The 243,131-nt window shown below is 42.4% G+C and overlaps 1 protein-coding gene across 2 annotated transcripts; it reads right to left on the reverse strand.

Moving 5' to 3' along the window:
* Positions 1-21,678: 21,678 nt before the first annotated feature.
* LOC132816623 (short transient receptor potential channel 6-like) lies at positions 21,679-153,236 on the reverse strand. Of its 2 annotated transcripts, none has more exons than XM_060826437.1 (12): positions 153,037-153,236; positions 127,978-128,743; positions 104,954-105,139; positions 98,392-98,556; positions 97,250-97,466; positions 82,833-83,063; positions 74,191-74,455; positions 63,201-63,396; positions 52,515-52,718; positions 48,511-48,594; positions 26,182-26,257; positions 21,679-21,844 (listed from the first exon to the last, which is right to left on the reverse strand). In XM_060826437.1, exons 1-12 carry the CDS (start codon positions 153,147-153,149, stop codon positions 21,720-21,722), a joined length of 2,628 nt encoding a protein of 875 aa, XP_060682420.1. In that variant the 5' UTR covers positions 153,150-153,236; the 3' UTR covers positions 21,679-21,719. The 2 variants fall into 2 exon arrangements, with proteins under 2 accessions (XP_060682420.1, XP_060682419.1); XM_060826436.1 differs by having other exon boundaries at positions 153,019-153,236.
* Positions 153,237-243,131: the final 89,895 nt, after the last annotated feature.

Consider the following 243,131-nt stretch of genomic DNA (forward strand, 5'->3'; position numbering starts at 1 on the left):
ATCTGAGAAATCTCTTCAAACATAACCTGGGGTGAAGGCTCCAGCGTGGGTAGGAAAAACTGGAGTTCTGGATCTCCAGAACAATTTGCTATTCTCCTCACCACCGCCTTTACCAATATTCCTTGCTCCAAACCCACCCCAGTAAATATTAACGTTATTGTTTTCACCAGAATTTATCCTTTGTTTCCTTTTTAAACAATAGTTATGCCTATTTCAATGTAATAGCCCCATTGTCATTTTTCATGTCAGATTTAGTAGCATTATTTGATTTAACATTTTTTGTGTGTGAACAATCACTAAAATGTATTATTACAGCTAAAGTGAATATTACTGACTATGCAGACTCTCTGAGGTGTTATGGAGTGTTAGATGAGAGCAATTCAGGTTGTCTGTGTGACACAAATCACTTCAGGCACTTGGCCTCAGTTTACAGTCTGTCATTATTATTATTGGCACTCACAGGTCTGAAATATATTAAATAATGGCTCCTTTCACACTGACAAGTGCTTTATCTGATGTGTCAGTGTTCCTGGTAACTCACATAACACAGGGAGCAGGGCATGGATGTTGCAGCATTGAAAAATCCAATATATTTATTGTAACTAATTACTATGTACAAACATTACATTCCTCAGGTACACATGTGCTTCCTATTTGTTATAAAGATAGAGCAGGTGCAAGGGCTCTTGTGGTACAGTGGTAGTATCACTACCCCTGGACCCAGGAGGCTCAGGCTCAAGTTCCACTTGTTCCAGAGGTGAACAGGTTGCTTAGAAATTACAACAATGGAACAATGCTTCCAGTAGAATGTTATTCTTCAAGCAGTGGAAGTTCCTGTGGAGTATGAGATTGTTGCACCCTCAGGCCACAAACTGTGATGTAGTGATGGTAACACGAATATGTCTTCTAAAGGTGTAGTGACTGTGAGATATAACATGACAGCAATATGCACTGGAATTCAGATAAACTCACCTTTAAAGTCATTCAGTAAAACACGTTGCTTCAGAAAATTGAAGGGGTCACTATATCTGATTGCTTTATTTGATAAATACATTTTATTGAAGTCCTGACAAGTATCTCAATTCAACTAGAACTGAATCTTGGCTAATTGCAAATTCGGAGTCACATGATTAATGGTTTTGATTAATTTCTAGCCCTTTATCCTGTGAGTACTTAAAAAAAATTGAAAAGGTAGTTGGGAACAATATTATTTTTTACTTCACAGCTTGATTTTGCACACACCCACCAGCAAATGTGAAAGCAAGGAGCCTTGTAAAATACAAAGTGTGTCCTTCCCACTGTCAGGATGCCCAGCCTGACCTGTCTCCCAGTTTACGATGAGCAACAGAAGGCTCAGGCAGGTTCCTATCCTCACGTCAACTGAAGCCCTGATCATTTTCATTCCTTTTTCCATCATTTCTCCTGCGGAAGGACAAGGCCCGGATCCAGAAGCTGTCTGCCTATCAGGGTCTGCCAAGAGCCCAAACCTAGACTTTGTCAGTGTTAAACCCTCACCTCCTTCTTCAGGTCAGTCTGTAGTGCCTGGGACACCACTCAAACTTGGTGCTGCTGGGTCTGCAGAGCTACTGGCCTGGCTGAATCTTTCCTCTCCCATTTGGAATATTCAGTATTAATTCGATATCAACAGCAGTAAGCAACTTTCTTTTTCAGAACTACATTTTGTTTTGGCTATCTAAAGCACTCTCAAGGCAGATGCAAAGGAAAGCTTCTTGCTAATTATTTTGTCTTTCTGCATAAGATTGAAAAATTTCAGACCTATGTTATGGCAATTTCTGATATAAACCTATCCAAACTAGGATTATTACTAACATAGATGTCATTCTCAATTGCCCATGTCAAAAGTGATGCTAGGTCAGAATTTTCATCAGTTTGACAAATCTAATAAACAAATGTGTTTCTCTGGTACTGCACATTTTGAATCTTATTCTCCAGTGAATTGTCCAGACTACTTAGTTGGAGCTGTGGAGGAGAGAATTTATTTTAAAAATGAGCAACATCTCAGTAGTTTGCACATGAATTTGCAAAGCTGCCTTCGCAAGTGGAATTAATTCAGTATTCCACAATGCTCCACCAATTATTTAGTTTCTACCAATTAAAAGTGGTGATGGCATTTTAATTCTCCCCCATAGTAAACATGAATTCATTCCTGTCTCTCTCCAGAAAATGGTGTGAATCTCTTTGTAAATAATTATGGGAAAGTAGAATTAAGGTTCAAAGCTATTGTGGCAAAACAGAGAATATTTTGCAGGAACACAACACAAATGCAAGATCGATTGAAATGGTAATATGTGCGTTTGATCAACTTTGTGTATTTTCACTAGTTTGTGCCTTTATATTGAGTAGAGCTGAAACCTCAGCTGAAATGCTACATTATGAAGAAATCTTTATCATCAGCACAGATAGCCTGTGAATTTCTGCTGTGGTTGTTATAGGTACTTAGGTATAGTTCTTATCAAATAAAATTGCTTTATCAATTAATTCACTTGCATCAAACACCCTATTGACCAGATACAGCATAACAGAAATTAAATAAACAATAGACGATAGGTGCAGGAGTAGGCCATTCTGCCCTTCAAGCCTGCACCGCCATTCAATATGATCATGGCTGATCATCCTTAATCAGTATCCTGTTCCTGTCTTATCCCCATAACCCTTGATTCCACTATCCTTGAGAGCTCTATCCAACTCTTTCTTAAATGAATCCAGAGACTGGGCCTCCACTGCCCTCTGGGGCAGAGCATTCCACACAGCCACCACTCTCTGGGTGAAGAAGTTTCTCCTCATCTCTGTCCTAAATGGTCTACCCCATATTTTTAAGCTGTGTCCTCTGGTTCGGAACTCACCCATCAGCGGAAACATGTTTCCTGCCTCCAGAGTATCCAATCCTTTAATAATCTTATATGTCTCAATCAGATCCCCACTCAGTCTTCTAAACTCAAGGGTATACAAGCCTAGTCGCTCCAGTCTTTCAGCATAAGGTAGTCCCGCCATTCCAGGAATTGACCTCGTGAAACTACGCTGCACTCCCTCAATAGCCAGAATGTCTTTCCTCAAATTTGGAGACCAGAACTGCACGCAATACTCCAGGTGTGGTCTCACCAGGGCCCTGTACAGCTGCAGAAGAACCTCTTTGCTTCTATACTCAATCCCTCTTGGTATGACGGCCAGCATGCTATTAGCCTTCTTCACTACCTGGTGTACCTGCATGCTTACCTTCATTGACTGGTGTACAAGAACACCCAGATCTCTCTGTACTGCCCCTTTACCTAAATTGATTCCATTGAGGTAGTAATCTGCCTTCCTGTTCTTGCTACCAAAGTGGATAACCATACATTTATCCACATTAAACTGCATCTGCCATGCATCTGCCCACTCACCTAAACTGTCCAGGTCCCCCTGTAATCTCCTAACATCCTCCTCACATTTCCCCCTGCCACCCAGCTTTGTATCATCAACAAATTTGCTAATGTTACTATTAATATCATCTTCTATATCATTAATGTATATTGTAAACAGCTGCGGTCCCAGCACTGATCCCTGCGGTACCCCACTGGTCACTGCCTGTCATTCCGAAATGGAACTGTTTATCACTACTCTTTGTTTCCTATCAGCCAACCAACTTTCAATCCAAGTTAGTACTTTGCCCCCAATACCATGTGCCCTAAGTTTACTCACTAACCTCCTGTGTGGGACTTTAACAAAAGCTTTCTGAAAGTCCAGGTACACTACATCTACTGGATCTCCCTCATCCATCTTCAGAGTTACATCCTCAAAAAATTCCAGAAGATCAGTCAAACATGATTTCCTCTTCATAAATCCATGCTGACTCTGTATCCTGTTACTACTATCCAGATGTGTCGCAATTTCATCCTTTATAATAGACTCCAGCATCTTTCCCACCACTGAGGTCAGACTAACTGGTCTATAATTTCCTGCTTTCTCTCTCCCACCTTTCTTAAAAAGTGGTATAACATTAGCCACCCTCCAATCCGCAGGAACTGATCCCGAATCTACTGAACTCTGGAAAATAATCACCAATGCATCCATGATTTCTCAAGCCACCTCCTTCAGTACCCTTGAATGTAGACCATCAGGACCTGGGGACTTATCAACCTTCAGACCAAACAGTCTCTCCAACACCAATTCCTGGCAAATATAGATTCCCTTAAGTTCAGGTCCTTCAGCCACTGTTACCTCAGGGAGATTGCATGTGTCTTCCCCAGGGAACACAGATCTGAAGTACCAATTCAATTCTTCTGCCATTTCTTTGTTCCCCTGTAATATATTCCCCTGTTTCTGTCTTCAAGGGCCCAATTTTAGTCTTAACCATTTTTTTCCCTTTCACATACCTAAAAAAGCTTTTACTATCCTCCTTTATATTTTTGGACAGTTTACCTTTGTACCTAATTTTTTCTCTGCGTATTTCCTTCTTAGTAATCCTCTGTTGTTCTTTATAAGCTTCCCAGTCCTCCGTTTTCCCACTTGGTGTATAAATGTTCACAGTAACATCAGCCAACATCAGATCACTCCAGTACATTGCATGTTTTATTCAAATATCTTTTAAGCTCTGAGAATGTCTACCCAACATTATAGATTTTACTTTTAGCTTCAGAGAAACAGGCACACCTAAATTCATCTGATACAGTCGGTAAAATACAGGCTGGCTGGCCACACAGTTCAAACCATGTAGTCTCCATGCTTTCAGTGATGGGAGTGCTGTTTTAAACCCAAAGTGACATCTGTAGCACACACATTCCCTTATATTTTGACCTCTGAGGCACAATTGTTACTGGACTATTTGGTGCAGGCACTGTGGGTGTACTCCAGAATAAGCAGATGATAATGTTAGCTTGTGTGTAGCTCTGATTTGACACCAGTGGCACCATTTTGAATCTCAATTCTCTTAATGCTCTTTCTTAGCCTCAGTATGGAGGTGCCGGTGTTGGACTGGGGTGGATATGGTCAGAAGTCACATGACACCAGGTTTTGGTGCAACAGGTTTATTTGAAATCACAATTGGAATTTTGACCTGACAAAGGAGCAGAACTCCCAAAGCTTGTGATTTCAGACGATAACTTGGTGTCATGTAACTTCCGACTTTCTTAGCTTAATACAACTGCACTGCATTCACCAACACGATGTTTGAAGTAATCATTCAACTCCCTCAGATTAATTGCTGATTGATTTCTACTGACTGTTGCTGCTTTAGTAGAAATGTTTGGTGCCTTGTCCCATGAGTTCAGGTTCAGGAAATTAACAGGAAGAGTTGTGGCATGTGATGATGACTTTGAATTTCTGCTCAGGCTGTTTGTACGCAGTCAAGGTATTTCTTATTCATTCCTGTGACACAGGCATTAGTGGTAAGGCTAGAATTAATTACCCATCCATCATTAAAAGGTAACATTGCTATTGTCCTCCTGGAACATCACATTACTCTGAGAGAGATGAATGGTGGTGAGGGGAGGGTTTGAGAAGGTAGGACATTCATAGTAACCTCAGCTAGTATGGGGAATTGAACCAATGTTATTGGTATGTTCTGCATTACAAACCAGTTGTCTGGCCCATTGAATTAATCCCCATCCCTTCACCCCCACACATAGATCCATGATGATCCTTGATAAAATGGCAGTGAGCTGGCTGTTTGAACAACTACAATCCACATTGTTTAGGTCCATTCACAATCCTGCCTTTCCTGGAATCTGACAGGGAGACTGAGCAAAAGCATTACAGAAAAGGACAAGATCCTCAAGGAGGGAGGAGGAAACGAGAAACAATGGTTCACAGAAGCAAACCATAGTACCCAGAACCTCTCCTCCCCCAACTTCCTGAAAGAACAGTGTGAGATATTTCCATTTCAATAAGGAAGTGCTCATTGAAACCTGTCCCCAGTCTGGCAGAGCAGTGAAAGTCTGGCATTACCAATAGCTGTAATGGTGAGTGAGGGACCCAACTTCTTCTCATTAGTTTCTTCTAAGCTGGTGCAAGGGGATATCTCTAGCATCTCACAGTTCCCCATTCGCTGTTCTATTAGGGATGTGACTGATACATTGTAGGGAGAGAGACAGGACCCATTTCTGGTTCCTGAGAGAAGTAAGCAGTGTGGGCATGTGACTTTACAAGGTAACAGGCTTTCCTGTGGCTTTCCTGTAGTGAAGGATGCTGTTGAGTCCACACTAGTTACATTGCGAGCATTCCTTCAAATTCAACAATTATAAAGGTTTCCAACTTATCAACCCTCAGCTGGTTTCTGTGCAATACTCGGCATATTATCGATACCCAGTGCCCTGGCAGCTGCCAAAATGCCTGTGCCAATTTTCAAAACTATCTACATCTGAACTACCATTAGAAACCCAAGAATGACACATGGGCATCAAAGGCTCTCTGCTGACCACCTGACTCATGGGCCTTGGGTGTATAGACCATGCGCAGGTGGGCAGCATGTGTATGAGAGCCCCTCTGCTTAGAGTTCCTGGAATCTGAAATGTGTAAGTGTAGTGGAGGGAAGAAACAAAATTGACCTTGACCATTGAAACTGAAAATGTGTTGCTGGAAAAGCACAGCAGGTCAGGCTGCATCCAAGGAGCAGGAGAATCGACGTTTCGGGCATGAGCCCTCCTTCAGGAATCATGAAGAAGGGCTTATGCCCGAAACATCGAATTTCCTGTTCCTTGGATGCTGCCTGACCTGCTGCGCTTTTCCAGCAACACATTTTCAGCTCTGATCTCCAGCATCTGCAGTCCCCACTTTCTCCTTGACCATTGAAAGGCAGGTTTCCTGCATGGTCAGTCGTTGGTGTTAGGCAGTTAGCATTGACAACTATTGCCTTGTGAAACTTCTCTGGAAGGCTACCCTCCTGAAGATGGAAGATCTTTCTTTCCCGGTCCAGTTCTTCTCTCATTGGACATGGGCGTTGCTGGCTAATTAGACTTCCTCACAAGAGAAACCTGGACCACATTCCTTACAATGATACACCATATTTACTGTTCTTGAACATCAGACACATCTTCCCAGTCACCTACAGTGAATGTACATCACCTTTAAGACAGACAGAATGTACCTCACCTTTAAGTGATGTGGGCCTTGGATGAAGTTGTTTTGAGGCTTCAGCAATTCATTGTCTCATTCAGCATTCAACATGAATGTTTTATTCAGGTTAGCAGCTGCATGAAGTCTGTATTGAAAAGAATGACTGATCATTAGTCATCTCTTAGACACATAAACCCATCTTATCTAACTGTCAGACAGGCCTAGAAATGATTGCAACAGACCAGGAGGGGCTGGCATTGTGGAAATGTTATTGAACGGGTTATCCAATCACCTGGGTTTTGCTATGGGGCACATGGATTCCAGTCCCACTAAAGAAACTAGGAAGTTTATGCTCAAATAAATCTGAAATTAAAGCTAGTCCAAAATTGACCAGACAACTATTATTGATTGCCAAACTAATTCATTCCTTCCCTATCCCTTTACCTGGTCCAACCTTTAGGAATAGCTGAGTTTCCCAATCAGCAGCTCCGAACTGCTTTGGCATCTAAAGGTAAGAATGAAACTGGCTGTCAAGGATCTTGTATCAAAATTGGGACAGCAGCATCACAGACTAGTCAAGCAACAGTCTGACACAGTCATACTCATGGGATCTTGCTGCACAATGTTCCAGACATCATTGCTATTATTCTTAGATATGTTCTTCCCCACCAGCAGGACACACTGTGCAGAAGTGGCTAATGGGGTTGTCTTGGGAATCCTTAATATTGACTCCAGACTTCAACTGGTCAGCTCGTGGCTCAGCGCTGAGCACTGCTCCCACAGCATCAGGGGCCCAGGTTTGGTTCCAGCCTCGGGCAACAGTGTGGAGTTTGCACATTCTCCCCATGCCTGAGTGGGGTTCCTCTGGCTGCTCTGGTTTCCTCCCACAAAGATGTGCATGTTAAGTGGATTGACCATGCTAAATTGTCCATAGTGCTCAGGGATGTGCAGGCTATGTGGGTTAGCCATGGGAAATGCACAATTACAGGGATAAGGTAGGGAGGTGGGTCTGGGGGGAATGCTGTACAGAGAGCCAGTGTAAACTCGATGGGCCAAATGGTCTGCTTCCATACTGTAGGGATTCTATGATTTAGAAAGCCTCTGGCATCGGGTCAAATATTGAAAAAGAAACTTCTAGCTATTTGCCACCTAACCCCATCCCTGCAGGCGATGATCGGTGCTCCTCCATGTTGAACACCAATAGGGAGCATAGAAATGGCACAGAGTACAGTCTGGGTTGAGGATTTCAATGTCCATCACCAACAGCGATTCAGTAGCATCATTGCTGGTCAAGTGCTAAAGGGCATAGCTGCTAGACTGGGTATGCTGCAGCTAGTGAGAGAAACAACAAGAGGGACAAATGTATTCAACTTCATCCTCACCATCTCCCCAAGTCTTCCAATGGCATTGCCATCACTGAAACCCCTCTATCCCCATCCAGGCAGTTACCATTGAACAGAAACTGAAATAAACTGAAGTAAATATAGTGACTACAATAGCAGAGCTGAAAATGTGTTGCTGGAAAAGTGCAGCAGGTCAGGCAGCATCCAAGGAGCAGGAGAATCGATGTTACGGGCATGAGCCCTTCTTCAGGAATGACTACAATAGCAGACTGTCCTTACCTGGAGAAGTGCAATCCCAACAACATTGAAGAAGCTTGACACCATCCAGGACAAGGCAGCCCACATGATCAACATCCCAGCTCCAATCATTCTCTCTTCCATTAGCAATGGACAGTAGCAGCATGTACCATCAACAAAACACACCACAATAACACAATAGCATCTTCCAAACCAACAACCTGTACCACCTAGCAGACTCAGACACCAACTTAAAGCAGACAGAAAGCTGCTTATGGCATGTTTAGGAGCAGGTTTGCCATTTTCAGATTATTTTGGGTGGAGCATATGTCATTAACATTCTGCCCAATAGAATCTATTTGTATGTGGCCTTTCAAAAATGTTAAATGAATTACTGGAGGCAACTCTAGAAAAACACTTGGAGTTTTCTTCATAAGGTCAGAAGTTGCAAAAGAATCATGTAGTCTGTCTGTCAGGACCTCCCACACTGACCTGGTGAAGCTCTTTGTACAATGGCCTACAGTTCTGCTGGCTAACTGTGCCACAGAATTCCTCTTTCCCCAATGTGCTGTAAAACCTACTGACCAGCATCCAGGGCGTACTCTGCAGCTCATGAGGCAACACCTCGTGTTGCTCAGGTTTGACCTGGTAAAAGCATTGATTCTCTTGAAATGAGCTTTAGGAAGAAAGTATGGCTGCTTCACAAACATTTACCCAAAGTAGTCATGAAGTTAAAAATTGTCCCGTAATGTATGTTCACAATTGGCTGTGGAACCATTACTAGGCCCCTATATTGACTTAGAAATATTTTAAAGCTATTTCAGTATTTTCAATGAGATAATTGATGCAGCTTCTGACATTAGTTTTTTACTGCCATTTCCTGCTTAAACATTTTCAATCCTGATATCTGCAGCATCCAAAGACCGCATTTTTAGATTAAGTTTTATGAAACTTGATCAGGTACATTTTTTGGTTACTGAGCTTAACTATGAGTAAGATTTAAGAGTACAAATTAACTCTTTCCCCTGCTGAACAAACTTGTTGAAGTCAGGAATAATCTAAGTGGCACAGCCCGGAAAGTCTGCCACGTGATTCTCCAGCTGGTAATTACAGGCAGAAACCATGCTGGGGGGACTCTCTGATTTTATGAACAGATTGTGGCATCAATGAGCGAGCAAAACTGGGATTCGCAGGTATCAAGGGGCAAACTCTCTGGTGGTCGGAGTTATACCTGGCATAGAGAAAGATGATTGCGGTTATTTTGTGACTCCTCAGATTCTGAAACAGTCCGTGTTCAACTGCAGCAATATATAGACAATATCCAGGTTTGAGCTGACAAATACCATGAACCATTCACACGAAACAAATAGTTCCTGATTCCTGATAAACGGCTTATGCCCGAAACATCAATTCTCCTGCTCCTCGAATGGTGCCTGACCTGCTGTGCTTTTCTAGCACTACACTCTTAACACAAAACAAATGGCAAGCAATAACCATGTCTAATAAGACACATATTCAACAACCACCCCTTGACATTCAATGGTGTTACCATTACTGAATCCTCGACCATCAATATCCTGGGGGCTACCATTGACCAGAAGTTCAACTGGACTTACCACATAAACGTAGTAGTTACAAGAATGGGTCAGAAGCTAGTAATGCTGCCACAAGAAACTCATCTCCTGGCTCCCCAAAGCCAGTCCACCATCTACAAGGCACAGGTCAGGTATGTGATGGAATACTCCCCACTTGCCTGACGGGGGAGCTCCAAATATGCCCAAGAAGCTTGACAAAGCATTTCATTTGATTGGCACCACATCCACTTCCTCCACCACAGATAATTAGTAGCAGCAGTGTGTGCGATCTACAAGATGTACTGCAGAAATTCACCGAAGATCCTCACACAGCACCTTCCAAACTTACAACCACTTCCAACTAGAAAGACAGGGGCAACAGATACATGGGAACACCGCCTTCAAGTTCCCCTCTAAGCCACTCACCATCCTGACTTGGACATATATTGTCGTTCCTTCACTGTCACTGGGTCAAAATCCTGGAATTCCCTCCCAGCCGGCATTGTTGGTCAACCTACAGCAAGAGGTCTGCAGCGATTCAAGAAGGCAGCTCACCACCACCTTCTCAAGGGGACAATTAGGGACAGGCAATAAATACTGACCCAACCAGTGATGCCTATGTCCCAAGTGTGAAAAAAAAGCAAGTGTCTTGGAGTGATTGCAGAGGGAAGTTACTAACTGTGACATATTTCAGGAACAGAAAGAGAGAAAAGCTGTACTAAGTAATTTAACCACTTCAACTCCCCTCCCACTCCACCAAGGACATGCAGGTCCTTGGCCTCCTCCATTACCAGGCCCTAACCACCTGATGCTTAGAAGAAGAACATCTCATCTTCCATCTCAGGACCCTCCAATCACACAGGATTAATAGGGATTTTATCAGTTTCCTCATTTCCCCTCCCCCCCACCTTATCCCAGTCCCAAGCCTCCAACTTAGCACCGCCCTCTTGACCTGTCCATCTTCCTTCTCACCTATCTGCTCCGCCCTCATCTCCGACCGATCACCTTCTCCCCACCTTCATCCACTCACAGCTACCTTCCCACAAACCCACCCCCCGCCCTCCTCATTTATCTCTCTACCCCCTTGGCCCACAAGCCTAATTCCTGATGAAGGGCGTTTGCCCGAAACTTCGATTCTCCTGCTCCTCGGAAGCTGCCTGACCTGCTGTGCTTTTCCAACACCACACTGTTGACTCTAATCTCCAGCATCTGCAGTCCTCATTTTCTCCTCAATAACGTATCACCCTTAAATTTGATCTCAGCCATTTTTCTCACGCTATTCCCAGATCTGCACGTAGATAAAACCCTGCAGCTGCTGACAGAGCCGTTTTATCTTATCCTTTTCCATGCTGTTAGCTTTGCTGTCAGGATAGCATTTGTTGTACAGCCCATATTTCTGACCCCAGAGAAGTTGAAGAGAAGGTCATTGATGCAGCAGCTGAAGATGGTTGGGCTGAAGACATTATTCTGAGGAACTCCTGCAGAGATCCTGGGAGAGAGATGTGCAGCCTCCAAATACAAAGATTCTATCAAAACCTGTGATCTCTATTTCCTAGAAGGACAAGGAGGATAGATGCAAGGGAATACCTCTCCTTGAGCCACATACCATCCTGACTTGGAACCATGTCACAGTCCCTGTACTGTTGCTGAGCTAAATTTCTGGATTGTCCTTTTGAACAGCATTGTGGGTAAACCTATTTGGTAAGGACAGCGACAGTTCAAGAAGACAGCTCACCACTTCCTCATGGACAATAAATACTGGCCTAACCACCAATGCCCACAACCCATAACCAAACATTTTTTTTTAAAATTGCTTTAAGCCACTGCAGGACTAATCCGGAAACATTTGGTGAGCTGTCTCTTAATGAGTGAGCTTACAAAGACAACAGCCCCTGTACCCCAAGCCTGACTTGAAGTGAGTTCAAAATCAGCACTGCAGATGCTGAAGAAGGGCTTATGTTGAATCTCCTGTTCCTTTGATGCTGCCTGACATGCTGCACTTTTCCAGCAACACATTTTTAAGCTTTGAAATGAGTGAAAGCCTGGACTGTATTTTGCTTAGCCAGAATCAGCACAGTATGAGTCGTGCGATCATGATTTGTGAAGATATTAACTTTGGTTGGGACTTACATCCAGCTGGAAATTCTCAGCCCCAAAGCTGAAGGGTCAATTCAGCTCCATCACCACAGCTCAGGTCAGGTCATTCAGTTCTAATTAGAAATTGGCTCCTAATCATAAACTTCATTATAACTCAGTCACATGAACCCCAGTGTTCAATATTTGTGTACTTTGTGTGACTTCATTTTGAAAGTGACAATGGAATATCTTTTTACTTAGCACCTCACACCAACATCGGCTGTTTGAGAAAACTAGCCAGGTATAATTTAAAAAGTCCATTAACACTAATCAAAGTACTCAAACCCATCTGAGAAGTTTATTTTTCTCTGTCAAATGTGATTATTTATCATTCCTCATTTACTAATTTTACAGCTGCTGTTCGGCAAATTGAGGACACAATGAGGCAGAGGTAGGAGTTGCTCGGTACACAGGAACTTGGATCGTTAGTCCCCACTCCTGGCAAAAAGAAAAACTCAGCTCTCCGAAAATGTTGCTTCCTCAATAACAGGGTAGCTTCGGAGAGGAAAGAGCTTTATCATTTATTGAAACTGAGTGGAAATTTCAAAAGCTTCCATGAGGCTTTATTTAGCATCTGTGCAGATTTGTTCAAATCCCTCGATGTGATGCAGCAAACAGGAATTTTCCCATTTCCAGTTAAAATGTGGTGATTTTTACTTTATATCCAGAAGGGCTCTGACACACAACTCAACCCTTCAAATCCCTATGACTCTCTTTTTAGCTGTTAACCACCAGCAGTAATCACTGTGTGGCCAATTAAATATTTACAAGCCAAGCCTAATACTGTCAATGTAAACCCTCAAAGATGAGGGAGAGGGGGAAGGGGGCAAAATCAAAATGGAGTTGGACGGGAGATGAAGTACTGTGTCCGCCAAGGTGTCCACCCCTCTCTTACAGTATCAAGAGCATCAGAGGTTACTCTCCACACTGAGGAACACCATGGCCATTACTGAAGCTTAGGCTCACCGAGATCACAGGTTTGAACGGATGTATGCCTGGGCTCAAATGGAACTGCATAAGAAGGGCAGGCAGTCAATAGAAATGACCCACTCCATGGCCTCACTGCCTGAACCAATGAATGTCCAGCCTGGCCAGGCCCATGAGGAGCTCCTCCAATCTGCACACAACCCTCTGGTGCCCAAAGATCAGGACCGTGGGGCTGAAGTGCAAAAAAAAACCACAGAAGGATCTTTCAAATAACTAAAAAGGGGGTATAATCACTCACAACCTGGAATAAATGGTCTACAGACTCCACAGCGCTGGAAAATAAACAGTTGGGCTGGGAGTCCGTGAACTTCCACAATCTGCAGATATATGGGACTGCTGTGTACCCCAGCCTCCAGCCAGATCCCTGAAGGAAAGGGGGAGGACTCCCACATAGAGAACCCCACCCACCAGAAAAAGATGAGTTTTCTTATGCTACTTTCCATTTATCAACATCATTAATTATGCAAACAAGGTTAATGACATTGATAAATGGAAATTAACATAAGAAAACTCACCTTTGATCTTTTGTGCTCTGCAAGGATAAATAACACTCTGACCTTTCACTCAAAGTTACACAGCACACTAATCCAGATCACCAATGCTGACAGACCACAACACTCATACTCTCATGCCTCATGTTTGTTCAAGGGCTCATATGAATCTCATTCACTACGGCTAGGATCCATTCCTCCCCTCTATGCTTCCTACTCCCACACTGGGTACACCTCACCATCTCGCCTGCTTGTGTATGACCATCCATGTGCACTATACCCAATCCCTCCCTCTGATCTCCTTGCAGGCCTCTGACCATGCAGAGAGCCCCAGTGCAGGCTTAGGGATGGGGGTTATCATGTCAGCTGATGTGGTGTGTACAAGGAGACGGTGGTAGAGATGATTGGAGAAAACCAGGTCTTTGCTGATAGCAAGGTGCCAGTAGACAATAACCTTAGCCAGTTCCGCTGTGTTGTGCTGCTGCCCGTTTGCCACCAGCACAAATTTATTCTTAATCTGCACAATCTTTTATCCATTCTCTCCATTCAATTTCATCACTTCCACCTCACACAGCGAACCTCTGCAAGGAAGAGGCCAGTGTCAGAGGCCGTCAGCTCCACCTCCACCTTAAGGAGGAAGCCAGTGAACCCTCAAGGATGCAGAGGGAAGACTATCCACCTAGTCCCTCATCAGTGGGTATGATATCTCCACAGAGCAATCAACGTTTTGGGCAAATGCCTTTCATCAGGAATAGAGGCAGGGTGCTTGTAGAGTGGAGAGATAAATGAGAGGGGGTGGGGGTGGGGAGAGAGTAGCATAAGAGTACAATAGGTGAGTGGGGGTGGGGTTGGAGGTGATAAGTCAGAGAGGAGGGTGGAGTGGATAGGTGGGAAGGAAGATAGACAGGTAGGACAGGTCATGAGGATGGTGCTGAGCTGGAAGGTTGGAGCTGGGGTAAGGTGGGGGAGGGGAAATGAGGAAACTGTTGAAGTCCACATTGATGCCCTGGGGTTGAAGTGTTCTGAGGCGGAAGATAAGATGTTGTTCCTCCAGGCGTCTGGTGGTGAGGGATCGGTGGTAGAGGAGGCCCAGGACTTCCATGTCCTCGGCAGAGTGGGAGGGGGAGTTCAAATGTTGGGCCACAGGCAATGGGGTTGATTGGTGCCAGAGATGTTCCCTAAAACGCTCTGTGAGAAGGCGTCCAGTCTCCCCAATGTAGAGGAGACCACATTGGGAGCAACAGAAACGGTCCTTGTGGAATGTGGAAATGTGTGGGGAGGGAAATATATCCCTGGTGGTGGGGTCTGTTTGGAGGTGACAGAAATGTCGGCGGATGATTTGGGTTATGTGAAGGTTGGTAGGGTGGAAGGTGAGCACCAGGGGCGTTCTGTCCTTGTTACGGTTGGAGGGATGGGGTCTGAGAGCGGAGGTGCGGGATATGGTTGAGATGCGTTGGAGGGCATCTTTAACCACGTGGGAAGGGAAATTGCGGACTCTGTGGAAGGAGGTCATCTGGTGTGTTCTGTGGTGAAACTGGTCCTCCTGGGAGTAGATACGGCAGAGGCGGAGGAATTGGGAATACGTGATGGCATCTTTGCAAGAGGTAGGGTGGGAAGAGGTGTAATCCAGGTAGCTGTGGGAGTCAGTGAGTTTGTAAAAAATGTCGGTGTCGAGTCGGTTGTCTTTAATGGAGATGGAGAGGTCCAGGAAGGGGAGGGAGGTGTCAGAGATGGCCCAGGTAAATTTAAGGTCAGGGTGGAATGTGTTGGTGAAGTTAATGAATTGCTCAACCTCCTCGCAGGAGCACGAGGTGGCACCAATGCAGTCATCAATGTAACGGAGGAAGAGGTGGGGAGTGGTGTCGGTGTAACTATGGAAGATGGACTGTTCTACGTAGCCAACAAAGAGACAGGCATAGCTGGGCCCCATACGGGTGCCCATGGCTACCCCTTTGGTCTGGAGGAAGTGGGAGGATTCGAAGGAGAAATTGTTCAGGGTGAGGACCAGTTCGGCCAAATGAATGAGTGTCAGTGGAAGGGTACTGTTGGGGATGTCGGGAGAGGAAGAAGTGGAGGACTTGGAGGCCCTGGTCATGGCGAATGGAGGTATAGAGGGATTGGATATCCATGGTGAAGATGAGGCATTAGAGGCCGGGGAAATGGAAGTCTTGGAGGAGGTGGAGGGCGTGGTGGTGTCTCGAACGTATGTGGGGAGTTCCTGGACTAGGAGGGATAGGACAGTGTCGAGGTGGAGATGTGTTCAGTGGGGCAGGAGGATGCTAAGACGATGGGTCGGCCGGGGTGGTCAGGCTTGTGGGTCCTGGGAAGGAGGTAGAACCGGGCAGTGCGGGGTTCCCGGACTATGAGGTTGGAAGCTGTGGGTGGGAGATCTCCTGATGAGGTTCTGTATGGTCTGGGAGGTGATGGTTTGGTGATTGGGGGGGGGGGGTCATGGTCGAGGTTGCGGCAGGAGGTGTCTTCGAGTTGGCGTTTGGCTTTAGCAGTGTAGAGGTCAGTGCGCCAGACTACCACTGCGCCCCTTTATCCGCTGGCTTGATGGTGAGGTTGGGATTGGAGCAGAGGGATTGGAGGGCTGCGCGTTGTGAGGGTGAGAGGTTAGAGTGGGGGAGGGGGGTAGACAGGTTGAGGTGGTTAATGTCCCGGCGGCAGTTGGAAATGAAGAGGTCAAGGGCGGGTAATAGGCCAGCGCAGGGTGTCCAGGTGGATGCAGTGTGTTGGAGGTGGGTGAAGGGTCCTTTGGTGCGCTGACCTCTACACCGCTGACGCCAGATGCCAACTCGAGGACACCTCTTCCTACTGCCCTTCGACCATGACCCCACCCCCCCATCACCAAACCATCATCTCCCAGACCATACAGAACCTCATCACCTCAGGAGATCTCCCACCCACAGCTTCCAACCTCATAGTCCGGGAACCTCGCACTGCCCGGTTCTATCTCCTTCCAAAGATCCACAAGCCTGACCACCCTGCCTCATTGTCTCAGCATGCTCCTGCCCCACTGAACTCATCTCTACCTACCTCGACACTGTCCTATCCCCCCAGTCCAGGAACTCCCCCCATACGTTCAGGATACCACTCATGCCCTCCACCTCCTCCAAGACTTCTGTTTCCTTGGCCCCAACGCCTCATCTTCACCATGGACATTCAAACCCTTGACACTTCCATACGCCATGACCAGGGCCTCCAAGCCCTCCGTTTCTTCCTCTCCCGACGTCCCCAACAGTACCCTTCCACCGACACTCTCATTCGTTTGGCTGAACTGGTCCTAACCCTTAACAATTTCTCCTTCGAATCCTCCCACTTCCTCCAGACCAAAGGGGTAGCCATGGGCACACGTATGGGCCCCAGCTATGCCTGTCTCTTTGTTGGCTACGTAGAACAGTTGATCTTCCGTAATTACACCGGCACCACTCCCCACCTCTTCCTCCGCTACATTGATGACTGCATTGGCGTCACCTCGTGCTCCCGCGAGGAGGTTAAGCAATTCATCAACTTCACCAACACATTCCACCCTGACCTTAAATTTACCTGGACCATCTCTGACACCTCCCTCCCCTTCCTGGACTTCTTCATCTCAATTAATGACAACTGACTTGATACCAACATTTTTTACAACAGCTACCTGGATTACACCTCCTCCTACCCTACCTCTTGCAAAAATGCCATCTCGTATTCCCAATTCCTTCGGCTCCGCCGTATCTGCTCCCAGGAGGACCAGTTCCACCATAGAACACACCAGATGGCCTCCTTCTTTAGAGACCGCAATTTCCCTTCCCACGTGGTTAAAGATGCCCTCCAATGCATCTCGTCCACATCCCGCACCTCCGCCCTCAGACCCCACCCCTCCAACCGTAACAAGGACAGAACGCCCCTGGTGCTCACCTTCCACCCTACCAACCTTCGCATAAACCAAATCATCTGCCGACATTTCTGCCACCTCCAAAAAGACCCCACCACCAGGGATATATTTCCCTCCCCACCCCTTTCCGCCTTCCACAAAGACTGCTCCCTCCGTGACTACCTGGTCAGATCCATGCCCCCCTACAACTCACCCTCCCATCCTTGCACCTTCCCCTGCCATCGCAGGAATTGCAAAACCTGCACCCACACCTCCTCCCTCACCTCCATCCAAGGCCCCAAAGGAGCCTTCCACATCCATCAAAGTTTTACCTGCACATCCACTAATATCATTTATTGTATCCGTTGCTCCTGATGCGGTCTCCTCTACATTGGGGAGACTGGACGCCTCCTAGCAGAGCGCTTTAGGGAACATCTCTGGAACACCCACACCAATCAACCACACCACCCTGTGGCCCAACATTTCAACTCCCCCTCCAACTCTGCCGAGGACATGGAGATCCTGAGCTCCTTCACCGCCGCTCCCCTACCACCCGATGCCTGGAGGAAGACCGTCTCATCTTCCGCCTCAGAACACTTCAACCCCAGGGCATCAATGTGGTATTCACCAGTTTCCTCATTTCCCCTCCCCCCCACCTCACCCTAGTTCCAAATTCCAGCTCAGTACTGCCCTCATGACCTGTCCTACCTGCCTATCTTCCTTCCCACCTATCCACTCCACCCTCCTCTCTGACCTATCACCTTCATCCCACCCCCATCCAGCCATTGTACTCATTGCTACCTTCCCCATCCTCCTCTCTGACCTATCACCTTCATCCCCTCCCCCACTTACCCATTGTACTCTATGCTACTCTCTCCCCACCCCCACCCTCCTCTAGCTTATCTCTCCACGCTTCAGGCTCTCTGCTTTTATTCCTGATGAAGGGCTTTTGCCCGAAACATCGATTTTCCTGCTCCTTGGATGCTGTCTGAACTGCTGTGCTTTTCCAGCAACACTAATCCAGAATCTGGTTTCCAGAATCTGCAGTCATTGTTTTTATCTCGAGCACCGTACAGTGAGCACATCATGTATAGGCATTGGGAGGTCATGTTGTGGCTGAACAGGTCATTGATTAGGCCACTTTTGAAATAATGTGTGCAATTCTGGTCTCCCTCCTATTGGAAAGATGTTGTGAAACTTGAAATGATTCAGAAAGATTTACAAGGATGTTGCCAGGGTTGGAGGGTTTAAGATATAAGGAGAGATTAAACAGGCTGGGGCTGTTTTTGCTGGAGCATCGGAGGCTGACGGGTGATGTTAGAGAGGTTTATAAAATCATGAGGGGCATTGATGGGGTAAATAGACAAGGTCATTTCCCTGGGGTGAGGGAATCCAGAACTAGAGGGTATAAGTTTTGGGTGAGAGGGGAAGGATATAAAAGGGACCTAATTGGCAACATTTTCACGCAGAGGGTGGTGTGTGTATGGAATGAGCTGCCAGAGGAAGTGGTGGAGGCTGGTACAATTACAACATTGAAGAGACATTTGGATGGGTATATGAATAGGAAGGTTTGGAGGGATATGGGTCAAGTGCTGGCAAATGGGACTAGATTAATTTAGGATATCTGGTCGGCGTGGATGAGCTAGACTGAAGGATCTGTTTCCGTGCTGTACATCTCTACAACTCTATGTCAGCGGCCTGCTCAGAATGAAACACAGGAGCAATCTGGCACAGGGCCCAGGCACCTTCTCAGCCTCAGCTATAAAACATATGGCTGTTCACAGCCATCAGGAAGCGGCAGGGGGAATGTAGGCCAGAGAGCCTGAGGCACACAGTAAGCTGGAGTGCAGGATGGATGTTTTCATGAGTGAGGGCTCCAGCACGGAAATATGGAAATGTTGGCAGCTGCCTCAGAGACCCAATCCAGCAGAATGCTTGAGGCGTCCAGGTTTCCAGGTGGAATTGCACTGTGGCAGTGAGTGCTCAGCATCAATAGTAAGGCACAAGATCCCTGTGGCTCACTCCAGCTGATCCTTTCTCTCAGAGAGAACAGGTGTTACCAGCAGGAACCACATGGACAGGGATCAACAGACACACACCCGAGAAGATTTGCCTCAAGACACTCAAGACGTGCCTGACTCCTCCATGTCCCCCATTCCTGGGATCTCAGGCCTTCAGCAGTACAGGAAGGTGGGAGCCTGCACTAAGGCAGGACACACTCAGTGAGAAACTCCAACCTGCACAAGGGAGCAAGTGCACAGAACAGGGGGCATCCACTCCAGCTGTTAGTATCAGGCCTGCATTGAGATATAGTGGAAGACAGAAGATACTGAGGGCTCATGGACAATGCAGAGAAATAAATTATTGTAAATATCAATCCCTTTAACTTTGCCAATGCATTTTCCCTTGAAGGTTATAATATCTGGATGTATTATTTTCACATGAGAGAAGAGAAGCCTCTTCCTACACCTCAAGGATTCAAGATGTTGCAATTGCCTCATGAGCCACTGGGTCCTTGGCTGGGGATGGTCTCAGGAAGGATCCTTCAACTCTAACTTTGAGAACTGCAGCCAAGGCATTAAACCCCCTTATTGTGAAGCACTGTGAAGCTAACAGGAACACTCGCACACATCGGTCAACAATAACACCTATTGTACGGGTGAGAGTATACAATCAGTGATGGTATCTCAGGAGGGAAAAGATATTTCCATATATATATGCTTTTCAAGGGACTGCAGCAATTTTCAAGATTGGTAGATTGACAATGTCTCTTATAACATTTTTCTTTGATTGCTTTACAACAGTAACTGATCAAAAAGAAAGCTTTAAAAATCCTATGGGTCACTCTCTGTAAACGTGTTTTGTCATATTTTTAGCATGAACCAGGACCATTGCACAGAAATATAATTCTAATGGAACAGTCATCTTTCTAACATTTGTCTGCCTTGTTCTGATGGAGAGTTGTACTTAGATTCCTGGTGAGTGAATAGAACATTGGGTATGGGAGTGGGATATCATGATATAGCTGTACAGGACATTGGTTAGACTACTTTTAAACTACTGCATTCAGTTCTTGACTCCCTGCTACAGGAAAGATGTTATTAAACTTGAAAGTGTGCAGGAAAGGTTTACAAAGATGTTGCTGGAGAGGCTGAATAGGCTGGGGCTATTTTCCTGGAGCATTGGAGGCTGCGGGGTGATCTTATAGAGGTTTATAAAATCATGAGGGGCAAGGATCGGGTAAATAGTCAAGGTCTCTTTCCTGGGGTGGGGGGGCAGGGGTGAGGGGGGTGGGGGGGGAGTCCAAAACTGGAGGGCATAACTTTAGGGTAAGAGATATAAAAGAGACCTATGGGGCAACTTTTTCATGCAGAGGGTGGTGCGTGTATGGATGAGCTACCAGAGGAAATGGTACAATTGCAACATTTAAGAGGCATTTGGATGGGTATATGAATAGGAAGGGTTTGGAGGGATATGGGCGAAATGCTGGCAAATGAGACTAGATGAATAGATTCATTTAGAATATCTGGTCAGTATGAACGAGTTGGACTGAAGGGTCTGTTTCCGTGCTGTACATCTTTACCACTCTATAATGTAGATGACAATGTAACATTAATCTGTTGTTTAGATTCATTCCAAGCAGGCTTGAAATCAATTTCTATGGCACAGAAATGTTCACTTTAACACATCAGAATGTAACTTTCTCTTCAAAATATAACCTTGTATAAGGAAGGTGCAAAGCATTCCAACTTCAACTGAGATCCTTTGCATTGTAAATAAAATATATACTTTACATGGGTTTTCATTGTTCTATAAACATTTAATATAACGAGTACCTCAATGTTTCCTGATCATTGGATAGAACTATATAAATCATTGCAAAACTACTGATTTGATTATTCATTCAATTTATATTGGAATGTTTGTATCTAAAATTACATTTGGCATTATTGTAATAAACATGCAGAACCAATCACATTGTTATGGATTTTGTAAAGAGTTGTTTAAGATTTAATGTCACTATGTTATTGTTTGCTTTTGTGGATTATGCTCCCAACTTTTCTCCAAGTTTTCTGATTAATTCAGCAAGATCTTCTGTGTTTTGTGATTTCTCTTCAAGGAGTTCATATCGGAGACTGGAAATATCTTGTTTGATTTCCTTGAGTTCGCCTTGAAAAAAAAGAGGCAAACAAGTGAACAAACTATGTTGATAAAGAAGAAATTTTGCAACATAAATGATTTTGAATGGAAGTTTTGGAACTAAAAACGTAAAAAGGCAAGATTATTACAATATTGAATTAAAAATACCTGCAATTCAGGTCTAAAATTAACAAACATCCATGCCAGTTCTAAGTACAATATATTGATATCAGTTGTTCAATAAACTAACTGTACTCTTGTAACATAAAATAATAGCTATCATAATAATATACAAGCTGCTCAACCACCCTTTTAGACTAATCTATGGATTTTTTTCTAACTTGTCCTTTGTACTCACATAAATAGTAGAGTACAGTAGCTTGTATTTGTCATTTCTACTATATCCAACAAATAAAGTAGAAATGAGACAGTGTTCCTCCAGGACCAAGGGTGTTACATAGACAGCACAAACTACACACTCGTACACCGCATCAAGTGCATAAGAAGTGCAAAACACACAAGTTAACATGTACACAGAAGAATGATGGATAACAGACATTTTTATAGCAGCAATACAAATGAATTTCAGCTGGAAAAGAGTGTGATCATACTGTGTTAAGGGGCCTGATGGCCTGGGGGGAGAAACTGTTGCACAGTCTGCCCATGAAAGACCGAATGCTCTGGTATCTTCTGCCAGAAGGCAGGAGAAGAAGAATTTGAGGGAGGGGTGTATGGGATCTCCCACAATGCTCTGAGCCTTTCGGATGCAGCGTGTGGTGTAAATGTCTGTAATGGGGGAAAGGGAGACCCCTATGATCTTCTCAGCTGTTCTCATTATCCATTGTAGGGTCTTATAATCCGTGATGGTGCAATTCCTGAACCAGGGAGTGATGCAGTAGCTCTGGGTAAGCTGAATGAACCCTCTGTAGAATGGGGTGAGGATGAGGATTTGGAGATGGGTTTTCTTCAGTCTGCGCAGGAAGTAGAGATGCTGCTGGGTTTTCTTGGCTATGGAGCTGGTGTTGAGGGTCCAGCTGAGATTCTCCGCCAAGTGTGTTACAAGAAATTTGGTGCTCTTCACGATCTCCACGGGGGCGCCGTCGATGTCCAGCGGAGAGTGGTCGCTCCATGCCTCCTGAAGTCAACAGCCATCTCTTTTGTCTTGTCCACATTCAGAGAGAGGTTGTTGGCTCTGCACCAGTCCGTTAGTCACTGCACCTTCTTTCTGTATGCTGACTCGTCATTCCTGCTAATGAGACCCACTACAGTCATACCATCAACGAACTTGATGATGCAATTCAGCCTGTGCATCACTGCCCAGTCGTGTGTCACCAGGGTGAACAGCAGGGGACTGAAGACTAGAACATTATAAATCTAGTTCCTATTAACATCCACCTCTCAACGGTTAGTGATGTGGATATTCTGATTTACACTTTCTGACATTTAAATTAAAGGAACTTCCTTCTCTCAAACTAATGATATGAAGTGTTTTGATTTCTATTGTTTAAAGTTTTAGGTACTCATCAAAGTGAAGTATATTATTGCTGGGGAATTAGGTATTTTTCTTTGCCAAATGTTTGCAAAGGTCAGGTACAACAGCAGGAGCTAATTACTGCAGATGCTGGAATCTGTACTGAAAATAACAAATGTTGATGATCACAGCGGGTCATGCAGGATCCATGGAGAGAGAACAACTAACATTTCTAATCACGATGACTCTTCCTCAGAGCTGAAGTGAAGTGTGGAGGGGTCAGCATTTATGCTACAGTTGGAGGGATGGGGGAGTTTGTAGTGCTGGTGGAGAAAGGATGTTGATAGTTCAGATTAAGTGATTGGAATGTGAGAATGGCAGAACAATGGAGTAGGTGAAAGTGAGAACTGCAGATGCTGAAAATCAGAGTCAAGATAGGAGTGGTGCTGGGGAAAAAAAATGGTGTATCTAACTGCCAAAGACCAAGTAGTCCCACTGGGGTTGGGGAGGGGAGAGAGGGTGACAGGGAATGTAACAAGCAAAGCCAAAAGAAAGGGAATGGATTGGGTTCACAATTTGAAAGTGTTGAACTCAATATTGAGCCAAGAAGATTTTAAGGACAGTTACAGTTAGACAGACTGTCGTTTTGTTATTCTCTTAATCTGAACTATCAACGTCTTTTTTCCCCCAACACTCCAGGTCTGATAAGAGTCATTTCGATTTAAAACATTACCTTGCTCTCTCTCTATGGATGCTGCCTGATTCACTGTGACCTCCAGCAATTCTTGTTTACAGTTTTGGTACAACAGTATTAGACACAGACAAAATTTCCCTTTACTGTTCCCGTTAAATGTTCCCATGTCTCAATCTCCAAAGAACATTTTTATTTGCACCATGATGACACTTTCCTGCTTCTCACATTAGCCATCCTTCTGATTTTCTTAACAGCAGTTTTCTGTGGGAATTTCCACCCCTGAGTCAGAGGTTGAAAATTTCAAGCCTCACTCCAGACAGTTCCAGCAAGTGGACTCTGCTAGTCTTTAGATCCTGGTTTGACATCCAGCAGGATACTTGGTTAGAATGACCACATTCTCCTGCTCTGAGTCAGGGTCCCACTGCAGACAACCAGAACAGTCAAGGGTCAGACAGCAGCTCTGAACATCATGTTATGTTCCACTGTGGTTAGCTGAATCTGATGTGTATGGGAGACATGTCCCACTAGCCATCCTCTTACCCCGTACCCGCATCCTACTAAATCACCACATAGAGGAAATGGGATTCTTCAATGTTATTGCTCTTCAAACAGGAGATACACTCCAAATATAGAGGTCAATGAGGAAACCAATTGAAATCTGCTTCTGGTATCCCATTGAGAGACTCAACAATGTCAAATGGGCAACTTGAGATAGGATCTGCACAGTGGATGAATAATTTGACTTGAAACAGACTTCTTTTTCAAACTTTGGCCAGGAATTTTCTTTGAACTTCTCTCTCTCAATTGTAACTTCATTTTATATCATAGAAACCCAGCTTCCAAAGGCAATCGCAGTTTTTCAATGCACTTCTAGTAAAATCATGTCGGAAAAGCAACAGCAAACTTTTACTCCTTGTCTTTATTTAGCAATAACGCAAAGAAAAAGAATAAAAGGAAGTGATATTTTCATCTTAGCGAACACAAATATTGTGGGGAATGAAAAAATACAAAACTCTTGCAATTTGCATTGTCTAATGTTAGCAATAAATTGTTGCTTGAGCAATAATCTCCAGATGTCACAGCTAAAAGCTTGCATTGGTAAAGCTTTTCGCCACCTTTGAGGGCAAGGCACTGGATATTGTCTGCATGGACTTTCCTGAAACATTTGGCAATGTCCCTTATGGTGGGTTGGTCCAGAAGATCAAATTGCATGGAATCGATGGTGAGTTGGCCAGTTGGATACAAAATTGGCTTGGCCATAGAAGACAGAGAGTGGTTGTGAAGGGATGTTTTTCTGACTAGAGATCTGTGACCAGTGGTGTTCTGCAAGGAGCAATGCTTGGACCTCTTCTTTATTATACACAGAAATGACTTGGATGAAAATGCCAATGGTCTGATCAGTGAGTTTGGAGATGAGACAAAAATGGATGGAATTGTGGATAGTGATTAAGGATATCAAAGGATACAGTGGGAAGCAAATCAACTGGAAAGATGGGTAGAGAAATGGCAGATAGGGTTGATGCAGACAAGCATAAGGTGGTGCATTTTGGGAGGTCAAATACAAGAGGAAAGTACACAGTAAATGGCTGGACCCCTAGGAGCACTGATATACAGAGGGATCTTCGGGTACAAGTATATAACTCCCTGAAAGTGGCAACACAAGTGGATAAGATGGTGAAGGCGGCATACGGCACGCTTGCCTTCACGGGTCGGGGATTGAGTATAATAGTTGACAAGTTACGTTGCAAATGTCTGAGACTTTGGTCAGGCCACATTTAGAATATTGTGTACAGTTCTTGTCACCATACTTAAGGAAGGAAATGGAGGCTTTGGAGAGGATGCTAAAGAGTTTTACCAGGATATTACCAGAATTGGAGTACATTAGCTTTAAGGAGAGATTGGACAAACTCAGGTTATTTTCTCTAGAGCATCAGAGGCTGAGGGGTGGTCTGACAGAAGTAGATAAAATTCTGAGGGACATGGATAGGGTGGATATTCAGAGTCTCTTTACCAGGGTAGAAATAACAAATAATAGGTGGCATAGGTTTAAGGTAAGAGGGGGAAAGTTTAAATGAGATGTCATGATTTGATCTGAAGTTTTTCAAAATATAGCAGTTTCCACTCAACAGACAGTGCTGAGAAAAACAGAAATTTTTCAATGTACATGTGGTATGAATATAGTAACCTTACTCAGTGACTCACCTTCATTGACTTCATCATTTTCCCGATCCATTTGAGCTTTCAATACGTATCTCTTGATGAGCCGTTTCATTATTTTCTGCGGATAATAATACAGGAGCATGTTACATGATAAACTGACAGCACATAAAATACCAAAGAACTGTACATGGATGCTGCAAATTAGAAACAAAAACAGAAATGCTGGAGAAACTCAGCAGGTCTGACAGCATCTGTGGAGAGAATCCTGAAGAAGGGTCACTGGACCCAAAACGTTAATTGGTGCTTTCTCTCCACAGCACAGTATCAAAGCCTGACAGTTTGTTCACTGTGGTAGGTAACTGACCAGCACTGCATTCCAAATATCGCATAGATGAGTTAGAAATGATATACATCAATGTTTTCCTTCAGGAATCAGACAGTTTTAGAGTGATACAGTATAGAAGCTGGCTCTTTGGCCCCCATTTCTCTGCCAACCCATTCCCCTGCACTCAGTCCATAGCCTACATTCTAAGTGCTCATCCAAAGGTTTCTGAAATGTTTTGCAAGAACCTGTCTCCACCACTCCCTCAGGCAGCACATTTGTACGAATTGTACTTACTTGAAGTGCTAAGCAAAAAAGGTTGTGTAATTGCAACTGCAGCTCCAAGAACAGCAAAAAACCATCATGTCAATAAATGATTCAATAGCCTTTTTAATTCAAGCAAATGGTACAAAAATCAGAGATGGAATTTCACTAAGGTACATAGGTTGGACTCAGAAATTTTTGAAGTATGCAAATCTTTCTCAGTCTGAAGGGATTGCTTGCATTGCTTTGCCACCTGACTGATCACACCCACCCTCCTGAGTGGCAAAAATGGAGCGGCTAGAATTGCAGCTGTTCATTTGGCACCTGACCATTCCGAGGTACTGTTCTGACTCTGTGGAATATCAATCCTGCAGTGAGTACTGTTCCCATAGTAACTGTTGTTGCTCTTGTCCTTGTTGGGGCCAATAGACTCTGAGATTGATGTTTGTTCTGTACTCTGTGCTGTCGGGAATATCACACTTTACTCATCAGTTCTGTGCAATGAAGGAGGAACTTGTCCAGTTATATGTCTAGATCTGTGTTTATGATGATTTAATTAGTGTTCATGTTCATCACAGGCAGCTGGTGATAACTCCACAAGTACCATGTTGTCTTATGGACTGACCCTTATTGAGAGTGTTGAATGTTTGCCCTCTGACTAACTCCCCAGTGCACAAATCTCCCAACAATCGGGCAGTTCTGTCAAAGTGGAGATTGGTTTCCTATCACTTCACTTTGATTTTAAAGCTCACTCCTGTCAGTGCTTCTAGTTTCAGACTTTTTTTAAGTTGTCATTTGAAAAGTAGTTTGGGTATGATGTGACATTAATCATTGGACTGAACTCGTTTCTATGCCTTCAGTAAGTGTAATTCTCCAGTTGTGGATTGCTTTCTACAGGTCCATGCTGGGTAGTCCTAGTTTAGGTGACTTTTACCACTGTCTCAGCTTTTCCATTGAACTGGAAATAGTGTAGAGATGATGTGATTAGACTAGATTAGATTCCCTACAGTGTGGAAACAGGCCCTTCAGCCCAACAAGTCCACACCGACCCTCCAAAGAGCAACCCACCCAGACCCATTCCCCTACATTTACCCCTGATAAATGCCCCTAACACTACGGGCAATTTAGCATGGCCAATTCACCTGACCTGCACATCTTTGGACTGTGGGAGGAAACTGGTGCTCCCAGAGGAAACCCACGCAGACACGGGGAAAATGTGCAAACTCCACACAGTCAGTCGCCCAAGGCGGGAATTAAACCCAGGTTCTTGGCACTGTGAGGCAGCAGTGCTAACCACTGAGCCATGTGTGTGATGTTGAATTTCTTAATTATTTATGAAGCACATGATTTTTTCACTGGTGTATTTAGAGCACTTTTCACTGATCACAATGTCTTCCATGCTGTAACATTTAAACATATTTTCAAACATTTGACAGTTTCAATGGGAGTAAGACAGTGGTAGTTGAAGGTGATGAGATAATTATCTGCTAGGAGAATGAAGAGGTCTGTTGCAAGTTTCCTCCATGGTCTCTGTAATATTATGAGTTGTAAGTGGCTCATTAGCATTGTGTTCACTACAAACATTGCAATGGCTGATATTGTCCTTAATCTCATGTTTAGCATGGACAGCATTTCTTTTGCCCTCCTCACATGAATCTTAATTCCCTGATGCATCACTTTTCTCATCTATTTCTGTTTTACAAAAGGTCAGCTTGGGTTATCATTTCATCTTTTGATGCGAATGTTCTCACACATCGTAACGCGTGTCCTCAATTATTTCAAGTTAACTTTTCATTATTAATTCCTGCAGGATGTGGAGAGTTGCGTCTAGTTGCACCATTTGCCTGATGTGAGCAAATACTTGTCTTTCACATTCAATATCTCAGCTCAATGAGAAATTACAGAGAATGTCGAGTTGTTATTTCTCATTGTGAAAATTTCCAAATTCATTCTGTCTTAGCATTCTCAACAGCATGGCGACAGTGTACATCTGCTACCCTTACTTGTACACCACATCCAAATAATATTTCTACAAACAAATAACAGTCTTTGCAGATGTTTTTATCGAATGGAAGTGGATTGAGAAAGATGATTCAAACAGGCAAATGGTCAGGTCCTATTGTCACTTCCTCTCTCATAATTAAAATGTTTATAAGCAAAGACACGAGCTCCACACTCTTTCTTTATATGTGCACAACATCATTTCTTTTGCATCATTTGCAACTGACTGTCCTTACTGCATAAGGATTGTTTTAGAACATAGAAGATAGAACAATACAGCACAGAACAGGCCATTCAGCCCTCGATGTTGCGCCGACCTGTGAACGATTTTCAGCTCATCCCCCTACACTATCCCAAAATCATCCATGTGCTTATCTAAAGATTGTTTAAATCTCCCTAATGTGGCTGAGTTGACTACATTAGTAGGCAGGGCATTCCACGCCCTTACCACTCTCTGAGTAAAGAACTTGCCTCTGACATCTGTCTTAAATCTATCACCCCTCAATGTGTAGTTATGCCCCCTTGTACAAGCTGACGTCATCATCCTTGGAAAAAGACTTTCACTGTCTCCCTATCTAATCCTCTGATCATCTTGTGTGTCTCCCCCCTTAGCCTTCTTCTTTCCAATGAGAACAGACCCAAGTCTCTCAGCCTTTCCTCACAAGACCTTCCCTCCAGACCAGGCAACTTCCTGGTAAATCTCCTCTGCATCTTTTCCAATGCTTCCACATCCTTCCCGAAATATGGTGACCAGAACTGTACACAGTATTCCAAGTGTGGCCACAACAGCGTTTTGTATAGTTGCAGCATGATATTGTGGTTCTGGAACTCAATCCCTCTACCAATGAAACCTAACACACCGTATGCCTCCTTAACAGCACTATCCACCTGGGTGGCAACTTTCACGGATCTATGTACATGGACTCCAAGATCCCTCTGCACATCCACACTACCAAGAATCTTTCCATTGACCGAATACTCTGCCTTCCTGTTATTCTTCCCAAAATGCATCACCTCACATTTAGCTGCATTGAACTCCATTTGCCACCTCTCAGCCCAATTCTGCAGTTTATCCAAGTCCCCCTGCAACCTGTAACATTCTTCCAAACTGTCCACTACTCCACCGACTTTAGTGCCATCTGCAACTTTACTAATCCATCCACCTGTGCCTGCATCTAAGTCATTGATAAAAATGACAAACAGCAGTGGTCCCAAAACAGATCCTTGTGGCACACCACTAGTAACCGGACTCCAGGCTGAATATTTTCCATCAACCACCACTCACTACCTTCTTTCAGAAAGCCAGTTTCTAATCCAAACTGCTAAATCACCCTCAATCCCATGCCTCTGCATTTTCTCCAACAGCCCACCATGTGGAACCTTATCAAAGGCTTTACTGAAGTCCATGTACACCATGTCAACTGCCCTACCCTCATCTACATGCTTGGTCACCTTCTCAAAAAACTCAACGAGGTTTGTGAGACATGACCTGCCCTTGATGAAACCATGTTGACTATCTGAAATCAAATTGTTGCTTAATAGATGATTATAAATCTTATCTCTTATAATCCTTTCCAAAACCTTTCCTACAACAGAAGTAAGGCTCACTGGTCTATAATTACCTGGATCATCTCTACTGTCTTCTTGAACAAGGGCACAACATTTGCAATCCTCCAGTTCTCAGGTGCTAAACCTGTAGACAATGATGACTCAAATATCAATGCCAAAGGCTCTGCTATCTCCTCCCTAGCTTCCCAGAGAATTCTCAGATAAATCCCATCCAGCCCAGGGGACTTGTCTACTTTCACTCCTAGAATTGATAACTAAGCTCAATCCTTTCCAATCTAAAATCTCATACCTCATTCTTCTCCTCTATAATATTCTCCTTTTCCTGAGTGAAAACCGATGAGAAATGTTCGTTTAGCACCTCTCCGATCTCCACAGGGTCCACACTGAACTTCCTACTTCTGTCTTTGACTGGCTGTATTCCTACCCTAATCATCCTTTTATTCCTCACATACCTATAGAAAGCTTTTAGGATTCTCCTTTATTCTATTTGCTAAAGACTACCCGTGTCCTCTCTTTGCTCTTCTTAACTCATTCTTTAAACCCTCCCTAGCTGATCTGTAACTTTCCATTGCCTCATCTGTACCATCTTGCCTCATCAACACATAAGTAAAAAATGAGGTCTGCAGATGCTGGAGATCACAGCTGCAAATGTGTTGCTGGTCAAAGCACAGCAGGCCAGGCAGCATCTCAGAAATAGAGAATTCGACGTTTCCTGATGAAGGGCTTATGCTCGAAACGTCAAATTCTCTATTCCTGAGATGCTGCCTGGCCTGCTGTGCTTTGACCAGCAACACATTTGCAGCTCATCAACACATAAGCCTCCTTCAACAGTGGCTGAAGGACCTGAACTTAAGGGAATCTATATTTGCCAGGATTTGGTGTTGGAGAGACTGTTAGGTCTGAAGGTTGATAAGTCCCCGGGGCCTGATGGTCTACATCCCAGGGTACTGAAGGAGATGGCTCGGGAAATCATGGATGTGTTGATGATTATTTTCCAGAGTTCGATAGATTCGGGGTCGGTTCCTAAGGATTGGAGGGTGGCTAATGTTGTACCACTTTTTAAGAAAGGTGGGAGAGAGAAAGCAGGAAATTATAGACCAGTTAGTCTGACCTCAGTGGTGGGAAAGATGCTGGAGTCTATTATAAAGGATGAAATTACGACACACCTGGATAGTAGTAACAGGATAGGTCAGAGTCAGCATGGATTTATGAAGGGGAAATCATGCTTGACTAATCTTCTGGAATGTTTTGAGGATATAACTCTGAAGATGGACAAGGGAGATCCAGTGGATGTAGTGTACCTGGATTTTCAGAAAGCCTTTGATAAAGTCCCACACAGGAGGTTAGTGAGCAAAATTAGGGCACATGGTATTGGGGACAAAGTACTAACTTGGATTGAAAGTTGGTTGGCTGATAGGAAACAAAGAGTAGTGACAAACGGCTTCATTTCAGAATGGCAGGCAGTGACCAGTGGGGTACCGCAGGGATCAGTGCTGGGACCGCAGCTTTTTACAATATATGTTAATGATATAGAAGATGGTATTAATAATAACATTAGCAAATTTGTTGATGATACAAAGCTGGATGGCAGGGTGAAATGTGAGGAGGATGTTAGGAGATTACAGGGTAACCTGGACAGGTTAGGTGAGTGGGCAGATACTTGGCAGATGCAGTTTAATGTGGATAAATGTATGGTTATCCACTTTGGTGGCAAGAACAGGAAGGCAGATTACTACCTCAATGGAATCAATTTAGATAAAGGGGCAGTACAGAGAGATCTGGGTGTTCTTGTACACCAGTCAATGAAGGCAAGCATGCAGGTACAGCAGGTAGTGAAGAAGGCTAATAGCATGCTGGTCTTCATAACAAGAGGAATTGAATATAGAAGCAAAGAGGTGCTTCTGCAGCTGTACAGGGCCCTGGTGAGACCACACCTGGAGTACTGTGTGCAGTTCTGGTCTCCAAATTTGAGGAAAGACATCCTGGCTATTGAGGGAGTGCAGCGTAGGTTCACAAGATCAATTCCTGGAATGGCGGGATTACCTCACACTGAAAGACTGAAGCGACTGGGCTTGTATACCCTTGAGCTTAGAAGACTGAGAGGGGATCTGATTGAGACATATAAGATTATGAAAGGATTGGACACTCTGGAGGCAGGAAACATGTTTCCGCTGATGGGTGAGTGCTGAACCAGAGGACACAGCTTAAAAATACGGGGTAGACCATTGAGGACAGAGATGAGGAGAAACTTCTTCACCCAGAGAGTGGTGAGGCTGTGTGGAATGCTCTGCCCCAGAGGGCAGTGGAGACCCAGTCTCTGGATTCATTTAAGAAAGAGTTGGATAGAGCTCTCAAGGATTGTGGAATCAAGGGTTATGGGGATAAGGCAGGAACAGGATACTGATTAAGGATGATCAGCCATGATCATATTGAATGGTGGTGCAGGCTCGAAGGGCTGAATTGCCTACTCCTGCACCTATCGTCTATTGTCTATTGTCTATTCTCCTTAACAAGAGATGTAATTTCTTTGTAAACCACGTTTCCCTTACCTTACCACTTCCTCCCTGCCTGACAGGGACATACCTATCTAGGACACGCAATATTTGTTCCTTAAACCAGCTCCACATTTTGATTGCCTGCATCCCCTGCATTTTGCTACCCCATTCCATGCATCCTAATTCTTGCCTAATCACATTATAATTGCCCTTGCCCCATCGATAACTCTTGACCTGTGGCATGTACCTATCCCTTTCCATCGCTAAACGAAACGTAACTGAATTATGGTCGCTCTCTCCAAAACACTCACCTACAACTCAATCAAACACCGGGCCTGGTTCATTACCAAGCACTAGATCCAGTGTGGCCTCCCCCCTTGTCGGCCCTTCGACATACTGTGTCAGGAAACCCTCCTGTACACATTGGACAGAAACAGATCCATCCAACGTAATAGAGCTGTTACATTTCCTGTCAATGTTGAGAAGTTAAAGTCCCCCATAATGACCATCCTGTTCCTTTCATTCCTGTCCAGAATAATTTTGCTAATCCTCTCTTCCACCTCCCTGGAACTCTGGGGAGGCCTATAAAAAACTCCAAGCAATGTGACCTCTCCTCTCCTGTTTCTAACCTCTGCCCATACTACCTCAGTAGACGAGTCCTCATCAAAAGTTCTTTCAGCCACCGTTATACTATTCTTGACTAACAAGACCACACCTCCCCCTCTTTCATGAACTTGCCTGTTCTTAATGAAAGATCTAAACCCTGGAACCTGCAACATCCATTCCTCACCCTGCTCTATCCATGTCTCCGAAATGGCCACAACATCGAAGTCCCAGGTACCTTTCCATGCTGCAAGCTCACCTACCTTATTTCGGATACTTCTGGCATTGAAGTAGACACACTTCAAACCACTTCGCTGTCTGCCAGCACATTCCTGTGACCCTGAAATCCTGTCCCCGTCCTCCCTACTCTCATTCCCCTCTGCACTGCCACTACATCTTCGATTCCCATCTCCCTGGTGAGCTAATTTTAACCCACCCGAATAACACCAGCAAATTTCACACCCAGGATATTAGTACCCTTTAGATTAGATTAGATTAGATTACTTACAGTGTGGAAACAGGCCCTTCGGCCCAACAAGTCCACACCGACCCTCCGAAGTGCAACCAACCCATACCCCTACGTTTACCCCTTACCTAACACTACGGGCAATCTAGCATGGCCAATTCACTAACCTGCATGTCTTTGGACTATGGGAGGAAACTGGAGCACCCGGAGGAAACCCACGCAGACACGGGGAGAATGTGCAAACTCCACACAGTCAGTCGCCTGAGGCGGGAATTGAACCCGGGTCTCTGGCACTGTGAGGCAGCAGTGCTAACCCTTCTGGTTCAAATGAAGACAGTCCTGTTTGTACAGGTCCCACCTTCCCCAGAATGAGCCCCAATTATCCGAGTACCTGAAACCCTCCCTCCCACACCATCCTTGCAGCCACGTGTTCAACTGATATCTCTCCCTATTCCTTGCCTCGCTATCACATGGCACGGGTAACAAACCAGAGATAACTCTGTTCTAGCTCTCAGCTTCCACCCTAGCTCCCTGAAATCCTGCCTTACATCCCTATCCCTCTTTCTACGTATGCCGTTGGTACCTACATGGACAACGACTTGAGGCTGGTCACCCTCTCCCTTCAGGACCCCAAAGATACGATCCGAGACATCTCGGACCCTGGCACCTGGGAGGCAACACACTAACTGCGAGTCTCGTTCATTCCCAACAAACCTTCCATCTGAGCCTCTAACTATTGAGTCCCCAATGGCTAACACTCATCTCCTTTCCCTCCTTCCCTTCTGTGCAACAGGGACAGGCTCTGTGCCAGAGACCTGGGCCCCATTGCATACCCCTGGTAAGTCATCCCCCTCAACAGTATCCAAAACTGTATACATGTTTTTCAGGGGAATGACCACAGGGGATCCCTCCACTGACTGTTTTTCTCCCTTTATGGTCTTTGCACTGAATGGTGACTTTATCATTGACATCGAAGTACCTGAGCACTGGTGTTGCCATCACTGGTGAAAGCTGTTTCTTGTTTTGTACTGACCTCAGCTGTGACCTTCAGTTGAGGTTCACACTTTGCTAACAAACAAGGGAAAAGCATTGATGGACAGCTCAAACAGCAAACCAAATCATTGTATCATTTTCAAAGCTGTGTCACTGCTTCTCTGTGAGAGCTCTCACCTCGTTAGCATCAGACAAAGTTCTGTCACGGTCACGACATGACGTATTGTCCTGACTTTGGACATCTGCAGTTGCATCTTTTTCATGTTCATCTGGTGAAGTCTCACCATCAGGTACACTGGGTTCTGATCATGGTCTGCAATGATTTCTTCTATTGTGCTCCATATTTATAGATCAGCAGATTGGCATCAGCAGATTGCACTCTGGGAAAAATCACTGACAACATCATGCCCTCTGTGTTGATATTATTCCAGAGCAATGAAAATATCAAAAGGTGTGTGCGCTACCATCTGTATTTCTCACGATAGACAAAATCTGGGTAAAAAATCACTTTTTCATCCAGTTTCATTTGCCAGTAACTACCTTTGCATCAGGGAACAATACTTTGTCTTTCCAGGTTTTGGCAAAATTTCTTCTAGGTTGGCATGAGGTGTTCCATCTCACCAACTTTCTTGATATCCTTTAAACTAGGCCCAATCTCAGCTTTCCAGGGGATGTTTTTCGCTGTTGCTGTGCTACAAATCTTGTGTGTATGTATTGTCATTTTCGTAATTATTCTCTTCTTTCCCAGCTCATTATCTCCTCTTCGAGGAGATTGAAATACTCCACAATGGTGCTCAGTTGGTCTCATACTCTCACCTACTTCAACTATATTAACCAAGAGCAATAAAAAAAATCTTTGTAATCTTCCATGATCTGTTCAGCAGATAACGGCTTAGTGGCCTACGAAATGCTACAAATCTGTTGTAACAGCTGTGGTGTTCCTGGACCTGTTTTGAGATGAACCGTAGTATCACTACAGTGTGGCAACAGGCCATTTGGCTCACACCAACTCAGCTCCCCTACTATATCCCTGTAACCCCGCATTTCCTATGGTTAATCCACCTAACCTGCACATTTTTGGACGAGAGGAGGAAACCGAAGCACCCAGTAGAAACCTACGCAGACATGGGAGAGAATGTGCAAACTCTACACAATCACCTGAGGGTGCAATTGAATCTGGGGCCTGGCACTGAGAAGTAGCAGTAGGGCAACGTGCCATCTCAAGAGATGAGTAATTTTTTCTTTATGATTGCTGTATGGAACTGAAGATCTTCATTCATCCCATTGCATGAGAGCCTTCATTTCTCCTCTTGCACTAAGTATCATTCAACCATCAATGGCTGACAACCCGAAAGACTCTACATGTGCAAATAACTTTCTTAAGGTGGATTTTCTTCCCCTCAGCAAATGTGATTTCAAGCTTAGACCCCTTACACTTGAGATCACTTATGCCAGAGAAAAACTCTTTTCTGATGAAACCATACTCCCCGTTGTCAAAATGAAGGATTAGTGTGATGTACCAATCCCATCGCTTTCTGGTATTACAGGTATTAGCGCGATGTACCAATCCCATCACTTTCTGGTATCACAGATATTAGCGCGATGTACCAATCCCATCACTTTCTGGTATTACAGATATTAGCGCAATGTACCAATCCCATCACTTTCTGGTATTACAGATATTAGCGCGATGTACCAATCCCATCGCTTTCTGGTATCACAGATATTAGCGCAATGTACCAATCCCATCGCTTTCTGGTATTACAGATATTAGCGCGATATACCAATCCCATCACTTTCTGTTATGACAGATATTAGCGCGATGTACCAATCCCATCGCTTTCTGGTATGACAGATATTAGCGCGATGTACCAATCCCATCGCTCTCTGGTATGACAGATATTAGCGCGATGTACCAATCCCATCACTTTCTGGTATTACAGATATTAGCGCGATGTACCAATCCCATCGCTTTCTGGTATCACAGATATTAGCGCAATGTACCAATCCCATCACTTTCTGGTATCACAGATATTAGCGCGATGTACCAATCCCATCGCTTTCTGGTGTTACAGATATTCGCGCAATGTACCAATCCCATCACTTTCTGGTGTTACAGATATTAGCGCGATGTACCAAATCCATCACTTTCTGGTATCACAGATATTAGCGCAATGTACCAATCCCATCACTTTCTGGTATTACAGATATTAGCGCGATGTACCAATCCCATCACTTTCTGGTATCACAGATATTAGCGCAATGTACCAATCCCATCACTTTCTGGTGTTACAGATATTAGCGCGATGTACCAATCCCATCGCTTTCTGGTATTACAGATATTAGCGCGATGTACCAAATCCATCACTTTCTGGTATCACAGATATTAGCGCAATGTACCAATCCCATCACTTTCTGGTATTACAGATATTAGCGCGATGTACCAATCCCATCACTTTCTGGTATCACAGATATTAGCGCAATGTACCAATCCCATCACTTTCTGGTGTTACAGATATTAGCGCGATGTACCAATCCCATCGCTTTCTGGTATTACAGATATTAGCGCGATGTACCAATCCCATCGCTTTCTGGTATCACAGATATTAGCGCGATGTACCAATCCCATCGCTTTCTGGTATTACAGATATTAGCGCGATGTACCAATCCCATCGCTTTCTGGTATCACAGATATTAGCGCAATGTACCAATCCCATCACTTTCTGGTGTTACAGATATTAGCGCGATGTACCAATCCCATCGCTTTCTGGTATTACAGATATTAGCGCGATGTACCAATCCCATCGCTTTCTGGTATCACAGATATTAGCGTGATGTACCAATCCCATCGCTTTCTGGTATCACAGATATTAGCGCGATGTACCAATCCCATCGCTTTCTGGTGTTACAGATATTAGCGCGATGTACCAATCCCATCACTTTCTGGTATTACAGATATTAGCGCGATGTACCAATCCCATCGCTTTCTGGTATCACAGATATTAGCGCGATGTACCAATCCCATCGCTTTCTGGTGTTACAGATATTAGCGCAATGTACCAATCCCATCGCTTTCTGGTATCACAGATATTAGCGCGATGTACCAATCCCATCACTTTCTGGTATTACAGATATTAGCGCGATGTACCAATCCCATCGCTTTCCGGTATCACAGATATTAGCGCAATGTACCAATCTCATCGCTTTCTGGTATTACAGATATTAGCGCGATGTACCAATCCCATCGCTTTCCGGTATTACAGATATTAGCGCGATGTACCAATCCCATCGCTTTCTGGTGTTACAGGTATTAGCGCGATGTACCAATCCCATCGCTTTCCGGTATTACAGATATTAGCGCGATGTACCAATCCCATCGCTTTCTGGTGTTACAGGTATTAGCGCGATGTACCAATCCCATCGCTTTCTGGTATTACAGATATTAGCGCGATGTACCAATCCCATCACTTTCTGTTATTACAGATATTAGCGCAATGTACCAATCCCATCACTTTCTGGTGTTACAGGTATTAGCGCAATGTACCAATCCCATCGCTTTCTGGTATTACAGATATTAGCGCGATGTACCAATCCCATCACTTTCTGGTATTACAGATATTAGCGCGATGTACCAATTCCATCGCTTTCTGGTGTTACAGATATTAGCGCAATGTACCAATCCCATCACTTTCTGGTATTACAGATATTAGCGCGATGTACCAATTCCATCGCTTTCTGGTATTACAGATATTAGCGCAATGTACCAATCCCATCGCTCTCTGGTATTACAGATATTAGCGCGATGTACCAATCCCATCGCTTTCTGGTATTACAGATATTAGCGCAATGTACCAATCCCATCGCTTTCTGGTATTACAGATATTAGCGCGATGTACCAATCCCATCGCTTTCTGGCATTACAGATATTAGCACGATGTACCAATCCCATCGCTTTCTGGTATAAGACCATAAGACATAGGAGTGGAAGTAAGGCCATTTGGCCCATCGAGTCCACTCCGCCATTCAATCATGGCGGATGGGCATTTCAACTCCACTTACCTGAATTATCCCATAGCCCTTAATTCCTTGTGATATCAAGAATTTATCAATCTCGGCCTTGAAGACATTTAGCATCCCAGCCTCCACTGCTCTCTGCGGCAATGAATTCCACAGGCCCACCACTCTCTGGCTGAAGGAATGTCTCCGCATTTCTGTCCTGAATTGACCCCCTCTAATTCTCAGGCTGTGTCCACGGGTCCTAGTCTCCTCACCTAACAGAAACAATTTCCTAGCGTCCACCCTTTCCAACCCATCTATTATCTTGTAAGTTTCTATTAAGTCTCCCCTTAATTTTCTGAACTCCAACAAATACAATCCCAGGATCCTCAGCTGTTCCTCATATGTTAGACCTATCATTCCAGGGATCATCCGTGTGAATCTCCGCTGTACATGCTCCTGTGCCAGTATGTCCTTCCTGAGGTGTGAGGACCAAAACTGGACACAATACTCCAAATGGGGCCTAACCAGAGCTTTATAAAGTCTCAGTAGCAAAACGGTGCTTTTATATTCCAACCCTCTTGAGATAAATGGCAACATTGCATTCACTTTCTTAATCATGGACTCAACCTGCATGTTCACCTTTAGAGAATCCTCGACTAGCGCTCCCAGATCCCTTTGTACTTTGGCTTTATGAATTTTCCCACCATTTAGAAAGTAGTCCATGCTTGTATTCTTTTTTCCAAAGTGTAAGACCTCGCACTTGCTCACGTTGAATTCCATCAGCCATTTCCTGGACCACTCTCCCAAACTGTCTAGATCCTTCTGCAGCCTCCCCACTTCCTCAGTACCACCTGCCTGTCCACCTAACTTCGTATCATCGGCAAACTTCGCTAGAATGCCCCCAGTTCCTTCAACCAGATCATTAATATATAATGTGAACAGCTGTGGCCCCAACACTGAACCCTGCGGGACACCGCTTGTCACCGGCTGCCATTCCGAAAAAGAACCTTTTATCCCAACTCTCTGCCTTCTGTCAGACAGCCAATCCTCAATCCATGCCAGTAGCTCACCTCAAACACCATGGGCCCTCACCTTGCTCAGCAGCATCCCGTGTGGCACCTTATCAAAGGCCTTTTGGAAAACTAGATAGACCACATCCACTGGGTTTCCCTGGTCGAACCTACTTGTCATCTCTTCAAAGAATTCCAACAGGTTTGTCAGGCACGGCCTCCCCTTACTAAATCCATGTTGACTTGTTCTAATCTGACCCTGCTCTTCCAAGAATTTAGAAACCTCATCCTTAATGATGGATTCTAGAATTTTACCAACAACCAAGGTTAGGCTAATTGGCCTATGATTTTCCATCTTTTGTCTTGATCCTTTCTTGAACTAGGGTGTTACAACAGCGATCTTCCAATCATCCGGACTTTCCCTGACTCCAGTGACTTTTGAAAGATCTCAACCAATGCCTCCACTATTTCCTCAGCCACCTCTCTCAGCACTCTAGGATGTATCCCATCGGGGCCTGGAGATTTATCAATTTTAAGACCTTTAGCTTTTCTAGCACCTTCTCTTTTGTAATGGCAACCATACTCAACTCAGCCCCCTGACTCCCTTTAATTGTTGGGATATTACTCATGTCTTCCACTGTGAAGACTGACACAAAGTACTTGTTACGTTCTCCTGCTATTTCCTTATCTCCCATCACTAGGCTTCCAGCATCAGTTTGAAGTGGCCCAATGTCTACTTTTGCCTGTCGTTTATTTCTTATGTATTGAAAGAAACTTTTACTATCATTTCTAATATTACTGGCTAGCCTACCTTCATATTTGATCCTCTCCTTCCTTATTTCTCTCTTTGTTATCCTCTGTTTGTTTTTGTAGCCTTCCCAATCTTCTGATTTCCCACTGTTCTTGGCCATTTTATAGGCTCTCTCTTTTTCTTTAATACATTTCCTGACTTCCTTTGTCAGCCATGGCTGTCTAATCCCTCCCTGGATAATCTTTCTTTTCTTGGGGATGAACCTCTGTACAGTGTCCTCAATTATACCCACAAACTCCTGCCATTTTTGCTCTACTATCTTCCCTGCTAGGCTCTGCTTCTAGTCTATTTTTGTCAGTTCCTCTCTCATGCCCTCATAATTACCTTTGTTTAACTGTAACATCATTACATCCGATTTTGCCTTCTCTCTTTCAAACTGCCGACTGAACTCTACCATATTATGATCGCTGCTTCCTAAGCGTTCCCTTACTTTAAGATTTTTTTATAAAGTCTGGTTCATTACATAGCACTAGATCCAGAATAGCCTGCTCCCTTGTGGGCTCCAAGACAAGCTGTTCCAAAAAGCCATCCTGTAAGCATTCCATGAATTCCCTTTCTTTGGATCCACTGGCAACATTATTTACCCTTCCGCCTGCATATTGAAGTCTCCCATGATCACCGTGACCTTGCCTTTCTGACATGCCTTCTCTATTTCCCGGTACATGTTGCGCCCCTGGTCCTGACCACTGTTAGGAGGTCTGTACATAACTCCCATTATGGGTTTTTTGCCTTTGTGGTTCCTCAATTCCACCCACACAGACTCCACATCATCCGACGCTATGTCATTCAGTGCCATAGATTTAATTTTGTTCTTAACTAACAAGGCAACCCCACCCCCTCTGCCCACCTCCCTGTCTTTTCGATAAGTTGAAAATCCTTGGAGGTTTAACTGCCAGTCCTGACCCCCCTGTAACCACGTCTCTGTGATGCCTACACATCATAATCATTCACTATGATCTGTGCCATTAGTTCATCTGCTTTGTTACGAATGCTCCGAGCATTCAGGTAAAGTGCCTTAATGCTAACTTTATCATTAGAGATATTGGAAATCATAAGATGTCCTAAGTTATCCTTTGTTTTTGCTGCATTCCCAGTCTGCCTCGAGTTTCAATCCGCCTGGACACATGCTATCCTGCTGCTTACCTTTCCATTTAACTCCATACTCCCTGTCGCTTTCACTTTCCCTTCCCCCCAGCTCAGAAGTTTAAAGTCCTACTGACCACCCTATTTATCCTTTTCACTAGAACATTGATACCTGATCGGTTCAGGTGGAGACCGTCCCAATGGTACGGTCTCTGGTATTACAGGTATTATCGTGATATATTAATGCCATCATGTTTGGGCAATACAGATATTAGTGCGATGTATCAACACCATCGCTTTCTGATATTACAGGTATTAACATGATAGAACATAGAACATAGAAACGTACAGCACAGAACAGGCCCTTTGGCCCACAATGTTGTGCGGAGATTTAATCCTAATGTAAAATGTAGTAACTTCACCTACGCACCCCTCAACTCACTGCTACCCATGTGCATGTCCAGCAGTCGCTTAAATGTCCCCAGTGACTCTGCTTCCACCACCACAGCTGGCAATGCATTCCATCCATTCACAACTCTCTGTGTAAAGAACCTACCTCTGACATCTCCTCCACACCTTCCTCCTAATATCTTAAAACTATGACTTCTCATACCAGTCAATCCTGCCCTGGGGAAAGATCTCTGGCTATTGACTCTATCTATTCCTGTCATTATTTTGTACACCTCGATCAGGTCTCTTCTCTTCCTCCTTCTCTCCAGAGAGAAAAGTCTGAACTTATTCATAAGGCAAGCCCTCCAGTCCAGACAGCATCCTAGTAAACCGTCTTTGCACCCTCTCCAAAGCCTCTGTATCTTTCCTATCGTAGGGCGACCACAACTGGACACAATATTCCAAATGTGGCCTCACCAGGGACTTGTAGAGCTACAGTAAAACCTCGTGACTCTTAAACTTGATCCCCCTGTTAATGAAAACTAAAACACCATATGCTTTCTTAACATCCCTATCCACTTGGGTGGCAACTTTGAGGGATCTATGTACTTGCACACCCAGATCCCTCTGTTCCTCCACACTGCCGAGAATCCTGCCTTTAATCCTATATTCAGCATTTGAGTTCAACTTTCCAATATGCCTCACTTTGCATTTATCCAGGTTGAACTCCATCTGCCATTTCTCAGCCCAGCTCTGCACCCTGTCTATGTCGCGCTGCAGCCTGTGATAGCCCTCGATACTATCGACGACACCTCCAACCTTTGTGTCACCTGCAAATTTACTAACCCAGCCCCCAACCTCCTCATCCAAGTCATTTATAAAAACTACAAAGAGCATAGGCCCAAGAACAGAGCCCTGAGGGACCCCACTCAACCCTGACCTCCAGGCAGAATACTTTCCATCTACAACCACTCTATGCCTTCTGTCAGCCAGCCAGTTCTGAATCCAGACAGACAAATCTCCCTGTATCCCAAGCTTTGTCAGCTTTGACAAAGGGTCAGTTAGACTGGAAACGTCAGCTCTTTTCTCTCCTTACAGATGCTGCCAGACCTGCTGAGATTTTCCAGCATTTTCTCTTTTGGTTTCAGATTCCAGCATCCACAATAATTTGCTTTTATCCCTGTATACCATACTTCCTGACTTTATGAATGAGCCTACCATGGGGAATCTTATCAAATGTCTTGATGAAGTCCACATACACCACATCCACTGCTCGACCGTCGTCAACCTGTCTTGACACCTCCTCACAGAACTCAGTAAGATTTGTGAGGCATGACCTGCCCCTCACAAAGCCATGCTGACTGCCTTTAATCACACTATGCTTTGCCAAATAGTCATAAATCTTATCCCTCAGAATTCTTTCCAAAACTTTACTGACCACAGACGTAAGACTGACTGGTCTGTAATTGCCAGGGATTTCCCTATTATCCTTCTTGAAAAGAGGAACAACATTCAGCTCCTTCCAAACCACCGGACGACTCCCGTGGAGAGTGAGGAGGTAAATATCCTCACTAGCGGCTTCGCAATCTCCTTTCTCACTTCCCGGAGCAGCCTAGAATAAATCTGGTCTGGCCCTGGGGACTTATCAATCTTATTGTTTTCCAAACTTTCTAGCACATCAACTTCATCAATCTTGATCTGGGCAAGACTGTATCCCAGCTCCTCTAAGTTTTCATTTACAACAAGGTCCCTTTTCTTGGTGAAAACTGAAGCAAAAAACTCATTTAGAGCTTCCCTTATCTGCTCAGACTCCACGCACAAGTTCTCTCCACTATCCCTGACCGGCCCTACCTTCTCCCTGAGCATTCTCTTATTCCTCATGTATGAGTAAAATGCCTTTGGGTTCTCCCTAATCCTTCCTGCCACGCCTTTTCTGTGCCCCCTCCTGGCTCTTCTCAGTCCATTTCTGAGCTCCTTTCTAGCAAGCCTGTAATCGTCTAAAGCTGTGCTAGATCCTTGCTTCCTCCACCTTGTGTAAGCTGCCTTCTTCCTTTTGACGAGAAGCTTCTCTGTTCTCGTTATCCAAGATTCCCTAATCTTGCCCCTTCTTACCTGTCTCAGAGGAACACATTTGTGAATCACTTGCAACAACTGCTCCTTAAACAGTCTCCACATGTCTATAGTGACCTTTCTGAGGAACAATTGCTCCCAGTCTGTACTTCCCAGCTCCTGTCTGATAGCGTCATAATTTCCTATTCTCCAATTAAATATCTTCCCTTGGTAACTGCTCCTTTCCCTCTCCAAGGCTGCGGTAAATGTGAGGAAGTTGTGATCACTTTCACCAAAGTGCTCTCCCACCGCGAGATCTGAAACCTGTCCTGGCTCATTGCCGAGCACCAAATCCAAAATGGCCTCTCCCCTCGTCGGCCTGTCTACATACTGAGTAAGGAATTCCTCCTGAACACACCTGACAAAACAGCTCCATCCAAACCATCTGCATTTAGGAGGTTCCAATCGATATTGGGAAAGTTGAAATCACCTATAACAACAACCCTGCTACTTCTGCATTTTTCCAGAATCTGCCGGCCTATGAGATCTTCAATCTCTCTACTGCTATTAGGTGGTCTGTAGAAAACCCCCAGTGAGGTGGCTGTTCCCTTGCTGTTCCTAACTCCCACCCATACTGACTCAGTAGACAAACCTTCCTCAACAACCTTCATTTCTGTAGCTGTGATGCACTCTCTGATTAGCAATGCTACACCCCCTCCTCTTTCTCCACCTTCCCTGTTCTTTTTAAATGCTCTAAACCCTGGAACATCAAGCAACCATTCCTGCCCTTGTGAAACCCACGTCTCCGTTATGGCCACAACATCGTAGCCCCAAGTACTGATCCATGCTCTAAGTTCATCACTCTTGTACCTGTAATACCTGTTTCTGGCATCACTGGTATTACAGGTTTTAGTGCAATGTATGAATGCAATTGCTTTCTGGTATTACAGGTATTAGCACGATGCACCAATGCCATCGCTTTCTGATCAATGGTTCTCCTGTCCTCCAAGCTCTGACACTGGACAGCTACTTATCTTAAGCAGCATTAATTAAGGATTCTGCATGTCCAAAGATGCTCAGGTTAAGTGGATTGGCCATGCTAAATTGTCCATAGCATCCAGGAATGTGCAGGCTTGGGTAGGAGGGCAGGTCTTAGTGGAATTCTCTTTGGTGTGAATTGGATGGGCTGAATGGTTGCTTCCACGCTGTAGGGACTCCATGATCCTATGCCAAGGCTTTCAGAATTTCTCCAGTCTGGCTTTTCAGCTCCTCACTGAGATCTAGTATGTAACACAGTTAGTATCTCTCCTTTCCCAGCACTGATAACAGAGTTATACTCTTATTTTTTCAGACTTCTTATTTCATCTTGGTACCTCTTCAGTTTGGCCTTAGGCCGGAAGAAATTCCAATTTTGGTTATGCAGGGACAGGAAAATTCACAGCCATTCTGAATCAGTATTATATGTTACTGGTTTAATTCTCCTTTGCTGTTTCCCACAGTAGCTGGCTCGCTTACAGTTCCAAAAATCCACACTTCACAATTCAGACATTGGGTTTCCAGTAATGTCTTAACGGCCAAAGGGAAAGCAAGTTCCAGTTGAGGTCACATGATTATGACAGGTTACAAATGTACAATGTAAGAGTATATCCATCCAAGCACAGTTGTAGCAGGCATAGGCCACAAATTTAAATGACCCAGGAAGGGATAATCCCATACGCCCCTCATTATTTAGGCTTTGTCTTTGCTAAAATCAATTCAGAAGCACAGAAATTTCCAAAATACCTTAAGCCTAGAATCGCATCCAAATTCTGCCCTCTTCATGGCACTGGGCAGAGCTACATATGGATCTGCAACAGATGATCAATTAATCTGACCTTCTAAATGTGGGCACTCTGAAATCTGGATAGGTTCAGATCCAGTGCCAGAGAGAGGCAATTAAGAAAACCCAGCCAGCAATTTTGCTGGTAAATAGCTGAACATGTGAAAAACCAATGTAAACATTTGTTTAATTTTAATTTTATTGTCACCTTGTCCTCAAGTACAGGAGAACAGTGAAAAGTGTCTAATGTCACTATACAAGGTGCCATCTTAGATACAGGTACCTAGGAATTTCCTATTCCTTGGATGCTGCCTGACCTGCTGTGCTTTAACCAGCAACACATTTTCAGCTCTGATCTCCAGCATCTGCAGACCTCATTTTTTAACAGAATATTAAAAACAAGATAGAAAGAAAGAACAAAGTTACAAATTAATCATTGCAGTAATTATAGCACAGTGACACCTTCTTAGTTTTAAGTAGAAAATAAAAAGGAGCTGAGAGTTCAAACATTAGAAATCACTGTACAATTTAAGAGAACCATTGTTCCTGTATTGGGAGCTATGATGGGTTTTGCAAAGCTGCTTTCGACAGGACATCTGCAACATAAAGGTAGTGTTAAATTAACTGGCCAGCTCATTGAATTGATCTTTCTGCATTTGAAACAAGTTCACACCAATAACCAATAGACATTTTAAAACCCAATGAAGTAAACCATTTTGTTGCATTTTCTCAAGGTCGCCTTATGTATCAGTAATAAAAGGTGACAACTTATTGGATAAGATTCAACTTCAAAATTAACAAAAGGGGAGAGTAATGCTTGTTTAAAAATGCAATTTATCTGCCATTAAATGATCAGTTTAAAAAGGCGTTGAAGCTAAATCCATTATACTTTCACAAAAGTTTGAAGATGGTCTCACAATCATTACATTGAAAAGGATCCACAGCGTCTCTCATTTATTTTTCAATTCACACTTTGGAGTAAAGCCACTTCCACCTCATTGTACAATTACGCCCCAGATCATGTTAACCCAGCACGCTCACTTTATAAAGAAGGTTAGTCAGCCTTCTTGTTACAGAATGTCTTCAAATGGAATCAATTGTATCATGTCCAGAACGTGGGGTGTTCTGAAGCTCATTACATTGAATTTGTGGAACAGATTTAACAGTGCTGGCCACACTAAAAAAAAAATCATGCTTGGTTTTGAAAGTTGTGACTTACCCAATGCTTATAGAAAGTTTTATTTGAGCTGGGTACATGTCACACTGCACTACCAGCTGATCCAACAGTTACAGATAACTCAAGGCCACTCTTGGCAGTATTGTTTACTAAACCTGTGCTCCAAAGGATTGTGGGAAAAACAACCCTTGGGGTACACTCCCCAAGAAGCAAGAAATGCCCATCCTTTAACGTGCAAGATTAGGACTAATGCCACTGTCTAAAATATTCATGCACTAAATATTGTGGCTTTTGTGATTGTACAGTTTACTGAAAGATGGCTCTTAAATCTTCCAACATGGGGCGATGAGAACAGGAAGGAAGAGATTTGGTTTAAACAAAAAAGCTTTCTGTTGGTTAACAATATGTGAAATAATACACCCAGTGGTTTGGGAAAGAAAGGGGAAAATTTTGGAGGTGGGAAAAAGGGAAGAGATCAAATGGTCAGTAGAATGCATTCAGAGATTAATGACAAGTGAGATTGAAGAGAAATGGAGTGTGGATGGGGTTTACAGAGATGATGAAGAGTTATTGGAAGGGAGATCAGAGGTGGTCAGCTGGAGGGGTCAGAAGGGGACAGTTTAGTCTGTTGGCTGAGAGAAACTTTCTGCTTCTCCTGCTTCATAAACTACCCTGTAAATACATGACAACTTCCCCAACATCCTCATAAACACCTGAAGAGGAAGGATTTACAAAACAATGGAACAATAACAGGGGCAAAGAACTGATGGAAAACTCCTGGAAAACAGCAGCTGGAATAGGCACAAAGTGATATTATACTTTGATTCTATGATTACAATAAACATTAAACTTTAAAATAAACTAATTGTCTGTAAAGCACACTTTGAGGTATTCTGATGTTTCATAAGGTGCCATTTGAATGCAAATTCTTTCTATCTTTTTTTTAAATTGTCTGAGGCAATTCCTCTTGCAGCAGGTTTGCAAATAAATTACCTTGATAAATAAAGACTTTGATAAAAACTTGCTATGATTCAAATGGAAGGAGAAAGGGGCATTACTATTTAAAATGCAAAATAGCTTTAATGACTATAAAACTTTGATCCTGTCAATTAAAGATGACACCATATGGATCTAGTGTTTGGAGAATTATCATAGATTTGTATTTTTTTCTCTGTAAATGACACCATTTACCAAAGATGTAAATAACTCCCATCTTCAGGATTTCATGCACCTGGAACTTATGGATTTAAAGACATCTGTTGGTAATTGCAAGGATTGCCGCACTCTCAACTGCACTATCACTGCCCAGACTGAACCTACCTGGTATCTTGTTTGTGGATTCCTGATGCTTTGTAAACTGTGATCTTCTGTACTTTGAATACTCGAATGTTTGCTGTATTTGAGCTGGAGGTAGAAAGTAATAACTGCTTGAAAATGGCAAAATATATTTTCACTATTTCAACTTGCTAGACTGATCTATCTGGTCCCGAAATATCCATCACGTGGTAACTCAAACCAGATAAAGACCGCCATCCTTACCTTTCCTAAAATAAATTGTCATAGTCCCGATGTAGAGATATTGTCACTTATTCTGTCTCCAAAACATGGATTAATGCATGCTATTTCAAGAACTAAACTACGGTTTATTGAATCTTGACGAGACGTGAGGTTATGTTCATACATTGATTGAAGAACTCACTTTTCTAAATCTTCAACCACCTGAAGGAGTGTCGCTCCGAAAGCTAGTGCTTCCAATTAAACCTGTTGGACTATAACCTGGTGTTGTGGGATTTTTCACTTTTCTAAGACAGTCTTTCTTTTCCACTTTTACCTGTTTTCCAGGTATGTGGATGATACTGAGGAGGCAATGTTTATATCTGCATCCAATCATCTTCAAATGTTGGTGTAGGCCATTCACCTTGAACTGTAACAGTCATTGTGAATGTGGTACTCCTTCACTGATGTTAGATAGGGATTCTGATGTTGTGATTTTAAAAGAATACTGATTGGTCAGTGCTATGAAGCTGTGTGACTGAGAAAGGGATTAGTTAATGATGGTGTTGTGACTCCTCTAGTCTTTCTCAGTGGAAACTAAGAGATGTTCTCTGTATTCTTGTGAGCTTCAATTTCGCCAGCACTCATTCATTCTCCATCTTGAACTTGAGGGCAACAACACCGATCTCTCTGCCAACACATTATTCTTGCATCACCAAGTGGTTTTAGCAGAAGTCAAGTGTCAGTGAGCTGGACATTAATGTGTGAGTTAATCCTAATCTCCAAATGTCTTTTTACGCTCTCCATTGAACCTAAGGATAATCTTCTGGATTAATGGAGATGGATGGCTCAGAGATTTGTCAGTTCAAGTGCTATCAGATTGTCATCATGTTGGATTCTACTGCTGCTGATGGAGTCTAGTGCCTCAGGGCACTCAGTTTACAATATGTGCCATGGGCTGTGCTAATGCCCCATTACATGCTGATGATTGACCTCATTATGGGGACAGGGCTTTGCTGGAAATCTCCCAACTTTTGCAGGATCATCCTACTGTTAAGTGGCAATAGGTCATGAGGCCACTACTGAGTGGGCAGCAGGGTTACCAGCAGCAGCTGGGTCGCAAACAATTGGGAATCGGAGCCCATCTCTCCAATCAGACGGCCTACGGCCTGAACAGCACCAATGATACAGGTATCCACTACTGAGGCTGCAAGAGGACGAGGCAACTTCAAAAGTCAGCTTCATGTTTTAAAGAAGTTAACACTGTACAGTCAGGCAGGTGGGCTTGGTGATGGGAGGAGTGAGCCCTCCAGCAGTAAAGAGGGGCCCCTTGATGGGTCATGTAACAATATTTAAGGAAGGCCTATCGTCCACACCCTGGGAACCCACCAGGAGGGTGCCATCAGTTTGTGTGGTGGGTTCTCCACATGGCAGAGTCTGGTGGTGATTATCAATGGCCTTTGAATTTGATATGCCTCGGCCATTCCTGCCAGACAGAATATCCCATAGAAACTGGAAAATAGCAGATCTCATCAAAACATCTTTTGACTCTATTTCACAAGAACTGCTGTGTCCTAACCATTTCCAGACAGTGAGTGAAATGCAAGCTTTTGATCTTTTCAAGGTCTTTATGGTGGTCACTCCTACCTACAATCACAGATAGACATACCTGTGACAGGTAGGCTGGGGAGGAGAAAGTCAAGTCTCCCTGTTGCTTTCTCATTTTGCAAGCTGGGTGCAGAAACAGAGCACAGAACAGCCATCTTACAGGACAACAGGCTATTGTGGTCAGATTGCTTTTGATGGGTATCACTCCAATTTACTAAGGGACCAAAAGATGCCAGATCCAAACTGAAAAGTGACAAATTGACTTCAGATTGCCCTGGAAAGGGAACATGTCTCAAAAACAAACATAAAAACAGTTTAAGCAAATCCTTTTCCAATCTGATTGAAGATTTGTAGCTCGGGTATCCATTGTTGTGGTTCTGCTCGCCGAGCTGGAAGTTTTTGCTGCAAACGTTTCGTTCCCTGGCTAGGGAACATCATCAGTGCTGTTGGAGCCTCGTGTGAAGCGCTGCTTTGATGTTTCTTCCGGTATTTATATTGGTTTGTTCTTGCCGCTTCCGGGTGTCAGTTTCAGCTGCAGTGATTTGTATGTGGGGACCAGGTCGATGTGTCTGTTGATGGATGTTCTTGCCGTTTCCGGGTGTCAGTTTCAGCTGTAGTGGTTTGTATATGGTGTCCAGGTCAATGTGTCTGTTGATGGAGTTTGGGGATGAATGCCATGCTTCTAGGAATTCTCTGGCTGGCTTGTCCTATGATAGTGGTGTTTTCCCAGTCTTTCCCTTGACTGGGAAAACACCACTATCATAGGACAAGCCAGACAGAGAACAGCCAGAGAATTCCTAGAAGCATGGCATTCATCCCCAAACTCCATCAACAGACACATTACCTGGACACCATATACAAACCACTACAGCTGAAACTGACACCTGGAAACGGCAAGAACATCCATCAACAGACACATCGACCTGGTCCCCACATACAAATCACTGCAGCTGAAACTGACACCCGGAAGCGGCAAGAACAAACCAATATAAACACCGGAAGAAACATCAAAGCAGCGCTTCACACGAGGCTCCAACAGCACTGATGATGTTCCCTAGCCAGGGAACGAAACGTTTGCAGCAAAAACTTCCAGCTCGGCGAGCAGAACCACAACAAAATCCTTTTCCACTGCTACTATTCAAAGGTTGCATGAGTGGTAACAGTTATTGCCATAAATCCTGAAAGATGGTTTGCTTAGCCACAATTGAGCACCATCATGTATGAATTGAAATGAAACCTGATGTCAGGTACATAGTGACTAACTGAATGAATCAAACAGCATGTTCTTTGGTTGTTTGTAACAGGCAGAGTACAAATTATACTCAACCAGCCCAGCTCACAAAACCCAAAATAAAACAACATTTCTGTTAGATGGGATTCCATGACTGGCTGGACAATCCCAACCACACTAATAGCTTCACACGAAAGCAACTGATGCAAACTGATTGAAGTTGTAATAATAATAGAAATCGCTGGAGAAATTCAGCAAGTCCGACAGCATCTGTGGAGATAGAAGACAATTAATGTTTCAGATCCAGCGACCCTTCTTCAGAACAGTTCCAGTTCAATTAACTCTACCTTTTCCTCACGGATGCTTTCAGATTTACTGAACTGTTGATTCTGTTTCAGATTTTCAGCATCTGTACTTCTTTATTTTAGTTTTGAGCTTGTGACAATGTTTATTTACGCTTGGTCGAACCAGCATGCATTTTTACACAAGGACTCATCTCTACAAACAAAAGGAACATGTTCAAGCCTTGTGTTGTTTTTGAATTATCGAGGGGCATGGAAGCCTTTTGCTTCCTGTTTCCTTCTCTATGGAACTGCCTTGGCCAGTCAGAGTTGGTTCACTAATGAATCAGCACCCTTTATTCCTGTTGTATAAACTATGGAGAGCATTTCAAATGTAGAATTCTTGCATTTGTCCTGATGAATGAAATAAGAAAAGATTCACAAAGATGTCTTTCTTTCCAAAATTGTTCAATTTCTGAATGATAATAAGAATGTTCACTTTCACACATTTAATCATACAATATTATTTTTGGCTGTTTCTGATTCATGTTCTGTTCAATATTTGGAACAGTTGCATATTTATATGTGTTTATTGCTTGAGACATGTACACTGAATGGCAGATCTTCCACTTCACTTGATTATATGCATTTTTTCCAAAACCTCTACACCATAAAACGATCGTTGGGTAGAGTCATTACTAATCCATTACCTTTTCCATTTCTGCATTTTCTTGATACTGTCCTTTTCTACATCTCAAAAGGCCGGTCAGCGTTCTTTTCAATCTCAGTAGGAGGTAGAAGAAGGACTTTGGGCTTGGCACCAAGTTAAATGGCACAGCCAGTGTTCGCCCCTCTTCAAAATAGGAAATCCACAGCTTGGCTCTGGCAAACTTCCATTCTACATCGGCATCATTCTACAGAGCCAGGAAAATGGAAAGTTAATAATAGAATAAACCATTGACTCCTAACAGTGTAACCTATGGGTGTGTCTCTCTTCAGCAATTTAAATACAGAGATGTGGCATCAAGAAGTTAGCACTGAGCAACTGACATTCTTGTATAGTTACCAGTTCATATAAATGGTCTTTATTTTTGCCAAAAGGACATTTCCTATCTTCAAAGGCAATAATAATTAGTCTACTGTAACATTCACGATTTGGAGATGCCGGTGTTGGACTGGGGTGTACAAAGTTAAAAATCACACAACACCAGGTTATAGTCCAACAGGTTTAATTGGAAGCACTAGCTTTCGGAGCGACGCTCCTTCATCAGGTGGTTGTGATAGTGACTATCACCTGATGAAGGAGAATGACTCCAAAAGCTAGTGTGCTTCCAATTAAACCTGTTGGACTATAACCTGGTGTTATGTGATTTGTAACATTCACAGTTGCCATGTCTGGATTTCAATAGAAGATATATAAAAGGAATATGTGACACTCCTTTTCATTATGGTCTTTTCACAGAAATAATTAATCTTCTCATGCCCTTTCCTCGTGCCCTCTAACTTGGAGTACCTTTGATACTTTCTTTCTCACCTTTTGGTTCAGCTCTCATCCTTCACTGTAAAAAAAACTACTCTAAATTTACACTAGTTACACTTTCTAGCACGTTGCCCATAGCCTTGAATGTTAGGCTGTTTCAAGTGCTCATCCATGTACTTGGTAAAGTTTGTGAGATTTCTTACTTCAACTCCGCTCACAGGCGGTGCATTGTAGACCTCCCACTACCCTCTGGGTGAAAACTCTTTTCCTCAAATCCCTCAAAACCTTCTGCCTTTCACTTTAAAATTATGCCCCCTGTACTGACCCTTCAACTAAGGGGAACAGCTGCTTTCTATTCACCCTTGTCCATGCCCCTCATAATCAGGTCTCCCCCTCAACCTTCTCTGCTCCAAAGAAAACAGCCCAAGCTCCTGCAGCTTCCCTTCATCGTTGAAATGTTCCATCCCATGCAGCATCCTGGTGAATCTCCTCTGCACTCCGACCGGTGCAGTCACATCCTTCCTATCGTGTGGGGACCAGACCTACACACAGTATTCCAGCTGTGGCCTAATCAAAGTTTTGTACAGCTCCTCCCTGTTTTTATAATCTCTGCATGACTGATAAAGACATGTGTCCTGTATGCCTTCCTAATTCCGCTATTACCTTGCCCTATCACCTTTAGGGATCTGTGGAAAAGCTTCCCCAGATCCCTGTGTTCCTCTGATCTTCCTAGTGTCCTGCCATTCATTGGTACTGATTGCCCTGCTATAGGTGACAGAGATGATAGCACAACTGGGAGCCTAAGAACAGGAGAGATTATGGCAGTGTTGAAAAGGAAGGAAATGGACTCAAAATAGATAGAGCACAGTATGAGCCCATTTAGCCAATTGTGTCTGTACAAATGGCTGCAATTTACTTTCTTTCTGTCTTGTTTAGTTCCTAAGATGGATTTCATTTCTTGCATTTCACCAAATATTGAATGGAGTCAATCTGAAGGAGTCACTCAGAGCTCAAACACATTCTGTCCTGCGACTGTCTGTTGCTTGTCTCATTATGTCTGCACCATGACTGGGCAGCATGGTGGCTCAGTGCTGCCTCACAGCGCCAGGGTCCCAGGTTCAATCTCAGCCTCGGGCGATTGTCTGTGTGAAGTTTGCACATTCTCCCTGTGGCTGCGTCGGTTCCCTTTGGGTGCTTCGGTTTCCTCCCATCATCTAAAGGTGTGCAGGTCAGGTGAATTGTCCATCATGTCCAGGGATGTGTAGGTTAGGTGCATTAGTCAGGGACAAATGTAGACTAATAGGGTAAGGGGGGATGGGTCTGGATAGATTACTGTTTGGAGGGTTGGTGTGGATGTGTTGGGCCAAATGGCCTGTGTCTACACTGTAGGGATTCTATGGTGACACTGGCATCATGGCCTTGCTGTCATGCCCTCCTGAGGAGCAACAGTACTCACTAATGTTGGCATCTTTCTGGATTTCCACAAACAGCAATCCATTTAAAGTCCAGTTGTGCATCTGGTCAATTGCTGCCAGTTTCAAACAGCCCCTTACGGGTCACGTGATGGCAGGGAGAGTGAAACGAGCAGCTGCTGAGGACACACAGGTGACTGGAGTGACACTTCATTGGGAATAGAGACTCCTGTTTGGAAATGTTTTGGTCCTTCTATCATCATCTCCCTGATGGACTGTCATTGTAACTTCAGCTACACACAATGTTCAAAATCTGTCTGAGGGAGTTCTCTTCACTAACAACCAACGCAACATTCCATCTTGATATTGTTCACCACGTGAGCATTTGAGCTGGAATACCTTCAAATTGTTGAAAATGTTTACTCTTGAGCAACAGGAATATCAAAGAAAAAACAGACATGGAAAAGGCTGCAGTTGCTTCTGGGAACAAACGTGGGCTGTTGGCCTTTTGAGCAGCGATAATCTCACATTCAATCCTTGATCACTTCACCCAAATTCCATCCATTGGAATCAGAGGATAATTTAGTTCTGTTTGGCACCGCTATATAATGCTGACGCTGATGTTCATTCTGCTTCATGTCTTCATCTTCTTCCTTTGAAGACAACTGCACTCTCCAGTTCTTTGCTATCCATCACATTCCCTCCTTGCCTGCCCCAATTATGCTGAGCATGACCTTGCAAGGAAATGCAGCAAAATGTCTGGTGTAAATTAGAAGCAGCCAAACTAATCCAAGTGTCAGAACCTCACCTCCAGGAGACCTATCAGAAAGCCCTGGTGGAAGAATGGGCTGTAGTATAACGATATGCAGCCCCAGTCAGGGTTTGCATAACTGAATCATCAGCCACAGTTATAGAGGGTAGCCTTTATCTTCCAGAACTATTCTTGTAAGAACCTGGTCTCTGTAAAGAAGCAGGAAACTGAGAGTTCTCAAGAACAGAGCCCTCATGGCAGCTCTTTTTAGCTTCTAAGTTGTGACAATCCTGATGCATACACTCACAGATGAAGATCTTTTCTGTGGATATAGTCGGCCTTGCTATGATATGCCACTCTCATCACGATATACAGTCTAAAGGACCCTGCTTCCATGTTGCCAAATCCTTCTGCCATAAGATCATAAAACTGTAAACTATAGGAAATGAAATCAGCCATTCAGCCCATCAAGTCTGAGGTGTTATTCTTAGGTACCTTTTCTAGCACCTTTCTCATGCGGGCTGAGCAGACCGGATCGTGAAGAGGGTTACTCTGTTGTGAAGAAAGCTGCTGAATTGTTGTCTTCCTATTCCAAGAGCGAAATGACAAAGTCTAACTCCACTCCCTATGTGCCAGTCTGAAGCTAGAGTCTTCCAGGTCTCACAATCCTGTCTCTGTCACCCCTCACCCATCACTGTTCGTGTAGGGGGGATTGAATTCCTCTCTGTAGACACCTTGTGCAGGACATCTTTAACCTGAGAATGCTGCTGTACAGCAGCAGACACAGTCTTTGACAAAAGGTAGGTCGAGTTCCAGTGACAAGGAAACCTTTATCTGCCATCACAGCTGTTATTACCTCTCTGCATCAACAGGGCACTCAGTCCTTTCCATCACAGCAAGGTGACAATCCATGGAAAGGAGCAAATGGATAATGTAGATATCAAACTGCGACAAGGAATCATCTTTATGGAATATGTAATGGTACAGATAATCATAAATTTGAGGCTTTATGAAGTGATTTCAAAGAGTTAAAGTCTAGATTAAAAACAGTACTTCCAAAATGTGGATCATTATGTGAGGAAAGAAACAGGAGAATAGTTGACAAGCAGCTAGAGTATTGGTGTAGAGAGGAAGGTTCTTAGCAAACTGGGGTCACTTATTGTAGCATCATAGTAATCGAAGCAGGAGTAGGCCATTTGGCCCATCAAGCGTGCTGTGCCATTCATTAAGATCCTGGCTGATCTATCAATCGTCTCAGCATTATCCCCATAACCCTTAATTTCCCTACCATGCAAAAACCCATCCGACTGTGTCTTGAATAGATTTACTGAAGCTGCTGCTACTGCTTCCTTGGGCAGAGAATTCCATAGATTCAGAACTCTCTTGAAAAACAGTTCCTCCTCATCCTGTCCTAAATCTACTCCCCCTAATGTTGAGGTCATGCCCATGAGACTTAGTCTCACCCACCAGTGGGAACAAAATCTTATCTATCCTTTTCATAATTTTATGTGTTTTTATAAGATCCCCTCTCATTCTTCAAAATTCTACCGAGTACAGTCCCAGGTGGCTCAACCTCCCCTCATCTCCCGAAACAACCTGGTGAACCTCCTCTGCAGGACTAGGGTAGGAAGTACTTCATTTGGTTTTATCGAATTCTGGATAATCAAATGCCAGATAACATAGTTTAGCCGAACATCGGGACCTTGCGATCTTGCCGGATAATCCGATATTCGGATAATCAAATGTGGGATAATTGAGATTCCTCTGCATATCCTTCCTCAAGTAAGGAGATCAGAACTGTGCCCAATACTCCAGGTGCTGCCTCACCAACACCTTGTCCACTTGCAGTAGAACCTCCCTGCTTTTAAATTCAATCCCTCGCGCAATGAAAGCCAATATTCTGTTTGCCTTCCTGATTACCTGTTGCAACCGCAAATCTACATTTAGGAGTGTTCGTGTATGAATCACTCAGTCCCACTGCACAACAACATGCTGCAATCTTTCACCATCTAAGTAATACTCTGACCTATTATTTTTACCTCCAAAGAGGATAACCTGACATTTACCAACATATTACTCCCATCTGCCAAGCCCTTGCTTACTCACTAAACTGATCTAACCCTCTCTGCAGACCCACCACATCCCTCTGCAGTTTGTCGTTCCACTCAATTTAGTGTTATCAGCAAATTTGGATACGTTGCAATTAGTCTCCTCTTCCACATTTTTGTTTTATATATCCCAACACAGACTCCTGCAGCAGTCCGCTCACACTGATCTCCAACCAGAGAAACACCCATTTATCCAAACACTCTACTGTTGATTGGTTAACCAGTCCCTTATCCATGCTAGTACATTCCCCACAACTCCACGCATTCTTATCTAATTAGAGGAGTCTTTTATATGGCACTGTATGGACTGCCTTCGGGAAATCCAAGTATACAACATTCACCTGTTCCCCTCCAAACACCGCGCTTGGTACATCTTCAAAGAACTCCAGTAGTTTGTTAAACGTGACCTTCCCTTTCTGAATCGATGCTGCCTCTGCCTGATGGAACCCTTTACACCCAGATGTCTTGTTACTATATTTTTAAATGATAGCTGTGAGCATTTTCCTGCCTACAGATGTTAATCTAACTGGCCTGTAGGTACCTGCTTTTGCCAAAACCCTTTTTTAAAAACAGCAGCGTGACATTCATTGTCTTCCAGTCCAGTGAATTTTGGTAAATTACCACTAACACATCTACAATACCGTCTGCTTCCTTTCAGCACCCTGGGATGCATTCCATCAGGACCAGGGAACTTATCGACCTCTTGACCCTCAAGTTTGCTCAACACTATCCATTTAGTGATAACAATTGAATGGAGGTCCTCACCCCACCCCCACCCTCAATCATATCCTTATCATCATTCTTTGAAACATTAGCCACATCTTCCACTGTGAAGACTAATACAGACTCATTATTCAAGGCCCCAGCCATTTCAGCATTACCCAATGTTGATTCCCCTTTCTCATCCTGCAAAGTACTTACGTCCTGGATGTAGGTTTGCTCGCTGAGCTGGAAGGTTCATTTTCAAACGTTTCATCACCATACTACAAAACAAATTCAAGGAAACCTTCAAGACCATCAATAAAACTCTTACTGGCATAAAATTCACTAAAGAGGAGGTAAAAAAGCAACAAAATGCCATTCTTAGATGTCACAGTACAGCGAACAGACAATGGGAAACTTTAAACCAACATCTACAGGAAAACATCACATACGGTCCAAATATTGAACTCCAGAAGCAATCGTCCCAACACCCACAAACGTAGCTGCATTAGAAAATTATTTCAACAAGCCACCACACACTGTAGCACAGAGGAACTACACAGAGCAGAGGAAAATCACCTATACAGTGTATTCAAAAAGAACAGTCCACTGATCTCTCAACAAACAGACAAAACACATCCAGGAACCCTAGCCAATCGCCCCTACATCAAAGACATCTCTGAAATGTCTGTCAGCCTACTCAGACCCTTGGCATCATGGTAGCCCACAAACCCACCGACACACTAAAACAGCAGCTAATGAACTTGAAAGATCCCATACAGACAACAAACAAAACTAATGTCATTTACAAAATACCTTGCAAGAATTGTAACAAACACTACACTGGACAGAAGGCAGAAAACTAGCCACCAGGATACATGAACATCAACTAGCAACAAAAAGACATGACCCACTCTCACTAGTATCTTTACATACAGATGAGGAAGGACACCACTTCGACTGGGACAACACATCCATCCTAGGACAAGCCAAACAGAGACACGCACGAGAATTCTGAGAAGCTTGGCATTCCAACCAGAACTCTATCAACAAACACATCGAGTTAGACCCCATTCTACCACCCCCGAGAAAAAGAACAGGAAATGACATAATCATAGGAAACAATGTCACCACAGGAAATGACATCACCAATCCAAGGAAACCTAAACACATAAATAGAAAGTGGGCCATGCCACCAGTGCTTCATCTGGAGGTTCACTGATGATGTTACCTAGTATGGTGACGAAATGTCTGAAAATGAACCTTCCAGCTCAGCAAACAAACCTATATCCAGAACCTCAACCTGAGCTACAAATCTTCTCAAAACTCACTAAGGAGAAAGTGAGGACTGCAGATGCTGGAGATCAGAGTTGAAACGTGTGTTGCTGGAAAAGCGCAGCAGGCCAGGCAGCATCCAAGGAGCAGGAGAATCCTGAAGAAGGGCTTATGCCCGAAACATTGATTCTCCTGCTCCTCAGATGCTGCCTGGCCTGCTGCGCTTTTCCAACACCACACTTTTCAACTCAAAACTCACTAATACCTACATTCACTTTAGCCAACCTTTTCCATTTTATGTATTTATAAAAACTTATCATATCTGTTTTTTATGTGCTGTGCTAGGTTGCATTCATAATCTTTCCTTTCTCGTTATTGCTTACCTTGTGGCTCTTTGTTGCTTTTTAAACCTTTCCCAATCTTCCGGTTTCCCACTACCTTGGCTACTTTGTAAGCCTGAGCTTTTATCTGGCTGCCTTTCTTTATTTCCTTGGTTATCCAAGGCTGGCTCTTCCTACCCTTGCTACCTTTGTTTTTGACCGGAATATACTTTTCCTTGAGCACTGTGAAAAGTCTCTTTTGTTCCACCATATAATTTGAATTCCCAGTCTAACTTTGCCAACTCCTTCCCTCATCCCATTACAGTCGCCCTGGTTTAGGACTAACACCCAGGTTTTAGATGAAACTATTTCATCCCCATTTGTACCTGCCATTCAATCATACTGTGGTCACTCTTTCCAAGAGGATCTTTAACTATGAGATCATTAATTTTACCTGTCTCATTGCACAGAACCAAATCTAAGACTGCACACTCCCTTGTAGGTTCAGTAACATACTGTTCAAGAAAGTTATCACAGATGAGTTCTATGAACGCCTCTTCAAGACTGCCGCTACCAACTTGATTCAGCCAATCAACATGCTTGTTAAAGTCCCCCACGATTATCATCTTTCCATTCTTACATGCGTCACGATATTTCTTGATTGATCGCCTGTGCCACTGTAGAAATATTACTGGGTGGCCTACAAACTATTCCCACCAATGACTTCTTCCCCTTACTGTTTCTGGTCTCCACCAAAACCGATTCAACATTTTGCTCCTTTGATCCTATTTCGTCTCTCCCTAAAGTCCTAATCTCATCCTTAATTAAAAGCACGAATCCACCTCCCTTGCTTTCTTGCCTATCCTTCCTAATTACCTAATACCCTTGGATATTCAATTCCCAGTCATCACCACCCTGCAACCACATTTCTGTAATGACAATGAAATCATACCCCACTGTACTGATCTGCACAAGACATTCATCAACTTTGTTTCAAATACTCTGGGCATTCAGATAAAGTGCCCTTATATTTACTGCCCATGTAGAATCTAGCCATCTCCTTGTCTTTTGTATATGATTCTATCACCCAATTTTACTTTTCTCTTTTCTAACTTTTGCTCTGGTCTCTGCATTGCTTCCTTCTGCCCTTCTGCCTGGACTCCCATCCTCCTGCCAATTTATTCTACCTTTCCTCACAGCCTCCCTGCTTGCTGCATCTCCCTTTATACCAAGGCTGTACTGTACAAATTGTGTCTTTCTATTCTTTTGCTGTTAAAGCTGTGGACTACATGAAGATAGATTTGTTTTTAAAAACAGGGATTTACCAGGATGGCTGCATAATTCCACAGCAAGGAATTTGATACTGCTGTGTGCTGTGCTTTTGTTGCTATGGGTTCATGCAATGTGCAGATGATCAGGAGCTGAGTTTACTAATAAAACTGAATGGCTCTTAGAAAACTGAACAGGTAAGAATTGGAAATAAATTTCAGAGACACAGAGAGAGACATACATCGGCAGAGACAGTGAGGGTGAGCGAGAAAGACAGACAGACTAAGAGAGACAGTCAGGCATAAACAGAGAAAGAGAGTCAGACTGCAAGTGAAGGGAGAGAGAGAGACAGGGACAGAGAAAGAGAGAGAGAGAGAGTGAGAAAGCTGCCTGTTCTCAGAGACATTTTCCAAGTGAATCAGTCGCTCTGTACCTGGCACAAACCAGCAGCAGCTTTCAGAGAAAGATACCAAAGCCTGGGCAAGCTGCTGTAGGATCATCTCCACATCAGAATTGGGAAGCAAAGACCCACTGAACTGTTCCAGTTTTTTTACAGCCACCAGTAATACTGCATTATTCTTATCTGTCTGCCTGGGCATATGTAAAGGGGGAGGTTATAAGGGGATTACAGTTTTAGTTAATACAAGCAGTCCCTGGATGAAAACTGATTTTTTTCTGATGTCTGTTTGCAAGTTCAAACACAATAAGGACAAAGGAAAGCAGCTGTTTGTATGGACAGGAAATGAATATACACCCGAGTATGGTATTACATTCGTATGCTGAACATTTGTAAATTGGGAACACCTGTCCTGTTATATGTCATTAATTTACATTTGTTTAGTTGTAGTTATAGTCTAATTATTCAATAATAAATTCTAACATTTGTTTAGTACAGAAACCTGAACTGTGCTTTCTGTCGATCTTATCAGATAAATTGGGATAAGCCCCATTTACGATGGGGGTGGTTGTAACAGTGCAATCAACTGACTTCATCTAAACCAGAGAGTTGCCTGTGTACAAACGGGTAAATACTGCAGTTTGGAAAGATTTAAACTAAGTCAGCAAGTGTGGGTGGGAGGGGATGTGGGAACCACACAGGAAACCAATAAATATTAGAAAAAAGACCTAACGGACATGTGGACAGTTACCCAGAATAAAGTTATGTGTGTGTCATATAAGTCAGCTTCAAGGATTTGTTGTCAATAAAGAGATCCAGCTACAACCTGATTGGAACACAGCTGAAAACGAAATATTCTTCACCATAGGATCTTTAACAAGGATACATTTTGAAAGGAAGGGTCAAGGCAATATTGTCAATAAACACAATTTATCAAGCTGTGGAAACAAACAATGAGTATTAAACTACATCAAGTGAAGTAATACTGATTTAAATTTTAATCTACCTAGTAACAGTATTGTAGTGAGGGAGTATGTTCACACAGGGTCAGAAATACAACCAGCAATAGGACAGTTTAATTTTCACATAGACTGTGTCAAGGAAAACAGCTCATGGAAAAAGACAACAAGCATCTGGAATATTTTAGAATTGCTTTCTAGAACAAAGTATTTTAGAAAAAAAAAGGCTATACTAGAATGAGTAATTAGTAACGAACAAAAGTTAATTAAATCAGACATCAAGGGATCTCTCTACAAACAGAAATTATAATAAAATTGATTTAATATTTGACTTGAGAAAGAGATGACAGTTATAAACCAAAGTTTAAAATTTTAGAAAGAAGAATTTTGAAAGTCTGAGAATACTTTGTGTATTAAAATAAGTAGGCCAGCACCAATATTGCAAAGCATTATGATTGCATGTACTGCAGGAAGCATTTCAAACGTAACAGTTACAATATCAAAGGAGACCGTTCAGCCCATTAAAGCTGTGCTACTGTTAAGCCTGTGAAGTTTTTTTGATTGTTGATCAACACAAACATTATAAATTCCCGTTTTATACTTTAATGTTCACATTAATTCATAATTTCAGAATTAGTATTTTTCATTCCTCACAGCATTGTACACTAATAATCTGTATTAAATATTAAAACTTAATCTATTAAAAATAAATTAGAATTTCACCTCAATCTCCTGAAAAGAGCTATTAATCATCGCAATCAGCATATTTAAGAGGACAATGACCATTGTCACATGGTATACACCATACAAAACATAGCCAATGTTCTCAATAAATTTGTGACTATAATTGATGACCACAGACTTGACTTCTGATAATCCAAATATCGCCCAAAACAAAGTTTTAAAGCTTTCTTCAACACTGAAAAACAGAAAGAAATATTAAAAAGAGTGAAACTAGTTTACATTTCAATATTGTTTTGAAAACTTAAATTTAATAAAATCTACAACAGTGCAAGCACAATATTATTTACAAAAACAAAATCACAGAGTCCCTACGGTGTAGAAGCAGACCTTTCAGCCCATCGAGTCCACACCGATCCCTCCGAAGAACGTTTTACCCAGGCCCACTACCCTGCAACCTTGCATTTCCCCTGGCTAATCCATGCAGCCTGCACATTCCTTGACATTATGGGCAATTTAGCTTTGCCAATCCACCCAACGTGCTCATCTTTGGTCTGTGGGAGGTAACCATAGCACCCAGAGAAAACCCATGGAGACTTGGGGAGAATATGTAAACTCCACACAGTCTCCCAAAGGTGGAATTGCACTCAGTCCCTGGTTCTGTGAGGCATCAGTGCTAACGCCTGAGCCACTGTGAGAGGCTGTGGAATCTGGATAGGATGAAGAGTGGAGGATAGAACAAGAGGAATGTTCTAGGATAGAAGGAAGATATAAGAGATTAAATGATAAAATTAATAATGGTGCAAAGCAAAAGATGGCAACGGAGAAAGTGAGGAAACAAAACATGAGTTGAGAGATTATATAAATACTTTGGAAGAATTACAGACTGATTGCAATGGGAATGACGCAGTCTGAAATTGTTGAGCTCAGTAAGAAGTTTGGAAGACCTGCAAGTGCCTAATCTAAACATGAAGTGTTGTTCCTCAAGTCTATGTTAAATTTCACAGGAGCTAGAGGTTAATGTGGTTCATATGAGAAGGGGGACTGGACTTGAAGAGACACATTACAGAGGTTATAGATTCAGAGAGGATTTCTGATCAGAGATCAGCTTCCTTTTAACTATTTGGACATCGTCTATGACTCACCTAAAAACAAGATGAGCATTGCTTCGCAATCTTTGAAATCTACCACCAAGTTTTATTGGAACATTGTAAGAAGCTGAAGACAGAGAGGTCAGAGGGGAAGTCGGATGAAGCATTAAAATGGCAGGCAACTGATAACTTGGAGTCACTACTTTGATCTCTCCAGAAGAGAGAAAACTGCATTGTAATCAGCAAATGCACACGCTGTTATGGTGAAAACACAAGCAAATCACTGCTTCACTTCAGAGTGTTTGTCTGGAGAGTGCAAAAGGATAAGAAAAAGTGCAGGCATCCATCTGCAGACCTTACAGCTGCGGTATTTGCTCAGGGAAATGTCGAGGGAAGAGAAAGGGATGTTTTAGGTGATTGAAGAGTAGGCCAAGGTGTTGGCAAATGGAATGGCCCCATCAGAATATTGAAAGGAGGGGAAGATAGATTTGATGATATCCTTCAGCTGGAAGTAGCTAATTTACAAAGGAGGCTAACGGGGTGAAGGTTAAGAACGGATGGAATGTTCTCTTCATTGTGGGAAAAAGGGGAGAGAAGTGTTTGAAATGGAATGAACACAGAAGTCTGTGTGTGGATTGAGAAGAGTGGAAGAAATATTGTTCAAGAAATGGTGAACATCTCACAATTATCTCAAAGCAAGGATGGATCTGAAATGTAGGTGGTGGTGGATGCTGGAGAGTAGATTCAAGATTAGAGTGGTGCTGGAAAATCACAGCAGGTCAGGCAGCATCCGAGGAGCAGGAAAATCGATATTTCAGGCAAAAGCCTGATTCCTGTTAAAGGGCCTTTGCCCAAAACGTTGCTTTTCCTGCTCCTTGGATGCTGCCTGACTTGCTGTGCTTTTCCAGCACCACTCTAATCTGGATCTGAAATGTGACAAGTTAATTTCAGCTGACATGGAATTTGTCAGTTGTTGAGAGTAGAGATGTTGCAGTGAAGGGGGATGTTTCAAAATATCTGATCAAAGATGATGAGGGAAACAGAAAGCAATGAAGATGGGAAGGGAAGAGAGGATAAGGAAAACTGGCCAGGGTGAAGAAGAGACTGTCCCAAAGTGAGTATTCTAGGAAGAGAAGTGTCTCTGAACTAAACAATAATTTCAAAGTCAATGATTACAAATGCTGAGAAGCTGAAATAAGACCAGAAGGTGGATGAAATAATCAGTATGCCAGAATTATTACATTAATATATGAAAACCAACAGTTATTTGCCATTGGTGGGAGTGGGCAGCTTTATGTTTAATATCTAAATAGAGAAACATACAAGTGGGCCAATCTACCTTAAAGTATTCCACATTCCATCATACTTTGCTTCCTTCTAATTTGAAGAAGTTTGACTCTCTTCTTAATGATTTTATCATATTCTAACTGAGATGATCTGCTGATACCATCTGGTATTTTTCACATGTTCCCCACTTTAAAAAAAATGACATTAAGAAACACTTAAGCTCATTTTCTGCCTGTGTTTGGTCAGTGTGTTTTTGTAACCTACTGCCACTCCCTTTTCCTCATTGTTTTGGTTGATCCTAGGACCTCACTTCATTAAAAACTAATGTCCCACTTTTTTTTAACCTGGTTTCTACATTATCTTTTTACGGATGTTGACAGATTTATCAGTTATTACCAACACTTTGTGGTTTTATTCTAAATTTACAGAATATGCTGTTTTCCTTATTTCCTCGATTTTTATTTGAGCTATAATTTTGAACTTGTACGTTTAAAGGTGTTGACCCTCCTGCTCCTCGGATGCTGCCTGACCCGCTGTGCTTTTCCAGCAAAACACTCTTCAACTCTGACTCTCCAGCATCTGCAATCCTCACTTTTTCCACGGTTAAAGGTCTGACAGGGTAAATAGTGAGAAACCATCGCCTCTGGTATGTCAAGTCCAGAACAATGAGTGATAATCTTAAGAACCTGGAATTAGATTCGTTCAAAGCGATGTTAGAAAGCACTTCAAAACAGGAAGTAGCCTGAACTCACAAAGTTACAAAGTAGCTACATCAAATATTAAAAGATCAGACAAGGATATGATTACCAGACAAAATAGTTTCCAACACCAAGTGAGTACAGAAGGATTGTACAAAGTGAATTAATTGGCAGGGGTGGGTGCAAAGTGAGATACAAGCCCCTTGGTAAACTTCCACGAAAGAATGTTTCGGTCACCATCATGCCATTTTAAAAATAATTCAGTTTGATGGTCATTAAGTGCATAGTCACATACAATCAGACAAAAAAAATCACACCCCACCCAGACCTGGGACTTGTTTGTATTCTGCACAATTTTGGCATCCCTTTTAACTTTCGTTGCACCAAACTCTTATCTCATTATTGTCCAGGGAATGATTTTACTGAAATGCTGACGAGTTTTTGACATGAAAAGATTCAGAGAAAAAATGAGGACTGCAGGTGCTGGAGAGTCAGAGTCGAGAGTGTGGCGCTGGAAAAGCACAGCAGGTCCGGCAGCAGGAAAGTCAACAGTTCAGGCATAAGCCCTTCATCAGGAAGGGCTGAATCATGAACACATTTAGCACAATACTTTGGGAACATCAAACCAGATAAGTCTGTTTCTTATTATTTTAATACGGAGTTTATCACATGACAGATTGAAGTACGATGTGCTCCAGCACTCATCAATAATGAAAACAGTTTTTAAATAATCTGAAAATGGCATAAAAATTTGAGAATTGTTGGAATTTCTCAATGTTAATCAACCAATCATTTTTATAATGATGAGAAAATAATATGTGTATTAGGACTCAAACTGGCAATTTTAGATAATCAAATGTTAGCCATTTAATTGTGAACACAGATGTGTTGCTACATCTTGGTACAGCATGTACTGCATCAGAAACCCCCTTGTCACGGTTAAGGTAGTGGAGATTTCAGTCCAAGTTTTGACATACTTCAATGAGGCTGTCATTTTCCAACATAATTGCTATTCCAGAAGGCTCTTCTGTGTGCCATAAAATCCATCAAGACACACATTTGTCTTGGCTAACATCTAATACAATTTTAACAGTAATTGTACAAATAATCTGGAAAGCCTTTCTGGAATACCATCAATAAAACATGACTCTCTCAGAAGAAATGTGGCCCAAATTAACTCATCTCCTTCCCTCAGAACTAATTAATACAATGGATTGTTTTCCTAAGAGCCTTAGTAATATCTCAAAACAGCTGTATTCTTGCTCCACACGAAAGCACTCTTTGCCAGAACTGAACAACTCACTCCTTGAACAACAGACATGTCCTCAAAGGCAATGGCCCTTACGCCTGCTGCTGAAATTCAGCAGGTGCAGGCCATCTCCACTCGCACCGATTGGAAAGCACCGAGCCACCAGCCAATGAGATCCATCAATGGAGAAAGCTCCTACCCCCTCAACATCTTCCCCCTCAACATCTATTTGCCACCTCTCAGCCCAGCTCTGCAGCTTATCTATGTCCCTCTGTCACCTCAACATCTTTTGTAACTATCCACAACTCCACCGACCTTAGTGTCATCTGCAAATTTACTGACCCATCCTTCTACGTCCTTATTCATGTCATTTATAAAAATGTCAAACAGCAGTGGCCCCAAAACAGATCCTTGTGCTTCACCACAAGTAACTGATCTCCACGATAAATATTTCCCATCAATTACAACCTTCTGTCTTCTTTCAGCGAGCCAATTTCTGATCCAAGTTGCTAAATTACCCTCAATCCCATGGGTCTGCATTTTCTGCAGTAGCATCAACTGCCTCACTGAAATCCATATACAACAAGAGCAGTCTTGATATCTGCACTCAATTTTTCTGATAGATACCATGACATTTTACCTTCTTCTGCCAGTCCAATCTCTGATCTTTTCTCGAACCCAGCAATTGTGTTTCTGGATGTTTCAACAGAAAGCAAGTCCTTTGAATCTGTTGCCACTGAACCTTCTCAGGGAGTTCCTGCAGGAGGCACTGAGAAGACTCAATCCATGCCATTTTCTCAGTAGGACATGGAGGCCTTTGGGCTTCTGAACATACAGTCTGTTCTGGTACAACATGATACTTCTGTCCTCTTATGATCTCACATTATAAGATAATTGTGCAATAGCCACACCATTTAAATTAATGGGGCCGGAATTGCATTATTAACAGTACAAGTATGGAAAGTTCACATTCTACAAATATAGAACATAGAACATTACAGCACAGTACAGGCCCTTCGGCCCTTGACGTTGCGCTGACAATTGGAAACAATTTGAAGCCCATCTATCCTACGCTATTCCATTTTCATCCATATGTCTATCCAATGACCATTTAAATGCCCTCAAAGTTAGTGAGTCTACTACTGTTGCAGACAGTGCATTCCACGCCCTCACTACTCTCTGAGTAAAGAAACTACCCCTGATATCCTTTATCTATCATCCCTCAATTTAAAGCTACATCCTCTCATGCTAGCCATCACCATCTGAGGAAAAAGGCTCTCACTGTCCACCCTATCTAACCCTCTGATTATCTTATATGTCTGAATTAAGTCATCTCTCAACCTTCTTCTAATGAAAACAGTCTCAAGTCCCTCAGCCTTCCCTCATAAGACCTTCCATCCATGCCTTGCAACATCCTAGTAAATCTCCTCTGAACTCTTTCCAAAGCTTCCACATCCTTCCTATAATGTGGTGACCAGAACTGTACACAATTCCAAGTGTGGCCACACCAGAGTTTTGTACAGCTACAGCATGACCTCATGGCTCTGAAACTCAATCCCTCTACCTATAAAAGCTAACACACCGTATGCCTTCTTAACAACCCTATCAACCTGGGTAACAACTTTCAGGGATCTATGTACATGGACACCGAGATCTTTCTGCTCATTGACACTACCAAGAATCTTACCATTAGCCCAGGACTCTGCATTTCTGTTGTTCTTTCCAAAGTTATTCACCTCACACTTTTCCGCATTAAACTCCATTTGCCACCTCTCAGCCCAGCTCTGCAGCTTATCTATGTCTCTCTGTCACCAACAACATCTTTTGTCACTATCCACAACTCCACCAACCTTAGTGTCAACCGCAAATTTACTGACCCATCCTTCTAAGTCCTTATCCATGTCATTTATAAAAATGTCAAACAGCAGTGGCCCCAAAACAGATCCTTGTGGTATACCACTAGTAACTGATCTCCAGGATAAATATTTCCCATCAATTACCACCCTCTGTCTTCTTTCAGCTAGCCAATTGCTAAATTACCCTCAATCCTATGGGTCTGCATTTTCTGCAGTAGCATCAACTGCCTCACTGAAATCCATATACACCACATCAACCACTTTACCTCATCCACCTGTTTGGTCACCTTCTCAAAGAACTCAATAAGGTTTGTGAGGCACAATCTATCCCTAATCAACTTATTCCTTTCTAGATGATTATAAATCCTATATTCTATAGCCTTTTCCAACACTTTACCCACAACCGAAGTAAGGCTCACTGGTCTATAATTTCCAGGGTTGTCTCTACTCACCTTCTTGAACAAGTGAACAACATTTGCTATTGTCCAGTCTTCTGGCACTATTCCTGTAGACAATGATGACATAAAGATCAAAGCCAAAGGCTCTGCAATCTCCTCCTTGGCTTCTCAGAGAATCCTAGGATAAATCCCATCCGGCCCAGGGGACTTATCTATCTTCACACTTTCCAGAATTGCTAACACCTCGTCCTTGTGAACCTCAATCCCGTTTAGTCTAGTAGCCTGTATCTCAGTATTGTCCTTGACAAAAGACAAATACTGATGAAAAATATTCACTTAGTGCTTCTCCTATCACCTGGGACTCCACGTACAACTTCGAACTGCTATCCTTGATTGGTCCTAATCTTTGTTCAGTCATTCTTTTATTCCTGATATACCTATAGCAAGCTTTAGGGTTTTCCTTGATTCTATCTGCCTACGACTTCTCATACCCCCTCCTGGCTCTTCTTAGCCCTCTCTTTAGGTCTTTCCTGACTAACTTGTAACTCTCAAATGCCCTAACTGTGTCTTCATGTCTCATCCTAACATAAGCCTTCTTCTTCCTCTTGACAAGAGATTCAATTTCTTTTGTAAACCACAGCTGCCTTGCTTGACCACTTGCTCCCTGCCTGACAGGTGCATACTTATCAAGACATACAATAGCTGTTCCTTGAATTTGCTTCACATTCCAATTGTCTAAATAACAGTCTAAATTCTTCAATTGTGTTAAAGCCAATTCATCTTGAAGAAACACATGTTATAGCAGAACTAACTGTTCAGTATTAGTCAGGTCGTGGACTCCAATACCTTCTGGAGAAGTTGGTCTACAAAATATGGTCCATCAAAGGGGTGCAGACCCTAAAGGTGGAGAGGCCCTGGTCAGCTTGTTTGGGAAGGTGCGGAAGGAGGAAGTCGAGAGGAAGGACATAGAGACGGAGGGGTAAGACAGTCAACAAAGAGATATTACTGTTGCATTACAAGATAGCCTCCATCTTCATCCATCTAGGAAGAAGACTCTATCTTCCCCATTACTGCACCTGCTTTAGATTCAGGTCAATACCAGCAAGGTGACAGCCAGTGACAGCCAGCGACAGCCAGCGACAGCCAAGGTGACAGCCAGTGACAGCCAGTGACAGCCAAGGTGACAGCCAGTGACAGCCAGTGCAAACCCAGATGTGAAGCCTTTGGCTTCTCTGTGACATTTGGCTTTTCTTTGATGATGTAGAAAACTTTGGCACAAACTACAGATTTCATTATCAGATAAACAACAGCCTGTAAGTGGGAGAATGTGCAAACTCCACACAGGCAGTTGCCCAAAGGTGGGATAAATTCACCTGCACCTCCACACACATCATTTACTGCATCCGCCGCACCCGATGTGGCCTCCTCTATATTGGGGAGACATGCCGCCTACTTGCAGAACGTTTCAGAGAACACCTCTGGGACACCCAGAAGAACCAACCCAACCACCCCGTGTCTCAACACTTAACTCCCCCTTCCACTCCACCGAGGACATGCAGGTCCTTGGACTCCTCCATCGTCAGACCATAGTAACACAACGGCTGGAGGAAGAGCGCTTCATCTTCCGCCTGGGAACCCTCCAACCACAAGGGATGAACTCAGATTTCTCCAGTTTCCTCATTTCCCCTCCCCCCACCTTGTCTCAGTCAAATCCCTTGAACTCAGCACCGCCTTCCTAACCTGCAATCTTCTTCCTGACCTCTCCGCCCCCACCCCACTCCGGCCTATCACCCTCACCTTGACCTCCTTCCACCTATCGCATTTCCAACGCCCCTCCCCCAAGTCCCTCCTCCCGACCTTTTATCTTAGCCTGCTGGACACACTTTCCTAATTCCTGAAGAAGGGCTCATGCCCGAAACGTCGATTCTCGTGCTCCTTGGATGCTGCCTGACCTGCTGCGCTTTTCCAGCAATACATTTTCAGCTCTGATCTCCAGCATCTGCAGTCCTCACTTTCTCCTGATCGTTCAGACTAGTGTTCAACCACAGTCTCAGTCTTGGATGAATCACTGTTGCAAACAGTGACCATCAGCCTCTGATTGGCTATCAATCCCTGGAGGGGTGGGGCCTGATGGATCATGAAGCCCACAGGTCAACATTTAACCTAAAAAATGGAAATTCCAGGCCCATCTTTTCAAAAGACAGACAGGATTGCAAAGGATGAGGGATAGCCCTGATGGTCAATGATGACAAAGGAAATTAGTGAGAAAGGACCTGAGCTCAAGAAATTGCAAAATGGAGGAAATATGGATTGGAACAACAAGAGAAATTGCTGCAAAAGCTCAGCAGATCGGACAGCATCTGTGGAGAGAAACCAGAGTTAATGTTTCGGGTCCAGGGACCCTTCTTCAGAATACGCCATCAGAGTATGCATGGGGATTAGGAATAACAAAAGTTAGAACACATTGGGAGAAGTTCTAACCCCTTAATAATTGCTAAACCATTGAAGAGAGCATTAAACATTAAAACAAATGATTCCAACAAAAGGGATGAAATAATTATGGGAAACCTTTAGGTTTGTGTTAGACTGGGAGAATCAAATTGGCACGGTTAATGTAGAAGATCTGTTTGTAAAATATTTTTACTGCAGATTCCAGGAGAAATACACTTACTTTGCATGTAATCTTTCTTTAACACATCCATGATGGCTGTCTTTGTTTAATCCACATTTTTTTATAAATTAGGATTTCTCCTGTTCTCCCAGTATTTTCTACCATCACTTTCTTGTCACTGACAATAGGTAACTGATCTGTAACTACTTGGTCAATCTGTGACTCCCTTTTTAATGTAATAAAATAGCTTGTTCTCCAGTCATCTGGTACCACACTGTTACCAGTGAGAATCGGAAAGCTGTGGTCAAAGTGGTTGCTATTTCATACTCCCCTTAACAGCCCAGGGCCTGGGAAGTTATCCATTTTCACTGACTTTAAACTCCTCACACTTTCTCTTTCGCTGTCCCTGCCACTGAGCTGAGAAGCCCAGGTTCAAGTCCCACCCACCCCAAAGATGGTTCATAATGTGTCTGACCAAACTGATTGAAAATATTTACTTCCATTCCCACAATGTTAATTTAATTTAATATTTTTCACCTTTCCTTCCTGATTGTAATGTCTGTGCACAACGATTAGCGAGTGTATTCATTATATTATTTTTATAACTATAATCCACTTTAGTGTTGTTGAACTTTTTAAAATACTTTTCATTTTTGCACTGCACTGTGGGAAATGTTCAATGTGGTTTACGTGGGGAGACAGGGAAGGTTGAGCAGTTTGGAAGAATTGCTTACGTCAAATATAAGTAATAAAGTTAACTTACTTTGGCAGGACATTTGAGTTTTATAATATGTTTTCTCATTACCTTTGAACTCCCAGAGTTCAAATTTTACCTTTTGTGAGATTTGGTCACATTCTGATATACCAGGAGCCTGGCCACACAGATGCTAATTAATTGGTTCAAATCACTGGCGACTTTTAAAAAGGTGCTGATCCTGACTATTGAACCTTCTGTGTGATTGTTCTGATATGAGTCCACAGATTAGGAAAGCAATAAAATTGCAGATTCAAGGGTAGTTTTATTTTTGGTAAAATAATGCTTAGATTATGATTAGTTAATACTTGAAAGTGAAGAGAAACAATCATTTCTTGCCTTAAAAGCCATCATCAGTGCAGTTGCCTTCAGCTCAAATTGTATCTGTTGTAGCGATCTCAAATCGGGGCAGGAGTAACGTGCAACTTAAAACAAATGCTAGAAAATATGATTATGTGTATGGTAAATAGTGACAGTTAGCAGAGCTTTTGGAAAAATTCAAAAGGGTCAGAAGACTCCATTGTTTTCCATCTTTCTCTGTATCCCATCGAAAGGCCTTGACTTTTTGGCATCCAGAGTTTCAATTTATTTAGACAATGGTCTGACTTCACTGGATCGGAAAACCTTTCCGTGTGAATCCTGATAGTTTGTGCCTCCCGACTACCGAATCACAAAAAATTAAAAAACTCGAATTCCATTTAGCTGTTTTTTGCAAATTACTACAGCAATATAGTTGAGCATTTTAAGACAAAAGGTGTTAAATAGGAGGAATAGATCAATGTTAAATGGGTCAACCTCAGTCACTGAGAAAGATTGTGTGCCTTCTTGAAACTCTAAACAAGGCAAATTAACATTTTTCTTAGTGTGATTCAAAATAGCATTAAGAAAATAATTAAATATACACAGTATTTCTTCAAATACAAATCCACTTCAGTAGAACAGAATTCTAACTTGCAAAGCACCAAGGCAATAATATTAATAGTAGTTTTACAGCATACACAGCAATCTTACTTCTTATCTGAAATGTTTGCAAGTACCAAAGATGCAAATATTTCATGAAAAGCAATGAAACCGGTATAAGTACTTACGTTGTAAATGCATTGTTTTGCTTCGCTCCAAGGTAGTGAGAATAAAGATTAAACATCCCAATCATGAATGCAACAAAAACCATAATGAATATGACCATGAATTTGAATATGTCTTTCACAGTCCTTCCCAGAGATATTTGCAAAGGCCCGAAGCTTTCATTGGCTGGAAGAATGTATGCAATTCGAGAGAAGCTCATCACAACTGCTATTGCATAGAGGCCTTCAGATATAAGCTGGGGATCAGATGGGAACCATTTAATTCGTGCTGGAAGAAAAAGTCAAAATAAAAAAACATTAATTCTGCGACAAGTTAGCTAAATATAAAGATGATTCAAACATGTCCTCGGGCCATCTTCTGTGCCATAGTTTCTTATAGATTCAAAAAACCATCTAAAATTAATTCGGCATTTTTTTTATTTTTGGTGAGTTTGTCAATCTACTTTAGAGTCATAGAATCATACAGCCTGGAGGAAGGCCCTTCGGCCCACCATGTCTATGCTGACCAACAAAGACCAAACTGCACTAATCCCATGTGCCTGCATTCAGTCCAGAGGATACTCTGCCCTGACATTTTATGTACTCATCCAGAAGTAAGAATAATAGACTGGTTATGGGAGAGGATAGGCTGTCTATGGGAGGAGATAGGCTAGCTGTGGGTGGTTCTGGGAGGGGATTTTATGTTTATGGTGGTTTTGGTAGGGAATTTTATGGCTATGGGTGGTTATGGCTGGGTATGGGAAGGGATTTTATGTTTATGGGTGGTTATGGCTGGTTATGGGAAGGGATTTTATTGTTATGGGTCATTATGGCTGGTCATGGTAGGGGATTCTAGGGTCATGGATGGTTATGGATAGTTATGGTAGGGGATTTTAACTTTCCAAATATAGACTGGGACTGCCAGAGTATTAAGGGTTTAGGTAGAGAGGAATTTGTTAGGCGTGTACCAGACAATTTTGTGATTCAGTATGTGGATATACTTACTAGAGAAGGTGTAAAACATGACCTACTCTTGGGAAATAAGGCAGGGCAGGTGACTGAGGTGTTAGTGGGGGAAGCACGTTGGGGTCAGTGACCATAATTCTATTAGATTTAAAATAGTGGATGGAAAAGGATAGACCAGATCTAAAACGTAAGGTTCTAAGTTGGAGGAAGGCCAATTTTGATGGTTTCAGGCAAGAACTTTCAAAAGCTGATCAGTGCATGTTTGCAGAAAAAGGTATGGCCGGAAAATGGGAAGCCTTCAAAGATGAGATAACTAGAGTGAAAGGGAAAGGCTCGTAGCTGCAGGGAAAGGTTGGTAGGAGCAGGGAACGGCTGGTAGGAGCAGGGAAAGGCTGGTAGGAGCAGGAAAAGGTTGGTAGGAGCAGGGAAAGGCTGGTAGGAGCAGGGAACGGTTGGTAGGAGCAGGGAACGGCTGGTAGGAGCAGGGAAAGGCTGGTAGGAGCAGGGAAAGGTTGGTAGGAGCAGGGAAAGGCTGGTAGGAGCAGGGAAAGGCTGGTAGGAGCAGGGAAAGGTTGGTAGGAGCAGGGAAAGGTTGGTAGGAGCAGGGAAAGGCTGGTAGGAGCAGGGAACGGCTGGTAGGAGCAGGGAAAGGCTGGTAGGAGCAGGGTAAGGTTGGTAGGAGCATGGAACGGCTGGTAGGAGCAGGGAAAGGCTGGTAGGTGCAGGGAAAGGCTGGTAGGAGCAGGAAAAGGTTGGTAGATATAGGGAATGCTAGATGAATAGAGAAATTGAGGTTTTGGTTCAGAAAAGGAAGGAAGATACGTCAGGTATAGACAGGAGTGAACCAGTGAATCCTTAGAAGTGTATAAAAACAGTAGGAGTATACTTAAGAGGGAAATCAGGAGGGCTAAACGGCACATGAGATTGCTTTGGTAAATAGAATTAAGGAGAATTCAAAGGGTTTTTACAAATACATTAAGGACTAAAGGGTAACTAGGGAGACAATAGGACCCCTCAAAAATCAACAAAGCAACTGATATGTGGAAACACAGGAGATGGGGGAGGTACTAAATGAGTATTTTGCATCAGTGTTTACTGTGGAGAAGGACGTGGAAAATAGAGAATGTTGGGAAATAAATAATTACATCTTGAGATCTATCCATATTATAGAGGAAGAGGTGCTGGATGCCTTAAAATGCATAAAGTTGATAATTCTCTCAGACCTGATCAGGTGTACCCAGAACTCTGTGGAAGTGATTCTTAAGCCGCTTGTTGAGAAGTTTGGATCATCGATTGTCACAGGTGAGGTGCCAGAAGACTAGAGGGTGGTTAACATGGTGGCACTATTTAAGAAAGATGGTAAGGACAAGCCAGGGAACTATAGACTGGTGAGCCTGACATCGGTGGTGGGTATGTTATTGGAGGGAACCCTGAGGAACAGGATTTACATGTATTTGGAAAGGCAAGGACTGATTAGGGATAGTCAACATGGCTTCGTGCATGGGAAATCATGTCTCACTAACTTGATTGATTTTTTTGAAGTAACAAAAAGGAGGGCAGAGCGGTGGACATGATCTATATGGACTTCCTCTGGTAGACCGGTTAACAAGCACAGAATAGAAGGAGAACTAATCATTTGGATACAGAACTGACTCAAAGGTAGATGTCAGAGGGTGGTGTGGAGGGTTGCTTTTCAGCCTGGAGGCTTGTGACCAGTGGAGTGCCACAAGGATCGGTGCTGGGTCCACTGCTTTTTGTCATTTATATAAATGTTTTGGATATGAATATCTGAGATATAGTTAGTAAGTTTGCAGATGGTACCAAAATTGGAGGTGTGATGGGCAGTGAAGAAGGTTACCTCAGAGTACAATGGGATCTTGATCAGATGGGCCACTGGGCAGAGGAGTGGCAAACAGAATTTAAATTAGGTAAATGTGAGGTGCTGCATTTTGGAAAGGCAAATTAGAGCATTGAGCATAGGAGTTGGGGAGGTCATGTTGTAGTAGTACAACACATTGGTTAGGCCATTTTTGGAATATTGTGTGCAATTCCGGTCTCCCAGCTATGGGAAAAGTGTTGTGAAACTTGAAAATGTTCAGAAAAGATTTACAAGGAGTTTGCCAGGTTTGGAGGGTTTGAGCTATAAGGAGAGGTTGAATAGACAGGGATTATTTTCCCTTGAGTGTTGGAGGCTGAGCGGTGACCTTATAGAGGTTTATAAAATCAAGAAGGGCCTGAATAAGGTAAATAAATAATGTCTCTTCCCTGAGGTGGGGGAGTCCAGAGCTAGACTGCATAGATTTAAGGTGAGAGAGGAAAGATTTAAAAGAGACCTAAGGAGCAATGTTTTCAAGCAGAGGGTGGTACGTGTACGGAATGAGCTGCCAGAGGACGTGGAGGAGGCTGATACAATTACAACATTTAAAAGGCATCTGGATGGTAAAAAGAATAGGAAGGGTTTAGAAGGATATGGGCCGGGTGTCGGTAAATGGGACTGGATGAGTTTAAGATATCTCATCAGCATGGACGAATTGGACCAAAGGGTCTGTTTCCCTGCAGCATATCTCTATAACTTTATGGTTTTTAAATGCTGCGAGAGTACCTGCCTCCATCATTCATTAGACAACACGTTCCATAAATCAACCAGTCTGTGGATTAAAAAATTCTTTGTCATATCTCCTCTGAACCATTTGCTCCTCACTTTAAACTCATGCCCTCTGGTCTTAGACATGTCTGCCATGGGGAATAGATTCTCACAATCTACCTTACTTTGTCAAACATATTTAACCCACAGGATGTGACTTATATCCAAAGCTTTGTTATGCTGACAGACCATGATGTACATTCAGTTATCAGCAATGGCCACACAGTTGTCATTCATAAGCAAACTGTAAATAATCGTGTTGAACAGCACCACGGGGAGACAGACAGTTACAATACTTGGCAGTATTTTGCAAAGTTGCTCTGCTTTGAGCACAGCATCCACTAGAACCACAAAATCGATGTGTTCTCTGTACTTACAGTTGAAGACTATTCCTTTTTTTAATATTTGTATCTATTGATGCTACAAGGTTCTTAAAACTACAAAAGTTATGTTCATGATGTGCCGGACTGCAAAGTTGATGAGGAGCCTAGGTATATGCAACATGCAGAACAGACAAATCATGATCCTCGCAATTAGTGTGCAATACTGAACTGATGTCAGCATCGACATTGTGGAGTTACATACTCTAGCTTACAACCTTTCATATCTTTGAATGCTGAACTAATATTTATGACCATGAAGGAGTCCCCTATCAATTTTCTTTAATGCATCATTAACTATATGCAGGTAAATTGCTTGATTATTTCTTCTCTTTGTTGCTGCAGTTTGATATATTTTTAGTGCTTCCAGGATCTTTTATCAAGGTCTTAAATGTTTTGTATGCAAACTAGTGATTTTCAGACATTGGTGGCCTGGTAGAACTTCCTCTTGGCATTGAGCAGAAGCCCATGTGGAGCAAGATAAGCTCATGGAAGAGGAAGGAGAGAGGGTGTCAGCAATGTCCCTTCCCAGTTCACAATCGATACTGTCCCCTACACATAGATGTCAGTTCAATTACATTCAGTGACTGTTATTTAGTACCACACCCTTCTGCAAGAGAGAAGCACATGTATTGGTGAGTGTTAATCATTAACTTTGGGTGTTGTCACAGGCATTTTTGAATAATGACCAGGTGTGTGGGATTGATGTTTACTGTTGTTTAAAGTGTATGAGGATGATGTCAAACATGCACTTTGCAGACATGAGTCCTGATTGATGGAAATTGTTTTTTTAAGTGAATGATGTGCTATGGTGATTTGAGCAGTGGATGAGGTTAGCAATGCAGTTAATGGGGTATGATGGCTAAACAGTCATGCAATAACCTCAATAACTTATGTGAGAATATTAATCTTCTATCTACACAGCATCCAGATCCTTGAGCTGCCTTCTGCTATTGATCACCTCTGCTAGTGCTTGTTGTTGTCTGAGCATTTGCCTAGATAATCTCTCACGTTGCCATCACTGCGGAATTTCAGGAAGCCCCCAGTGAAACTGATGAACTAAATGCTAAAACCCATATTAGTGTCACTCTCTGTGTGAGTTATTAGCGTAGTGAAATTAACAATTTGCCTCTCTCACTTCGATTGTTTAAACAAAGCACACTCCACTGCTGTCAAAATTTAAAGCCAGAGGGTTTGGGGTTGGCTGGTTAATGCTCTGTACATTCCAACATTTTGAACCTCCAATACACCCTTGCACCTGCTTCCAAATCTGTTCACTTTAAAAATGAAGTTTGATGTCTGAGAGTTCCAGGTATTATTTTCCTGATGAAGAATTATAACAAAGTAATAGGCAGCACAAAAAGATTCTGTAAATGTGAAATCAAAACAGAGATGACTGGAAATACTCAGCAGATCAGGGAGCACATGTGGAGAGTAACAACGTTTCCTCTATTTCTGTTTTGATGCAACTTTCTAATCATTTGTAATGACCTTAAAGCACTTATTTTTCTTAGTTTTTGATTTTTTAAATGTATTTTGGATTTTCTGAATCATTTTACTCGACCTGATTAGAAGAACACATGGCAAAAAGTTAAAAACTTTTAACATTTGCCCATAGTCAGCACTCAACAAATTTGGGGAGGGGGGGGGGGTGGGGGAGTGGTAGATATATCATCTCCAAAAGGTGGAGGGATGGAGGAAAGGAGAGAGGAAACCTGCAAGAGGTGAGGTAAGGATGCATCAAAGGAGAGAGAATCATTTTAAACATGTGGACTAATAAACACCTCAATGGGAGCCAGGAGAACTGAACTCTCTAAAATAAAGTATTCCTTAAAATAGAATGTTGACCCTCGCATTTAACACTACACAGGTTCAGGAGTCACATTATGGGAGAAAATAAAAGTGGATTCTATTGCGATGAACACTGTCAATTATTAAATTTAAGACTGAAATGCAGTGAAAGGGAATGTACTAGCTGCCTGTTTAATCTGCTGTTTTGCAAGTATGATGGAAATGGATTGGCAGTAATCCTTCTTGTCTGCAGAATAAACATTTGTTTTGTTTGTGTTTAGAAATATTAGTCTGCAATGGTGAACAGAAACTCCAATTGTTAACTTCCAGCTATTGTTTCGTACCATCTTCAATAATTTGGTCTCAGAAATTAATTCCTTACATGTGCGTTATGGCTTCCAGATTATTGGGGGGGGGGGTTGTTATTTATTGAGAATATTGAAGAATTTTTCTAATTCTGCTTCTAGCAAATATCAAACACTCCATATGTCAACACAAGCGCAAAGAAATTGTTACAATTCTGCATCTTATTCGAAATTAATTTGTGAGAATTTAAAAGGACAGCCTCAAAAGCAGAAAATAGACTCAAAAACTAAAACTGCCCTCCAACTCTTTTAAGAAAATCTCCAAGAGTCCTTAGAATATCATGGAAAATACTTTAGATGTTTCACAATCAGAGGACTGGTAATAGATATCATTGAAGGTACTAGATGTTTGATGTAATGCAGAGGATACTGAAATCCAGCTTATGGTACAGACTTGATTATCTCACTGAATTGTAGGAACATCTATAACAGATTTTAAGAATATGCCAGCATTTTGGAGAAGTTTGCTAGAAATGGTGTTGTTGAAACTTTCTGATCACAATGAGTTATGCATTTTAGCAATATCTATTACAGAATTCAAGACCTTTGCTAGAAGTTATGAGTATGATCTGCAAACATTTATCTCACTGAGTTATATGCTTTAGTAACATTTATAAAAGGTAGTGGCTCAAAATGGAGATTTGGCGTGTACAATTGCTTATCTCCCCAAGTTATGCACTTCAGCAACATCTGCTACAGATTTTAAGAATATGCCAGCATTTTAGAGATGTTTGCAAGAGATATTGATTTTGTTGTTCAAATGTGCTTATCTCAGTGAGTTATGCACTTTAGTAACATATATAACGGATTTGAAGATGTTTGCTAGATATGGTGATTTTGATGTTCACTGTTTCTCATCTGACTGAGTTATGCATCTACAAGAGATTTTAAGAATATACCATCATTTTGGAGAAGTTTGCTGAAAGTGCTGATTTTGTCACACAACTTATTTATCTGACTGAGTTATGCACTTTAATAATATCTACTGCACATTTTAAGGTGTTTGTTAGTATTTGAGCTTTGGCTGTTTAAATTTTCTTATCTTGCTGAGTTTCTTATCTATGGTAGACTTTAAGAAGTTTGCTCAAAATGGAGATTATGCGAGTTATGCACTTCAGTAACATCCACAACAGATTTTTGAGAATATGCCAGCATTTTGGAGAACTTTGCAAAATGTGGTGTTCCGTTGTTCAAACTTTCTCATCTCACTGAGTTATTCATTTTAGTAACATCTACAGCAGATTTTAAGAAGTTTGCTAGAATAGGATTGTGATGTGCAAAGTTGCTGATCTGACTGAGTTTTGCACTTTAGTAACATCTATAGCAGATTTTAAGAAAATGCAAGCATTTCGGAGAAGTTTGCTAGAATTGTTGATTTTGTAGCGCCAACTTGGTTGTTTCACTGAGTTATGCATTTAGTAACATTTACAATATGTTTTAAAAATATAACAGCACTTTAGAGAACTTTGCAAGGTGTGATGCTTCTGTTGTTTAAACTTGCTTATCTCACCAAGATCTACATTTTAGTAACATTTACAGCAGATTTCAAGAGATTTGCTTGAAATGGGGATTATGATCTGTAAAGGAGTTATGCACTTCATAACATCTACAGTGGATTTTAAGACATATGCTACAAATTGTGAATTTGTTGTGCTAATTTACTTATCTGGCTGAGTTATGCACTTTAGCAACATGAACGAAGGGCTTGCACAGCCCTGAAGCTGTATGGTCACCTCTTAACGATTGATGCTACACCCTAGTTCTGCCTTTGCCTGGACCTTCCAGACCAGATAAAAGGTTTAGCCTCTGGTACAATGTACTGTGTAAATAAGTCAGTCCCAAGTTTTCTGACAGGATTAATACAGTTTGATTTGACCAATCATAAAGCACCTCACCATTATTCTCACTACACGGTATCTGTTATGCTGGAATTCCCAAGCTAACATTATCAATTATGTTTATAATCAAAAATCAACATCATCTCACTGAGTTGGTAACAAATAATGTCTTCATTTTTACATCATGCAAGTAGCAAGCATTCATTGTAAGTATTCACTTCAAGACATCACTGCACAACAATAAAGCATTTGTAGGAATTCCTTTTCTTTGTCAATGCAAGAGAATCATCATGGAAACAGTAAAGCATTAACAAGAACAGTACCTTGAACTAATCAATCAAAATTAACATGGTCATAAAGCTTTGTGTATCATGGATTTACTACTGTTAAGGAAACAGTTTTCGTAGTGTCAGAGAGCAGCTTTTTTTTATATTGAGATTGCAAACTCACCGTCTGAAGAACTGCACATTATGCCATTCTAAGAAACTGGGGTCTATGATTTTGGGACAAAAATTGCACAGAAATTTCATTAGGATCTTTAAGTGGAAATTGGTTTTATCCTTATAGCAATTTCAATCTTCAATCAGTAGGATGTGATTAAATAGTAAAAGAAGTATTTGGCATTTATAGTTTCTGAGCTAATTAAGCAGAATAATAAAGATAGAAGATGCATCAAACTGACCAAGAGTGTAGTACTCTATTTCTGTTGGAAGGGTAACATTAGTTAAATCCATTTTGATCTTTTCATCCACAAAGCTCTGTGCCTTGGAAGCATGCCAAAACGCCATCAATCGTGCTATGAATGATGCTGAAAAAATGGCTAGCATTCCAAAGTCTAATAAGTTCCACAGTTCCAGCAAATATTCCCTCGGGCCTTGTGACCACATTTTTTTACACTCTGACCAGATCATTCCTATGGAAAGGAAAAAGAAAAGATTACACTTACTCATTTGCATATTAAAAATATCAAATTGTGCCAGTCAATAATAAAATATTGTAGATTAACTGTGAAGACTACCAATGCATCTCATAGATACTATGACCAAGAATAATATAATTCCCATATGAATGAATTGGTAATAACAACATAACAAAGTAAGATCCAGGAGCAGGAGTAGGCCATCTGGCCCTTCCAGCCTGCTCCGCCATTCAGTAAGATCATGGCTGATCGTGGCCTCAGCTCCGCTTACCCACCCACTCATGATATCCCTTAATTCCTTTACTGTTCAAAAAATTATCTTAGCTTTAAAAACATTTACTGAGGAAGCTTCAGCTATTCCTTGGGCAGGGAATTCCACTGATTCCCAACCCTCTGGGTGAAGAAGTTCTTTCTCAGTTCTGTCCTGAATCTGCTCCCCCTAATCTTGAGGTTATGTCCTCTTAGGAGAAAGTGAGGACTGCAGATGCTGGAGATCAGAGCTGAAAATGTGTTGCTGAAAATGTGATTCCTGAAGAAGGGCTCTTGCCCGAAACATCGACTCTCCTGCTCCTTGGATGCTGCCTGACCTGCTGCGCTTTTCCAGCAACACATTTTCAGTTATGTCTTCTTATCCTAATTTCATCCACCAGTAGGTACATCCTCTCTACTTCTATCTTATCTATCCCCTTCATTAGTTTAAATGTTTCTATAAGATCCCCACTCATTCTTCTGAATTCCAATGAATATAATCCCAGTCTACTCAGTCTCTCCTCATAAGCCAACCCCCTCAACTCCAGAATCAACCCAGTGAGCTTTTATAACCTTCTTAGGGTGAGTTGGTGATGTAGTGGTAATGTCACTGAAATCTGAATCACAAATCTCAGTTTGATAATTTGGGGACAGGGCCCTAATCTCACCATGCAGGTAGTGGTGATTCGGGGAGGAAATCTGCTGTCCCTACATGTGACTCCAGACCAACAGCAATGTGGTTAACTCTTGACTTTCAGCTATTAAAGATGGGCAATGAATGCTGACCTAGCCAACAATACCCACTTCCCGTGAACAAATTTCAAAAACTTATTTAAAATTCAACCTAAATATCCCATCATGCCAACTGATATATCAACTTCTTACATACATTTCTTACAAGAGACAGAAGAGAAGCCATCATGATCACAGACTCTGAGACAGCTCACTTAGAGGTTTGAAGGAAGCCTATGCCTGTCTGGATCCCTACATGAACCTTTGTGACACCATTGACCGTAAAACCTAGGAAGTAAATGAATAATGTGGCAGGGTGTGATTTTCTTTGTCAGGATGTCATCAGGAATACCAGATAGGAGCTTGTAGTGACTGTTACCAAAGATTTGAATTCTTCTAATACCTGCCTCACTCCGATTGATGAATATGAAACTCCTTTAGGAATGAAAATAGACAAGATCATGCTTTTAATAATTAAGTTCAAGTTTTTAGGGGCCAGGCTTCCACAGGTGGATCTCTTGTTCGCCCATTAAGACTCTTCCAGAAGATCTGCAGACATCATAGAAATGAATGCAAAATGTACTTTCCCAGTTAGTTCATAACTGAATTGTAGGAGTCCCAATTGATCAGAGAAACTCATCACATTAGCACCAGTTCTCTTTTTTTTGAATAAGTTCTTAGTGTATAGAACTTGAGTCTTGCTGAAGAAAAGACAGATTTTGCTGAATCTTTTACACTCATCAGGACCTTCCACATGAATACAAAATTAAGGAGAAAAGCAACATTTATACTGAAGAGAGGAGATGCTGACTGATTGGCAAGTGGATTCTATTTAGCAGAGGCAGGACATGCAGAAAGCTCACATTAATGGTGATTGACAGTTAACAGCTAGACTTTGTTTAAATTTTGAATCAGGCAGGTTGATTTTAATTGGTCAGAGCATTGCCCTGAAAAATGGGCCAGTCACCCATTTTGATCAGTGTGTGCACAAGAATAAGGTCTTGGTTCTTAATAGATGTAGCTTCCAGGAGACATGAGCCTAACTACAATACTGAATTGATTGTCAACACAATTCCTCTCTCATTCGAGATTATCCAGAAAACGGTTGCCTAGTTGAAAAATCACATCTAATGATATACACAGTTTTGCAAATTTTGCATTCATTTAATTCCAGATTTCTACTGAGCAATAAATCAAATCAAAAATCAAAGAGCTGTTCTGTTCCATTGGTAGATGGTGTTCATTTGGACACTGGCCTGGAAAGTCATGTCTCTGTCTGTGTTGGAATGGATACAGAAGGGCCTGAAAGAATAATGGATGGGATCCAACACTCCCTATAAACTGTGCAGCTGCACATAACCGCTGATTGTGACATTGGCTTCCAGTTCCAGAAGGTGCTGCCAAGCCCTGGGGCTGGCACAGCCAACCTGAAAATTAGAGGGAGCGCTGGAGGGATCCATTTCCAATTCCATCAGGCTTCTCTGATGCAGGGTAGGAGTGTGGATAGTGGAAAGACCACTCTTTTTTTCTCTACCATGGACTAAAAATGGTAGAAGATACTCCTCTAACCAAGGAAACTATGTAAGATGTAAAAACAGGCTCCTGGCAGCCACTGTGAGTTGTACTGGCTTTATTTTATTCAAGCAGTTGGGCAGCATTCCAGACAGAATGGTGCCAGTGGGTATTCAGGACAATTTTGACCAGACATTTTCTTTGATTGGTGTTGTGGGTGCAGGAGCACACACCTTTGTAACAACCACTGGATGGGTTCGTGGGCACAGGTGGACACAGTGTGGACAATATCACAGCCCGAGAGGCAAAAGTCTCCAAAGGTCTCTCCCTTCCTTCTTTGTGGAGAAGGTAAACAAACTTCTGAGCTACTCTCCCTCACCTCCTGTGAAATGTTCTCTCTGCAAGAAAAAAAGGAAGCAGCCATTTTCAGAGGCATTGCCTGATTTAAGATCCTCCAGAAAACCTTATTCTTTAACTATGTTTTCTTTTTCCATTTCCCTCCTCTTTGTCCAATTTTCATGTCCATGGTGTCAGTATTTTCTTTATTATCTAGTATCTAGCATGGTGGCTCAGTGGTTAGCACTACAGCACCAGGGTGCCAGATTTGATTCCAGCCTCGGGAGACTGTCTGTGTGGAGTTTGCACATTCTCCCCGTGTCTGTGTGTGTTTCCTCAGGGTGCTCTGGTTTCCTCCCACAATCCAAAGATATGCAGGCCAGGTGAATTGGCCATAGTATTAGGTGCATTAATCAGAGGGGAGTGGGTTACTCTTCGGAGGGTCGGTGTGAACTTATTGGGCTGAAGGGCCTGTTTCCACACTGTAGGGAATCTAATCTAATTTCTTGTTCATGCAGGATACTATATAATTACAAACTGTTGTTGGAAAATTAACAATCATATTGCATCCTTGACTCCTATCAGTTATAACATTAAAAAGGCAATTCTTCGTAATACTTTTTAATTACCGCTGAAGTTTGAAGAGCAGAAGTATTGCGTTCTTAACATTAAAAAAACTGAAGTGAAGAGTCAAGGTCGACAACACTGAACACAATCAAGGTCAGAAACAGAAGAAATGATAAACCAGGTTTGGTGATACAAAGCTTGGGTTTTGGAATATTGTAGATTACAGAGAGAAAGCATCCCATGCCCAACAAAAAGAGTAAAATTGTTAGCATATTCTGTTCTTCGTCCTGTGAAATATTCAGATCTAATTATGGACCAGTTCTGATCAATTTTACAAATGAAATTGCATCTAAATGATTATACAACATTGCATTATGCCTCTGATGGTTTTCAAGAAATCTCTTTACAATTCAAGGCAAAAGGAAATCCTGTAATATTGGATACAATGGAACTGGTCTGAATTTGTCTTGTGAAAATGAAAATCCAGTTTGGATCAGCACCTTACATTTCTAAGTTTTTGTTTTCACTCTTTTAACTGACAGCAGCACCGAGATGGAATGTCAGCCACTACTGGGAATCCAGCAAAATCCCAGGGAGGGGAAGGGGACCTTATGGACTGAAAGTAAATCTGTGCTGTCAGTGGGGGCTGGCTGGATGTGTATAGTGAAGGAATGAGGGAGTCTGTGGGCTGAGTTTGTGACTACACTGGTTTACAAAGGCTGCTGAAGCCATTCCTGATCCTGGAGAGAATGTAAAGAGCATTGTTCAATAAGACACCAAACAGAAAATTCCTATTTGCTGAATAATTCCTATTCCACAATATACAGTCTGGTTTAACATATTTTAATAGCCTGAAATGTTTCTCCCAATCCAAAGTAATTATTATATACAAAACAAGAGACAACACCCTCCTTCTTAATCAATTCAATTCATCCTCTCTATCCTGTCTTTTAATCAATCCAAAAAATACTCTCAAAACTAACGTGAAATGACAGTCTCTGAATCCTGTAATCTTTAGGTTGATTTAAAAAGTGATCTTCAAATTGAACAAAATTCTATATTTGAACAAAGCCCAGCTAACTGAAACAATAACCCTGAAAGCCGTGTGTGCCAGTATGGAACCACCCTGCCCCACCCAGAGGCTTGCTGTCCATACACTGTGACCATGCTGTCACTTGAAGAATGTTGCTTTGTCCTTGGGCGGTTTGGAAAGAGGTTGTGGAGTAGCAGAGGTACCAAAAGAGTCTGGGTTTTGAGTTGCCTTCGGAGCAGTTTGAGAATGGAAGGGGAGCAGCCAGCTCTCCCTGTTCAGGCTTTCGAGGTTTGTTTTGGCTGTAGCAGTCACACGTTGTGTGAGTCCAGGAGTGTCACAAGCTTCAGTAAATGATTCCTTTGACATTCTCTGAAATTTCTCTCTGGATTTTGTTCCCTCCTGCCTGTAAGAATCTGTGTTTGAATCTATTTTTTTGCCAAGTGGTGTGTTTATGGGATGTTGTCATATTGGAACAGCTAATTAGTAATTAGTAATAGTTACTCTATGTGTTTGATTAAGTTTTCCAATAGTTAGGTTATTCTAAATTCCACTTTCTATTGTTCATGTTTTAACTGTAGTGTTTAAATAAATTCTGTTTTGCTTAAAGCTGAGTGATTTGACCAGCTGCATCCCGTCTGGAATATTCACATCACATCTACCTTTAAAATAAGAAAAAGTTCAGGTCTAGGCTACCTTCTTGAAATGTTTTTTTTTGGAGGGGGGCGGGGTCTGGCCTGTGGGTGTGCTGTCTGAACATCCAGAGATTTCACTCTTACTGCAGTGTTCCCCAGGAAATAAAAGGTGTTTTTATTACCAGGATCAGCTGAGATTTTATTTTCCATTATCATTGAGAAGGACAAAGAGCAGGAAGTAGGAATGAAGACTGAAGCAGCATTTGAGGAAGTTTTGTCACCCTCCCCCATCAAGTTATGTCCCTCTGTCCTTTGCCCCAATGCCCTTAACCCCACTCAACACCCCAAACCCCACCACAACCCCATCCCTGCGCCCAACACCCCAACACTCCACCACAACCCCATCCCCACACTCAACACCCTAACACCATACAACAACCTCATCCCCACACCCAACACCCCAACACTCCACCAGAACCCCCATCCCTGCACCCAACATCCCAAAACCCCACCACAACCTCATCCCCACACCCAACACTCCAACACTACACCACAACCCCCATCCCTGCACCCAACACCCCAACACTCCACCAGAACTCCCATCCCCACATCCAACACCCCAACACCACACCACAACCACATCCCCACACCCAACACCCCAACACCACACCACAACCTCATCCCCGCACCCAACACTCCAACACTACACCACAACCCCCATCCCTGCACCCAAAACCCCAACACTCCACCAGAACCCCCATCCCCACACACAACACCCCAACACCACACCACAACCCCATTCCTGCACCCAACACCCCAAAACCTCAGCACAACCCCATCCCAACACTCAACACTCCAACACCACACCACAACCCCATCCCCACACCCAACACCCCAAAACCCACCACAACCCCCTCCCTGTACCCAACACCCCAACACCACACCACAACCCCCATCCTCACACTCGACACCCCAACACTCCACCACAACCCCATCTCCGCACCCAACACCACACCACAACCCCATCCCCACACCGTACACCCCAAAACCCCACCACAACCCATCTCCACACCCAACGCCCCAACACTCCACCAGAACCCCCATCCCTGCACCCAACACCTGAAAACCCCACCACAACCCCATCCCCACACCCAACACCCCAAAACCCCACCACAACCCATCCCCACACCCAACACCCCAACACCACACCACAACTACTTCCCTGCACCCAACACCCCAACACCACGCTACAACTCCATCCACGCACCCAACACCCCAACACTCCACCACAACCACATCCCCACACTCAACACTCCAACACCACACCACAACCCCATCCCTGCACCCAACACCCCAACACTCCACCACAACCCCATCCCCACACCCAACACCCCAACACTCCACCACAACCCCCATCCCCACACTCAACACTCCAACACCACACCACAGCCCCATCCCTGCACCCAACACCCCAACACTCCACCACAACCCCATCCCCACACCCAACACCCCAACACAACCCCATCCCCGCACCCAACACCCCAACACATCACCACAACCCCCATCCCTGCACCCAACACCCCAAAACCCCACCACAACCCATCCCCACACTCAACACCCCAACACATCACCACAACCCCATCACCGCACCCAACACCTCACTATAACCCCATCCCGATGTCCAAAACCCCAACACCCCACCACAACCCCAATACCCACACCCAACATCCCAACACCCGACAACCCCCATCCCCGCAGCCAACACCCCACCACAACCCCCATCCCCACTCCCACACCCAACATCCCAACACCACACACATTCCCATCCCAGCACCCAACACCCCACCACAACCCCAATACCCACACCCAACACCCTAACACCCCACCACAATCCCCATTTCCCGCACCCAACATCCCAACACCCCGCACAAAATGTACACCTGGAGCACAGTTCCTATGAAATTCTCTAATGAGCTGCACCAGAAAAGGAATTGTGCCAGGTCTCACAGGGACATCTGTCGGGAAGAATTCCTTCACTCAGAGGGTAGTGGGTATTTGGAATTCTCTTACCCTGGAGAGACGCACAAGCGCAGTCTTTCAGCAAGTTCAAACTCAGAAACTGATGGATATCTGGAGACTTATGACACCAGAGACATGGAGCTGGTGCAGGAAAGTGGGATTGTGGTAGATGCTGAGCCAGGATCTAAATGCACAGTGGAGCAAGGTACGCAAGTGAAATACTCTACTCCAATTCCTCCTGATTGGCTGCCCTCATCATGCTGGTTGTCAATATGAAGGACGTGTTGTGCTCATTTTTGTTTATTTTTAGCACTCATGAGGATCTGTGAAATATCAGCCATGGTCTCATCTGGGCTTTCAGTGAACTATCAACCAATGATCCTTTCTGGAACACTCTCCCACAGTAAGGGTACAACAATACACCAGTTTTACACTGTTACTGACATTCTCAAGGTGCAGGGTACAATCAATGTCACTCAGAATGCTTTGTGAGCTCCAGACCCACTCTTTCCATCTCTTCAGCTATGACAGCTACCTTTCAGGGAATATCTAGATCATATATGATGACATGTGTGTGACCCTGCACCCCAACAGCAGGTTTGCTGCAATTTTTCACAAACAATTTCTCCTCCGAAAGCTGTCCTGTGGGAGCAATGTGAGCAGATGGCCAGAGATACATGTCTGGCAGCGTCCTTTCCTGGACCTTTAAAAGGTTCTCTCTCAGCTAAAATCTCTGCCATGTTGAATCATATTGTTTTGAGCATCTTTGCCAAGTCCTACTCCATGTATTCACTTTCTCTATCACAGTCTCCAGTGAAGTCCCTGGTTTGAGAGTGGGTTTACTGACTCAACAGGAGTCTCTAGAAACATGATCATTCTCCAGGACTGCTAATGCAACTTTGGAGAAAAATAACCGGGACATTAACACAAAACCTTTCCTTAGTCACTTCATGTAAGTCTTTTTTCCCATCACATGGAAAACAAATTGACAATGGGAACAAAAGGGCTCTTTGGCTGACGGTCCATCAGCTTCCATTTGGGCAATGTTTGTGTTCCAATTGGCCAAGGAAGGTGACATGTCACAAGGATTGATGTGTCAGCTGATTATTGGCTGGCTATAAGGGAGATCATATGGTGGAACCTCCAGGAATACACTCAGTCACAGTTGGCAACCCAACTTTAAAAGGGGTATTACATTTTTCATGAGCCATCCAGTGGAACAAGCTAACTTCCAGTTAACTCGCTGACCCAGACAGTCTCACAGTTACCTGCTGCTCTGCAGTCTGTTGCTCTTGTCCTGAAGCCAGATGGGAGTTTACAAAGGGGCTATTCTTTCAATGGCTGTGCCTTTCCTGAATAAATAAATCTGTTCAAGTAACAATTTGGCTGTGAGATACTATTACTTCAATACCCCAGGGCCTTTAATCTCAGAGTAATTCAGCTTCACATTTTGCAAATTTCTCTTGACTGAACTGAATTTGTGAAATGTAATTAATGTTAGTTTAACAGTCTGAAATCAGGTCAAGATCTTGATGATTTGCTGCACAGCAGCGACACCTACAGGACTTGAACAGTAGGGAATTAACACCCAGAGTTATCACGTTGTGAGACAATTATTTCTTTCAGCATTCTATTCTTCATCTGAAACAGCAATCATTTCACACAATGGCTGAGAAAGCTAATGAGGGTGCACAGTTATGGTATATCAAGGAAGATTTCAAACATTTTATCAACCTTGTCATGTCTTGTCTCCCTCACTGGAGAATGCAGATTTCTGATTTTGTTGAAAATCTCCCTCCACCCAGGTCTCCAACTATCCAAAATTCCTGAGTGAGCCATTATAACAGGCATTAGCAGGCTACTTAATTGCATGGATCACAAGCAGAACTTTATGAAGCTCCCAGGTGGGGGTGGTGATAAAAGTGGATTCTGTGGTAGAGTTGAGAGAATGGTGCTGGAAAAGCACAGCAGGTCAGGCAGTATCTGAGGAGCAGGAGAATTGACATTTTGGAAAAAGCCCTTCATTAGGAATTCCTGACAAAGGGCTTTTGTCCGAAATGTTGATTCTCCTGCTCCTCGGATGCTGCCTGACCTGCTGTGCTTTTCCAGCACCACTCTGTCAACTCTAATCTCCAGCAGCTGCGGTCCTCACTTTTGCCTCTGTAGTAGAGATGCCACGACATTGTTCTCCTGCCCATACTACCCACTTCTGTTGATATTGTTCCTGAGACAGGGAAGACCTATGCGCCCTTGGGGCAACTGAATTCTTTCGTCTTGCTGCCAGTGTTTTACATGATTTCAGTTGGGAGTTTAAGGTGGGCTAAGGGCTAAGGCACTTTGTCCCCAACAGAGACTGCCCTCCCTCCCTGTTCCTCCAATGGGTCTCCCAACTGAAGGTCTCCCACCACCTTCACAGGACCATGCAAGGCTAGATTCTGCAAACTCTCAGCGATACATAGGTTTCCGGATGCAATGTTCCCCGCTCTGGGGTTTGCTTCATATTACAAAAAGAGCTACCTTTCCAAATGTTGCTGCTAAAAATGAGAAAGTTGCCACCCATTTGATTGTCCAGTAACTCTTTGAGGTGGGACTTCTTCCCCATTGGGAGGCAGAGCTCTCATCCCAAGCAGTTAATGGAGCAATAGCCAATAAGGGAAAGGACAAACTGGTCAAGTGGAGACTGAACATACTGAGGTCAGATAATTCAATACAAACAAAGACTGCGTTGGGACAGTTCAGATCTATGTGGCATAGCTATTGACTAGACAAAGTCCCACTGCATGCCAACGCTCCAGCATCCAGCTAATACTAGATCATCAACTTCCTCACTTCAACTCTAGCCACAGAACTCCTTCTTGTTTGGTCACCCCAAATTTGTAACCCTCACGTAAAGTTTGTCAGGGAGAATGAAAGAGCCATAATTTCCTAATCATTGCTACAGGAACACACAATGTAAGTCCTTAGGAATTACATAATACCCCAATGCTGCAGTCAGAACTTGCAAGAGATTCCAAACCCAGCAGTTGGATGAAGTTGAATCTCTGTTAAAGAGCTCTAATCAGGCAGAGGACACTGACTTATTAATTGACTTAATCTTTGCAGGTATTGAAATGAAAGCTTTATTGTAACACTGACACTGCTAGATACTGCCAACAGGCAGAGGAGAGAACCGACAGAATCAAACCATTGCCCCAACACCGAGATCAACAGGCAGGGTTCTAGAAGAGTATAAAGGAAGTAGGAGTATACTTAAGAGGGAAATCAGGAGGGCAAAACGGGGGACATGAGATAGCTTTGGCAAAAAGAATTAAGGAGAATCCAAAGGGTTTTTATAAATATATTAAGGACCAAAGGGTAACTAGGGAGAGAATAGGGCCCCTCAAAGATCAGCAAGGCAGCCTTTGTGTGGAGTCACAGAAAATGGGGGAGGTACTAAATGAATATTTTGCATCAGTATTTACTGTGGAAAAGGATATGGAAGATATAGACTGTAGGGAAATAGATGGTGACATCTTGCAAAATGTCCAGATTACAGAGGAGGAAGTGCTGGATGACTTGAAACGGCTAAATGTGTATAAATCCCCGGGACCTGATCAGGTGTACCCAAGAACTCTGTGGGAAGCTAGAGAAGTGATTACTGGGCCTCTTGCTGAGATATTTGTATCATTAAGTCACAGGTGAGGTGCCAGAAGACTGTAGGTTGGCTAACGCGGTGCCACTGTTTAAGATGGGTGGTAAAGACAAGCCAGGGAACTATAGACCGGTGAGCCTGATGTCAGTGATGGGCAAGTTGTTGGAGGGAATCCTGAGGGACAGGATGTACATGTATTTGGAAAGGCAAGGACTGATTAGGGAGAGTCAACATGGCTTTGTGGGTCGGAAATCATGTTCATAAACTTGATTGAGTTTTTTGAAGAAGTAACAAAGAAGATTGATTAGGGCAGAGCAGTAGATGTGATCTATATGGACTTTGGTAAGGCATTCGACAAGGTTCCCCATGGGAGACTGATTAGCAAGGTTAGATCTCATGGAATACAGGGAGAACTAGAAATTTGGATTCAGAACTGGCTCAAAGGTAGAAGATAGAGGGTGGTGGTGGAGGGTTGTTTTTCAGACTGGAGGCCTGTGGCCAGTGGTCTGCCACAAGGATCGGTGCTGGGTCCTCTACTTTTCGTCATTTACATAAATGATTTGGATGCGAGCATAAGAGGTACAGTTAGTAAGTTTGCAGATAACACCAAAATTGGAGGTGTAGTGATCAGCGAAGAGGGTTCCCTCCGATTACAACAGGATCTGGACCAGATGGGCCAATGGGCTGAGAAGTGGCAGATGGAGTTTAATTCAGATAAATGTGAGGTGTTGCATTTTGGGAAAGCAAATCTTAGCAGAACTTATACACTTAATGATAAGTTCCTAGGGGGTGTTGCTGAACAAAGAGATCTTGGAGTGCAGGTTCATAGCTCCTTGAAAGTGGAGTCACAGGTAGATAGGATAGTGAAGAAGGCGTTTGGTATGCTTTCCTTTATTGGTCAGAGTATTGAGTACAGGAGTTGGGAGGTCATGTTGAGGCTGTACAGGACATTGGTTAGACCACTGTTGGAATATTGCGTGCAATTCTGGTCTCCTTCCTATCGGAAAGATGTTGTGAAACTTGAAAGGGTTCAGAAAAGATTTGTAAGGATGTTGCCAGGGTTGGAGGATCTGAACTACAGAGAGAGGCTGAACAGGCTGGGGCTGTTTTCCCTGGAGCATCGGAGGCTGAGGGGTGACCTTATAGAGGTTTACAAAATTATGAGGGCATGGATAGGATAAATAGACAATGTCTTTTCCCTGGGGTCAGGGAGTCCAGAACTAGAGGGCATAAGTTTAGGGTGAGAGGGGAAAGATATAAAAGAGACCTAAGGGGCAACGTTTTCACACAGAGGGTGGTACGTGCATGGAATGAGCTGCCAGAGGAAGTGGTGGAGGCTGGTACAATTGCAATATTTAAGAGGCATTTGGTTGGGTATATGAATAGGAAGGGTTTGGAGGGATATGGGCCAGGTGCTGGCAGGTGGGACTAGATTGGGTTGGGATAGCTGGTCGGCATGGACAGGTTGGACCGAAGAGTCTGTATTCATGCTGTACATCTCTAGGACTCTATGACTATGACTCCACTGAGGTAACCACAAGGTTTCTCAGCTGCTACCTTCCCCTCTGTGCTGCAGTAACACAGGAGGCATTAATGCAGCTCCGTCTCCTCCTCTTTACTGGTGACAGGTCACAAAGGGGTCTGGTTTATGACTTTCAGACAATGAAAACCAAAACGGACTGGAAGTGTATAGTCCAGCAGAGTAAGGGCAATGAGTGACACTTTAATCAAAATCAGCTCCTAAACATTTAGTCTTATTATTTGTCCTCCAAGAACTTGATACTTCTCCAGCTCTGGCCTCCTGCACATTCGTCCCGTGAACACGGCTGGGACTTAAACTCGCTGATATCCTCCACCGTCACTTTCCACTCACTCTCTTCCTTAAAGACCCACATTAAATGAGCTTGTTAACAACCACAGCAAAGTCCTGCATTTCTCAATATCCATTTTTATCTCATACCAATTTTATCAGGCACCTCAAGACCTTTTCCAAAGTTAAAACAATACAAGTTCAATTTGCTGTTGTTCATTAACTGCATCTTCTTTGTATTGATGCACTATTGCATTGATCCCAAAAAGACCTTTAAGTACTTATAAGGCAATAGTTCCAATGTCATGATATCTGACATTCCTTTGTGAAGACTTTCACCTCACCTTTAGTTATCAGTGGAATGAAGCAATTGTAGACAATCTCATTGTGTTATAATCGTGTAACATACCTGTAGCCTCAGTAAGCATAGAATTCAGATTATGTGTGAGTCTGCGGTCTCCCTACAGTGTAAGAATTGTTCATAAACGTCAAGACACCTGTCTCAACGAAAATCTAGGTTTTGTGGTATACGTTACATTGACTAAAGTATATGGGGTTATTTTAATTTAGTCATGGGGTGGGGACATCTCTAATTGCCCAGAGTTAAGAGTTAATCACATTGCTGTGGGTCTGGAGTCAGATATATGACAGACCAGGTAAGGATGGCAGCTTCCTTCCCTGAACTAGATGGACTTTTCTGACAATCAGCAATGAATTCATGGTCATCATTAGATTCTTAATTCCAGATATCTATTCAATTCAAATCCATCCTCTGCTGTGGGAGGATTCAACCCCAGCTCTCCGGAACATTACCTGTGCATTAACAGTCCAGTGAAAATACCATTAGGCCTGTTCTCGCTCCAGATCAAGCTGGTATTACCACTTCACCCAAGAAACTAGATCAGACACTCATACATATTGGTGCAATCATACACAATAATTTATTTAGCCTTCACTTAATAAAGCAATCTTTGTTTGGCAGCTTAAGCCAATTCTGCAGATATGTCGATAGTGCAGGTTCTCCTGTTACTATGCAAATTGCTGTTCAATCTGCATCACGCATGTTCCCAGGAAAAAGCTGCTTTTTACTGATGGCTCAGTGGTTAGCACTGCTGCCTCATGACACCAGGGTCCCGAGTTCGCTTCCACCTTTAGGCAACCGTGTGGCGTTTGCACATTCTCCCCGTGCCTGCATGGGTTTTCTCCCACAGTCCAAAGATGTGCAGGTTAGGTGAATTGGCCATGCTAAATTACCCATAGTGTTCAGGGATGTATAGGTTAGGTGCATTAGTCAGGGGTAAATGTAAAGGTAAAAACAATGACTGCAGATGCTGGATACCAGATTCTAGATTAGAGTGGTGCTGGAAAAGCTGATGAAGGGCTTTTGCCCGAAATGTCGAATTTGCTCCCTCTCGGATGCTGCCTGACCTGCTGTGCTTTTCCAGAACCACTCTAATCTGGAGGGGTAAATGTAGAGTTATGGGGAATAAGTCTGGCTCTTCGGAGAGTCGGTGTGGACTTGTTCGGCTGAAGGACCTGTTTTCACACAGTAGAGATTCTGAGGTGATGTTGCTCAGCCTGTATTAAAACGCTTCATCAATAAAGTTCAAATGTGTTGCGTTATGGTGCGCTAAATTGAAAATCATAATGAATACTTACCTACTACCCAGGAAACAATTAAAAGTTCCATCCATGTGAAGCCAGTTGTTTTCATTCTGAAGAGCTGTCTGGGGTGATCAGTCGTTGATTCATTTGGCAGGAGTTTGGTGCCTTCAAACCTGTCAGCTGCGTTCATGATCAGCAGGCCAAGGAAAACAGTAAAAGAAGCTCCATGGGCCACAAATTTCATAAATGGTGCACGCAAGATCCTCCCCAGCTGTAAGACCACAAAACAAATTTATAGATTACAGCATTCTTCATCATCCTTGTTAAAAAACATTAAAAAGACAGCAGGTCTCAATTTTAAAAATTGTGAGATTCCCAGAAAATATTTGATTATGTATTACTGGATTTAATTTTTCTCATTCATCCCCTCAAAGCATTTTGCTTTTATGAGCAATTCTCTCTGTTTTTACAAGCTCTTATTTGTGCCAGAATTAGTCTCACTTACTGAACTCCATGGGTGTCCTTGCAGTGAGACGTATACTTTATAGTCTGACCTATATCCACTGATGTATTTTATTGCATCATTCGTTTGTAACTGTAATTTGTATCGCTAGATCAAGACGTGATTTTTCGAGATAACTATTGCAACCACAAATTGGAGTTGAGGAAAAACCACAAATATCCAATGTCATGAATCAAATACAGTTTGAAGCTTTCAATTGTTGGAAGTTAAGCTCAAACCTGCAAAAACTGGAATTGCTACAAAGCACACACCACAGATAGAAAATGTTTGATGTCTTTTTCTTAACATTGATGGGAGAAGGCAGTAGGAAATATGTGGAACAATTAGAAAGATGAGATAGAATCAATAAATTAATGCTACACTAATTACCTCTCAGTTATTAAGATCAACCGAATAAAATTAACAACAGCTGTGAAATACATTTGCAACTATTTAAATAAGAAAAAAACAGTGGTGTGATAGAAGTATCAAAGTTAAGCAGCATTGCATTCCACCTAGAATTGTAGACCTAAAATATTCAAATCACTCATCATGCAAGTGGAGGAAGGGATTTGAATAATTATCTCCACAGCACAATTTACTCTCTTGGAAATAAGATTAGAATATTTGCACTCAGCTATTTGGGTTTGCCTCCACAGTCTGAAAATTAACTTTATAGTTGAAATTGGCCAACCTTACTGCAAGGTGCAATCCAATAGGACAAGGCCAGAAACGGGAGGCCAATGGCTACAGCTAGCACGACCAGGAACTTGATTGCTATTGACTGCTGCCGTAGTCCTGAGAGATTTTCATACCAAATAGACAGAAGCTGTTGCTGACAGTTTGGATGAGCTACAAACTGAACAGAGGAAAAGTCACAATTTGTAAGTTAGAAAGTAAAATAGAAGTAATGAATGAAACGGAAGAAATTTGATATTCAAATATATGACATTTCTAATGTAATACTCTCAAATGTTGACAAACATATTAATGATATAAGCACAAAAGTCATTAAAAAGGTACATTTATCATTTAAATAAATTTAAATTTGGAACTTTGTTGATACATTTTCAAGTTAAAAACTCCTTTATAACAGATTTCAGTAACAAACAAAAAAAAGTGATCAGGTTTTCAAAATCCAGCCATTAAACTACCATTTGATATAATTTCAAACCTTTTTTGATTAATTACTTGATATTAATATGCAATGTACTGAGGTACAGCTATGTCTTCTCTCTGACTGAACTCTTCCTTACTTACTGTTTCAGTTGGTAGTAAACAGATGAGCAAAGCATAGTTGTCAAAGAGAGGTCATGTCAAACAAACCTGGTGGGGTTTTGAGGAGGTGACCAAGTCTTTGGATGAAGTAGGGCAGTTGATATGGTTTATATGACTTCAGTAATGCTTTTAACAAGGTCCCGCTGGAAAGCTGATAAAGAAGGTAGAAGCTATGGAATCCAGGGTAACTTGGCAAGATGGATCCAAAATTGCCTCAGTGACGGGAGGCAGAAGGTGGTGGTAGAAGGCTGTTTGTGTGACTGGAGCCTGGAGTGCAGTGGTGTACCACAGAGGTCAGTGCTGGTTCCTTGAGTGTTTGGGATATTCATAAACGATGCAGGGAAGAGTAGTGGATGACACAAAGATTAGCTGGGCAGTTGACAAGTGTTCAGGAGGAAAGTGTTCAGTTACAGGAGGATTGGTCAGATTGAGAGATCAGTGGCAGATGGAATTTAACACTGAAGAATGTCAGGTGAAGCACTTTGGAAGAAGTAACAAGATGAGGGAGTAAGCAATGAATTCTGGATTAGTGGTGCTGGAAGAGCACAGCAGTTCAGACAGCATCCGAGGAACAGTAAAATCGACGTTTCGGGCAAAAGCCCTTCATCAGCTTTTCCAGCACCACTCTAATCTAGAATCTGGTTTCCAGCAAAAGCCCTTCATCAGGAATAAAAGCAATGAATGGCAGAACACTAGGAAGATCAGAGGAACACAGGGATCTGGGGAAGCTTTTCCACAGATCCCTAAAGGTGACAGGGCAAGGTAATAGCGGAATTAGGAAGGCATACAGGACACATGTCTTTATCAATCATGCAGAGATTATAAAAACAGGGAGGAGCTGTACAAAACTTTGATTAGGCCACAGCTGGAATACTGTGTGTAGGTCTGGTCCCCACACGATAGGAAGGATGTGACTGCACTGGTCGGAGTGCAGAGGAGATTCACCAGGATGCTGCATGGGATGGAACATTTCAACGATGAAGGGAAGCTGCAGGAGCTTGGGCTGTTTTCTTTGGAGCAGAGAAGGTTGAGGGGGAGACCTGATTATGAGGGGCATGGACAAGGGTGAATAGAAAGCAGCTGTTCCCCTTAGTTGAAGGGTCAGTACAGGGGGCATAATTTTAAAAATAAAATTCAAGAGGTTTCGAGGAGATTTGAGGAAAAACCTTTTCACTCATGGGTAATGGGGACCTGGAATGCACTGCCTGGGAGGGGACTTGGAGCAGGAAACCTCACAACCTTTAACAAATACTTAGATGAGCACAGCAAACATCATAATATTCAAGGCTATGGACCTAGTGGGAAAATGGGACTAGTGTAGGTAGCAGTGTACTTTTGACAGCATAGGTTTGATGGACCAAAGGGCCTCCTCTGTACTGTATGGTTCTATGATGTTTAAAGTTCACTCATGGGTTGTAAGCATCGCTCGCTATGCACACCCACAGTGCTGCCGTGGACTGAGTTCCAGGAGTTTACACCATGACAGTGAAGGAACCATGATCTAGTTCCAAGTTAGGATGGTGTCTGGCTCGGAGAAAAAGTGGTGTTCCCATGTATCTGCTGTCCTTGTCCTTTTAGTGATAAAGATGACAAATTTGGAAGGTGCTGTTGAGAGTTAGCTGCTGCAGAGTTGTTCCAGAGCATTTTGCAAATGAGACATACTGTTGCCACGTTGTGTCACTGAGAGGTAGTGGGTGTGGTGCCAAGCAAGCAGGCTGCTTTGTCCTGGATAGTGTTGAACTTCTCCATAGTTAACTTTCCCAAAGGTTCCTGGTTGTCCCTCCAGTAAAGGATCTGTGACTCCTACCTGCAAAGGATATTGGATGCTCCCCACCTCCAAAAGAATCTTTGTCTCTGGCTTCCAAGGTGTGCTGGGACCAGATCTACATGGATACATCAGCTCTATCCAAAATCAGATTTGTTCTGACCTGGTCTAATTTTTAACTCAGTGTTCCATACAGCAGGCTCTCAGACATGGGTAAAAACAATGACTGCAGATGCTGGAAACCAGATTCTGGATCAGTGGCGCTGGAAGAGCACAGCATTCAGGCTGCATCCAACGAGCAGCGAAATCGACGTTTCAGGCAAAAGCCCTTCATCAGGAAAGCCATCTCATTGCAAGTATCTGTCGTTAAAATGGCTGGCTGCACCTGAAACTGTGCATATGATAGAGAAGTTCAATCTGCTGCATCCCAGAGTCTGCCTCAATAGCTCCAGGGCAAAGGGATCAAAAATGACCTTCTCTTTGAATTGAGGACCATGTAAATGCCTCATTGCATTGCTTCTGGTATTTAACCATCACTTGAGTTTCTGCTTTAATTGTACCAACATCCCAGATTAATAACCAGATTTCACCAACATCAATAACCAGATTTCACCAACATCAATAACCAGATTTCACCAACACGTATATGAATAGCCCATCTTAGCCGGACATGACCTGCTGATTAGGGCCCCAATAATGAAAACTTTTAAACAGAAAATAATCGAAAGATTCATGAAAATACTTTCAGGGAACTTCATTGCAGAAGATATTTGAGAAGCTGTAGTTGTTTCACCTTAAAGAGAAGATTGAGGGAAAATCTGGCAGTGGATTTCAAACATTAAGAGGGGATGTGACAAATTAAACAGACAGAGCTGTTGGAGAAACACAGCAGGTCTGGCAACATCTGTGAACAGAGAAACAGCATTAACATTTCAGGTCCAGTCATCCTTTTTCAGAAGAGCTTTTCTGAGAGCTGGAGTAGTTAGGATCTAGAATGCACCATCTCAAAACTATGGCTGGTATGGATGCACCCCATGGATTTCAAAAAGAAATAAGTAACCTGTTGAGAAAGAAATTGCACTGCTCTGGGGAAAGGCCAGGTCATTGATCTTCCAGAAAGTCTGTATGGTCATGACAGATCTAATCTCCTTCTTCCACAATGCATGAATGTACAAAATAGCAATCAACATAGACCAATCAGCCCTTTGGGCTTGTTCTTCCGTTCAATAATAGTTGACATGTTTGTGTTTCAGAACCACATTCCCAATTCGTTGATCTGTTGCCTAAAAAGAATCTAACCACTTCTTTCTTAAAAGTAATCAATAAACCCTCCCTGATCACTTTCGGAGGCAGAGAATTCCAAAGTCACACATCCCCCAGAGGAAAAAGAAAGGATGACCTCTAATTTTAAAAGTGCCCCACAACTTTGGTTTTGCCCATAAAAGGGAGCATTCTTTCCATGATCACCTTGTCGATTCTATTCAGGATCCAATAGACTTAAATCCTGTCCCCCCTCACTCTTCTAATCTCCAATGGGAACAAGCCCAGTCTATCCACACTATCTTCATTAAACTGTTCAAAAGACCCTAATCCATACATTAAATAAGGCAGCAAAAAACAAACCTGCAGGCATTTGCAAGGGCTTTATTGTAAATCGATAGTTTGTCACAAACACCAATTTATAACTTTTCCTTCTGGAACCTTTTCTCTCTGCCGCCATCTTGAATTTTGATTGTCATTTGATAGATTGGGGCATCAACATTGTGTAAACTATAGGTGATATCTTAAACTTTCAAAAAAAGTTTCCATTATTCAAAAGCAAGGGAATTTTTTTTATTATAAAATGATAGGAATGGCATTCCAGGCAGTTAAATTTAGGTTCATTCAGAGTTAAGTGGCTTGTATGGGGTAATTATGACCTCATTTGCACCATAACTATTCGACTGTACCTCATTCATCAAGGCTTAACATTTTCATTAATTTTTATAGTTTGAAATAGTGTGAAAAGATTGAAGTTCACAATAAATAATGGATTCAGTGCTGATTGTACCCGTGAAGCCTGCAAGTTATCACTAACAGCAGCTTCTGAATTTCTACAATTTAACTGCCTGTTTGAATGACAAAGTTGCTGCAAGATTCTCAGTAATGACAGGGAATGCTGACCATTTTGCAGTCGTTAAAGATGTAACATATTCAAATCCATAATCAAATTTTATTTTATTTTCCAAGTAATAAGAATACAAGAGACCACCGAAAGAATAGGTATCAACCTATCAAGTTACTGCACACATGCTTATGTGTTTGGAGATGTTAGTGGCTCAGGGAGCGTCCTTGGAGAGAGAGCGAGCAAACATTCTCTTCTTTCATTGAAACTGAATTATTTCTGGGCTGCAGGCATCACTGACTAGGGCAACAAGTTAAGAGTATGTCACTGCAGGACATCACATGTCAGGCAGACCAGGTAAGAACAATAGATACCTTTTCACAAAGGATATTAGTGAACCAGATGGGATATTGCAAATATTAACATAGTTACCATTAGTTGCTAGCTTTTTATTCCAGCTTTTATGGAACTCACATTTCACCATCTGCCATGGTGGGATTTGAACCTGGATCTTCTAAACATCAGCCTGGTGTTTTAGATTATGAATCCAGTGACATTACCAACATGCTGCAACTTCCCTCACATTATCTCCAGCCAATAATAATTTTCACTCATTATTACACTCATGTAGCAGAATATTTTACAGCAGCCGTGTGGCATAGGCATATCTATTTTTGACTACAAGGGCAATACAACTAATAAACTAACCCCCACCCCACACCACCCGACTGGGGAGAGTCCAGAGGAAATTCACCAGGATACTTCCTGGGATGGGAAGTCACAGTTATAAGGAGAGACTAGATGGACTGGGTTTGTTTTCCCTGGAGCAGAAGAGGCAGAAGGGGGATCTGACTGAGGCAGAGAAAGAATAGATCATGAGAATTTGTTTTCCCCATGGCCGTTGTCTTTAAGACCAGAGGGATACGTTTAAGATGAGGAGAATGTAGTCTCACGGAGATTGGAGAAACAGGTTTTTCACCCTGAGGGTGGTAGAAATACAGAGCATGCTGCCTGATTAGGTGATGGAGGCAGGTATTCTGGCAATATTTAAGAAGCATTTAGATGGGCACTTTACATGCCATGACATAACAGACTATGGATCAAATGTAGGTAAATGGGATGAGTGTAGTTTGGTGTTTGTTGATCAGTTTAGACATGATGGGCCGAAGGACCTGCTTTCAAGTTGCAAAACACTATGACATGTACCTAACATGGTTTGTAGCTAGTCTGAATAAAGTAATCTCTTTTGATCAGCTCTCGCAACAAAGTCTGATTGTAATTGACCTAAATCATACAATTAGAGTCATAGAGTCATAGAGATGTACAACATGGAAACAGACCCTTCAGTCCAACCCGTCCATGCCAACCATATATCATAACCCAATCTAGTCCCACCTACCAACACCCGGCCCATATCCCTCCAAACCTTTCCTATTCATATACCCATCCAGCAACACATTTTCAGTTCTAAACCTATGCCCTCTAGTTCTGGACTCCCCAGCCCCAGGGAAAAGACTTTGTCTATTTATCCTATCCATGACCCTCATAATTTTGTAAACCTCTATAAGGTCACCCCTCAGTCTCTGACACTCCAGGGAAAACAGCCCCAGCCTGTTCAGCCTCTCCCTGTAGCTCAGATCCTCCAACCCTGGCAACATCCTTGTAAATCTTTTCTGAACCCTTTCAAGTTTCACAACATCTTTCTAATAGGAAGGAGACCAGAATTGCACGCAATATTCCAACAGTAGCCTAACCAATGTCCTGTACAGCTGCAACATGACCTCCCAACTCCTGTACTCAATACTCTGACCAATAAAGGAAAGCATACCAAACGCCGCCTTCACTATCCTATCTACCTGTGACTCCACTTTCAAGGAGCTATGAACCTGCACTCCAAGGTCTTTTTGTTCAGCAACACTCCCTAGGACCTTACCATTACGTGTATAAGTCCTGCTTTCCCTAAAATGCAACACCTCGCATTTATCTGAATTAAACTCCAGTTAGAAATGAACCCACTTACACTGAGAAAATAAAATCATCATTACAGTGAAAATTAAATTAAGTTTTTATAAGATAGCAGCCTACTGAAATATTAAAAATCTTTCAAACCTTTTTGACTTCATATTTAATGGCCAACTTTAATCGGCTAAGGCTCGGGCGAAACTCTCGGTGAATGCTGGGATTGGTCTTCACGGTCCCATTCAAAATAGCTTCCACTTCTTCAGTAATCCGGCACAAGTCTAGAAGTCCAACTACAAAGTCTTTGCATTGCATAGATAATTTTTTGTAATCGTTCTGAAAAAAACACAAGCTTGAAGCGATTAATCTGCTGGGAGTTTCGATTGGAATGCTCATGATTCAAGGATAACAATGGTATTGAAATTTTCCAACACACAATCTGACAGGCTTCATTGGGGTGAGGGGTGACAAACCAGAGAGCGGAGGTGTTCATGTCAGCCTGTGATGCGCACCCTTGTATAATATGCTCTGCCCTGGGAGTCTGGCAGCATCTCCTTGGAGAGTGAGCAGCCACCTGCCTATAGCAAGGATACAGAGATAAATACTGGGGCTGGAAGTTTTCCATTTTCTCAGTAAATGTGGGTGAAAGTGTGTTAAACTGTCAGCAACATACCAGGCAAACTCAGCCCAACAGCCAGCTCACAGAAGCTGCTAACTCAGCACGGGTGAGATTCTCAGACAATCACAGATCACAACACAGGACACATCACAGGCTCACAAATTCCACTTCTCCAGGCTTCCTCTCCTGGGAATGTTGCAGTGGGAGGAGGGATCAGGGCTATTTGAGGCAGGGGATGGCTTTCACCCTTGCACCATCCGATCTGTGCCTCTGATTGCCCCTAGATTGTGGCAAACGGAACTTCCCAGACTGTTAGGCTGACTGCCATGGTTTCCCATTCAGAAAACTAGTGCCTTCCAATCCCACTGAAGGTGTGTGTGTGTGTGTGTGTGTGTGTGTGTGTGTGTGTGTGTGTGGTGGGGGGGGAGGACGGGGGACAGGCAGCTGGTAGGTAATCAGAGAGATCAGAGAGACAAGAGACTCTCTTCTCTCATTACCTCCAGAGAAGGAAGAGAATCACACTCTAAGTCAAGTGACTTGGACTTTGTTTTTGTTTAACTGTTCTTATAGGTGGCTGTAAATTGCAAAAGGCCATGCATGAGAACCGTCATGACAACTGACATATTTTTGATCATCTTGTGGGAAATGGCATCATTGGCTGACCAGCATTATAGCTTGTCCCTAGCTGTTGGAGACTCATTGTTGAATCAGTGCGATTGACTTTGTCTCCATGTTTCCATCATTGCAGTCAATATAATTGAAACATCACAGAAGTGGTCTTTATTTAATCATCACTGTTCCAGAAACCTTTTTCTGTGATTGTTCTCATATATTGTATTATTTATCCCTCTGCAAATTCAAAAGTCAAATATTTTATTTAGACCTCAGTTAGACTTTAACATTTGACTAAAATAAATGAATTAACCTTTACAGTGGATGTTTATCACATCATCAAATTACAGATAATTAAGTAATCATCATTTGGCACCACTTGTGATAGTCATGTGACCTAACGACACACACTTAAATGCCCAGGAATATGGCAAAGCAATGCTCATAGCCCCAATCCTTTAATGTATTGATTTTGCTGTTGAATCCTCATTGATATGTTAGATCTCAGGGCGTAGTAGGGTATATTTGTATAGTTAGATGATTGGCCAACTAACAGGAAGCAGAAATTGGGCTCTTTATTTTAACAGATTGGCAAGATGCATTTTTTAAAAATCAGTCTGTTCCAAGCTGCTATGACCCACCTCTGGAACGGATGGGACTTGAACCTGGGTCCCCAAGATATAACAGGGATTTCAAATATATTTAATTCAGATATATTAGATGAAGAGGCAGAAGGTATGGTTAGCACATTTGCTGATGATAAAGATAGGGAAGTTAATTGTGAAGAAGACATAAGTAAGCTATAAAAAGATATAGGTATTTTATACAAGTGGACAAAGGTCTGGGCAAATAGAATGTACTGTAAGAAAACCCAGACCCTGTACGGACCAGCTGGTGGGAGGATTTGCTAACATCTTCACCTTCTCCTTACTACTATCTGAAGTCCCCTCCTGCTTCAAGACCACCATCATCATCCCAGTACCAAAGAAAAATCATGCAGTGTGCCTCAAAGACTGCCACCCAGTGGCTCTGACCTCCATCATTATTTGGCGCTTTCAGAGGCTGCTCATGTACCACATCAGCTCCAGCGTCTGAATGCCCTGATGCACTACAATTCATCTTCCAGTGCAACAGGTCCACAACAGACAGCAACTCCCTGGCCCCACACTCATCCCTGGAACATCTGGATAACATGGATACCAACATCAGGCTCCTACTTATTGACTACAGTTCCACCTTCAACATCATAATTCCAAACAAACTCACCTCTAACTCTGAGACCTAGGTCTCAGCTCCCACTCAACTTCCTGATCCATAGATTCTGATCAATAAGAATAGATGAAAATACCTCCTCTACCATGATTCACAAGCCCAGTACTCCCAGAGGCTGTGTACTCAGCCCCCTACTGTCCTCCTCATACTTTCACAACTGTGTAGCCAAATTCCACCCCAACTCCATTTGCAAGTCTACTGATGACACCAACGTTGTAGTTCAAATCGCAGACAATGACTAGACAGAACACAGAAAAGAGACTGAGTGCTAAGCAGCATGATGTAAAGGTGGCAATCTCTCCATCATGTCAGCAACAGCGACACAGTGGCTCAGTGGTTAGCACTGCTCCCTCATACCACCAGGGACCTGGGTTCGATTCCAGCCTTGGGCGATGGTTTCTGCGGAGTTTGCACATTCTCCCCATGTCTGTGTGGGTTTCTGCTGGGGTGTTCCAGTTTCCTCCCACAATCCAAAGATGTACAGTTGGGTGAATTGGCCATGCTAAATCACCCATAGAGTTCAGAGATGTGTAATTTAGGGGCATTAGTCAGGGATAAATATAGGTAATAGGATAGGGGAATGGGTCTGGCTGCATTACTCTTCGGAGGGTTAGTGTGGACTTGTTGGGCCGAAGGGCCTGTTTCCACACTGTAAGGATTCTAATTCTAAAATGATGGTGCTGGTCACTGACTACAGAAAGTGGAGGACATGCCCCTGTCTGTATAATGGTGATGAGGTGGAGATGGTCAAGAGCATCAAGTTCCTGGGAGTGATGATCACCAACAATCTGTCCTGATCTACACACATCAGAGCAAAGAATAATAAAGTACAACAACATCTCTACTTCCACAGGAGGCTAAGGAAATTCAGCATGTCCACAAAGGTGCTTATCAATCTTTATAGATGCACCATAGAAAGCATTCTCTCTGGATGCATCACAGCCTGGTCTGGCAACTGCTCTACCCAAGAGCACAAGAATTACAGAGAGGGGTGATCACAGCCCAGTCCATCACAGAAACCCTGATGAAGGGCTTATGCTCGAAATGTCGAATTCTCTATTCCTGAGATGCTGCCTGGCCTGCTGTGCTTTGACCAGCAACACATTTGCAGCTGTGATCTCCAGCATCTGCAGACCTCATTTTTTACTCGAAGATTTTAACCTACTGCGAATCCTCTTGCAAGGATGCCTTCCTTGAAGAAGCTCTCTTCCTCCCTCTACAAGGATTTCAGTGAGTCCCTCTCTCACTGCACCCCCCAGGTCATCTCCTCTGACCTCTCCGCCCCCACCCCACTCCGGCCTATCACCCTCACCTTGACCTCCTTCCACCTATCCCACCTCCATCGCCCCTCCCCCTAGTCCCTCCTCCCTACCTTTTATCTTAGCCTGCTTGGCTCTCTCTCTCTTATTCCTGATGAAGGGCTTATGCTCGAAACGTCGAATTCTCTATTCCTGAGATGCTGCCTGGCCTGCTGTGCTTTGACCAGCAACACATTTGCAGCATCACAGAAACCAGCCTTTCATCCATTGATTTAATCTATATTGCCTCACAAAATCAACCAACATTATCAAAGACTCCTCCTGCCCTGGTTATACTCTCTTCCACATTCATCCGTTGGGCAGAAGGTATAAAAGTTTGCAAGGATATACGAACAGCTTCATCCCCTCTGACTGATCTCTCAAATGTTAAAGTTGACCTCTCTCTCTGCACCTTCTCTGTGCTGCGACACGGTATACCACACCCTGTTCTGCTACCCTGGTGCGGTTTGTATGGTACGGTCTGCCTGTACAACAAGCAGAACACTTTTCACTCTATCTCGGGACGTGTGACAGCAATAAACCAGAAAAAGTGAAATTGTCCTTTTTGGCAGAATGAGCAAAACAAGAATCAGATTTTCTAAACAGTGAGAGATTGTAGAACTTTACGATTCAGAGGGATCTGGTGTTCTGCATGAATCATGAAAGGTTAATATGCAGGTGCAGGAAGTACTTGGGAAAGCTGATTGACTGTGATAATTTATTGTAAAGGGAACTGTGTATAATGTTAGGGAAGTTATGCTTCAGTTATACAGGACACTAATGAAACCACATCTGGACCTTTGTGTCCAGTGTTGGTCATCTTATATAAGGAAAGATATCAATCTGTTGGAAACAGTTCAAACAATGGTTACAAGACTAATTCCTGGAATGGATGGGTAGTCTTATCAGAAAAGGACTGAACAGACTCAGCTGGATTTTAGAGTTTAAGAGGCAACTTCACTGAAAAATCAAAGATTTTGAGGGATACCTTTGAAATTTGTATGAATCTATTTTCTCATTTCTCTCCTCCAGCTGTTTGGTAAACAAAGGGACATAAGCAGAAAACATGAGAAGTGTAGAATGTTTTGAAAATTGTGGAGAGAAAAGACAGGTTAATGTTTTTGCTCTGGTCTGTTACTAATCACTAACACTTCATTGTTGTGCCAAAGAATCCACAGCTAATGTTGGCTGTAGGATCAAACCCATCTGCGGTTTTCTCTTTGTTTTCATATTTCTGGAATCTGCACTTGTCTTGTGGACTGTGACATCAGCGTGGGAAAAGCAGAGAAGTCTGCATTAGTGAGACAAAGGGGAGTACACCTCGAGGTAACACGGGACAAAGCCGTGAGTTTTTAGGATGATGAGGTGACAGAGGCATGGTAAAGGAAGGCAGGAGGTGACCATAGCATCTTCCAAACAAATCTCTTTGCATTTATTTTCAAGGAAAAAATGGTTCCATTGTATAAGAGCATCAAATGTGGTAAATAACAGTCTGTTAGTTATCAATCTTGCAAATGAAAAGAGTCAGCCTGAATTTTGAAATTGCCATCATTTTAACTGCAGTCTCATAGAGTCATAGAATCTTACAGCACAGAAACAGACCCTGCAATCCAATTCAGCTGCTCCAAGCAGATATCCTAACCTCATCTCTCCCATTTGCCAGCACTTGGCCCATATCCCTTTAAACCCTTCTGATTCAGATGCCTTTTAAATGTGATAATTGTATCAGCCTCCACCATTTCCTCTGGCAGCTCATTCTGTACACACACCACCCACCGTGTGAAAACATTGTAATTATTTAATTAGTTAAAACTAGTAGAAGGTCTAGACTAAAAATTCTTCTCAAACCATGAAGCCATATCCTAACAGTCAACAGCAGAGTGCACTGCAGCACCAATGTATGAGCCTCTATATTACCTCCACATCTTCCCAAAGGAACAATCTTACAATCTTTATTGTTAGCTTATAGACCTTAGTGCAGCTAAGGGTAAAATGCGTTATTCTGAGTTATTCACTTTCAGAATCTCCTTTGGAAAATTAAATAATATTGGAACACAAAATCAGCATTTTTCCCTTTTTCCAGAAAATATTTTCCTGAGACTCAGTGCAGCAGCTGTTACAGCGGATCATCACATTTTTAATACAAGGTGGTGCCAGATGTTAAGACCAGGCAGTTTATAGTGAAGTTGCTCTGTTTGGTTAAATCAGAATGGTCCAGCTCTTCCAGCAGAATGCTCAATATTCCTCAGCAGTTCCACATCATTCCATTATCCATTCCATAATCACCCAGTCATTACAGCAGCTTCTCCAAGTGGATCATCTATAGGTTTGAAACAGTTATCATAGCAAACCTGCCTGCTATTGGATAAGATTCTACATCAGCAACAGTCATTCTTTTCTTCCAACACATCACTAAGTGAGAAAGTGAGAAGGAGACAGAGAGAGGGAGAGAGACAAAAAAAGAGAGAAAGGAGAAGGATCAAGCAGCTGGTGTTATAGAGGATCATCTAGACATTGTCATATGTCAACCTGCTGTTATAAAAGATCAAGCTGTTACAGCAGATTTCATAATTCTTTGAGCTGTGTGTGATTATGACAGATCATCCAGCTGTTCTTGCTGCACATTCAGCATTTACATCAGTTGGAATGGAACTCACTTTTCTTTTGTTCCACTGATTTCAAATGGCATAACCCTGCTTAGTAACTTCAAAACCATTATCTCTCATGTAATCCAAATGTTATTAAACTCATGAGGCAAGCAAAATTCATTAAACTTAATTTAATACCATTTAAGATAAATTATTTTAATGTACATATACAGACTCATCTCTTTATTTGACAGTGACCTCCTTTGTTTTCCTCTATTGTCTACATGTCGCAGCACCTGTGTCTTAGTCACTGACTGGATATTGCCATCCAGTAAGACAAAGGTATCCCTTCAAACCTTTAGGGAACAAGGGAAAAGGTGATGGATACATTAGATCTGGGGTATTTGGGTGTGAATTTGTTTTATGAACTTGAGCATCTAGTTTTTTGGGATGTCATGAACTGAGATAAAAGTGTGGATGTGAAATGTGTCCAAAGACAGTTGGTTGTCAGTGTATAATAGTAGAGGCAGAGGATGGTAAAGTCAATATGTAAAGTTTCTGGATATGACGATCCACTCCTGTTTTCTAAAAGTGTGTCTTGTAACCAGTGAAAGAATGAAGCTGTGATGCCGATCTGAGGCACCTCTTCACCAAACACACCGAAACAAGGTCCAGTCTTAACATATTTCACTGCCAACAGAAATAGGATAAGGAACAATGGAGATCTTTGAAAAAAAAGGTCGACAACTTGGGCAAGCTGTTAAATGGACAAGATTTAATCAAATTAATGATTTATGGAATGCTAATGAGGTATGGTCAGAGAGGAACAAATGTAGAAGAATGGAGGATAGTACCAAGAAGAGAGCAAGACTGCAGATATTCCATTTGGAAATTCCCCAAACGATGTTGCCATTTAAGCTATTGGCCAGTGACCAAACATCAAGTAAAGGCACACATCGTGCCAATGGAGAATTCTGACCATTGTAAGTAGAGCAAAGCAGGTCACTGAAAAAGAATGATAGATGCTGTTGAATGCACACAATAATGGGTAAGGTCCATGGATTGGGAAAATACAAGATAGAAGGCAAGACCAAACAGTGTGTTTAGAAGTTCACATGTCCCCAGAGTGAGATCACAGACAGTTAATAAGAGGGCGAGTCAAACAGACGCAGACCAGAAATATATAGAGGCAGAGTGAAGGATGTAGTTTAATAATTTAGTACAAACACAGGGATATATAAAGGCAGGGTGAAGGATATAGGTTAATACTATAGTACACACACAGTGATATATAGAAGACAAAGCACTAATGTATAAACACGGAGATACATAGAAGGCAAAGTACTGTAGTACAAACGCAGGTATATATAGAAGGCAGGATGAAGGATGTAGATCAAGTACCATAGTACAAACACAGGGATCTATAGAAGACAAAGTTCAATGATACAACCACAGGGATTTCTCGACAGCAAAGTTCAATGGTACAAACACAGGCAGATATCGACAGCAAAGTACAATAGAACAAATGCAGGGGTATATAGATTAGATTAGATTAGACTTACAGTGTGGAAACAGGCCCTTCGGCCCAACAAGTCCACACCGACCCGCCGAAGCGAAACCCACCCATACCCCTACATTTACCCCTTACCTAACACTACGGGCAATTAGGCATGGCCAATTCACCTGACCCGCACATTTTTTGGAGTGTGGGAGGAAACCGGAGCACCCGGAGGAAACCCACGCAGCCACGGGGAGAACGTGCAAACTCCACACAGTCAGTCGCCTGAGTCGGGAATTGAACCCGGGTCTCAGGCGCTGTGAGGCAACAGTGCTAACCACTGTGCCACCGTGCCGCCCACTAAGAAGGCAGGGTGAAGGGTACAGTTTAAGTACTTTAGTACAAACACGGGGATATATAAAGGCATGGTGAAGAATGCAGTTTAATACAAAAGTACAAGCACAGGGATATATAGAACACAGGGTTTAGGGTGTAGGTTAAGTACTATAGTACAAACACAGAGATATATAGAAGACAAATTATAAAAGTACTAACACAGGGATATATAGAAGGCAGGGTGAAGGATGTAGATTAAGTACTATAGTACAAACACAGGGATATACAGAAGGTAGGGTGAAGGATGTAGATTAAGTACTATAGTACAAACACAGGGATACAGAAGGTGAAGTACTATAGTATAAACACAGGGATATATAGAAGGCAGGGTGAAGGATGTAGTTTAATTACTTTCGTACAAACACAGGGATCTATAGAAGGCAATGTACAATGATACAACCACAGGGATTTCTCGACAGCAAAGTTGAATAGTACAAACACAGGCAGATATCAACATCAAAGTACAATAGAACAAACACAGGGGTATATAGAAGGCAGGGTGATGGATGTAGGTTAAGTACTATAGTACACACACAGGGATATATAGAAGGCAGGGTGAAGGATGTAGGTTAAGTACTATAGTACAAACACAGGGATATATAGAACTCAGAATGAAGGATGCAGTTTAAGTACTACTGTACAAACACAGGGATATATAGAAGACAAGGTGAAGGATGCAGATTAAATACTATAGTACAAACATAGGGATATATAGAAGGCAGGGTGAAGGATGTAGGTTAGGGAACGAGTTAGGGAACTGGAACTCACCGAACGAGTTAGGGAACTGGAACTGGAGTTGGATGAACTGAGGATTATTCGAGAAGCTGAGAGGGTGATTGATAGAAGCTACAGGGACATAGTTACGCCGGAGAACAGAGGTAGCTGGGTAACAGTTAGAGGTGGGAAGGGGAAGAAGCAGGCAGTGCAGGGTTCCCCTGTGGTCGTTCCCCTAAAAATTAGATATACAGCTTTGGAAACTGTTGGGGGGGACAGCCTTGCAGGTGTAAGCTGCAGTGAAGGGGTCTGTGGCGTGAGGTCTGGCTCTGAGACTAAGAAGGGAAAGGGGGAGAGCAGGAGAGCGCTAGTTATAGGAGACTCTCTAGTTAGAGGGACGGACAGGCGGTTGTGTGGACATGGGCGAGACTTTCGGATGGTTTGTTGCCTCCCGGGTGCCAGGGTCCGAGACGTCTCGGACCGTGTCTTCAGAATCCTTAAGGGAGAGGGTGTGCAGCCAGAAGTCGTGGTACACATTGGCACCAACGACATAGGTAGGAAGAGGGGTGGGGAGGTCATTCAAGAACTCAGGGAGTTAGGCTGGAAGCTAAAAGCTAGGACAGACAGAGTCGTCATCTCTGGGTTGTTGCCGGTGCCACGTGACAGTGAGGCAAGGAATAGGGAGAGAGTGCAGTTGAACACGTGGCTGCAAGGATGGTGTAGGAGGGAGGGCTTCAGGTATTTGGACAATTGGACTGCATTCTGGGGAAGGTGGGACCTGTACAAACAGGACGGGTTGCACCTGAACCAGAAGGGCACCAATATCCTGGGGGGTAGGTTTGCTAGCACTCTTCGGGGGGGTTTAAACTAATTTGGCAGGGGGATGGGATCCGGACTTGTAGTCCAGCAAGTAAACTAGCTGTGTTTCAGGATGTCCAAGAATGTAGGGAGGCTGTGGAGAAGGTAGCACTGACAGGGAATACTTGCGGACACAGAGATGGGCTCAAGTGCGTATACTTCAACGCAAGAAGTATCAGAAATAAGGTGGGGGAACTTAAGGCATGGATCGGTACCTGGGACTATGATGTTGTGGCCATCACGGAAACGTGGATAGAAGAGGGACAGGATTGGATGTTGGAGGTTCCTGGTTACAGATGTTTCAGTAAGATTAGGGAGGGTGGTAAAAAAGGAGGGGGGGGGATGGCATTGCTAATTAGAAATGGTATAACGGCTGCAGAAAGGAAGTTTGAGGGGGATCTGCCTTTGGAGGTAGTATGGGCAGAAGTCAGAAATAGGAAAGTTGCAGTCACCTTGTTGGGTGTTTACTATAGGCCCCCCAATAGCAGCAGAGATGTGGAGAAACAGATTGGGAAACAGATTTTGGAAAGGTGCAGAAGCCACAGGGTCGTAGTCATGGGCGACTTCAACTTCCCAAATATTGATTGGAAGCTCTTTAGATCAAGTAGATTGGATGGGGCGGTGTTTGTGCAGTGTGTCCAGGAAGCTTTTCTAACTCAGTATGTAGATTGTCCAACCAGAGGGGAGGCCATATTGGATTTGGTACTCGGTAATGAACCGGGACAAGTGATGGGCTTGTTAGTGGGTGAACATTTTGGTGATGGTGATCACAATTCTGTGACTTTCACCTTGGTTATGGAGAGAGATAGGTGCGCACAACAGGGTAGATTTTACAATTGGGGGAAGGGAAATTACGATGCTGTAAGACAGGATTTGAGGAGCATAAGTTGGAAGCATAGGCTGTCAGGGAAGGATGTGGTGGAAATGTGGAACTTTTTCAAGGAGCAGATACGACGTGTCCTTGATATGTATGTACCTATCAGGCAGGAAAGAAATGATCGTGTGAGGGAGCCTTGGTTGACGAGGGAGGTTGAATGTCTAGTAAAGAGGAAGAAGGAGGCTTACATAAGGTTGAGGAAACAGGGTTCAGACAGAGCGTTGGTGGGATACAGGATAGCCAGAAGGGAGCTGAAGAAAGGGATTAGGAGAGCTAAGAGAGGGCATGAATAATCCTTGGCGGATAGAATCAAGGATAACCCCAAGGCATTTTATGCGTATGTGAGAAACATGAGAATGACGAGAACGAGGGTAGGTCCGATCAAGGACAGTAGTGGGAGATTGTGTATTGAGTCGGAAGAGATAGGAGGTCTTGAATGAGTACTTTTCTTCAGTATTTACGAACAAGAGGGACCGTATTGTTGAAGAGGAGAGTGTGAAACGGACTGGTAAGCTAGAAGAGATACTTGTTAGGAAGGAAGATGTGTTGGACATTTTGAACAACTTGAGGATAGACAAGTCCCCCGGGCCTGACAGGATATATCCTAGGATTGTGTGGGAAGCAAGAGAGGAAATTGCATAGCCGTTGGTAATGATCTTTTCGTCTTCACTGTCAACGGGGGTGGTACCAGGGGACTGGAGAGTAGCGAATGTTGTGCCCCTGTTCAAAAAAGGGAATAGGGATAACCCCGGGAATTACAGGCCAGTTAGTCTTACTTCTGTGGTAGGCAAAGTAATGGAAAGGGTACTGAGGGATAGGATTTATGAGTATCTGGAAAGACACTGCTTGATTAGGGACAGCCAGCACGGATTTGTGAAGGGTAGGTCTTGCCTTACAAGTCTTATTGAATTCTTTGAGGAGGTGACCAAGCATGTGGATGAGGGTAAAGCAGTGGATGTAGTGTACATGGATTTTAGTAAGGCATTTGATAAGGTTCCCCATGGTAGGCTTATGCGGAAAGTCAGGAGGCATGGGATAGAGGGAAACCTGGCCAATTGGATTGAAAACTGGCTAACCGGTCGAAGTCAGAGAGTGGTGGTAGATGGTAAATATTCAGCCTGGAGCCCAGTTACAAGTGGAGTTCCGCAGGGATCAGTTCTGGGTCCTCTGCTGTTTGTAATTTTTATTAATGACTTGGATGAGGGAGTCGAAGGGTGGGTCAGTAAATTTGCAGATGATACGAAGATTGGTGGAGTTGTGGACAGTGAAGAGGGTTGTTGTCGTTTGCAAAGGGACTTAGATATGATGCAGAGCTGGGCTGAGGAGTGGCAGATGGAGTTCAACCCTGCCAAGTGTGAGGTTGTCCATTTTGGAAGAACAAATAAGAATGCAGAATACAGGGTTAACGGTAGAGTTCTTAGTCAGGTGGAGGAACAGAGGTACCTTGGGGTCTATGTACATAGATCTTTGAAAGTTGCCACTCAGGTGGATAGAGCTTGTAAGAAGGTCTATGGTGTATTAGCGCTCATTAGCAGAGGGATTGAATTCAAGAGTCGTGAAGTGATGTTGCAGCTGTACAGGACTTTGGTTAGGCCACATTTGGAGTACTGTGTGCAGTTCTGGTCGCCTCACTTTAGGAAAGATGTGGAAGCTTTGGAGAGGGTGCAGAGAAGATTTACCAGGATGTTGCCTGGAATGGAGAATAGGTCATACGAGGACAGGTTGAGAGTTCTCGGCCTTTTCTCGTTGGAACGGCGAAGGATGAGGGGTGACTTGATAGAGGTTTATAAGATGATCAGAGGAATAGATAGAGTAGACAGTCAGAAACTTTTTCCCCGGCTACAACAGAGTATTACAAGGGGACATAAATTTAAGGTGAAGGGTGGAAGGTGTAGGGGAGATGTCAGGGGTGTGTTCTTTACCCAGAGATTGGTGGGGGCATGGAATGCGCTGCCTGTGGGAGTGGTAGAGTCAGAATCATTGACGACCTTTAAGCGGCAATTGGATAGGTACATGGATGGGTGCTTAATCTAGGATAGATGTTCGGCACAACATCGTGGGCCGAAGGGCCTGTTCTGTGCTGTATTGTTCTATGTTCTATGTTCTACTATAGTACAAACACAGGGATATATAGAACGCAGGGTGATGGATGCAGTTTAAGTACTATAGTACAAACACAGGGATATATAGAAGGCAGGGTGAAGGATGTAGGTTAAGTACTATAGTACAAACACAGGGATATATAGAAGGCAGGGTGAAGGATGTAGGTTAAGTACTATAGTACAAACACAGGGATATATAGAAGGCAGGGTGAAGGATGTAGGTTAAGTACTATAGTACTAACACAGGGATATATAGACGGCAGGGTGAAGGATGTAGGTTAAGTACTATAGTACTAACACAGGGATATATAGAAGGCAGGGTGAAGGATGTAGGTTAAGTACTATAGTACTAACACAGGGATATATAGAAGGCAGGGTGAAGGATGTAGGTTAAGTACTATAGTACAAACACAGGGATATATAGAAGGCAGGGTGAAGGATGCAGTTTAAGTACTATAGTGCTAACACAGGGATATATAGAAGGCAGGGTGAAGGATGTAGGTTAAGTACTATAGTACTAACACAGGGATATACAGAAGGCAGGGTGAAGGATGTAGGTTAAGTACTATAGTGCAAACACAGGGATATATAGAAGGCAGGGTGAAGGATGTAGGTTAAGTACTATAGTACAAACACAGGCATATATAGAAGGCAGGGTGAAGGATGTAGGTTAAGTACTATAGTACAAACACAGGGATATATAGAAGGCAGGGTGAAGGATGTAGGTTAAGTACTATAGTACAAACACAGGAATGCCGCCGAGAGCAGAAGGATGTGTGAGCGGGAATTCTTGAGGGCCACAAACAAACTCGAAGATAACTAAATAAAAGATGTCAAACAACAAAAGCTACAAATCTGGAGACAATTTGGAGGTCTATGCAGAGGTGTCACTTTGAAGACAATACTCCCCCAGCCCCTTCACCTGGTAGATAAAACCAAAAGAGCTGCAGATGCTTGAAGTTCGAAACAAAAACAGAAATTGAGGGAAAAGCCCAGCAGAGAACTAATCAAAATGTCCATAATCTTTCGAAAATGTTAGTGCCATTGCCATTCCTCAAAGTACAGTCTACAAAAACATGCAGCAGTTTCCAAAACTGAGCTGGAGGAACTGTGATGTATATTTGGACAGTGGATTGCCAGGGCAGACAAACAAAGCCAGGTGGCAGTTTCACAGTATTGTATTTGAGAACCACTATGAAAAATCCCAAGGTTCATGGTATTATTGGGGAGAAGAACACATTGAACAATTAAAAATGAAGCATTGTGTTTTGAAATTTCCATCACTGGGAAAAGTTAGGAAAAGGAACCTTGATGGTTTCAGTGACGCAATTGAGCAAAACCAGCTGGCCATATTGGATGGAGGACAGCTGGAACTTTATTGTGTTAAGAAAAAGCAAACTAATGTCATCTTTTTGATTTTTGGTTTGTTTTCTTTATCATTGTTGCATATATCGTGTATGTGGTATGTAATTTGATTTTATTATAATTTTAAATCAAAAGGAATTTAAATTCTGGAACAATGCCTGAAACCTAATGGAACAAATCAGCAGGTGATAGATTTATTAAAAGTGAATCGGGTGTGTATTGGGTGTTTAAATACAGGGAGTTGGTTATCAGTCAAACTGGAATTTAATGGAGTATGATTCACTAAGATAAACTGCATTTGATTTGTTGTTGTCGCATGTCATCATGTGGACAGGAGTAGGGCCAGAAAACTGAAGGATAGCAAATGTTGATCCCTTGTTAAAAAAGGGGAGTCGAGACAGCCCTGGTAATTACAGACCAGTAAACCTTATTTCGGTTGTGGGTAAGGTGTTGGAAAAGGTTATAAGCAATAGGATTTGTAATCATCTGGAAAGGAATAATTTGATTAGGGATAGTTGACACGGTTTTGTGAAGAGTAGGTTGTGCCTCACAAACCTAACTGAGTTCTTCGAGAAGGTGACAAAACAGGTGGATGAAGGTTAAGTGGTTGATGTGGTGTATGTGGACTTCAATAAAGTGTTTGATAAGGTTCCCCATGGTAGGCTATTGCACAAAATAAGGAGTTTTGTGATTGAAGGTGATTTAGCGGTTTGGATCAGAAATTAGTTAGCTGAGTGAATACAGAGTGTGATGGTTGATGGGGAAATGTTCATCCCAGAGCTCAGTTACCAGTGGGGTACCACAAGGATCTGTTTTGGGGCCATTCCTGTTTATCATTTTTTTTTTGAGTGGGAGCAGCGGCTGAGTATAAACGAACCCGGAAGACGACAGCTAAGGTAAGACAGTTTGTTTTAAAATTATTACCGGTAGCGGGCAGCGGTGTTTTTTTCTCTCTCTCTCTTCACAGAAAGAGCGGGAGAAGTAGGGGGAAGTGACGACGACCAGAGGGGCAGCCGGGAAGGAAAGCAGTGAGTATAAATACTCACCCTTCGACGCCAACGGTGGTTTTGAGTATATAAATCAGGAAGGCAGCTAAACCCGAGACTCTACACCTGTAGTATCTCCCACCCACCCTCCTCCTCTCACCTCCTTAACTACACTGGTTTTTTAAGGTAAGGATTTTCTATTTCTTTACCAGTGACTGGTTAAAAATCTACTTTTTTGTACATCTATTAATTCTTTTTTAGGAAAAGACTTTAGCAGAGAGGTATCAGAAAGTATTTTAACTCAAACCTGTACAAAGTAACAAAGTAATTAACTAAGCAGAGATGGCTGGTCAGGTGATGTGCTGTAGCTGTATGATGTGGGAGCTGGCTGATCCCATTGTGAATGGCAGTGACCACATCTGCAGTAAGTGTTGGTTGCTGGAAGAACTCCGGATCAGAGTTGATGATCTGGAATCTGAGTTTCAAACACTACGGCACATCCGGGAGGGGGAGAGTTACCTGGACGCTTTGTTTCAGGAGGCAGTCACACCTGGGAGATTAAGTAATTCACATTCAGTTAGTGATCAGGGACATCAGAGTATGGCTGTAAGTGAGGCAGGTAGGGGAACCTGAGTTCAGGAGTGGAGGAGCCTCAGCCCTTGACCTTGTCCAACTGGTATGAGATTCTTGCTCCCTGTACGGATGAGGAAAAGGGCAATGGACAGGATGAGCCGGCTGACCACGGCACCATGGTGCAGAAGGCCATTCAAGAGGGGGGGAGCTAATAGATAAGTGGTGGTTATAGGGGATTCTATAATTAGGGGGACAGATAGTATCCTTTGCCAGCCGGATCGGGAGTCTCGCATGGTGTGTTGCCTGCCCGGTGCCAGGGTGCGGGACATCTCCGACCGGCTTGAAAGGATATTGGAGCGGGAGGGGGAGGATCCAGTTGTTGTGGTCCACGTTGGTACTAACAACATAGGCAAAGCTAGGGTGGAGGACCTGTTTGGGGATTACGAAGCACTAGGAAGGAAATTGAAGTACAGGCCCTCAAGGGTCATAATCTCTGAATTACTGCCCGAGCCACGTGCCAATTGGCATAGGGATAAGAAAATTAGGGAAGTAAACACGTGGCTAAGGGATTGGTGTGGGAAAGAGGGATTCCACTTCATGGAGCATTGGCATCAGGTTTGGAATAGGGGGGATCTGTACCGTTGGGACAGTCTCCACCTGAACCGATCAGGTACCAATGTTCTAGCGAAGAGGATAAATAGGGTGGTCAGTAGGACTTTAAACTTCTGAGCTGGGGGGAAGGGAAAGTGAAAGCGACAGGGAGTGTGGAGTTAAATGGAAAGATAAGCAGCAAGATAGCATGTGTCCAGGCGGATTTAAACTCGAGGCAGACTGGGAATGCAGCAAAAACAAAGGATAACTTAGGACATCTTATGACTTCCAATATCTCTAATGATAAAATGAGCATTAAGGCACCTTACCTGAATGCTCGTAGCATTCATAACAAAGCAGATGAGCTAATGGCACAGATCATCGTGAATGATTATGATGTGTAGGCATGACAGGGGCGTGGTTACAGGAGGGTCAGGACTGGCAGTTAAACCTCCAAGGATTTTCAACTTATCGAAAACACAGGGAGGTGGGCAGAGGGGGTGGGGTTGCCTTGTTAGTTAAGAACAAAATTAAATCCATGGCACTGAATGACATAGCGTCGGATGGTGTGGAGTCTGTGTGGGTGGAATTGAGGAACCACAAAGGCAAATAAAAACCATAATAGGAGTTATGTACAGACCTCCTAACAGTGGTCAGGACCAGGGGTGCAACATGTACCGGGAAATAGAGAAGGCATGTCAGAAAGGCAAGGTCACAGTGATCATGGGAGACTTCAATATGCAGGTGGACTGGGTAAATAATGTTGCCTGCAGATCCAAAGAAAGGGAATTCATGGAATGCTTACAGGATGGCTTTTTGGAACAGCTTGTCATGGAGCCCACAAGGGAGCAGGCTATTCTGGACCTAGTGCTATGTAATGAACCAGACTTTATAAAAAATCTTAAAGTAAGGGAACCCTTAGGAAGCAGCGATCATAATATGGTAGAGTTTAGTCTGCAATTTGAAAGAGAGAAGGCAAAATCGGATATAATAGTGTTACAGTTAAACAAAGCTAACTATGAGGGCATGAGAGAGGAACTGACAAAAATAGACTGGAAGCAGAGCCTAGCGGGGAAGACAGTAGAGCAAAAATGGCAGGAGTTTGTGGGTATAATTGAGGACACTGTACAGACATTCATCCCCAAGAAAAGAAAGATATCCGGGGAGGGATTAGACAGCCATGGCTGACAAAGGAAGTCAGGAAATGTATTAAAGAAAAAGAGAGATCCTATAAAGTGGCCAAGAGCAGTGAGAATTCAGAAGATTGGGAAGGCTATAAAAGCAAACAGAGGATAACAAAGAGAGTAATAAGGAAGGAGAGGATCAAATATGAAGGTAGGCTAGCCAGTAATATTAGAAATGATAGTAAAAGTTTCTTTCAATACATAAGAAACAAACGACAGGCAAAAATAGACATTGGACCACTTCAAACTGATGCAGGAAGCCTAGTGATGGGAGATATGGAAATAGCAGGAGAAATTAACAAGTACTCTGCATCAGTCTTCACAGTGGAAGACATGAGTAATATCCCAACAATTAAAGGGAGTCAGGGAGCTGAGTTGAGTATGGTTGCTGTTACAAAAGAGAAAGTGCTAGAAAAGCTAAAAGGTTTTAAAATTGATAGATCACCTGCCCCCGATGGGATACATCCTAGAGTTCTGAGAGAAGTGGCTGAGGAAATAGTGGAGGCATTGGTTGAGATCTTTCAAAAGTCACTGGAATCAGGGAAAATCCCGGATGATTGGAAGATCGCTGTTGTAACCCCCTTGTTCAAGAAAGGATCAAGACAAAAGATGGAAAATTATAGGCCAATTAGCCTAACCTCGGTTGTTGGTAAAATTCTAAAATCCATCATTAAGGATGAGGTTTCTAAATTCTTGGAAGAGCAGAGTCTGATTAGAACAAGTCAACATGGATTTAGTAAGGGGAGGTCATGCCTGACAAACCTGTTGGAATTCTTTGAAGAGGTTACAAGTAGGTTAGACCAGGGAAACCCAGTGGATGTGGTCTATCTAGACTTCAAAAAAGCCTTTGATAAGGTGCCACTCGAGAGGCTGCTGAGCAAGGTGAGCGCCCATAGTGTTCGAGGTGAGCTACTGGTATGGATTGAGGATTGGCTGTCTGACAGAAGGCAGAGATTTGGGATAAAAGGTTCTTTTTCGGAATTGCAGCCGGTGACAAGTGGTGTCCCGCAGGGTTCAGTGTTAGGGCCACAGCTGTTCACGTTATATATTAATGATCTGGATGAAGGGACTGGGGGCATTCTAGAGAAGTTTGCCGATGATACAAAGTTAGGTGGACAGGCAGGTAGTACTGAGGAAGGATCTAGACAGTTTGGGAGAGTGGTCCAGGAAATGGCTGATGGAATTCAACGTGAGCAAATGCGAGGTCTTGCACTTTGGAAAAAAGATTAAAAGAATAGACTACTTTCTAAATGGTGAGAAAATTCATAAAGCCAAAGTACAAAAGGATCTGGGAGTGCAAGTCCAGGATTCTCTAATGGTAAACATGAAGGTTGAGTCCGTGATTAAGGAAGCGAATGCAGTGTTGTCACTTATCTCAAGAGGGTTGGAATATAAAAGCACCATTGTGCTACTGAGACTTTATAAAGCTCTGGTTAGACCCCATTTGGAGTACTGTGTCCAGTTTTGGTCCCCACACCTCAGGAAGGACATACTGGCACTGGAACGTGTCCAGTGGAGATTCACATGGATGATCCCTGGAATGGGTGGTCTAACATACGACGAATGGCTGAGGATCCTGGGATTGTATTCATTGGAGTTTAGAAGATTGAGGGGAGACTTAATAGAAACTTACAAGATAATACATGGCTTGGAAAGGGTGGACGCTAGGAAATTGTTTCCGTTAGGCGAGGAGACTAGGACCCATGGACACAGCCTTAGAATTAGAGGGGGTCAATTCAGAACAGAAATGCGGAGACATTTCTTCGGCCAGCGAGTGGTGGGCCTGTGGAATTCATTGCCGCAGAGTGCAGCGGAGGCTGGGACGCTAAATGTCTTCAAGGCAGAGATTGATAGATTCTTGATGTCACGAGGAATTAAGGGCTACGTGGAGAATGCGGGTAAGTGCAATTGAAATGCCCATCAGCCATGATTGAATGGCGGAGTGGACTCGATGGGCCGAATAGCCTTACTTCCACTCCTATGTCTTATGGTCTTATGGTCTATAAATGATCTGGAGGTGGGCGTAGAAGGATGGGTTAGTAAATTTGCGGATGACACTCAGGTAGGCAGAGTTGTGGATAGTGCCAAAGGATGTTGTGGGTTACAAGGGACATAGGTAAGATGCAGAGCTGGGCAGAGAAGTGGCAAATAGTGTTTAATGCAGAAAAGTGTGAGGTAGTTCACTTCAGCAGAAATAACGGGCGGCACGGTGGCACAGTGGTTAGCACTGCTGCCTCACAGCGCCTGTAGACCCGGGTTCAATTCCCGACTCAGGCGACTGACTGTGTGGAGTTTGCACGTTCTCCCCGTGTCTGCGTGGGTTTCCTCCGGGTGCTCCGGTTTCCTCCCACAGTCCAAAGATGTGCGGGTCAGGTGAATTGGCCAAGCTAAATTGCCCGTAGTGTTAGGTAAGGGGTAAATGTAGGGGTATGGGTGGGTTGCGCTTCGGCGGGTCGGTGTGGACTTGTTGGGCCGAAGGGCCTGTTTCCACACTGTAAGTCTAATCTAATCTAAAAAACAGGAAAGCAGAGTACTGGGCTAATGGTAAAAATCTTGACAGTGTAGATGAGCAGAGAGATCTCGGTGTGTGGTGAAGGCATATGGTGTGTTGGTGTTTATTGGTAGGGGGATTGAGTTTTGGAGTCACGAGGTCATGCTTCAGCTGTACAAGTCACTGGTAAGGCTGCACCTGGAGTATTGTGTACAGTTCTGGTCACCACATTATAGGAAGGATGTGGAAGCTTTGGAAAGGGTTCAGTGAAGATTTACTAGGATGTTGCTCAGAATGGAAGGAAGATCTTACAAGGAAAGGCTGAGGGAACCGAGGCTGTTTTTGTTGGAGAGCAGAAGGTTGAGAGGTGACTTAATTGAGACAGACAAGATAATCAGAGAGTCAGATAGGGTGGATAGTGAGAGCTTTTTTTCTTGGTTGATGATGGCTAGCATGAGAAGATATAGCTTTAAATTGAGGGGTGATAGATTTCAGACCAATATCAGAGATAGTTTCTTTAGGGGTGTGGAACAGCCTGCCTGCAATAGTCATAGACTCACCAACTTTAAGGGCATTTAAATGGGCATTGGACACACATATGGATAATAATGGAATGGTATAGGGTAGATGGGCATCAGAGTAATTTTACAGGTTGGTGCAACATCGAGGGCTGAAAGGGCTGTACTGTGCTGTAATGTTCCATATTCTATGTACCAAGATACAGTGAAAAATGTTGTTTTGCATGCTCCACAGGCAGATCCTACAGGCAGACGTGTATTCAAACTTTTATATCTTCTACCCAATGGAAGAGGGTGGAAGAGAGTGTAACTGGGTGGAAGGGGTCTTTTGTTATGTTGGTTGCCTTCTGAGGCAGCGGGAAGTATCGCTCCTGTCAATGGATGGAAGGCTGGTTTGTGCGATGGACTGGGCTGTGGTCACCACTCTCTGCAGTTCCTTGTGGTCTTGGGTAGAGCCATTGCCAAACCACGCTGTGACACATCCATAGAGGATGCACCCGAGGGGCATGTATAAACATTGATGAGTGTTTTTGTGGATTTGTTGAATTTCCTGAGCCATCTGAAGCTATATTTAAAACAGTTACCTTCTGTTGTGTAATACTGGATCATGGGAAATTCCCCCCAGAAATGATGGAAGTTAATTAGAATTGATTATTCATTCCTTTCAGAAGACTACATTACTTATATAAAGTTCATGTCATAACTTATCTCACATGGTTCTGAAAACTGAACTTATTAGAATAGTTAGTTTCCAACAAAATGTTGTGGTTCATTTGCTTTCCTTCTCCTTCCTGTTCCCAAAACTGCAATGGTCTTAAAATATGGCCAATGATTTTACCGTCTGTTGGCAATGAAGCCAGTTTCATTTTGAAAGAGACATACCAATGATTCCTTCAGAGTATTTGCTTCAATTATAAAGCAAACCAGAATCCGAGAGTGTATTGAAGTCTCTGATTGCCTTGATTTAATAAAATTAATCAGAGCTTTCACAATGTAAATTCCACAGACAATGAAACCAAAGAAATGCATCATATTTCAGGCCTGATTTATTCATCAGGTCCTGGAAAAGTAATAGATTTCGTGAGGACTAATAGGCAATCTATTTCATGGTCCTTAAATAATATCTCGATTAAAAACGTATGTTTGTTAAAATAAAAACTAACTTGAATGTGGGGTCAGGAGGAGGATGAAGGTTTCTCCTGATCCTAATGTAAACAATGTAAGCCAGTCAGTTCCTGCTTATGGATCTCAACAGGCAACTTCAATGAGCTCAGATTGCAATTTCAAATTCCAGATCATGACTTTGATCCTTCTTGCTTTCCATCAATCCAGCCTTCAATCCCTGTTCCATCACTCTCTGTAACCCTGGTTAATGCACCCATCCTTCTCTTGCATGTTGTCCACCTCCCTGTTTTTAATAAGGACTTGCCCGAGGGCTGCTATTAAAGATGGATCAAGCCAATCTCAGAGGCTTTTCACCACAAGCTGTTTAAGATTGCCCTTTAGCTCTATGTAGTTACATCATTTAATAGTTATTTTGCCCATTCAATTCAGATATTTAATAGCAAATAGAACAAGAAGACTTCTGTTTGTTACTTACTAAGCTCTTCCCCAGGTCTGATGCTAAAATCACTTTCTTGTTATTAATTTACAGGAAACAGCTATCACTGATAAGGGCAGCATTTATTACTCATGCCTTAACCTGGAGGCAGTGCTCAGTCACCTAAAGGTCAACCACATTGCTGTGCGTCAAAAGTCATATCTCAACTGAGTAGATAACCCTCCCTAATGCATAAAGTATGTCTGGGAAAATCATCCTATTTAAATATAGAGTTTTAGAACCTGTAAATGAAAAGTTTCACAATATCTTCCGATAGCAGCAACATGACCTCCCAACTCCTGTACTCAATACTCTGACCAATAAAAGAAAGCATACCAAATGCCTTCTTCAATATGCTATCAACCTGCAACTCTACTTTCAAGGAACTATATAACTTCATTCCAAAGTCTCTTTGTTCAGCAACAGTCCCCAGGCTTTACCGTTAGGTGTATCGGGCCTGCTCTGATTTTTACTGTACAAAAGCAAAAGAATAAAGTGAATGTAACTCAACTCTTGACATTTTATATAAGCAACTCCTAATTTTTAAAAATAAATTCACAGGATGCGGGCATCACTGGCTAGGCCCAGAATTTATTACCTACCCCTAATTGCCCAGAGGGTCATTAAGAATCAATCACATTGCTGGGTCTGGAGTCACATCTGGGATGGCAGCTTTATTCCCTAAAGGACATTAGTGAACCAGATGGATTTTTCTAACAATGGATTCATGGTAATCATTGACTTAATTTCAGAGGTTTTTTTATTGAATTCATATTCTATAATCTGCCACGGTGAGATTCAAACCCAGGAACCCAGAACATTACCTGGATCTCTGGATTAACAGTCCAGCGATAATCCACTAGGCCATCACTTCCCCATAAGAATGTGTTAAATTAAAGTATAGAATAAGCTACTGTGATATGTGGAAAACATGAGTGTCCAATGTAGAATGACTGGCTTATTCTGATGAAGTTAACATTATGGGTTCTATCCATTATCGATTCCAAGAGAGCAGCAGGAATTTGAACTTACCTTAAATTCCTTCTCAATATTGGCGAGTACATTAAGCTCATTACTCAGCTCCAGAGCAGTAAGTACTGGGTCCTCACTGGAGAGTGACAAGTAGGCAGGACTTGCCAAGCCCCTGTAGGCATTGATTCGAGATCTTGAGTGGCTGAAAGAATCATTCAGCTGATTCTCTGTACACACCTTGCATTTGCAAAAATAGTTATGGGGTCGGTCAATCCGGGCTCCTCTTCTCAGTAAAATATGAACTATTTCATATTCCTGGCAATGAGCTGCCAGAATGATCGGAGTGATATCATGGGAAAACCTTGTGCCATCTTCATCATAGGCGTAAAAATCATTGTATCCTGGGTTTCTTTGCTCTGGACTGAGAGCTAGTGTGTGCATTGTAGCAAACAGATGATGATTCAAAATGGCCTCCACAATTCGCACATACCCTTTACTGATGGCCAATAACAAACCATCTCCAACACGGGACAGGTTGTCGATCTTCAGCAGGAGCTCTATGACTTCCAAATGTTCATTAGCGACAGACAGTTGCAATGCGTTCTGACCCATGTAATCAACACAATTCACATTCAGTGATTCGGATTCCTCCAGCATCTTTCTGACCACAGGAACATTACCGTATTCAGCTGCATCTAAAAACCTTTCTTCTTCAGGAGTTAGGTTGGTGGATCTGTCATTAAACATGTAAGCTGGCCCCCGGAATGCCTGTCTCCTCCCTTTCTGCACAGTTTGTCTCCGTGGTCTCTCCTCACCGAAAGGACTGCTAAATATAAGAGAAGAAAGATTTTTTAGAGTAGAAATACATCTAGCTTCATGCTCATTCAGCATTTCTAATTTAAGAAAAAAGGTTGAAATTCTACAATTTGCTCACATTTCCATATAATATTTGTGTGGAATTCATTGCCACGGATTGGCAGTGGAGGCCGGGACGCTAAATGTCTTCAAGGCAGAGATTGATAAATTCTTGATGTCACAAGGAATTAAGGGCTACGGGGAGAATGTGGGTAAGTGGAGTTGAAATGTCCATCAGCCATGATTGAATGGTGGAGTGGACTCGATGGGCCGAATGGCCTTACTTCCACTCCTATGTCTTATGGTCTCAATATTTAATAAAATCACAAGGTGAAGGAGATTGTTGATTCATTAGCAAGGTTTATTAGGATGACTAACAATGAACAATTACAATACTTTGCATTATTTTTATTTGAATCTTAAAACTCTGGTCAGTTCTGTACATTAAAAACTGTTGTTATGAAGTATTTTTGTGAACAACTTCAGAAGACTTGGAAATTTGGGCATGCCAACTGATTTAATTTCAATCCAGTTCTGAATTCATGCAGGATTAATTTTTGCATTAAGTTACAAAAGAAACTAATGAGGCTGTGGAATGGATAACCGGTGAAGCTGCCGGGAGAAGGCTCATCGAGCAGACTTTAAATATCAAAATCAAGTGTGACATCAGCTGGACACCAACAATACCTTAGCAGCACTCTGGGTCAGGTACATTCTGTGCTTATTCTGCCCATCATGGTTGGTTGCTAGGACATAGACACTAACAGAAAGGGTATAGTTTGTTTGTTTGGGTAAAAGGTTAATTAGGAGTGTATCACAAAAATCAGCTTCTGCATCTCGAGATGGGAGAAAATGCTGCAAGTTACTTTTTCTGTTTGAAAGGTCAGAAAAGCTAATCAATATTACTGGGCCTTGGATGGCTGCACACTTCCCTAAAGAACTTGGTTTTATCTGCAATCCATTTAGCCTGATGCTGCTGAGCTCTTGCCCTTGAAATAGCTGCACCTCCCTTTGGGGCTAGATATTGTCTAATCCACCTGTTTCCTTTGTTCTGAAACCTGTTCCGAAACTCCATATTCAAATATGCATCTCTGTAGAAATTGGGGCTTCAGCTTGGGCCTCCCAGTTCAAAGGAAGGGACAGTACCACAAGTACCTCTCTTACTGGAACTAATGCGTGACTGGTCATTCTGCCTAAAGTCCACACGTGCTAAAGCACAAAAGGAAATGATTTCCATTGGAACAAAGGTTCAACAGCATTGCTGCAAACTACTTTCTGCAATAGGACAATGTCCTGTAAACCACTTATTGTCTTCCAAAAACAGTATTTTGGAATCACTTTTTTATACGGGAGAAAACTGATCTGAATTATGTTCTTTTTAATTTTGCTGAAGCACTGTCACCAGAGGCTAGCACCTAGAACTAATTGTTAATTCAGTGAAATTAATACATTAAAATTTTCCCAACTTTCGTGTGAAATTCTGTTTGATTTTATCCCTATCTGTGTATGTCTGTGTCTGTGTGTGCGTGTATGTATGTCCATGTATGTGTGTGTGCACATATGTGTGTCCATGTATGTGTGTGTGTGTGTCGTGTAGTTGTGTATGTAGTTGTGTCCATGTGTGTGTGTGTGTCCATGTCAGTGTGTATGTGCGTGTGTGTCTATGTGCATTTGTGTATGTAGCTGTGTCCATATGTGTGTTTGTGTGTAGCTGTGTCTGTGTGTGAGAAAGAATACCTTTATCTGTGATCAGGCCAATCGTTCTTACAGCAAACATCATCTTAAAGGAAGGATAGATTCAAACTGATTCCTGACAGTCAGCCGACGGTTGATGGTCATTGTCTTTTAAAAGGCAAATGCATCAAATGTATTTGTTCAAAACAAACAAAAAACATTTGTGGCAAAATTAACAGCAACCAGAAGTCATAGTAGATTGGTCTTTTAATGAGAAATTAAAAAGAAGCTGCATCTGGCCTATCAGGATGAGCAGAGAGTGTCTCCATGCTGTGTCAGTTCATGTTTATTCCTCACATTACATCACTCAAAAATGGCAAGGTTGGTCATTCTCATATTGCTGTTCAAAAACGTGCTGTGCTCTAATTGGCTGTCATTCCTAAAGATACAACAGAAGTCCTTCATTGGCTGTAAAGTACTTTGGAACATGAAAGGCACCATTTAAATGCAATAAATCAAAGAACTGCAGACCCTGGGAAAAAATACAAAAACAAATTGCCGGAGAAACTCAACAAATCTGGCAGCATTTGTGGAGAGGAAGCAAAGTCAATGTTTTGAGTCAAGTGACCCTTATTCAGAACTGAAGGTTTAAATGCAGTTCGTTCTTTGTTTAAAATCCATATTCACCCTTAAAATCAAAATATTAAAGAAGAAATCATGCAGATTAATATAACTTTACCAAAAACCTGCTGTAGGAAGAGGTTTATGTTTGGACGAAGTACTGCAGTATATTATCAAGCAGATTTGGGCGATGTGACAGAGCTGGAAGCGGGTGGTTTCAGTTATGATACAAATATTGTTGGGAGTTCATCCTGGGGTTAAAAAAATGCAAAGGCCATAAATTTTCAGGATTGCTTTGGACAGAGAAGGAGGCAAGGCTGAGATAAAAATAACCGCTTAGCTGGAAATCCCACCTCCATTTCTGAGTGCGGCCACTTTCCCCAAGAAGAGGAGTGAAAGCTGGTCTTATTTGAAACTGAGCTGAAACCATTGTGGGGCTCATCTCCAGTACATTTGTACATTTCCAGAGTTCTGTTGCTGCTTGTTTTCAGACAAGCTTCATGAAGAATTGTGTAAATTGGGGGAATAGTTCAAAAATAATGTTTACTTGCAGTACACCCACATGCTAACTGCATCCATATATGTTAATTTTGTTCAATGCAGCAAGTGTTCACTTTTTGAGAGATGTTTGATGATGAAGATGATTAAAGTTGAGAAGGTGAATTTCTTTCCAATGAAAAGTTATTGGAGAACCATGTTTTAAACATTTATGTCCCAAAACCTAAATATTAGTGTTCTATTTTTTTCTTTTAACAGCAATTCCTTATTTTAGAAATGTCAACTCTCTTCTCCATGTCTTAATCCCATCAAACAGTGTTCCCAAAGTGAGAACTGGCCTTTGTTTCTGACATTCAAGAATCCAGTGATAAAGGGATTATTATATAGCAGCTCGATATCTAGACTCATAGCTCTTCAAGAATTAAAAGTCTCAAAGTTTGACTCTCTTTAGAGATTGGAACCGAGGCCAGATGGAATTTAATGATTATGGATTTCCCGGATTGGGCCAGATTAACAGCCCCAATCAGGGAGCCCTGGCTGACAGATAATAACCAGGAGATTCAGGAAGCCTCCTCAGTCCAGGCACTGAATCTGAGATGGCTGGTCACAGCCCATGTAATTAAAGGGTGACCTGGTGTGTCTGTGGGATGTTGCTATATTGGAACAGTTAAGTAGTAAATGTTACTGGATCTATTATTCTGTTAAGTTTCCCAATAGAGTTAAGTTATTCTAAGTTCCTCTTTCTTTGATTGCATTTTAACTACAGTGTTTAAATAAATTATGTTTTGCTTAATGCGAAGTAATTTGACCACTCGCATTGCATCTGGAACAAACACATTCCATCTGCCTTTAAAATAAGAAAAGTTTAGGGGTCTGGGTCTGGTCCATAACGTGTATCATAGGTGAGTGGTCACAGGACATTAAATGGGATGGAGCGTAGGAGGGGCCATAATTCAGCAATTAATTGGCAGGGGGCATGATGAACGATGGTGGCAGATAAACTGTAGGGAAGGTTAAAGGGCTTATCAGCTTCTGAAACAACTGAAATGACGCTGTAAAGTTCCAGGCTGGTCTTCGAAGCAGCCTGTCCCAATACTGATCCTGCCCACTGCAGACATCCCGGTCCCATCCTGCTTTCACACTCAGTGGGTCCAACAATAACCACTTTCAAAAGCAAACATCAGTGGGATTCTGGGTATTTTTATAACCAGGTCACATTTGGGGATGAGCCACCTGCCTTACTAATAAAAATCCATCCATCGCTCCACGCACCAATTCAGAAAACCAACCTCTCGATGTCATATTTGTAAATCTCCCTTTATTACACTTAGTTATTGATAACTGAGCAGTTTTTAAAAATATTCTCTGCATCTAGCTCTCTAAAAGGTACAAATGGCTTAAATTTCTGGCTTCTACAACTGACACTGCCATCAGTGATATACTTTCACTTCAAGCAAATTATGGATTTTTCATAATTTGAATCAAAGTACTGTCAATTTCTTCTCATTTCGTTTTCACATATTTAGTTATGATTGAATGAGGTACTCAAATTTTAAAAAGTACAATCAATCTGCTGTGAGATTAACGGTATTGCCATGCTTTGTTCACTGTATCGAAGTAATTAAAATGAAGTTTCTGCAGTGAAAATAAATGATTCTCAAAGTGATGCGTGATTTTACATGATTCCATAATGGATTCCATTGGAGATACCAAAGGAAACACAGCCGAACATTTGACAGTGTTAATGTGTACGTCAATCCCATCTTCCTTTTATATCTGAATGTTGAGACTGTTCAATCGCACCCAATATACGGCACAATATTTCATAAGTAGAAGTACCTTAATCATTTTTTTAATTCCAACTGTCCTGCATTTTGAATGGCAGATTTCACAATTTTAAATTGTCTGTTTAATTTCTGGGAAAATCAATTACAGAAGGCCTCTCTGACTTACTTCAAATTAGGATTATTATAAAGAGATGTCCAAGTGAAGGTGCTTTTTGAGCAAGGTGTGAAGTTGTTAAAGACAAGGGAAAAAGAGAGAAAAATAATAATTGAAATAACTCCACAGAGGCCAGTATCTAGTCTCCAAGTCACTCTTAATTTATACATGAACATGCCCTTGACTTTAGTATTGCTTCATTCAGAGTCAGCTATCAGAGGATCAGCATCTCTGACACTCCCCTTTGACGGAGCAATCTAAAGACACAAATGATTGGAAGGATTAGAAGAATGAGGGGGGGATCTGACTGAAATTTACAGAATACTGAAGGGCCTGGACGTTGGGAAGATGTTTCCATTGGCAGGAGAGACAAGGATCAGAGAGCATAGTCATAGCGTAAAGGGAAGATCCTTTAGAACGGAGATAAGGAGAAACTTCTTCAGCCAGAGAGAGATGAATCTGTGGAATTCACTGCCACAGAAGGCTGTGGAGGCCGGGACATTGAGTGTATTTAAGACAGAGATAGATAGGTTCTTGATTGTCAAGGGGATCAAAAGTTACAGGGAGAAAGCGGGAGAACGGGGTTGAGAAACTTATCAGCCATTTTCGAATGGTGGAGCAGACTCAATGGGCTGAATAGCCTCATTTCTGCTCCTATGTCTTATGGTGTTATGGACTGGTTCCATTTTATCCATTCCTAGTTGTTCCATCCAAGCAGGTTTCCTTTACACAAAACCATGTCAACTCTGCCTGAGTGTTAAGATGTTTTTAAATGTCTTGATCCTATCTTTCTTTTTAAGAATAGATTCAAGCATTTTCTCAATATTGAATGTTAGGTCAAGTAGCCTGTAGTTTCCTGCTTCACCTCCCCCTCCCCCCGCTCCACCCTCACCACTTCCTTATACAGATGTGTTACATTTGTAGTTTTCCAAATCTTCTGGGATGTTTTCAGTATTGAAAACTTATAACCTAATGCATCAGTATTTCTTTAGTCACTTCTGTTCAAACCATGGGATGCAGACGATCAGGTCCTCAGGATTGGTCAGGCTCAGGGGGAGGCAATGGTGTAGTGACATTGTCACTGGACTCTTAAATGTTACAATTGTACCAGCCTCCACCACTTCCTCTGGCAGCTCATTCCATACACGTACCACCCTCTGTGTGAAAGTGTTGCCCCTTGAGTCTCTTTTATATCTTTCCCCTCTCACCCTAAACCTATGCCCTCTGGTTCTGGACTCCCCAACTCCAGGGAAAAGACTTTGCTTATTTACCCTACCCATGCCCCGCATAATTTTGTAAACCTCTATAAGGTCACCCCTCAGCCTCCAATACTCCAAGGAAAACAGCCCCAGCCTGTTCAGCCTCTCCCTACAGCTCAAACCCTCCAACCCTGGTAACATCCCTGTAAATCCTTTCTGAACCCTTTCAAGTTTCACAACATCTTTCCGATAGGAAGGAGACCAGAATCGCACGCAATATTTCAACAGTGACCTGACCAATGTCCTGTACAGCTGCAACATGACCTCCCAACTCCTGTACTCAATACTCTGACCAATAAAGGAAAGCATACCAAACACCTTCTTCACTATCCTATCTACCTGTGACTCCACTTTCAAGGAGCTATGAACCTGCACTCCAAGATCTCTTTGTTCAGCAACACTCCCTAGGACCTTACCATTAAGTGTATAAGTCCTACTAAGATTTGCTTTCCCAAAATGCAGCGCCTCACATTTATCTAAATTAAACTCCATCTGCCACTTCTCAGCCCATTGGCCCATCTAGTCAAGATCCTGTTGTAATCTGAGGCAACTTTCTTCGCTGTCCACCTCCAATTTTGGTGTCATCTGCAAACTTACTAATTATACCTTTTATGCTCACATCCAAATCATTTTTATAAATGACAAAAAGTAGTGGACCTAGCACTGATCCTTGTGGCATTCCACTGGTCACCGGCCTCCAGTCTCCAGCAACAGGACTGAAGCCATGTGCCCCAAAAGCTGCCACTCCCCTAGCCAAGCTGTTCCATTACAGCTACAACACTGACATCTACCCAACAGTGTGAAAAATTACTAAGATGTGCTGTACACAAAAAGCAGGATGAATCTAACCTGGCCAATTACTGCCCCATCAGTCTCCTCTCGATCAACAATAAAGTGATGGAAGGTGTCATCGACTGTGCTGTCAAGCAGCACCTGCTCAGCAATAGCCTGCTTAGTGACGCCCAGTTTGGGTTCCACCAGGGCCACTCAGTTCCTGGCCACAATACAGCTTTGGGTCAAATTTGACCCCAGATCCAGAGCAACGTCGTTGACTCTCGATTCCCTCTGAAATGGCCGAGGAAAGCATTCAGTTTAAGGGCGGCTGGGATTGGGCAGTAAATGCTGACCAAACAATGACATCCACATCCCAGGAGTGAAGAAAAAGAAGCACTCTCAATGCTGAAAGAAATTGGTTTATCGTATTGAACTAAGTTTTCATTGACACCTTTATAATGATAAGACAATTCTGCACTCTGCATGGAAAATCTTAATTGTTTTTCAGATTATAATGACACTATTTAAAACTTATTGCTTTTGTCAAATGAAGAGACAATCTCTCAATACATGCATTTAGCATACCTGATGGCTATCTTCATAAAGGATATGAATACCGAAAAACTGAATGCTTGTCTTTTAAGCATTCCCAAATTATGTACATTATTAACAGCTTCAAAGCAAAATTCCTTAATCTGTTCATGCAATGTCCACCATTCCTCTCTCAGAGCAGAAAGGTTAGTGAGACAGTTTCCAATTTCTGATACTCTTCAACCACTGATTTCTCAAATGGTGTTGCCAATTTTCTGCAAAATTAAGCCACAGTCAGTGTCAAAGTACAGAGTGAATGATATCTAAACACGGTTACAATCAGCAAACAAACAGCCTTTCATGCAATTGGATTGAATTTGTGAGCATTATTTCATAAGATACACTGACCTGACACATAGGAAAGAAGCAGAGAAATCATTCTGTTTATCAGGCAGCCAAGATAACATATAAATATAGATGTTAATGTAATCTGTCCTCAATTATTTTCCTCTGCACAATATAACTTTCAGAGAGATGAGACTTTATTATTCTTCATCTTGTAACTTGCAATATTGCTGATTTTCCTCATAAATGTATATTAAAATTCAACTTGCAAGTGTTTCTACTCCTCCTTTTGTCAAAACAGACTTATCCTGCCCCTGGGTACACAGTCAGGCAGGTGAATTAACATTGTGGCATTAATGATTTTACTTCATACATTTTCATCCAACATGATTTTGAAAATGGGAATGACAGGAAGCTAGCCAATGAGAAGGAACTTACTATAAAATGTGGTATTCCCATGGTCAGTGTTTATCTGGCTTCAACGGCAACATTTTATTAACCAAACTGCAGAGTACACAAGCTTTAGTCAATAAAGACCCCAAGTATTTTGTACTTTACAAACCAAGTGCTAACACTTGATAGCTTTCCCTGAAATTCAAAATTCTCTCCTGAACTTCAACTCCAGTATTGAACAAGTTCAGAATGCACTTAAACAGCCAAATGAAATTGGAAAAGATCCACGCTTACTCACAGATTTAATAATCAAAATCTCTAACCGATGGAGAGCAACCACCAATCAATTAGATTTGTAATTACATCATTAATTCCAACTAGAATCAAAACTGGAGGCTGTGCTCATTCCACACCCTGAGTACTGAATACAGGTCTTTGTGTGGAATCCCTTGTCCTATATCAGCAATGTGAAGTTGGGATGCAATTCCAGCTCAGTGATCCTGACCTTTTTACAATTCCAAACGCTGCCGTACCTTTCCCAGAAGAAAAAGGGAGAAATAAAAATAAATTCCTACAGTTTTGACATCACTCAACCCCCTTCAGTCTCACCCACTCCCACACACTCCCAACGCCTCACCCATGACAACACATGCAACTAATGCCTAATTCTACCCACCACTCTTTTCCCTTACAGTGATAAATCATTGAGTGTCCCAGATGAGTGTAGGTCTAATGAGACTCAAGCAACTCAATGCCATCCAGCACAAAGCAGCCTGTTTAATCCTATTCATCACCTTCACTATTTACTCCATTCACCACCAATATACAGTACTGGCAATATCCATTTACAAAATGGACTGTGCCAACTCATCAAGATTACTTCAAGACCACCTTCCAAATCCACAAATCACAGAGTCCCTGCTCAAAGTCTGGGAAATCTCTGTGGATGCACTTACACCAAATGGACTACAGTACTTCAGCTGACTATACCCTCTGAAGGGCGATAAATGGTGACCTAGTCGGCAACACTCCCATTTGGCAAATTAAAGAGTTATAAATGACAGTGTTTTTACTCAAGAGTGTAGTATCCGTTGGAATTTAAACAATAGACCTGTTAGAATTTTCTGCATATATGTATCTTTTCTTTCATGTGCATGTGTACTTTTTTAATTCCTTCTTGGGATAGTGGCATCACCGACTAGGCCAGTATTCATTACCCATCCCCACACCCACAGTGCTGTTAATATGGATGAAATTGCAGATGAGGTTAGAACATTCCAGCACACTGTTGACTTAGTCTTTGTGGATTTTGGAACAGGCTTTAGAAGTCAGGAGGTGATTCACTTGCTGCAGATTTCCCAGCCTCTAACCCACTCATAGCCACAGCTGCTATATGGTTCGTTCTGTTCTATTTATGGTCAATGGTAAGCCACGTATTGAGCTTTCTAGACACTTCTTCCCACAATAGAACTTTTGGACAACTGCTGACAGACCTCAACAAATTCAACAGCCCCTGGGGATCTATGTGCATAAATGCTACAATCTTCTCTATAGTTAACTGTCTCAAAGGCACTTCACTCCCCTCTCAATTGCAAGGTATCTGGGAACCACATCCTCAGGGTTACCTCAGCTCTCAGCATACCCTGGCTATCCAAAAGAAATGCCCTAAACAGACTTGTTTTGACTTGGTTTCATCTCAATATTCCAGGGATTTCATTCTATCTCATTTCGATGGAGGAGGTTGGTGAAATGGCCAGCTGCCCCCAAGGATATGTGCATCTCCAATCCCCTCCCCCCTCCTCCCACCCAGTAAAATGAGACAGAGACCACGTTCGGGGTGGGTTTTGAGATTCTAGATTTCACCACTATAGAGAAGGTCTCGGACCTGGTAAAAATCGGGACAACACTCGAACACAGAAGAATGCAGCAGAAAACCAAAGGGGCCACTTTTAATGTCTGAATTATCAAGAACACCTTGAGATATTCAGCCCAAAACAAAGCCCACTGAGAAAAGTGACCTTAGAGTGGTATCAGTTACTTCAGGCGATAGAAACAATAAATCCAAACATTACTTTCAAGTAAATTACAAGTATAGAACAAAGTGACAAATTTTAATCAGTAAAACTTACATTTACGGCTGATAATGAAAAATGTGTCTTCACCCAATGCAATAAATCATTCCTTTATGTGATGATGTAAATGTGTAATTAGTCAGCTGTCCTATTACATCTCTCACCGTTTTTATTTTTAAGATTTCCTTTAACTTAAAGACCTACAACAGCCTTAAAGGACAATTCCAACAATACGTGTTTGGGGTAGCCATCAAATCCTTGATCTTTTCAGGAATTTAATTGCTTTTGTCATTCTTAATAACTTCATTGCTGTGTGAAGTTTATTTAAGCATAAGGTTTACAAACTCCCTCGTCGTTCCAGAATTTGGGCATTCTCCTCGAACATTGTTGACCTGACATTGAGGATTAATGAACTAACAAACTGGGACTGGTAGACAGACTCCTGAACATCATGAACATCTCCCAGTCATCGTGGTCTGTTTATGACTGATATCTGTCTGTCTTCCGATACATCTGAGTGTCATAGTTCTCTCAGCACCTGTATTCATCCTGTGGATATATTAGTAGGCAGTGTGTTTAGATAGTGATGTTTGAAAATGCTACAGAGACTATTCAAATGTTTCACTCCTTCCTCTCTCATTATAACTTCAGCAGCAGCATCTTTCATAAAGACTCATTCAAAGTGCTCAGTGAGTACCTGATGCATGTCCCCAACATGATGTGCAAATCCTCTGATGGTCACTTGTTGGTTACATGCTTCTTGCTATTACCTTCTGCTACATCAACTGCCAATTGAAAACCTCTAGATTCTATTTGTTATTAGTTGCTGGTCTCTTCTCACTCTCTTTGTTTCACTTACTTCCTTTTCCACTTTCCCTATGAATATGGTTTTTTTTCAGTCTGGATGTCACTTACATTATTAACTTGACATCTATTGGGTATGTCTGTTAACTGTTGCATCTTACTGTCCTTTCTGCCATCAGCCAGAAAGCTTGTGCTTTCATTGTCCCACTTTTCTCACTCATCTGGACCTTCTCCGTACTCGAACTAAAACCTCTTTAAAGGCAATTCAGAGTTCAGCCTTGCCTCCAATCTCTGACTTGGATTTCCCAGAGTTAAATCTCTTCTCAACCTCCTGAAATTGGTTCTCCTCCAGTTGAGTGTTTTCACTCTAGAATGTTCTTTTCCATAGCTAACCTAAACCCCAGTATGCTACAATCACTCATGTTCTTAATGAACCTTTGTGCCAATTGGTGTATACTATGTATTTCAATTCTCAGAAACATTACAAACCAATTCATTTCCTAATTGAAATAGAAGGATGGGAAGATGCTAGTTTTTAAATTTTGATCAGGCTTCGTGATGAATACTTCATGCCTGCCAACTGACATCCGCAAAAGGAACAAGAATCGTGTTCTATCTACAACTCTATACAAAAGTATAGCAGCCTTTGAGGATAGTTAAAGATTTATGAAGAAAGGATTTGCAGTGATTATTAATATTTAGATACCGTATTTATGTAAAATCCTGCCTGAAATAGTTCTCCCTGCAATACTTTATTTCTGTCGATATTAAGGTTGATTTCCTACTGTTAGATGCCCCAAGGGTTTATCTGTTAAAGAATTCCAGTAAATGCAACTGAGAAATACCTAAAACAGGTAAAGTGTCTGTCATAGATTGCCAGCTTACAAACTGCAGAGCTGCCCAAAAAAGGACATCATTACTTTTGACATTTAGCTTTATAAAACAGTGACTATGAACAGAATAACTCAATAACCTATCTACATTTCTCCCAGTGTGACACAGAACAAGTAATAAGAAATTCCAATTGTATTTAAACTCATTCAAAAGCAGGATATCCCAGCTAAAACTAGAAGGATAAAGATCTGATTCATCAGAAAAAGTACAAAGTTGGATGTGATGTTTCCCAACTAACTACTGTTTTTTTTTTGGCTACGGCAAGTAATTAAGCTGTGACAATTTGGGTGGAAAATGCTGCGTTTACACAAAGACATTGGTGAGATCAGTTTTGGATTATTGCATGCAGTAGGAAGGGCGTTGTTAAACTTGAAAAGGGTTCATAAAAGATTTACATGGATATTGCCAAGGTTGGAGGATTTGAGCTATAGGGAGAGGCTGGACAGGCTGGGGCTGTTTTCCCTGGAGCATCAGAGGCTGAGGGGTGACCTTACAGAAGTTTATAAAATCATGAGGGGCATGGATAGGGCAAATAGACAAGGTCTTTTCCCTGGGGTGGGGGTGTCCAGAACTAGAGGGCATAGGTTTAGGGTGAGAGGACGAAGATTTAAAAGGGACCTAAGGGGCAAATTTCCATGCAAAGGGTTGTATGTGTATGGAATGAGCTGCCAGAGGAAGTGGTGAAGGCTGGTATAATTACAACACTTAAAAGACATCTGGATGGGTATATAAATAGGAAGGGTTTAGGGGGATATGGTCCAAGTGCTGGTAAATAGGACTAGATTAGTTTAGGATATCTGGTTGGCATGGATGAGTTGGAACAAAGGATCAGTTTCCATGCTGTAGATCTCTGTGACTCTGTGACGGTATGACCAGTCATGTGAATGTTAATTTGGTGAAGTATTCTATGTAGGGGAGCAGGACAGGTATTTTGAGATTAGGGCAAACCAGGAGGAGGTTATTCAGTGACATTATTTAAAAGACATCATTATATTTTCTTTTCTTCCCCTGTCTGTTTCCTGTCCCAGGCAGACTGATTAAGAGTCTGGAGCTTTGTCAGGTTAAGGAGATGGCAGTAGTACAGGTTTAGTTGCAGCTACAGAGAGAGTGGTTCTAATGAAGGATGGGGGATGATCCAGATTGCTGGAAACAGACTTGAGGAGAAAGTGAGGTCTGCAGATGCTGGAGATCAGAGCTGAAAATGTGTTGCTGGAAAAGCGCAGCAGGTCAGGCAGCATCCGAGGAACAGGAAATTCGATGTTTCGGGCATAAGCCCTTCATCAGGAAACAGACTTGACTCTGACTGTGGTTCCTGCTTGCAGGGATAAAGGTTCGCTGGTATTGAGAAATCCAATGATGATTGGGGAGGGTCAGGGCAGGGTTAGAGGTGAGCAAACAGTTAATGCCAATTCTTGGACAGTCTGTTGTACTGTTGTACCCTCTTCCTGAACATAAATACTGCTGGGAAAGGCATTAACAATACATTCAATATGTTCATGATTTGGAGATGCCAGTGTTGGACTGGGGTGTAGAAAGTTAAAAATCACACAACACCAGGTTATAGTCCAACAGATTTAATTGGAAGCACTAGCTTTCGGAACGACGCTCCTTCAGGAGCTCTCCACTATCACCTGATGAAGGAGCGTTGCTCCGAAAGCTAGTGTGCTTCCAATTAAACCTGTTGGACTATAACCTGGTGTTGTGTGATTTTTAACTCAATATGTTCAGTTCCTTTCACCGAGGTCTTCGAAACCCAAATGATCAGAAAATAAATCGAATGCACTTGTGAAGTGCTAGCTCCATTATCATAATGAAATGGCCAGGCAATGCCACGCGAACATATTGATCATCAATCCTCAGCTCAAACAGCAGATCAAAGACAGGCTGGCTTTCCATTAACCTGTGACCTCATACCTCTTACCCATTCCACCCATTTGTAAGAGTAACAATTCAGCCAGTTTGTTTCCCGTGGGATATGATGGTGTTTCAATTTAATCACAGTGGTACAAACAGATTACAAGTAAAATGCAATATACATTCAAGTCAATGATAGAATGCAATGGGAAACCTTTTCATATAATTTAAAACCTGCTCTTCAAACCACGCAAACACATCACCAGGCAACATCCAGTTGTTTGTTTCATTTCCATTTTTAACTAACTTGAAGTAGATCAGTACAGTAAATCATCTGGTGATATCCAGCAGCTAAAACAAGCCTGTCCTAACGCACAGAAAACGTTCACTCAATACAATGAATTGATTACTTGACTGAAGATTCCACTTTCAACTGACAGCACTTCAAACAATTCTTTTCAGAGAAATCATAGAATCCCTGCAACGTGGAAGCAAGCCATTCGGGCCATTAGGTCCACACCAACCCTGGATTTGTTTAAAAATCCAGGCAATGATTTTCACTCAGCAGTTATTGTCTGTTTATTTGTGTTGTTGTTACTTCCATATTATGCAATTTTTTTTTCTGTTTTTCCCTCTTTACAATTTTCTCCCTTTCTTCCCAGAAGGCTGGCACTTGTGTTCAGGATAACAGCGCCCAGTTTTCATTCCATACCTCACCCAAGTAGTCTCGCTTTGTGTCTAGATCTAGACTGCAAGTGTCAGTATGGGGGGGGGGGGGGGAATAGCTAAGCCTGATCTTCACCTAACACAATTGTCTTCACAGATAATCAAAACAGGCATCAGAAGAGGGAATTTTGGCTGACCTTTGGTGCTAGAATCAGAAACAATCAGAACAATTAACACATGACTGTAGTTCGGGCTGAAGACACTGACTGAGTCTGGAAAAGAAGCTTCTTGTTATGGGTCATCACACACAAGTGCTGCATTTTCCTCGTGCACTATGCACTTTCTTTGATCATGTTTTCTTCGACAGATATTTTGAGTAACTCAAGAAAGGTTACCCTGTGCATTGTGGCCTTAAAAAGATCTTAAGTGTTTTGTCCCCAGGCAATTACTCTGTTGGACAATGTTCACTGCAAAGCTGATTTTTAAAATATCACCATAAAGCAGAAACATTTGTCTTAATAGTGTTTCTACTTCCAATTAAATTTAATCTCAATTCTAATCTCGAACCCTGTTTCTAACTGGAGGCCTGCTTTAGAGTAAAACACAAAGTCTGCAGTCACTGAAATCTGATTAGTTGAAACAAATCAGATATAAATTCATAATCCTGTTTAGAAACTTGTGACAACATGTAATAAATAATATACAATATAATATTTGGTTGAAATGTGCTGACACAAATGTGTGCACCAACGGTCAGTTTCAAGTACCATTCAAACATCTGCTTACAATTGGTCAGGCAGGTCATGTCTTGCCAAATGCTGCAATTTTTTCTATAAAGTTATTCTCATTTAGCATAAATGTGTTTTAGATTAGATTACTTGCAGTGTGGAAACAGGCCCTTCGGCCCAACAAGTCCACACTGACCCGCTGAAGCGAAACCCACCCATTCCCTTACATTTACCCCTTTTACCTAACACTACGGGCAATTTAGCATGGCCAATTCACCAAACCTGCACATCTTTGGACTGTGGGAGGAAACTGGAGCACCCAGAGGAAACTCACGCAGACACGGGGAAGAATGTGCAAACTCCACACAGTCAGTCGCCTGGGTCAGGAATTGAACCCGGGTCTCTGACGCTGTGAGGCAGCAGTGCTAACCACTGTGCCACCGTGCCGCCACTGTGCCACTGTGTTTCATCAGTCTTCTCAGCAGAACTTCAAAGATAAGTAATCTAATCTAATCTAATATGCCTATTATTAAATATAAGAAGAGAGTTTTAGATAAGTCTGATAAGTTAGGAGGAGTAAGATCAGGATCCATTCTGAGGTCACCTCTAAATCGTGGTATTGTTTTTTTTTGTTCATTGTTAAAAATGTTGGCACGTAGCTAATATTTTGTCATAACATCAATGGGAAAACCAGCCAAAAACAAACCAGATAATCCAAAGTCTAAATATCATTGGGCTACAATAAACTCATGAGCTTAGCCATTAAGGACATTGGTTAGGCCACTGTTGGAATATTGCCTGCAATTCTGGTCTCCTTCCCATCAGAAAGATGTTGTAAAACTTGAAAGGGTTCAGAAAAGATTTACAAGGATGTTGCCAGGGTTGGAGGATTTGAGCAATGGGGAGAGGTTGAATAGGATGGGGCTGTTTTCCCTGGAGTGTTGGAGGCTGAGGGGTGACCTTATAGAGTTTAACAAAATCATGAGAGGCTTGGATAGGATAAATAGACAAAGTCTTTTCCCTGGGGCCAGGGAGTCCAGAACTAAAGGGCTTAGGTATAGGGTGAGATATAAAAGAGACCTAAGGGGCAAGTTTTTCATGCAGAGGGTGGTACGTGTATGGAGTGAGCTGCCAGAGGAAGTGGTGGAGGCTGGTACAATTGCAACATTTAAGAGGCATTTGGATGGGTATATGAATAGGAAGGGTATGGAGGAATATGAGCCAGGTACTGATAGGTGGGACTAGATTGGGTCTGTTTCCGTGCTGTACATCTCTGTGACTCTATGACTCTACAATTACTATTACTTAATTTTCATCAATATTGATCATTGTGGATTAATTATTCTAACCAGAGTTGTGTAGTAATTGCATCTTGCATATAAATGCTACTTGAACAGGGTTTGCAACATATGGATTGTTTTGGAACTCAGCTGACTACTCTGAATCAATAAAGGCAGCACGATGGCTCAATGGTTAGCACTACTGCCTCATTGCACCAGGGACCTGGGTTCGATTCCAGCCTCAGGTAACTGCCTGTATGGAGTTTGCACATTCTCCCTGTGTCTGCGTGGGTTTCCTCCGGGTGCTCTGGTTTCCTCCCACAATCCAAAGATGTACAGGTCAGATGAATTGGCCATGTCAAATTGCCCATAGTGTTCAGAGATGTATAGGTTAGGTGCATTAGTCAGGAGTAAATGTAAGGTAGGGGAATGGTTCTGAGGGGGTTACTCTTTGGAGGGATCAGTGTGTACTCGTTATGCCAAAGGGCCTGTCTCCACTCAGTAGTGATTCTATGAAATATGAAAGTGTGATAGCTAAAATGGATTGGTAGAGTTGCTACAAGGAAATAATGCTAAAATGTTATTATATCACATTGCAATTGAATTAGGTTAAAGATTTTACCTTTTATTTAACTACTTTCAATAACAGCCAAGTAAAGGTTTTAAAGGACCATGTCTTCATTCATATTGTGAAATGGATTAGGTTAAGATAATTCAGTAATGTGATGTTTACCATATTTCAGAATCTGCTCTGTACATGTCGCACAGCATCAGGGCAAGACTCTGGCGGTAAGAATGCATTGCTCGGAAAATGGTGTTCTGATCCCAGCTGATGTCCTTACCCGAAATATTCAATCCCAGATAAGAACCTGGCTTAATAGATCATATTTTGATCTCTCACTGAAACATAAGCTGTTACTGACATTGTTTTAACAACAGTTTACTAAAAAAAGGGAGAAAGTAGAATAAACCAAACATTTACTAACAACATCAATTCAAAGGTGATTAAATACACAGCATATAATCCTATTAATCCCAAAGTTGAAAAGTGTGGTGCTGAAAAAGCACAGCAGGTCAGGCAGCATCCAAGGAGCAGGAATGATGAAGGACTTATGCCCAAAATGTCAACTCTCCTGCTCCTCAGCAGCTACCTAACCTGCTTTTCCAGCCCCACACTTTTCAACTCTGACCCTCCAGCATCTGCAGTCCTCACTTTCTCCTCATCTCATTAATCCCAAAGCACTACTTATATAAAATTACAAAGAACCAGTTTACTATAAACCAATTTTTATAGCATCCAAAACATAACTCCGGTACAGTACCCAAAACATCACTGTCCGTGTTTAATGCCTCAGCAAGCTTACGTCACTTGTGACTTAAACTTCTGGACCATAATACAGATAGCTCCGGGAAGAAACCATCATACACAGGCTTATAAGTACAGCTACATGTAACCACTTTGTGGTTTTCTACTACATTTCTGGGTCTAGGACTAAAACTAATGCCTCACTCTAAGGTACCTGAGTTCACTATATATCCTCTCCTTCTCAGGAACATGGTCACCAAAACTGTTCACAGGACTACACCACTCTAGTTAAAAGCTGAAACCCAAAGTTCCTTTCTCAGCTGCGAATGTTTTTATTTAAGTGTAACGAAAACAAGATCTGGAAGTGACTAACAGACCATGAAGCCAGATTATTTACTTCGCTGGATTGTAAGTAAACAGAAATCTATTAGCATTACACATATCTATAAATAGGTGCCACATTGGTTAGCACTGCTGCCTCACAGCGCCAGGGACCCGGGTTCAATTCCACCCTCTGGTATGGAGTTTGCATGTCCTCACAGTGTCTGTGTGGGTTTCCTCTGGACGCTCCGGTTTCCTCCCACAGTCCAAAGATGTGCAGGTTAGCCATGGGAAATACAGGGGTAGGGTAGGGGGCTGGGTCTGGGTGGGGTGGATTTGATGGACTGAATTGCCTGCTTCCATACTGTAGGGATTCTATGATTCAAATGTACACAGTGAAATAAGGACTTTTACTAGTTTCTGTCACATGTCCAGGAGATCCAGTGAACTGGTAGACCTGATGGAAAGGAGGAGGAGCCATGTTTGCCGCATTCAAGAGACAAGGTCAACAGGAGGGCATGCCATGAAGCTAAGAGCTGGTTAGAACATCTTCTACAGCAGCAATATGTGGAGCTGCCTCCACCTCCACACCCCCCAAGTCAGGTACCTGGAGGAGGTGATAGAGAGCTTCTTGAGGACTATGGAAGAACTCCTCTGCCAAAATGACCATCAGAAAACAATCATTGTACTGAAGATCTCAATGGTCACCTTGGAGTGGCCAGATCAGGCTAGAAGAAAATACACAGCATAGGAACTACACACCAACAGGGTTTGAATATTCTGGATGTTGTCATTGCATTTGACCTTGCAGTCATGAACAGCTTTGGCAATAAAATCTCACCACCTCACCAACCAAAACAGAGGCAGAGAGAGTCCCAGGTGGCAGACAAGTGATTGGAATTCTGTAACCAACAAGGTTATTCCTGTTGGTCAACATTAATTAGTGATCATGAGCCTGCTGCTCTTAGTCTTAATGGAGGCTAGACTTAAGGGAACAACAGAGATCAGGTGGTGGAGATTGTCCAAAGCACAGGAACAGATGGAAAAACAAATAAAGAAAAAGAGTAGATAAAGCTCTGGGAGCGATACACAATCAGATGTCCGCACTCCCAGATCCCAACATCAGGTAAAAGTGTGCATCAGGAAAACAGGAAAGGAGGACCTCCTGAAAACAGGATGCCACTTTGTAGGAGAAACAAAAGATGATTCTAGGAAATTCCAACATAATTATTTGAAATTTCTAGGTATACTTTGCATATAAAAATGATGTTTACTAATACATCTCCCTTTATTGAGATCTGACCAAGCAAGACTCAGTCTTACTACATTACATGGCAAGACATGTTCCTGTGTCATAATAAATATTTCTTCAACTTCGACACTCTTTCACTATCTAGTCAAAAATGGAGGAAGTGGATCAAGGAACACTTTATATTTAACCATAGTAAATGTAATTAGAATGGTGAAACAGCGAGTGACCTGGAGTTTAAAATCAGTGACCAACAATAACTGGAATAGGTGGAAATGATTTTTCACTAGAATAATGGACATGAATATTTATTTGATGAAGAAATCTGGTTAGACTCAGAGTCTGGCCCAAAACATCCAGTCAGTCAAAGATAACCACCAAATATTCCAGTCAAAACTAAAGGAACTGTGGCTGCTGGAAGTCAGAGAAAATAAAACAGGAATTGCTGGAAAAACTCAGCAGATCTGGAAGCATCCATGGAGAGAAATCAGGATTAACATTTCAGGTCACTTAACCCAAACATTAACTCTGATTTCTCTCCAGCTGCCAGACCTGCTGAGTTTTTCCATCAATTCCTGTTTTGGTATCTAACTACTGTAATCCATTTTCCTGCACTTGGCATATAGTCATGTCTGTCTTGGCATCACAAGTACACAGCTAACTAATTCTTAAATATTGAGGGTTTCTGTCTCTTCCATCCTCTACAGGCAGTAGCTTCCAGATTGCCAGCATGTTCTGAGTGAAAATGTTTTTTTCTCACATTGCCTCTCAACCTTCTACTAGTTAAAATCAATGTTCCCTGATCATTGATGCCTCTGTCAAAGTGGAAAGTTTTTTCCTGCCTATGCCCCTCTCTCCCTCCTCTGTTCTGCTCGAAGGAAAACAATCCGAGTTCCAGTCTCTCTTCATAGTTAAAATTCACCAGCCCAAGCATTTTTCCAAGTGGCAGAGCAGATGGCTTCAGTTAGAGCTTGTCCTCTCTGCCCATTCTCTCTCTCTCCTTTTTGTGTTCCTCTTTCTTCACCCAGCCTCAGCGTGGACGCAGTGAGCCATCCTCCCGGCCCGTCATGGGAGTCGTTCAGTGGCCGGTGATGATCTCTCGGCCTGGCATCCCAGGGGGCAGACAGCAGTGAGTGAGGCCAGCTGGGAATGTTCCAGAGGCAGGAGATCAGGGGAGACAGCTTCCACAGCAATAGCATCACGGCCAAATGTGGGGAGAGCGAGTGGTGAGGGAGGTCCCCTGGTATCTGCAGTAGCATCAAGAACAGTCTCCCGGAGAACGAGCTAAGCAGAGGAAATCGGGGCGCCAACAAGCACTCAAAGACTGTTTATTTTTCTAATGTACACAAAGAGAGATTTTAGTGTTTACTATGACCTTATTTATTTACTTTTCTACTTATTCAATGAGAGACTGTAATGCTTAACATTTTAAACTTTGCTTCTTTTATTATTTTATAACTGAGTTTTTTTTTAACCTTGGGACCTTTGTACCTAAGATGGGGCCTTGTGGTGGCATTAGTCACTTGTCACTACACTCCTGTACTTCAGTACACATGACAATAAAATCTGGTCATCTCCACTGCATCTTCTTCAGTTCAGAACTGCACAAAATTCCCAGACAATGGCCTAACCAACATTTTCTACAGTTTCAGCATCATCTCCCTGATCTTATAACTTGATTAATAAAGGTCAATATCCCGGATGCCTTCTTCATCACTCCATCTGCCTGTCCTGACACCTTAAGGGACCAGTGTACATGCACACCAAAGTGCCTCTGATTGTCGGTGCTTTTTATGGTCCTACTGTTCATCACATATTCTCTCACCTTGTTTGTCCCACCCAAATGCAATGCCTCACAATTATCCAGATTGAATTCCATTTGCCAGTGATACGTCCATCTGACCAGCCTGTATATTTTCACTTTAATCTAAGGCTATCCTCCTCACTATTTACCACCCCCACTAATTTTTGTATGGTTTACAAACAAATCAATGTTCTTGCATTCAAGTCAAAATGATTTACATAAAGCACATAAGATCAAGGGCCTCAACACTGATCCCTGTGAGTCACAGACTTGCAGTTAAAAAAACCTGAAACACCCAAGAAGCATCACCCTCTGTTTCCTGCCACTCCGCCAATCGTGGATCCAAATTGTCAGATTGCCTTGGATCTTAACTTTGCTAATAGCCTCCCATGCAGGACCTTATAAAAGTCTTGCTGAAGTCTAAGTTGAATACATCAAAAGCATTGGTCTCATCTACACACCTGGCCGCCTCTTTGAAAAGTTCAGTCAACTTGCTCAGACACAACCTGTTTCTGGATCAGTGGTGCTGGAAGAGCACAGCAGTTCAGGCAGCATCCGAGGAGCAGCGAAATCGACGTTTCGGGCAAAAGCCCTTCATCAGGAATAAAGGCAGAGAGCTGGAAGCATGGAGAGATAAACTAGAGGGTGGGTGGGGTGGGGAGAGAGTAGCATAGAGTACAATGGGTGAGTGGGGGAGGAGAGGAAGGTGATAGGTCAGGGAGGAGAGGGTGGAGTGGATAGGTGGAAAAGAAGATATGCAGGTAGGACAAGTCATGGGGACAGTGCTGAGCTGGAAGTTTGAAATTAGGATGAGGTGGGGGAAGGGGAAATGAGGAAACTGTCCAAGTTCACATTGATGCCCTGGGGTTGAAGTGTTCCGAGGCGGAAGATGAGGCGTTCTTCCTCCAGGCGTCTGGTGGTGAGGGAGCGGTGGTGAAGGAGGCCCAGGACCTCCATGTCCTCGGCAGAGTGGGAGGGGGAGTTGAAATGTTGGGCCACGGGGCGGTGTGGTTGATTGGTGCGGGTGTCCCGGAGATGTTCCCTAAAGCGCTCTGCTAGGAGGCGCCCAGTCTCCCCAATGTAGAGGAGACCGTATCGGGAGCAACGGATACAATAAATGATATTAGTGGATGTGCAGGTAAAACTTTGATGGATGTGGAAGGCTCCTTTAGGGTCTTGGATGGAGATGAGGGAGACACGACCTGCCCCTAACAAAACTATGCTGATTAACCCCTGCCTCTCCAAATGCAGATTAATTCTGTCCCTCAGAATTGATTCCAATAGTATCCCTCAGTGAAACTATCCTTTCTTGGATGAGTGCCACATTGCCAGTCTTAGAGATAGAGCGCAGTGCTTTGCAAAAGCACATTTAAATCCCAATCACCATTACTTAGCTCTGAGCCATCCCCATATTTGATCAAGTCCAATCCGGAACGGTTTATTACCCAGGCACAGCTTTGTTTAAGTTCTTTGAGTAGTGGTAGGAAGGAGATCTTTAACAGGGCTCGGGCAAATGCACAATTATTGCAGTGTAGAAGCAAGTTACTGCAGATGCTGGAAGGGTCGTCTAGATTCAAATCATTAGTTTGCTTTCTCTCCCTCCATCCTGCCTGACCTGCGATTTTTTTTGTTTTCAGGTTTATTGCAGTGTTACATTTGGAGGCAGATGATCATGTCCCTCAACTGAGCCTCAGTATAGAGGGGCACGGGAAAGCACTTCCCTTTTCCATGTGAACTTGTACTATTGCAGAAAAAAAACTTTGAGTATTCCAATTTAAATTGCTGCAGAAATGTGTGAATTGGCCTTTATTCTGCCTGGGGATCACGGAGTCGCTGGATATAACAATACAGTCAGGAAGCTATTCAACTGTAACCACGAGCAGCTAGGACCAACTTTCTGCAGGTCAAAAATCTCGAATGGGTAACCTTTAGCGTTGAGAGTCCCATAGCACGGAGACAGACCCTTTGGCCCAAACTGGCCCATGCCAACCAAACTGTCCATCCACTCTAACCCCATTTCCCTGCACTTGGCCCACATCCTTCTCATCTGTTCCTGCCCATGTATTTGTCCAAATGCCTTTTAAATGTTGTGAATGTACCTGCCTCAACCACTTCTGCTGGTAGCTCATTCCATATGTGTATCACCCGCTGTGTGAAACGATTACCCCTCAGGTTCCCTTCTGTTCTTTCCCTTCTGACCTTAAACTGATGCTCTCTAGTCCTCGATTCCCCAACCCTGGGAAAAACACTAAGTGTGTTCACCCCATCCATGCCTCTCATGATCTTATACACCTCTATAAGACCCCCCCTCCCCCCAGTCTCCTACACTCTAAAGAAAAACCTCTCCCTGTAACTCAGTCCATTGAAATAAGTGTCAAATGCAGAATAAGTTCAGAATAGAAGAATAGGATTCTATAATCCTTTCTGTAGCTGACAAAAATAGCCTTCCTTCCAAAATAATCCAGATGATCTTCGTGAAACTATCAGCCACCTCCACCATAAACTTTATCGACCAATCTGTTAAACTTCAAGGTGGAGTTGTCAGAAATAACAGCCGTTTGGTGTTGAAGGTTCCCAGCAGCAAGTGACTGTCGCTGAGTTTAAACGCAGGTGAGGAGGTGCCGGGCTTGGGCTGGGTGGTGGGAGCACAAGGTCAGGACTGAGACAACTCCGAAAGCTGCGGATATCAAATGAACCCCGGGGGGGGCTGCCTGACCTGCTGTGCTTTTCCAGCACCACTCTAATCTTGACTCAAATAAACCTGTTGGACTATAACCTGGTGTAGTCTGGCTTTAAACACAAAGATAGCGGCATGGAGAGAGAGAGAGTGTGTTAGTGAAACAGTGAACTGCGCGGGAGAAGGTGAACCCTGTACATTCCGCTGTCTTTAGGGATCTGTCAGTTCCCCAATATTTAAACGCGCTGTTCCTGATGTAACGGAGCCACATGCTCACCATCCAGCAACATCAATATCAGTCAGAATTTCAAATACCGTCCATAGAAGCCACATTCTAAAGACAACCACAGACACCCCACAACAACAACGAGCAACTTCCCAGTGATTTCCTTCGGTATTAAATGTATGAACGGATCCACACACAATTCCAACTTGAGCAGCAGGGAGGTGCCATGAGGGAACCGCTGGGGAGCTGTGCTCTGTGCTCTGTAAGGTAGGTCAGGGGACAGGTAGAGTAGGGTAGGGTAGGGGAATGGGTCTGGGTGGGTTACTTACGAGCTGTAGTGCCCATACCGAGGGGTGTACGCTTCCTGGCTGCCGAGCCTCTTCATTGGGATAGAGCCTTCTTGTGCTGCTGTGGGCACGGAATTCCTGGCAGCCAGCCGCCTCTTCCCTTCACTCATCATCACTGCTCCCCACTGCTCCCATTCCAATCACCGGGATGCCTGTAAACTGGGACACCAGGTCACTTCAGACCAAACACCGCCTCCCTTCAAGTGACGCCTCCGATGCGTCAGGTTTACGATCGACTTCTCTGAGCGGCTGGAGCTGGAGGGACCAGGCGCTAGCCAAATTAAGTGACAGACGGTGTGGCGGTCACAGCAACAGGGCAGCTCTGTGTGGATCGCCAGTGTTTAACAGGAGCCTCCAGACAACAGAAATAAACCAGTTAGGTTCCAGCAGAGACTGCGGTCTTCACTCATCAAACATTTAACAAATTCCTCTCTCCCGACCCTGATTCTCCGCGGGACTGTAGGAAGTATCAAACTGTAACATGGTAAATCTACACTCTGGGCTAGTCCTACAGAACGGCATTTCCTTTGTATATCCCCATGCTACTGGAAACACCTCTGGTACACTTAGTTGGTGAACCCTGTGTCAGAGTTCGGCTCAGTGACAGGTCAAAGCTGAAGACTCCCATCTCCTGCCTTAAACACCAACACTGAACAGCTACTGGATGGAGGAGACTCTCCCAGTGTTCCCACCAGCTCCTGAATGGAAAGGTTCATCTTCTCCAAGTGTCCAGTGGCTAACCTTTCATTGATGTCTCAGTGTACCGGTGTCTAGCCAGATCAGTGCACTGCAATACCAGACACGTGGAGAAGGTGAGGACTGCAGATGCTGGAGATCAGAGCTGAAAATGTGTTGCTGGAAAAGCGCAGCAGGTCAGGCAGCATCCAAGGAGCAGGAGAGTCAACGTTTCGGGCATGAGCCTGAAGGAGGGCTTTTGCCCGAAACATCGATTCTCCTGCTCCTTGGATGCTGCCTGACCTGCTGCGCTTTTCCAGCAACACATTTTCAGCCAATACCAGACACATCCCAACTGCTCTAGATCTCACCACACAGGGATATGATCACCTAATACAATAGCAATTGCAGGGAAAACTCCGCAGGTTTGGCAGCATCTTTAGAGAGAAATCAGAGTTACTGTTTCAGTGCAGCGACCGTCCCCCAAAACAAACTGGACCCAAGACATTGACTCTAATTTCTCCCCACAGATGCTCCTAGCCCTGCTGAGATGTTCCACCAATTTCGGTTTTTGATTCTGATTTCCAGCATTTGCAGTTCTTTCAGGTTTTTTTCCCTATGATCACCTATGTTTGGACACAGACATCCTCCAGTTGGATCAGTAGGAGGCCTTTGACAGAATATTACACACTAACGGGAGTCGTGTGTTCTTCAAAATGGGATGTGGGGAATTCTCAATTAGATCTGACTGCTCTACACATACTCCAGCTGCACAGCTTTGGTCAATGGTTGGAAATCCAAAAGTTCATCAATCAGTTCCAGAGCATATAGTGTTGCCATCTCCACTGTCCTGTTGTTAGGTTCTATCAACAGTCAGTCAGGAAGGGTATGGTATACAAGGGATAAAAATCCTTGATCATAGAGACAATAAGGTCAAAGCTTACCTATAAATGAAGATAGAAAGCACACAACACCAGGTTATTGTATAACAGGTTTATTTGGAAGTACTAGCTTTGGGAGTGCTGCTCCTCCATCAGGTGTTTGTGGAGCAGGACCATCAGACACAGAATTTATATTGTTTCAGTTGCATGACACTGTAATCTTTTGCTATAAATTCTGTGTCTTATGGTCCTGTTAGAATTGGAATTAGTTTTATTGTCACATGTACTCCCATGAGTACAGTGTAAAGTTGACAAGTTGCCACTTACTACATCATCCTGGGTGTAAAGTACCTAAATACAGATTCTTCAGTACAAATTCTCAGGGAAATAAATTAGAAAAATAAAGAAATAAGAGTTCTGAATAACAGTCCTTCCAACCCAGTCCACACCTGCTCCTAGCCTTTATTCCAAACCATGCCTTGACTCCAGACCATACTGGGCTTTACCTTGACACTGGAAGTCCACCCTGCAGCCATACCAAGGGGCTACTGAGAGAGCGCCACAACGGGTCTGTACAGGGCAGGAGTCAGATGAGGAATCGTGCTGTTGGATCTCCATTTTCTATCTGAGATCAAACTTAGTCAGCAAGCTGCATTGTTTATTCAAACCCAGCCTCGGATAAAGAAAAGACAAGCAATGGTTATGTCCAGGTTTATTCACAGCAGATCTGCAATGTAGGACTCTGGGCTCTATGGACTCCTCCAGAGACATCAGCTAAACATGAACTGCTGTTGGAGGACCACCAGCTGAATAAAAGGTGCTCTTTAGTCTGCCATTGGCCTGTTCTTCCAGTGAAAAGAGCTGTCAATGACCAGGGGTCACAGACTGGCGTATTCCAGGGTTCAGGAACATGCATCATGCTTTGAGCAAATATCAGAAAGGCACAATGGGAAAGAACACCCAAGCCCTCATTGAGGAATGATTCATTAGATCTCAAACTACTTGCGGCATGGTGGCTCAGTGGTTAGCACTGCAGCCTCATAGCACCAGGGTCCCAGGTTCAATTCCAGCCTTGGGTGACTGTCTGTGTGGAGTTTGCACATTCTCCCGGTGTCTGTGTGGATTTTCTCCGGGTGATCTGGTTTCCTCCCACAATCCAAAGATGTGCAGGTTAGGTGAATTGGTCATGGTGTTAGGTGCATTTGTCAGAGGGAAATGGGTCTGGGTGGGTTACTCTTCAGAGGGATGGTGTGGACTGGTTGGGCCAAAGGGCCAGTTTTCACACTGTAGGGAATCTAATCTATTTTCTTAGTTACCTTCATTGTTGGTGCTAATGGTCATCAAGTAAAGGCCGCTGTTGTTTCCGTGGACTGGCAGCTCAACGAGAGCAGAGGACACAATTTTTGTGAAAATACACATATGTTCTCAATGAGCTCAGTTGACTCAGCTCCTAATTCTCCTTCATTTATATATAGTCTTTCTACTGCAGTATACCAAGGAGCTGGAAACTACACAAAACTGGAGCAATATATTTGTCAGGCAATTATTATTACAAATAGTAACTGTTATTGTAAGTACAGCAATACACTTCAAATAGTTATACACTGATCTGAAAGAAACTGATTTTACACTTCATGTAATGTCAACTTTGGTGATATAGTATCTATATTTTTATGAATAAAGTCTATTTTGAAATTAAGCTTGCCAATTTTTTCAAGCACAATTCCTCAACTGAGTTGTGTCCAAAAATGTGCAAACTACTCAGATATATCCATTTCACAAAACATAGGACAAATCTAATTGGTCAATTTCCACCACATCAGTCTCCTCTCAAATATGAGAGAAGTGGTGGATGCTGTCATTGATAGCCCTAACAAGTGACACTTACTCACAGAGAACCTGCTCATTGATACTCCCTTTGGGTTCCTCCAAGACCACTAGACTGCAAGCCTCTTTACAGCTGGTTCAAACATGAACAAAAAAATATAATTACAGAGGCGAGGTGACTGTGACCCCTTAACTTTAAGAGAAAATTTAACCGCATGATTCCAAGGAATCTGAGAAAAATCAAAATCAGTGGAATCATGGGCAAAATCAACAGTAACTGATTCATGCCCATCATAACCAGCACAAACGATTATAATTGTGGTTATGAAACACCAATAATTCAGTCATAAGGCATCATAGCAAGAGTTCCTCATTACAGAATCTGTGGACAACCATTTTCAGTTAATTTATCAATGACCTTTCCTTCACTGCACAAAATAGAAAAAACTGATTTTAAAAAATGGCAAAAACATGGAATTGAGCACACTGGTCCAAACCGAACATCCATGTTAAGGAATACAAGATGAGTTGGACCAGTTTGGACATTTCCAAGATTTTACTGGTTTTGCCTTCTAATGTCAGAGGTGGGGATATTTGCTGGAAGTTAAATAGTATTGTATCATTGACTAATATTCAGAAACTGAAGCAGTCCAAAACATGCATATAACTGGTCCTAATAGGACATTTTATTGTATAGAAATAAATAATGATACATAAATAAGAGTCATATAATGTTTCATTTTTGTACTTGGTACTACGCCACATAACTCAAGTTGACGAAGTATTAAAAATATTGCAACTGGAAGGACTAAGGTAATCCTATGGAAATAACTTTGAAATAATACCTGGTACTTCTTTCCATAAATCTCTGACTGCAATATGAGTTAATCAACTTTCTTCCTTGAACTCTGATCTTTTTTTTTATTTAGGAGTTTCAAGCTGAACAGTTCCTGTTCCGAGGTGTCAGACTATTTGATGTGATAAAAACACATTATGAATAAATGAATCAGAACATCTGAATGTTGATCAAATGCAATAAATGAACTAGCAGCTACGTAACTACTGATAGAGAAGCCTCATGCAAAGCCCGGGTTGGATAATACTTCAAGTAGAGTAAACAGCTACCTTACCATCACATGATGGGTTAAATATCTTGATCTTTGAAGAAGGGCAACATAAACTTAGTAGCGTGGCACCCTGGACTCTAAGGGTGAAGGTACATGGAGAGATTAAATAAAGATTCCCTCAAATTTCAAGGGTAAGAGTTTCAAAATAAAGGACACTAGATAAAATAGACTGGAAGTTTGGGAGTCCTAGACTAGAGAGAATTATCAAAATAGTAGAGGCGGACCATTCAGGAGTGAAATTTGAAAACTCTTCAGTTTACAACTGTCTCTTAAAATCAATAATTGATGTTGAATTATTTGTTAATTTTAAGGTTAAGGTTGATGAATTTTGTCTGGTTAAACGCACTGAGCGATTTAGAGTGAAGCTATGACTGTGGTGGAGTTACGGGTCAGCAGTGATCTCATTGAATTGGCAGACCAGGCTGGAGGAGATTAACAACCTATTCCTGTTATTTTGTTCCCATGTTAACTTTGAAAATATCCAAACAAAACATGCTTCAAGTTAATTTTCAATTAAATGCATGATTATTCATCCCTTCAAACCTGCTCTGCCATTCTTGGTCAGGCCTGTTCATTTACCTCAATATCATATCCTTGCAATATCCCATATCTGTTCATGTCATTAGCAACTAGAAATCTATCAATCTCTGTCTGAACTCATTTAATGACTGACCTTGCACATAACCTTTGGGATGGAGAGCTCCGATTCTACTACCTTCTGAGTGAAGAAGTTCTTCCTCATCTCAGTCCTAGATAACTTGGCTTTTATTCTGAAATGGTGTCTCCTGGTCCAGACCTTACAGTGAGGGAAAACATGCTTTTTGCATTGACTTTGTCAAATCCTTTAAGAATGCTGCAAGTTTTTATGAGATTTCCTCTTGATCTTCTAAACTGAGGTGAAAAATGGCCTAATCTCTTCAATCTTTTGTCATAGCATAATCCTACCATCTCAGGAATCTTCAATGCACTCCTTCTGTGGTAATTATACCTTCCTTAGGCAAGACCTGTCCACAATAATCCAGGTACAGTCTCACTGCTGCCCCGGATATTTTAAACAAGATTTCATTGCACTTGTACTCAACTCCTCTTACAATAAAGTCTAACATACCTTTTGCCTTCCAAATTGCTTGCTGCAAACATATGCTACATTTTAGTGACTTATGAAAAAGAACTTTCCAATCTCTCATCGCTTAAGAAACAGTCTGCAACTTTTGTTTCTCCCGCCAAAGTGAATGACCCCACACTGTATCACATCTGCCAAGCTCATACCCTTTCAATTAATCTGAATTCCTGACAAAGGTCTTTTGACTGAAACGTCGTTTTTCCTATTTCCTGGACACTACCTGACCTGCTGTGCTTTTCCAGCGCCACTCTCTAGACTCTAATCTCCAGCATCTGCAGTCCTCACTTTTGCCTTTCAATTAATCTGTCTAACTCCCCTGAAGCCTTTTCATTCTCCTTTAAAACTCACATTACCACCAAGTGATGTACCATATGCGCACTTGGATCTGTAACAAATGCCCCTCTCACCATGCTGCAAATGTGTTGCTGGTCAAAGCACAGCAGGCCAGGCAGCATCTCAGGAATAGAGAATTCGACGTTTCGAGCATAAGCCCTTCATCAGGAATGAGGAGAGGTTTTTCTTTAGAGTGTAGGAGACTGGGTGGGGGGGGGGTCTTATAGAGGTGTATAAGATCACGAGAGGCATGGATGGGGTGAACACACTTAGTGTTTTTCCCAGGGTTGGGGAATCGAGGACTAGAGAGCATCAATTTAAGGTCAGAAGGGAAAGAACAGAAGGGAACCTGAGGGGTAATCGTTTCACACAGCGGGTGATACACATATGGAATGAGCTGCCAGCAGAAGTGGTTGAGAACCTTTTATTTTGGTTAGAGGAGGAGGATGGGTGGGAGACACTTACTGAATAGTGTTTCAGGTAAAGCAACCGCCCAAATATAAAGCCTCACTTACCCAGCAGCCCAGTGTCCACTCCTGCTCAGCATGCGCTCCGGCTGTACATGAAGAAAGCTTTTATATATTTGACATTTACCTTCCCATCATGCCTCGGGACCTCGCTGTCTCTCCAGCTGCTGCTGACAGATGAAGAAAAAGGAATCCATTTCTATCCTTCTCTGTCTTCCAGACTCACTGTCTTTATCAACTGCTTATAAACTTCGATCTCCTCTTTAGTATGACACCCAAACTTTTATGAGTGAAAACATTGCAATAATCCCCTCCACTATTGTGAAATAGAAAAGAGAGTTATTAATATTTTAAAATAGTCAAATGTAGTATTGTTGAAAATGATGGTGCTCTAAAGATTGCATTCTTATACTGAAAATGGATTTCATCAAGTAAAAATAATTTTTAGGGGAATCATTGATATGATAAATGTATCCCAACAGATCCGTCTCCTTCAACTCAATAACACCATCACTGTCATCAGCTGGTGTGCAGACAGCACTTGCATCTGTGTACCAAACAATTGTTAATGTGTTCACAGAGTTGTATAGATAAGGGTCTTAGGCTAATGTATTTACCAGCCTGCTGCCAGAACTCAGAGCTGCACTTGGACTGCCAAGATCCTGGACAATGTCAATTAATTCCCGTGATTTAGGAGCCTTCTTTAAAAGAGTTAAAAATCACACAACGCCAGGTCATAGCACAACAGGTTTATTTGGAAGCACTAGCTTTCAAAATGCTACTTCTCCATCACCACCTAATAAAGGTGAAAGCAATTTGAAAGCAATTGCCTCCAATTAAACCAATTGGACTATAACCTGGTGTTGTGTGATTTTTAACTTTGTCCACCCCAGCCCAACACTGGCACCTCCAATCATTCTCCAGCAAAGTCATACATCGAATCACGTCCACAGTTTCAGCATAGCCTTTGGCCAACTATGAGAAAGAGTATTTGATGGCAAAGACCTGAAGTCTAACACCAAGCTCAGTTTCTACAGGGGAGTAGAGTTAGCTACCCTGCCATTGGCATGGGAGCACAAGGGATTGGAGGGTAATAAATGAGCATGGATTGAAGATTGGTTCATAAGCAGAATGCAGAGAGGAGGGATAAATTGGTAATCCTTTCATTACCGGCTGTGACTAGTGGGATGCAACAAAAATCTAGCTGTTCACAACCTCAATCAATGAGTTGGATATGGTGAGAGGGGCGAGTAAAAAATGATGTCTGCAGATGCTGGAGATCACAGCTGCAAATGTGTTGCTGGTCAAAGCACAGCAGGTTAGGCAGCATCTCAGGAATAGAGAATTCGACGTTTCGAGCATAAGCCCTTCATCAGGAATGAGACAGAGTAGCCAAGGCAAATGGAGTTTAATGCGGAGAAATGTGAGGTGATTCACTTTGGAAGGAGTAACAGGAATAAAGAGTACTGGGCTAATAGTAAGATTCTTGGTTGTGTAGATGAACAGAGACATCTCGGTGTCCATGTGCATAGATCCCTGAAAGTTGCCACCCATGTTGATAGGGTTGTTAAGAAGGCATACGGTGTGTTAACATTTATTGGTACAGGGATTGTGATTTGGAGCCACGAGGTCACGCTGCAGCTGTACAAAACTCTAGTGTGGCTACTTTTGGAATATTGCATACAGTTCTGCTCACCGCAATATAAGAAGGATGTGGAAGCTTTGGAAAGGGTTCAGAGGAGATTTATTACGATGTTACCTGGTATGGAGGGAAGGTCTTACAAGGAAAGACTGAGGGACTTGAGTCTGCTTTTCTAAGAGAGAAGAAGGTTGAGAGGTGACTTAGTTGAGACACATAAGATAATCAGAGGGTCAGATAGATTGGACAGTCAGAGCCTTTTTCTTCGGATGGTGAAGGCTAATTCAAGGGGACATAGCTTTAAATTGAGGGGTGATAGATATAGGACAGATGTCTGAAGTAGTTTCTTTACTCAGAAGTAGTAGGGGTGTGGAATGCACTGCCGGCAATAGTATTAGACTCGCCACCATAAAGGCATTTAGATAGTCATTGGATAGACATATGGACAAGAATGGAATAGTATAGGTTAGATGGGCTTCAGATTGCTTCCACAGGTCGGCACAACATTAAGGGCCGAAGGGCCTGTACTGCGCTGGAATGTTCTATGTTCTGCAGTTAGCTGCACAGTTGTGAAAACAGCTAAATCCACATACATTCAGTAAAGCTTCGGGGCAGCTGAATGATGTGCTATTCAAACTCAGGTGAAGTTTTGGGTCCTAATAGGTAGCTAAACATTGGCAGAAGGACTTCGAAGTCTTGGAGAGCTGAGGAAGTGGAAAGATCATTGGGTCTGTTTTGGGGAAACGTGTGAGGTACTTGGAAACAGCCTACAAACATGAATAGGTCGGTGCAGCTGTGGGAGTGGGTGTGTGAAAAGCTCACAAACAGCATTGGTTTGATGTAACTGAGTGAGATTCAAGCTCAGGGAAAAACGTAGTTTCAGCTTTTTGATGAAGCTAGCTGTCAGTGAAGAACTGATGTTGTCTTATAACTGAGCAGCAAAGTACAGTTGGTGTCCAGAAGGAGTTTAGATCCAGGAAAGGAGGGACATAAACAGAATGGGAGCAGTTATTGAGGCAGTCTGTAACAAAGCAGCCATTGACAGGGTGTTCAAAACCAGATCGGAAGAAAAGGAAGAACTGTGATCCCTTGTCGATTTTAATGAGATTTAATGACTCAATGTATTATTAACAATGGGGGTGAGGGGTGTGTAGAGTGTAATTGTTAACAAATTGATGAACTCTACCTTGATTGTATGTGATGTTTAGTGTGCACTGTAGTGTGTGTGGTCATGGGCTATTACCAATGTTTGCAACAAGTTATTTCTAAAACCAGAATTAACTTATGAATACATTTTAGATTATACTACAGTTCCAACATGATATAATAACATTTATTGACATTTGTTCAAAGCTGAAATCTTACTATGTTCCCAAAATCAAACTCTTCACCTAATTGCAAAATGAAACATTGGTCCCTAGTCTGATGCTGACATAAATTTGGTGGTCTGGTCTGCAATTGAAACAAGATTAATTCATTCAAAATTAGTGCACCTTAGCTGAAGAAATACCCAAGAATATAACAAATCTCTCTGTAAAGGCTGCCTAGATGTTTAGACGTAGCCTTTTATTTTGTAACTCTGCTTTCACAAAATAAGTGCACTTCATCATATTTATAATCGGGATCTAGACATGTTATCGTGCTGGAATTCAACAGCTAATTATGATCCCAGTTTGGAGATTTGGTAAACCGGTCTTTAAGACAGATGCTTTAAGCAACAACCAATCTGTATACCGTACATATTAATAGGAATCACTTTCTGAAATGTAATGGAGATTAATAATGGCATTTTAAAAACATTCAGAAAAGCATTTGCAAGATAATTGAAACTGGATATAGTCATCCAAAATCCAACTCGATTGTTGTACTAAACTCCCAAAGGAATTAATGAACTGGACCAAAGTAATTGTGGAAAAGATGGTCAGGAGACTTGTTTGAATTAAGAGGATCCAGATTGTGAGGCATGACATGAAAGAGTGTGCTCCCATGTGGGTGCAATGTGCAGACTGGAATTTCTAATCACTTCCTACCAGTGGCAGAGTGGCATCAGTCCAGAGGTTATTACTTCACATTATCTCTTTCACTAGGTTATCCCACTTTTCCTGTCACTGCAGGATGTTCCAGATGAGTGCTTTATTATTTCATCAGTAATCACAGTAACTATCCCGTGCTCCATATTAGAACACTGTGCTCAGCCAGTCCTACACAGAGCCTCCTTCGTGGATTTGGAAAGTACAGAAGTGACCTCCTCACTTGTTTTGCCTTGAAGCTGAGTTGCACCCAGTACATGGGGTACTTCCAGAGGCAGTTACCTGGCATCATTCCCAAGGTACTTGGATATCTGCAAACATGGAGGCATCCTCTGAGAGGTGGCATCCTGTCTATCCTTCATGACATTCTAAGCCCCTTCTTTGGGTCTGACAGAGGGCACCAGCTGGTATACTCTCACCACCAGCACCACTTTAGAACACAATGCCACGCAGCTGTTTACGTCACCCCAGTACGTATCAGCGCTCAGTTTGTGCATGCACTCTGAGTGATGGTGCATATGTCTCTCCAACAGGATGACTACCTTCTCTGTGAAGGAGCTCCTGCATTCAGAGCCCTGACCCATTGTGCTATACAGGGGCTCGATGACCTGCTTAATTCCTCACTGAAGACTGCATGCCCCATCTCAGCGCACTAACATGTGGGACTACATCTCAAGAAAAAGCCACCTTTGCACTGACTCCCCAGGGCATGATGTATTTGTGGCAAGCCATGCAGAGCTGTGTCTGTCCATTATATTTGGAAGGAAATAGAACGCAGATACCTCTCTGCCTGGAGCCTCCTCCTGAATACCTTGTGACCGTCTATCTACATTAAAGTGAAAGGAACTGGATTTGTGAACAACATACCTACAGGATGACCCAATGCATTTTTGTGTTGCTGTGAGCTCACGGAGACACAGAGGTAGAGGGTGAGTGATCCTTGAGTTATATCTACACTTTTGGAGACACCAAAAATATGTTGAGAACCATCCTCATGTTCATCAACAGACCATTCAGGGTCAGGCCAAGGAGGAGAGGAGTAGCTTAACTCTGGGAGCTGGTCCTCCCATTCTCATAAGAATCTCCCCTCTCCTTGGTATGATGCTCAGTTTTCCTCAGGGAAGCCAGCACCCTCAGATTTCTGTCATGGTGAATCCAAATGAGTCCCACCTGCTTCACGTTGTCTAACCTGAATCATTTCCTGCTCAGACTCGCTCCAATCATGTGGGAAACCCAGCTCCATATCAATTAATGAATGAAAAAGTGTGAATCTTATGATTGCAATTAGTTTCACCTCAGCATTGGCCTAGCTCCTGTTTCCAGACAATGTGGTGAAAATTAAGCACAAAATTTCAGAACCTTGATTTAGAAATGGATTCTGATCCCCCGAGGACAATAACGAAGCAGCTGTGCTTTTATAATTCAGTGATTTTCTGATTGTAGTCTTCAAATGTCACAAATTCTTTCAAATTAATTTCTCAATTTGCCACGGAGAAGGGAGAAGTTCTCATTTGAAGATCCACCATAATAACCAGAGAACTACTTTACTCTGTGGTCATCTGATGACCTGAAATGTGTTTGGAATGATGGGCTAGAGTTTAGAATTTGCATGTTCGCTTTAAAGTTTGGGATGCTGAGGAACCATCTCATAAATTCCAGTGTCAAAGTTAGCAAGCTATCCAAACATTTGTTCAGTGATCTTAGCTCACAGGGTGTTGTTCCTCAGCTTTCTGATAAGTGATTTGCAATGTTCCAAGCTTTGATTGAGATTCAAGGTGTTTCATCCATTAATACCGAGTGCCTTGTTAGGATGCGTGGGAGGGAGTGAGGAGTATGAGCAAAAATGAAAGATAACAAAAGTTTGCAGAGACAAAGTGCAGATGGCTGAGGTGAAAATGTACATTGCAGACTTCTCCTACCATATGAAAGAGAAAAAAAAACTTAATTCACTTTCTTTTGCAACCCCTTTGAATTTATTTTTTTCTGAACAGAAAAACTGCACTGACCTTTGTCTACTTTATTTGCTGCTCACAATCTGATCTCCTCGGAAATGAGGCACCGTCTGGATGATTGCTTCACAGGACATTTACATTTTGTCCAGTTGCCTGCCATTTCAACACACCCCCCTGTTCCCTGGCCAATATCCCTGCCTCAGGCTTGCTACAGTGCTCCAGCACAGCAACCACGAGCTGGAAAAACAGCATCTCATTTTCCACTCGGAGACCCTGCCGCCTCCGGACTCGATATCCAGTTTAATAATTTGGGGCTGAGCACCTTCGCATGTCCTTACCCCAACCCCCACCCACTAAGCCTTGTCTTGGCACAAGCTGCTAACATATAGAACCCACTGTCCGTCACTATTAGTCCCCCAAGTGACCTTTTACCCAATCCTTTGCCTGTCCAACTGTTTTCTGCTCTCTTTTGGCTCCATCTCCTATTGGTTAAACTCCCCCACTGCCCCTACCTCATCTTCAGCACAAAAACCGTCCAGTTTCTGCAGAAAGGTGGCTGGAGCTGAAACAGTAACTCTGTTTTCTCTCCGCAGACGTGTCAGACCTGCTGAGATTTTCCAGCAATTTCTGTTTTTGTTTCAGATATTCTGCATCAGCAGTTCTTTCAGATATTTTTCAGTATACTTACCTGCTCAGTCACTTTGTCAAATGTATACTGCATTCTAATGTGGAGATTGCCCCTCAGATAAGCACATGTGGGTCCTCCATATCTACAATGTGTATGGATCCTGTTTAGTAAGCAGTCCTTCTGCTGATCAAGCATCAGTTTCTTGTTTCCTCCTGCCCTGGCAACTCCATTAATGGACCAGTTGGACATGGGTCTGTCTACCTTTTCGGGCAAAACAACATTTCTTTGAGCACGTATGTTGTACCATGTCACTAATTACACATCTTTACTACACAGACTGCACCAAGACTACCAGCTGCCATTCTTCCACAGGATATTCCTAGATCCATTCCGTCTGGTCAGGGATCTGATAGTTCAAGTCCGCTCCCACCAGCACACAGTCCTCATTTCATCCCTTGACTTGCCTGCCTCGTTATGTCAGTACTGCACTCCTATTGTAACCAGTCAATTTTGAAGACAATGTTCGAACTGCAAAGAAACCAATGACCTCTCTTCGTTTACCATTATCTTTCTGCTTTTGTAATCAATCCCCATTACAGAATCTAAAATCTCGGCTTAATCATTTTGTCTTTCCTTTCTGAACCCAAGCTCTCACGGCTCCTACATCCCTTTTAAAGCTTTACCTTTTTGTGTAATATTACTCTCCCTTCTGAAACCTGCGATTGTCCTCATAATGTTCCGAAACAGCCAACTCAAAAGAACAAACTCTCCTGTACCAGTGTGACTTTTCCATTTCCACATTATTCTTGCAACATTACTTTGAGTGAGACTGCTGAATTAATGACTGCCGTACCAAATTCAAAGACATTTGTGTTCTGGACACATATCACCTGACAACTGGAAGAACACAACTCAGACTCATTTCATTTGAACATTTAACTTTGTCTTCAATACAAGAAAGTGCCACTAAAATTGTAAACAGACCAGTGGAAATTTTTAACTTTAAGCTCTTTAAAGGATACACTTTTATCAAAGAAGGCTATTTAAATAACTAAGATAAAATTCTCTTTTATAACTTGCACATTTTGAAACTTGAGAGTTCAAGATTCATTCAGGAAAATTTGTCTTAGCTCCATTTTCAGGTGTTCTTTGGTGGAAGTACAGCTGATTGGAATAGGGAGTAGATAGACAAAGGATTCTTTAGATCAAATAATTCACGGGTCTTATTCCACGTGCATGTTGTAAATAGTTCCTAGTTTAATCTTAATTTCCCTTCTGCATTGCAATGAGTTCAAGCCAACGGAACAAAGAATCTCTGCTTCACTATTTTTGCACCAATTCATTGTCAATTGGAAATCCAGAGACAGCTCCAGACTTATTTGGACTGTTTGAATTAAGTTGATGTGGCTAGTCTTCTTCACATTAGTTCTGGGTGGATATGGAAATAAAAACCAGTAGCTCCTCCTCCTGGCTTCAGATTAGTTAAATTACAACAAAGGAATTGCTATTTGCTGATCTATGACAGTTCCTGGCTCAGTGAGGGAAGAATGTGAAACATTGAATGGAGCAGGCCTGACTTAGCAATAGACGCATATGTGAGATATTCAATCCCCCATCAGTATAAACAAGGAGCGTGATGCATGATTATCCCAGTTTACCGGCACCAAAATATCATCTGACAATATGGTTTTGGATGCTCTTGTGACTTAATGCAATGTTCCCAAATTAAAATATCATTTTAAGCAGAAATGTTCCCAAAAACATAAGGTGGCTCAGTGGTTAGCACTGCTTCCTCACAGTGCCCGGGTTCAATTCCAGCCTCAGGTGACTGTCAGTGTGGAGTTTGCACATTCTCCCATTTCTGCATAGGTTTCCTCTGGGTGCTCCAGTTTCCTCCCATAGTCCAATGATGTGCAGGTTGGGTGAATTGGCCATGGTAAATTGCCCGTTGTGTCCAGGGATGTGTCGGTTAGGTGTATTAGTCAGGGGTAAATATAGGGCAGGGGAATGGGAATGGGAATGGGTCTGGGTGGGTTACTCTTCGGAGGTTTGGTGTGGACCTGTTGGGTCAAAGGGCCTGCTTCTACACCATAGGGATTCTAATTCTATTCTGTAATGACCTCTGAATGGGAATTCCATGCTGCAAAAATACACTGAGAAGCAGAAGGCTGTGTGCTGGCAACTCAAAAGAGAACTGGAAGAGGAGAGCATTAAAAAGAGCAAGACATTTGATGAAGAAACAAAATGCATAAGATAAGAACAGCATCTGAAAAGAGAACGGGAATCAGTAGGGAATCGAGTACAAAGAGAAATCTGAAATTGTGATGTGTAAGATGGGGAATAGCAGAGCTGGAAAACTGCACACAGGGTGTTAATCTATTACACACTAATTTTAACACCGATGAATCTATAAACTGCAAATAAACAGTTAAAAAGGTATGTTTTATTAACAATCAGATGATTAATTATAAATTCATTTGAAATCAAACCAAGATTATAGAATCCAGACTTCAAATAATTCAATTAATTTTAGAAAAAAAATTATAAATGAATGAATAAATGTTTGAAATGGAAGCACAAGTAATGTGTCAGAAATGTAACGTATTGGAGTTTGTGAATTTGCTGTCCAAATTGTGAGATCTGTACAAAATGTATTGAGACACTCCACTTAGAAGGAGTGACGTTTACAGATGATTGCACAGTGTACAGACTGAGTCACAAATCCATAGTCAATAAAGCAATCAATTCTGGCATGAAGCATGTCATGGGAAAAAGCAGCTTTGGGCTGATCAGCAGTAAGAAATTTCTACAGCACACACACGTGCGAGGCAATAGCCATTACCAATAAGAGAGATTAACTATATCTCCTTGACAATCCATAGCACAGCCATTACCAAAACCACCAAGATCAAATTGGAGCTGAGGAGATGTGTGAGGGTAGGGGACAGGTAGTTTATCATGGAGGATAGGAAAGATGTCACCCTTGATATTAAGAGCCAGAAAGTCAAGCCTATCAGTCAGATAAATATTTGAGCTATAAGAACAGGTCAGGAGCGGAATAGCTGTAATCAGAGATTCTCTTCCTGACTCCCCAACGCATTTGCACTTACACAGAATAAAGTGGAACTGTGATAGAGCTGACCACTTGGCAAAATAAGTGGAGCTCCAAAAAACCTTTACAAAGATTAACAACATCCAGACCAAAGAACTTCACTAGATCGACATACCACCCATGATCTTAATCATAACACTTTCCTCCAACAGGGTGTGTGGGTACCATCTACAAGATGCACTATAGCAACCTACCAAGGCTGTTTCAACAGCACCTACCAAACTCTCAACTTTCTACAATGACAAAGGTGTACCACTCCAAAAAGTTCCTCTTCAAATTATATACCACTCTGACCTGGAAATATATTTCTGGATCAGTGGTGCTGGAAGAGCACAGCAGTTCAGGCAGCATCCAACGAGCAGCGAAATCGACGTTTCGGGCAAAAGCCCTTCATCAGCCCTTCATCCTGATGAAGGGCTCTTGCCCGAAACGTTGATTTTGCTGCTCATTGGATGCTGCCTGAACTGCTGTGCTCTTCCAGCACCACTAATCCAGAATCTGGTTTCCAGCATCTGCAGTCATTGTTTTTACCTTGGAAATATATTGCTGAATGGTTTGGGACTTGAAGGTTACAAATGTTTAAGATGCTCTGGAAATGGTGGAGATGTGGCTTTGTTACTTAACGATGGCATAAGCATAACAGAGAGGGACAATCTAACTTCAGGAAACCGGGATATAGAATTGATGAGCTGACGATATAAAATGATTCAGGCAAGATGTCACTTGTTGGTGAGATGTGAACATCCACTAAAACTAACCTCATGGTATCGTGGAGATTTTAGGAAGAAATACTAGGAACTTCTCAGTAAGTTAGAACAAAAATCATGAGAGATTTTAATCAATTTATTGGGTGGAAAAATTAGTTGGCTAAAGGTAGCTTAGATGACAAATGCATCAAATGCTTTCAAGGTTTGTATTAGAACAGCACATTCTGGAACCAATCAGACTAGGTATTGTGTAATTGGATAGGATCTCACAGTAAAGTGCCCCCAGGTAACAGTGATCATAATATGATTGGATTTTACATTCAGTTGGAGGGAGAGACAGGTGGGTTTAAGACAAGCAGAGTCATTAGGGACATTTAAGCGACTGCTGGGCATGCACATGGATAGCAGTGAGCTGAGGGGTGCGTATTTATATCTTACATTAGGATTAAACCTCAGCACAACATCATGGGCTAAAGGGCCTGTTCTGTGCTGTACTTTTCTATGTTCTATGCTCTAAGTATTTTAAGCACAAGTAAGGACAATTCTGAGGGTTTGAAAGCAAAGATAGCTCAATTAAACTGGCCCATTAGATGAAGGAATGGGTCAATCCCATTTAAGTGGATGATTTAGAATACATAGAACAGATACATCATAGCAAGGAAAAGGAATTCTAAGATGTGATCCCACCAATCATGGCTAACTAACAAACTTTAATAATACACTGAAGGGAAAAGCGAATGATTCGATAAAGACAAGTGGCAGGTCAGAGGATTGGAAGAATATAGAGAACAGCAAAGGAACATTAATAAACAAGAAGGAAGTGGGAACGGAGATCTGATCAAATCTGTCCCATTTAGTGGAGGTAGCACTACACAATCTGAAATGGACATCTTAAATAGTACTTGCCCCAAAGATTTCATGGTGGCCATTCCTCTCAATTCTATCATGGACAGCTGCATCTGCTACAGGTAGATTGAGGATAAATTCAAATAGGTGTTTCTAACTAGCTGGCTCCTTCACTGCCCATTACAGAACTGTCCCAGCACCTATGTCTGGTCAGTATCAGCCTGCTCACTGGGTAATGGCACTAGTGAGATACTGAAACCCCAACTTCCCCCCCAACCCAGCATTTACAGAGTGCTTGTCACTCTCACTGCTTCTTCAAAGTGGAGCAATATAAATTAATCTGACGAAATGGAGATAGTAGGCAACATTTCCTTTAAGACTACCAGGGAGAGTCTGGAAGAAGAATGAATCAATTCATTCTTTAACAAAACATGCAGCTGGCAATCTGGTAATCACGGAGTCTTACTGTTTTTTCCTCAGAACTTCAGACTGTGTCACATTTTGGCATTGTTGCAATCTGTTTGGTGAAGCTTGCTGTTTGATACAGAATTCCAGGATTTTGGCACAGCGATAATGAATGAACAATCACCGATTTCCCAGTCAAGATGATGTTCCACTGCCTTACGTTCCATTGTTCCCTCAGCAGTAGAGGTAGCTATTTTTTGGTGGCATTGATGAAGCAACCTTGATTAGCTGCTGCTGTTGCGGTGTGTGTGTGTGTGTGTGTGTGTGTGTGTGTGTGTGTGTTGTAGATGGCACATGCTGCTGCAACTAGAGATGGAGTCAACATTTCAGGTTGTGCCAATCAAGGAGGTTATTTTGTCTTGGATGGTGTTGAGCAACTTGAAAGTTATTGGTAAATCATTCTGTTTTGGGTTGTTGTTCACAGACTATAGTAATTTTCCACACTTTAATTACCAAATATATAGATACAGTGAGGACAAAAATCTTCCAGCAGAATGTTGTTATTTTAATAGTTTGGATGCAATTAACATGTAATGCCAGAAAGCATTTTAAGATCATGTCAAGTTGTACTGTGTCCATGACCAACATAAGTGACGGGTGTTATTTCTAACACACGAATTTTAACAAAAATACTCAATGTATTGCCCTGATTATTTTTTTCAGCATTTTTGTTGAGATATTAAACTTTTAAAGTACAAAACTTAAAGCGTTCACGAAAATTGCACAGGAAGGAATTTCAAACCAATTGGCAAGAAACTTGAAGCTGCAGTGGAATTGTTAGGGAGATTTTGGCCCTCAGCATTTCCTTTCCTGCAATGGCAAGACCATACCATAAGCCATTCAAAGTCAAATCTCACAACATAACGACTCATAAAATAGAGAGCATTGTCAAATAATTTTTATAGCTTCTTAAAAATAGCATGTTTGAACCATACTGTAATGATATCCTTTTACTATCAGTGCTGTAATATATAAAAGCAATTCCTGACCTATAATGGCCTAAAAACTGCAAAAGAGCAGCCTGTCACTCTGCTCCTGTTTTCTTACTTTCCAACGGTGCTGTACATTTCAGACCTGGCCTCTTCAGAAACGGGTAGCATCCCTCATTGGGGACGGGTGTCACTGACTGGGCCAGCATTTATTCTCCATTCATTATTGCCCAGGGAGCAGTTAAGAGTCAATCACATTGCTGTGGGTCTGAAGTCACATGTAGGCCAGATCAGGTAAGGGTAAGCAATTTCTCTCCCTACACTGGGGTTTTTACAACAATTGACAGGGCTTCCATGATCCCTTTAGACTATATTTTTAATCCAGACCTCTACAGAATTCAAATTTTGCCATCTACCATGGTGGGATTCAAACCCTTGTCCCCAGAATTTTAATTTGGAGTTCTGGATTACCAGTCCAGTGACAGTAATGAATGAAGACAGGATGGTAGCCAGATCCCCAACATCCACCTTCCAGCCCATTTAAATGTACCACCTACCACCAAACCTGTCATGGGGAGAATACAAGAGACTGACCCACGACTCCATGATTACAAGATGGCATCTTTATTAATGAGCTGTGGATCCTAGTCATATTCACTCACTATAACTGAAGCTTGGACCACCAATAAGAAAATTCTATCTTTTATAATCAAAAGCTGAACATTTGTTCTATTCACTGATCTGGAATTCTTTAGTGGATTGACATCATTCCAATGGGAATCTGAATATCCAAGACAATTTTCACTTCAAATGCTCTTTCAAAATCAATTAGGATAATTTTGACATGAAAACGATAAATGTATGAAGTTCTGAACATACAGAGACTGTAAAGCAAGTGAAATGACTGCTGCTGCGCAGAGTCTGAAAAGAAATCGACATCTTTGCAATATCTGTTCCTCAATGCAGCAAGACTTGTACAAAACTCCTGATGACCAGCATCATATTATATCAGACAATTATCAAGGTGTCCATGATAGGAATAGAGAAATATTGAAACTGCTTCTCTGCAAGAAAAGGCCATTCATCCCATTGAGCCTGCTCCTCCATTCAAGATAATCTTGGCTAACAAGATAATCTCAAAGCTATACACCCACACTCTCCCCATACCCAGCTTTACTCTCTCATTCTATTTTTACGTTCTTAACCAACCTCTTGGTTGTTCTTTGTTGAATTCTAAACTGTTCCCCTGTGGCTCCCAGGACTAATGAGTAGTACCCCCATTCCCCCACCTCCAGCCATCCCCTTCAAAACCTCACCCCATCTCCCGGAGCCATGTCAGCATTCTGATCCAGGATCCTTGAAAGGTTGGGACTGTCTTGAGTCACAGCAGCGATTACTGCTTCCAGCTGCTGATCAATTGACCAAAAGTTCTCTAAGGTGGGGGTTTCTCTTGAAATTGGGACAGAGATAGATTAACACTGCTCCTGGGGGTGGGCTCCCCTGGCTTTCACATGATGAGAAGGGGGACTGCTGCTTCATCTAACTCCAGGCTAGAAAGTCAGAGAAGACCATTTGGTCCACCATCTCTGCGTTGATCATGTAAAAGCTTTTGAGCCTAATTCAACTTTACAGATCTCTGGTCTATAGTCCTGTGGCAGACAGTATTCAAAGTATTTTATTTAGATGTGATATGGGTTTCTGCTTCTACCAGCCTTTCAGGCAGTGTGTTTCATCAATGGTCATCATTGTATTCAACCACACCAGACTCTTCACCCTCCAAATCCTCTTGTTGAGGTACTCACCTTCAAGTACATAAACCAACCCTTCAATTTCCATAACATTTTTGCTCTTACCTCAACTCCTCTGTTTCTGAAACTCTAACCCAAAAATGGATGATAGTATTCTCCAAATCAGTCTCATTATCCATCCCCCATAGACTTCAGATCATCCAAAAACTGCTTCCTGCACCCAACTCAAAACCAAGCTCTACTCACCTAACACACAGCCTCTTGTTAACCTTATTTTGGAACTGATGTTTCTAATTCAAGTTTTCACTCTTTTGTCATGTGTTTTTTTTTCAGCAATGCCTGAGTTTTGGCTCAAGACTGATTGATCACAAGGAAGAGAATATCAAGAACTCTCTTCAAACTTATGCTTTTGTAAAACCAATACATGATTTCCCTCCTCCACACTGAATTTGGTGACTCACACATGATAGGGTTCCATAATATTCCTTGGAACTTGGTTGTCTCACTTCTGGCCTAAACAGTGTATGTTATATAAGATTTGCAGCCTGAGGAATATCATCATTAAGAATAACCTCACAGTCACTTTCCATCAGAGGCCACTAACTAATTACTAGCAGAGAAAGTACTTAGCACTGAGATGTTAAAACCAGTGAGTGCCCTTGCAGTCCGTCCAGCTCAGGTCAGCTAATTTGCTACAGATTAGGAAGTGAGCCGGCAGCTGTCCTGACTTCAATGACTGAATGGAACACAACACTGTACAATTACTACTGACCCTTTGGAATTGAGGGTCATTTTTGCAATTCTTAAAAATGTAAAAACATAATCATTTCAACTATACAATCACACAACAGCAGATTCTTAATTCAAATTAATGTTAACAAGTTCCTTTCTGTTCCTGACACATCACGTACTGCTGTAGTTATTTATAACTGTTTATATTCAAGACTGGTTACATAAAATCTTAACAAGTTAAGCTTTTTTTTGTTGAATGTGTTTCGCAAAAATATTTCAGAATTTTGAATCTCAATTCTAAAGCCAGAACATTTAAAATCTTCACTATTTCTAAACTTTCCCTTCCAACATTGTCACTATGACATGTCTGCATGATATTGTGGCTCTTAACAAACCTACACAACAATACTACAGATCAAACGGCTGCAGTTTGATTTGTAAATATTGTGTTTCTCATTACTATAGGTATATTCTCTGCAATAAGGAAATATATCACTTGTGTTGTGATTCACAAGTTGCTGAATAATCTTTACTGTAAACCTTGTGGGGAGAAAAACACAATATCTTTGTGAGCTTCATAAAGTTGTGGCGTTTGTTCATTTACCACACATCAACCTTAACGCAATACGTTAGGTCTTGAATTTAACATTGCAAGCACTTTATGAATAAAGCGCTTCAATTTATTCAGTGCAGAGAATAAATGATTTAAAGTACAGTCTCATTCCTGCAGACAGTTAATTGTTGGGGATTTATAGAACTTAAAATTTAACTTCTTAAAATGTTTTTCTTTGCTTTCTCTTCTGTCTCCTTTCCTTCTATTTCTCTTTCTGGATCTTTGTCAGTACTTCGCCACATTTTACTTCTCATCGTTCTTTGGTTCTTTCAAAATCCTAAGCTCTCATTGGTTAATGAGCAACTTTGCTGTTCCCATCATTTATTCATCTTTCTGATGCTCTATTACTCTTTCCATATCTTCACCAACTCACAGTTTTAGCAATTCAAAGCCAAACATGGTTTAAGCTGAAAAATGAAGAGGAAAATCTTACTGAAATGGCAAGACATGTGACATCTGACTGCAGCAGAATTTGGGCTATTTACAAAAGGCATTAGATACAACAGAACAAAAAAGGGGCAGCGTGGTGGCTCAGTGGTTAACACTGCTATTTCACAGCACCAGGACCAGGGTTCTATTCCAAACTCAGGCAACTGCCGGTGTGGAGTTTGCACGTTCTCCCTGTGTCTCCTCTGAGTGCTCTGGTTTCCTCTCACAGTACAAAGATATGCAGGTTAAGTGGATTGGCCATGCTAAATCGCTAGGTGAGATAGCCATGGGAAACATAGCAGTACATGGATGGATGGAGAGAGGTGGGTCTGGGTAGGAGGCTCCTCTTCAGAGGATCATTGTGGACTCAATGGGCTGAATGGCCTGTTTCCACACAGTAGGAATTCTATGATACGACAAAAGGTTATGACAAAAGATAACAGCTCATGGTGCTGGAAATTTGCATGAACACAGAATTGGCTACTAACAAAAACCAGGGAGTGGAAATAAATTGATACTTTTGCTGTCAGTAAATCGTAGGCACTGAGGTGCCGTGCTGGGTCCTCAATTATTGACAATCCATTTTAATTACAATATTAAAAGAATCAAGTATTGGAGTCAAATTTACTGATGACAGGAGAATTTCAAGCTCTCTTATTGAAATATGATAATATTCTGAGGTAGCTCGGCTGGATAGATATTGAGAGCGGGATTCAGAACTCAAAACCACAGTTTCAGGAGAGAGGATTATCCAAGAAGGAGATGGATTATCTCTTTTCTCAGAAGGACATTGTCCTTAAGGTTCTTTAGTTCAGACAGCTGCAGCAACTGAGACATCTGAGGTTAAAATAGAGTTTAGATTGAAAGAAGAGTCAATAGGTCAGGCAAATAGGCAGGACAGGAGCTTTCAGACCCCAATACCTTTGAACTGACTGAAGCAAATCCATTAACTGATTGAGCAGTGGAACAGGCCAAAAGGTCACGTAGCCAACTCCTGTTCATATTTCTTATGTTCATGTTACTAAAATCTTGCAAAATCACACACTTTCCCTTGGAAACAAAGGATTTCTGCAGAAATACTGAATGGATCCAACATTTCTAAAAGGAAGAGGGTTGATTCGATCTTCATGCTTGGTTAGGTATGTGAAGGGAAAAAGTGAGGTCTTCAGATGCTGGAGATCAGAGCTGAAAATGTGTTGCTGGAAAAGCGCAGCAGGTCAGGCAGCATCCAAGGAACAGGAGATTCGACGTTTCGGGCATAATTTCTGAAGAAGGGCTTATGCCCGAAACGTTGAATTTCCTGTTCTTTGGATGCTGCCTGACCTGCTGCGCTTTTCCAGCAACACATTTTCAGCTAGGTATTTGAGGGGAATAGCTTAAGCTGGAATTTCTATTCTATTAATGACATCGCAGATATTTTTGAATCAGAGATGTTATCATTCATCGCTGAAGTGGGTGGGATCTGAAACCAGATTGCCTGACTCAGAGGTACGGACATTACCCCTGCACCAACATATTACAATGTTGTAAATTTGAGTTGGTTTAGCAGATAATATTCCAGTCAGGGTAATGATGACAGGAAGTGAATTAATAGAAGTATTAGCGCAGAGAGGCTTTGAGGCATCCATTATAAATAGAAGTTTATGTAAAGTGAAATTAACATTTTAAACAGTGAATGGCAGTTTTCTGTTAGATTTTGGATGAACAGCTGAGATCAATTCCTTGTGAGAAAGCCACAATAGTGTGAGAATAGTTTGAAACCATGCATGTTCATGTTTGGAATGTGGCAGTACTTTCTGGAATGGGGCATTTCACATCTTCTGGAATATTCAGTGAGGCAGCTGCATTTTGGAAGCTTTTCCAACACCTGCTTGTAGAGTGGAGGGATAAACAATGGAAAAGAGGCATGATGAGTAAAAACAAAGGTCAGCAAAATGGAATCAGCCCCTTTAGAGTTCGTTGTGAAATATTGTGGCTTGTGTTTCGTCTGTGTTTAATAATGCGAGTAATGGCAGTGCAATGATTGGAAAAGGTAAGTGACAGCATATCATGTGGTAGCTGTGCTATTCTGAATGAGATTCTGACCTCCTGGGACAGTTTTCCTGCATCAGCCTTGTGGAGACTATATTCACAGTCATTATGTGGCTGGTCCTGCTCAAACCCTGGTCAGTCATCCAAGTTTTATTTATAAACTATGTTGTGTGATGTCTCTACCTGTCCAGCTGTTCTGTGCAAATTAACATGTCAGATGGATTAGGAAGCCGGGAGGGAGCAGTGATATGCTCACACTGAATCAGGTCAGGGTCTTGGAGTGGTTGGAGCATTGGTACGGAGTTGTTGTTTGGGGTGAGACAGGAATTTGGGGAAAGCGGGTGGATGATGGAAATGTCGGGGGGCACGGGAAGGGAAGTTTGGATGGTTATGAGCCAGGGAAGACCAGACAATTGATCAGAGGATTAGGGAAGGTTGGAGGTGAATCAGGGTTCAGGGGATGAAAACGGGAGTCAGTGAGGTGAGATGGAGGGCCGGGGTAAGTTACAGGGACAGGGTTGTGTAATGGGGCAGGAAGGAGTTGGGGAATCAGGGAGGGGCTTGGTCAGAGTATCGGTGAGGAGTCAAGCAGCTCAAGGATGTGTGTTGGGATTTGGAGCAAGATTCTGGAGTTCAAAGGAACCAAATGTATAGCAACACAGAAATCATCCCTGATTTTCATCAGTCTAACATTTCCAGAGTAACATTCAAGAAAATGCCTTGGAATTCAGGGTCAAAAAGGATTTGTTTAGGGCAGGAGAACTGCCTGTTCTGTCTTCCTGGGCAATTTTCACAGAGACAGCGAATTGGCTTTTGACATGCACCTTGTATCAAATGTTCACTTTCCAGTAACACCAAGGCTGGAGCGTACGGACCAATCTCCTGCTGAATTCCGCATTTCCGAATCTGGAAACCTGAATGACTCAATGTGTTTAATATTTATAAATTGCACAGAATGTTGATAAAATGTTGAATCACGTGTATTTTCCTCACTTAGCACTTTCAGTGTCTTTCAGTTTTGTGGAACATTGGGAACTGACAATTGATCTATGAATGCAGATAGGGGATAATTAAATACTGATTCGGAATTCATGTGTTCGGAATTCATATCAGCTTCTGTTGATATGGAGCCTACAACTTTGCCTGTGTGACACACAACACTCCTTTCTGAAGAAATCATGACAGTTCAGACAGCAACAGTCAATAAGAACTTCCAATGGCTGCTTACAGCAGTAACTGAGGAAATAGATGTTGGGTAATTAATAGTGAGAGAAAATCAGCCACTTTTTTTCTTACTTGGCAGTCATATACTGAGAGTAATATCATAGTCCATCTTAACTCAGATCATTTGAAGCATGGTGTGCCATTGAAAGTGTGATTCTCTTTAGAACTGAATAGAGCTCAGGCACTGGTGTGAATGCATTGTTTGTCGATACTGAAATGAACGAGGAGAAAGTGAGGACTGCAGATGCTGGAGATCAGAGTTGAAAATGTGTTGCTGGAAAAGCGCAGCAGGTCAGGCAGCATCCAAGGAACAGGAAATTCGACGTTTCGGGCATAAGCAGGTTCCTGATGAAGGGCTTATGCCCGAAACGTCGAATTTCCTGTTCCTTGGATGCTGCCTGACCTGCTGCGCTTTTCCAGCAACACATTTTCAACTCGATACTGAAATGAACATCTAGTGAGTCTTTCTGAAGGAGGAGGCTCCACAAACATCACCATTTTCAATAATGGAGAAGTCTAATACATCACTGCAACAGATAAGGCTTTACAAAGAGAACATACAACATAGACATAGAACAGTACCACTCAGCATAGGCCCTTCGGCCCACTATGTTGTGCCAAGCATTTATCTTAATCTAAGATCAACCTAACCTACACACTCCTCAACTTACTGCCATCCATGGGCCTGTCCAGCAGTTGCTTAAATGTCCCTAATGTCTCTGACTCTACTCCCACTGCTGGCAGTGCATTCCACACACCCACCACTCTCTGTGTAAAGAACCTACCTCTGATATTTCCCATATATTTTTTTCCAATCACCTTAAAATTATGACCCCTAGTGACAGCCATTTCTGCCCTGGGGAAAAGTCTCTGGCTATCTACTCTATCGATGCCTCTCATTACCTTGTACACCTCTGTCAAGACAACTCTCTTCCTTCTTCTCTCCAGTGTGAAAAGCCCTAGCTCACTCAACCTCTCCTCATAAAACATGCCCTCCAGTCCAGGCAGCATCCCAGTACATCTCCTCTGCACCCTCTGTAAAGCATCTACATCTTTCCCATAATGACACAACATTCCAAGTGTGGTCTAACCAGGGTTTTATAGAGCAGCAGCAAAACCTCACTGCTCTTAAACCCAATCCCCTAATGCTGATTGGATGATCCATCTGGCCTCTCCTGGAGGTCCCCAGCACCACAGGAGCCAATCTCCAGCCAAATCAATGCAGTCCGTACAATATCAAGAAAGTGCTGAAGATACCAGATAGCACAAAGGCCCTGGGCCAGGACATCCTTTTGGTTATAGACTTGTGCTGCAGAACTTGTTTCACTCCTAGTTGTAGTGATTGGAATGAGGAGAAAGTGAGGTCTGCAGATGCTGGAGATCAGAGCTGAAAATGTGTTGCTGGAAAAGCGCAGCAGGTCAGGCAGCATCCAAGGAGCAGGAGAATTCCTGAAGAAGGACTTATGCCCGAAACGTCTATTCTCCTGTTCCTTGGATGCTGCCTGACGTGATTGGAATGAGGTCAATCAGGTGGGCCTCATAGAATAGGAGTTCCCTGATTGGGACTGTTAATCTGGTCCAATCAGGGAGCTTTGGCTGACGGATAGAAACAAGAGTATCGGATGTTCTGTTCACCCTGATAGCTGGGTCTGCGGGAGCTGGATCAGTGTCGAGGACTCTCCCCATGTAAATAAAGATGATGAGATACCCGGTCTTCCTGGAGTTATTTCACTAGCCAAGGGGTTCAGATACAGCTACCATATTGGTCACTGCTCAAAAATGTAGAAAATTGCTCAGGTATGTTCTGCACACACAAAAAAAGGACAATTCCAACCCAACTAATTAGCACTCCAATTAGTAAAGTGATGGAAGTGTTATTAAAAATAATTTTCCTATCAATAAACTGGAAATGAATCTGGAAAACTAGCTTAATGACCTCTCGGCTGCTGTCAATTGTTGTAAAAACCCATCTGGTTAATTAAGGTCCTTGAAGGAAGGCCATCACTAACTGGCCTGGCCTACATATGATTCCAGACCCAAAGAAGTGACAAACAAACTGCCTCTGGCAAATTAGCGATGGCAATAAATGCTGACCTAGTCAGTGAAGTTCACATCCCAAAAACAAATAAAAGAAAAAGAATCTGCTCAGTTTGGGTTCTGCCTGGACCACTCAGTATCTGACTTCATTGCAGCCTCAATACAAACATGGACAAAAGAGCTGACTATCCCCGAGATGAGGTGAGAATAACATCATGGTGACATCATGGTGACATCATGGTGACATTTGACAGAGTGTGGCATTAAGGAGCCCGAGCAAAATGGGAATCAATGAGAATCGGGGCAAACTCTCTGCAGGTTGGAGTCTTGTCTGGTGTATAAGAGGCTGGTTGTGGTTGATGGAGGTCAGCCATCCTAGCTCCAGGACATCTCTGCAGGAGTTCCTCAGGGTATTATCCTAGGTCCAATTATCTTTAGCTGCCTCATTAATGACCTTGCCTTCAGTATAAAGTCAGGAGTGGCGATGTGTGCAAGCTTTGGTGAAATGTTCAGCACTGTTTGAGACTCCTCAGAAACTAAATCACTCAGAATGAGGTGGAATATAGTTCATGGGCCAAATGATCTCTTTCTTTGTTGTAGCCATTCTGATTTGATGAGGACTACTGTAGTCACCCAGAGTGGCCAGAATGGCTCTTCCTGTATCCCATAATCCATTACCCACTGCAGTAATCCAGGTCTGGTCTAAATAGTACCTTGTATAGTTTTAGCAAACTTTCTCTATATTTATACTTAATTCCCTTTGAAATAAAGGCCAACATTCAATTTACCTTCCCTACTACCTATTGATTGTATATGCTAGACTTTTTAAAATGATTTCTGCAGTCATTTTCCATTTAAATAATATTCAGCTTCTCTATTCTTCCTGCAAAAGTGCATAATTTCACAATTTCCCATATTATATGTTTTCTGCCTAATTTTGCCCACTTATTTAATCTGACTATACGCCTCTGCAGACTCTGCATTAACTTTATCTCTTGCCCTCCCACTATGTTTTGTAGAGTTGGCCTCTACACTTCCCTGGTCCAAGTCATTCATGCCTATTGTAAATAGTTGTGGTCCCAGCATTGATTCCTGTGCCATTTCACTAGTTGCATGTTGCCATCCTAAAAATGGCCCCCTTATCCCAACTCTCTGTCTTGTACTAGTTAGCTAGACACCTATCCATGTTAATAACACCATGGTCTCTTATATTATCAAATTGTCTAATGTATGGCACCTTACCAAATAGCTTTCAGAAATCCTAATATACTGTATCCACTGCTTCCATACATACTTAAAATACCTTTAAGAGAAATGATCATGAAATCTTTATTGTATTATAAGGTATGACTTAAGGATATAAAGGTTGCATGCTTTATCTTAATTTCGATCACTTAAAGGATGACATGTTATTAACTGTAATTGAGTAGCTTAATTTGAGGCCAGATACTCTGTCTGTGAATGTGTGTGAATGTATACGCGTGTGTGTATATATAATTGAGTTGTGATAAATATCTGTTGGGTTATTCAACACCACATTGTCTAGACCTAGTTTCTCTTGCTATGATAGACAACAAAATCATTGCTGCATAAAACAAACATTCTCTGCTTCAGGGAAAAGAAAATCACTGCTAAAAAAAAGTCAGTACATCTCATTGTCCAGTATATAAAGATGGATAGAAAGGCAGAATAGACTGCCACTCTCATCATTAACTGTACCATACCTGCATCCTACCATTGGAAACATTTTCATAATTACCATTTTAATTCACTTAGATCATTGTTTTTCTATTTTTAAATAAGATTGTATAGTTTAGTTCCAGGGACATTATAATTTCTCATTATCTACTGAAAGGTTAGAATGTCAAAAATAATTGACAACGGGCATCCATAGTGTGATGTATTTTATTCCAATGTGCTTATAGCTTATTGCAGGTTACATTAGTTCTGTTTATGCTGTAACATAGGGTCACTATAATTTTTGTCAAAGTGAGTAACAGATATAAAGTATACCTGGTGTTAATAGGTAAGTCTGTGGAACGGTCTGGATTTAGTTTGCAATGTTGGTTCTGATTGCTGATTACCATCATTTAGAGGAACAAGACAGTGCTATTTCCTAGGTCACAAGATTGAAAGAAGCAAAAATGGCCTTCAGTGGAATGATATGGTCTTCTTGTCGGATGTGGGAGTATAGGGAAAGTTTCCATGTGACTGAGGAGTATATCTGCAATAAATGTCATTAGTTGCAAATCCTATCAGATTGAATGGATCAGTTGGAGAGACAGTTAGAGGCAAGAGGAATTTACAAGAGCAAGAGGGTGTGATGGATGGGAGGGAGCAAAGTGTAATGGATGGGAGTGAGGGAGAAAAGCTGCAAATATAGTCACATAGAGGGTTAACTCCAGGAAAGGTAGGAGAGGTGGGCAATTAGTGAAAGAGTCTTCTGTGACTATCCCCATTTCAAGCAAATATGCTGTTTTGGAAAATGTAGGGGGTGATGGATTCTCGGGGAAATATAGCATGAACAGCCAGGTTTCTGGTATTGAGACTGGCTCTAATGCAATGAAGGTATGTCAAGTTCCAAGAGATTGATTGAGTTAGGGGACTGTCTAGTCCAAAGCACAAGCAGACGTTTCTGTGGCTAGCAGCAAAAATCAGAATGGCGTGTTTCCTCCCTGGTGCCAGGATTAAGGATGTCTCAGAGAGGGGACAGAATGTTCTCACAGGGGAGAGGGCCCAGCAGGAGGTCATTGGTTCCAATGTGTTCAATGACATAGGAAGGGAAAACGTTGGGGTTCTGAAGAAATAATATTGAAAGTTAGGCAGAAATTTAAAAAGGACGTCCTTGAGTATCTGGAATACTCCCAGTGCTACAAGCTAGTGAGGATAGGAACAGGAGGATAGAGCAGATGAATGCAGGGCTGAGGAGCTGGTGTATGGGAGAAGGATTCACAATTTTTGATCATTGGAATCTCTTCTGGGGTAGAAGTGACCTGTACAATAAGGACGGATTGCACCTAAATTTGAGGGAGACTAATATACCGGCAGGGAGATTTTCTAGAGATGCTCAGGATGCTTTAAACTACTAAGGACAGGGGGGTATGCTCAGGGAGATAGTGAGGAAAGAGATCAGTCTGAGACTGGTACAGTTGAGAAAAGAAGCAAGTCAAACAGCCAGGGCAGGCAGGGACAAAGCAGAGCTTAAGGTAGGACTGATCAATTAAACTGCATTCATTTCAATGCAAGCGGTCTAACAGGGAAGGCAGACGAACTCAGGGCATGGTTAGGAACGTGGGATTGGGATATCATAGCAATTACAGAAACATGGCTCAGGGATGGGCAGGACTGGCAGCTTAATGATCCAGGACACAAATGCTACAGGAAGGATAGGAAGGGAGGATGAGTGGCATTTTTGATAAGAGATAGCATTACAGCTGTGCTGAGGAAGGGTATTCCCAGAAATACATCCAGGGAGGTTATTTGGGTAGAACTGAGAAACAAGAAAGGGAATGTATTATAGACCCGCTAATAGTCAGAGGGAAATTGAGAAACAAACTTGTAAGGAGATCTCAGCTATCTGTAAGAATAATAGGGTGGTTATGGTAGGAGATTTTAACTTTCCAAACATAAACTGGGACTGCCATAGTGTTAAGGCTTTAGACAGAGAGGGATTTATTAAGTGTATACAAAAAAAAATTCTGATTCATTATGTGGATGTACCTAATAGAGATGGTGCAAAACTTGACCTACTCTTCAGAAATAAGGCAGGGCAGGTGACTGAGGTGTCAGTGGGGGAGCACTTTGGGGCCAGTGACCATAATTCTATTAGATTTAAAATAGTGATGGAAAAGGATTGACCAGATCTAAAAGTTGAAGTTCTAAATTGGAGAAAGGCAAATTTTAATGGTATTAGGCAAGAACTTTCAAAAGCTGATTGGGGCAGATGGTAAAGGGACAGATGGAAAATGGGAAGCCTTCAGAAATGAGATAACAAGAATCCAGAGAAAGTATATTCCTGTCAGGGTGAAAGGGAAGGCTGGTAGGTATGGACAATGCTGGATGACTAAAAGGAATTGAGGGTTTGGTTCAGAATAAGACGGAAGCATATGTCAGGTATAGACAGGATAGATCAAATGAATCCTTAGAAGTGTATGAAGGAAGTAGGAGTATAGTTAAGAGGGACATCAGGAGGGCAAAATGGGGAAATGAGATAGCTTTGGCAAAGAGGGTTAAGCAGAATCCAAAGGGTTTTTGCAAATACATTAAGGACAAACGGGTAACTAGGGAAAGAATAGGGCCCTTCAAAGGTCAGCAAGGCGACCTTTGTATGGGGCCACAGGAGATGGGGGAGATACTAAACGAGTATTTTGTATCAGTGTTTACTGTGGAGAAGGACATCAAAGATATAAAATGTGGGGATATAGATGGTGACATCTTGAAAAATGCCCATATTACAGAAGAGGAAGTGCTGGATGTCTTGAAACAGTTAAAGGTGGATAAATCCCCAGGACCTGATCAGGTGTATCCTAGAACTCTGTGGGAGGCTAGGGAAATGATTGCTGGGTCTCTTGCTGAGATATTGGCATCATCAGTAGTCACACGTAAAGTGCCAGAAGACTGGAGGTTGGCGAACATGATGCCACTGTTTAAGAAAGATGGTAAGGACAAGCCAGGGAACTATAGACTGGTGAGCCTGACCTCAGTGGTGTGCAAGTTGTTGGAGGGAATCCTGAGGGACAGGATGTACATGCATTTGGAAAGGCAAGGACTGATGAGGGATAGGCAACATGGCTTTGTGTGTGGGAAATCATGTCTCACAAACTTGATTGAGGCTTTTGAAGAAGTAACAAAGAAGATTGATGAGGGCAGAGCTGTGGGTGTGGATCTATATGGACTTCAGCAAGGCGTTCGACAAGGTTCCCCACGGAAGACTGATTAGCAAGGTTAGATCTCATGGAATACAGGGAGAACTAGCCATTTGGATACAGAACTGACTCAAAGGTAGAAGACAGAAGATGGTGGTGGAGGGTTGTTTTTCAGACTGGAGGCCTGTGACCAGTGGAGTTCCACAGGATCGGTGCTGGGTCCACTACTTTTCATCATTTACATAAATGATTTGGATATGAGCATAAGGGGTATAGTTAGTATGTTTGCAGATGACACCAAAATTGGAGGTGTAGTGGACAGTGAAGAAGATTATCTCAGATTACAACAGGATCTTGATCAGATGGGCCAATGGGTTGAGAAGTGGCAGATGGAGTTTAATTTAGATCAATACGAGGTACTGCATTTTGGGAAAGCAAATCTTAGCAGTACCTATACACTTAATGGTAAGGTCCTAGGGATTGTTGCTGAGCAAAGAGACCTTGGAGTGCAGGTTCATAGCTCCTTTAAAGTACAGTTGCAGGTAGATAGGGTGGTGAAGGTGTTTGGTATGCTTTCCTTTATAGAACATAGAACAATACAGCACAGAACAGGTCCTTCGGCCCTCCATGTTGCACTGACTTGTGCACTAATCTAAGCCCATCCCCTACACTATCCCATCATCATCCATGTGCTTACCCAAGGATTGTTTAAATCTCCCCAGTGTGACTGAGTTAACTACATTGGCAGGCAGGGCATTCCACCCTTACCACTCTCTGAGTAAAGAACCTGCCTCTGACATCGTTCTTAAATTTATCACCCCTCAATGTGTAGTTATGCCCTCTCATACAAGCTGACATTACCATCCTAGGAAAAAGACTCTCACTGTCTACTTTATCTAATCCTTTCATTATCTTGTATGTCTCTGTCAAATCCCCCCTTAGCTTCTTCTTTCCAATTAGAACAGACCCATGTCTCCCAGCCTTTCTTCATAAGACCTTCCCTCCAGACCAGGCAACATCCTGGTAAATCTCCTCTGCACCTTTTCCAATGCTTTCACATCCTTCCTGTAATGGGGCGACTAGAACTTTATACAATATTCCAAGTGAGGCCACACCAGCGTTTTGTATAGTTGAAGCATGACATTACGGCTTCGGAACTCAATCCCTCTACCAATGAAACCTAACACACCGAAAACCTTCTTAACAGCTGGGTGGCAACTTTCAGGGATCTATGTACATGGACTTCAAGATTCTTCTGCACATCCACACTATCAAGAATCTTTCCACTGACCCAGTACTCTGCCTTCCTGTTATTCTTCCCAAAGTGAATCACTTTATGTTTATCTGTATTGAACTCCACTTGCCACCTCTCAGCCCAATTCTGCAGTTTATCCAAGTCCCCCTGCAACCTGTAACATTCTTCCACACTGTCCACTACTCCACCAACTTCAGTGTCTTCGACAAACTTACTAATCCATCCACCTATGTCATTTATAAAAATAACAAACAACAGTGGTCCCAAAACAGATCCTTGTGGCACACCACGAGTAACTGGATTCCAGGCTGAATATTTTCCATCAACCACCACTCACTGCCTTCTCTCAGAAATCCATTTTCTAATGGAAACTGCTCAATCGTCCCCAATTCCTAGCCTTTGCATTTCTCCAACAGCCTACCATGTGGAACCTTATCAAAGGCTTTACTGAAGTCCATGTATACCACATCAACTGCCCCACCCTTATTTACATTCTTGGTCACCTTCTCAAAAAACTCAATAAGGTCTGTGAGACATGACCTGCCCTTGACGAAACCATGTTGACTATCTGAAATCAAATTGTTACTTGCTAGATGATTATAAATCTTATTTCTTATAATCCTTTCCAAACCGTTTCCCACAACAGACTTAAGGCTGACTGGTCTATAATTACCTGGGTCATCTCTACAGCCCTTTTTGAACAAGGGCACAACATTTGCAATCCTCCAGTCCTCTGGTACTAAACCTGTAGACAATGATGACTAAAGCTCAAGGCCAAAGGCTCCAACACCTCCTCCCTAGCTTCCCAGAGAATCTTCGGATAAATCCCATCCAGCCCAGGGGACTTGTCTACTTTCACTTCTTCTAGAATTGATAACACTTCTTCATTACTAACCTCGGTCCTTTCCAGTCTAATATCCCGTATCTCATTCTTCTCCTCTACAATATTCTCCTTTTCTTCAGTGAAAACAGATGAAAAATATTTGTTTAGTACCTCTCCAATCTCCACAGGGTCCAGACACAACTTCCCACTTCTATATTTGACTGGCCCAATTCCTACCCTGGTCATCCTTTTTTTCCTCATATACCTATAGAAAGCTTTAGGGTTCTCCTTTATGCTAACTGTTAAAGACTGTTTTCAGCCTCCTGCCAGACAGTAATATACCTATCAACCAGCTCCACATTTTAATTGTCCCCATTTTCTGCATTTTGCTGCCCTGTTCTATGCATCCTAAGTCTTGCCTATTCGCATTACAACTGCCCTTTCCTCATTGATAACTCTTGCCCTGTGGCATGTACCTATCCTTTTCCATCGCTAAACTAAACATAACCAAATTATGGTCATGTTATTGGTCAGAGTATTGAGTACAGGAGTTGGGAATTCATGTTGCAGTTGTAAAGACATTGGTTAGGCCACTGTTGGAATATTGCGTGCAGTTCTGGTCTCCTTCCTATCGGAAAGATGTTGTGAAACTTGAAACAGTTCAGAAAAGATTTATAAGGATGTTGCCAGGGTTGGAGGATTTGAGCTATAGGGAGAGGCTGAATAGGCTGGGGCTGTTTTCCCTGGAGCGTCAGAAGCTGAGTGGTGACCTTATAGAGATTTATAAAATCATGACAGGCTTTGTTAGAATAAATAGACAAAGTCTTTTCCTTGAGTTGGGGGAGTCCAGAACTAGAGGGCATAGGTTTAGGGTGAGAGGGGAAAGATATAAAAGATGCCTAAAGGGCAACGTTTTCATGCAGAGGGTGGTGCGTGTATGGAATGAGCTGCCAGAGGAAGTGGTGGAGGCTGGTACAATTACAACATTTAAGAGGCATTTGGATGGGTATATGAGTAGGAAGGGTTTGGAGGGATTTGGGCCGGGTGCCGGCAGGTGGGACGAGATTGGGTTGGGATATCTGGTCGGCATGGACGGGTTGGACCGAAGGGTCTGTTTCCATGCTGTATAGCTCTATGACTCTATGACTCTATTTGAATTTGACTGAAGGTAACCAACAAAAGAGTTGTAGGTATGTTGCTCAACCACTGATTAAACAGAATTTCAATGTAACAGCTATGTAACAGTGTACTTCCCTCATATTCATTTCCACTGATGATATGGGATGTTCTGGATGGCACACAGAGCAGTATATTACAGGATGGCTTAGGGACCCAATGGGAGACTGCCCAGACTCTCAGATAGAGCTTGGAGAAGCTGATGGAAGAGTTCTGGGGGAGTAATGTCCTGTACCAACAAGGAGAAGGAAATCAAGGAAAAATCCTGCTTTTCTCACCCTTCCGTCCCTTTCTCCTTGACAGTTGGTGCTTTTTTCCCTCATTTTATATCCTCGTGCTACTCCTGATCCAAGACCAAGGGATGTTCCTGGCTGAATATGGATGATGAGCATTCCTTTTCTCCTGGTCAATACTTACCTTTCAATAAGGTGATGTAGTGCAGTTGTGTTTAGGTGAAGGATGTAGAAAATTTCCACAATGGATGTTGCTTGAGTATGGGTGAAGATTTGACAAACTATCTCAGAAAACATTTGTTTTTCTCTGTGGTGTATCCTCTCTCCAGCTACAAAGCATTTGAAAGAATGAGCATCTCTTGAAGTAATATTTGAAATCCAAACTAATGCAGTGTTGATTCCCAAATAGCTGCTCACTGATAGGAGAGGGCATTAGAACAAATGTTTATGATTAAATACCATGTGCCCTCTTTAATGAGTGTTAACGGCTATTTTAATTGGTGACTGACTATGTGACAAACTTCTACAGAGTTGTTCACAAACTTCAAGTCCTTTTCCATGATGCTGACTTCTGCTCTCAGCAGGATAAAATGCTTTTGCAGCTTGAAATCCATCATGGCCACCTTGGAATGTATTTAGTGTTTAAAATACTCGAAAGAAAATCACTCCAATATCCTAGACCCTGCCTGAGTTCCCTCACTCTCTCTTCTTGCAGCTGCACCTACTTTGCCCGACGTCTCTCCATGCACCTCGTCAATTTAAAGAGAAAGGACTATCAGGCCATGGAAATTCAGAAGTAACCTCCTTCACAAACAATTTTTAAATAAGATAAAATGTACAGCAAAGACAGTCAGGTCATTCCCTGCAGCTAGGAGAACTGAACCAGCTAATTTCAAGGCCCTCATGAGCCTTTAGAGTTATCCATTCCATTTAACATTGCTCAGATTGAGGTTAAGGCAGGGTATAGGTTGGAGTGGAGAGCTGGTAAATAGCAAGCCCAATTTCAAATCAGCATTCCAAATGGTTTGTCTGTCACTGCATTGTATGTTGCAGGCAGTGGCTCTTTAACAAATTGCTTTGTCAAGTTGATATCTTACACTTTTCCATGTGTAAGAATATGCATGTGAATCATGAGCAATGTTTGAAATGTTAGGTGGCTATTTAAACCTATCATTCAAATACAAGTGCATCAAAGTTGGATCATGATTCCATGCAAAAGCTGTCTAACAGGGTGTGGACTTGCTGGGCTAAATGGCCTGTTTCCACTCTGTAGGAATTCTATGATTTTATTCTATTCTATGATACAACCATTTCCCTTAAAGAACATAAAATATCCAACCATCCAATAATCTTTGCATCTTTCAGGAAACTGGATTCCGTTGGCTCATTCTTTTCTCTCGGCCAATGTCTCACCATAACCGTTCCACTCACAGCCTATATCTGCCTCGGAAACACTGTCCATCTCTTCCTCAACTTCAATTTACCTTCTGTTGAAATTTGCATCCTTACCTTTCTCACCTTAACTTGATCATTTAAACATACACCTGGCTGGCCTTTCATCATTCAGTTTCCATGATACATCCCTCCATGGTTTCACACAGTCTCTACCTCCACAACATCTCCCAGCCTTATAACCTTCTGAGATTTCTGCCCGCCTCCAACTCTGGTCTCTTATACATTTCTGATTTTCACTGTTCAACCATTGTCAGTGGTTGTCATAGATATTCCAGTTGTGCAAGTGAGATCAGAAGCAATGATCAATGTTGGTTCCAGATAACATTGTGCTGTGTGGTGGAAATGATGAGAGTATGAATATCTGCAAGCTCAACAAAAGCACTGAGGGCAGAGAAATGAAGGTCATTGGACAGAGAAGCCAATATACAGATTGTTAGTTTGAGCCTAGGAAAGAGAATCAGAGTGGGGGATGTAAACATTAATTTTGAAGCACATTGAGTTATCATTAAGTTCAAGAAAGTGAATACTTCAAGTACATGGGTCATTAGCAGCAAGAGTGGATGCATGGGAATGGAAATAAAATAACAAATTACCTTTCATTGGAAAATTGGAAAATTCTATGTGTTTTACCTTGGCTGACAAGTCTACTTTGTGGCATTGTATTAAATGCCTTTTGGAAGTACAAGGACACCACATTAATGGCATTGGCTCTTTTAACCATTTCCTACATCATTTGTTAAAGTGATTCCATCCGGCAGATTATTTTACAGGAACTGCATGTCGTTGTATAAAACAGGAACTGAGTTAACATCTGTTTCAGGGTGTAAAATCTCTCATATCCTTCTCAGGTTGTTCAACAAAGATATTCCATTTGGGGAAAGCAATTTTGGACAAAGGAGTTAAGGATTTTTATGATTATTTGGTGCTAAATTGCAGATTAGAAACATTATTTAGACACAAGATATGATTCATATTTTTCTTTACGATACAGTGCAACAAGGTTAGGCACTAAATTCTAAGCAATAGTTTTACAGTTTGAATAGAAACATCTCTGAGAGGAGTTTAACTGTAATATTGGAGACATTTATTTTGTGAATGAAAACCTGAAGACATTTTCCAATTTGCAAATTTAAATTTTCAGGGGAATATATCCAAATCTATTTGTTGACCGATGTATTGTAAGTACAAACAGTATCTTGTTTGGATTGTTCCATCAATTTGAATACTTTAGTGTAATTGACTTTGTTATTTTACATTTATGTGCTTCTACATTAAATATGAGATTACATTTGGGAGTAATATATTTAATATTGTGCCCAAACTGCCATATTTCTGCTTTTAAACTAATCTGGAAATAGACAACCACTGGTATTCAACACATTCTCACAACTATTGTACTCATTATTAAACAAATCATCATTGTGACACTGATGATTGAGAGTTTGATTTCTTCTAATGTTTCCAAGGCACAACCTGACATGTTCACTCGATTTCCTGTCTGCAATATTTTAATATAAATGATTTGACCCTTTCTGTCAACACAGTGTAGGAAAGAATTGATAATCTTGTTAACCAATATACTAAGGATGGGACATAGAGCAAGTTAAGCAGAATCATTAACCAAATTTGTAGCAAACATTAATACCTGTACAGCAAATATTTTTCAACATAATATATATATATATATTATATATACATTTTAATTTCTACTGAAATGCTTGACTATTCATTTCCATTTTTGTGATTTTGTTAATGCATCATCTGTATTATTTCTGTAACGTATTTGATAATTAAGGGCTCAAGACCTCAATCCCGCACTGAGCATTGAACATCTGCCCACTGGTTTAATTGTGCAGGAGACAATTAGCAGTTCATCTCCACATTCACTATTCAATAGGGATAGCAGGTGCTCTGCACAGGACCAATCAGAATGCCTCACTGTGGAGGCTCATTGCTCCTGATCTGGATGGAGAAGGAAATGGCAGGACAAGGTGGCGATTTGTTACTGAATATGAGGCAAACAAGCAATTCCTCAGACCCTGGACATTCTGGGGCAGGTGAAACACATGGATTTGCAGGCAGACAACTTGAAGATTGCCAATTTGGTCCTTCAAAGTGAACATTGGAAATGCATTTTTCTTCAAGTTTAATCAGTATCACAAGCTCCTCACAAGGTTATTTACAGCAAAGCTAGAGGTCACATGCCACAAGTCAGCTGATACACGAGGTATAATTGCATTTCTCCAAAATTTCACTTCTCATCCAAAAATAGACATTTACATGCATTAACATTTGCAGTTACAAGTTGGGTAGGCTGCTAATATATGTAGGGTCACCAAGAAGATGATCATTCATTCATTCACAAAACAGTGTGTCAGTTCCATTTTCATCAGTCATATGCATGACGTACATCATTTTCCAATTATTATGTTCTCCAAATGGGGATATCATTGGCTGACAAAAAGGGTCAAATCATTTACATTAAAATGCTGCACACTCCATATGTGCTGTTTGTTCTGTGAGAAGTGCTATTTGCTGTGGCAAGCTCTGTAGTAGTTGATGCATTTCTGTTGTTGGGAAACAGTGGGTCTCTGACACAGTTCATTTTGTACTTTGTGCAGGAGATTCTATCACTTCTCACAGATCTGGAGCCAAGGGAAAGAACAGCTGTACATACTTGAGTTGTGTGTACAGGATGAAATAACTACACAGAGGTCGGTATCCCATCACCAAGTCCCCCACTTTATTTATTTGTACCCTGGCTATGGCCAGTCAACTGAAAGTAAGTCCCTGAACTGAGGAGATTCCGAATCTCCTGTTAATATTGTTTGGACAGGGCTATCCTGATTGGCCTAGGTTAACATTGTAGAAAACATAATCCATCTGGTTCCAATCACTACAAAGTCTAATATGATAATTATCTGATTATTCACATTCAAGGTAACAACTCCTCCATACAGGTCCTGAGTTGACATGTGAGCTGACTCTGATCGTCAGTGTTAAACACTGGCATTCTGACAAGCTCTGCAGTACTCAGTTCTGGCATTGACTTGGCAGCTTTATCGCAGTAGAATTTGGCTTTCTGTCATTTTGCCATGATTTTGTCATTTGTACTTATATTACTTCAGGTTTCAATTATATTCTTTTCAATTGTTGTCAAAATGTAGATGCAATGTGACATTTGATTTTGGACTGGATGACTTTCCATGCCTTCAGTAGGTGTATTTCTCCACTGAAGGATTACGCTATAGAAGTCTGTGCTGGATTTACTTTATTATCTATTTGATGATTTCACTGCCACATCAGCCATTCCATTTGGCTATGTTCAGCGTGGGGATGATGTATTGTGTTTAATTTCATGAATCTTTATGAAATGCTTGAATTCTTCACTCCATGAATTGTGAGCCATTGTCATTCATGACAATGTTGAGAACACTATAAAAACTGAAGTATGTATCTAGCCATTCCATAATAACGATGATGGAGACAAGATAATTAGCTCGTCTGGAGTGCAGGGGACAATCCAAGTGATGGCATGTGTCATAACAACATTGGCTGATATGGTCCTTATTCTCATTGTCCATGTTTGGTCGGCAAAGCACATCTCTTCCTCAGACTGCACCCAATCCCATTGTAGCTTTTGTGAATGTGCTTCAGCATCACTTTTCCCATCTCCTTCAAGGTAATGATTTTTAGCTCCTTGGTGCAAGGTGCCACCTTGGACTATCACTTTCTCCGTATGCTCTGTGTACTGTCACAGCAACCGAGATGTCCTTGATGATTTCAAGCTATTTTTCATAATTGTGTCCTGCAGCTAGTAAAGATTGTTATCTTGTTGCCTACTTTGCTAGATTTGAGCATGTGTTGAGCAATCTGTATGTTATATTAATGATATTTAGCTTCATGTTCATTTCAACTCATTCATTTAAAGTCACAATTAATGGGAGCCATTCTTAGCTACAAATAAGAAATTAAATGACTTTAATTATTACAGAAATTAGGTTCAAGGTTGGAATCCTGTGAAAATTAACATGAAGCTTGTAAATTGGAATGTAGAAGGTCAATAATTGGAGATGAGGATTATGTGGATTTTAAAAGATTGTATGTTTTAGAATGAAGGGATTTCTGAGCAATATTTTAGAAAGTGGAGTTCTGTAAACCAGTTAACTCTAGTAGAGGACTTGGTATTGATTTCTGATTTTAAGTACTCATGATGTAAGGAGGGTTAAAAGAATGTAGAGCAGCAAATCCAGAGCTTAGGAAAAACAGAAAAATAGACAATGATATAACTGTGCCGTTTCAGTTAAACACAGACATGGTATCATCTGTTAGAAAATGGATAATTAAAGATAAATTTGAAGATGGTTTTCTCTGCATTTCTCTCAACAGATGCTGACAGAGCTGTTGGATCACTCCAGCACTTCCTGTTATTGGTTCAGATTTTCAGGCGACACAATTCTATTTTTAATTTGACTGGATTAAGCAAAATGGTCTAAAAGGTCCGGAAAGTTTGGGAGGCTTTATTCTTATCATTGAAAAGCCAGAAAGCTCTTCTTAAGATTTGCAATAAAAGCAGGAATTGATTACTTATACTAAAAGAAGTGTACATTATATAGTCAAATAGGGGTTATTTGTTAAATCTGCAAACAATAAAAAAGACTGGAATCCCTCATTCACCTGTTAATGGTAAACATCGAATATTTGAGTCATAAAACATGGAGAAATCCTCCAGTGCAGAAACAAAGAACAGCAGAATTGACACAACTGCAAAAATAAAAAGATTTAAGCAAGTGAAGTATATAATCAATGGCCTCAGGATTAATCTAATATTGCCAAGAAGACTTAATTTCAGAGATGGGCCAAATACAATACAAAATTGGACACTGTTGAGAAAGCAAATTCTGAGATACATAAGAGGTTCCAAATCAGAAACTGAATAATAAATACACGACAATACAAAACTGAGCTGATAGCTCAAAAAATGGTCAAAGAAATAAAAGATATTTTTGAAGAGGTTTAAACAATTACTTCAACATCAGAAAGTTTTGAATGAGCTAAGTGTATTGCAAGCGTTTGGCTTGTAGAGCAATCGATAGACAATTTCATTCCTGGCCTATACAGATAGTGGAAACATATAACACAGAATTCATAAGAGATAGAACTGTTATAAGAATTGCTCAGAATTAGAATCCCCACAGTCTGGGAACAGGCCCTTCAGCCCAACAATTCCTGATGAAGGGCTTATGCCCAAAACGTCGATTCTCCTGCTCCTCGGATGCTGCCTGACCTGCTGTGTTTTTTCAGCATCACATTTTTCAACTCTGGTCTCCAGCATCTGCAGTCCCCACTTTCTCCTTCAGCCTAACAAGTCCATATTGACCCTCCAAAGAGTATCCCACTACATTCCTCTACATTTCACCTGTCTAATGCACATAACCTTCACATCCCTTAACACTATGGGCAATTTAGTATGGCCAATTCACCTGACCTGCACATCTTTGGATTGTGGGAGGAAACCGGAGCACCCGGAGGGAACCCACGCAGACACGGGGAGAACATGCAAACACCGTCACCTGAGGCTGGAATCAAACCTGGGGCCCTGGCACTGTGAGGCAGCAGTGCTAACCTCTGAGGCAACATGCTGCCCTTCTGGAGTCTTCATCAGATTTCTTACAAGCCACAGAGACATGGCTCTAGAGACAGCCATCCTGGTAGTAAATCCATTCTCAGCTCCGTGATAAAACATTTGCTGAAAACTAATCCAAAGCTGTTACTTGACAGTTATTTTAATTTTCAACTCAAAAGCAGCTACTGCCAATTTGTCTCACAACGTTATGAAATCCAGATGTTTCAAAAACATGATATGTCCTCATGTAACCAATGAGTGATTGCCATGCAGCTATAATTCCTGATGAAGGGCTCCTGCCCGAAACATCGATTTTTCTGCTCCTCAGATGCTGCCTGACCTGCTGTGCTATTCCAGCACCATTCTCATCTTGACCATACAGTTCCATGTTTCTTTCATTGAGTTGTACAACACCAGTCCAGGCTGAACATAATCCCAAACTAAGCCAGTCCCACCTGCCTGCTCCTGATCCATATCCCTCCAAACCTTACTTATTCATGTATCCATCCAAATGCCTCTTAAACATTGTAACTGTACTCACATCCACCACTTCCTCAGGAAGTTCATTCCGCACTCAATCCACCCTCTGTGAAAAAAAATTGCGCTGATGTCTTTTTTAAATCTCTCTACTATCACATTAAAAATGTGCCCCAATTGAAATTCCCCACTCTTGGGAAAAGAGAACTCTCATCAATTCTATCAAAACCTTTGATTATTTTATAAACTTCTATCAGGTCACCTCGCAACCTCGTACACTCCAGTGAAAGAAAGTCCCAGCCTATCCAGCCTTCCTTTATAACACAACCCTTCCATTCCCGGCAACATCCTGGAGAATTTCTTCTGAACCCCCTCCAGCTTAATAATATCAAAAACATCTAATAATCCAAGCTTCCATTTTCTGATTTTTATTTCAAATAAAGTATATGTAGTCTTTTCAAAATCTTCTCATTCAAAGAAAACATTTTGCTGGACAACAGTGAAGCCTCCACATCATTCAGTCAGATGTTTGGGGTTCTCATGCAGTTTCCAAGGTGGAAAGGATGAGCCTGAGGTTTGGTGTGATGCTATCTCCTTCACTGGAAGCAGGGTCTAACAAGTCTCACAGTCAGCCATTGGACCCTACATGGCAGGATACTGCTTCAACAAACATGCCTTTCAGTTTCACCCACAACCCACCCAATCGAAATCTGCTTGTGAGACCCTGCAGCAGAACGTGTCTGCGTATCAGCCTCTGAAAAACTGGCAAATACATTACTGTTTCTCCTTGACTGTGCCTCATCACATCCAGCTCTGAGTATAATCCGTCAGGCTTCTCTCTGAGTTGGCAGCTGGCTGTGTAAGGTCCAGGAATGGTACACCGTCATCACAATCAGGCACTTGCTATTGGTCTTTCTGCTGTGCCCAGCTCAGGCTGGGTAGATGTCATTTCTTGGGTGTCTAAGAGCATAAAAACATAAATACTATTGGGCTGAGGGAAGGGGTTGGTGGAGAGGAAAGCAAGGATTCCGTGGTCACAATATCTGCTACTTTCACTTCAGACGATATCTCAGATTCAGGGTCAAGAGAATATTCAGAATGAAATAAGGATGTCTCTTAATGTTGAGCTGGACAGCCTCTGCCAGGTCATGTGCCATGGATTCCATTACTGCCCGCCAACACCCCTAAGGAGGTGAAGGTACCCCAGCCATCTCACCTCCATTGGTAAACATCTCATCAAGAGAGAAGGCAGAATGTCAGTGATTACATTCCAAAGTGATGTGCCTGCCACAGCTGAATAGGGAGGCAGTGAGAGGTGGTTTGAGCATGGAAGTATTGGTCAGTGTATGAGGATGAGGCAGAGTGAGTCCTGAGAGCCAGCATTGGATGCCGGATAAATGATGGTGCTATGATACATTAAGCAGAGTGAGAGGTGTGGTATTTTTGAGATGTTAAATTGGAAATGGTTAGGTTTATCACAAGTGAGAGAGATCATTAAACATTTGGCTCATTCATAAAGCCAGGAAGTATGGGATACAGGGAGATTTGGCTATCTGGATTCAGAATTGGCTGGCCTGACAGAAGGCAGAGAGTAGTTGTAGATGGAAAGTATTCTGCCTGGAAGATAGTGTTGAGTGAGGTCCCGCAGGGCTCTGTTTTTGGGTCTCTGCTCTTTGTAGTTTTTATAAATGACTTGGATGAGGAGATTGAGGGGTGGGTTAGTAAATTTGCAGGTGACACAAAGGTTGGAGGTGTCGCCAATAGTATAGAGGGCTATCACAGGCTGCAGTGTGATATAGACAGGATGCAGAGCTGGGCTGAGAAATGGCAGATGGAGTTCAACCTGGATAAATGTGAAGTGATGCATTTTGGAAAGTCAAACTCAAATGCTGAATATAAGTTTAAAGGCAGGATTCTTGGCAGTGTGGAGGAACAAAGGGATCTGGGTGTGCAAGTACATAGATCCCTCAAAGTTGCCACCCAAGTGGATAGGATTGTTAAAAAAGCATATGGTGTTTTGGCTTTCATTAACAGGGGGATCGAGTTTAAGAGCCGCGAGGTTTTGCTGCAGCTCTACAAGTCCCTGGTGAGACCACACTTGGAATATTGTGTCCAGTTCTGGTCGCCCTACTATAGGAAAGATACAGAGGATTTGGAGAGGGTGCAAAGAAGGTTTACCAGGATGCTGCCTGGACTGGAGGGCTTGCCTTACGAAGAAAGGTTGAATAAGCTCGGACTTTTCTCTCTGGAGAGAAGGAGGAAGAGAGGAGACCTGATCGAGGTGTACAAAATAATGAGAGGAATAGATCGGTCAATAGCCAGAGACTTTTCCCCAGGGCAGGATTGACTGGTACGAGGGGTCATAGTTTGAAAATATTAGAAGGAAGGTATAAAGGAGACATCAGAGGAAGGTTCTTTACAAAGAGAGTTGTGAATGTATGGAATGCGTTGTCAGCTGTGGTGGTGGAATCAGAGTCATTGGGGACGTTTAAGCGACTGCTGGACATGTACATGGACAGCAGTGAGTTGAGGGGTGCGTAGGTTAAGTTACTATATTTTACATTAAGATTAAGTCTCAGCACAACACCGTGGGCCTAAGGGCCTGTTCTGTGCTGTACGTTTCTATGTTCTATGTCTATTTCCAACACTGTTGTAAGATTGAGAGGCAGACTCCGGTCATTCATCTCTCTGGTCACCTGCTCCCATTCCTGTCACAGTGTCATACATAAGGATTTCTTGCCCGCCTGTAGAAAGATTGTCTTTCTTGGAATGCCACAGTGTTCACCAGTGCTTCCAATCTGAGAGCTCTTTCCTTTACACCCTACATCTGTTATTTTCCACTTGCCTTGCATTGCAATGTCTGGTAGAGACTTTGTCTTTAAGAAGCTAAGGCTGGCTACACAGGTTCCTGACAATGAGGCCTGACCTCCTGCCTGAGGCAGAGGCTAGAGACAGTATTTAGGAGAACAGAAATGTGTGGGACTAAGCCAGCCCCAAACTGCAATCAATCAGATTGGTCCTCTGAATCCATATAAGAATATAAGAACGAGGAGCTGGAGTAGGCCATCTGGCCCTTCAAGCCTGCTCTGTCATTCAATAAGATCATGGCTGATCTTTATGTGGACTCAGCTCCGCTCACCCACCCACTCACCGGGTTTAAAAAATCTATATTAGCTTTAAAAGTGTTTACTGAAGTAGCATCAACTACTTCACTGGGTAAGGAATTCCATAGATTCGCAACCCTCGGGGTGAAGACGTTCCTTCTCAATTCAGTCCTAAATCTGCTCCTTCTAATTTTAAGGCTATGCCCTCTTGTCCTAGTTTCACCAGCCAGTGGAAACATCCTCTCTACTTCTATCTTATCTATTCCCTTCATAATTCTATATGTTTCTGTAAAATTCCCCCTCATTCTTCTGAATTCCAATGAATATAATCCCAGTCTACTCAGTCGCTCCTCATAAGCCAATCCCTCAAATCCAGAATCAACCGAGTGAGCCTCCAGTGCACCCCCTCCAGTGCCAGTACACCCTTTCTCAAGTAAGGAAACCAAAACTGCACACAGTACTCCAGGTGTGCCCTCACCAGCACCATGTACAGCTGCAACATAACCTCCCTGCTTTTAAACTCCATCCCTGTAGCAATGAAGGACAAAATTCCACTTGCCTTCTTAATCATCTGTGCCACCTGTAGACCAACCCTCTGTGGTTCATGCACAAGGACACCCAGGTCCCTCTGCACAGCAGCACGCTGCAATGTTTTACCATTCAAGTAATAGTCCTTTTTACTGTTATTCCTAACAAAATGTAGCACTTCACATTTATTAACATTGCTATCCATCTACCAGACCTTTGGCCACTCACTCAATGTATCTATGTTCCTCTACAAAGGAATATGGGATGGAGTTTTTACAGGGGATAGGGTGGGAGGAGGTGTAGTCCAGGTAGCTGTGATATTCCCAATTCCTTCGTCTCCATCGCATCTGCTCCCAGGAGGACCAGTTCCAACACCGCACAGCCCAGATGGCCTCCTTCTTCAAGGACCGCAGATTCCCCCCAGACGTGATCGACGATGCCCTCCACCGCATCTCCTCCACTTCCCGTTCCTCCGCCCTTGAGCCCCGCCTCTCCAACCGCCACCAAGACAGAACCCCACTGGTTCTCACCTACCACCCCACCAACCTCCGTATACAACGTATCATCCGCCGTCATTTCCGCCACCTCCAAACGGACCCCACCACCAGGGATATATTTCCCTCCCCTCCCCTATCAGCGTTCCGCAAAGACCACTCCCTTCATGACTCCCTCATCAGGTCCACACCCCCCACCAACCCAACCTCCACTCCCGGCACCTTCCCCTGCAACCGCAGGAAATGTAAAACTTGCGCCCACACCTCCTCCCTCACTTCCCTCCAAGGCCCCAAGGGATCCTTCCATATCCGCCACAAATTCACCTGTACCTCCACACACATCATCTATTGCATCCACTGCACCCGATGTGGCCTCCTCTATATTGGGGAGACGGGCCGCTTACTTGCGGAACGCTTCAGAGAACACCTCTGGGACGCCCGGACCAACCAACCCAACCACCCCGTGGCTCAACACTTTAACTCTCCCTCCCACTCCACCGAGGACATGCAGGTCCTTGGACTCCTCCACCGGCAGAACATAACAACACGACGGCTGGAGGAGGAGCGCCTCATCTTCCGCCTGGGAACCCTCCAACCACAAGGTATGAATTCAGATTTCTCCAGTTTCCTCATTTCCCCTCCCCCCACCTTGTCTCAGTCGGTTCCCTCAACTCAGCACCACCCTCCTAACCTGCAATCCTCTTCCTGACCTCTCCGCCCCCACCCCACTCCGGCCTATCACCCTCACCTTGACCTCCTTCCACCTATCACATCTCCATCGCCCCTCCCCCAAGTCCCTCCTCCCTACCTTTTATCTTAGCCTGCTTGGCACACTCTCCTCATTCCTGATGAAGGGCTTGTGCCCGAAACGTCGAATTTCCTGTTCCTTGGATGCTGCCTGACCTGCTGTGCTTTAACCAGCAACACATTTTCAACTAGTCATTCATTGCCAGCCAGAATAGCACTCATTTATCACCATTCTTTGCTTCCTGTTAGGCAACCAATCGTCTATCTATGTTAATACAATGCCCATAATGCCATGCATCCTTATCTTATGCAGCAGCCTCTCGTATGGCACCTTATCGAAGACCTTTTGGAAATCTCGGTGGACCACAGCCACTGGGTCCCCATTGTCCACTTGCTCATCGTAATGTCTTCACAAAATTCGAAAAGATTTGTTAAGCATGACCTAGTTGGCGGCATGGTGGCACAGTGGGCGGCACAGTGGCACAGTGGTTAGCACTGCTGCCTCACAGCGCCTGAGACCCGGGTTCAATTCCCGACTCAGGTGACTGACTGTGTGGAGTTTGCACGTTCTCCCCGTGTCTGCGTGGGTTTCCTCCGGGTGCTCCGGTTTCCTCCCACAGTCCAAAGGTGTGCAGGTCAGGTGAATTGGCCGTGCTAAATTGCCCATAGTGTTAGGTAAGGGGTATATGTAGGGGTATGGGTGGGTTGTGCTTTGGCGGGTCAGTGTGGACTTGTTGGGCTGAAGGGCCTGTTTCCACACTGTAAGTAATCTAATCTAGCCTTCTTGAACCCATGGTGGTGTGCCCAACGGGGCAATTTATATTGAGATGCCTTGCTGTTTCTTCCTTGATAATAGACTCGAGCATCTTCCCCACTACAAAGGTTAAGCTAACCAGTCTATAATTTTCCATCTTTTGTCTACCTCCCTTTTTAAGAAGTGGCATCACATTTGCTGTTTTCCAATCTGCTGAAACTGCCCCAAAGTCAAGTGAATTTTGGAAGCTAATTGTCAGTACACCTGCTATCGCTGCCACCATCTTTTAGTACCCCATGATGCATTCCATCAGGATCAGATGAGTTGTCTATCCTAGGCTCCATTAGCTTGCACAACACTACCTCTTCCATAATACTGATTCGTTTCTTGTTTCTCCCCATCCCTCGTCTCTTTGTCAATTGCTGGCATATTATTAGTGTCCTCCACTGTGAAGACCGATACAAAATTCCTCTTCAGTGCCTCAGCCTTTTCATCATATCCCTTAACTGAATTCCTCTTCTCATTCTCTAAAGGACCAACGTTTAATTTAACCACTCTTTTTTTTATATATATATTCATAGAAACTTTTGCTATCTGTCTTTATATTCTGTGCCAGTTTTTTGTCGTGTTCTGTCTTTCTTTTTTAAAAGCACTTTCTGTGGCTTTCTGTTGACCTTTTATTTTCCAAATCTTCCAGTTTCATGCTGTTTTTCGTCACTTTGTATGCCTTCTCTTTCAATTTGAGAGCCTCCCTTATTTCCTTCAACATCTATGGCAGGTACCCCTTCTCTTCCTTTTAGCTGGAATATACTTTTGCTGAGTACTTTGAAAAGTTGCTTTGAAAGTCCTCCATTGCTCATCGACTGTCCCACCGTAAAGTCTTTGTTTCCTGTCCACTTTAGCCAAGTCCTCCCTCAATCTTTTGTAGCCCCCTTTGGTCAAGTACAGGATGCTAATATTAGATTTTATCTTCACTCCATCCGAATTCTAAATTCAACCATACTGTGATCACTCCTTCCAAGAGGATCCCTAATTATGAAGTCATTAATAATTCCTGTCTCATTAGACAGGGCCAGATCTAAGATAGCTTGCTTCCTCCTTGGTTTTATTAATACCATTCAAGAAAACTATCACGGATACACTCAACGAACTCCTCTTCAAGGCTACCATGACTGAGTTGGTTCAACCAATCTACATGTAAAGCAAAATTCCCCCGTGCTAATTACCATACCATTTTTAGAGGCATTCGTTATTTCGTTGTTTATTGCCCCAATGGGGTGATATTATTTGGTGGGCGGTAGACTGTGCCAATCGATGACTTATTCCTCTTAGAATTTCTAATGTCCACCCGAATGGATTCAACCTTATTCTCCATAGAACCTACGTCATCTCTCAGCACCATCCTGATGTCGCCCTTGAATATCAGCTACACCACCTCCCTTACCTTCCTGCCTGTCCTTCCAAATTGTCTGGTACCCCTGGATATTTAACTCCCAGTCATAACCATCCCGTAACCATATCTCTGTAATGGTTACCAAATAGCAATGATTTGCGCTGTTAACTCATCAGCTTGTACGAGTGCTACGAGCATTCAGGTAAAGTGCCTTTATGCGAGCTTTCTTACCCTCATAAGATCACAATACCAAAGACCATAAGACATAGGAGTGGAAGTAAGATTATTCAGCCCATCAGGTCCACTCTGTCATTTAATCATGGCTGGTGGTATTTCAACTCCACTTACCTGCAGTCTCCCCATAGCCTTTAATTCCTTGTGAGATCAAGAATGTATCAATCTCTGCCTTGAAGACATTTAACATCCCAGCCTCCACTGCGCACGGTGGTAATGAATTCCACAGCTGAAAATGTGTTGCTGGAAAAGCGCAGCAGGTCAGGCAGCATCCAAGGAGCAGGAGAATCGATGTTTCGGGCATGAGCCCTTCTTCAGGAATCATTCCTGAAGAAGGGCTCATGCCTGAAACGTCGAATCTCCTGCTCCTTGGATGCTGCCTGACCTGCTGCGCTTTTCCAGCAACACATTTTCAGATCTGATCTCCAGCATCTGCAGTCCTCACTTTCTCCTAGAACGAATTCCACAAGCACACCACTCTCTGCCTGAAGAAATGTCTCCTCATTCCTGTTCTAAATTGACCCCCTCTAATTCTAAGGCTGTGTCCACAGGTCCTAGTCTCCCCTCTTGATGGAAACAACTTCCCAGCATCCACCGTTTCTAAGCCATGCATTATCTTGTAAGTTTCTATTAGATCAGCCCTCAACCTTCTAAACTCTAATGAATACAATCCCAGGATCCTCAGCCGTTCCTCGTATGTTAGGCCTACCATTCCAGGGATCATCCATGTGAATCTCCGCTGGACAAGCTCCAGTGCCAGTATGTCCTTCCTGAGGTGAGGGGCCCAAAATTGGACACAGTATTCCTAATGTGGCCTAACTAAAGCTTTATAAAGTCTCAGTAGCACATCACTGCTTTTATATTCCAATCCTCTTGAAATAAATGACAACATTACATTTGCTTTCATAATCACAGACTCAACCTGCAAGTTAACCTTTAGAGAATCCTGGACTAGCACTCCCAGATCCCTTTGTACTTTGGCTTTATGAATGTTCTCACTGCTTAGAAAATATTCCACACCTGAATTCTTTTTTCCAAAATGCAAGACCTCACATTTGCTGATGTTGAATTTCATCAGCCATTTTCTGGACCACTCTCCTAAACTGTCTAAATCTTTCTGCAGCCTCCCCACCTCCTCAGTACTACCTGCCTGTCTACCTAACTTTTTATCATTGACAAACTTCACCAGAATGCCCCCAGTCTCTTCATCCAGATCATTTATATATAAAGTGAACAGCTGCTGCCCCAACATTGAACCCTGCGGGACACCACTTGTCACTGGCTGCCATTCTGAAAAAGAACCTTTTATCCCAACCCTCTGCCTTCTGTCAGACAGCCAATTCTCAATCCATGCCAGTACCTCACCTCAAACACCATGGACCCTCACATTACTCAGCAGCCTCCCGTGAGTCACCTTATCACAGGTCTTTTAGAAATCTAGACAGATAACATTCACTGGGTTTCCCTGGTCTAACCTCCTTTTTACCTCTCCAAAGAATTCCAACAGATTTCTCAGGCATGACCTCCCCTTACTAAATCCATGCTGACTTGTTCTAATTTGACAGTGCACTTCCACGAATTTAGAAACCTCATCCTTAACAATGGATTCTAGAATTTTACCAACAACCAAGGTTAGGCTAATTTGCCTATAAGTTTCCATCTTTTGTCTTGATCCTTTCTTGAACAAGAGGGTTACAACCACAACTTTTCAATCATCTGGGACTTTCCCTGTCTCCAGTGATTTTGTAAAAGATCACAACCAATGCCTCCACTATTTCCTCAGCCACCTCCCTCAGAACTCTAGGATGAAGCCCATCTGGGCCAGGAGATTTTTAGACCTTTTAGCTTTTCTAGCATTTTCCCTTTTGTAATGGCTACCATACTCAACTCTGCTCCCTGACTCTCCTTAATTGTTGGGATATTACTCATGTCTTCTACTGTGAAGACTGATGCAAAGTACTTATTAAGTTCTTCAGCTATTTCTTATCTCCCATCACTAGCCTTCCAGCATAAATTTGGAACAGCCCAATGTTTACTTTTGCCTCTCATTTGTCTCTTATGTATTGAAAGAAACTTTTACTATCATTTCTAATATTACTGGCTAGCTATTTGATCCTCACCTTCTTTATTTCTTTCTTTGTTATCCTCTGTTTGTTTTTGTAGCCTTCCCAATCTTCTGATTTCCCAGTGCTCTTGGCCATTTTATAGGCTCTCTCTTTTTCTTTGATACATTTCCTGACTTCCTTTGTCAGCCATGGCTGTCTAATCCCCCCGCCAGATAATCTTTCTTTTCTTTGGGATAAACCTCTGTACTGTGTCCTCAATTACACCCAGAAACTCCTGCCATTGTTGCTCTACTGTCTTCCCCGCTAGGCTCTGCTTCCAGTCAATTTTCATCAGTTCCTCTCTCATGCCCTCATAATTACCTTTATTTAACTGTAACACCATTACATCCGATTTTGCCTTCTCTCTTTCAAACTGCAGGTGGAACTCTACTTGGTTAATCCATTGTTGGAATATTGCGTGCAATTCTGGTCTCCTTCCTATTGGAAAGATGTTGTGAAACTTGAAAGGGTTCAGAAAAGATTTACAAGGATGTTGCCAGGGTTGGAGGATTTGAGCTACAGGGAGAGGCTGAACAGGCTGGGGCTGTTTTCCCTGGAGCTTCGGAGGCTGAGGGGTGACCTTATAGAGGTTTATAAAATTATGAGGGGCATGGATAGGGTAAACAGCCAAAGTCTTTTCCCTGGGGTGGGGGAGTCCAGAACTAGAGGGCATAGGTTAAGGTTGAGAGGGGAAAGATATAAAAGAGACCTAAGGGGCAACATTTTCACGCAGAGGGTGGTATGGGTATGGAATGAGCTGCCAGAGGAAGTGGTGGAGGCTGCTACAATTGTAACATTTAAGAGGCATTTGGATGGGTATATGAATAGGAAGGGTTTGGAGGGATATGGGCCGGGTGCTGGCAGGTGGGACTAGATTGGGTTGGGATATCTGGTTGGCATGGACGGGTTGGACCGAAGGGTCTGTTTCCACGCTGTACATCTCTGTGACTCTATATTATGATTGCTGCCTCCGAAGTGTTCCCTTATTTTAAGATTTTTTATAAAGTCTGGCTCATTACATAGCACTAAATCCAGAATAGCCTGCTCCCTGATGGGCTCCATCATAAGCTGTTCCAAAAAGCCATCCTGTAAGCATTCCATGAATTCCCTTTCTTTGGATCCACCGGCAACGTTATTCACCCAGTCCACCTGCATGATTTCCAACATCTCTAATAATATCTCCTGAGTTATCCTTCCTTTTCACTTCTTTCGTAGTCAGCCTTGAACTTAAACCCTGCTGCACGCATACCAACCTGCTGTTTACCTTTTATTAACCATCATACTCCTTGTCGTTCTTCCCTGGTTCCCTCGCTGGGCTAAAGTCCTATTGATCATTTATCTTTTTTGCTGGAATGCTGGTTCTAGATTGATTCAGGTGGAGACTGTCTCATTGGTACAGATGCCCCCAGTTCCAAAGCTGATGCCAATGCCCCATGAAATGGAGTCCCTCTTTCCCACACCACTCCCGTAGCTGTGTTTACTTCGCTAATTTTTCTTATCCCGAGCCAATTTGCATATAGATTGGACAGTGATCCGGAGATTATGACCCTCGAGGACCTGTTCCTTAGTTTTGTTCCTAGTGCTTGATAATCCGCAAATGGGTCCTCCATCCTACCCTTGCCTATGTTGTTAGTCCTGACATGGACCACAACACCTGGATCATCCCTTTCCCGCTCCAATATCCTTTCAAGCCGGCCAGAGATGTCCTACATCCGGCACCGGTCAGGCATCACACCATGCAAGACCCCTGACCCGGCTTGCAAAGGATATTATCTATTCCCCTAATTGCAGAATCCCCTATAACTGCCATTTGTCTTTTGCTGTAGAAAGGGCATCAGTCATAAGCCTCCCCAATGGCCATTCGTACATTGGTAAAAAAGAAAATTCAACAGGCTGGCATTCTTAGGAAGTGGGTTCAAATCTCACCATGGAAGCTGATGGAATTGGAAGTTAATGAATGCAATCTGGAATTGAAGGCTACTCTAAGTAATGGTGACCCATGAAATTATCATTAATTGTTATAAGAATTAAAGTAGTTCACTAATGGTCTTTATGTGAGAGGTTATCTGCCATTCTTATCTGCTCTGACTTACATGTGACTCCAGACCCTCAGCAATATAGTTTTGACACTTACTAAACCTGTTCAGAGGGTCGCTAAATATTTTGGGAAAGAAGAACAAATGCTGGCATTGTTAATGAAACCCACATTCTAATGAAGAATTTTAAAACCTGGAACTATTTAATTTCTAGCCTTTTGTTGTTTCAAATCCCCAGGCAAAAACATAAGCATATCTCTGAGAATCTGAACAGACCATGGAATGCTGTATTAGAGGAAGCATTGATGGCTTTATTTTTGGAATTTTCCCATGACTTTGAACTCCCTACCCTGACCTCCTAAGCCATTACTGTCACCATGCTTTCCTGGCAGTTTCTGTTTCTTCCTTTTATGTTCCTCTGACAATATACTATTCCACGTTCAGCCACTCCACAAAATGGATATTTGATCCTTTCCTGCTGCCAATAATTAGAGTGCATTTTTTCTGCTACTCTCCATGTGGTCCCACTGGTTGGGTTCTCATATTTAAAGCTGCCAGCTGTCAGGCGATTGGAGCTAATAGCACATTGCTCAGTGCTCTGCAGTATTTCTGAAAGTTTGACAAGAATTTCCAGGAATAAAATGTTGAGCATATATAACATGGATTTATCAATCAACAAAAATGTGTAAAAGCCGCTGCTGGAGTAGTGTGTGTGGCTGGTAAAGCACTGGACTTTCAACAGAAACAAAGGTCTAAAAAATGCTGGGAGTCCTCAGTATCTGCAGATGGGGAGGTTTGTGCACTTTGTGGGGAATAGCAAAAAGGCTATTTCCCATTTCACATCTCCCCCAATAATTACTATTTATTTAAAGTTACCTTTTGCCACGTCTCATTGCTGAGTTGCTCTCGTACTGTCACAAAGCTAGTCCCTTTCTTTTTCCTAAAAGCTGTCCCTGAGTTCGAGGAGACTCTGTTTTTGATTTTTTTCGAAGGGGCAATAAACCGTGCCGACCTGAATTTGGATGTGGTCGTGCATGTTTGCATGTTTATAGTGAGTGTGTTTAGACTACTAACCAGGTTTTGAAGGGTTAAAATGAAGCCATCTTTTGATTTTGATGGTTCATTTTTTTTAAGGGGGGAGAGTCACAAAGCTGGTCCCTGTTTTGTCTGTAAGCTGTTCCTTGGCTCAAGTAGACTCTGTCCTTGATTTTTTTCAGAGAGGCAAAAAACCAGGCCAGGCTTCAATCAGTCTGGTTTGGTACAGAGACGGAAAGGAGTTTGGAAGGCCTTTTGTATATATCTGAACAGATGAGACTTCAGGCCAAAGTGGTCATGTTTTAGACGTGAGCTGTATAAAGAAAGGAGAGTGGTCAGCTCTCTAGCTGAGCTGAGCAGTTTAGTTCTGTATGAACTGGTAAGGAGTTCAACAGTGAGCTGTGTGGAAACTCTCTCTCTCTCTCTCTCTGGTCCCTTCAACTTCAACCTGTAAGCATGTGCTTCATTTACACTGAGTTTTAAAGGGAGTTTGCTTATTGGGACTGATGTGTATATTCTGAACAGCATAATAAAGTCTAGTTTGGATAGATTGAGTTCTGTAGGGGTTCTTTATTCTGTTCTTTGAGTTTCATTGTGTAATTTTTGTGAATAATTTTTTGTCTATTTTAAACTCGTAGTCAATCTCCACTTACTGAAACAAATTGCAAAGTTATGGCCTGAGCTGCCTTCTTAAGAATGTTTTGAGTAGTCTGGCCGAGTCCATAACGGTACCCACCGACTGTCTGTGGGGCATACATTGTACTGTTCACTGGTCTAGGTACCTGTACAGCTGCAGATGAAAACTCAGACCAGGGTTGACCTAATGACCCTAAAACCATTTTCCTATCACTTCACGCTACTGCTCTGTCCTTTGCTAACAACGGACAATCCTCACCCACACTCTAACCCCATTGAAATTACAACAAGCCCTTAGGAAATAGCAGCAGTTCCTGATTGAAGACTTTGGAACAAGCAAGTTACTTATGGAGTGTATTCCACACTGACACCTCACCTCTACCAGACTAATGAGGAGTCACCTAAAACAAGTATTGTTTCCCATCTGCCTGCACAAGGTTTAGTTTTTCTGATCCCCTCACCCCCACCCATTTCTTTCTAGTTAATGAAAAACTGGAGTTGAATTTGTCAAGGACCCTGAGCTCAATCAGAAGGCTGGATGCTGAACAGCGTTACCAGGAGATGTGGTCACTGCTGAGATCGCAGGAGGGCTTGGATTGAAAATTAGAATTAAAAAAGTCTCTATCAGTTTAGCCACCTCCAGTGGGATGCCACCATCAGACACATATTCCCCTCCCCTCCTTTGTCCAACTTTCACAGGGACCATTCCCTCCAGGACACCCTGGTCCACGTCTCCTCCACTTCCAGCATCCCACCCCCACAACAGCCCCATGGGACCTTCCCCTGTGACCATCGAAGGTGTAACATCTGTCCATTTACTTCCTCCTTCCTCATTATCCAAGGCCCCAGACACACCTTCCAGGTGAAACAGTGCTTTACCTGCACTTTTAGAGCCTAAGATTCTTCCAAGTCCTTTACCTACATCCACTACCAACCCCCACACCCCACCCCCACATCCCACACACTGTCATGACAGAGACTGTTTTCACCAGAGCCAACTCCATCCTCACCTACTCATGGTCCCCACGTGCAGATTTCCTTTCTCCCTGATTTATCATTATACCTCCCTTTGTCTGCCTAACTGCCGTTCTCTCCCTCTGAGCTCTATCTCGCCTGTTACTTCCCCCTTTAGCACACACCCCCTTCCCTGATCCCTGTCTTCAGGATAAATGCCAACCCTTTCCTGGCTATTATCGATTCTGAACCCGAAATGTTAACTCTGTTTTCTCTCCACAGATACTGCCAGACCATTGAGTTTCTCCAGCAATTTCTGTTTTTGCTGAATATAAACCATAGAGCACAGTGACAAAGAGGAAATCTCTCTTGTGAAATCATTGAGGTCCCAGGGTCTGCCTTCACTGCCTACAGTTCCCTTCACTATTACCACACGCCCACCTTACCAGGTTGCTGCTTGAAAGTGTCTCCTTTTATGTTGCAATACACACAGCATAGTCAGCAGAAAATACTGGCGCCATCAAGAATGACTTAATTTCCCTGCAACGTACAGAAACTGTCTCCTGTCGACTTGGAGTGGACCAACCTGTCCATGTCCGTTCGAGATTATCAATACAACACCCTAGTGGTGGGACTACAAGCCAACACAACTCCATTGATGTGCTCTGCCTCATGGTCAGTATGGAGAAAGTGAGAACTGCAGATGCTGGAGATCAGATTCCTGAAGAAGGGCTCATGCTCGAAACGTCAATTCTCCTGCTCCTTGGATGCTGCCTGGCCTGCTGCGCTTTTCCAGCAACACATTTTCATCTCATGATCAGTATGTCAGTATGCCTTTAAGACAGACACTCATGATATCATCACTGCATCAAATCATACTCCAACTCAGTTCGAATCACTGTGATGTATGACAGTCTATAGGAAGCAAACTGCTCTGTTATAAACTAAAAGCTCAGGGACCTATGTGACCCAGGAATGTAATGTTTGTACATAGTTGTGTACCAAATATCTTTTAGATTCTTCAATACCACAATATCGCTGCCCAGATGATTTACATTATAGAAGTTAACATCAGCATTAACACATTAAGTGAAATTACCCTGTCAGAGGTAAAATCACACCATGTTAACAATTGTGATTGTCTGGAAAATAATCCCATAACTTGGTAATAGAAATTTAGAACCCTAAATGAAAACCAAGGGATAACGGATTTGGCGAGACAAACCTATGAATCAGGAATGAGTTATTAGGCCTGTGCTACCACTCAATAATATAACAAGCAACCGCTCATTTAACAAGAATCTCTCCACCCCTGCCTTAACCATTCTCAAAGACTCTGCCTCCACCACCTTCTCAGAAAGATTCAGGACAGTCTAATAGAAACAAAACCACCTCATGGCTGTTTTAAATTGGCAGCGCCTGACTTTTTCTAACAGTGATGCCCCAGTTCTACATTCTCTTACAAGAGGAATTACATCTCAGCACATCTGCCCTGGATTTAGATGTTACCTCTTACTCTTTCAAACTCCAGAAGATACATTTTCGGAACTGCCACCATTGCAGTTATATTGCTCCTTAAGAGAGGTAACCAGCACTGGGCACTGTACAAATCTCACCAGTCACCTGTATAACTGAGGCATAGGCCTCCATAAGTTTGTATTCTCTTCATGGTAATTCTTGTGCTTCTATTAGCTTTCCTAATATCTCACTGTTCCTGCATGATAATATTTTGTGAATCATAATTCTAGAGAATTCAGACAAAGCCAGAGTTCATTGTCCTTAACAGCATTGGTTTCTGTGAGTACAGATAGTGATACTGATCTGCTGCTACAGCATTAACCGCAAAGAAAACAAATCTCATTTATTTTTCATTAGAATACAAGTTCTTTCAAGACAAAATAAATTTCTATTATCTTAATTTTTTTTAAAAATCTCAAGATAAAAGGCTGCAATGCATGTTTGAGCTAGAACATTCATGATGCAGGAAATGATTCATTGCTGACTGTTGATACATTGGTGATAGTTTCTCATAGGAACAACTGCAGAATCCATGTACCCATCTGCCCTCTTACAGACTGGGCATCCAGCACCTACCCTGCTGAATTATGACACGTCAAACAAGGTCAGCAACTCTACTTTGTCCATCTAGCAATAGATAATCCAGAGAAAGTACCTCTAAAAGTCCGGTTTGCAGTTGGCAAAGGGGAACTTTGCAGAATGAACACATCCAATCATTACACATGATTACAGATGATCAGAAAGGTCCAGAAGAAACAATGAAGGATCTTAAAAGATCAGCTCCAGATCAGAATTAACCTCAGGAATAATAGACTCCAATTCGTACTGTGCAAACAGCAAACCCCAAGAATCTTCAGCCATTTGTCAGAAGATGCTGCAGCAAAGGGACATGTGTGACTTTTCCAAAGAGGAATTGTCAGAGAGGATCACTGAGACAGTCATCACCTTTACACCAATCAAAACCATTATCAAGGCTATTGTAACAAGAAAATGAGCCATACAATTGCTGTATAACTTGAAAAAGGGTATATGAACAAAGCCATAGGGGCAGGACAACAATAATCCAATATGATTGCTATAGTCAACAAACTGACACAATCTGTAAACGACGCAGCTTGTTGCAGCTATGGAAGAGCTTACCAACTGTTTGTTTCTGTAAAACCTGTGACACCAAGACACTTTGTCACATGTTCAGGAAATCTGGTTCCAAAAGCCTAACCAGACCCTAAAACAAAACATGAGTGACTCAGGAGACAGTAAACACCAGTAACAAGGGAAGTGTTCAAAAAGGTACAAAGACTCAAACACTTCAATGAGGTTCTGATTCTATCAAACAAAACACAAGTTTTAGAAGGAGAACCAAGCTTTCCATATTATTAACCTCATCCACCATTTTGTCTGCGTTCATTAAATTCAGTCCAATATCCTAATTAGCAAGACTTAGTGGCAGAATGAAGAAAACGTTACCTAATAAGCATCAGTCAAGAAACTTAGATTCTAGAAACTAGACATTAGTTTTAAAACGTATTTTATGCCAGTCAGCACACCTGCTCCTTACAGGAGTGGACTCTTCAATCTGAGTGCACTGAATGATACCTATTCTCATTTCCACTTCACAGTACAGAACCTGATACAATGACAAACAGGATGGATGCAATATTCAATCCATCTGCAGGGAGATAATATGTTGTGTTGACTATTTTAAATGTTTGTTGTTTAATTGCACTTGGCAGCCAAATGAACATAGTTATTTCAAGTAAAGAATCAAAATCAAGAGAATTAAAAGTGCATAATTAGTGATGAGAAATTGATAGATATTCTAGTAAACAGTTCAGAAGCTGATACCAGAGTGGTATTATTGCTGGACAATTAATCTGGAGACCCAGGTAATGTTCTGGAGACCCAGGTTCGAATCTTACCACAGCAGATTGTGGACTTTGAATCCAATAATTATCTGGATTTAAGAGTTTAATGATGACCAAGAATCCATTGCCAATTGTTAGGAAAAGAGCAGCTGGATCACAAATGTCCTTCAGGGAGTGTAACTTACATGTGACTCCAGACCCACAGTATTGTGGCTGACTCTTAACTGCCCTCTGGGGTAATTAGGGACGAGCAGTGAGTGTTGGCCTGGCTGGTAATGCCCTGATCCTGTGAATGAGTTTTTAAAAAATATTAGTTATGATTTTATTCATCATGCATTTATATTTCAGTCATAAGTAGGAAATAGGCAGTAGATAGTCACTGTTATTTTGGTAAAACAGATCATCCTTGATCTGAGGTTATAGATAAAGTGCAACTCGGGATAGATCACATCTGTTTTCCTGACAGTTTGTCCCGAGAATCAATGATTACACGATAGATGTTTGCCAAAAGAGCTTGTTCTGCAGTGAGGCAAACATTTATCGGCTCTAAAATACTTTGAAAATTTCTGAAAATAATAACAATGTGAGCTAATTGCAGCTTTGTTATTTATTTTAAAATTGGACAAGGAAGTACAAAACATGATTTTCCGATTTGTGACTGATACACACTCCACTAAAAGGCAGACTGTACCAATTAAAGGTGAATACATTCCAGCAGCCGTTGGGCCGGAGACTTGTTCTGTAACACACCGGCAGATATTCAGGCAGACTCTGAAATGGTCCAATACCGCAGCGAGGACAGTGAGAGATCAATACTGAGACAAAGTCTCCTCAGGGTCTTGGTAATCATTATTCACGATTTGGCACATAGGGCACCCATTGACTGCCACAAGAAGGTGGTCAAGATCAACGAATGTGTCCGTGTACACCAAATCCTACAAACTCTTACACTGGTCCAGGCATTACTTCAATGAGCACAGCCCTTGACTCACCAACCAGCACGCTACATCAACCACAAACCAAAGCCCCCACACGGACACGGGACTGCGGGAAGTGGCACATTCAAAACTTACACCTGGAACCAATCGCAGGTACATAACCCAAACACAGTGCAGCTCACTCACTGACACACACCTCTCTATCACAGGTACATAAAACAAAAACACTGCAGCTCACTCACTGACACACACCTCTCTATCACAGGTACATAACCCAAACACAGTGCAGCTCACCCACTGACACACACCTCTCTATCACAGGTACATAACACTAACACAGTGCAGCACACTCACTGACACACACCTCTCTATCACAGGTACATAATCCAAACACAGTGCAGCTCACCCACTGACACACACCTCTCTATCACAGGTACATAACATTAACACAGTGCAGCTTACTCACTGACACACACCTCTCTATCGCAGGTACATAACACTAACACAGTGCAGCACACTCACTGACACACACCTCTCTATCACAGGTACATAATCCAAACACAGTGCAGCTCACCCACTGACACACACCTCTCTATCACAGGTACATAAAACAAAAACACTGCAGCTCACTCACTGACACACACCTCTCTATCAAAGGTACATAACCCAAACACAGTGCAGCTCACTCACTGACATACACCTCTCTATCGCAGGTACATAACACTAACACAGTGCAGCTCACCCACTGACACACACCTCTCTATCAAAGGTACATAACCCAAACACAGTGCAGCTCACTCACTGACATACACCTCTCTATCGCAGGTACATAACACTAACACAGTGCAGCTCACCCACTGACACACACCTCTCTATCACAGGTACATAACCCAAACACAGTGCAGCTCACTCACTGACACACACCTCTCTATCACAGGTACATAACACAAAAACACTGCAGCTCACTCACTGACATACACCTTTCTATCACAGGTACATAACCCAAACACAGTGCAGCTCACTCACTGACACACACTTCTCTATCACAGGTACATAACACAAACACAGTGCAGCTCACTCACTGACACACACCTCTCTATCACAGGTACATAAACCAAACACAGTGCAGCACACTCACTGACACACTCCTCTCTATCACAGGTACATAACACAAACACAGTGCAGCTCACCCACTGACACACACCTCTCTCCTTTTGCAGGTAGGGGTTCACTATAACAGAAAGTCACAGTTGTCTGCTTTGACCCCATGGAGGAGATGGTTTGGAAATATTTGGAGCAGCCATCACTATTGCTTTGAGCTGAGTAAATGATGACCCTGCTCAATGCATCATCTCACATTTCACATCACCCACATCCTGAAATCTCTAATGGTATACAGTATAGGTGGTAAAACCATGGGTCCCTTGCTTTCAGCCTGTCTCCCTTACCCTCATCGAAGATCTCCCTTTCTATACTAATTTTTTCAGAACTAAAATTCTGGAATTCAGTGTTTTTCCCGGAGTTTGTAAAGTTCCTGAGCAGAGGATGAGGATGAAGCATTATCTGATGAGCTTGTATTGAATTTCATTGGAAAACTGTAGCAGACCCCGAGAGCTGTCTTCATCTACATGTGCCATGAACTACACCCCGACTGACTGTGAATTGCTTCGGATTGCTCTGAGGAGATGAAAGGTATCATCCAAATGCAATTTTGTTTCTCTGTTAATGATCAAGATTTAATTTTCAGCAGTTTCTCAAACTTGTTATGAAAGGTTACAACTTCTGATCAACACATTTGATGTCAAAATTATCACTACTGAGAAGAAGGGTCTCTGTCTCTCGCACTTTGTTCACTCATTATCAAGCTCTTGCAATTTAAAATATTCTAATTAATTTAGAGGAAAATGGTGTAAGATTTTGCCACATTGTTTGTAAAGTTAATGATGCAAGTCAACACCATTCTCTGATTTTGTTTGTTTACATTCCAACACCCTTACAATCCTTTCAGGCACATTTAGCTTTATACTTGGTGTTTTTCTTACGAAAATGAGATGGACTTTATTTAATATGTTCATAGGATGTGAATATTGTTGATTCTATACAACTGATGTACATCGATTGTATATACATATATATTATATCACCCAGAGATACATTTCACAGGGCTCCCATTAGTTCTACATGGAACATAGAACATCGAATATTACAGCACAGGACAGGCCCTTCAGCCCTCGACTTTGTGCTGACCAATCTGAATCCCTCCACTCCAACCGTGAGATGCTGCCTCCATTAAATCTCAGCCAACATTTTAGTCTTGGATGTACTCCAATGTTTGTCTACAGATTTGACAATGACGTTGATGTATCTGAGATAGTTGAATGGATTGAAAAATTACATCATCATATAGCAATTCAGATCGTCAATTTGCTGAAGTCTGCAGGTTCTGCATTTGGAGAGCAGGGTTTCCTCCAAGCCAGAGTGTTATTTTTACAAATCTCCTTGGGCTGTGACATGAGAGAGAATTCGAGCAAAGACGGAAGAGAAAAGGACCAGTGGGCCAATAATTGTGATGTGCAAACCTTATTCGAACAGCACACTGATTTTCTTCAACAAAATTGTTTAATCTAGATAAATGGATGGTGCTACATTATTCCTGATGAAGAGCTTTTGCCCAAAACGTCGATTTCGCTGCACTTTGGATGCTGCCTGAACTGCTGTGCTCTTCCAGCACCGCTGATCCAGAATCTGGTTTCCAGCATCTGCAGTCATTGTTTTTACCTTCATTTCAGGAGGGCAAGTCAGGCAGGACCTACACACTTAAGGTCCTGGGGAGTGTTGTTAAACAGAGACTTTGAGTGCAGGTTCAAAGCTCCTTGAAATTGGAGTCACGGGCAGATAAGGTAGTGAAAAAGACATTTGGTACAAGAGCTTTTATTGGTCAGAATATTGAGTACAGGAGTTGGGAGGTCATGTTGTGGCTGTACAGGACATTGGTTAGGCCACTTTTGGATTACTGTTTTCAGTTCTGGTTTCTCTGCTATAGGAAAGATATTGTGAAACTTGCAAAGGTTCATAAAAGATTTACAAGGATATTGCCAGGGTTGGAAAGTTTGAGCTATCGGGAGAGGCTGAATAGGCTGGGGTTGTTTTCCCTGGAGCATCGGAGGCCGAGGGATGACCTTATACAGGTTTATAAAATCACGAGGGTCATAGATAGGGTGATCAACCAAAGTCTTCTACCCAGGGTAAGGGAGTTGAAAACTGGCATAGGTTTGAGGTGAGAGGGGAATGATATAAAAGGGACCTAATGATTGGCTTTGTTACGCAAAGGGTGGCGCATGTACAGAATGAGCCACAAGAGGATGTGATGGAGGCATTTACAAAGCATCTGGATGGGTACATGAATTGGAAGGGTATAGACAGATATGGGGGAGGAGCAAAAGCTGGCAAATGGGACTAGATTTATTTAGGATACCGGGTTGGAATGGACAAGTTGAACCAAATGGTCTGTTTCAGTGCAGTATTAAACAATGGTTGAATGGCCTACCAATCTGTTTGAAGGGACAGGTCAGAGTCAACTGTTTCACTCTGAATCTGCAGGCACTTATAGAATAAAAGCAGAAGGACATGAGCAAGCCAAGTGCATTTTCACACAATCCAGTAGTTTTAGGGCCACCGTGACTGGTTTTATGATTTCATTTTTTTCTCTGTTGTATGCCAGGTACCTTATGGCTAAGTCATTAGTTCTAAGCCTCTTGATGCTGATGGGAACAGCTGAGATCTTGAGGAATTGACAGGGGAGATGAAAGAATGTTTCCCTGTATATGAGAGATTAGGAGAAAGTGGCAGGGTTTAAAAATGAAGGATGTCACTTTAAAATGGAGGTGACGATTTTTATTTCCTTTGGGAAGATTGTTAATCTGTGGAAGTCTCAATCCCAGACAACAAAGCAGGCAGTATCATTTAATATTATAAAGACTGAGTTAGATAAATATTTGATTGACAAGGAGTCAAAGAGAATAGCAGGTAAACCAGATTGATGACTAGACCAGATGAAGGACAGGTCTGGAAACACGTGGGATTCGCCTGAGCCTGTACTTTGGAATTGAAGGGAAGTTGCTTTGGATTTCAAGGTCCATCTGTTTTTACTTCACTCTTGCTGTTTAACTAAGAGCTGTTTACTTGTCTAGGCTGCAAACAACTCAGAACTATTCCCTCATCTGTAGATAAAATCACAAATAACAGAAATCACAAAAATTCTCTGTCTGCAGGTTATTTATTTTAATTTGTTTCAAGTGCTCTTCAAAGAGTTTTATCTCACTTTGAGCTATACTGGTAAATGCAACACAATGGCATTGTTTGTTCATTATTAAATCATTTTAATATGTTTTGAGGATAATTATAACTTATTACATGCTCCATCAATAAACACAGGTGAAACACAGGTGCAGCATGATGGCTCAGTGGTTAGCACTGCTGCCACTCAGTGCCCAGGGCTCGGGTTTGATTCTACCGTCAGGTGACAGTCTGTGTGGAGTTTGCACATTCTCCCCATATCTGTGTACGTTTTTTCCCACAGTCCAAAGATGTGCAGGTCAGGTAGATTAGCCATTGGAAATGTGGGGTTTTAGGTTTGGGGGTGGCTGTGGGTGGCATGCTCTTCAGAGGGTCAATGGACTGAATGGCCTATTTCCACACTATAGGGATTTTGTGAATGCAATATATACTTTTTAAAAAAATATTTTCAAGTTTTAGGAGGGTTCAGAATAAACAAAGTTCTGGAGTCTGACAATTTGCTTGAGAGAATGAGGATTCAAGAAAAATGAAAATCCCTTTATTGATATATTTATTTATTGATATATTTATTTATTGATATATTTATTTATTGATATATTTCAAAGTGCAATAGATTCAGGCCTCTACAAAGAGGTGAAAACACTAATTATGGCTCTGAATTTTAAACAGGGGCAAAGGGTGAATGTTTAGACGACAGTATTTTGTACTTGGGAAGAAGTTGGAATATTAGGTCAATAACTAACTTCAAAGGGTTAAGTCTTGCCGATGAGAGACTGCGTCAATTCAGAAAGGACAAGATGGGCCTGATCGAAAATCCAGGAGCAATGTGAAAAGCATGGTCCGGCAGGGTCTTACGTTAAACAGCTTCTTAGGTTAAACAGCTATGTTTTTCATGTTGAGCACAAGACACAATTTTAGTCAGTGTGTGGAAGTCAGTGGTAAAACTGGATGGCCAGTGGTTCAAACTAAACAGTCAAAGTCCCTCATTACCAGTTCATGCTCATTAAAGAGTCTTCATGGCGTTACTATGACTGTCAGCTCAGAGAACGCCATCCTCTATCAGTGGCCATCTGTTCAGGAGAAAACATAGTCTTGTTGTGATTTCAATGCACACTCTTCATTTCATTCTCATTGGTGCTGGAGCTGTCAGTAATACAGTTGTAAATAAAGCAACTAAAATACATTGGGAGACTTTCTGAGACACTGTTCAAAATTTACCAGTGCAGAGGAAGACTTAGTCAGGATCCTCTCAGGATTTCCCTTGTATAGTGTGTGTGGTGTGCTCTACCCCTTATTGCGGTCAACAGCAGAAAGGAAGCGCTTTGTCACCACCATTTGGAAGAGTTGGGGGGGTGGGGTCCTCTTGGTCTGGAAGGGGAATGGAAGGGCAAACTGCAGTAAGGCAGAGAAACACCAGCAACTGCTAGAGAGAAGGATGACATAGATGGAAAGATATCCATCCCCTCTGTGAGCATCGGATATCCTCCGCATCAGGAGTCTCAGTACTACATTGAGGAACCTGTGCCCATTCTCACTTAGTTCCTGTGCCTCCTGCAACATTCCATCCCCATCTTCAGTGGATGTAAGCACTAGGACCCCATATGTTCTGCTTCAGTAATATTGTTGGTCAACAAGCTCAAATTATGGTCACCAACAACTGGGACCAAAATGTGCAAAATGCAGGCTTTTCAACAGCCGTATCTCACCAGCACTATACCCAGTGAGGTCCCGTTCTACACTTTGACCAAAATAGTTCATTCCAGATTTCTATGAAGAGATTGAGTGGAAAATGGTGAGGCAATAATGTTGTTTACCTGGATTCACTCCGAAAAACAGATGATACCATCTCAGTAGATGAATAGCGTTCAGTTAGATGGATATGTGGCTGAGAAATTGATAGTTAGGGTGATAATTTTTGGGACATTTTTATGTGGAATATGGTTTTACAATGGAACGCCATATTGGTTAATGTTGGAGTCAATGTTGATTGTAATTGGTATAAATGATTTAGAGAAATAAATACTCAACAAGGAATCCTATCAGATTCGACCACTGTGGTCTAAATGCTCAGTTATTAATACTTTAATAATGAGCTCCAGTATTTCCCTACTACTGATATTAGGCTGACTGGTCAATACTTTCTGGTTTTTGTAGTAATTATAACAATCTCACATGGCCCAATCATGGAGCCCTGATGGACAGATATAAACAGGAGTGTCAGAGGTTCAGTTCACTCTGAGAGTTGGCTCTGAGGGAGCTGGATCAATGCCAAGGATTCTCCCCATGGAAATAAAGGGTGATTTAGTGATGGCCTACTGGCCTCTGTGGGTTATTTCAGTTTTCTCTCTTCCACCCTCTTTCAATAAAGGGGTCAGATTAACTACCCTCCAAACTGTAGGAACTGTAAGAGTGTACAGAATCTTGAAAAATGACCACCAATGCCCCAATTATTTCAAGGACCTCCTTCTTTGAATACTCTGGGATACAGCTCTGGAGTTGTGTTAGCCTTCAATCACATCAATTTCCCCAACACCATTTCCCTGATTTAGTTTGTTCCTCTCACTGAATCTTGTGTTCTCCAACAGTTCTGTATGTTATTCATGTCCCGTTCTGTGAACACAGAACTAAAGTATTATGTAGTTAGTCAGCCATTTCCTTGTCCTCATTAAAAATTCCAAATTGTAATTTTTAGCACATGCAAACTTCAATAACTTGCACTTCCCTTTCTGATTAGTGGTTTGAAGTGAGCTTTCGCTCTAAACTAAAAGACGGCAGCAATCTGATTTGCAATTTTCTAGGAATACGTTATTTTGGTAAATGGAAAACATTTTATGAGATAAAATGAACTATGAAACATAAAAACAAATGAAGAATATGGTCATGGGAAAGTAATGATTTAATGAATCTACCAGCTGAAAATGAGCTATTTCTGAGTCACCACTGGATAATAAACCCTTCATTCCATGCACCTTGAAAATGTGTCAAAATCTCAAATATCTTTCTTCAAAGTAGAACTCCAGAGATAAATGAACCCACTAGAAAAAAAATTATATATGTACAAGAGGATGATTTTCTATTCACACATACACTCATTAGGGCGAGTATGTATGGTTTGATTTTAAGAAACACATCTCTGTTACTGTCGTCTTTTTAAGGAAATTAAAAATTACATCATCTGAAATAATGTCAGTTTAGTTCACACACGAAATTCAGAGCTCTGTAATCCAAACTGGATTTAAGCAACACTAAAATAACACAAAGGACTGTGATGCTGGAGATCTGAAACAAACTAAAACAGAAACTCAGCAGATCTGGCAGTATCAGTGCAGCAAAAACAATGTTTCATGTGAACATCCTTCCGAATTTGAAAATGGTCACTAGAATCAAAACTTTAACTCTGTTTTCTCTCCACAAATACTGCCAGACCTAGTGAGTTTTTTCAGCTTTTTTTTATACTGGTTTCAAACAACTAGTTCCTATGACTAAACCCAAAAGTCATCACTCTGTCAGATTCCTTCCAATCATAATGGAAAGTATAGGAAAAAGCAATTATTATAAGGCCTCAGATTATTTTCCTCAGTTAAAAATATGTCTGCATCATTGAAAGTCAGAGGGGCCTAAGTTAAATAGCTTGAAGAAATGAGCCTGAGGACTGTGGTTTGTGAATAACCCATGTTTGTTCCCAGGTAGCTCAATAAGTTCATGAGGCTACAAAAAAATATGAAGAGGCAAAGGGAAAATTGTGTAAATCCGTGTAAAAACTCAAGGTAAATTAAACGGCACCAAGTCAGTTGAATGTGAATTTCATTGATATTTTACATTGAAGGTCTACATTACGCAATAACATGATTATTTTTATCAACACAAATCGACGGCAAATTTGGGTCAGTATCTACAAGATGCTCCTTTGTAAATGTAAGGCAGATTTAAGAAGGAATTGTTCAAAAATGTTAAAATAAAGGGAGGGGATACAAGATTTAGAAATAACTCTGTTCATCAAAAGTGCTTCCCTCCTCCTCAAAATTAATGTAGACATTGCCTGGGCATGTCCTGTCCACTAAAATCAGGACAAATTCTGTGTGACAAACTGCTCCCCTATTAGTCTACTCTCAATCACCAATGAAGTGATGGAATGTGTCATGGAGGATGTGATTAAGTGGCATTTGTTCACCGTGCAATTGGGTTCCACAGGGAGACTCCACTCCAGATCTCCCTGTGGCCTAGGTTCAAACATGAATCAAGAGTTGATTCCAGAGATAAGAGGGCACTGATTGCTCTTGGCAGTATTAGAGTATTTGACTGAGTGTAGCATCAAGAAGCCTTAAGACAGTTGAAGTTAATGAGAGTGAGGGGAAAGCTGCTCACTGGCAGGTACCATCCCACCTGCACATGCCATGATTCCCTGGCACTGACTTGGAAATCAATCTCCCTTATTCCTGGAGGTGTCACAAATGTGAGAATTTGAATAAGTTCCACCTAACTGTCTCTTTCAGGTTAAGACTTTGCTCAACCTTTTCTGCTCCTTTTCTTCATTTGTTCTCCAATCCTACATTCACCCATCCAGCAAGTATTCTGGGACGTTACCTTGTGTGCAATTAGTCAAATATAAATCAATGTACAACAGAAACAACGTTAAAATTTCAGAGAGGACTGTGACAGCATTTTACGTGCATTATTGAAATCTGTATGAAACCACGGTAAAAGGAAAATAATTTTATAAATAGAATTTTAGCAGGTAATGTTTTGAAGTAAGAATGCATCTAAAAATTTGAAAATGCACACAATTACAATTTTCTAAAAGAGTTGGCTGTTTCTCTCAATGCCAATTCTTACTTATTGGATGAACCAGTACCTGTTGGAGCCATTGGAATCAATCAGGGTGATCAGAAAATGAAGGTTTTCTGTGTTTTACAGAATCTATCAATTTCAAGCAGCATACATTCTAATTAATTTAATCCCCAGTAGAGGCTGCTATTATTTCACGTTATCTGTTTTAAATACAAGAAGGCTGTAAAACAGATACTTTGGGGAGATTTTAATTGGACTTAGCTGATTGAAATTAAACACTGGGCAGTTGATATGCCAAGAGGTCACTTTTTGACTGGACAACTGTCCAATCACAATCATTTCTGATTTGAGCCAAAGTCTCTGGGTAAGTGGCCAAACCTGATTGGTGGGTGATGATGTCATTGGGACATGACAACAATCATAACTTTGATCTTTGAGGGGAATTCACTGCAAGTTTCTCACAGTTGAAGGACTGAGCATCAGGAAGTTGAAAGGCTCTAGGGGAGGTTTTATTTTAGCTTGTGGGGCTGGGAGGATCAGTGATGTTGCACAGGGTCTGAAAAAAAAATCTCCACTTTCAGTAATATCTCTTTCTCACTGTAAGACTGCCCAGGGTAACAAATGTTTACCTAAACTCTGCTGAGCAGCTAAGGGGCACATGAGCAATGATCTGGGTTCAATTCCCGCCTCAGGCGACTGACTGTGTGGAGTTTGCACGTTCTCCCCGTGTCTGTGTGGGTTTCCTCCGGGTGCTCCGGTTTCCTCCCACAGTCCAAAGATGTGCGGGTCAGGTGAATTGGCCATGCTAAATTGCCCGTAGTGTTAGGTAAGGGGTATATGTAGGGGTATGGGTGAGTTGCGCTTCGGCAGGTCGGTGTGGACTTGTTGGGCCGAAGGGCCTGTTTCCACACTGTAAGTAATCTAATCTAATGTAATCTAATCTCATACCCACTTTCCATTGCGATCAAGTGAGGGGATTGGAAATGTGAAGTTGTCTGATTCAAATCAATAAGGACCTCACATGCCACCTTATTGACCAGAAACCAACTGGTGACTGCACAACTGAAATTTATAGCCCTCTCACAATGTCCTCTCTTCTCAGGTACCAAAATGTAGATCAAATTATAAGATCTGTGATATTGTGCTTCCTTATCCAGCTGCTCAGAAACAATTACAGTGGCTTTGTGAATTTCTTTTTAATAATTTCAGTCCAGAGGCCTGGCCTGTTTGTCAGAGTGGATTGAAGGTACAAATATCTTAAGTGAATAATTCACTTGTAAAAGAAAAACAAACAAGCTGTTCTTTCTAAAATTATACTGCTTGGGAAAAAAGTCCTGAAATCCTCTCATTAATTTGAGGCCAGCAGAAAGACAGTTTCCCTCCAAGGGAACATTTTTTCCTAAAGAGCTACGACCTCCAGGAAGAATTCATCCCTCAACTGAGTCAGGAAGGAATGGGATCAGCCTGCATTCTGCAGGTCATCTCTCATTGAAAGGAATTCTATTGTCATAATGAGCTGTTCCTTTCGACATTTTAATACAGAAGAAAAGGTTAGCAATCAGACACAAACAAGAATTACCTACAGATTCGACACTGTGACAACTGTCCAATCACAATCATTTCTGATTCAAGTCAAAGTCTCTGGGTAAGTGGCCAAACCTGATTGGTGGGTGATGATGTCATTGGGACATGACAATACTTTGATCTTTGAGGGGAACCCACTGCACGTTTCTCACCAGTTGAAGGACTGAGCACCAGGAAGTTGAAAGGCTCTTTAGGGGAGGTTTTATTTTAGCTTGTGGGGCTGGGAGGATCAGTGATACTTGCTAAAATTCTATTTATAAAATTATTTTCCTTTTACTGTGATTTCATACAGATTTCACATTTAATGACAATAATGCAAGTAAAATGGTGTCACAGTCCTCTCTGAAATTTTAACGCTGTTTCTATTGTACGTTGATTTCTATTCTACGTGGGCGCTGTCACGGTGGACGCTGCAAGACGTGTCAGAGTGTGGACATAGATACCATTATTACGTGTGGGGACACCTCCCATCTTGTACATGGCAGGTACACATGTGACTCAGTCAACCTTGTCTATCTTATACGTTGCAGGCAAGGATGCCCTGGGGCATGGTACATTGGGGAAACCGAGCAAAGGCTGTGACAACGGATGAATGGGCACCGCACAACAATCAACAGACAGGAGGGTTCCCTCCCAGTTGGGGAACACTTCAGTGGTCCAGGACATTCAGCCTCGGACCTTCGGGTGACCATCCTCCAAGGTGGACTTCGGGACAGGCAGCAGCGAAAAGTGGCCGAGCAGAGGGTGATAGCTAAGTTCGGTACCCATAGGGAGGGACTCAACCGGGACCTTGGGTTCATGTCACATTACAGGTGACCATCATTGCACTACACACACACACACACACAGATATTCCTACACACACACACTCTCACATACACGTGGACACAGGTACACACAGACACCCACACCCACACCCTTATAGACACACACACTCCCACACTCACACATGCACCCCCTCGCAGACTTAAGACTCTCTGCACTCACTACATACACACACACACACACATACACACACACACACACACACACAGACACACACACACACACACACACACACACACACACAAAGACCCACATGCACACATATATTTTGTGGTGAATTTGTACTTTCAGAGTTACATTGCACTTGCTCAAACACTGCATACACTCATGTAGAACTCTGAGCTCAAAAACTGCATGAATTTATGTAAAACTCTATTATCTCACTTTTTAGATTAGAATCAATCTAAACATCAGGTCATAGACAGAGAACACAGGGGGCTAACACCTTCAACATACTGTCTAGCTATACTATTGTTAATAGCTAACCTGAGAATGCAACTTTAAAAAAAGGGTTTTGTGATTTACACATGAAAGAAGTGAAACTATCACTGTGGTCTAACAGATGAAAGGCTTTTCAGACAATCAGTTTTTCAATATATAATTTCAGTTACATCACACTGCAAATTTTTGCTTTAAATTCTGTGTTACGATCGAGCCCTCCACTATCACCTGATGAAGGAGCGTTGCTCCGAAAGCTAGTGTGCTTCCAATTAAACCTGTTGGACTATAACCTGGTGTTGTGTGATTTTTAACTTTGTACAGATGAGAATATTGTGTTCCTCTTTCACAGATAATCCAGGAAAAGAAAACAATATTCATTGTTCACTGAACACTCCATCTTGTCCTTATTGCCTGAGGATTCTTAATCCTGAGCTGTGTCTTGATATCATGATGGGGTATTATCTGATTAGAAATAGGGCTAGAAGCTAAGAACTAGGCAGAGAGTTGGGTTTATGTTGGACCTGGTTATATATCCCTACTGCCCTAATCTAAGTTGGAGTAGAAGAAATATAAAAACATTGGCATGTTATTTTTTAACCAGTGAAATACAAGACAAAAGCCTTTATGTGCAATGTATATGAGATGAAGGTATCAATTCGAGCATGACAATTCACATACCAGAGATTTCCTTGAGGACAACAAAGAAATACCTTCATTAACTGCATACAGTCAGCTCAACAAGTCAGGAAATCTAACTGTAACATTATCCTCAGTCGATAATGTTATACTTTCTGTGCTTTTTAGTTTTCTGTGTTTTACCCAGTGTTTTGGATAAATTTACCACTATCTTGACTCATATTTCTCAGTGAATTTGTGTCGTGTAATGGGAAAGTACAGGGTCGGGACACTTTGACCTGGAATTTAATCAGGAAGTGGAGTTTTCTGTAGGTTGGGGCAGTGATTGTAATGATGGTGAGAGACATAACAAAAATGGGCTACCTCTGTACCCCGCAGAACCTAATTGCAAGGCTGCATTACCTTTTATTGACGATCTTTCAGACAGAACATATGCTTCACAAAGTCAAAGCCAATGACAGAGAGAGGGCTAGTGATTGGGCGATAGAGGGGTCATGTGCATGGACATGTGCTCTGAATGGAGGATCAGTCAATGGTGATCCAGATTTGGCGGTGGGTAGGGGACTTGGTGAAAAGGTGATATCTGGTGATGGTTAGGGGTGAGTGAGGGATCCATACTGGTTGTGGGACAATGCCAATGTAGGCGATGGGAGGTGGTTTACTCACTAACTTGCTGAGATGATAGGAAGTTCCCATTTCTCCACAGGCAGGTTACAAACAGGTATATTTGGCAGTTTCTGTCACTTACACCTACCTTCAGCAGCTGAGTTCCATGGAGCCTGTCCGTGGTGAAAATCAAATGACTGTTCAAAAGAAGGCAAGCAGCCTCATACATCATTCTCCAACGACCTACCAGCTTCCTGTGAGCAGAGCAGTGATCTTTCCTCATCCTTCATCCCATAAAATCAGAAATGAGCAGGATTGGGGTTAATTGGGGCTTTAGTTCCAAATATTTTGAAGTTTGGCCTCTGAAAGGATCCCAAACCACATGTTTTCAAAGTTAAAATACAACCCTCCAAATGGCAGAAGTGAAAAAGAAATCAAGCCGCATATAATTTTACATTATTAATGATACCTCTCCATACTTTCCTGAGACTATTGTCATTTCACCCTTCCCTTCCCAGAAACAGGTAAAAATATTAAGCACAGCCAAACCCTGACTAGGATCCCTAGCAATCACGAAGTTGCTGGCTGTATAAAACTCTATTACCTTTGAAGCAAGAGTTCTCAGTTGCCTGATATTGTGTAATCTGAATTTTATAATCCATTAATTGAATTAGACTTATACTTGTAAAGGTCATCTTTAGTGCCATTTAAATGAAGATACAGCAAGGAGCTATCGAGTCATGGTGGTTAATGGCTAGCACTGCTGTCTCATAGCACCAGGGTCTCAGGTTCGATTCTAGCCTCAGGTGACTGTCTGTGTGGAGTTTTCACATTCTCCCTATGTCTGTGTGGATTTCCGTGCAGGACAGGTGAATTGGCCATGCTAAATTGCGCATAGTGCTAGGTGTATCATTCAGAGAGGAGTAGGTTACTCTTCAGAGGGCCAGCATGGACTGGTTGGGCCGAAGGGCCTGTTTCCACACTGTAGGGAATCAAATCTAATTATGGCCAACTGGGTCAAAACAAACATCTATAAAATACAACAGAGTAAGGTTTACCAACTAACCCACGGTTACCAGCTCTTTTAAAATTTAAATAAAATCGGACTTTGGAGAGCGTTATTGATTAGCCATTCTCTACTATTGTGTATTTTTTTAAAATTGAGGTCTTAATATACTTTGCAAGTTGTATGAAACATGCAAATGTTCTGTGAAAATAAAATCTAAATAAATTAAAGCATCCTTAAGTCTCAACACTGAGACCACAGAACTCCAAGTCTCCAGTTCCAGTAACAATGGCCTGCCTGTGGGTCACTGCTGGCACATTATTCCTCACTGTTCAGCTCCATCCCCAGGGGCACCAACCTGCTGAATTGATGCCATCCTCGTTGTTGAGCAACCAGGAAACACCCAATTTGGAACGCCCACAGCACACACGCTGTGCTCACTGGGGAACAGATGTGGAATGCAGAAAAATAAATGTTAAAATCATTAAAGGATCAGGCCTGCTGATTGCATATATATCCACTGTATAAAATATTAGCCATTGGAAAGTATGTGGAAGTGCCCAGGGCTATGTTTGGAGATGTTTTTGTCTATTTGCCAGGAAGTATTGCTGTGTCTAACCCTTGCACATCTCTCTGTGACAACACTACCACTCTCAGTTTCCTTGGGGTCACTGTTGATGAGAAATTGAATTAGCCCTGCCAGAGGAAGTGATGGAAGCTGGTACAATTGTAACATTTAAGAGGCATTTGGATGGGTATATGAACAGGAAGGGTTTGGAGGGATATGAACCGGGTGCTGGCAGGTGGGACTAGATTGGGTTGGGATATCTGGTCGGCATAGACGGGTTGGACCGAAGGGTCTGTTTCCATGCTGTACATCTCTAGGACTCTATGACTCTAAATAAAGACAGTAGGAATGACAGCAGGTTAAAAGTGACGTGTTCTGCTGCTAGTTATTCATTGCCCGAGTGCTCAAAGCCTGTCCACCATCTGCAAGGCACAAGTCAGGAGTGTGATGAAATAATCCCCACTTGGTCTGGATGGGGACAGCTCCAACAACACAAGAAACTTGGCAACCAAAGCAGACCACTTGATCAATATTTACACTGAACCCCCTGAAACACCCACGTCCCCCATCAGCTGCACCCCCTGTCAGTTTGTTCAGCAATGACAAGGTGCACCGCAATGAATCACCAAGTTTCCTGTCTTAGTACCCCCCACATTCATGACCTCTGCCCCCTGGATGAACAAGGTCTGCAGATACAGAGAAACACCAGCATTAGAAAGATGGCCTTCAAGCTGTACACTTTGGGTTGAATGTTACAGTTGGCCACTGAAATCCCCCAAACAATGTCATATCACCCAATTTGAATGTATTTCTGACTGGAGCTTGGGTCACCCTGTAATATCAGGCAAATTGTATAATCACTGTTAAATGGACAAAAAGAACTGACACTTAATTTTACAAGTACAAAGAGAGTGGTGTGAAAACCAGAATCGTATCCCTGTGTTCATCATCTGAGTAAACTAAACAGTATTTTCATAAAAACAAATACTAGATCACTTCTCAAACAGAATTCATAAAACAAGGCACTTAAGAAATAATATCTTTATCCTTGAAGTGTGGCATAAGGCTAAGAAGTGTGCTTTTTCACATATTAATTATAAATGAGAAGTTTATTCGTGCTGTGATTGTCTTTGATGATCAGGACCAAGTTTTGATCTGAATCAATGCAGTAAGATGTTCAGTTGCACAAACTAGAAAAAAATCCTAGCTGTAATTTTTTTCAATTCACTGTGTGCCATGGGCATTGCTGACTGGCCAGTGTTTGCTGCCCATCTGTAGCTGCCCAGGAACTGAGTGGCTTCTCAACTATTTCAGAATTCAGTTAAGAGTCAACCACATTACTGTGGATATAGAAACTAGACCAGGTGAGGATGGCACATTTCTTTCCCAGAAGGACATTAGTGATCCAAGTAGACTTTTCCCTCACAATCAGTAATGGTTTCCTCTGAAAATCAGTGAATTTTTAATTCCATTTTTTAAAATTTAATTTAAATCTCGCCATCTGCCATGATGGGATTTGAATAAAGGTTCCCAGAACGTTACTTGAGTTTCCAGATTGATTCTCTAGCGGTAATACTGCACAGCCATCAGCTCCCCTATCTGAGCAATGTTACAGAGCTACAGCTGATATGCAGTCACTGTGTTGTATTGTGCTCAGGCAGTATCTGCATTGTCTCCAAGCATGACAGGCCTGACTATGGTTCGTATCCACTCTGAAAGAAATTCCCACTGCTCAGAGGAATTCCTCCCAAGTCAGATTTGTAGAACTGGGAAATTTCCCAAATTTGTGACCCAACCTGGGAGAGAAGATTTACTCCTAAATTTGGTTTGTTTCAGACCAAGAAATCTTGATGAAGCTGCAGACCATCGAGAGGTTCGCTGGTATAAAGTTTAAATTATTTTATCACATCTGAGTACAAGTTTGGATTCACAGCATATATCTGTAATTGATAAATTTTATTTAGTCTTTCACAGGACATTACCATAGTATGAGTCTATGACCTACCCTTTAAACAAAGCCTTAACAAACCTTTTTTTATATTTAGTATTTGAAATGATGGCTTGGCATCACGATACATCCTTTAAGCCTGGTACTCCAACCCAAATTCAATTGATAGACACACTGAACTGGGCCCCGTGTACAAACCACTCAGATACAGAACCGTAAGAGTGCGGTGTTGGAAAAGCATAGCCAGTCAGGCAGCATCTGAGGAGCAGGAGAATCAACATTTCAAGCAGAAGCCCTTCATCAGGACTTCCTGATGCTCGAAACATTGATTCTCCTGCTCCTCAGATGCTGCCTGACCGGCTGTGCTTTTCCAGCACCACACCTTTTGACTCTGATCTTCAACATCTGCAATCCTCACTTTCTTCTACAGAACTCGGATGTACCAACGAACAGAGAGATATAAATACCAGGTGGGACAGAGCACCAACACCTTATCAAAGATGCACAGATGATGTCACCTAGTGAGGTGAGGAAATGTTTGCAGAAAAACAGACCGGCTTGGCGAACAAATCCACAACTTTATCCACAATCCAAACTACAAATCCTCTCAAAGTGATACACCTTAATATACTTCAATACGAACACAAAGTGTTCTGTATCAAAGAAAAACCAAGTTATTATTGGATTCCTGGCCTGATTACAGCATAGACAAAGATCTATATGGCCTATTGTATACATGTCGGCTCCCTGTAAGGATTACTCCCCCAGTTGCTCCAACATAGAATCACGGAATTTTCCCTGACATACGGAGACATTCCCACCCATCGGATCGATGCTGGAACCTGAAGGAGCTACCGTGTCAGGCCCATTCTCCAACCCACTCTCTGTAGCCCTCTAGATTTGTCATTTTCAAACAAATCCATGTCACTGAAATTCCTCACTGCAGAATCATTCCCATTCTCTTTGCTCCTCTAACCCCATTAGAATTGACCATTCGGTTCATATTGCTCCACCTCACACTCCCTTCCCTGTGTTAGATTTCAGCAACTTGGAATCTGTCAGTATCCTATTCACTGTCCACAAAACATCAATATTTCATGTTGCTTTCAGGAAAAATAGTCCCAGTCTGTTCAGCCTCTCCCTGTAGCTCAGATCCCCTAACCCTGGCAACATCCTGAATAAATCGTTTCTGCATCCTCTGAAGTTTAACAAAATCCTTCCCAGAGAAGCAGGACGAGAATTGACGCACATTCTAAACGTGCCCTCACCAATGTCCGGTACAGCTGCAACTCCAAGAAGACATCAGTCCTCTGATGCCACCCCTATGACTAAGGAAGCTTAGTAACTAATGGCTAGTGTGTCTAAAGGGGAACCCCAGTGTCCCTGAATCCCTCTGGTCTGGCTCCAGGGATACATGAACTGCAAGTGTAAACAGCTTTTCTAAACCCTGTTCTTTAACAACATTTAGATCATCAATCTGAAACCCTCCCCACCTTTCATCATCTGTTCCCTTGGTGTAGGTAGATGCAATGGTCTTATGTATTATCTCAGCCCCCACTCTTCTCTTATTCACTTGTGGGCTGTGGGTATTGCTGGCTGGGTCCAGCATTTATTGTCTGTCCCTAACTGCCCTTGAGAAGGTGGGGTGGGGTGAGCTGCCTTCTTGAACTTCTGCATTCCATGTATAAATAACATTGTAAGTCCTAATCAGCCCTATTTAATCTTTTACCATAGCTTTACTAATGTTATGACGATATAGAACTTGTGGATTCCTCTTTGTGTTATCTGTCAACCCTTCTCATTCTTTTCTTTTGTTACATCTACACTCTCTTAATGGATTGCATCTAAATTGGAAGGGGACTAATATACCGGCAGGGAGAATTGCTAGAGCTGCTCAGGAGGATTTAAACCATTTGGCGGGGGGCGGGGATCAGGGAGACAGTGAGGAAAGAGATCAATCTGAGACTGGTACAGTTGAGAACAGAAGCGAGTCAAACAGGGCAGGCAGGGACAAAGCAGAGCGTAAGGTAGGACTAATAAATTAAACTGCATTTATTTCAATGCAAGGGGCCTAACAGGGAAGGCAGATGAACTCAGGGCATGGTTAGGAACATGGGACTGGGATATCATAGCAATTACAGAAACATGGCTCAGGGATGGGCAGGACTGGCAGCTTAATGTTCCAGGACACAAATGCTACAGGAAGGATAGAAAGGGAGGCAAGAGAGGAGGGGGAGTGGCATTTTTGATAAGGGATAGCATTACAGCTCTGCTAAGGGAGGATATTCCCAGAAATATATACAGGGAAATTAGTTGGGTGGAATTGAGAAATAAGAAAGGGATGATAACCTTATTGGGATTGTATATTATAGACTCCCCAACAGTCAGCAGAAAATTGAGAAACAAATTTGTCAGGAGATTTCAGCTACCTATAAGAATAATAGGGTGGTTATGGTAGGGGATTTTAACTTTCCAAACATAGACTGGGACTGCCATAGTATTGAGGGTTTAGATGGAGAGGAATTTGTTAAGTGCGTACAAGAATTTTTTCTGATTCAGTATGTGGATGTACCTAATAGAGATGGTGCAAAACTTGACCTACTCTTGGGAAATAAGGCAGGGCAGGTGACTGAGGTGTCAGTGGGAAGCACTTTGGGGCCAGTGACCATAATTCTATTAGTTTTAAAATATTGATGGAAAAGAATAGACCAGATCTAAAAGTTGAAGTTCTAATTTGGAGGAAGGCTAATTTTGATGGTATTAGGCAAGAACTTTCAAAAGCTGAGTGGGGGCAGATGTTCACAGGTAAAGAGATGGCTGGAAAATGGGAAGCCTTCAGAAATGAGATAACAAGAATCTAGAGAAAGTATATTCCTGTCAGGGTGAAAGGAAAGGCTGGTAGGTGTAGGGAATGCTGGATGATTAAAGAAATTGAGGGTTTGGATACAAAAAAGGAAGCATATGTCAGGTAGAGACAGGATAGATCGAGTGAATCCTTGGAAGAGTATAAAAGAAGTAGGAGTATACCTAAGAGGGAAATCAGGAGGGCAAAATGGGGACATGAGATAGTTTTGGCAAATAGGACTAAGGGGAACCCAAAGAGTTTTTACAAATATATTAAGGACAAAAAGATAACTAGGGAGAGAATAGGGCCCCTCAAAGATCAGCAAGGCAGCCTTTGTGTGGAGCTGCAGGAGATGAGGGAAATACTAAACAAGTATTTTGTTTCACTGTTTACTGTGGACAAGGACATGGAAGATATAGACTGTAGGGAAATAGAGAGTGACATCTTGAAAAATGTCCATATTACAGAGGAGGAAGTGCTGGATGGTTTGAAACCTATAAAGGTGTATAAATCTCCAGGACCTAATCAGGTGTACTCGAGAACTCTAGGGAAGCTAGGGAAGTGATTGCTGGGCCCCTTGTTGAGATACTTGTACCATCGATAGCCACATGTGAGGTGTCGGAAGACTAGAGGTTGGCTAATGTGGTACTATTATTTAAGAAAGGTGGTAAGGATAAGCCAGGGAACTATAGACCGGTGAGCCTGACGTTGGTGGTGGGCAAGTTGTTGGGGGACATCCTGAGGGGCAGTACTTACATGTATTTGGAAAGGCAAGGACTGATTAGGGATAATCAACATGGCTTTGTGCTTGGGAAATCATGTTTTTGAAGAAGTAATAAAGAGGATTAATGAGGGCAGAGCAGTGAAAGTGATCTATATTACTTCAGTAAGGCATTCAACAATGCTCCCCATGGAAGACTGATTAGCAAGGTTAGATCTCATGGAATACAGGGAGAACTAGCCATTTGGATACAGAACTGGCTCAAAAGTAGAAGACAAAGGGTGGTGGAGGAGGGTTTTTTCAGACTGGAGGCCTGTGACCAGTGGAGTGCCACAAGGATCGGTGCTGGGTCCACTACTCTTTGTCATTTATATAAATGATTTGGCTATGAACATAGCAGGTACAGTTAGTAAGTTTGCAGATGACATCAAAATTGGAGGTGTAGTGGACAGTGAAGAAGTTACCTCAGATTACAACGGGATCTTGATCAGATGGGCCAATGGGCTGAGAAGTGGCAGATGGAGTTTAATTCAGATAAGTGCGAGGAGTTGCATTTTGGGACAGCAAATCTTAGCAGTGTTTATACAGTTAATGGTAAGGTCCTAGGGAGTGTTGCTGAACAAAGAGACCTTGGAGTGCAGGTTCATAGCTCCTTGAAAGTGGAGTCGCAGCTGGATAGGATAGTGAAGAAGGCCCTTATTGAGGTTTATAAAATCATGAGGGGCATGGATAGGATAAATAGACAAGATCTTTTCCCTGGGGTGGGGGAGTCCCGAACTAGAGGGCAAAGGTTTAGGATGAGAGGGGGAAGATATAAAATGGACCTTCAGGGCAACATTTTCCCACAGAGGGTATTACATGTATGGAATGAGCTGTCAGAGGAAGTGATGGAAGCTAGTACAATTGCAACATTTAAAAGGCATCTGGATGGGTTTATGAATAGGAAATGTTTATAGGGATATAGGCCAAGTGCTTACAAATGGAACTAGATTGGGTTGGGATATCTGGCCGGCATGGATGAGTTGGACCGAAGACTCTGTTTGAGTGCGGTATGTCTCTCTGACTCTATGACTCTGTCCAGCCTGCAATTTGTGGTTGGTTAAAATGAATAGACAGCTCCTTGGATGCTGCCTGAACTGCTGTGCTCTTCCAGCACCACTAATCCAGAATCTGGTTTCCAGCATCTGCAGTCATTGTTTTTACCTAGCATTAGAATCAGACTGCCAGTAGGGGGCTGTCAAACTCACTGGTTAAGACCAAGTGTCAAAAGTTACTGAAATGATCAAATCAGCGTAGTAATTAGATCCTTACAAAGCTCATTCTCATTTTCCACATTTATAAGTTCTTTACTACTGTAAGTACTTCAGACATATTCAATACAAAATTCTTATTTACTTCACATACATTGTGTATTCTTCACCTGATGCACTGTGGGCTCAGAGACAAGGACAGACCCAACTACACATAGAGGGTTTTCTTAAAGTACAAAACCAACATTCCTTTCAATATAGTACTTGACAAAAGTGACATACTTTCATCAATTTTCCAAAGTTTCTATAAACCTTCAAAGTAATATTTACATGAGGAAACGCCGAGAGGCTTCTGTGCCTTAGTAATTGACATCTCTGTTTGTAATGGATCCTAAACAAAAACCCAAAATTCACAACAGATAATCAAAAAGGTCTGAAAGCAGAGGCTAGAAATCACCGACCATTGTTACATGCGATCGTAGAACTTAGCCATGTAGGAGATGTGAACTCAGTGAAACGGTGTAGTGAGCAACTGAGTCAATTTATCCAGAAGATCCCACTTTGAGCTCTGTTTTTTTCAGCATAGTTCAGTGCAGGGGCATTATCATTAACAACAATTCTGGTTGGAAAAGGGAAATCCAATTTTTCATACTGAATACATTTGCTGAAACATTAAATAAAATGAAGAAGGGCTCACGCCCGAAACATCGATTCTCCTGCTCCTTGGAATGCTGCCTGATCTGCTGCACTTTCCAGCAACACATTTTCAGTTCTGACCTCCAGCATCTGCAGTCCTCACTTTCTCCTAAATAAAATTTGGTCAATATTCTAAAGATCACTGTCAAGGTTCAAGAATGAATAACAGTATGTGGCTGCTCTTCAGGTAGAGGCCAGTAGAATCCTACCTGTGGAACAGGAGGGGATAGGGATAGTGGTGAATAACTGAATGAACTTCAATGTTTCATGGGAACAAGAAATTAATATCAATATAATAATAAAACTGAAAATATATGTCACATACACATCAATTTGAGGAGTTTCTTAATCTTGATCAATGTCATCTTAAATGTCATTTCTCCAGAAACATTAGTCAGAACCTGCTGCTCATGGTCACCCACCAGAATATGTAGAATCATATTTTAAATGATAACGTTCCATATCGATTTTATCAGAAGTTAGTTCTACCTTTTAAACACTGGAGTCTTGCGAATAGATAATAATCACAAAAGTTGTTCTTGGCACCAAACCATATCATCCACAAGTTAGATATCAAAAGGAACCATCAACTTCCAAATGTATTAAATATATTCTGGTAAAAATGAGGCAATGACGATAGAAATCTGTCTTGGAAACAGCACAATACAAGCAACAATAAATTGCTCTTCTGTTTTATTCTCTGCTTTCCCAATATGCACCTAAAACAAACCGCGATCCCATTGAGTTTCTGGATTAGTGGGAAATTAAGAGTTTACAATTCACTCCACATTTGCATTAAATAAAAGCTCACTAATCCATGAAACATCTTGACTAAGTTACTATGAAAGATTCTATTTTCTAATTAGTTCCAGTGACAATTATTAATTGATACAATAACTAATAGCAGTGATTTAAAAGTGGATTTGTCACATCAGCATCAAGCAGCGTTTGACAGAGACCAAGATGGCCAAACCAGAGCATATGCAGCTGTGGGAATGTTCTGTTCCAATTATTGATGTAACTGTGTGGAACACAAAGCCTGACACCTCAATTTGTGAATGAAGTTTTGGAGCAGAGCTGCAGTACAAACACTGAATGAAAAAATATCTTTATGTCTCCTGAATTCATCGCATTCAATGCACCTTGCGATAAATATTCACTGTAAGTACGAGGGATATTGAGAACTATAATGTGAGCAACAGCAACACAACAAAATAAACTGCAATAAACATACAGCCTTTGTCCCCAGCAATTTTCAGCCAGCTATTAAGCATATACATCACATAAACCTAACCCTTTTAACATTATCTTATTTCACTCCTTCACAGTGATGCTCACACCATAAGATCATAAGAACAGAATTAGGCCATTTGGCCCATTGAGTCTGCTCACCACTTGATCAGGGCTGATATGTTTATCAGCCCTATTGTCCCATCTTTTCCCTGTAATCCCCGATCCCCTTTACCAGTCAAGAACCTATCTATTGATGTCTTCAAGATATTCAATGTTTTGGCCTCCACAACCTTCTGTGGCAATGAGTTCTACAGACTCCCCACCCTCTGGCTGAAGAAATTCCTCATCATCTCAGTTCTAAAGGGTCATCCCTTCACTCTAAGCCCATGCCCTCAGGTCTGAGTCTCTCCTACTAGTGGAAATATCTTCTTCACACCCACTCTATCCAGGCTGCCAGTATTCGGTAAGTTTCAATGAGATTCGCCGCATCCTTTGAAACTCGAGTACAGAACCAGAGTCCTCAACTGCTCCTCAAAGACAAGCCCTTTATTCTCGGGATCATTCTTGTAAATCTCGTGTGGACTCTCTCCAAAGCCAGCACATCCTTCTTGAGATAAGGGACCAGAAACTGCTTGCAATATTCTGAAGACTTTCCCTGTTTAGAAAACAGGCTACACCCCTATTCTTCCTACCTCACACGTTTCTATCTTGTATTCGATCTGCTACTTTGCCCACTCTTCCAGCCTGTCCAAGTCCTTCTGCAGCCTCCCTGCTTCCTCATCATTAAATGTCCCTCCACTAGCTTTGTGTCATCTGTAAACTTTGCAACAATGCCCTCAATTCCTTTTTCCAGACCTTTATCATATAATGTGAATAGTTGTGGTTCTGCGGAGCTCCGCCAGTCACCAGCTGCCATCCTGAAAAAGACCCCTCTATCCCTACTCTCTGCCTTCAGCTACTCAGCCAATCCTCTACTCTTTTATTCCTGATGAAGGGCTTTTGCCTGAAACGTCGATTTCACTGCACCCTGGATGCTGCCTGAACTGCTGTGCTCTTCCAGCACCACTGATCCAGAATCTGGTTTCCAGCATCTACAGTCATTGTTTTTACATCCTCTATCCATGCCAGTACCTTGCCCCTAACTCCATGGGCTCTTACCTCATTTAACAGCCTCCTGTGCAGCACCTTGTCAAAGACTTTCTGGAAACCCAAATCAATCACACCCACTGGCTCACCTTTGTCTAAGTTACTCATTACCTCCTCAAAGAATTCAAACAGATCTGTCAGACACAATCTCCCCTTGACAAAGCCGTGCTGACTCTGCCCTATTTTACCATTCACTTCCTCATGCTCCACAATCTCATCCTTAATAATGCACCGTGAAATCTTACAAATGACTAAGGTCAGGCTAACCAGCCTATAATTTCCTGTCTTTTTCATCCCTGCCCTCTTAAGTAGGGGTATTACATTAGCTATTTTCCAATTCTCTGGGACCGACTCTGACTCCAGTGATTCCAGAAACATCACCAATAGTGTCTCTACAATCTCTTCAGCTATCTCTTTCAGAACTCTGGGATGTAGTCCATCTGATTCATGTGATTCATTCCCTTCCAAACCCTTCAGCTTCCCCATTTTCCCCTTTCAACTTCTGATTCTTGCTTTTTTAGTTATCTTCTGCTGATCTTTAAAGACTTTGCAATACTCTGGCTGTCCACTAATCTTCACCACATTGTATGCCTTTTCTTTTGTTTTTATGCTGTCCCTGACCTACCTTGTCAGCCATGGTGGCCTCAATCTCCCTTAATATGTTTCTTCTTCCTCAGAAATTACTGAACCTGAATTACCCCCAGGAACTCCTGCTCTTGCTGCTCCACCACCTCCCTGCTTGGCTCCCTTTCCAATTAACTCTCGTCAGCTCCTCCCTCATGTCTTTGTAGTTATAATTGAGTAAAGGTAATACTGTTGCACATGGTTCCAGTGTCTCACCCTCAAACTGCAGGTGAAGCCTATTCTCCTCCTTATAGCCCTCATTCACATCTCCAGAGGGAGTAAGATTCTGTTAGACAAGTTCAAGGGCTGAGATTTCTGCAGGACTACCTCCTGGATCCCTTCACTTGCCTCTCTCTTAGTCACACCCTCCTGTCCCTGACCTCTGGCTGAAATTGAGGTTGATAATGTAAGGGGTGTGATTGCCTCCTGAAACACTCCCCCTCCTTGATGTGTTTGAAGCTCAGACTCCAGCTAATCGACTCTGAGCCAGAGTTCCTCAGGTAACCAACACTTGCTGCAGCTGTGATTACGATGAATCATTACCACATGAAAGTTTTTTTTGATGTGAGGATTGTTGACCATGTGTAACTGCCCTCAAGAAGGTGCTAGTCAGCTAGCTTTTTAAACCACTGCAGTCTTTATAGTGAAATTACAATCTGTTGTTGGACCAAGAGTTCCAGGATTTTGACCCAGTGACAATAAAGGAATCACCAGAGATTGTGATAATAAATGACTGAAATGATGCTCTAGTGGTAATATCACTATACTATTTATCCAGAGACCCAGCTAATGTTCTGGGGACACATGTTCAAATCCTGCCACAACAGATGGCAGAATTTGAATTCGATAATAATCTGAAATTAAAAGTCTAATGATGACCATGAATCCATTGCTGACTATCAGGAAAACCCATCTGATTCATTCATGTCTTTAAGGAAGGAAATCTGTAATCTTTACCTGGTCAGGCCAATGTGCAACTCCAGACCCACAGCAATGTGGGTGACTCGACTACCCTCTGGGCAACTTGGGATGGGCAATAAATGCTGGCCCAGCCAGTGACACCCACATCCTGCGATTTTATTTTAAAATAAGTATATCCCATAAGGATGCAGGACTGGAAGGTACTACTGAAGGCTTTCTGGCAAGTTGCTCAAAGCGTCTCACAAACACAGCTGATGTGTTGCGCTGCCGGTGAAGAGAGTGAGTGGTTCGTTTAGTGGAAAGTTGCTGAACATGCGCGTAACTTCATCCCAGAAGGTGGTGAAACACCTGGGTGTTTCTGGAGCTGAACTCACCTAACCAAGTGGAAGTATATTCATTTTTTAAAAGTCTTTACGGAGCCAGAGGGATTGGGCTTAGTTGCTTGCTTTCATTTCTAAAGGATGCCCCTGAAGAGACTGCCTCTGACCTGGTACTATAGTCTTGCTATTTAACTGGCTGGTGTCGTTAAGTTTCTAGACAATGGTGATTCTCAAGCAGATGACAGAGTCAGAATTCAATGATGGTGATGCTTTTGGATGTCAATGGGAGACAAGAGAGAATTTAGCCTATTAGAGATAGATATTGCCTGGCACTTGTGTGGTGCAAACATGGTCATGACGAATCAGCCCAAGTTTGAATGTTGTCTGTCTTTCTGCAGGTGGACACAATTGTCTGAGGAATAGTGAACAGTACTGAACAGCGGTCAACAAATATCTCCGCTTCCAACTTTATGATGGAGCGCAAGCCTTTGATGAAGCAGCTCAAAATGAGCTGATTGGCCTTGAATAGCCACATCCTTTGTGCTTTTGGGTGGAGAGCTTTCCCATAACATTCACTGATTTTAATGTTTATCAGGGTTTGTGATATCGCACATGGACCAATACTGAATTGATGCCAAGTGCTGACATTTTCATCTCCTCTCTGGGTTCAATGCTTTATTCCATATTTGTACTAAGGTTGTAAGTGATCTAGAGCAGGGTCTTCCTTGCAAATCACAAATTGAGCATCAATGAGCAAGTTACTGTGTCAGTTGTGCTATATAGTTCAAACAACTCCTTCTATCGCTTTGTTCATTACACAGAATAGGCTAGCGAGTTTGGAGAAGATTTGTAACTCAGGTTGAGGTTCTGGCTGTAGGTTTGCTCATTGAGCTAGAAGGTTCATTTTCAGACGTTTCGTTACCAATCTTCAGTGAGCCTCTGGACAAACCACTGCTGATGATTCCTGCTTTCTATTTATATGCTTCGGTGATGGGTCAGTAATTGACCAAAGTTGACATCTTCTATTTTTGTGAACAGAACTTACTTGGCAACTTTTTTTACTCTGTTTTCTGGTTTCCAACTGGACGAGAGCAGCTTGGTTAGTGGCAGGGCTGGGTCTGGAGCTATTCTTCAGCTGTGATGTCATCGGACTCCATTGGCTTTGCTCTATCCAGTGTGCCCAGCTGTTGCTTGATATCACATGGAGTGAAAATACTTGGCTGAAATTTGGCTTCTGTGGTGGAAGACATAAAGCCTGAAACTTCAGACTGAAGTTGTTTGCAACATTTTAATCTTTTCTTTTCGACACGTCTGTTTCTAGCATTGTGAATGGTATGATGTACATAAATGTTTGTTAAATGGTTAAATTATCTTAAAACAGTATCGCACATGGCAGGATCTCAAAGCTTCAATCTGATTAATTTATGAGGTGGCTAAACTGTGTCTACAGTACGCTGCTTCTGTTACTCAGCACATATGTGTCACAGTTTCACCAGGTCGGAAACTCGTTTTTAGATAGGTCTGGTGTTATACAAATTAATAGTTCTAAAGTGATTCATGTTTGTTACATTGGTTCCAACTACCCCACTCATATACTGGCTATAGATGGCTGCAAGGACAAGAACAGGAATTGCTGGAGAAACTCAGTGGGTCTGTAGAGAGAGAAACAGGGTTAATGCTTTGAGTCCAGTATGACTCTTCGGAACTGAAAAGAACTGGAAAATGACCATTTTTATACTGTTGACCGAGTGGAACAGATTGCAAAGATGCCCAAAGAAAAAGGCATGGTTTGCCCCCTGAGTCCTATGTACTCCAGTTTTGCTCAGGCCCAATCT

The sequence above is a fragment of the Hemiscyllium ocellatum genome, chromosome 6 (genome assembly GCF_020745735.1).
Source record: "Hemiscyllium ocellatum isolate sHemOce1 chromosome 6, sHemOce1.pat.X.cur, whole genome shotgun sequence".
In the NCBI taxonomy this organism is placed as follows: domain Eukaryota; kingdom Metazoa; phylum Chordata; class Chondrichthyes; order Orectolobiformes; family Hemiscylliidae; genus Hemiscyllium; species Hemiscyllium ocellatum.

What these genes read in the sequence shown, in the direction of transcription:
- LOC132816623 (XM_060826436.1), bottom strand. Translation starts at nt 153,149, where the DNA reads ATGATGAGTGAAGGGAAGAGGCGGCTGGCTGCCAGGAATTCCGTGCCC. An exon ending in GGATTGCACCTTGCAGTAAG is followed by an intron (nt 97,467 to 98,391) that starts GTTGGCCAATTT and finishes GTGGTCTTACAG; the next exon opens with CTGGGGAGGATCTTGCGTGC. An exon ending in AATTGTTTCCTGGGTAGTAG is followed by an intron (nt 83,064 to 97,249) that starts GTAAGTATTCAT and finishes TCCTTTCCATAG; the next exon opens with GAATGATCTGGTCAGAGTGT.